Source organism: Anomaloglossus baeobatrachus, chromosome 1 (genome assembly GCF_048569485.1).
Source record: "Anomaloglossus baeobatrachus isolate aAnoBae1 chromosome 1, aAnoBae1.hap1, whole genome shotgun sequence".
NCBI lineage: Eukaryota > Metazoa > Chordata > Amphibia > Anura > Aromobatidae > Anomaloglossus > Anomaloglossus baeobatrachus.
This window is the reverse complement of record NC_134353.1, coordinates 577,536,210-577,824,567: the sequence shown is the minus strand read 5'-3', so window position 1 is coordinate 577,824,567 and position 288,358 is coordinate 577,536,210. Positions and strand designations below refer to the sequence as shown.

Below are 288,358 nucleotides of genomic sequence, written 5' to 3'. Positions count from 1 at the left end.
GCTAATGTGAAAATATATATAGAAAATGATACATAGAAACTCCCTAGAGCAAACAGAGGCACTAGTCACACTAATATAGTTCTGTTGAATATTTAGAAAATTAATACCAGTTCACTTAATATCCATTATTTAATATCTAAATACTAAAGGCTTTCCTATTTCATAGCCAGAAAAAGAAAATGTGTAAAATTGCTGATAGAGTAAAGCTACAAAGGATGGAAACCATAACGCGAGCTGCCTCAATCAGTGCCATTTGTCCCAAAGAAATATCCCTACACATTTCTTCAAATCATCATACACCGCTTAAAATTATCGGGGGCTTGTAGTATATCTGAATAGATGCTATTTCACTAGGTTATTAAAATGTGTCCAGTATGTACACACATCGGCAGGATTGCTGGCTGCATTCAGCGGCCAGACCACTTTTTTTTATAGCGCTCACTAGCCAATCCAGGATATGAGCTTGCTCATGTTGTCCAACTAGAACTTACCAGGCATGTATGAAGCTCGCAACCAATAATCACCTGCAGCACCGCCACACTGGTCTGATTGATCAATACAACTTTTGACACACCATTAATGAAGATATTGTATATAAAATGATGTAAGAAACCATTCACAAGAAGACACTTCCAAATCCAATCAGTGCTGCAATGCTTTGATACCTGTCCAATACACAATCATTATAATACTTTATCACTATACACTATACATATCTGAAACCAGCATGTAAATCACTAGAAGCTGTACAGAATGTGCACAGTACGAGATACGGTATCTAAATTTTGCATGTAATATGATTAATATAGGATTACCAGTACAGAATATGATCTACAAGTTCACAAGTAATATAATTGTAAGAAGGTCAACCAATCTTTACAATGATGTATGTCAGCAGAGAGGATCTCAACAGAGGAAACGTCTCACCATTAGTGTCATTGTTGTATCTCTTTGACAGGCTCTTATTATCGTCTGATAATCTACATATTAAATGTGTTTTTTCCTTTTGGCATGCACAGGGTTAATGTTAGTTTTCCCTGCCATCAGCAAACCTTTCTGCTGCTCAGGTGTTTTCGCTGATGGCCACTCCCAATCTGGATAAATACTCACTGCTCCCAACAGAGGGCACCAGTTATTCAGATTTCATTCTGGAGCTTGACCAGGAGGGTGACAGTAGTGATGGAGCTGCTGTCTGTTGCATTCTGCGTGAAAGTTACCCAGTTGTTTATAACTTTCTTCCCTCTTTATTTGCCTCCTGTGTACTATGTGTGTGATCCCTTGTGTGTTTCATAGTGGTTTGCTTTAGTGGGATTGCACCCCCTTTTTGTCTGTCTGTTTGTGGGGCTGTGACTTCTGTCCCAGTCCATCCCATGGGTGGTGGGTGGGGAGAGAGTTACACCAGGGCCTGGACAGGAGACAGGGACACACTGGAGGCCCAGACCTCTCTACCATGTAGTGTACCTCTGGGTTGAGGGTCAGCTCAAGATGTACCTAGTCTGAGGACCAGCTCAGGAGTTCCTATCCAGTCACATCATAGTCACCAGCGTGACAATTAGGTATTCACTCATCTAAATATATATATGCTCTCAAAGTTAGAAAGGGTAATTATGGAATGAATATGTGGGCGTAAAAGGACAATAATCCCACCTGGTATATAAGACAATCGTGAAGAAGTGAGTGACAGAAATGATATGCAAAAATGAATAGTAATATGTAGGACATAGCAAAATGTAATCTACATTATTGGACTCACAGACTGTAAGTGCAGATATATCTAACTGCAAAGACTAATCCTCCCTAAACCAAGCAAATGAAAGGATTCATTTAAGCCCATTAGTTTTAGGGAGTACAAGCGCAAGCGATGATTTCAACTGCACTCCTTTTGTAAAAGTAGTTTATCGCAATTGCTACCTGTAACCCAGTAAAGGCGCCACTTCGACTACCTTGAATTGGATTCTATCTGGATTTCTTTTATATACTTCCAACATATGCGTAGATCACGCAGTAACTTCCTTTCTCCAGATATTACCAATGTGGTCCAAAATCCATTAACACAATTCACTCTTTTTCTTTTGTCAATATAGAGACTGTCACATGTTGCAAAATATATTACCTCCTTAATTTTACATTTGTCAAACTCCCTATTATGGAATGTGTCATCAGTGGATGAACAAATCAATGAATTCCTCTTCTTGATACATTTACATGCTTTGTATCTCCCACATTTGTACTTGGCAGTGATATTTTTTTTCACTCGACCAAGTGCCTACCAGCTTCCTTCTTGAGTTCCACAAAATGGCTATGGGCAAGAGCCTTAAGATTCTTGCCCCTTCTATAAGTAACCATTGGTTTCTAAGGGGAGCATACCTTTCACATCCCTATCCACTGTTGAGATGCCCCAAAGATCTTACATGTTTTTTAATTCTTTGTTTTGATGATCAAAGACTCCTATCAGACGAGCTGGGTCTGGGTGAATTAATTTCTTCGAGGCCAGAAGGAAATGATTGCTATTACTTTCGGACACCTTCTCCTTGATCTTGTGAAATACCTTCAGAATCAATGGTAGTAGTGGAAAGGTATAGACCAGCATGTGTGTTTAGTGGAGAGAGACCGTCCTGAGCCCACAGATGGTCTAAGCCTTTGAGAGAGCAAAAATGAAGAGCCTTCTCGTTCTGATACACAGACATAGTGTTCAATCGGGAGACTCTATCCTGTTTGTTATTTGAAGATTTATTTTGTCACTGAGACTCCACTCTCCTGAAAGAATCTTGTTGAAGCTCAGCCAATCTACTTTGACATTATAGACTCTCCGACTATGGACTGCTTAAATTTGTATCTGACCAGATTAGGAACCGCCAACAATTTGGAGTTAACAAAAACACTTCTGGTCCCACCTTGCTTGTTGATGTAATAAAATGAGGCCAGATTGTTGGAGCAGTCTATTACCGCCTGCTGATATAGAGAGAGCTGAAAATGATGGAGGGCCAGCCTTATTGCTCTCAGTTCTCAGAGTTTAAATGATAAATGATAGACCAGGATGGGGGAAATATTTACCAGAAAGGGGCCCATTATGGGAGACATATAAACCAGAATGGAGGGGCATATATACCAGGATGGGCCTAGGAAGGGGGACATATATAACAGGATGGGAAGCATATGTACCAGTTTGGGGGACATATTTAGCAGAATGGGCTCAAGATGAGAGACATATAGACCAGAATGGAGGACATATTTATCAGAATGGGGCCTAGAATGGGGGACACATATACCAGGACATAAATACCAGAATGGGGGACATATTTACTATAAACGAGGTCAGGGTGAGGACATATATTCCAAGATGGGGGATATATTTACTAAGAAGAGGCTCATGATGGGACATTTAGACTAGGATGGGGAAAATATTTACCAGGAAGGGGCCCCTAATGCAGGACATTGGTACAGGATGGGGGACATTACTACATAATGAAGGAGGAGGGGGGGATACTCATTTTATTGTAGGTTTACAGGGGCCAATATTTGTGACCAAATTGCTGGAGAGGAAGGCCTGGGTCCAAATTTTGTACCCACTTTCAAGTAGACATCCCAACGTATAATTAACACAGCCTTAGACGAGCAGAAATGTTAAAGATAAAATATCCATATGCAATACCCATCCTATGTAGACCTGATTTTTCAACATTTCCATACCATTTACTCTGTCCTAAAGTTTCTTATGTATATGAGAAATTGGAAGTGTGTTTTTTTATCTTTAGTGAAGCTTTACTTTGAAGCATATTTTACACATGAGCATTCATTTTAGCAGTTATTCAATCAAAATTGTCTTCTGTGAAAGAAACATCAGTTTTGATGCTGTTTAGCAGTTTGGATTCACACTGGAATTGGAGCGATGAAATCAAATTAGTGAAAATAAATTTGTGCTATCACATATGCTGATAACAAGCGCCGAGGGAGGTCTAAGACACAGTACACAGGAGGCATCAAAGAGTAACACTTCCTGCTTTGAAAATATTTCTAGAACTGTTCAAAATAATTGATTTCATGGGTTTTCTAGGATTAAATGGAGCAGAGAAGAACTAAAAATGTGTTTATCTGTTGTTCATTATATAGCCTGTACACACGGCACTAGCACTGTTCATTGTATTAAAGACAGGCATAGAAATACCATCAGACTTCAGTCACTTGACAGCAAGAATAGTGCAGCATTTAGTAACACTATTCTTACTATCAAAATGTCATAAACTAACACAAGAAGAAAAAAGGTAATGAGCCCAAAAATTATTAATTAATGTATATCAAAACTTTTTTGATTAAAAATAAATTACAATAAAATGGATAAAGCCATAAAATAGGCAACCTGACCAGCAGGAGAGGGCATATAGCACATAAATCCCAAGATTTAAGGGCAAGATAATCAATATATACTTCATAGGTGGGTAGGGAAATAGTAACATTGAACAAAGATGAATAAGGTAAATATTGTAAACCCATAAGAACACGCCCTCTCATGCTGGGGTGATGCACATGCCGACGCACGTTTTGGCAGAAAGCATTCATCTGGGGGTGGCTACAATACTTACTGTACACTTCTTTGTGCAATGTTACTATTTTCCTACTTACCAATGTTTTATATATTGATTATCTTGCCCTTAAATCTTTAGATTTATGTACTATATGTCCTCTCCTGCTCGTCAGGCTGACATTTTTTATTGCTTTATCCATTTCACTGTAATTTATTTTATTTTAATCAATAGAATTTTAATATACAGTACATTAATTCATACTTTTTGGGCTCATGACCTTTCTTTTTATTCTTATGTTAGCTTATGTCTTTGGTTTAGCCCTAAACTTTATCCTATATTAGACCCCTGTATATAGAATGAGCAAAAATATAAAAGCAACACTTTTATTTTTGCTCCCAATTTTCATGAGCTGAACTCAAAGATCTAAGATATTTTATATGTATACAAAAGGCCTTTTCCTCTCAAAATTGTTCACAAATTTGTCTAAGGGGTACTTCTCACATAGCGAGATCGCTGCTGAGTCACGGTTTTTGTGACCTCATTAGCGATCCCCACCTGTTTGTCTTACCTCCCTCATGTTATCTTATTGCAGTGGCGAAACTTAAGTATTGCTGGCCCTCACTAGTCACGGTGAGTTCAGGGCCAACCAGGGCCTAGGCCCATGATTGCCGCATGGGGGAAAGGACCGCATGTTAGGGAGTGCAGGGATCAGCCTCAGGTGAGTGTCAGGAGGTGACCCCGCTTCCCTCTCCCTAATGCAAAGACCTACTGTTGTATTGTGTAGAAAAAAACAAAAAAGCCAGCTCAACTCAAAAATGGCCTGTATTATAAGGTGTTCACTGCACTAAAAATTCCAAACTGTACTATTACAAATTTTATATTTTTGGCAAAAAAATTCAATTTCTTGAGCTACCCGCCACATCACGGCAAATGTCTTTGGTGCAGTCCTACTCTAAAATATTTTATTTAAAATGTGCCATACAGCCTCACATATGAAAAAGCAGAACTGTTTATAGCAGCACTTATCTGGTGCTTTTCAATCCTGTACCCATGACTGAATCATGGCTGTGGGCGGGACAGGCCCAAGCAAATGCTGCATGAAGTAAATAGCTTCTGGACAGGGCTTGATGGCTGAATGTGAACAGCCACCAATTGCCAAAATCAAGACAGGTGGAAAAACAAACCAAATTGAGGTGCACGGCAAGGTGGGGGTCGGCTACCAACCAATTCAATGAAGAAAAAATAAAAAATATACTGTACTACTGAATATTGAAATTATAAAACCAAGAAGAAAAAGTCATGGAGTTATGGAAATCACAGAATATTTTCATATCATTAACATGTCTACTGATCTGTGATTTTGCATCCATTTTTTATACTGGATCAATTCTAAATGGATGACAACTAGTTATGTGAACAGAGCCTAAGGCACTTCAATTACCACTCAAATGAATGGGTCCTGCACTTGAACATTTTATATCAATTTTTATTATTTAAATAAGGAAATAACTACTGGACATGTTACCTTTTGGCAACATTTTTCTATTAATCGTTAAATAAATTTTGTAGATCTGATACACACAGAATTTTTTAAACTGTTACACCTTAACCTCTTCACGACATATGACGCACATGTACGTTATATGTTGTGTCACTACCTTTAATGTGGGCTAGCATGCTGAGCCTGTATCTTTTCCGGCAGAGGATGGCTGATTTAAATCATACTATGGTGCTGCTAAATCACCGCATAATGGAAGTGAATGGGGTCACATTTGAACCCCAATTGCTGTAACCTCAGCATTCAAGTTATAATAAAATCTGAATGATTTGGATTGTTTGCAAATTCCATGTCGCAGTTACTTGCAGGGTGCAGCGCAACCTTATTCACTAAGGCCCGGTGCGCAAACTGTGTTTTTACCTGTGTTTTTTTCCTGTTTTTTCCTGCAGAAATTCCTTGAGAAAATGGTTGTAACCTTTCTGCAGTTATTCCCCAGCAAAACCTATGGAAAAAAAAATTAGGTGTGCGCACACTGCGTTTTTTTCTCAGGAACATTCTTTCTGCAGAATTTTTTGAGAAAAAGAATGTGCATGTCACTTCTTTTCTGCAGGTACCTGCGTTTTTTGCCATAGATAATGGTAAAAAAACGTAGGGACCAACCTGCGGAAAATACGCATCAAAAACGCATGCGTTTTTCGGTGCGTTTCTTGAACGTAAGTGCGCTAATCTTTCAGACTCTCAAGAAATTTCATGGGGAAAAAAAATCATTTTTCTAGGGCGCACAGGGCCTTATAGCTGTGATGTAAGTACCATCCTACCATCTAGCATTACATAAAATAGCATGAGACAAAATAATATATATGTTGACAGGGTATTTGCATAACAAGAAAACTTAGGTACCTGGGTGATATGTCCTATTCAATGAAACATGCATTGTATAATCTGTTATGTGAGGATGGTGTAACTGGACACTCGGGGATCAATTCATCAGTTTTCACAAGATTTTCGGAAAAAAAATTATTCAAATCTCTAGAAGTTTTTGTGCAACTCAAACAAATGTTGAAACTTTTGGCATTTTTACTGCTATCTTGGCCAGCCCCATCAACTTGTTAAAAAGATGTAAAAAGTTTAGCAGGGCGTGGCTAAGTGCGTCCAACAAATTCGGTCTATATTCCATTTCTCGTGGTGGTACATGGCAGCTAAAAGATGCACCAGAGTAAATAAACAGAGCTTAAGATATTGGCACATCTTACTGCAGCACATTCATCATGAAGACTGGCGTGCAAAATACCAGTCTTGATGAATTGGTTTGCAGTAAGAGACTATCTATGTCTGATATTTTAGTTTTATGAAAGATGAAACATGGCATTCCCCATGGCAGTTCACAATTCACTGGTAATTCACGTATCAAGGAAAGAATATAAGCCACAAAGTCATTGGGATCTGCTATCATTATTGTTCCGCTATTCCCTTGTCTCGGATAACCTGTCCATATAACAATGTTACTCACCAGTGTTTTCTTTACCGGTTTCTCGCAGCATTACATCGGTAGCAGAATATATTTTGCATTTGTTGGAGTGCAGTGCAAGCAAAGAACGTTCCACCTAGAGATATAATCTTAATTTTCTGCTGATTTATTCTTTTTTCTCCTTGGGAATATACAGTTTCTCTGACAACTAGACACCTGCTCTAATGTGAAACTCAATGCACCGTGGTGCCTTTTTTTCATAGGTGACAATACACATCACATTCAGAAACATTACAGTAATTATCGGTAAGGGGTGAAAACAAAGAACACCTGTCCGTATTTTAGACATGACTAACCAAAGAAAGCAAGGAAAGGATGCACATATGGGAAGGCAGATGGTATAGGAATTTGCCGCCAAAATTTTCTTTGTCCATCAAATAGCCTAAAAAAAGAATATCAGATTTTGATATTTATTACAGTGAATTGAGATAGTACAACCCCATATGAGACTATGGTAAAATAGACATTTGTCCATTATTCATTGCTTTGTAAATTCACTGAAAATACACAAAGTTAACAAGGAGAAACATCCATAGAAAGAATACTGTACGTCCAAAATCTATATTGCTAAATAAATACCCATGTTGACGCTGTGAGTAACCCGAATTCATTTTGAGCTTACGGTACCCATCTTGTCTTATAACTTATGATGTCATGGTAATCAGCTGTCACTGATGGGTAGGAAAGTTTCACATTTTTATATACACCCCTACTGTTCTTATTGGTGCATAGTTCAGAGGAACCTGGTTCTTTGTTTGAGATGCTATATAAACTGATCCTATGATCTAATAAAGCAGAAGTCTATGGTACACCACACTCTAGCTTGTGTGCTTTTATGATTTCCCGAGCGCTCGTAAAACAAATTTTATTAATTTGGAGTTCAAATGGCATAGAATGAGTGTATTTCTCTCAAACATAGCGTCATGAACAGGGACCCAGACATGCATTATACCATCCAGATCTCGAGTGAGAATGGACTCTCTAGAAAAAGTAATGCTAAACCTGCAGCATAAGGTAACAAGCTTATTCTTACAATCTTGCCTGACTTTTTCTGTGAGCTTGGTCTATTCTCAATTCTAAGTGAGTTATTTTGTATTAAATAGTCTGATCCAAGAACTAAGAATGTTTCCTTTGCCTTTCTGAACTGTGTGTGTGCCGCCCCTGCAGCAGTCGGACTGCTCGGATCCGGGGGTTTTGCTGTGGCTCGAGGGTCCCCGGACCCGGGGCTCAGCTGCCACTCTAATAAAAGGGGGGGAACTATTTACAAGGGACAGTCCGTGATGCCACCCGTGGTGTGCGGTAAGGGAGTACCGCCGCTGCCGATGGGAGTACTTAGGGCTGATGGAGCGGGTCTCCTAGATGGTGATCCTTCTATGGGTAGGGAAGGCCCCGGGGCTCCGGAGGGAGGTGAAATGGTATGGTGGAGGTGATTTGGGTAGATCAGGACCTGGGGAGGCAAGTGTACTCACTCAGGCGGTGCAGTTGTTAGTGCGGCCAATAAGCAGACTCTGACACAGAAGTAAACCAAGTCTCTGGGTGCCACTCTGGGGAGTCCGCCCGGGTGTCCATGGCCGCTGATATTGCTTAGTGGTCTGGAGCCTACCTCCATGCACAATTGTGTAGATGTTCCTGAGTGACCCTTCGGCCTGAAGCTGTCAGGGTCCCGCTCCCTATAGTGAAATAGTGGAGCTGTGCTCTCGATGGCTGACACTTGGGATTTCAGTGGGCTGTATAAGCTGGAAAGCCCTATCCCCCTCATTGTGTTGCTGCCTTCTGTTACGTCACTGCCGGAGTCTGCTCCAGCGACTTATGCTCCGATCGCCAGGCGACGCCGTGTTCCTGCTGTGGATGGTGCTGGTGATGGGAGAGAAGTCGATGCTAGCGGCACCAGTGGGCGCAGGCTTCGACCATCCACTGGGCTGGGTTAGCTTGGGATCTGCAGTACCGCTGGCTGACTGTGGGTGGCATGTGTCTTCCAGCTGAAGTTGCCAGCGTTCAGCTACAGCCAATGGGAAGACACCACACCCTTCTTATTTCCCCTCCTGTCACATGATTACTGCCAGATATAGTTCTGATTTTCCTGGCTCCTGTTACGTCCTATTCTGTTGGTGATTCCTGTGTTGACTTCTGCGTGGTTTTGACTACCCTTCTGCCTACTGTTTTTGTACCTTGCTGCCTGATCCGGATCTGACCTCTGCTACGTTTTCTGACTACGTCACTGCCTGCCGTTTCTGTCCCTGTTCCGCAATTCCTGGTTTGACCCTGCCTGACTAATACTCTCATCGGACTACAGCCTTCCACAGGTAGTGATCTCCAGGGTCCTGTGTAATTCCAAATCCCTCTATAGGGGTTAAAGGGTTTCAGGGTTCTGGGGGTCCTACTTGGTGAGTGGCTTCCCTCTAGCCTCCCCTTTACAGCCCATCTGAGTCTGTGGATCCAGGCAGGCGTTACACCTTCGATCTCTGAGCTCTTGGGGAAAGTTCATAAAGAGACTATCCTCCACAGATGAATTATCAGGTTGCGTGAAGCTACTCCATGATCTAGGGTCCTGTACCCCGCCATGCTCGGTACCGGTCCGGTTACTGGACTTTCTGGTGCCGACTATTCTCCAAAACTAAGTCTGGGCACCCTCTCCTAATACCCTGCGACTGGGTCTCCGACTACTCTGGCCCCAGACCACCATCTGCGATTCAACCAAGGTCACACAGGGAGCGCTAACTCCCTCCGCTCCTCATTCTCTGAGGGCTACTACTGTTCTGACTTCCTTCCTCCCACCAGTCTGCCTAACCCCTAGGTGGGTGGCCCTGTTCCAGCTAGACCACCCATTGGTATGCCTGACAGGGTGTGGTGTGAGGTGTGGTTAGGATTTGAGTGCTGATGGAAGCAATACCAGTGTGTAGGAAACAAGAACCATGGAGGGTGAGTTCTGCACCATGAGAAAGGAAAGTGCAGTTCCCTGTGACACCCTGATAGAGTCAGGGGCGTTACATGTGCATGTGATGTGATCAGTGTGTATGTGTGGATTTAGCATTGTACAAGTCATTGGTCTGTGGGGTTTGCTTGTAACATTAGTGGATTGTATTAATGTTGATGATTATTGGCAGCAATGCTCTATAGTACTTAGGAAGCCCATTCAGTTCCAAATTCGAGATGTGAAATTTGAAGGCATACATCTGATACAATGGTCAGACAAGGAAAAAGACATAGAAAGAGACCCTAGCAAAAGGTTTATTAATAGATACTGTAGTATGGAAGTATGTTGTGTATGTGAAAAATGGTTTTCTTTGGGAAATCATCAAAGCATTTTATGGTGATTAACTTGGAAAATACATTTTTTTATTCTGTGCCTCTCCTCCCAGATTGCCAGTATCTATTTGTTTCTGTTCTTTTTTCCTTTTATGGACATAAATAATTTACAGTATACACAGATGGTGTTATCACAAGGTGTCCAAATTTCACCAAAAATGTATCTTGTTACAAAGACCTCAATTTTGAAAACAAAATATATATATATATATATATATATATGGATTTCTCCATTTCCAGAAGTTGTGTTGCTTTAGTTTATAGTATGTAGATCATTTATTGCTTGCTGTCCTTTTCACTAGAGATGTGCGAACCCAAGGTTTAGTGTTCGATATTTGTACCAAACACAGATTTTACAAAAGAAATAGGGTTCAATTGCTTTAACCCTTTCACGACCGGCCGATTTTTCGCTTTCCGTTTTTTTTTTTCGCCATTCTTTTTCTGAGAGACGTAACTTTTTTATTTTTCAGTCAATATGGTCATGTGAGGGCTCATTTTTTGCGGAACGAGCTGTACTTTTAAATGAAACCATCAGTTTTACCATATTGTGTACTAGAAAATGGCAAAAAAATTCCAAATGCTGAAAAATTGCAAAAAAAGTGCGATAGCACTATGGTTTTTGAGATATTTTATTCACTGTGTTCACTATATGGTAAAACTGATGTGTGGGTGTGATGCCTCAGGTCAGTGCGAGTTCGTAGACACCAAACATGTATAGGTTTACTTTTATATAAGGGGTTAAAAAAAATCGGAAGTTTGTCCGAAAAAAGTGGCGCACGTTTTACGCCATATTCCGTGACCCGTAGCGTTCTCATTTTTCGGGATCTTAGGCTCAATGACGGCTTATTTTTTGCGTCTCGAGCTGACGTTTTTAACGGTACCATTTTTGCGCAGATGCTACGTTTTGATCGCCTCTTATTGCATTTTGCGCAAAAGTTGTGGCGACAAAAAAACGTTGTTTTGGCGTTTGGAATTTTTTTGCCGCTACGCCGTTTACTGATCAGATTAATTGATTTTATATTTTGATAGATCGGGCGTTTCTGAACGCGGCGATACCAAATGTGTGTATATTTTTTATTTTTTTAACCCTTTAATTTTCAATGGGGCGAATGGGGGGTGATTTGAACTTTTAGGTTTTTTTGTTTTTTATTAATTTTTTAAAACTTATTTTTTTACTTTTTTTTTTTATTTTACTAGTCCCCCTAGGGGGCTATTGCGATCAGCATTCCGATCGCTCTGCAGTATCTGCTGATCACAGCTGGAAGGCTGTAAACAGCAGATACGCTGTCTTTCTCTTTTGCTGTGCCCCGGGCACAGCGAAAGTGAAACCAATTCATGTGTAGTACAGGAGTCATCACATGACCCTGTGCTACCATGACAACTATCGGGAGTCACGTGATCGCGTCACGTGACTTCCGGTTTCGGCGGTAAGTAAAACTTTACCGCGATTGCGCTTATAATGGCGCTGTCATGTATTGACAGCGCCATTATAAGGGGTTAATCGGCACGAGCAGATAACGATTCTGCTCGTGCCTAGCAGGCACACATCTCAGCTGTGAAAATCAGCTGAGATGTGTGCCGATCGCGGCATGCTGCCGCCGGAGGACCGCGGGCAGTAAGATTATGTCATTTAGGACGTAATTTTACGGCCCGCGGTCGTTAAGGGGTTAAGTATGCAGACCACTCATGCGAGCATCGCTATGCTCGGGTATGCTCGTTCCTGAGCCCAGTGTATGCCGCTTGCAGTGTTTGACCGGGCCACACTGGGGGTGACAACAACATGATCTAATGTAGTGTACACCAAGCAAAATAATGGAAAAACCCCACCCACACTTCCCCAAAAGTGTTCTGTTTATGGCTTGCTGCATGTGGGTGGAGACCTGAACTGCCCAATTAATGACTTCCAATGGGGTTCAGTTCAAGTCCGGGTCCCAAACTGAACTTAGGATATGTTCGCACGTTGCGTTTTTTCCGCGTTTCTGCAGCGTTTTTAGCAGCAGCGTTTTTGTGCTAAAACGCATGCGTTTTTGATTGCCAGCAAAGTCTATGGGAAAAGCAGAAATCCTGTCTGCACTTTGCTTTTTTTTCTGCAGCGTTTAATTTGCATATTTGTGGTCAAAAACCATGCTGAAAAAGAAGCAGCATGTCAGTTGTTTTTGCCATTTCTGCAGCGTTTCCTTAACATTGGAGTCAATGAGAAATGGCAAAACGCAACCAAAATCAACTTTCCTGCGTTTTTCATGCTTTTTACCTGCTTTTCCATTGCGTTTTTGGCTTCAAAAACGCATGCTTTTCTGGCATAAAATGAAAGGGTTATAATGTTCCTTTACACACAAACAAAAACCGAAAATTTAAATGATAAAAAATATTAAACTTTACCTATTTTTCTGTTAAAATGTGCATAACCGCTATTATTTCATTAAAATTGATAATGTTCCATATATTTTTATTAAAAGTTAATTTTATCCTTTTTTTCTCTTTTTTCATTCTTTTTGACTATTCCAACTTTATTTCTCAATGTCTTGATCTACAAAACGCATCTGCAGAAACGCAGGTGAAAACGCAGGTAAAAAGCGCTGAAAACGCACTAAAAACGCGGTAAATACGCATGCGTTTTTAGCGCTAAAAAATGGCCAAAAGCCATTTGGTCAAAAACCAAGGGAAGGAAAACGTGCAGAATAAACTGCAGGTACTCCGACGCAACGTGCGCACATAGCCTTAATCTAAAGTCTGGCTGAACTTGCCAAATTGAACTTCTACAAGTTCGCTCAGCTCTACTTTTCCCATCTTACGACATGATTTATCTATTTTCCTTTTGCATTTCCCAGCAGAGGAAAGGATGATTCCAAAACAGCAGCCTAAATTGGTCCAAAAACATAGTTTACAACAGAGACCTGTGGCTTATTATTCATCTAGACTGGACCCTGTCGCCAGGAGTGCATCTCTTGTTTCAGAGCCACTTCTGTGGTTCAACCTAGAGGTGAAAAGGTCACAGAAATACTTCCTGATTGCAAAGTTGCAATTAACATTATATTTATGGTGTTCCTAGTTAGGTACCATCTAGACACAATGTGCCTTTCTTATGCCATATACACCATGTGCAGAATTATTAGGCAAGTTGTATTATAGAGGATTTTTTTTATTATTGATTAACAACTATGTTCTCAATCAACCCAAAAGACTCATAAATATCAAAACTTAATAGTTTTGGAAGTTGCAGTGGTTTTTTTTTTAGATTTGGCTATCTTAGGAGGATATCTGTTTGTGCGGGCAACTATTACTGTGCAGAATTATTAGGCAACTTAATAAAAAACAAATATATTCCCATCTCACTTGTTTATTTTCACCAGGTAAACCAATATAACTGCACAAAATTTAGAAATAAACATTTCTAACATGCAAAAACAAAACCCCAAAAAATTAGTGACCAATATAGCCACCTTTCTTTATGATGACACTCAGCAGCCTACCATCCATAGATTCTGTCAGTTGCTTGATCTATTTACGATCAACATTGTGTGCAGCAGCCATCACAGCCTCCCAGACACTGTTCCGAGAGGTGTACTGTTTTCCCTCCCTGTAGATATCACATTTTATGAGGGACCACAGGTTCTCTATGGGATTCAGATCAGGTGAACAAGGGGGCCATGTCATTATTTTTTCATCTTTTAGACCTTTACTGGCCAGCCACGCTGTGGAGTAGTTGGATGCATGTGATGGAGCATTGTCCTGCATGAAAATCAAGTTTTTCTTGAACGATACCAACTTCTTTTTGTACCACTGCTTGAAGAAGTTGTCGTCCAGAAACTGGCAGTAGATCTGGGAGTTGAGCTTCACTCCATCCTCAACCCGAAAAGGTCCCAGAAGTTCATCTTGGATGATACCAGCCCATACCAGTACCCCACCTCCACCTTGCTGGCATCTGAGTCGGAGTGGAGCTCTCTACTTTTTACTGATCCAGCCTCTGGCCCATCTATCTGGCCCATCAAGAGTCACTCTCATTTCATCAGTCCATAAAACCTTTGAAAAATCAATCTTGAGATATTTATTGGCCCAGTCTTGATGTTTTATCTTATGTTTCTTGTTCAAAGGTAGTTGTTTTTCAGCCTTCCTTACCTTGGCCATGTCCCTGAGTATGGCACATCTTGTACTTTTTGATACTCCAGTAACGTTGCAGCTCTGAAATATGGCCAAACTGGTGGCAAATGGCATCTTGGCAGCTTCACGCTTGATTTTCCTCAATTCATGGGCAGTTATTTTGTGCCTTTTTTGCTCAACACGCGTCTTGCGACCCTGTTGGCTACTTGCCATGAAACGTTTGACTGTTCAGTGATCACGCTTCAAAAGTTTGGCAATTTCAAGACTGTTGCATCCCTCAGCAAGACATCTCACAAATTTGGACTTTTGGAATCTCTCTTCTGACCCATTTTGCCAAAGGAAAAGAAGTTGCCTAATAATTAAGCACACCTTATATAGGGTGTTGATGTCATTACACCACACCCCTCCTCATTACAGAGATGCACATCACCTGATTTACTTAATTGGTAGCTGGCTCTCAAGCCTATACAGCTTGGAGTAGGACAACGTATATAAAAAGTATCATGTGATCAAAATACTTATTTGCCTAATAATTCTACACACAGTGTATGTGGAACTCAAGTGTTACACAGTTTTGAATCCAGCTATACTTTGGATACTGAATTCAACAAGGGGGAAAGATGTAACCTATTATATTCTCCAAAAGTGGATGGAGCAGCAAATATACACACTAAAAAGACCCTGAAATTAGCCCTTACTCCACAACAGGCATATTTCCTGGATCAGTAAGAAACATGTCTGCTAAATGAGGAAGTGAAAAACAGGAAAATCTTGCCCTATATGTGTTGCCCGGGGCTAGGGGGTACTCAGATCTGGGCCAAGGTATCACGGTGGCATGACCTGGTCTGTGATCCCAGGCACCACAACAAAAGGGGCATTATATACAGGTGAGATTTGGTAGTCTATGTCCCATGACGCCACCCGTGGTGTGCGGTGAGGTAATGGAGCACCGCCACTGCCGGTCACAGGATCCCGGGGATGGTAATGGGCAGCAAGGTGGTGATTTTTCCTCCACGGGTAGGGTTTTGATGTCCCGGGACCCCGGTGTGATGGATTGGGGAGTAAACGGGTGCAGTCCACGGCTTGGACCGGGTGGTGCAGGAGTACTCACAGTATAAGGCAATAACTTACACGAGTTCAAGAATTAACCAAGTTGCTGGTAACTGGTGCCCACGGCTGCTGTGATGACGGGTCCCACACCCGTGTGTGTAATTTGGGTGTTTTTCTCCTGCCTGGTGTCTGTGTCTGCTCCGTACACAGGAAGTGGCTGGCCTATTCCTGAGGCCCTCACTGCCACTTCTCCTAGCCCCACACAGGGGTTGCTTCCAGAACTCTCTCCTCCTGCAGACTTTGTATTTGTCTTGAGGGGAGATTTACTGGTAGTCAGGATAGCAAGTGGGTTTTTGAGCAGTGTTTGGAAACGTGGAGGACGCTCCATGTGGTACGGTTTTTGGTTGTTGCCTGTCATATGTTTTGCGGTTCTGGTGGAGATTTAAATAGAGTTGTGGCTCGAGGCCTAGAGTGAATGACTCGGCAAGAGGCCTAGAGATAAAGCGCGGTTTTAATTGGTCAGGTTAGGCACGTGTTTTTCACGGGCTCTCAAATTTGTTAATATGGTTTTGTACAAGGCCTAGATAAGAGGCTGGTATGTAATGACTAGAGATATAGCGCGGTTTTAATTGGTCAGGTTAGGCACGTGTTTTTCACGGGTTCTCAAATTGATAAAGCGCAGGTTTTAATTGGTCAGGTTAAGCACGTGTTTTTCACGGGCTCTCAAATTTGTTAATATGGTTTTGTACAAGGCCTAGATAAGAGGCTAGTTACAAGTCCTCCAAAAGGAGCTTGTTCACGGGAGCCTGTGTTAGAGAGGCTAGTTACAAGTCTTCCAAGAGAAGCTTGTTGACGAGAGCCTGTGTTAGAGAGGCTAGTTACAAGTCTTCCAAGAGAAGCTTGTTGACGAGAGCCTGTGTTAGAGAGGCTAGTTACAAGTCTTCCAAGAGAAGCTTGTTGACGGGAGCCTGTGTTAGAGAGGCTAGTTACAAGTCCTCCAAGAGAGGCTTATTAAAAAAGAGCCTGGGTTAAAAAGGCTTGGTAGAAGACATCCAAATGGGGCTTATTACAGGAGCCTGGGTGTTATAGCGACTGGGTACAAGGGTAGATTGAGGCAAGTAGAGACCAGGTAGAGGAAGTGTTTTGTAGAGTTCAGAACAAGGACTGGTTTGGAAGTGTATGCTGCAAACCCTAGGTTCTTTATTGTTTTAGTTATTTGTCATCCCCCCGTCTATTTGTTGTCTGTTGTTTTTATCTTGGTCTGCATAGAGAAAGATTGTTTGGTGTTGTTTATCTTGAGAGAAAGATGGAGAAATTGATGAAGCTGTGTCTAGTTGTGCCGTAAAAAGCCAGATGAGAGTGGACTTTGTTGGGATGTGGGGACTCTAGGCCGGAATCCTGTGATAAACCATGTGCTATTTTTGGTGGCAGCCATTTTAGGTCAGATTTTAAAATGGTGGATGAAGCACATGGTGGCTGAGGCATGCATGGTTTAAACAAAGAAAAGAAAGTGAGTCGGGATGTGTGAAGAAGATCATGTGCTCTGTAAATGTTTGAACAATGGATTGGATGGAGTAGTACATACTTAGACAGAAAAAATTAGTGTTTTTAACTGTAGTTGGATCAGGACTGTAGATATCTGAATATGTGTGTATATGATATATATAAATGTATGTGTGTGTGTGTGTGTGTGTGTGTGTGTGTGTGTGTGTGTGTGTGTGTATAAAACACAGACTATAGGGGGAAATAGTTGAGCAAAAGAACCTTCCCACATGGTCCTATTCTAGCAAGGAGACCATGTGCTGTGCAGCCATCTTTAGTAGGAATTAGATGAAATGAGTATTTGCAGTGTGAGACTTAGGGATTAATAGTTAAAGTCCATTACAATATTGAAAATGATAGATTAGGAAAGCATTAAGATAGAAATTCTTAAATAACGTACCTTTGCGGCAGATGTCATGATAAATAATACATATTCCAATTATGAATGTGGCGAATAATCCTGAGAGTTGAATGTTTTAAAAAAAAAATAAAAAAAAATAGATAAATATATCCATGGGAAAAGACGTTGCAATGTTGAGTTGTCTTGCAGAAAGGAAAAAAAAAAAAAATAAATAAATAAATAAACCAATAAAAGATATATATATATATATATATATATATATATATATATATATATATATATATATATATATATATGTATATATATATATATATATATATCCAAGACAGCAGAGAGATTTGGCTTCTTAATGTGTCCAACGGAAGGAGAAGGCCTGTTTGCCTTAGTGGGAGGAGGAAAATACAGGTTTTTCACACTAGAGTTTCAAGTTACAAAGGGGGTTTCTTGTGAAAAGAGCAGCCTAAAACATGTTTCTTTAAAAAAAAACAAAAAAAAAAACGGCTTCCTGCATTTAATTCATTGCAAATTATATTGGAAAAAGATCATTGACAATGGTTTTTTATTTTACTAATTTTATCCTAAAGGAATAAAACTTAATTGTGTAAATGTTTAGAATTATTGGTAGATAAAAGAGCATAGGAAGCTGTTTAATCAGATGGATTTCTATGGTAAATCAGCATTTTATAAAAAAGTAATAGTATTCATGGACAGAATTATCACAGAGATGCTGAAAATTTGCTGATGATGTCCTCAATTTTGCAAATATGAACGCCTCTATATCCAGAGGTTGTGTTACGTTATTATTATTATTGTTGTTGTTAATAATAATGATAATAATAATTTTTATTAATAATAATTTATTCATAATTACAATAATTTGGTTTAAAAGTATGTGGATGATTTATGGCATTCTGTGTTTTATATATAATGTATTGAATCATCTGTTTTCTTTTTATAGAAAGATTATAATGCAGATTTCTGTGATTCAAGCGAAGGTTGAAAAGCCATTGAAATAGTTTTCCATTATAAAGGTTACACATAACACGATATTTATAGTGTTCCCGATTTGGTACAATCGACACAATGTGACTTTCATGCCTAAATGTAGAGCTCTGGGGTCACACACTTTTTGAATCTAATTATGTTTTGGATAATAGATTCAAACAGGGGGGGAAAGATGATGTGGAAAGTCACACCTATTATTTAAGGTTTTAATTTGTTCATCAAATTGAGTTTTTCTATTAAGTTTTCTTTATATTTTTAACTGTAAGGAGGATACAGCAGACATACATATATCTCATGATTGCTCTGATGTAACAAGAATCGTCAGGTTTTCAGGGTACAAAATTTCACACCATTTATGATGCCATGGCTGCTATAAATGTCTGGTTTGAGGCACAACCGAAATCCTTCCTTTTGCTAGGCTTACAGAACTGTGAATACCGATGTAAGACGTGTGTTGCCATTAGTGGAGAGTATGTGGAATAAATGTAAAGTTTCATAATCCTATCTCGTTTCTTTCTAGGTAAAGCCAGAGACATATCAGCAGCCCATCGTATACTGACTACTTTACATTGTATCAAAGTGTCATATCTTCAGTGTTTTCCCATGAAAAGATATAATAAAATATTTAAAAAAAATGTGAGGGGTGTACTCACTTTTGTGATATACTGTAAGACTTAGGACAGTGGTTTTGGAATTTTCACAGTGCACGCACTGTGCGCGGTGAGGATTTTCCAGTGCTGGTTCTGGGAGTGGGCGATCAAGTAAATGCAAGTATGTGATTTGCATACATGTTGACTGGACATGCACGCCCTCACTCAATAAAAGTGAATTTAGCAAAGTCAAGTATGTTTAGTCAGAATGTGCCTGGAAATCAACATACCTGCTGTAACGACGACCCGCTCCAAATGCCGACACTGGAGAATGCTGACAGTGCACACTGTAAGGATTTAAAAGTCTTAACTCACATAGATTTTACCCTCAAGCATGGGCAACCCTTTAATGATCAGTAGTATTATTAATACTGTATATATTCGGTTATGGTATGGTGTTGTCTGTTATATTATAATTATTTAATCTTATATAGCAGTATTATTAGAAATATACAGTAGATCTTGTAGTAAATCTTGATTTCTTCCATGCAGGGTAATATTAGTAATAGATATCCCCATCTGGGGCTTGAAGACAACGACAGCATGGGCATTTGTGCTTTCAAATGCCAGGGCTGAATCCAGTCCAAGTCCATCCCTGGTTGGAGTAATTCCATAGGCAGTCGATGAGTAGTCCAAAAATGATAATCCAAAATAGTAGAAAGGATCATTGGCTACAAACAATGATCAGGTTCTATAAGCACAATAGTGAGAATGCCTCGGCCGGTGGCACCTCAGTTCACAGCTCGCGCTACCCCAGTGACGTCACTGATAGTACAGAAACTTGTAAGGATCAAGAGAAGCCTTTTAAAAAGGAGTGCTTCCCTTTGTCTTTGTTCATTATACACGAATGTATAGTTATTGTTTGCAAGCCCGTTAGTGATATTTTGATTGTGTATAGTGTAATATGTGGAACAAATATTTGTAACATTTGTCTCACAAATGAGTATTTCCAGTGAATTGACCATCTGTCTTTACTCTTTGTTGTGCTTTATGAGTTGAACTGAATGCTGTAAGTTTTAGGCTGAATGGGATAATATCCTGAAAATCCCTTCTTAAGTATTCAGATCTTCTTTGTCAGCAAGACTTAAAACTGTCAGTGACACATACAGCAGATAATGCTTTGCTTGTTCCGTACAATGACCATGGGATCTGCCTTCATACAACTCATACACTGTGTAACGGAAAGGCAACCAAAGCTACTATCCCTTCTGCATAAATGACGAACCTTTTCCTACAAGGGACATATGCTTCCAGACAAGAAATGCTTCACTATAGGCAAAGGACAAGGGCACCACCATTATCATTCTTCAGAGATGGATCTGGTAGGACTCGTGTAGATGAGGACAGGTTTAAATTTGCTAGAGAATCCTCCAGCAATCAATTGAACTCTGAAAGTAATTACATTTACTACATCGAAGATGAAGATGATGATTTAGAGGAGCTAAAATGGGCAGAAAAAGAAGAGAAACGATTGGATGGATGGAGAAAGCAATTCATTTCAACACATGACTGTGTATCCTCTGAAGATGAAGACACCCGTTTGCTTTCACCCTCTTTTTTCAGAAAATCTCGAAACAATTTGCTGCACATCAATGTTGGGGGTACAACTTATTATATATCCTACATAGTAGCGGCTAGTTATCCCAAAACTCGCATAGGTCGCTTGGCTACGTATACTGACCGACAGCGTAAACTAGACCTATGCGATGATTACAATCCTATTGAAGATGTCTATTTCTTTGATCGTGATCCAGCAATATTCCACCATATCTATAACTTCTATCGCACTGGAGTGTTATGGGTAAGGAATGAGTTGTGTCCCCGCAGCTTCCTGGAAGAAATTAATTATTGGGGTGTAAGAGTAAAGAACACCCCTCGCTGCTGTCGCATATCCTTTGAAGAAAGGCAAGATGAGCTGAATGAACAGCTAAAGGTGCAAAGAGAGCTCAGAGCTGAAATGGAAACAGAGGAGAATGAAGAGCTTTTTAGAGGGATGCTTTATGGCCCCTTGAGACGGCATATTTGGAATTTGATGGAGAAACCATTCTCTTCAGTTACCGCCAAGGCCATGGCAGTGGCATCTAGCTTCTTTGTTCTTATTTCTGTTGTTGCAATGACTCTTAATACAGTTGAAGATATGCAATACAAAAATCCTATTGGGATTGCAAATGGTAGACCTTACTTGGAGCATGTGGAAACCTTGTGTATCGCATTCTTTACATTAGAGTATGTGCTTCGTATTATCTCAACACCAGATATACAGCGCTTTGTGCGTAGTGTTCTTAATGCTGTAGACCTGATAGCAATTCTGCCATTGTATCTGCAACTGCTCCTCGAGACATTTTCAGATGAAGACCAAAATGGGAAAAAATCTAGTCATGAACATGAGATCGAAGCTGTTGGACGAGTAGGAAAAGTTGGACAAGTCCTTAGGATTATGAGACTGATGCGCATATTCCGCATCCTAAAGTTGGCACGTCATTCAACAGGGCTTAGAGCTTTCGGATTTACACTTCGTCAATGCTACCAACAAGTCGGATGTCTACTGCTTTTCATTGCCATGGGGATTTTCTCATTTTCTGCCATGGTTTATACTGTTGAACATGATGTCTCGGGTACTAACTTCACCAGTATTCCTCATGCATGGTGGTGGGCAGCAGTAAGTGTTGTATTTCACATTACATTTTAGATATTTAGAGATTACTACTTTTTCAATGATTCAGACAAGTTTATAATATATTTGACATAGTTTTTTAAATGCTTTTATAAACAATATAGTTTTTATAGACATTGACTCTAAATATGGGTGGTGACTAATGTTCAAACCAGTGCTTTGTATTAAACTATTACTCCTCCATTAGCATATGGTTTTATCATCCATTTACCCACTAGATAAATTATTTAAACACTTTCTAAAATATGTATATAAATCTCAGATCAGAAGTTTTTTTAAACCCTATATTGTGAAATCTGGTGACACATTCTCTTTAAGATTAACGACAGTCATATATGTGTGGCACCCAAACAACATCATTAAATGAAGCAGACTCAGGAGCTGAGACCGCTGCATACAGCACATCTGCCTGCTATATTGCATAGCTAGCACTGGAGAGTAAAGGGTGCTTTACACGCTGCGACATCGCTAGCAATCTTGTTAGCGATGTAACATGCCAGATCGCAGATAAGATTTGACGAGATCGCACACAGGTCATTTTTTTAGCACCACATGTGCAATCTCGGCAAATCGTATGTGCGATCTGGCGTGTTACATCGCTAACGAGATCGCTAGCGATGTTGCAGCGTGTAAAGCACGCTTATGGCTATGTGCCCACGGAACAATGTACAGTCATGGCCAAAAGTTTTGAGAATGACACCAAAATTATATTTTCACATGATCTGTTGCCCTCTGGTTTTTAATTGTGTTTGTCTGATGTTTACATCACATACAGAAATATAATTGCAATCATATTATGGGTACCAAAAGGTTATATTGACAGTTAGAATGAGTTAATGCAGCAAGTCAATATTTGCAGTGTTGACCCTTCTTCTTCAGGGCCTCTGCAATTCTCCCTGGCATGCTCTCAATCAACTTCTGGATCAAATCCTGACTGATAGCTGTCCATTCTTGCATAAGCAATGCTTGCATTTTGCCAGAATTTGTTGTTTTTTGTTTGTCCACCCGTCTCTTGAAGATTGCCCACAAGTTCTCAATGGGATTAAGATCTGGGGAGTTTCCAGGCCATGGACCCAAAATCTCTATGTTTTGTTCCATGAGCCATTTAGTGATCACCTTTGCTTTATGGCAAGGTGCTCCATCATGCTGGAAAAGATATTGTTGGGCGCCAAACTGCTCTTGGACAGTTGGGAGAAGTTGCTCTTGGAGGACATTCTGGTACCATTCTTTATTCATGGCTGTGTTTTTAGGCAAGACTGTGAGCCGATTCCCTTGGCTGAGAAGCAACCCCACACATGAATCATTTCAGGATTCTTAACAGTTGGCATGAGACAAGACTGGTGGTAGCGCTCACCTCTTCTTCTCCTAATAAGCTGTTTTCCAGATGTCCCAAACAATCGAAAAGGGGATTCATCTGAGAAAATGACTTTACCCCAGTCCTCAGCAGTCCACTCCCTGTACCTTTTGCAGAATATCAGTCGGTCTCTGATGTTTTTTCTGGAGAAAAGTGGCTTCTTTGCTGCCCTCCTTGAAACCAGGCCTTGCTCAAACAGTCTCCGCCTCACAGTGCGTGCAGAAGCACTCACACCAGCCTGCTGCCATTGCTGAGCTAGCTCGGCACTGCTGGTAGTCCGATCCCGCAGCTGAAACAATTTTAAGATACGGTCCTGGTGTTTGCTGGTCCTTCTTGGCCGCCCTGGAGCCTTTTTGGCAACAATGGAAGCTCTCTCCTTGAAGTTCTTGATGATGCGATAGATTGTTGACTGAGGTGCAATCTTTGTAGCTGCGATACTCTTCCCTGTTAGGCCATTTTTGTGCAGAGCAATGATGGCTGCACGTGTTTCTTTAGAGATAACCATGGTTAACTGAAGAGAAACAATGATACCAAGCACCAGCCTCCTTTTAAAGTGTCCAGTGGTGTCATTCTTACTTAATCATGACTAATTGATCGCCAACCCTGTCCTCATCAACACCCACACCTGTGTTAATGGAACAATCACTAAAACAATGTTAGCTGCTCCTTTTAAGGCAGGAATGCAATGATGTTGAAATGTGCTTTGGGGGTTAAAGTTCATTTTCTTAGCCAATATTGACTTTGCAAGTAATTGCTGTTAAGCTGATCACTCTTTATGACATTCTGGAGTATATGCAAATTGCCATTAGAAAAACTTAAGCAGTAGACTTTGTAAAAATTAATATTTGTAGCATTCTCAAAACTTGACTGGCCATGACTGTACCCGTGGATTTTGCTGCAGAAAACCTGCGGATTTATCTGGATTTTATAGATAAATCCACAGTTTCTAGCAAGTACAGACACTCCCCATGTTATCCTATGGGACATGGGGAGTGCTGTATCAATGGTGCGAATGTGCGACTGCGGAATATGTTGTGGATGTACTGCAGTCTCACGTAACTGCATGTCAATTATTCATGCAGAAATACCTGCGGAATTCCCGCTCCTGCACTATGGAGATACAGGGCGGAAATTCTGCAGGTATTCTGCACGAAATAGGCACTGTTTCCGCAGGGTTACCGCAACAATTCCGCAGATATACTGCAGCAAAGGATAGCTGCGGTTTCTGGGCAGCAGCTGGGGGAAACCTGCAGACAAACCTGCGGAAATATCCGCGGGTACGTTGCGGGTACATAGACTCACTGGTGCAATCAGAGCTGCTACAATTGCATCATTTTAACCTCTTAAGTGCGACCATCAAGCATGAGAGTGACATTTAAGAAGAATCTTACATGACAGCTGTCAGTCCAAAGCTTATCAGCACCAGAGCCTCCATGTCTGCCATGCTATTATTCCTATGAAGTCCAGAAGCTTTACAATACACTGAAATACTAATATATATATATATATATATATATATATATATATATATTTCACACACACACACACACACACACACACACACACATACATACATATGTTTAAAGCAGTCCTTCATTTCATAAACATAAACAGCAAAATATATGGAGTTTAAAAAATTACCATATTTGATATTGCTGTATTCCTAATTGTCCAAATTACTAAAAAAAAATTTATTCCGTAAGTGGAACACCAAAATGAAGAAGAAAAAAGCCATAAGAAGTGATCAAAAGATGATATATACCCTAATATGGTAACAGTAAAAACTTTAGCATAGAGAACGAAAGAAACAAGCTTTTACATAGCTCCATTGACAGAAAAATAAAAAAAATTACGGATCTCAGAAATGGTGAGACGCTGTGATTGTAGTGATCTGGAGAATCATGTTGTCGTGTCATTTTTACCACCCAGTGAACATCGCAAAGACTTAACCCTGAAATAGAGGGATTACATTTTTTATTCTCTATTTTACTACACTTGTATTTTTTCTTATTTTTTTTTTCATTGTATTATATAGTAAAAAGTACACATCTAAAAAGGCACTGGAAAAATAAAAAAATATGGCTCATAGAAAAAGGGGAGGAAAAAAGAAAAGGGCAAAAATGAGAAATTGGCCAGTCCTTAAAGCAAATTTGTGATTAGGGTTTCGCTACCCATCTGAAAGCAGAATGATGTTAGATCAGAGACCCTGATTCCAGCAATGTATCATTTACTGGGCTTGCTAGAGTTTTTATCGTTGTTTTATCTGCTGCTCATCCAGCAGTTCTCTGATTGTTGTGCTCTGTAAAACCCCACCCCCAACACTGATTTCTTTCTGAGTGCTTTCTGAGAACTGCCAATCAGTGTTTTTATCTTTTGCTGATAAAACATTGATTGAATCAAAACTACAGAAAGTTGCCCAGTAAATGGCACATCAATAGAATCAAGTTCTGTGACCCTACATCATGTTGCTTTCAGATTTGGTGGCAAACACCTGGTGACAGATTCCTTTTAAAATAATCTGTGCCTCAGAAAGCACTATTTAACTGTAAATATAGGGTTAATCTGCTGGTAAATAGCGTTATAAAACCACCAGCTTTCACTCATGGGGAAGTGCACGGTCACCTACGGTAAAAGTTTACTATACTGTGAGTAGCACACCCTGACATTTTGATTGGCAGCTCATCTGGGCAGAGTGAGCTGACAAAGTGCTGAGGATGTCACTCATAATGTAGTGAGCAATGGTTTGGGCGGTGCCTATAGCTGCTCCGTTCATGACCCCATGGCAGCTCCTGTCAGGAAATAAGTTCATTTTCACCGGGTAGCCGTACTTTCAGTTAGGCAGTCGGATCGCATTGTAACAATTTTACCTCAGGTTAACCCTTTATCTGCAGGTTAAAGGGATTTTCTGAGGTGACAGGTACCCTTTAAGCAGTTGAACTGTGATTCTGGGCAAAAGTGAATATAGAAATGCATTTAGATGATATTTGTTATGAAAGGATGCTGTGATTGGACACGTTTTGGGGTAGGAGAATACCAGTTTTGTATTGTGACTTAAAAGTAGCATAGGTCGCTGCAATAACACTAGTAATCCACGCAACAATGGCCGGGCAGACAAGCCACTAAGTCATTAGCTGTATGATAGGACCTGATGTTATTACGGTTCTGCTGTTTTCTTGTCTCAGATAACTTGTCCAGTGTTTTGGAACAGCACAGAATACCTTGTTGTAACAATCTGGAAAAAAACTAAAAGCCAATGTTCTATTGATTGTCTTATAACAACACCAGTAGTAGTGGCCATTGTGGGATTGCAAGCGATCGTACCCGCCCCCGTCGGTTGTGCAACACGGGCATATCACTGTCCGTGTCGCACATCCTCGCTTACCCCCATGACACGCACTTACCTGCCCTGCAACGGCGCTCTCGCCGGCTACCCGCCTCCTTCCTTAGGGGGCGGGTCGTGCGGCGTCACAGCGACGTCATACGGCAGGTGGCCAATAGAAGCGGAGGGGCGGAGATGAGCGGGACGTAAACATCCCGCCCACCTCCTTCCTTCCGCATAGCCGGTGGAGGCAGGTAAGGAGATGTTCGGCACTCCTGCGGTGTCACACATAGTGATGTGTGCTGCCACAGGAACAAGGAACAACATCGCTAACATCCTAAAAACGATTTTTTGTTTCAGGACGACCTCTCCACGGCAAACAATTTTGCCCTCTTTTGCGATCGTTCAAGATTGCTCTTAAGTGTTACACGCTGCGATCTCGTTAATGACACCGGATGTGCGTCACAAACAACATGACCCCGCTGATAATTCATTAACGATATCGTAGCGTGTAAAGCCCGCTTTAGGCCAGGGTATAGCATCCGATGATTCTCTCATATGAGAGTATCAGATATGATATGTTGATGATGACACTCGGCCCAAACTCTGCTGCGACCGTGATATGCGTGTCATCTACTGTGCTCCGATTCTCTCGCATGTCAGAATCTGATCCCTGGTGATGAGAAGGAGATAGTAATCTCTCCATCTTCTCCACTGCCTTTCTCTGCGTATGTCAGACTGCACTCGGATGACATCAGTGCTGTCTGATGTTTCACGCGCACCCATAGACTTGAATGGGTGGGCATGATCTGATTTGCAGAGGCACTCTTAGCATGCTGCGATTGTTTTTTGATGCCGAATCGGCATAAGATGAAAAACACAAATCGGCATTGCCCCATACTATAACATTGGTCCGACTGCTATCCGCTGAAACATCATATATCACTTGGCCATGTTATACGCTCATGTGAGGGGGCCCTGCATGTGACGGGAAAACAATGCCATAAAATGGTAACGCTTCATGGTAACACAAGACCCACATTCCCAACTTACCAAACTAAAATAAATAAAAACACAGGACAAAGTGATTGAAGAAATAGGCCGTGTTGTTTATTAAGAGTTACTAAAATAAATAAATAAATTAATTAATAATTTATTATTAATCATAAAAATCATTTAAATAACCAAAAACCAAATTTACAACTTTTAGCACCAAAATTCACCCAGCAAGGCAATAAAGGCCCATTCAGGGAGGTGCTTCTTCGGTCTTCTTCGGTCTTCTACGGTCTTCTTCCTGAGGTGACTGAACAGCTGATGGCTCAGTCTCAGGGTTTAAATATCTTTCTCTTTCCACTTTTTCAAAAACACCAATCATAGCTCAAGAAAAAGCCTGCCCAAAATACCAGCTCAGACCAGCAAAACCAGCTTGTGATAACCACAGCGTGACAGGTGACCTTTCACCCCCAGTTATCCAATAACAATGTAGCTACTAATAAAAGCGAGAAATATGGAGGTTAAAACATATTAAATGAACAATGACCATACATGAAATAAATAAATGACACATAAAGCACATAACAACAAAGGGGGGAGAGGGGAGGGGTCAGTGCAACCATGTGTCCCCCATCCCATGCGGTACTGGGGTGCCCTGTCATTCTGTGCGACCATGTGTCCCCCATCCCATGCGGTACTGGGGGGCCCTGTCATTCTGTGCGACCATGTGTCCCCCATCCCATGCGGTACTGGGGGGCCCTGTCATTCTGTGCAACCATGTGTCCCCCATCCCATGCGGTACTGGGGGGCCCTGTCATTCTGAGTAGCCTAGCACAAGGACTCTCAGTTCTGCAGCCCACAGCCTTCAGCCTAAATGGCCTTCAGCCTAAATTTTTCACCTATCTGAAACAGTGTTCTGAGCAGACTGAGCGATGGATTTTACAAACAGCTGTGATTGGCTGCTTTAATCACATGCCATAATGAGGATCCATTCAAAATAGATCCTAGAGAGCAAGTGATTGGCTCTAAACCGGATTCCCTGGGATTCTGATTCAGGATTTAGTATTGTATAAAAGCCTCTACCCACTAGAGAATCCTATGACATTCTTCTGGATTATCTTTTTCTGGGTTCACTCTGTAAGAACCCTACTGTTTCTTAACAGACATTTTCTATTAAAAGGAAAGTGATCATAGCGCACAGAGACCCTAGATGGTTACTGAAACTACAGTATTATATTTTTTTAAATATACTGTAATTCATTGATGGATACCTAAGCTGCAATGCCCTGCACATGAGGTAAGAGACATGGCTATATCAGCAGAATTATACTACATTACTAAGTGGAGATATTTGCTAATATTATTATTATACCTACTAAATATTGGGATAAGATCTTAGAGATGGGAATACCCCTTTAACTTTTGAACTGAGCAAGAGAGCCAGCCCCTTATAGTCATGTGATCAGAGTAATAGGTGGCATCTGTAGTTTTTACAGTCAAGCTGTTTGCAGCTGGACACAGATTGTTTAACAATGTCTCTTAGTTTAGTCTAACCACTTCACCTTTTCACCACCTGAAAATTGAAGAGCTCAATAATAATTAACTTGTTCTTTGCATGGTTTCAAGACCACTCTGGATATCCTGGAGATTGACAAGCTTATTTCCTGACTTTATAATAGAGATGAGCAATTTGACTGGAGCAGCATCCAGTCTTGCTCTCCACAGCAGCTGGTCTTCACTTCTGCGCCATGATGTCACAAGGCCCAGTGAGCACCAAGGATGTTGAGCGTCAATGTGAATGCTGCATCGGCCTATCTTACCTAATTTGTAATTCACAGGTAGTAAAGGAACAATAATAGACAATTATATATGAAGAACCACTACAATATTATCACAATGACTATGAGATAGCAGGAAACTGGGTCTCCTACACTGACTCTCAAGCTGGGGGCCCTAAGTTATCCCTAACCTCAAGGATACACCTAATAGTAAACAGGCCTGAGTCTCCTTCCTGACCCTGCTCCTGATCAGTCCTCATCTGATGCCCCCTCCCCCTCCCACAGGGAGGGATGGGACATGAGTGAGATGAAACCCACAAAAATAGACCGGGGAAGCCAAAACTCGGTCACACATCATGCGCACAAAGGTATAAGACAATAAGGGATTAGGAGAAAAACAAGAGCAGAAAGGAAGCAACAAGACAACAAGGTAAACTCCACAACCACTCCAGGCAAAAAGCAACACTTTCACCAGAAAGTCTGAGACACCAAAGCTCACAGACCAACGCAGAAGAACCTATAGCTAGCATGAGTAGAAGCTGTCATCCAGCATACATAGGAGGGGAGCTGATGTGATTGGCTTCCTTACCACATGTGATTAAAGGAGCCTCACAAGCAGACTAGCAGAGATTAACTCTTGCTAGCCTGCCTATTAATCAGCACACAGCAGGTCGATACTGGAATCTGCCTGTGTTGATTTCAGACACACCATAAGGGCTCTTTTCCACTTGCGTACCGCTTGCGATGCAGGAGCATCGGAAGCGATATGCTAATGACCCTCTGCTGCGGTGTCAGCCGAGGGTCATGCGACTGTGATGCAATCTTGCGATCGCATCACAGGAGCGGAGAAGACGGAGGGAGAACTTTCTCCCTATCTCCTCCATTGTCTGTCTCTGCGTGCATCGCACTGTAGTGGCATAACATGCAAGTGCAGTGCGATTTTACACACACGTGAGCCGAGACTCGGTGCAAATTGCAGCATGCTGCGATTGCACCGAGAGCCCGATTCGTGTGGAGAAAAAATGGGACAGAGGAAACTGTCTAATTGTTTAACACTTGTGTGTGTGCAATCTGATTTTTTATCGGATCGCACTCGCACCAGGAAATCACAGGTGGAAAAGCGCCCTAAGGCAGAGTGTCAGAATCTGCAATGTAAATAGAGACAGACGCCACCATGACAGTTGGCGACGATTGTGCAAAACTCTGTGTGACAAATAACACAAAAACAAAAGGAGCCCAGTAGGGTCAGTCCTTTAGACCACAACATTCTTCAATTCAAAAACAATATGATGGCCATCCTACAATCTCTGGGATAATACATAACATGGATCCATGATATATAAAGGGTACTTTACATGCTGGAATCTCGCTAGCGAGCGTACCCGCCCCCGTCGGTTGTGTGTCACGGGCACATCGCTGCCCGTGGCGCACAACATCGCTAGGAACAGTCACACATACTTACCTGCCTTGCGACGTCGCTGTGACCGGCGAACCGCCTCCTTTCTAAGGGGGCGGTTCATTCGGCGTCATAGCGACATCACTAACCGGCCGCCCAATAGAAGCGGAGGGGCGGAGATGAGCGGGCCGAACATCCCGCCCACCTCCTTCCTTCCTCATTGCTGGCTGCCGCAGGTACGGTGATGTTCCTCGTTCCTGCGGTGTCACACATAGTGATGTGTGGTGCCGCAGGAACGACGAACAACCTCGCTACTGACCAGACAACGATTTTTGGTAAATGAACGACCTCTCACAGACCAACGACTTTTGCCTCTTTTGCGATCGTTTAAGGTCGCTGATAGGTGATACATGCTGCGATGTCGCTAACGACGCCGGATGTGCGTCACAAACACCATCACCCCGACGATATATCGTTAGCTATGTCACAGCGTGTAAAGCACCCTTAAGTCTCTAATCACCCACAAGTTGTAAAGGGAGAAAAAAAAATGTGAAAAATTCTGCTGTCCTCTTTGGCAGTTCTAGGTCTGCTTCAGTGCAAACCCACTCAGCAGCTATAAAACACTTAAGGGGGCTTTACACGCAACGAAATCGCTAACGAGATGTCATTGGGGTCACGGAATTCATGACACACTTCTGGCCTCGTTAGCGATGTTGTTGCGTGTGACATGTACGAGCAAGTGTTAACGATCAAAAATACTCATTTAATCGTTGATGGTTGACATGTCGTTCATTTTCAAAAAATCATTGCTGGTGGAGGACACAGGTTGTTCGGCGTTCCTGAGGCAGCACACATCGCTACGTGTGACATCCCGGGAATGACGAACAACACCGTTCCTGCATCCTCCGGCAATGAGGTGGGCGTGACTTTCATGCAGCTGCTCTCCGCTTCTATTGGACGCCTGCCGTGTGACTTTGCTGTGACGCCACATGAAACCGGCCCCTTAGAAAAGAGGCGGTTCGCCGGTCACAGCAACGTGGCTAGGAAGGTAAGTATGTGTGACTGGTACTAGCGATCTTGTACGCCCCGGGCAGCGATTTGCCCGTGATGCACAAACGACGGGGGCGGGTGCTTTCACGAGCGACATCGCTAGCGATGTCGCTGCGTGTAAAGCAGCTTTTAGTCTACACCTCCACAGCACATCTCCAATATTACACTTCTACTGACACGTAATATAGTGTAGATCCACCAGACTTCAAGCAATCAAGATTTGTATTATCTTTATTTATTACTTTATTACAACCAAAGCTCAATTAGAATCAGTATTCGTCATGTAATATTTATTTAATCTTACATGTCATGTGTAGACCACTTCATAGCACACTGATCCCTCTGCTGCCTTTGGTGTCTGTATCTTCTACCTGTTTTAAATTCAGGAAGTCTTCCAGAACGTGGTGCAGGTAAAATTGCAATCAGCGTTTTCCACTCGATGCTGTAGTGAAAAATCAAATAGTGACCTTCATTTATAGATTGGTCACATAGTCGGAAATTACCATACTCTGCTTACAAATCACTACTTTAAAAAGTAATTGAAATTTCCAACATTAGTACACCCATAATTTTTTTTACAATAAGGTGATTCTAACAGAACATTCAAAATCCTATCTGTTTCTTCTTTCACTACTTTTTAAATGTGTTTTTATGCCTTTAATAAAAATATACCCAAATACCATGATACATAAAACTAAACTATAAAGTGTATTTACTGAATGCCTATCACTCTAGGAGGAAGGACTTAATCTCAAAAATCAAATATGTTCATTTTTTTTAATTTTATGTATTTACATAGGCTAAAAAAAGACATCAAGTTGAACCTTTACCCACAAGTTATATATTTTCTATTGCTGTATTATTCATAACCCTTTTTTCCATTTGTTGTGAGAAAAGCATTCATCCCCTTTGCAAACACAGATATTACCCTCTCATAGTAGGACATTCCACACTCTGACTACTCTAACTGTAAAGAACTCTTTCTTATTTAGCTGCCAGATTTGTCTTTCCTCCACATGTGATGAATATCCTCTAGTCCATAGTATTGTCTTTGGAAGTAATAATATATGTACCAGTCATTTCTATTGACTACACATGTATTTATATAAATGAGATCTCCTATGAGGCATCTTCTTTCTAGGCTAAACAAGCCCTATTTTTACAACCTCATATCATATGAGAAACCTTGCATCCCATGTAATAATCTAGTTGCCTGCTTATGAACTGATGCGAACATTTTATACATCCTAAAATCTTGTTTGCTTTAGCAGCTGCTGCCTGAAATTGATTACTGCTACTTAGCTTATTTGTAACCAAGTCCTTCTTTTGTTGTGCAATCCCAAGTATATTTCCATTTATTATATATGCAGCAACTTGGCTTTGGCCTAGGTGTATTATTTTACATTTATCGACATTGAACCTCTTCTGGCATGTGTTTGCCCATGCAGGACCTCTTATCTAAATCCTATTGTAAAATTATGCTATCAAGATCAGCTTTTATTATTCTACATAGTTTGGTGTCATCAATTTTTTATTAGTCCAGTTAGGGGACTTAAGCCTGTGATTTCTTGTTCGCCTGTATGATACACAGCATTACTATAGTATTGCACTGTATTGTCAAATTACTGATCTCCTTTGAAGCACAGTCACATAATAACATAGCAGACACAGAGTGCCCTCAAGTGCCAGGGCAAGGCATCGGCATCCCATGGTCACATCATGATATGTGAGTTTGTGTTGTCTACAACTTTCCAGCTGAACTGTAAGGCTGTTCTGTGACAATTACGGAAAAAACTATGCTATTCTTTTGCGGCAAAAAATGCAATGTGGCTGTAACGTGTTAAAAGAGTCAAATATCACAAAGAACAGTTATTAACTATTTGTTTCCATTTACAGGTCAGCATCTCTACAGTAGGATATGGAGACACCTATCCAGAAACTCACCTTGGCCGGCTCTTTGCTTTCTTTTGCATTGCTTTTGGGATCATTTTAAATGGGATGCCCATTTCTATTCTGTATAATAAGTTTTCCGATTACTACAGTAAACTAAAATCATATGAATATACCACCATTCGAAAGAAAAGAGGGAAAGTTCATTTTACAGGTCGAGCCATGACGAAGATGTCGGAATGTTGTACTGGAGTGCCAACGCAGTATCTCCCAGGACATCACTAACAATGTCCTGTTCTGTAAAACAATATCAATGCATATTATAAATTACATCCAAATGGAAACAATTGTACTCACCTGGACATGAACATAAACTAACACAAGTTAATAAAAGTCCTCATATTGGGAATATTTTTTGCTGAATCTTCTTATACTTGATATTCTTTATTTAGTATTTGTTGACTAGGTTTCAAAGTAAATACCATAAACATTACATATTGTCCTATACAGTTAAAAAAAATATATAAAAAATAAACTAAAAAAGACATACAACAGAATTTATAGGGGGTCTATGAATCAATTCAGTATATCCGTTCACATGCATTTGCATAATGTACTCGAAAACACGCGTTAAATAGCTTTGGTCTGTTTTATAGAGATGAGAGAATAAATCCATAGGTGGCTACATCAGTATTCCACAGCCCTGGACCACGGATGACAATCCTGTAAACCGCCTCCTACCTGCCTGAATCACTTCAGATTGCACAAGTTTCGAGCAAACATTTTCACAAATGCCAAATTTTTTGTATCTTAACCCTAGAACTTGCAACCATAAAAATCTACCATAGAAATCAAGTAACCTAGCAGGCCTGCGAGGCCCCAGGTATGCGTTCTAGGGTTAAAGGGATTGTCCACTACTTGGACAACCCTATCTCATTCCCCTTGTTCACCCCCATAAAAATAAATAAGGCTATACGCACCTCCGGTGCGGCCACGGTTACAGCTTTGTCTAAAGTCGTGTTCCAGGGGCCCAAGTGACATTATTATGACACGCGGGTCCTGCAACCAATCAGCACCCAGCGTCTGGCTACCCACCTTCAGACATTTGAGCAGGATATGAGTGCTGCGCTGACTTCCTGCTCAAATGTCCAAAGGCAGGGAGAAGGAAGCTGATAGGTCGCTGGGCCTGCATGTCATAACAATGTCATGTGGGCCCCGGGAATGCAGCTTTAGACATCGCTGGAATTTCAGTCGCATTGGTTACTATAGGCTTATTTATTTTTTTATGGAGTCGAACAAGGGGAATGAGTAGGTGTTTCCAAATAGCAGACAGCCCCTTTAAAGCTTGAATTTATGTAGACTAATATAAACTGCATTGTAGATATCTGTCATATAATTCCATTTTTATCCGAAGCTCTGATGTGTAACTCCAGCTATTGTTAAATGATTCCTATGGAACGCTTGTTTAAGTTCTCAAGCATATTTTCCTAAACCCTATTTGAAATCTATATAATCCGTGCATTTCAATATGGCCTTCCAAGTCACCACATAAAAATAAGGTATTCTGAAATTGGGTTTTATGCAGCGTTCACATAAAATATTACATGGTGATGCTGAATATGAACATATAGTATACATAAATCATGCGTCAGGACAGTGTTTAATGAATACATGAACTCCAATATCGCTATACACCTAGTAAATGTAATGTAGCATATTTTACTGACTATTAGATGCACTTTTTAGCAAGATAAAATCTTGCTAAAATTTATGTGCATCTTATAGTCTGCAGTCAGTAAAGTCAGCAGTGCCAAACATCTCTGGCTGCTTCCTTAAAGGTTCGAGCTAGAATGAAAAGTCTGCAGTCACTTTGTTTGACTGCAGACTTAAGAAACGTCCCAGTGCACTGTGTGCTGGTAGGTTTCATTGGTGTCCGCGCCAGGAACGGTGGTTATGCATGCGATATGGTTACTCCCTGCCAGAACCAGACAATACATTTGTATTGAGAGACTTGGCTCTTCGTCCTTTTTGTAGCGGATCCCACATTTTAGGGCTTAATTTTGAAGGACTGACTCAATTTTTTTCTATGAAGCCCAGAATATTCATGTAACGTTTTTGGCTTTTCCAAGGTATGCCCTAGGAAGTCACTGTTCACCTCTGGTGTTCTCCGAAAAACAGATCTTCAGGGTAGTTTTGCAGTCCTTTTTAACTCAGAGAAGCAAGTGTTTACCTCCCTCTGTTGAAGACTTCATACCTCTGGCATGATTGTTCATATAAGGCCTCATTGAGACATTAGTGTTTTTTACATACGCAAAAAATGGTATTTGAGTCATCAGTGTTTCATTAGTATTTTTCACAGATAGATACAATATGGACTTCTGAATGAAGCCTAAATGTTACGGGGACTTTACACGCAACGACATCGCTAACGAGATGTCGTTAGGGTCACGGAATTCGTGACACACATCCGGCCTCGTTAATGACGTTGTTACATGTGAAACGTACGAATGACCGCTAACGATCAAAATTACTCACCTAATCATTGACACGTCGTTCTAATCCCAAATATTGTTGTTGTTGAAGGACGCAGGTTGTTCGTCGTTCCTGAGGCAGCACACATCGCTACATGTGACACCCCAGGAACGAGGAACAACACCTTACCTGCGTCCTCCGGCAACAAGGTGGGCATCACTTTCTTTCGGCTGCTCTCCGCCCTCCGCTTCAATTGGACGGCTGCCGTGTGACGTCGCTGTGATGCTGCACGAACCGCCCCCTTAGAAAGGAGGCGGTTCCGCGGCCACAGCGACATCGCTAGGCAGGTAAGTACGTGTGATGAGTCCTAGCGATGTTATGCGCCACGGGCAGTGATTTGCCCGTGACACACAACCGACAGGGGCGGGTGCTAAAGCAGCCTTTAGTCCATAAGATTGCCCAGTATAAATATGCCCAGCCCAGTCTTTGACATCTTATAAGACAATATACATATGCCAGCAGCATGTTCCCCCTTGTAAATAGGCATGCCACAGTCGCTTGTACTAGAAAGTAAATGGGGAAGGAGGATGAATGTTGAAAGGCTCACAATTATGCCAAACGTTAATGTCTGTTCCAAGAAATGTATCTGCCAGTGAAAAAGAATCCTCATAGAGTCGCTGGCCCTGTAAGGACACTTGTGGCTAAAATATGGAGACAGGTGAGGTACGTGTTATATAAGTGACATGGGAGCCTCCACAAACCCAAATTCAGCCCTAGATTTCATAACTGGAACAAGAACGACTGCCGGTCAGCAAACATGCACCCAGTTGGTTAGTGTAAACCCGACCTGAGGGTGGGCATTCAATATACTCTAATGTGATATAATATAACCTACAATAGAAGGAATAAACCCACTGAATAAACCAAAAACAGTTTAAGGCTATGTCACATTCAGCATTGTTACTGCGTTATTTTTGTGCAGTAAAAATACTGCATTGAAAACATATGCTTTACGCTTGTTTGTTACGAGTTACATATGTGCTTTGTCTAGATTACAAGTTTAATAGTTAAATGTATTCACCAAAAACGTTGTGAAAATGCTGCTAAAACATTTGATGCATATTTTTTTGGCAACATACAGTTGAAACCAGAAGTTTACACACACTATCTAAAAAGACACATCTGCATGTTTTTCTCACTATCTGACAAGAAATCAGAATAAACCTTTCCCAGTGTAGGTCAATTGGGATTACCAAAATTATTTATATTTGCCAAATGCCAGGATAATGAGAAAGATACTTTATAGGCATTTTTATTACTTTCTGCAAAGTCTAAAGTTTACATACATTTCATTAGTATTTGGTACCATTGCCCATAAACCGTATGAATTGGGTCAAACGTTTTGGACATCCTTCCACAAGCTTCTCACAATAGTTGGTAGAAATTTGGGCCCATTTCTCCTGACAGATCTGGTGTAACTAAGCCATGTTTGTATGTCGCCTTTTCAGCTTTTCCCATAAATTTTCAATAAGATTGAGATCAGGGCTTTGTGATGGCCACTCCAAAACATTGACTTGGTTATCCTTAAGCCACTTTGTAACCAGTTTGGCAGTATGCTTTGGGTCATTGTCCATTTGGAAGACCTATTTTCACCCAAACTTTAGGTTCCGGGCTGATATCTTGAGATGTTGCTTCAGTATTGCCTCATAATCTTCTTTCCTCATCATGCCATCTATTTTGTGAAGTGCATCAGTCCCACCTGCAGAAAAACAACCCCAACACATGATGCTTCCACCTCCATATTATACAGTTGGGATGGTTTTCTTTGTCTTCAAATCTCCTGCCTTTTTCCTCCAAATGTAATGATGGTCATTATGGTCAAACAGTTCAATTTTAGTTTTGTCAGACCATAGGACATGTCTCCAAAAATTAAGGTATTTGTTACTGTGTGAATTTGAAAACATTTATCTGGCTTTTTTTACATTTCTTTTGGAGTAATTGTTTCTTTTTGGCAGAGTGGCATTTTCAGCCCATTTGATATAGTACTTGTTTTACTGTGGATAATGACACAATTTTACCAGCTTCCACCAGCATCTTCACAAGATGTTTTGCTTTTGTTCTTGGGTTGATATGCACAAGCTCATTCATCTCTGGTACACAGAACCTGCCTCCTTCCTGAGCGGTATGATGGCTGGACATTTCCATCATGCTTGTACTTTCGTTTAATTGTTTGTACAGATGAACAAGCCACCTTCAAGTGTCTAGAAATTGCACCCAAGGTGGAACCAGACTTGTGCAATTACACTCTGTGACAGTCTCAGCTCAGTAGCCACTTCCATGTGAGAACATCCTGCTTGAAGCCTCGCAATGGTGAGATCTGGTATTCAATTGTTAGGTGTTGTCTTGGTTTCATGATGTAAAAATGTGAACAGCATGATGAGGAGGATTAATTAAATACCAATTCTAACTGAATTCTGAAATTTGTTGTCCGATTCATGAAACATCTGTTGTGAATTGTGCAATTCAACTCCTTGTCAGAGAACAGCAAGTTGTGGAAAAGGTAATGAAACACTGAACAGTTGGACATGTGAATTCAAAAGATTAGAGAAGATCACATTAAGTTCTCCTGAAAAGGTTAGAGGGCATTTTAGGATCATCTTGAAATTACACCCAAAAGCCAAATATCCCTAACCTTTTGTGAGTAGTGTGTGTATATACAGTGTATATATATATATATATATATATATATATATATATGTATATATATATATACACACACTGTATATTCTTTCATTTTGTGGCTATCGTAATGATACGTATGTATTAATCGTGGAACTATGTGAAATCACTCCACATCCTCTAACTCCTTACAAGTTTCACTATATCCCCTATAGGGTTAATGCATCTTGCTTCTTAATCTTATTGGCAGGAGTTGGCTCTATCAGTGTTGCTGTGGGGTTTTAACAGCTCTATTTCTAATTTCTTACTGGAAGGAGTTGGCTCTGGCATTATTCCCTATTCCAATTAGGCTATTATATCATTGGGCCTACTTCTATTAACTCCACTATAAGGCTCAAATACCGCACAATATATATATATATATGTATATACCCCGTATTTTTCGCTTTATAAGACGCACTTTTGTTCCCCCAAATTTTAGGGGAAAGTAGGGGGTGCGTCTTATAATCCGAATATACGGGAGGGGGGGTGTATATATATACAGAGTCCAGTGGAGATGCGGGCAGCTCTGCAGCGGTGCTGGGGGCTGGTGGGGGCAGGTGAAGCTGCGGGCGGCAGCGTTAGATCTCCTGCTCCCGCTCATATAATATGCACAGCCGCTGTCCATCAGCAGCGTGGTGCTGAAACTGCATCGCGCTGATGGGCTGGGGCAGCGGGGCATATTATATCTGCCTGTGCTTACCTTTGATCGCACATGCCCCCTCCCCCTGTGTTAGATATGGCCCCCATGCTGCTGCCCATAGTAAAATACTAAACTCTTTACTCACCTCCTCCTGCGTGTCTGCCCGGTCTCCCTCCTGCCGCTGTGATCATGCACGCAGAGATATCTCTCTGCTGTCCCGATCACATGACTGGCACTAAAACCAGGAAGTAGGAAGTGCAGGAGACAGGAGGAGCTCAACCCCGAGGAGGGAGACACGAGACAGGACAGTGCTGCAGAAGGTAAGGAAAGAGTTTATTTTACTAAAAGCAGCAACATGGGGTGATATCTAGTGGGCCTGTGTGCCTGCCACAGTGGGCCTGTGTGCCAGCCACAGTGGGCCTGTGTGCCAGCCACAGTAGGCCTGTGTGCCTGCCACAGTGGGCCTGTGTCCCTGCCACAGTGAGCCTGTGTGCCAGCCACAGTGGGCCTGTGTGCCAGCCACAAGGGGCAGTGTGCAGCAATAGGGGGCCTGTGTGCCAGCCACAGTGGGCCTGTGTGCCAGCCACAGTGGGCCTTTGTGCCAGCAATAGGGGAAATGTGGCATCACTGGGGGACGTGTTCAATATAACGTGGCCATATCCAGATTAAGGGGGCTAATTTTAGGATGAGGGGGCTATGAGGGACATATACCCTATAGTATTTGTTAGATGGACACTGGCAATATAAGACGGACCCCATTTATTAAAAAAATCTCTATTCCTTCACCAAATTTGGGGGTGCGTCTTATAATCAGGTGCGTCTTATAAAGCGAAAAATACGGTGTGTGTGTATATATATATATATATATATATATATATACATACACATACATACAGTACAGACCAAAAGTTTGGACACAGCTTCTCATTCAAAGAGTTTTTTTATTTTCATGACTGAAAATTGTAGATTCACATTGAAGGCATCAAATCTATGAAATAACACATGTGGAATGAAATACTTAACAAAAAAGTGTGAAACAACTGAAAATATGTCTTATATTCTAGGTTCTTCAAAGTAGCCACCTTTTGCTTTGATTACCGCTTTGCTCACTCTTGGCATTCTCTTGATGATCTTCAAGAGGTAGTCACCGGAAATGTGACTCCTTCCAACAGTCTTGAAGGAGTTCCCAGAGATGCTTAGCATTTGTGGGCCCTTTTGCCTTCACTCTGCGGTCCAGCTCCCCCCAAGCCATCTCGATTGGATTCAGGTCTGGTGACTGTGGAGGCCAGGTCATCTGGCGTAGCACCCCATCACTCTCCTTCTTAGTCAAATAGCCCTTACACAGCCTGGCGGTGTGTTTTGGATCATTGTCCTGTTGAAAAATAAATGATGGTCGCACTAAACGCAAACCAAATGAAATAGCATGCTGCTGCAAGATGCTGTGGTAGCCATGCTGGTTCAGTATGTCTTCAATTTTGAATAAATCCCCAACAGTGTCACCAGCAAAGCACCCCCACACCATCACACTTCCTCCTCCATGCTTCACGGTGGGAACCAGGCATGTAGAGTCCATCCGTTCACCTTTTCTGCGTCGCACAAAGACACGGTGGTTGGATCCAAAGATCTCAAATTTGGATTCATCAGACCAAACCACAGATTTCCACAGTTCTAATGTCCATTCCTTGTTTTCTTTAGCCCAAGCAAGTCTCTTCTGCTTGTTGCCTGTTCTTAGCAGTGGTTTCCTAGCAGCTATTCTACCATGAAGGCCTGCTGCACAAAGTCTCCTGTTATGATTCAGGGACCGATGAGGATCAAAAAATGCGGAAACCCAAAAGGTAACAGAGTGGCTGGAACCTTAACGGACTGCAGACCTAATCCTGACATGCAACTAGAAGTAGCCGTAGGACGAGCCTACGATGACCTAGTCATCTCGACACAGCCGGGGAACTAAATATTCTTACAGAGAGAAATATTAGAACAGCTAATCTGCCTCAGAGCAATCCCCAAAGAATAGATAACCCCCTACAAGTAAAGACTACGGTGATATGGGAAAACAATACAAAGCTAGAAAAAACAGATTCAACAAAGGTGAGGCCCCAACTATCTTTATAGGAAAGAATAGGAAGGAGTAAGGGTACTGTCACACTTTAGCGACTCAGCAGCGATCCCACCAGCGATCTGACCTTGTCAGTATCGCTACTGCATCACTACATGGTCCCTGGTGAGCTGTCAAACGACGCTGTGCTTGCACGGAGCCGGCGTCTGGAAGCTGCGGACACTGGTAACTAAGGTAAACATCGGGTATGGTTACCCGATGTTTACATTAGTTACCAGCGCACACCGCTTAGCTTAGTGTGTGCAGGGAGCAGGAGCCGGCACTGGCAGCGTGAGAGCTGCGGTGGCTGGTAACGACGGTAAATATTGGGTAACCACCTTGGTTACCCGATGTTTACCTTGGTTACAGCTTACCGCAGGCTGTCAGACGCCGGCTCCTGCTCCCTGCACATTCAGGATTGTTGCTCTCTTGCTGTCACACACAGCGATGTGTGCTTATCAGCGGGAGAGCAACAATAAAAAAACGAACCAGGGCTGTGTGTAACGAGCAGCGATCTCACAGCAGGGGCCAGATCGCTGCTCAGTGTCACACACAGCGAGATCGCTAATGAGGTCACTGCTGCGTCACAAAAACCGTGACTCAGCAGCGATCTCAGTAGCGATCTCACTGTGTGTGAAGCACCCCTAACTGTCTGCAGCTGTAAAAACCCAAAAAAACAACACGCCTGATATGCAAAAAACCCTGAGGTCCCACGACCTCTCCCCCACTATATCAGCACATTGTTACTGGAATCCAAAAGCACTGATATAGATGAGGGACTGAATTAATACCAAGCATGATAAAACACATTACAGAATCATGGAGCTAAGTATACAGACACTGCCAGCAGGAAATGATCCAATTCCACCAAGAACTCCACACAGACAAAATAGGAATCAAGCATTAGTATCAAAGCAGAAAAAAACCAAGAAAGTGGAAACAATAAGCAGGGGTACAAAGACCACTTATCTGAGAGGAGTTCTGGTAGTTAACAGGGCTGGTTACAGAATGTCCTTAACACACAGGATCTCCATTGAGCACCGGCAAGTAACTGGAGAAAACTGCTCAGTTATATAGTCCAATCAGAAATACCTGATTGCCAGTCCTCCACAGGTGTGTGGCTTTCATTCCACACATCAACTGCACCACCAGCACTGACCACAAGAGGGATCCCCAAACTGGAAAATATATTCACAACAGTTTCCTCTTAACAGTTGTTCTAGAGATGTGTCTGCTGCTAGAACTCTTTGTGGCATTGATCTGGACTCTAATCTGCTGTTAACCTGCATTTTCTGAGGCTGGTAACTCGGATAAACTTATCCTCCGCAGCAGAGGTGACTCTTGGTCTTCCTTTCCTGGGGCAGTCCTCATGTGAGCCAGTTTCTTTGTAGCATTTGATGGTTTTTGCCACTGCACTTGGGGACACTTTCAAAGTTTTCCCAATTTTTCAAACTGACTGACCTTCATTTCTTAAAGTAATGATGGCCACTAGTTTTTCTTCACTTAGATTTTGTATTATAGCAAGAAAAAAGCAGCTAACAGTCTATTCAGTAGGACTTCAGGTGTGTATCCACCAGACTTCTGCACAACACAACTGATGGTCCCAACCCCATTTATAAGGCAAGAAATCCCACTTATTAAACCTGACAGGGCACACCTGTGAAGTGAAAACCATTTCCAGTGACTACCTCTTGAAGCTCATCAAGAGAATGCCAAGAGGGTGCAAAGCAGTAATCAAAGCAAAAGGTGGCTACTTTGAAGAACCTAGAATATAAGACATATTTTCAGTTTCATAGTTTTTATGCCTTCAATGTGAATCTATAATTTTCAGTCTTTGAATGAGAAGACTAAGGAGGAGTGGACCAAACTTTTGGTCTGTACTGTATACACACACACACACACACACACACACACATACACATAGAAATATATATATATATATATATATATATATATATATATATATATATATATATCATTCATTAATTTTAGCCTTGAATTGCATTCAGGCTGCATTGTAAATAACCTTCCATGTGATATAATACGGTCCTGTAGATATTACCATTTGGTCACTTGGTGTACCTGTTTATCTACTGTATATTTAATCATATGTTACTATCATCATATGTTCATCTTTGTACTCCTTCACTTTCATTTTTGGTTATCTGTTTTTATACATCTGAGTCTGTCATTTTGTGTATTTACTAATGTAAATATATATTTTTTTATACCTTCTCTTTGTGTTATCCATGTTGTATATCACATTCCTTACCTTATTCCATACCTTATTCCATGGAGAATACAGGGGGAATGTTAAACCTGAGACACTGCGCAGGTTATCCAGAGTTATTTCTGTCTCCATCTCTGCCCATGCCATGCAGCTGCCTGTGATTTAAAGACATAGTGTAGGAGGACAGCTGTGTCATTGGCATATGTATGTTGCTTTATTCTCAGCTTTATGAATGCAATAACTAGCCTGTGTGTTTTGTGGATCAGGATCTTGTGTGATCATTTTTTTCTGAAGGGATTTATTTAAACATAAAAAGAATAATACAATGGAAATCTTATTGTGTGTGGAGTGATGATATACAAGTGCATCTCAATAAATTAGAATATCATCAAAAAGTTTAAATATTTCAGTTATTCAATAGAAAAAGTGAAACACATATGTTATATAGAGTCATTACACACAGAGTAATCTATTTCAAGTGTTTATTTCTGTTAATGTTGATGATTATGGCTTAAAGCCAGTGAAAACCCAAAAGGCATTATCTCAGAAAATTAGAATACTGAAAAATTTATTTTCAACTCAGAAATGTTGGCCTACTGAAAAGTCTGTACAGTAAATGCCCTCAATACTTTATTGGGGCTCTTTTTGCATGAATTGCTGCATCAATGTGGAGTGGCATGGAGGCGATCAGCCTGTGGCACTGCTGAGGTGTTATGGAAGCCAAGGTTGCTTTGTTAGCCAGCCTTCAGCTTGTCTGCATTGTTTGGTCTGGTGTCTCTCATCTTCCTCTTGACAATACCCCAGAGATTCTCTATGGGGTTTAGGTCAGGTGAGTTTGCTGGCCAATCAAGCATAGTGCTACTGTGGTTATTAACCCAGGTATTGGTACTTTTGGCAGTGTGGACAGGTGCCAAGTCTTGCTGGAAAATAAAATTCCCATCTCCAAAAACGGCTGCACTGACTTTGGTCTTGATAAAAAAAGTGGACCTACACCAGCAGATGACATGGCTTCCCAAACCATCACTGATTGTGGAAACTTCACACTAGACCTCAAGCAGCTTGGATTGTGTGCCTCTCCACTCTTCTTCCAGACTCTGGGACCTTAATTTCCAAATGAAAAGTAAAATTTACTTTCATCTGAAAACAACACCTTGCACCACTGAGCAACAGTCCAGTTCTTTTTCTCTTTGGTCTAGGTAAGACGATTCTGGCTTTGTCTATTGGTCATGAGTGGCTTGACACAAGGAATGCGACAGTTGTAACCCATGTCCTGGATATGTCTGTGTGTGGTGGCTCTTGAAGCACTGACTCCAGTAGCAGTCCATGCCTTGCAAATCTCCCTCAAATTTTTGAATAGCCTTTTCTTAACAATCCTTTCAAGGCTGCGGTTATCCTGGTTGCTTGTGCACCTTTTTCTACCACACTTTTCCTTCCACTCATCTTTCCATTAATATGCTTGGATACAGCACTCTGAACAGTCAGCTTCTTTAGCATTGACCTTTTGTGGCTTACCCTTCTGGAGTGTGTCAATGACTGCCTTCTGAACATCTATCAAGTCAGCAGTCTTCCCCATGATTGTGTAGCCTACTGAACCAGACTAAGAGACCATTTTAAATGCTTAGGAAGCCTTTGCAAGTGTTTTGTGGTAATTATTCCAATTTCCTGAGATTATGACTTTTCAGTTTTCGTTGGCTATAAGCCATAATTATCAACATTAACAGAAATAAACATTTAAAATAGATCACACTATTAGTAATGACTCTATATAAAATGTGTTTCACTTTTTGTAATGAATAACTGAAATAAATTAACTTTTGATGATATTCTAATTTATTGAGATGCACTTGTATACTGTATGTCCAAAAAATACTAATAGGCTATATTCACACTGAGATTTATTTTTGGAGCAGAAACTCTCCAACATTCAAATCAAGACTCATGGTTATTAAAGTCGCTAACGTTTTTGGAGAGTTCCTGCTCCAGAAACTTCTGAAAAATCTATCTATGCATTGTGGCAGCTCCAGGCTGTTCATTGATGTGGCACATTGCCCTTAAGCACACTATTCACCTAAAAACCTAATTCATGGTGAATTTGTAAGCTCTTACATTATTGAAGAAAGGCTGGAAATTTTTCTAAGCTACACTGGAATCGACCTCATTTTTTTTCTTGACGACAAGTGATATATGGCGAGAGTACACAATCTGTATATTTCTAAGCAGATGGCAAGCCTGCCTAGGGCTCTTTGTGATCTTGCATGCTCTTGAGGTTCTCCATTTACAGGCAATGAACCTAATAGTGGAACTAAAGTCATTTTTTCAATGTTTTCAGTTTAATACTTCTTTCTGGATCCCTGCTTTTGTCATGATGATTAAGGCTTCCTGTGTCACACATCACTGTCACTTACGAACCTCTGGCAGGAGAGGCAGTCGTAATGGGAGGTCTTAATTGTGTTTTATTTTCTATGGTATTACATATAAATGCACTAAACTTTAATTATAAAGTGTATCCTTCTTACCATAAGTCCGTATGTCATCATTCCCTGCCTGCAAGGTTACTCTGAAATGTTCAAAAACTCTCCAATCTCCTAAGCAGAAAACAAGAAGGAGGGTGAGAATCAGAAAAAGAGCAGAAATAATGGCAACATTTGTAAACAAGTTTAGTTACACTACATCTGATAAACATTGTATAACGCCCATGCCAGAGTCCCTGTTCAGTCCTGCTTGTCTACCCCGGAGGGGACATCGCTTCTCTCACCTGCTTCGCCGTCCTGCGATGGCTGCCCCGTCCTCGGTTCATGCTGCTGTCTCCCGGTGCCTGCACACACCACACAGGCCTCCTGGGAATACCCGTAGGGTGCGCTCGCAGCTGCCAAGGTACCACAGATCCCCTGGGGTTGCCCTCTGCTGGCCAGTATGTGTACCTATTGCTACCTCTGGTGGCTTTAGTGAACACTTGAAAACCAGTCCAGTTCGCTCCTCCAGGCAAGTGAACAGGTCATTGCGCCTGGCTGTCATTCCAGAAGCCCATCATACCCCTACCTGCAGCTTCCATGGCATCCTCTGAGCCCATGGAAGTAGATGAAATGCACCTGGCAAGTCTCCACTGTGAATGTCGACGCACTGCTAAGGAGTGTTTCTACTACAGGAAGTTCCACTCACCTGATCCGTTTCTGTCCCAAGGAGCTGGGAAACTGCCTTGCCTAGGGTCAGTAGGAGAGGCTACCCTAGGTGAGAGCAAGTTCTCTTCACTTCTATATTTCACTGTGTCCCTTACCAGTGGCGATTCCCGGTTCTCCAAAACAGTCTTACTGGACTCTGGAACTGACAAGAATTTCATACAGAAAGCAGTTTATTCTGGAGTTGGATGCTTCATTGTCTGGTGGCAGTGCAGTCCTCATCCAAAAGTCGGCTACGGATAAGACTGTAAATTGAGGATTCTATTCCAGTGCCTCCTCTCTGGCTGAATGGAACTACTTGATTGGTGACCAATCAAATTGGCCTTGGAAGAGTCATGATACCTTATGGAGGCAGCGGTGCATCCAGTCATCATTTTCATTGACCACAAGAACCTGCTCAGAGGTTAAACCTGCACCAAGCCCGGTGGTCGCTGTTCTTTGCCCACTTTGACTGCGTTCTGCATTTCTTCCTAGCTAAGAAGAAAGTCAAGGCCGATGCGCTGTTGCGGACATTTCCGTTGGTCGATCAGTAGGAGAAACCTCAGCACATTATTGAGCCTTCTAGGGTGGTGACAGTGGCTCCTGTAGATGTGTCCCAGGTTCCTCCCAGTAAGACATTCGTTGCTGAAGCAGCCAGGAAGAGAGTTCTTTAGTGGGGTCATTCCTCAAGGCTGGCTGGCCACACTGGACAGAAGTTCTTGCAGGTGAATTCTCAACATTATTGGTTGCCTACACTGTGACAAGTCGTCCTGGAGTTTGCTTCAGCCTGTCCCTTATTTACCTGCAAGAAGACCCCGAAGAAGCTTCCTGCAGGGCCATTTGCCCCTTGGCAGCATGTTAAGATGGACTTTATCACTAACCTGCCAAAGTCCTCCGATTGCTATCCGGTTCCATCTGCTCCCTCATGGCATATTGGGATCTACTTTATCACTGACCTGCAGAAGTCCTCCGGTTGCACTGCCATCAGGTGGGGTAGACAGATTTTCAAAAATCGCCTATTATACGCCGCTGACCGGATTCCACTCAACCAACACATCTTCCGACTGCACGGTCTACCATTCCACATAGTGTGTTACAGAAGTGTCCAGTATATGTCTCAATTCTGAAGGGACACCTGCAAGCTGTCAACTTGGACTACTCGTTGACCTACCATTTACAGTCCAACAGCCAAGTGGAACGTGTAAATCAGATCCTGACAAACTTCCTGCGGCACTTCACCAATGAGCATCAAAGGGACTGGGTCAAATTCCTTCCTTGGGTGGAATTCACATCCAATAATCATTTGAATGAATCCTCCACCAAGTCTCCTTTTCACATAGTGTATGGACAACAACCCAGAATCCCGTTCCCAGTGGCACTTATCTCCAACAGTCCTGATGCCAATTCTTTAGACCCTCCTTTGTTCCAGCCCAGGAAAAAAGGTATGTCTGTCTTCCAGATATAGCCATCTTAAGGCGGCTTCCTACAAGCTGTGTCCCCAGTTTATGAGTCTCTTTGAGGTGCTCCAGTGGATTAACAAGGTGTTCTACAAGTTGAAGCTCCTGGCATCCCAAACTCATTCCATGTGTCACTCCTCAAAACTGTCATCATGAGCCATTACTACAGGGATCCAGGTACCTCCCCTCCTCTGTGATGAAGACAACTGAGGTAAAAAACCATCCTTGCTGTTCAAAAGGTTGGAGGTAAAACATACTACTGGGTGGACTGCAAGGAGTTTGGCCCTGAGGAGAGATCATGGGAGCCTATGGAGAATAATAATGCCCCTCTTCTCCTTAAGAGATTCCTGGAAAAGGAGGGGCATAAGGGGGGGAACTGTAATGCCCATACCGGCGTCCCCACACTTCCTACCTAACTCCCCCAGCAAGGACGTTAGTTCTCTCACCTTCCCTGCTGTCCTGCAGTGGCTGACCCATCCTCGGTTCTTGCTGCTGTTTTCCGGGACCCGTAGGGTGTGCACACGGCCACACCCCTTTTCTTAAAGAGCCAGTGCGCCTTGATCCAGAAGTGCCTCTCAGGTCAGCTGAGAGGTTTCAGGTATTTAAGACACCTTTTCCTTAGGAAGGTGCTGAGCAATGGGTTTTTAATGTTGCTAGTTCTCAGGTACAATTGTGCTGCTGCTGTCATTGTGCTGAATTCTGCTGATTCCTATCTGTGTTTCAGTGCATTACCAGTCTGCTGCAACGATCCATGCCAGCCACCACAATATCCGCTGCTGGAAGTATCCAAGCAGGCTGCCTACCATGAAAACCGCAGCCGTAAGTTTCCACTTCGCCGCTGCTACCACATGTATCCATCCATCCATCCTGGCCAAAGATAAAAGATAAAGCAAACAACTGGGGACTGGTACTCTCAGGCTGGGGAGGACCATAGTCATTAGGCCCTCCCCAGCCTAAAAATAGCAGACATCAGCTGCCCCAGAATTGGCGCATTTATTAAATGCGCCAATCCTGGCACTTACCCGCCTCATTCTGACTGCCCTGATGCGGTGGCAATCAGGGTAATATAAGGCGTTAATGAAAGCTGTTATTTCTCAAAAAAATTACAGCTGTCTTCAAGTCTGAGGTTAGTGATGGGGAGGGGTCTATGAGATCATTACTAATCATGTAAGTAAAAAGAAAAACACAAAACAAAGAAAAATCCTTTTTTTTAAAAAAAAAAAAAAAAAAAAAAAACACAACAAAAAACATACCTGAAGTCTCGCTCAACTAGAAACTCAATGGATTTGGCTATTGGATACCCTGGGACGAAAAAGGCTTAATGAAGTGCTGAGTTTTACCCCTTTTTATGATAAGCTTGGAGAGCTTTCTGCTTATTTTTTAATCTGTTTTTTAATATATTGTAACAGCAAACCAATTTGTCAATTATTTAAAGAGCATCATAAAATTTCATTCTTTATTCATTCAAAATATTAAAAAAGAAAAAACAATGGTTTTTCCTTTCCAATTTAATAAACAACTCACTAAGCCAACAAAGTAAACAATCTATTTAATTGGGTCCACTTCAGTGTTGACCGCCCAACATATCACCTATGAACTAGAGATGGTCACTCTGATGGCCACTAAATGTCATACAAAAAAACACAAGAAAAAAACACAATAGACAGAACAAAAAACAGTGGTTTTGCTAAAACGAAATGGACAGTGGTCCTATCAGAAAAACTTAGCAAAAGCTTGTTTTGCTAAGTTTTTCTAATAGGACCACTGTCCTATCTCGTATTCAATCTCATATTCACTGCTTTCCCCGCCCACCGGTGCCTATGATTGGTTGCAGTCAGACACGCCCCCACGCTGAGTGACAGCTGTCTCACTGCAACCAATCACAGCTGCTGGTGGGCGGGTCTATATCGTGCAGTACAATAAATAATTAAAAAAAAAAATGGCGTGCGGTCCCCCCAATTTTGATACCAGCCAAGATAAAGCCACACGGCTGAAGGCTGGTATTCTCAGGATGGGGAGCCCCACGTTATGGGGAGCCCCCCAGCCTAAAAATATCAGCCAGAAGCCGCCCGGAATTGCCGCATCCATTAGATGCGACAGTCCCGGGACTCCACCCAGCTCATCCCGAATTGCCCTGGTGTGATGGCAATCGAAGTAATAAAGAGTTAATGGCAGCAGCCCATAGCTGCCACTAAGTCCTAGGTTAATCATGGCAGGCGTCTATGAGACACATTCCATGATTACCCTGTAAGTGAAAGTAAATAAACACATACATCCGAAAAAATCCTTTATTTGGAATAAAAAACAAAAAAACCACCCTCTTTCACCACTTTATTAAAATCAATTACCCCTCCAGGTCTGGCGTAATCCACGAGGTCCCGCGACATGAAGCTGACAGGGAGGGCCATAGAACACCGCTGCTCTCTGTCAGCTCCAGGCAGCAACTGAAGTGAATCGCGCTGTCAGCGGGGACGTCACTGAGGTAATACCTGTGTGTGTGCGGTGATGATGTGGGCTGTAGTGTCGGGATGTGTGCGGTGAAGATGAGGGCTGTAGTGTCGGGATATGTGCGGTGATGATGAGGGCGGTAGTGTCGGGATGTGTGCGATGATGATGAGGGCTGTAGTGTCGGGGTGTGTGCGGTGATGATGTGGGCAGTAATGTCGGGATGTGTGTGGTGATGATGTGGGCGGTAATGTCGGGATGTGTGCGGTGATGATTAGGGCGGTAGTGTCGGGATGTGTGCGGTGATGATGATGAGGGCGGTAATATCGGGATGTGTGCGGTGATGATGTGTGCGGTAGTGTCGGAATGTGTGCATTGAAGATGAGGCCTGTAGTGTCGGAATATGTGCGGTGATGATGAGGGCTGTAGGGTCGGGATGTGTGCGGTGAAGATGAGGGCTGTAGTGTTGAGATGTGTGCGGTGAAGATGAGGGCTGTAGTATTGAGATGTGTGCGGTGATGATGAGGGCTGTAGTGTAGGGATGTGTGCGGTGATGATGAGGGCTCTCTCTCGGCTAAGGCTAGTTTCACACTTAAACACAAGAGAGAGGCGATCATCGGTTCAACTTTTTTTTATTGACATTCATAAGATAATTTAGAACATGAGAAAAGGTTAGCGATTTGGTTCATATATTATAGTTCCTTTTCTGCGCTGTATATGATGTATATGTACAGTTAGGTCCAGAAATATTTGGACAGTGACACAAGTTTTGTTATTTTAGCTGTTTACAAAAACATGTTCAGAAATACAATTATATATATATGGGCTGAAAGTGCACACTCCCAGCTGCAATATGAGAGTTTTCACATCCAAATCGTAGAAAGGGTTTAGGAATCATAGCTCTGTAATGCATAGCCTCCTCTTTTTCAAGGGACCAAAAGTAATTGGACAAGGGACTCTAAGGGCTGCAATTAACTCTAAAGGCGTCTCCCTCGTTAACCTGTAATCAATGAAGTAGTTAAAAGGTCTGGGGTTGATTACAGGTGTGTGGTTTTGCATTTGGAAGCTGTTGCTGTGACCAGACAACATGCGGTCTAAGGAGCTCTCAATTGAGGTGAAGCAGAACATCCTGAGGCTGAAAAAAAGAAAAAATCCACCAGAGAGATAGCAGACATGCTTGGAGTAGCAAAATCAACAGTTGGGTACATTCTGAGAAAAAAGGAATTGACTGGTGAGCTTGGGAACTCAAAAAGACCTGGGCGTCCACGGATGACAACAGTGGTGGATGATTGCCGCATACTTTCTTTCGTGAAGAAGAACCCGTTCACAACATCAACTGAAGTCCAGAACACTCTCAGTGAAGTAGGTGTATCTGTCTCTAAGTCAACAGTAAAGAGAAGACTCCATGAAAGTAAATACAAAGGGTTCACATCTAGATGCAAACCATTCATCAATTCCAAAAATAGACAGGCCAGAGTTAAATTTGCTGAAAAACACCTCATGAAGCCAGCTCAGTTCTGGAAAAGTATTCTATGGACAGATGAGACAAAGATCAACCTGTACCAGAATGATGGGAAAAAAAAGTTTGGAGAAGAAAGGGAACGGCACATGATCCAAGGCACACCACATCCTCTGTAAAACATGGTGGAGGCAACGTGATGGCATGGGCATGCATGGCTTTCAATGGCACTGGGTCACTTGTGTTTATTGATGACATAACAGCAGACAAGAGTAGCCGGATGAATTCTGAAGTGTACCGGGATATACTTTCAGCCCAGATTCAGCCAAATGCCGCAAAGTTGATCGGACGGCGCTTCATAGTACAGATGGACAATGACCCCAAGCATACAGCCAAAGCTACCCAGGAGTTCATGAGTGCAAAAAAGTGGAACATTCTGCAATGGTCAAGTCAATCACCAGATCTTAACCCAATTGAGCATGCATTTCACTTGCTCAAATCCAGACTTAAGACGGAAAGACCCACAAACAAGCAAGACCTGAAGGCTGCGGCTGTAAAGGCCTGGCAAAGCATTAAGAAGGAGGAAACCCAGCGTTTGGTGATGTCCATGGGTTCCAGATTTAAGGCAGTGATTGCCTCCAAAGGATTCGCAACAAAATATTGAAAATAAAAATATTTTGTTTGGGTTTGGTTTATTTGTCCAATTACTTTTGACCTCCTAAAATGTGGAGTGTTTGTAAAGAAATGTGTACAATTCCTACAATTTCTATCAGATATTTTTGTTCAAACCTTCAAATTAAACGTTACAATCTGCACTTGAATTCTGTTGTAGAGGTTTCATTTCAAATCAAAAGTGGTGGCATGCAGAGCCCAACTCGCGAAAATTGTGTCACTGTCCAAATATTTCTGGACCTAACTGTATATACATATGTATTGCTATATATAAATTCCTACGATATGCAGATGTTTATGCCATTATTTATCCTTAGTTTCACACTTGCATTGTTTTCCTTCAGTTGCAATCCGCCGTTTTGGAAAACAGCGGAATCCGTTAACGGATTCCGCTGCTTCCCATAGACTTGTCTGGACGACGGATTACGAGTTATGGACCTGCGTTGCTTCTGCTGGCCCACGCTGCGTTGCTTCCGCCGGGCAGAAGGAACGCAGCATGTAACGTTTTTTGAGCAGCGTAATCCTTAGGATTTCGCTGTGCATGATCTCTCTGGCTCCGTGTACACGTAACCAGGGTACACATCGGGTTACTAAGCAAAGCGCTTTGCCTAGTTACCCGATATTTACCCTGGCTATGTGTGTAAGGAGCCAGCGCTAAGCGTTGTACGCTGGTAACCAAGGTAAATATTGGGTAACCAAGCAAAGTGCTTTGCTTAGTTACCCGATATTTACCCTGGCTACGTGTGCAGGGAGCCCGACACTTCCCCACTCGGCTCCGCCCCCTCCCGCACTCCTTATGTACACACACACACACACCTGTCCACAGCGATGCAGTCCCCCCGGCACTGACGTCCTCAACGCCATGGCACCGCTCGGCTCCACCCACCCCGCACTCTGCCCCCCGCACACATTCTCGGCAGCCGAATGATCAGCTGATCACCCAGTGACCGGCTGCTGAGAGCGATCAGCTGATCACCCGGTGATCGGCTGCTGGGAGCGATCAGCTAATCACCCGGCAGCCGGGTGATCAGCTAATCGTTCACAATAGTCCGCCGCTGATAAAAATGTAATGGAAAAAAAAAAAGCAGATTGCGTTATTTTGTACGATCTGTTGCATCCGTTGTGACACTATATGCCACACATCCGTTGCATCCATCACACAACACAATGCAACGGATGCCGTTCAACGCAAGTGTGAAACTAGCCTAAAGAAAACTTAACGCAACGCGTTATTTCACTGGAATCCGTGGCCTTTATTATCACACTTCATTTCATATTCTTCCAATTTTAATGGCACTCACATGATATAGTTGGGTAATATTCTTGGCTAAGGTACCACTATCGATGAGCTGGATAATCCACTCTCTTCTTGGGAAATCTTCTTCATGGCTGCTCCTCAATTTGAACTATTGACCTCTTGCTTGGGAATCAACCTAATAGATCTGATATCTGCTCACTGGCTACCATCAGGCAGTCTACTTTTCCACACCTGATGATCTAAAGTAGTGAAATGCGTCGGGAGCCTAAGGCTATGTGCGCACTGAGCATTTTTTTGACGCTGCATTTTTGTGCGTTTTTGGCCACAAAAAACGCACAAAAATGCACCCGCCGCAAAAAGGCATCGGTAAAAACGCATTCGCTTTTGCCACCTTTCGGTGCGTATTTGACTGCGTTTTGCTGCATTTTTCCAATGCATTGCTTGAGTGGAAAAATGCAGTAAAACGCAGAAAAGAACTGACATGACCATTTTTTTTTCAGCTCAAAAACGCAGCTAAAAAAAAAGTTGTGTGCGGATAGCAAAAACGAAAACTCATAGGCTTTGTTGGAGAAGCAAAGTCATGCAGTTTTGAGCCCAAAACCGCACCTGATTAACGCACAAAAATGCCACGAAAAACGCACTGTGCGTACATAGCCTTATATAAGTCATAAAGAGGGGCTAATCGCAATGAGAAAAGTTGTGGACTGCCCTTATAAGGGAGGGAGTCATTTTGGTTATTGAAGGGTCAGTTTTTTTATCCGTATTCAGACAGTGACCCGATTCCCTCCTGATCCTGACTGGTTACCAAAGGGCTATTTACCATTGGTTGGATGAAGTGATGTGGTGAGATCCCTCCATGTCTGTCCTGTGTCTTATTCATTCAATTGTCTGATCTGGGACATTTTTGACTGCTAAATGTTTGTTTGTGTCAATTAATATTTTTGACTATACAATTGACTGTACAGGTATTAGCCATTTATTTCCTCATCCACAATTGTGTGGGTGACTGTTTATTGGACTTAGGATACTACACATCCTAGTCTTTTTTGGATCACACTGTTTTGCTTCCTGTGATGTGAGTGATCTTTGGTTTGATCTGTAATTTCACGTATTATATTTTGTACATTTTAAATAGATTAATTAAAAAGTATATTTTAATATCAAAGTGGTGCTTTATATAAAATTTAATTCTGTGAGATCTTAGTCTATTCTATAGGACAACGTTCTGGTGTGTCCTGTGCTATACAAAATCAAATGTTTACATACACTAAAGGCTACTTTACACACTGCGATATCGGTCCCGATATCGCTAGTGTGGGTACCCGCCCCCATCTGTTGCGCGACACGGGCAAATCGCTGCCCGTGCCGAACAACATCGCCCAGACCCATCACACATACTTACCTGCCCGGCGACGTCGCTGTGACCGGCGAACCGCCTCCTTTCTAAGGGGGCGGTCCGTGCGACGTCACAGCGACGTCACTGAGCGGCCGCCCAATAGCAGCAGAGGGGTGGAGCTGAGCGGGACGTAACATCCTGCCCACCTCCTTTCTTCCGCATAGCGGCCGGGAGGCAGGTAAGGAGACCTTCCTCGTTCCTGCGGCGTCACACATAGCGATGTGTGCTGCCGCATGAGCGACGAACTACATCGTTACTGCTACAGTAACGATAATCGAGAATGGACCCCCATGTCACCGATGAGCGATTTTGCAACGATGCAAAATCGCTCATCGGTGTCACACGCAACGGCATCGCTAATGCGGCCGGATGTGCGTCACCAATTCCGTGGCCCCAACGAGTTTGCATTAGCGATGTCGTAGCGTGTTAAGCCCCCTTAAGAGTACTATGCCTTTAAACAATATGGGACAGCCCGTATGAAGATGTCATGTCTTTGGAATCTTTATCGGCAACATCTGAGTTAATTAGATGTATTTTAATGTACAATTGAAACACTGCTTCTGTGTGTAGTCAAAAAAAGTCAGCCAAAATCTCAGGAAGAGAATTATGGACTCACACAAGCCTGGTTTATCCTTGCGTGCAATATCTAAATATCTGAAGGTGCCTTATTCATCTGTACAAACAAATATATGCAAGTACAAACAAGATGAGAATGTCCAGCCATAATATCGCTCAGGAAGGAGATGGGTTCTGTGTACCAGAGATGAACGTGCTTTGGTCAGACATGTGCATATCAACTGAAGAACAAAAGATCTTGTGAAGATGCTGGCGGAAGCTGGTAAGCTTGTATCATTATCCACAGTGAAACAAGCACTGTTTCAAAATGGGCTAAAAGGGCACTCTACCAAGAAGAAGCCATTACTCCAAAAGAAACATGAAAATCCAGATTGTTTGTAAATGCACATTAGAACAAAGACCTTCCATTTTGGGGATGTCCTGTGGACTAATGAAACTAAAATTGAACTGTTTGGCCATAATGACCATCGTTAGGTTTGGAGGAAAAATAGAGAAGCTTTGAAGCCTAAGAACTCCATCCCAACTGTGAAACACAGGGGTGGCAGCATCATGTTGTGGTGTTGTTTTGCTGCAGGCAGGAGAGACTGGTGAAATTCACAAAATAGATTGCATCATGAGGAAAGAAGATTATGTGGCAACACTGAAGCAAAATATCAAGACATCAGCCAGGAACTTAAAGCTTGGGTGGAAATGGGTCTTCCAAATGGACAATGACCAGAAGCATACCGCCAAACTGCCAAAATGGCTTGAGGATAACAAAGTCAATGTTTGGGAGTGGCCATCACAAAGCTTTGATCTCAGTCCTATTGAACATTTCTGAACAAAGCTGAAAAGTCAGGTGGAAGCAAGGAGACCTACAAACATGGCTCAGTTACACCAGCTCTGTCAGGAGGAATGGGCCCAAATTCCTACCAACTATTGTGAGATACTTGCGTAAGGATTAACAAAATGTTTGACCCAAGTCATACAGTTTAAGGGCAATTGTACCAAATACTAATGAAATGGATGGAAACTTTTGACTTTGCAGAAAGTAATAAAAATACCTTAAAACATTCTCGCTTTCATTATTCTGGCATTTGGCAAATATAAATAATTTTGGTACTAATTGACCTAAAACGGGAAAGGCTTATTCTGATTTCATGTCAGATAGTGAGAAAAACATGCATATGTGTCTTTTTAGAAGGTGTATGTAAACTTTTGGTCTCAACTGTATATAGGGTTCTTTTTTGCTGGAAGAATACCTCTCCTCTTCAAAACCTCTGGAATAAGTGTTCATTTAGACACACTATTAGTACATCAACTGGAAAACAACAATATAGTACTGCATAGACAATAAAGACGATCTCCCAGGACCCCATTTCTAATAACTGTGATATCTTTACCTAAAAACATGATTATTTTGGAAGAAAACAATCTATACCTACGCAAGTGGTCTATTCTTTCAAGGTTTTTCAACATCCTTACACAGCAAGTGGTGTCAAAAACTCTTTTTTTCCTTGTGGGATCACAAGATTGCTTTTGTCCTAGCAGAATTCCCCTTGGATATGCTGGAAGGGTTGTAAAGTAAATTACAATCACAGGAAATATGTTACTGTCTACGGAATATAATAACAGCTGGGGGTCTAAACATCAAGACACTAATGTTTATCAGGTCACTTTTAGATACAAGCCTGTTGCACAAGAACCTTTCACAACAAGTATACATTCACAGCAGGAACCAATTTAGTGCTTATAGTATATCATGTAGCTTTGTCTTCAACTTTCCTGAACTTAAGTTTTCGTAGCAGAAGAAAATGTGTTTTTGATTCAGATTTGGAGGTTTTAAGATTGCATATAAAGTAATTGTGTCATCCGGTGGCGGGCCACCACTATATCCAGAATGGGGGCCCACCGAGGGCTCAGGGACATCGGGGATCCCTCTCTGTCCCACCACGCCCGTCAAAGCCTGGTTGGGAGGGCCCCCTTCGCCTCTGGGCACCGGTTCAGTTGCACTGGCTATATGTCCGTCACTGGTGCATTCCCAGGATACCATTTTGTCCAGTCAATAATGTGAAAATTAGTCATACTATAACTGTGGTGTCCAACCTGCAGCCCTTGATGCCATTTTTTTGGGTAACACCCAACCATTAAGTCACAGACATGTTTGTGTCTGGTAGCTGACATATTTTCCATGTCAGGGAGACGTTGTACGCAGCACTAGAGCACTGGTTACACGGTCAAAGTCTAATCTAATTATAGTTTGTTTAGTCCCAATTACATGGCAAGGTATGTGACCGAATATGAACGTTCTTTAGCAAAGTTTCATTACTATCGGCAGAACATTCTTGTTTACACAAGGTGATGTGCTGCAAACAATGATTTTAAAAGAGGCGATCAAACTACAAATAAGAGTTTACTTGTTTGGTTTGCAGACATGTTTACAAGGACCAACTGCTGAAACTGGAAATTCATACTAATTTTTATCCAATCATTGTCATTTGTGAAAGGTTCTTAGGCCATGTGCAGACATCTTTTTAAGGCAGATTTCACCTGAAAAAGTGCCCTGTAAAGCTAACAATGCACAGCAATATCAAACGCTACTGCTGTGCACATGTCTAACAATGCAACGCAATATCAAATGCCATTGCTATGCACATGTCTAACAATCCACAACAATATCAAACGCTACTGCTGTGCACATGTCTAACAATGCACTGCAATATTGAACGCCATTGCTGTCCACGTCTAACAATGCACAACTACAGTATATCAAATGCTACTGCTGTGCACATGTCTAACAATGCACTGCAATATCAAACACCATTGCTGTCCACGTCTAACAATGCACAGCAATATTGAACACCATTGCTGTCAAACAATGCACTGCAATATCAAACGCCATTGCTGTCCACGTCTAACAATGCACAGCAATATTGAACACCATTGCTGTCAAACAATGCACTGCAATATCAAACGCCATTGCTGTCCACGTCTAACAATGCACTGCAATATCAAACGCCATTGCTGTGTACTTGTGATAGCTTTTAACCACTTCAGGGTTCAGAAACCCTCAAGCAGTTGAAAGAAGTGACATGCTCATTCTTCATGCACCTTCCGCTAGGGAAGCCTCCTGCTCTCTATACTTCATATATAGAGTAAATGAATATCTTAGATGAGATGATGCTGGTCTATTTATTGTGAAAATTCCATGCCAAAAAAACTAAACCTTTTAAGCGTTTAAAGGGAACATGTCAGCAGGAATTCACCGAACAAATTAATTACAACTGCATGTAGCTCTTGCAAAGTTAAATCCAGTAATACCTTTAGGCTAAGCTTTTGATGTTGCAGAATTTTTGCACCTATTTATGTAAATTAGGTTACTTGCATTTTTTTTTACATGCATTATCGCATTTCTTTGTCTGTTGTTGGTGTGTAATGTTTCATAAAGCTGCTTTGTTTTTGATACTTGAACTTCCTAGTATTTAACTATGACCGTGCATTATTGATATACTTAGGTGCGGATTACATTAGTTTTTGATGAGTTTCCACCACGGAAACGGCTAAGAACGCATGTATGTTTTTTACATGGATTTTTTCAACATCTAATGCAGGGGTCTTAAACTCAGCTGGGTATATGGGCCGCATATATAAAAAAAAAAAAATGATTGGGGCCGCATTATTTGCAAGACAAAGTGAACATTTTTAATGATTCCATGTTTTTTTTCTGTACACCTTTGGATCACTTTTACAAACATTTTTTTCTTGTATATTATAACAAACGTGCACTTTTTTTGTTGTTTAAATATAAAAAAGCATTTTTAATGGCAAAAAAAATTCATGCTTTATCATCAATTGTTTTTTTACATTTTATCACCTTCTTGTAATATTGTTTTACAATTAGCAGCATCATATAGTAATCTTAGCTAACATCTTGTAGTAATTTGCCCATGTCCCTATCCGTGTGCCCTGTAGTAAGGTGCTCATCCTTGTGGTATTGTGCCCAGTAGTATTCTGCCCGTCCTTGTAGTATGTGCCCAGTAGTATAGTGCCCTGTAGTATTGTACCCATCCTTGTGCCCTGTAGTATTGTGCCCAGTAATATTGTGCCATGTAGTATTGTGCCCAGTAATATTGTTTCCATCATTGTGCCTTGTAGTATTGTGCTCATCCTTGTAGTATTGCGCCCATCAGTGTAGTATTGTGGCCATCCCTGTAGTATTGTGCTCTGTAATATTCAGCCCATCCTTTTAGTATTGTGCTCTGTAGTATTGTGGCCATTCCTGTAGTATTGTGCTCTGTAATATTTAGCCCGTCCTTGTAGTATTGTGGCCATCCTTGTAGTATTGTGCTCTGTAGTATTGTAACCATCCCTGTAGTATTCTGCCCATCCTTTAGTAATACGCAAAAAAAAAAAAATTCTCCTCACCTTTCCTCCGTTCCCTGCGTGCCCACTATCAGAATTTGCAGAGTTTTGGATGCAGGATGCTTCAGCTGCGTCCAAAACCCTGCTATGCACAGTACAAGCAGAGTGGATGGGATTTCTAAAAACCCCATGCCCACTGTGCTTGTACGGCCTGCAGTGAAAACGGACCTGCGATGCGGCTTCCAGAGGCTGCAGCATGTGAATTTATGCTGCGGAGTCGGAAGCGTCCTCCCTAGGCAGAACACAGCGAGGAGACCACAGCGCTCTAAACCCTAATCGCGGGCACAGGCAGCTGTGGTCTCCTGCGGAGGAGACTCACGGTCCCGCAGATCAGGACCCGCCGCGTCCAGGACACAGCGGGTCCTGATTTTGAGCACGTACCTTACCTGCTTGTTGCAGCCCGTGACGATCGCGGCTCTATGCTGTGGGTCGGCGCCGGCAGGAACTTTACTGCATTTAAATCCATTTGCGTTGCCGCGCACAGGAGCGGTCTCTGCACCAATGGCTGCTGCCTGACAATCAGATGCAAGGAAGTGACGTCATATCCTTGCATCTGATTTGCAGACAGCAGCAACAACTGGAAAAGAGCTGACAGCTCCTCTGCGCGGCACCGCAAATGGATTCAAATGCAGTAAAGTCCTGGTGGCGCCGACCCTCAGCATAGACCCACAATTGTCACGGGGTCTGCGGGCCGCAACAAGCAGCCTCAGGGGCTGCATGCGGCCCGCGGGCCACGTGTTTGAGACCTCGGATCAAATGCAAGTCTATGGGAAAATCTAAACATTAAACTCAGCGAACCTGCAACAGAAGTTGACATGTCGCATATGTGAAACGTGCACCACAGGTCAGTTTACTCTGAGCAAAAAAGAAGCACATTGGGCATAAGATTTCTATGAAACCCATCCACTTTGCTCACTTTGTTAGAACTGTAAGATCCTGCATTTTATCATCAGCACAAAGCTTTACATGGTCAAAAATCAGCATCATCATTTGAATTAATATAACAATGAGTCTGAAGTGCCATTCATAGACTTTAAGCCTTTGTCACTCCAGCACTATTCCCTGCCCAGCATCGGTTCCTCTTCCATGAATGACAACCTCTATGCTGTGTGACTTCAGGCAAAGCATAAATCTGGAGTGACTGAGGCTTCAGATCTGCAAATAAATCTGCAGCCTGGTTTGCAAATCAATACAAATACTGATTTCGAACTAAGATAGAAATAAATTGGCCATGTAAAAGTATTGCTGGGCTTTGCTTTGAAATAGCTATATGCATATACAAATGCTTTAGGGGTGTGAAATCATGCTGACAGAGTCACTTTTAAGAGCTTGTCCACCACCTTGATTGACTCAGTTACTAGTTTTGCTATAACTGCTTAAAAGGAACCTGTCACCAGATTTGGTGACTATAAGCTGCGGCCACCACCAGTGGGCTCTTATATACAGCATTCTAGAATACTGTACATAAGTGCCCAGGCTGCTCTGTGTAATGTAAAAAACACTTCTTATTCTCACCTAGGGGGCAGTCCGGTCTGATGGGTGTCGCTGCTCTCTAGTTCGGCGCCTGCCCTCTGCTGTGATGGCCGTCCTCCTTATTCGCAGGCCTGTGTGCATGACGCACCCTACGCCATCCAGAGAGGCCTCCATTGCAATCCTGCGCAGGCGCACTTTAATCTTCCCTATTGAGGGCAGGTCAAATTATTGTACTACACATGTGCGGGTGGTCTTTCACCTTGCCTCGTGCCTGCACATTACAGTACTTTGATCTGCCCTCAGCGAGCAGCTCAAAGTGCGCCTGCGCAGGACCACAATGCCGGCCTGGGTGGATGACTTAGGATGTGTCATGCACACGGGCTAGAAAAGGAAAATGGCCATCACGGTAGAGAGGAGGCGCCGGATCAGAAAGCAGCAACACACACCGAACCGGACTACCCCTTAGGTGAGTATAATAAACTAGAAGGTGGCCTGATTCTAACGTATCGGGTATTCTAGAATTTATTGTGTTAATGTATGATTTTTGTTATATATATAGATGTGGTTGTGTGTAGTTGCCAAGTGTTTGTGTAGGGCACTGTAAATGTTCTGGGTGTTGGGGGAGAGGAGTATAATAGGAGTAGTCCTGGGGGGGAGGTGTCTAATAGGTGGAGTAGTCCTGGGGGGAGGTGCATAGGTGCCCAATGTGTGCGGGGGGCGTGGCTGAGCAGGCAAAGTGTGCGGGGGCGTGGCCGAGTGGGCAGTGTGCGGGGGCGTGGCTGAGCGGGCATAATGTGCGGGGGGCGTAGCCGGGCCGAACAGCCAATGTGTGAAGGGGGCGTGGCCGGGCCGAGCAGCCAATGCATGCGGGGGGCGAAGCCGGGCCGAGCCGAGTGGCCAATGCGACGGTTGTCACTGTAATAACGTCATTTTGGAGCAAGACAGAATAAGGCAATTATATATATAGATGTGGGTTTTTTTTACATTACACAGAGAGGCCTGGGCTCTTAAATACAGAATTCTAGAATACTGTATATAAGGGCTCCCTGGTGGTGGCCACAGCTTATAGTCACCAAATCTGGTAACCGGTTACATTTAAGAATAATGCTCGTAAAGGTCCCTATAAACCTTTTCTGCAAAGTTCCATGTTGTTATACACCTTTTTGTGTTGCTTCCTGTGCCCGGTCACCAGCTCGGTTGTCCAAGTTATCACTTCCTCTTCAGAATCATCTCCTCCATCCTTACTATATTTTCCATAATTGCTGGGCTACAAGACAGCAGTGAGCAGCACACTGCCTGTAACTCTGCCTACACTCCTCTCCACACACGCCCCGCACAATCTCCTGCACAGCACACTGCAAGGAATAGAAGTAATGCACATAGCAACAGAACAGCAGCCATGGCCATAAAGATTATATTATTTCCCCTCTGACATGAATGATGTGACGGAAAAAAATCTGAATGTAAAGAATCTCTGCACTATTAGTATAATGAAGTCAACTGCTTAAAAGGCAAAGAAACACATCAAAGACAACTGCTTAAAAGCAGCAACTTGATTAAATTGCTACTAATAGCTGAAAAAGAAAAAAAAAAAAGATAGCAGCTGTATCACAGATTAACCCCTTTATGACTAATGATGTACTATGTACATCATTAGTCATCTTTGATGTGGGCTCACATGCCAAGACCGCATCTTTCCCTGCAGATGAAGGCTGAATCATTCAGCCTTCATCTACCTCTATCAACCAAGCGTAAGCGTGGAGTGGCGCTCTGCCCACGGCGGTTACCCTGTTAAATGTCACTGTCAGTCTCTGACGAGCTGGAGCGATGCGTATGTGCAGGTACGCGTCCCTGATAGCTAGGGAGGCAAGGAATTCTCCTTCGACCATAAAGGTAATAATGGACCCTAGGACGTCCATTCTGAATCTCCTTACGTGCACATGTTTGCTCAGGTGTTAGAGGTCCAGGATGGGACGAACTGACCCATCCTTTTTTGGGGACCACGAGAGGTTAGAATAGAAGGCCTTGAACCTCTCGCCGTCTGGAACAGGTACCATCACCCCCGCCGTTTAGAGGGAGTGGATTGCTGAGGAGAAGGCCTCGGGGGGTTTGAGAGAAAAGACTGACCAGGGGATCGGGTCCAGAATTCAATGTGGTAACCGGAAGACACAAGGTATCACACCCATTTGTGGTCTGAGGCAGCGGCCCAGATGGAGGACGACGAGACTCCTCGGTCTTTGTCTAGACTGCCAGGACTCGGTGGACTTGGGGAGGGCTGAGAAGGTCGGGCCCTGCGTGTCTAGTAAAAAACATCCTGGGCTAGAGTTGGGGGAGGGAGGTACTCTTTTCCTCCCGTGGCGTCAGACAAAAAAAAAAAGAGCCTGTCTAGACGATTGGCAAACCATCGGTCTGGAAAAAGAGTACTGTGAGAAGCTTCTTAGAGACAGAGTCCGCTCTCCATTATCGGAAACAGGGGGCCTTACAGATGGCTATGGTATTTGAGGCGGCAATAACTGCGCAGGTAGCAGCGTCGAGGGAGGCCTGCATGAGGTGCTCTGCCGCCGCAGCAATATGAACTGTTACATCTGTGAGGGTCTGAGGGAAACTGTTAGTCCCGATGCCTGTGCGACCCACACAGAAGGGGAGAGGGACCCGCGGCCTCGAGGCAGAGCGATCGAGCTGCTCCACTTGTCTGTCTGTCGAGTCCTTGAAGGAGGATTCATCAAGTAAAAGACAGGAGTGGTCCTTCAGGCAGGCGGAAGCCGGGTGAGGGTCCACCGAGGCCGGATCAGCCCAGCCCTTAGAGACAGCTAAGCCAAAGGGGTACCGGGACTCCATGAGTTTACGGATACCGAAGCGGCATCAAAAAACTTTTTTTTCTTTTGAAGTTTCTTCACCCTTTTAGAGGAGACCGCAGGGTCAGTAGCAGAGGATGGGAGATCTTCCACATGCAGAGTTTTGGTTGATTGCTGCAATAAGAGAGTCCATTGCAGCTTGATCGCTCGGTGAGGTTGAAACCAAGGAATCATACCGGTACAAACATCATTCCCCTTCATCCGGCTCCTCAGAGACCGCGGAACATTTGGGAGAACCCCATCTGTGTACCCCAGAGGGAGAACCATGGGGGTCATGCTCTTTTTCTGATCTGCAACCGGTGAAGCAGAGGGCTGATTCTTATCAGAAGGACCCTCTATAGAGGTGTCATCAGGCTGCGTTCTGTCCAGGGGCCCCGAGGGGTGTGAGGACGATGTTGCATAGCCAGCACCAGGTTCTGGGAACTGTGCCCATTCCGGGGGGACTGGGAGCCGTAGGCTCTGGGCTGGCAGCGGTTGCTGCGGGGGTGTGGGGGGGGGGGGGGTAAGCTACAGGGGCAACAAACTCACAGAAGGAAGAGGTGCTATCATCCCCTAGTAGCTCAGCGTCTTATAGTTGTTGCTGTAGTTGTGCAGAGCATAAAACATGTGACTGCAGCCCCTGGCTGATGAGCCACAAACTCTGATTGTAATGAGGGAGCAATGCTCTGCAGAGCTAATATGCAAGTGAGGCTATAACTCACACAGAACCCTGATGATTCCCCCCCCCCCCCTTATCCTGCGTCCCAGTTCTGGGAAGGAGGAAGCCAGCTCTGAGAGACGCCCACAGGCTCTGATCACAAGAGGGAGCAATGCTCTGCAGATCCTGTGTGAGGAGGGTTACGCGCGCTTTCTTATCGAGTGTCGGAGGGGACGGGCCTTAGCTCTGACAAGACGGCATGAGAAAATAGAATAAACAAAAAAATGGTGGGAAGGGACTCTCCTTTCCCCCTCCAGCCCTGCACAATAATGGTGGACAGAAAAAACTCTATAAGTGTATCGCAGCTGCGGGTGCACTGAGCCCAGGGAGCTCTCCTCTCCCCCTCGCCACAGGTAGAATGCTATGCAGGAGTCTGCAATCACAGCTCATGTGCATCCAGTCAGTGTGACCTTTGCTCCAATTCAGCGTGGAGAGTCTGACGCCTGCTGGCAGAACTTGTATCAACTCAGAGCCTGCCAGAGGGACTGAGGAAGTTTTCATCTGCTCTGGAAAAATCGGAAGGATCTCACCTCAGCTCCTGTGGAGAAGGCAGTCTGCTGCCTGCTGTGTCTGGTCACGCTGGTGCGGAGCGTTTATCAACTCAGAGCCTGCAAGAGGGGCTGAGGAAGTGTTCCATCTGCTCTGGGCTCTGGAAAAATCGGAAGGATCTCACCTCAGCTCCTGTGGAGAATGCAGTCTGCTGCCTGGTCACACTTGGTGCAGAACGTGTATCAACTCAGAGCCTGCAAGAGGGGCTGAGGAAGTTTTCATCTGCTCTGGAAAATCAGTGCCATGAGACCTGTCGTCCAGTGAGTAACAGCCCAGGATCCAGCGTCGCAGGAGGGGGTACGGGGAGGCAATATCCGCGTTCCCGCCTGTTGATGGTTTTGGGAAATCGGTCCCCGAAGGAAACCGTCGCCCTCTAAAAACAAAAAATTCTTGCTGCAGTAGTCTGCAGAGATGTGCCTCCTATAGACACTAAGCTAAAACTGAAGTAGCCTGGCTGGGGCCAGGGGGTGTATACTGCAGGGGAGGAGCTAACATGTTTGCATCTACTTAGTGTCCTCCTATGGATAAGCAGCATAACACCCATGGTCCTGTGTCCCCCAATGAGGTGTCAGAGAAAAAATATTTATGTAGTTTGTATTGTGGGGTTCTATTCTCAGTGATCTCATTTATATATATATAAATTTATGCGTGGTCAATGCAAAGAACTGGCACATGACTTATGTATTCCAAAAGACAATACTAAGGACCAGAGGGGAACTCACTGCAAGTGGAAGAAAAGCGATTCCGGCAGCTAAATACGAAAGAGTTCTTTACAGTTAGGGTAGTCAGATTGTAGAATGCCCTACCACAAGAGGTAGTAATGGCAAATATTAACAACTTTTAAAAACGGGCCGGATGATTTCCTCAGTACACAAAACATTGTCAGTCATAAATGATTTAGTGACAAAATGTGTAATTGGTGGAGGAAGGTTGAACTAGATGGACCTAGGTCTTTTATCAACCTATGTATGTAAGGTCCAGTGACAGATGCACTCTAAACTGAGAGGTGTCCTTGTAATTCCTGTGTACAGAACATCTTCTAAAAAAAGAACTAAAATAAAGGGTATCAAGCAGAAACTAACATATGTAATCGACCATATCTGGCAAGAATCCATATATTCTAGCTAATCACGTCTCTTGCACACTCCTCAGATTAATCACTGGCATGGAGCTACATCTGGAAATTAAGTGACTGATGAGAGGGTCTGGTACTAATTAATCTTACGCCATATATAGCAGATTAAAAATATGAACTTTGGTTTCTATAACAGATATTTCTTATTCTACTATTATACTCTAAGTGTATGGCTTATACTTACTGTAGATACTCCTCATATAAATACTCCTAATCACATAGGGCCATATTTTTCTACTTCCATCCAGATTAAGTGTGGAATAATATTTAATTTTGAGTGGAAAATGCAATGGGACCAAATTGTAATAAGTCAAGGGAACCACTAAATACAAACTACACTTCTTCTGGACTTCTGTATTTTTGTTAAGTTTAGAGTAATTGGCAGGATAGAATAAAAATGATAATTTAAAAAGAATGCATTTCTGATTTTTTTTTTGTTATTATAATTTATGCTCCTCTAATACTATAGTACACTTAAAAAGGGCTATATTGCCCCTCTTTCTTAGGCACCCTTCACAAGTTTGTTTTAAAAAACAAAACAAAACGCATGTGTGGCACGTTCCGTTTTGATCATCTGTGTGGAAATCCATGTGACACATACCGGAAAAAAAGCATGACACTGAAATTAACGTTTTCTATGTGTAAGGATAGATGGTAGACACACAGATAGATAATAGAACAATTTTGCAGCTATTAATAATCAAATAAATAAAAGAAAAAAAAAATGATGTGGGGTCCTCTCCATTTTTAATAACCAGGAAAGGTAAAGTAGACAGCTGGCGGCTGATAAACTTTGAAGGTCCATGGTTATTGGGACCTTCCAAGCCTAAAAATGCCAGCCCACAGCTGCCGCAGAAGTGGACCATCACATTAGATGTGCCAATTCTGGTGCTTCTCCCCAGCTCTTCCTGATTGGCCTGGTGTGGTGGCAATGGGGGTAATGGTTTATGGGGTTGATGTCAACTGTACAGTTTCAGCTTGCATCAATCCCTGGTGTTAGTAATGGAGAGGTGTCTATCAGACACCCCCTTACTAAAAGCAGTAATCTGATCTGTCTCTAACAGCTCCATAGTTAATTAGTTAAAACCCCCTGTCCATCTCTGACAGTGGGATTTAACACACGCCATAAGAACAGCCACGTTCCCTGCACTCACAGGCCGCAGATGGGTTGTGATGAGAGCCGTGAGTCAGCAGATGACGCTGGTCACAACATACTTTTTGTGACATCAGCTATGTGCTGGCGTTTATAGGAATGTAGCATGTGTATTGCACAGAATTGTGCTGGTGCCCTGCTCTGTACAGCACAAGTGGTCGAAAGATTGTAGCTTCAAGCCTCTAAAGGAACTACCGTGTTTTTCCAAAAAATAAGACACTGTCATATATTTTTTTGCCCCCGAAAAAAGCACTAGGGCTTATTTTTGGAGGAGGTCTTATTCTTGGAGAAACACGGTTGGGGGTAAGTTTACCCCCCAAAAAAGCAGACCCCCCATTTCCCAGGAGACTTATACTCACCAGACCAGGACGTCTGCGTGGTTCCTCCTGTGATCTCCGGTCGGTGCTGCACGCCATCCTACCCTGTTGCTAGCTGACACACACAGCAGATCACACACACAGCAGATCACTCACTCTCACATACACACACACACACAGCAAATCGCAGATATACACAGCAGATCACACACAGCAGATCGCAGGCACACACAGCCGATCACAGATACACACAGCAGATCGCAGACACACACACACACAGCAGATCGCAGATATACACAGCAGATCACACAGCAGATCGCAGGCACACAGCCATCACAGATACACACATCCGATTGCAGGCACACACAGCCGATCACAGATACACACATCCGATCGCAGATACACACAGCCGATCGCAGTCACACAGCCGAACGCAGTCACACACAGCCGATCACAGACACACGCAGATCACACACACACACATCACATCCAGCACTTACGGCAGCAGGGAATGAGAGCACGTCACGTGTCCGGCCGCAGGTCCTGTTCTTTGCGCTCCACTGCACTGCCTCACAGGATTCTCCCGGCGAGAAGAGATCGGTGTTGCTGGATGAGGTGAGTGTGTATGCGATCCGATGTGTGTACGATCCGATGTTTGCGTGTGCTCCGATGTTTGTGTGTGCGATCTGATTATGTGTGCGATCTGACTGTGTGTGCGATCCGATGTTTGTGTGTGAGATCTGATTGTGTGTGTGTGTGTGTGTGTGTGCTGATGTGTGCGGGTGTGTGATCACTGCAGGTCCTGCCGCTCAGTGTCAGGTGAGTGTAATTGCCGGGTGCCGCCATCTATAATGAACTGTCCTGTAGTATCTGTAACTTTTCTTTAGCTGCACGGACACTACATTATTGATCCGCGACTAGGGCTTATTTTCGGGGAGGGCTTATATTTAAGCCTTTCTCAGAAAATGCTGAAATCCCTGCTAGGGCTTATTTTTGGGGGAGGTCTTATTTTTGGAAAAACACGGTAGTAAAAACAAAGTGGAAGATAAAACTTTTTGGAAATATGAAGAAAAAAAAAAAAGTTCAAATCACCCCCCTTTTGCCCCATTGAAGCCATAAAATTTTTTTACACATTTGGTATCGCCAAGTGCAGAAATGACCGATCAAAATATTAAATTAATCTTATCATGAGGTTTTTTTGGCCACTGCAACATTGCAATAAAAGGCAATCAAAACTTTTCACCTACCAAAAATTGTATTTATAAAAAACATCAGCTCAGGGTACAAAAAATAAGACATCACAGAGCCCCAGAATGTTATAGGTCTCAGAAAATGGTGGCAAAGGTGCCATAAACTTTGCCAAATTTGATTTTTTTTCACCAATTATATAAAAAAACAAAAAAAAACAAAAAGTAGACATATTTGATATTTATGTACTCGTACTGACCTTGGAAATCATACTGCCAGGTCAGTTTCACCATGTAGTGAACATGGGAAATAAAAAAAAATAAAAAATACAAAAACAAAAAAAAACAATACTGAATCAGCACTTTTTCCCCCCCTGTTTTGTAGCACACTATATGGTAAAATTAATGGTTTCTTTAAAAAGTACAACTCGTTCCACAAAAAGGCTATATTGAAGGGAAAATAAAAAAGCGATGGCTCTTGGAAGAAGGGGAAGAACAAAGTAAAATGGAAAACTGCCAAATGGTGAATATTTTTTTTTTTACTTTGTTCATGTATGGGACTTTACCTTTCATTACTCTGATTCCTGCTACAATGTATTGCAATGCAACAGCATTTCAATGCATTATACCTGTCAGTGCTGCATGGTTAGAAGTCTCTTGCTCTTGGAATGATGTAATAGGTTTACTGTAGCTGGCTAACCCGTAGGTAGTCACGGTGACCTTGGATTGCCATGGCAATGATCAGGCGGGAGAGGGAGCTCCCTCCCTCTGCCAGCTTCCTAAATGTTACGATCGATATTGATTGCAGCATTCACATGGTTTACCAGCCCAGGGTGGTGCAGGCAAAAAGATGCTTTTTCATCATACCGCAGAAAAAAAAAAAATGTTGTCCCGCAAAAAGTAAAAGGTGCATACAGCTCTGTTAGCGGACAAATAAAAAAAGATAGTTTTCAGGATAATGTGACGCAAAAACAATTTTTTTTATAAAATGGTTTTCGTGTTAAAGAGGCAAAACATAAAAAACAAAAAAATGTATCACTGTAACCATACCGATCTGAAGAATAAAGAAGTCTCATCAATTTTACTACATAGTGAAGGGCATAAAAACAAAAAAAATTCCTGAATGGCTTGTATTTGTTAATTCTGCCTCCCAAAAATTGGAATAGAAAAAAAATGTTAAGTGCCCAAAAATGGTACAAAAACATTCTTCAACTTGTCCTGCAAAAAAAAAAAAAACCCCTAACATGACCCTGTTGGAAGCAATGTAGAAAAATTATAGCTCTTAGAATATGGAGATGCAAAAAGTTTATTTGTAAAAGCAAAAAAAAAAAAAAAAGTTTGTTTTAGTGTGATAGTAGCAAAACCTAAAAAACGATATAAATCTTCATCAGTATAGTCGCACCCAGCTGAAGAATAAAGCCATTTAACCACTTATACCGCACCGTAACAGGCGCAAAACATAAGTAAAACCAATTCTTGCCCTGCTGTTGATTTGTTCATTCTGCTTCCCAAAGATCATAGTAAGGCAAGTCTCACATTTACCCAGAGCTCTATGCTGAGCGCTTACACCAGGGTTTACACGTAAATCTGTGAAATACGTGTTTCAGACAGAACCACCGACGGAAGATTCCCTATAATGAGGCAGATGGAGACAATGTGGACTCTTTCTCTGTCCTATAATCCGATGACGTCCATATTTTTAAGCGTGCATAAAAACATGGTAGACCAGTTTTGTGCTCTTTTGAAAAGAAAGACATGGCTAAATAGTTGCCAGACAGTCCAGATTCTACTGCCTCATAGTGAATATATACCTTGGGGTTTTCATCTGAATCACATCTTTCGGAGATTTAGAGGGAAACATCGATGTTCTCAGCGTAGAGCACAGGATAAATGTGATACAAATATTTAAATGTAAAATATTTCCAATAAAAGCTTCAGATCAATCCACCAAAAAAACAACCCAAACATCTCCACTCAGGGGTATCATCTGTTAACTGAATTATAGGGGGTTTCCAGAATACTGGTAAGGCCTCGGTTTCACTAGCGTTTGGCATGAGATGCGAGAGCATCGGATGCGATATGCTAATGACCCTCAGCCAAGGCTCTGCTGCGAGTGTGAGCAGAGTATCATATGACGGTGATCAATACCTGCGGAAAAGAGGGAGAACTTTCTCTCTCCTTTCCACTGCCTGTGTGTCTACATCGCAGTACACTCAGCTGGCATGCGTTTCAAACAATGTTTCATAGACTTGTATGGGTATGTGTGAGCAGAGACTCGGTGCTACTCGTAGAATGCTGCAATTGTTTTCTTATGCCAATATGGCATGAGAAAAGAATCGCAGATGGAAAGTGCCTCATAGTTTTACACTGGTGCAAGTAGAATCCGATGCTTTAACGGATCGTACTCGTCCGTGTAAAATGCAAGTAGAACAGAGGCCTAACACAAAGGCTTCGGAAAATTGAAATATAATCACTGAGCCTGTAGATTAGTTAATTGAGAAGTGTAATTGTAAAATGGGGTGACTTGTGGGGGAGTTCCCACTGTGTGGGCACATCAGGGAATTTCTAAATGCGACATGGTATCCGATATCTATTCCAGCCAATTTTGTGCCTCAAAAGTCTAATGATGCTCCTTGCCTTCCGTGAACCCAAAGTAGTTTTCCACCACATATTGGGTATTTGTTTACTCAGGAGAAATTGCACAACAAATTGTATGGTGCATTTTCTCTTGTTACCCTTGTGAAAATGAAAAATTTGTGGCTAAAACATTTTTGGTGGGAAAAATTTTAATTTTAATTTTTTTCACTCTACGATGCTCTCTTTTCTATGAAGCACCTAAAATAATTAATAAACTTCTTGAATGTGGTTTTGAGAAGCTTGAAGGGTGCAGTTTATAAAATGGTGTCACTTTTGGGTTTTTTGTGTCACATAGGCCACTCAAAGTCACTTCAAATGTGATGTGGTCCTTAAAAAAAGTTTGTATATTTTGTTTCTAAAATGAGGAATTGCTGATAAACTTTTAACCCTTCTAACTTTCTAAGAAAATAAATTATGTTTCAAAAATGGTCCTGATGTAAAGCCGACATGTGGGAAATGTTATTTAGTAATTTTGTGTGATGAAATTTTATGCCCTTAAACCAGATAATTATAAGACTCAAAAAATTGCAAAATGTTCACCTTTTTTTGTCAAATATTCGATAATTTCATAAACAGAAATGATATCGCCCAAAATTTATCACTAGCATGAAGTACAATATGTCACGAAAAAACACCCAGAAACACTGGGATCTGTTCAAGTGGTCCAGAGTTATAACCTGGTAAGAATTGAAAAAAAATGGCCAAGCATGAAAACTTTAGCAATCTTTGATCAATATGTCTATGTGTAGACGAATAAGAAATCCTTTAGAAGTTTCTTCAGTTGCGACATAAGAGGAAACATTTCTTGAAACGTCACAGTAGCATGTGATCCAGCGACCCAAACTGGCAGTCCTCTCACATTATACATTCTTGTTAATTCCCTGGATAAGCCCTTTAATTAGTTTACCACACTGAAAGAATACATTTAGTAGTTTGAAAAAAATCAATTAAATAAATGACACAGAAAAAGTTTGTAAAGTAGTTAGATTTATAAATATAAAACATTCTGACAAGTCCTTCCCAAACATACAGATAATACACAGGTCCATCATTTATCCAAACTTTTGAAACTAGGGAGAATTTAAGTTTTCGATTAAAGCTCCGATTGCTTTCGTGTTTTTCGAGTCTTTTGGTTTGGTCACGAGGCCCTTGAGTCCATTTTTCACTTGGGTAGTGATTTCTTCGTGTGGACTGTGTAAAAGGCTATAAATAAAAATAAATTTATCAGAAAAATCTGAGCAAGGTAAAGAAAAAATTACATTAAAAAGTAAATTAAGCAACATGCATGTATTTATTCCATATATTTTTCTTCAAAAAAAAGCTATATTGTTTTACCTATTCCAATATGTGGAAGTGGAATGTCCCTTTTAATTCACAAACCAAACAGCAGCAAGGCAAACCACTGTGCAATGATGAAAAACATTAAAATATTTAAACCTTGTAATCCCGACCAAATAATGACTTTGAACCATAATGCTCACCCGTACACCGTTCTTTTGAATTACTGTAACCAGCTAAACAATACGCCAAGGCCAACGGGAGCGGAGTTAATGACTACTACCTAACAATGCGTAAAAAAGTAAGAGGGCTAGGTGATTGCAATGAGCGAGTCACTGAACAAAGAGTATAATGCCCATGCTGAGCTGTGGTTCATTACTAGTCAACTTTCTGGGTTTCCTAACTGCGCTGTGTGAGCCAGATCCATTTCTCCTAAGGGTCAATCGTCTTGCAAAACTCAGCCAGCCATTTCTAATGAGGATTAGAGAGAGGTGAATAGTGCAGGGTCTAAAAGGAGATGGAATTAGCGCGGTTTGTGACCTTCTCCATAACACATGAATAGATGGAAATGGGGAGCGATTAGAGTCACAAAGTATAAGTAATAACTAGCAAACGTTGGGAAACACTAAGCAAGTATATTCACAAAGCTAAAACTTGCTTTTATTTTTCTCAGCTCTTCTATTCATTAAAACACATATTCCTCCATTTTCAGCTATGAGTGTTGATGTTCTTTCTACAAAATTTCAACCTTGCAATAGTTCTTACAAAATACGACTGTCTAAAAGGTACGTTTTCCCTGATCATAAGGAAGGCCTTGCTCACACATCATTATTTCTGGCTGATATTCAATCAGTACCTGTAAGCTAAAAGCAGGAGGGGGGATGCACCGCACAGAATAAGTGCAAATCTTTTAGTTATGATTTTTCCATTTCTGATTTAAGCTTACAATTACTGCTATGTGAATAAGGACATTAGGACTAAACAGAAGATCAATACGGAGATCACCAAACTGGAGGAAATAAGCAGTATGAATACGGTATTTAGCTTTAAGATGCCAATACCAGATTACGAAAAATTCAGCAATACAAAATGAACACTGACCACAGTGGATGACACTATAGAGTTCAGCTCAATATCAATAGAAAATGTAATGTCCCAGACTACCAGCGCCAGTGCAGCCCAATATGAATAGAAAATGTAATGTCCCAGACTACCAGCGCCAGTGCAGCCCAATATGAATAGAAAATGTAATGTCCCAGACTACCAGCGCCAGTGCAGCCCAATATGAATAGAAAATGTAATGCCCCAGACTACCAGCGCCAGTGCAGCCCAATATAAATAGAAAATGTAATGTCCCAGACTACCAGCGCCAGTGCAGCCCAATATAAATAGAAAATGTAATGTCCCAGACTACCAGCGCCAGTGCAGCCCAATATGAATAGAAAATGTAATGTCCCAGACTACCAGCGCCAGTGCAGCCCAAAATAAATAAAAAATGTAATGTCCCAGACTACCAGCGCCAGTGCAGCCCAATATGAATAGAAAATGTAATGTCCCAGACTACCAGCGCCAGTGCAGCCCAATATGAATAGAAAATGTAATGTCCCAGACTACCAGCGCCAGTGCAGCCCAATAGTAAGAGAAAATGTAATGTCCCAGACTACCAGCGCAGCCCAATATGAATAGAAATTAAAATGTCCCAGACTACCAGCGCCAGTGCAGCCCAATATGAATAGAAAATGTAATGTCCCAGATTACCAGCGCCAGTGCAGCCCAATATCAACAGAAAATGTGATGTACCAGACTACCAGCGCAGCCCAATATGAATAGAAAATGTAATGTCCCAGACTACCAGCGCAGCCCAATATCAACAGAAAATGTGATGTACCAGACTACCAGCGCCAGTGCAGCCCAATATCAATAGAAAATGTGATGTACCAGACTACCAGTGCCAGTGCAGCCCAAAAGCAATAGAAAATGTAATGTCCCAGACTACCAGTGCAGCCCAATATCAATAGAATATGTAATGTTTTAGACTACCAGCACCAGTGCAGCCCAATAGCAATAGAAAATGTAAGGTACCAGACTACCAGCGCCAGTGCAGCCCAATATGAATAGAAAATGTAAGATACCAGACTACCAGCGCCAGTGCAGCCCAATATGAATACAAAATGTAAAATACCAGACTACCAGCGCCAGAGCAGCCCAATAGCAATAGAAAATGTAAGGTATCACTTTAACAGGTTCAATGCAGACCAATATCAATAGAAAATGTAAGGTGCAAGATGGGCTCAGATATTCCATTGAGCTCATCTTCAAACTCTGAGGACAGCAGTACTTTGGTAATACTACTCCTTTGTGCAGTAATCCCCACCAATGTTGAAAACAAAGACGCTCTCTATTTAATATATGTTGTCTTAGAGTTAAGTAACTACTTAAAAGGCAATAAAGGACAGATGAATATGTTACAGGTAAAAATAAATGTTACTTAATAACTCTCTAGATGGCACTCTTACCAGCAAAGGACAATGGCCCCTCTGTTCACTTTTGCCCAGGTGCTGAGATTCTTGATGCTGACGTGTTCTACCAATGTTCTAGCAAAGGAGGCTGATAAGAATAAAAAATAGTTTCTTTGAGTTAAACGTGGATATATCCAAGTCCAAGAATATTGACAAGTATAAGTAAAAGGACATTGTGTTTGGCCGTGCTGCTCGAGGAAAACAGTAGTTCCACGCTGTGCTTTTGCTTGTAGTATTTATTTTACACTTTTTAAGTTCATACCGAACCCTTCTAAAAAATGAACTACATGCACAAATATAACAAAGTCCAAAAATAATCACGGCACTTGCCTATAAACGTTTGAAGCTTTTATTGCATGAAAATTACATTAATTCCATTAACTTAAAAGGTAAACAGGCTTGCAAGGCTCCTCCTTAAAAAACTTGTCCATGCCATCCATTTCACATCCCACTTGATGCTTGTACAGGTGCTTTTCTATTCATCAGACATGGATACTGAGCACCAGCTATTGAACTGGGCCCATTAAACCGGATATGCATGTTGGGGGATGTATTGCTGGCCCTAATCTACATATACACACATGGACAAAACTGATTTTACTGTTCTGTTGAAGAAAAACCCATAATAGTTGCTGAAGTAACTTGAAACTGAGAAAAGTAATTTTCAAATTAAATTTACTGATTATAAACAAATGAAAATTAGACATTGCTTTTGAATTGTGGCTCAACATAAAAATTAAAAAAACCCAAAACCAAGCAATCCCTCAAACTAGTAAAAATGCCCTTGGCAAGAGTGATGGTACCCTTAATGGCTCGGTTCCACTTGTGTTTTGCAAGGACAAGTGCAATCCGATAAAACATTGGATTGCTTAAACTCTAGTGCAAAAACTATGGGGCAGTGTCCACCTGCGATTGATTTCTCATGCTAAATCGGCATGAGAAAAGAATCGCGGCATGGTGCCATCCATATTATCTAACACTTCAATTTGTCATGAATTTTCCTTTTGCAGCTATAGTTCCAAGAAGCTTGAACTCCTGATTAATAAGTGTAACTGTAGTAACAGAAACAGAAAGCTGTTGTCTTACAGACTTTTGTCTATACATTTCTTATAATCTCCTGAGACAACTCTCCCCTTTGCTTTCTTTGATCTATGTTCATTGTGGTAAATAGATGATACCAAACAGCACAGTGACTACTTTGCACACTTTAAATAGACAGACTAAAGCTGGGGTCACACTAAACGACAGCGACAACGACGTCGCTGTTACGTCACCATTTTCTGTGACGTAGCAGCGACCTTGTAAGTCGCTGTTATGATCGCTGCTTAGCTGTCAAACACAGCAGCCGAAGCAGCGATCATAACGACAGTGCTGCAACATGTGCAGAGAGCAGGGAGCCGTGCACACTGAGCGCTGGCTCCTTGCTCTCCTAGCTACAGTACACATCGGGTTAATTAACCCGATGTGTACTGCAGCTACATGTCACAGTGCAGAGAGCAGGGAGCCGCGCACACTGCTTAGCGCTGGCTCCTTGCTCTCCTAGCTACAGTACATATCGGGTTAATTACACAATGTGTACTGCAGCTACATGTGCACAGAGCAGGAGCCGGCACTGGCAGCGGCGGAGGTTGGTAACTAAGGTAAATATCGGGTAACCACCTTGGTTACCCGATGTTTACCTTGGTTACAGCTTACCGCAGCTGCCAGATGCCGGCTCCTGCTCCATGCTCGCTTCATTTCGTCGCTCTCTCGCTGTCACACACAGCGATCTGTGCGTCACAGCGGGAGAGCGACGACCAAAAAATGAAGCTGGACATTCAGCAACGAGCGGCGACCTCACAGCAGGGGCCAGCTCGTTGCTGGATGTCACACACAGCGACAACGACGGGACGTCGCTGCAACGTCACAGAAAATGGTGACGTAGCAGCGACGTCGTTGTCGCTGTGTGTGACACCACCTTTACTGATTACAAGTTTGTAGACATTGGCGACAATTACACGGCACAACTCCGTTTAACATGCTCCTAAGGACAAACGTTTTGGCCATTTTCAATAGTTTGCTTTTTATTTTTTTGTGGAACCACAAATCAAAAGCAGTGACTGATTTCCATTCATTGACATTTAGTAAATTTAAACTGAAAATTACTGGTGTCAGATTATTTTTTTCTTATGTGTTTCTTATTATAGATCACTTTCTAGCAATTATATTTGGAAGAGAAAAACATGTTAATGAAGACAAACATTTGTAACTGTGGTAAATGTACCCCAGGGGTTATTCACACATTACTCATTGTGTGCTTTTAATGCGGTAGGTGCAGCATAAAGTGTGATCACAGTCTTTGGGGTATTTTAATGTCATTGAGTAGGGAGTACACTAAGAACTCTGCTTCAAGGAAAAATAACTTGGCAAAATTTGAAGAGCACAAAACATTAATTTTAAAGTATGTATGTTCACATTCACAAATCTAGATTTCATAAAACTAAGGATGTTTAGCTGGGTCCTTTTCACTCAGACCACAGCATGGTATGATCTCATAACATTTATGAAGGATGCAAGTCACTTTCCCGGCCTCAGATTCTGACAAATGTCTACAGCAGCCCCTTTTATTGATTTTGCAGCTAATCTAACAAACTATCCAGTATTCTATATGACTGAAAATATATTTCCAAATTGCTAAAGCAATCAATGTAGCTAGCAATGGTCAGAAACTGAAGTCCAAAGTATTTATATATAATAATTGAAAAAAAAAGTAATTATATAAATGTAAGATTATATCACTATATGCTCTCACATGAAACACTCCTCAAGAATCTTCATACAATCAAAATTTTTCTTGCATTTACCAGGAGAAAATGCTCTAATGCGGGCTTTACACGAGATGATATATCGTGCGATATGTCGTCGGGGGTCACGGTTTTCGTGACGCACATCTGGCATAGCGCACGTCGTCGTCTCGTGTGACACCTCCGAGCGACGCAGTATCGCTCACAAATTGTGAGTCGTGTACTCGTCGTTAACTTTCATAATATCGTTTATTTTCATGGGTGCAGGTTGTTCATCGTTTCCGTGGCATTACACGTTGCTCCGTGTGACACCACGGGAACGATGAACACAGCGTACCTGCGTCCCACGGCACCCGCTGGCTTAATGGAAGGAAGGAGGTGGGCGGGATGTTTACATCCCGCTCATCTACGCCCCTCCGCTTCTATTGGCCGGCTGCCGTGTGACGTCGATGTGACGCCGAACGTCCCTCCCAGTTCAGGAAGTGGATGCCCACAGCGAGGTCGTCCGGAAGGTAAATGCATGTGACGGGGGTTAAACGAGTTTGTGCGCCACGGGCAGCGATTTGCCCGTGACGCAAAAACGACGGGGGCGGGTACGATCGCTCGTGCTATCGCACGATAGATCGACTCATGTAAAGCAGGCTTTAGACAAATCTTCTACAGTTCTCCAGTCGCCGTCTTCCTCCGATAATACACATTTGTTTGATGGAATCAGCTTTTACACCATTCCCCTTCCTTTCCAGATTTTTCGGGGAATTCCGAGCAAGCCTTTCATCGTTAAACTTAAAATCCTCTATCCGGACGTCAGTTATGACCTAGACAAAGCCATGGGGTGAAACCATGAGTTGGGCTTTTATAAGGCTATTATTAATGTGTTAAAGAACGTATAGATTTTAATTTTGAGAGTACATTTAATGAATCTTGCTGGAATTCAAATCTTGTAATGGTGTTGCACTACTAATGCATGTAGCTCTTAGAACAACTGAGGTTTACACAAAAATTCCCAGAAAATATTGAAAAACTGGAGTGGTGCAAAAGTGGATTCCATCAAATAAGTGTATAAAACCAGAGAAGGCAGTAACTCATACTGAAAAAGATTTGTAGGCATAATTTTTCCTCCTGCCACCATATTTAAAGGGAACCTGTCACCAGATTTGGGGCCTATAAGTTGTGGCCACCACCAGTGGGCTCTTAAAGCATTCTAACATGTTGTATATAAGAGCCCAGGCCGCTGTGTAGAACGTAAAAAATAACTTTATAATATTCACCTAAACGGTCGCTGGAGTGGAGTTGGGTCATATGGGCATCTCCATTGCCAGCGCCTCCTCTTTAGGCCATTTTTGTCGTCCTTCTTCTGAAGCCGGGGTGCATGACGCGTCCTACATCATCCACACTCGCCGGCATTGAGGTCCTGCGCAGGGCAGATCAAAGTATTGTAGTGCGCCTGCGTGGAACCAGCGAGTGTGTATGACGTAGGACGCATCATGCACACAGGCTACAGAAGGCAGCCGAAGATGGCCGAAAGAGGAGGCACCGCCCATATGACCTAACTCCACCGCAGCGACCGTTTAGGTATTATAAAGTGATTTTTACGTTCTACATAGCAGCCTGGGTTCTTATATACAGCATGTTAAAATGCTGTATATGAGAGCCCACTGGTGGTGGCCGCAGCTTATAGGCCCCGAATCTGCTGACAGTTTCCCTTTAAACCACTGTCAGTCCTTGCAATAGCACTGGTAGCAGTTACTATACCCCATCCATATACTTACCTTGGGTTCAGGTAAATCACTTCTCTTACTTTGCTCTTGTTTGTTTACTCTACTTATCCACTTTGTACCTTACCATTCCAATTTTTTCCTTTCCCCTCCACTTTATATAGATCCTATTGTAAGTGGACCCTTATGTTCATCTTATCACCTCTGATTTTCTCACCCTTTTCCCATATAACATTAACACCTCCTGGGGACATTCACCTAGTTTAGCTAATGCATCTAGGATTTTTTTAGGCTTACATTTTTATATATATTTTCCTATTGATTTGATCTGTGATCCTTGTTTCTACTTTACTCCACTATTATATTGTATGTTATTACCTTGAGCATAATCTATACTGGTCTTCATTTATACCTACTGGCAGACAAGATAATATATATTTTTATCCCTAGATTTACACTACACAGTTATATTTTGCCTTATTACTTTATGTGTATGTTTTGTATGTTATATCCATGTTATATGTTGTACAACACAACCATTATGTTTTCCTGTTCTCATTTTTTTGTAAGCAAGTCTACGATAAAGACCCGGGACAGATCGAAACGTCTTTGTCGCTTTCCTATCCTGACACTTAAAAAAGTTGTATGGCAACAAAGTCCCAATTTTTTTTAAGCTAATCTATGCTGTATTGTCATCTGCGTCGCACTGTACCTGGTCGGCAGCAGGGCGGCAACATGAGGTTGGCTGTGATGCCAGTCACCAAGATCCTGTCCCTATCGACGTGACATCACAGGAAGCAGCAAAATCACGGCAAGAGTGGGCTCAGAGAGGTCATGTGACGAGGGAGAGGGGATGACAAGCAGGGTGGGTAAGTAGTTGGTATCTATCAACCTGCCCCTATGTAGCCCAATGGTATAATAAAGAAGAATAGGCAAAATAAGCCGGATAACCCCTTTAATTTTACGTCACACTCCATGAGTGTTCTTGCATAATAAAAATCTTGCAACATTCACCATTGAATGCGGTGGATTCCTTTTTCCAAGATTTGTAAAAAGCATTTTCTCCAGGTGAGAAAGAAAAATCCTGATTGTTTGACATTGGTTCATGAGACTTTCAAGTGGCAATGTATAACACTGAGCTGCCTTATGTATTTAGAATTAGCATCTGCAGTAACTATGTCAAGCCTGATATACTCTTGTAAAGACCAATGACTATGCATAGAAATGTGGAAACTAACAACATAATACTGCCATAAATCAGTGGAAATATGCAGATTTGTTTTACACTTGCACATTTTCACTGTTTTACTGGTCTCTGAAAACTTAAAAACAGAAAAGTAAATTGTGTGTGGTTAAACAGAAGGGCATGGGCCTTAAATGAAACCAAGAGATTTATTGCCATTCACAGCAGAAACTGGTGGAAATAACATTACAACTCTATGCCTGAAGAGCAGAAATAACTTTTTGTATGTGGTGCAAAAATTGGCAAAGAATAAAAAATATTAAAAAGGAGTGTGACCATTTATAAATATGGGCAAAATTTACCAAGACTGACGTTTGCCATGCCATCTTTAATGGAACCTGTCAGGTGCAATAAGCACCCAGAACCACGAGCAGTTCTGGGTGTATATTGCTAATCCCTGCCTAACCGACCTAGTATACACTAGCATAGGGGACTAGTCCCAAGGGCGTTATATTCCCCGACTAGTCCGTCCTCTTAGCATGTTAGCATGCCCTCAGGGGTGTACCAACATGCTATACAATGCAGCGTTCCCAGCGGTGACAAAAATACCTGTGTCCACTGTCTCTGCCCTTCTGAATGCCGGGCACTTACGGTCATGCGTAGTATGAAACCCGAGTGTACATGTCGCAGCTTCAGATAGGTCTACTACGCATGAACCGAAGTGCCCAGCATTCAGAACAGCGATCACAGGTACGAGCGGCACCACTGGTGATGCTGCATTGAAAAGCATGTTAGTACACCCCTGTGGGCTGCTAACAGGATGGGCTAGTCGGGGGATATAACGCCCTTGGGACTAGTCCTCACGCTCATTAGCATAAGATAAAAGATCTTTAGAAATACTTTTTCTAAAGATCTCTTTAGCTATGCTAGTGTATACAGGGACGGTTAGGCAGAGATTAGCTCGTGGTTCTGGGGGCATATTGGACCTGACAGGTTCCCTTTATACAACAGTACATTGGAGTGAAATACACAACAGTATTGTCAACATTTTAACTAACCTAATTTTCTTGATTAGAATAAAGCATCAGAAACAGGAGAAATGGCAACATTAGTCATACTAAAAACAGGGCAATAATCTTTCACACCTAGTAACAGTCTCTAAGAAACCCAAACAATAAGGAGCGTGCCACCGTATAACAAACATTGGCATGAGTAAAGACAGCATTATTGGATAATTCTGTACCTCACAGTAGCTTAAATCAACAGTAATCCGGGGATTTAAGGGTTTTTCCAGGACCTCAACATTGATGACCTATTCTTAGGATAGGTCACTAATGTCGGATCAGTGAGGACACAAGACCCTGCAACCTGCCGATCATCTGTTCTTGGTGCTGCCACCAGCCGGAACTGCTTAGTTGCGGAGTTGCACAACAGCTCAGACAACGGTATAGTGACCACGGCTGGGTACTGCATATCTGCCCCTATTCGAATCAATGGAGGGCGGTTATGCAGTACCTGGCCATGGTCACTATTTCTTGGAAGGAGCTCTGCTGCTTTGCAACTGAGTAGTTCTGGTGGTGGCACTGGGAAAAGTCTAGGAAAACCCCATTAATAAATACTGTGAAACTTAGGTGTTATTTAACCCTCTACAAGAATAAAAAGATTGCAAAATAAATTAACACATGGTAGAAAAATGCCCCAGAAAAAGCCTCAAAATAATGCAGTAGAGACCAAAATCAATGTCTACATGGCATTTGAACCACCCAGTGTAAAAACATGCACCTTTTCTGCATATCTAGGGACTGAGTTATGTGACTGTTGGTAAAGGCCTTAAAGGGTTATTCCCATCTCCAAGATCCTAGCCCAATATGTAGTAGGTGTAATAATAGTAGCCAATACCTCCAACTAGAAATGTAGTACAGTTCTTCTGATTCACTATGTTACTTACCTCATGTTCAGGGCATTGCAGGGTCTTCGATATCCATGGTTACGACCATGCATATAGTAACAGTTAGATCATTGCTAGTGGTCATAAACATCGATACCCTAAGGTCCTGTAATGCCCTGAACATGAGGTAAGCAACATAGTGAATCAGAAGAACTATACTATTATTTCTAATTGGAGGTATCGGCTATTATTATTACTACTACATATTGGGAGGTTATCTTGGAGATGGGAATAGCCGTTTAAAACAAAGCACTAACATGCTCCCAAAGCACAGACCAATTCTCTAGCGGAAACTTTGTGGACATTTCACAATAAGGCTGAATTCATAAAAATCATATATAAAGCAGTATAGAAGGTGAAAAACAATATTCCATAAAATAGTGTATCCAAAAGTATGACCATACAAACACAAGACAGTAATAGTATGAATGGGTCGGATGTAAGCGTGAAGTAGTAAGGTAATACCAGTTTGACTTATAGAATCTGAGACATTCAGCATGTAGACGCTTACCTTCTTTACCGTGTTCTTTTAAGTCCTTATCTTGCTTTAGCAACCATTTCAGCACAAGGTGACCAGCAGGGTGCTCAGCAATGTGAAGCTTTAAAGAACCACAATGAAAAAGATTACTCTCAAACCCAAGGGGGAACACAGCGTCTACATCAAATGCTACATGCAACCAATCTTTCTTTGATGCACTAACAAATGTCACACAGTAAGGGATTTTATAAGGAGCCTCCAGTGTTGTTTTATACGTACGGCAGTATTTCAATTGATTTGCAATGAACTCCATGGGATAGTTTTAATATGCAGCATATAATAAACACTAAACAAGGATAAACTAAAAGTAGTTTAAAATATTGATTCTAACCTCTCCTTATTGGGGTTGTCAGTTAACTATATTCAATGTATGCGATTTATTATGCCTGACTTTTTTTCCCACTAGATTGTGCAAAATGTTCCTTTTCATCAGGTATCCTTTAAGAAACTGTTTCTTTATCTAGATATTACTGTTCATACAACATTTCTGACCACCATCTCCTAACAGAATGAAGCAAATGTGAAACTGTATAAGCTACGATGACGGCAATATATACATAGCAGATAATGCAGCAGCACATGGTATGTGGCAAGATACATACAAATATCCAATATAGAAACTGGAACCTGCAGTTCTGCCACACAGAATATACTTAGAACATTAAGGTACTCGGTGCAAAAATGTGACAATTTGTGTGCGCCCACCAGCCAAGACGAGACCTAGACATAAAACCCCAACATTTACTTTTTTCATATCAGACTTTATATTATACCAGACTAAAGTCTGCATATTTTAAAGGTCAACTAGAGTCTAGCATTAATTAGAAACCACCTTAAAATGATGGGATGAGAGTAGTGTTGAGCGGACCCGGATCTGCACGGTTCGAGGTTCCGATCAGAGTCCGACCAGTACCCGGGGTGCACGATCCGAATCGGTTCTCTCTCTCTCTCGTCCCGGATCCGACTCCCCATTCATTTACATAGCCGCGGATTTCGGATCGGATCCGGACTTCGGCGGCAAACCGATCCGGATCCGTCGGACCCGGATTATAGCCGATCCGCTCAACTCTAGATGAGAGCTCAGCCACAAGTATACTACCGCACTACTCCCATCAGTTTCAAGAGAACCTGTCAGCACCATTTTGTATGTTAACATAAAGGCATGGCCATAATGGCACTGCTATACTGATTATATAGATACCTTTACTGCTGAAATCCAGATAATGGTTATTTAATCAGCATTTGAAGTTTTGGTGTAACAAGCTTTAGGTACATAGAGGCAAAACTTTTGGTAGACTCTTCTACTCCGGCCCATCTGCCTGCCTCTGGTGTATTTATCTGCCCAGTTTCAAACTCCGCGACGGCGGCACCCTCACTGCCGGCATGGTTTGTAACCTCCTGAAAGTCTTCAATTAAATTGGGCTAGTGGCAGCCCAGGAGCAAATTGACCTCCAGACTGTCTCCAGCAGATGGTGCCTATGACCAACCAAGATCTCAGTTTGCGCATGTGCTGCAACTGGTGTCATTTTATCGAAAAGTTCAATCTTTATAAGTGCCGTCCACATTAAGGAAGACGCCAGTGAAAACTTTGAAGCAGGAGACAGATTCAGACCCCAGTGGCAGGTAGAGGGGTATGGGCAGCAGTTTAAGACCCTACCCAGAATTCCACTGCTATACACCTAAAGCTTATTACACCAAAACATCAAATGCTGATCAAGAATAACCACTATGAGGATTTCTTCAGTAGTGGTATCCAGTTAATCAGTATAACAATGCAAATGTAACCATGCCTTTACATTAAAGGGATTATATAGGCAAGGATGGTTGACCTCGGGGAGATCAACATCCAACACCGCGGAGACACCATCACGTGTTTCTCAATGCAGTGATACTAGAATAAGGCCCCCTGGGAAAATATGCAAAACAAGCTCCGCAGCATTCTTGTTTTGCATATTTTCGCAGGGGCCTTGTTCTAGTGTCACTGCGTTGAGAAACACGTGATGGTGTCTCCGCGGTGTTGGATATCGATCTTCCCGAGGTCAACCATCCTTACCTATTGTATGTAGTCTTCTACTAGGCATTGCTGGAGACTGCCCTTCCCGTGGTTGTTCCTTCCCGGTGAAAGACCTGGCTAGTTTCCTGCCAGCGTTGACAAACATGTGATGGTGTCTCTGCGGCATTCTTGTTTTACTTTAACCCCTTCAGCCCCCGGGCACGTTCCGTTTTTGCGTTTTTGTTTTTTGCTCCCCTTCTTCCGAGAGCCGTAACTTTTTTATTTTTCCGTCAATCTTGCCATATGAGGGCTTGTTTTTTGCGGGACGAGTTGTACTTTTAAATGAAACCATAAGTTTTACCATATAGTGTACTGGAAAACGGCAAAAAATTTCCAAGTGCGGAAAAATTGCAAAAAAAAGTGTGATCGTACAATAGTTTTTGGGATATTTTATTCACTGTGTTCACTATATGGTAAAACTGAGGTATCTATGTGATGCCTCAGGTCAGTGCGAGTTTGTAGACACCAAACATGTATAGGTTTACTTGTATCTAAGGGGTTAAAAAAATCCACAAGCTTGTCCAAAAAGAGTGGCGCACGTTTTGCACCATTTTCCAAAACCCGTAGCGTTCTCATTTTTCGGGATCTGAGGCTCAGTGATGGCTTTTTTTTTTTTTTGCGTCTCGACCTGACGTTTTTAACGGTACCATTTTTGCGCAGATGCTACGTTTTGATCGCCTGCTATTGCATTTTGCGCAAAATTTGCAGCGACGAAAAAACGTAATTTTGGCGTTTGGAATTTTTTTGCCGCTACGCCGTTTACTGATCAGATTCATTGATTTTATATTTTGATCGGGCATTTCTGAACGCGGCAATACCAAATGTGTATTTTTTATTTTTTTAACCCTTTAATTTTCAATGGGGTGAAAGGGGGGGTTGTTTGAACTTTTATGTTTTTTATGTTTTTTTATTTTTTAAAACTTTTTGTTTTACTTTTTTTTTTAATTTTACTAGTCCCCCTAGGGGGCTATAGCGATCAGTAATCCGATCGCTCTGCACTATCTGCAGATCTCAGCTACAGAGCTGAGAACTGCAGATTTGCTGCTTTACTTTCAATGCCGGCTGTATTCCGGCATTGAGAGGAAGTGAGTCATGTTAGCTACAGGCGTCATCATATGACCCTGTGCTACCATGGCAACCACCGAAAGTCACGTGATCATGTCATGTGACTTCCGGTGGGGGCGGGGTAAGTGACTGTCATGGCGGTATATACATATCGCTGCCAGATTTTGGCTGCGAAATGTAAGGGGTTAATGGCCGCGGGTGGAAGAGATCCCACCCGCGGCTAGCAGGCACACATGTCAGCTGTTGATAACAGCTGATATGTGCGCGGATCGCGGCCGCCTGCCGGCGGCAGGGGGTGGGGCTTACCGGCACACGATCCGTGACGTACCCAGTACGTCATGGGTCGTTAAGGGGTTAAAAGGAGTCTGACAGCAGTTTTTTTGCTATGAAGCTGAGAAGTCTGACATGGTCCAATGCTATCACTGCCACCTCACACTCAATGTACAATCCTATAGAGAGCCTAGTGTGGGCAGGACAGCTCCCTGGGCTCAGCTACATTACAAGCGAAAACTTCAGATTGTGTCAGAACGACTGCACTGTTAGATTCAGAATCTCCTTGCCTACATGTTGCTGTCCGATGAGGTAGCAAAAACCTGCTAACAGATTCCTTTTAACATGCAAAATGGTGCTACCTGGTTCTCTTTAACCCCATCACGACTGGCCGATTTTTCGCTTTCAGGTTTTTTTTTCGCCATTCTTCTTCTGTGAGCCGTAACCTTTTTATTTTTCAGTCAATATGGTCACGTGAGGGCTCATTTTTTGCGGAACGAGCTGTACTTGTAAATGAAACCATAACTTTTACCATATAGTGTACTGGAAAACTGTAAAAAAATTCCAAATGCGGAAAAATTGCTGAAAAAATTCGGAGAGCACTATTGTTTATGAGATATTTTATTCGATGTGTTCACTATATGGCAAAATTGATGTGTGGGTGTGATGCCTCAGGTCAGTGCGAGTTCGTAGACACCAAACATGTATAAGTTTACTTTTATATAAGGGGTTAAAAAAAAAAAATCAGAAGTTTGTCCGAAAAAGTGGCGCACATTTACGCCATATTCCGTGACCCGAAGCGTTCTTATTTTTCGGGATCTATAGCTCAGTGACTGCTTATTTTTTGCGTCTCAGGCTGCCGTTTTTAACTGTACCATTGTACCATTTTTGCGCAGATGCTACGCTTTGCACTATGCGCAAAATTTGTGGCGACAAAAAAAAACCAAAATGTAATTTTGGCATTTGGAATTTTTTTTGCCGCTACGCCATTTACCAATCAGATTAATGGATTTTATATTTTGATAGATTGGGTGTTTCTGAACGCGGCGATACCAAATGTGTGTATATTTTTAATTTTTTTAACCCTATAATTTTCAATGGGGCAAAAGGAGGGTGATTTGAACTTTGTTTTTTTTTATTTTACTAGTCCCCCTAGAGGGCTATAGGGATCAACAATCTGATCGCTCTGCCATATCTACTGATCACAGGTACACAGCTGTAAACAGCAGATATGCTAATTTTCTGCCTCACTCAGCTCCAGGCCGAGTGAAACTGAAAGTAATTCATATGAGCTACAGGAGTCATCACATGACCCTGTGCTACCATGTCAACAACCGGAAGTCAAGTGATAATGTTACGTGACTTCCGGTATCGGCTGCTAAGTAAATGTTTACCGCCGATGCTGTTATGACGCTCTCACATATTGACAGCGCCATTTAAGGGGTTAAATGGCACGAGCAGATAACGATTCTGCTCGTGCCTAGCAGGCACATATCTCAGCTGTGAAAATCAGCTGAGATGTGTGCCGATCGCGGCATGCTGCCGGCGGCAGACCGCGGGCAGTAACACTATGACCGCTAGGACGTAATATTACTGTCCGAGGTCGTTAAGGGGTATACCCATCTCCAGGAAACTATCCCAATATGTAGTAGGTGTAATAATAATATTAGCAAATACCTCCATTAGAAATGTAGTATAATTCTTCTGATTCACTATGTCGCTTACCTCATGTTCAGGGTATTGCAGGACCTTAGGTATCCATGGTTATGATCACTAGCAACTAATTATCTGTGCCTATAAGCTTGGTTGTAAGCATGGATACCTAAGGTCCAGCAATGCCCTGAACATGAGCTAAGCGACAAAGTGAATCAGAAGAACTGTACTACATTTCTAATTGCAGGTATTTTCTAATATTATTATTAGAATATATATACCGTATTTTTCGCTTTATAAGACGCACTTTTGTTACTGTGAAAGTAGGGGGTGCGTCTTATCTGAATATACGGGAGGGGGTGTGTGTATATATATTATATATATACATACACAGAGTCCAGTGGAGGTGCGGGCAGCTCTGGAGTGGTGCTGGGGGCTGGTGGGGGCAGGTGAAGCTGCGAGCGGCAGAGTTAGATCTCCTGCTCATATAATATGCACAGCCGCTGTCCATTAGCAGCGTGGTGCTGAAACTGCATCGCGCTGATGGGCTGGGGCAGCGGGGCATATTATATCTGCCTGTGCTTACCTTTGATCGCACATGCACCCCTGTGTTAGATATAGCCCCCATGCTGCTGCCTATAGTAAAATAATAAACTCTTTACTCACCTCCTCCAGCGTGTCTGCCAGGTCTCCCTCCTGCTGCTGTGATGAGGCACGCAGAGATATCTCTCTGCTGTCCTAATCACCTGACCTGCACTAGAACCAGGAAGTAGGAAGTGCAGGAGACAGGAGGAGCTCAACCCCGAGGAGGGAGACACGAGACAGGACAGTGCTGCAGAAGGTAAGGAAAGCGTTTATTTTACTAAAAGCAGCAACATGGGGGCGATATCTAACAGAGGGTGATGTGTGCCAGCCACCGTGGGCCTGTGTGCCAGCCACCGTGGGCCTGTGTGCCAGCCACCGTGGGCCTGTGTGCCAGCCAGAGTGGGCCTGTGTGCCAGCCAGAGTGGGCCTGTGTGCCAGCCAGAGTGGGCCTGTGTGCCAGCCAGAGTGGGCCTGTGTGCCAGCCAGAGTGGGCCTGTGTGCCAGCCAGAGTGGGCCTGTGTGCCAGCCAGAGTGGGCCTGTGTGCCAGCCAGAGTGGGCCGTGTGCCAGCCAGAGTGGGCCTGTGTGCCAGCCAGAGTGGGCCGTGTGCCAGCCAGAGTGGGCCGTGTGCCAGCCATAGAGGATGTGTGCCAGCCATAGGGGAAATGTGGCATCATTGGGGGACGTGTTGAATATAAGGTGGCCATATCCAGATTAAGGGGGCTAATTTTAGGATGAGGGGGCTATGAGGGACATATACCCTATATTTTTTGTTAGACGGACACTGGCATTATAAGACGGACCCCATTTATTAAAAAATTCTCTATTCCCTCACCAAATTTGGGGGTGCATCTTATAATCAGGTGCATCTTCTAAAGCGAAAAATACGGTATGTATATATACTACTACATATTGGGAAAGGATCTTTGAGATGGGAATAACCCTTTAAGTCTGTTATTAATAAATGCTGGATTCTAGCTGCCCTTTAGATTAGAAGCATGTCTGATAGAGAAGGTTAGAATCCCATCAAAGCTAAGTCACCTTGTTGTGGCTGGTGTGCATACACAAATTGTTCATTTTAGAAGCATAGTCTATGTGCCAGAAATGGAGAATACATTTTATATATACCATGTTTGCATAACTGTTGACACACAGTGTGCACGTTTTGGAATGTAGATATTACGGTTATCTATATATATAATTGCCTTATTCTGTCTGTCTGTCTGTCTGTCTGTCATGCTTCAAAATTGTGTCCTTCCGGTGACATTGTGTCCTTACGGTGACACAAAGCTGATTGGCCGCTGGGCTCGCCATGGCCCCGCCCCCCCACACACCGATTGGCCGCTCGATCAGGCTGCGCCCCCACACGGATTGGCCAGCCGCTCGCCCAGGCTCCGCCCCCCCCACAGATTGGCCTCTCGCCCCGGCACCCTGCAGGCATAGGCAACTTGGCCACGCCCCGCCCCGCCCCCCTCACGCAATGGACGTTAGCTCTGCCCCCCCCGCGCATTCCCCGAACTGACACGGCCACGGCTCCCAGGTGAGTACTGTACAACCCCCCCCCCCCAACGGGAGCCCACATCAGCGTACGCCGCCAACCCAGCCGACACTTACCCTCGCATTGCTGGCCTTGCCGCCGTATGCTGGTGTGGGCTCCCGTGCGAGTGGGGGACGTGATGCGCTGGTAACCATCCTAGCATAGTTACCAGCACATCAAGGTCCTGCAGCGCCGGAAGATCCACACGCACACACATAACAGCACACACACATACACATACACACACATCAGATCACACTCACTCTCACAAACACCTCACACACACATCGCATCCACACACTCACAGCATCCGCCGATATCGCTTGCTTCTCGGCCTCGATACTGTGCTGTTGTGACCTTCCAGGACCTGCCGGAGGATCACATGGCCAGAAGCATGTGGTATCTCCGGATGTTGTGAGTATGAGCGCGTATGTGCAATATAGTCAATGTGTGTGTGTGTGAGTGTATGCGATCGGGTGTGTGTCGGTGTGTGTGAGTGTATGCGATCGGATCTGTGAGTGTCGGCAGAGGAGCATGGCATGCTGGAGGAAGCTGGGAGGAGAGAGGCTGATCCTGGGGAAGGCTGGGATGGGGAGGCTGATGCTGGGGACAGAGAGGCTGATGCTGGGGACAGAGAGGCTGATGCTGGGGACAGAGAGGCTGATGCTGGGGACAGAGAGGCTGATGCTGGGGACAGAGAGGCTGATGCTGGTGACAGAGAGGCTGATGCTGGGATGAGAGAGGCTGATACTGGGGAAGGCTGGGATGGAGAGGCTGATGCTGGGGACAGAGAGGCTGATGCTGGGGACAGAGAGGCTGATGCTGGGGACAGAGAGGCTGATGCTGGGGACAGAGAGGCTGATGCTGGGGACAGAGAGGCTGATGCTGGGGACAGAGAGGCTGATGCTGGGGACAGAGAGGCTGATGCTGGGGACAGAGAGGCTGATGCTGGGGACAGAGAGGCTGATGCTGGGGACAGAGAGGCTGATGCTGGGATGAGAGAGGCTGATCCTGGGGAAGGCTGGGATGGAGAGGCTGATGCTGGGGACAGAGAGGCTGATGCTGGGGACAGAGAGGCTGATGCTGGGCACAGAGAGGCTGATGCTGGGGACAGAGAGGCTGATGCTGGGATGAGAGAGGCTGATCCTGGGGAAGGCTGGGATGGAGAGGCTGATGCTGGGGACAGAGAGGCTGATGCTGGGGACAGAGAGGCTGATGCTGGGGACAGAGAGGCTGATGCTGGGGACAGAGAGGCTGATGCTGGGGACAGAGAGGCTGATGCTGGGGACAGAGAGGCTGATGCTGGGGACAGAGAGGCTGATGCTGGGGACAGAGAGGCTGATGCTGGGGACAGAGAGGCTGATGCTGGGGACAGAGAGGCTGATGCTGGGGACAGAGAGGCTGATGCTGGGGACAGAGAGGCTGATGCTGGGGACAGAGAGGCTGATGCTGGGGACAGAGAGGCTGATGCTGGGGACAGAGAGGCTGATGCTGGGGACAGAGAGGCTGATGCTGGGGACAGAGAGGCTGATGCTGGGGACAGAGAGGCTGATGCTGGGGACAGAGAGGCTGATGCTGGGGACAGAGAGGCTGATGCTGGGGACAGAGAGGCTGATGCTGAGGACAGAGAGGCTGATGCTGGGGACAGAGAGGCTGATGCTGGGGACAGAGAGGCTGATGCTGGGGACAGAGAGGCTGATGCTGGGGACAGAGAGGCTGATGCTGGGGACAGAGAGGCTGATGCTGGGGACAGAGAGGCTGATGCTGGGGACAGAGAGGCTGATGCTTGGGACAGAGAGGCTGATGCTGGGGACAGGGAGGCTGATGCTGGGGACAGGGAGGCTGATGCTGCGGGGAGAGAGGCTGATGCTGGGAGGAGAGAGGCTGATGCTGCGGGTAGAGAGGCTGATGCTGGCGCAGCATGGCGGATGGAGCACGTTTGGGAGTGCGCAGCATGGCGGATGGAGCATGTTTGGAAGTGCGCAGCATGGCGGATGGAGCACGTTTGGGAGTGCGCAGCATGGCGGATGGAGCACGTTTGGGAGTGCACAGCATGGCGGATGGAGCACATTTGGGAGTGCGCAGCATGGCGGATGGAGCACGTTTGGGAGTGCGCAGCATGGCGGATGGAGCACGATGGGGGGTGCGCAGCATAGGGGATGGAGCACGTTTGAGTGTGCGCAGCATGGCGGATGGAGCACGTTTGGAAGTGCGCAGCATGGGGGATGCAGCACGATGGGGAGTGCGGAGTATGGCGGATGTAGCACGTTTGGGAGTGCGCAGCATGGCGGATGGACCACGTTTGGGAGTGCGCAGCATGGCGGATGCAGCACGTTTGGGAGTGCGCAGCATGGGAGATGGAGCACGATGGGGGGTGCACAGCATAGGGGATGGAGCACGATGGGGAGTGCGCTGCATGGGGGATGGAGCATGATAGGGAGTGCGGAGTATGGCGGATGGAGCACGTTTGGGAGTGCGCAGCATGGCGGATGGAGCACGTTTGAGAGTGCGCAGTATGGCGGATGGAGCACGTTTGGGAGTGCGCAGCATGGGGGATGGAGCACGATGGGGAGTGCGCTGCATGGCGGATGGAGCACGATGGGGAGTGCGCAGCATGGGGGATGGAGCACGATGGGGAGTGCGCTGCATGGCGGATGGAGCACGATGGGGAGTGCGGAGTATGGCGGATGGAGCACGTTTGGGAGTGCGCAGCATGGCGGATGGAGCACGTTTCGGAGTGCGCAGCATGGCGGATGGAGCACGTTTGGGAGTGCGCAGCATGGCGGATGGAGCACGTTTGGGAGTGCGCAGCATGGCGGATGGAGCACGATGGGGAGTGCGCAGCATGGCGGATGGAGCACGATGGGGAGTGCGCAGCATGGCGGATGGAGCACGATGGGGAGTGCGCTGCATGGCGGATGGAGCACGTTTACGAGTGCGCAGGATGGGAGATGGAGCACGATGGGGGGGTGCGCAGCATAGGGGATGGAGCACGATGGGGAGTGCGCTGCATGGGGGATGGAGCACGATCGGAAGTGCACACCCCCCCCCAACACACACACGCGCGCGCACTGCACAACACACCACACATACACACTGGGAACCACAAACAACTGCCCTACACAGACACCCACACACAGACAACGCTGCACACACAAATATACGCACATACCGCACAACACACACATTGCACAAAACATACCTCCCCCCAAAACACACCACACACACACAAACCGCGCAACACACACACGCAACGCTACAGACACACAGCGCTCCACAAACAACGCAACACACAAACAACACCGCTCTCACCCCCCGCCACACCCAGACAACACCCAGAACATGTACAGCGCCCTACACAAACACTTGGTAACTACACACAACAACATCTATATATATATACATATATATATATATATATATATATATATATATATATATATATAACAAAAATCATACATGAACTACACAATACGTAAATTCTAGAATACCCGATGCGTAGAATCGGGCCACCTTCTAGTATATTTATAAGCGCACTCCCTGTTCTTTGGAACCTCTTTAAGAACATCCACCTCATGTCCAGTTTCAGCGGTTACAGCGTGCTCAAGTCTTAACTTCGAGATCCGCTTGTACATGGACTGCACACAGATTCCTAGTATTGTGACCGTCATGCAAAAAGAAGCAGTGCACTAGAAGCGGTTTCTTACCAGTAACACATGACACATTAGGTGGACGTTTTGGAAGATTCCAAAGAACACACCAAGTGATGGCCTAGCCAGTATGTAACATCAATATCTAGACATCTATACATTTTTTTTTAAAAAAAAACAAAAAACGTATGTTTTCAATATGATGTACCAAGCTAATAATTTAACCAGTTCAGGACTGGGCCATTTAGCAGATATTCAAATAATCTTAAGCATTTTTTTTAGGAATGAATGGGGCTCATTTTTAAGCCATGTTCATAAATATTTTTTGCAGATATCAGGTTATATTGGGAGGGGGGATAAAAGAAATGGTGTCATTCATTTATTTTTTATGACTATAAAAGTATATTTTTAATATGTGTTCCCCTTTCTGTAACAATCATATACCCTTTTTTTTCTTTGTAGGGGTAGGACTAGAAACAGAAATTTGAATTGGTAGTGTCTCTCCTAATTTAATTACTTATTTTTATACTTTCACATATTATGCCCCTGATCTAGTCATAAGATTTTTTGGGGGGATGGGATATTTCAACATTGAAATACTATGTTGTTTTTTTTTTTACAATTGTCCTTGTAACAGGTATATTAGCCCCAGTTACAGAGGAAATGCAGCTCCCTGGCGGCATAGCAGAGCTGGATGGGTCTTCTATTAGCCACTGCTCCCTCCCTAGACCACTGGGTCAGGATGAAGAAGTGTCACCAGTGCTTCCTCTTACAGTATACACAGGTCTTGTTCAGTGATGGGGATACAGCAATCAGGAAGGCAGACACAGTAACAAACCATCCCTGCCTTCTCTATGGAGAGCTTGGCTGTGTCTGATAATCACGTGCAGCTGTGCTACTATACAATAACATTTTAGGACATCACTGCAAAGCAGAACACGGACCTCCAGGTCGTTTTAAGTCTATTGGCGGCTTGCAAGTCCTTAACTAGAAGAAAAAATACTAACAAGAAACACGACAGCTTGAAGGCAATAAAAGAAAAACATAAAAATACCTCTCCATCTTTGCCACCTGGAACAAAATCTTCCGCCGCTATACTGGCAATTGCAGACATGACAGTCTGAGAGTCGTCCCCCGCATATAACAACGTATTAGTCACCATGGTACACATTGCATTCTGTAACACCAAATCTCGTATGTTCTCCTCAAGATATTTTAACAATGGTCCTGAGACAGCTTCCAGCAGCTCACGGTGTCGCACTGCAGGATCCTTTTTGCTGTAAGGAGAGGACAAAATTAACAAAGCCAAATTGGAAGTGTTTAAAAAGGACAAAAGTCACGTCAATTTCTTTTTTCAAATTACAGTCAAGCAGGCATTCAATTATAACCAGCTGCCCATTGTGCACAATTTCAGCTACATCTGAATCCAAAAGGGATTATGCTTTTAGTGTCACTTTGCCAGGTTGGCCAGCGCTTTGTAATCCATAACATTTAGTTATAAGTAAGAGCATATATCCTCGCTTAGTTACAAAAGTATTGGGATACCCCTCTGATAAATAAAGTTATCATTCAGTCCCATTGCCATAGTTCTAAAAGTAAGCCCCACACAGGTTGAGAGTTTACTAACATTTGTGAAAGTTGTTCTATAGAGAGCAGCTACATCAAATGTGGTACTGGAATAGGAGGATGCTGTTACAAGACAGTTCAAGAAATTTCTTACTTCCAAAATATTAAATCTAAAAGTGAGTGGAATTACTGAAAAGTAGAAGTGGCAGAAAATGTAAAGTTACACAGTGGAGTCGCCAAATGATGAAGCACGTAGTGCATATACCATAAGTTGCCAAAGCTCTGCTGACTCAATGAATGCACAGGCCAATCCTCTTCTGATATTACAATCAACACAAAAACGGTTTCCCAGGAGCCTAATGATATGGAACGCCAAGGCTGAGCAACTGCATGGAAGCCTCACAATGGAGAGACTAATCATGCTCCTCTATCTGGCAGTCTGAAGGAGGAGTATGGGATTGGTGATTGCCATCAGAACGTTACCTGCCTGACCGCACTATGCCAACTGTAAAGCTTGGAGGAGGCGTAATGTTATGGAGTTGTCTCCACAGACACCTTAGTCCAATGCAGCAAAATTTTAATTCTTCAGTATGGAAAGCCATTTTGGACAATTGTAAGCATCAGACATTGTGAGAGCAACGGGAGGAAGACATTTTTGTGTTCCACCAAGACTGAGCCCCAGTTACAAAGCAAGGTCCATAAAGTTGTAGTTAGGAGAGTTTGATGAAGAACATGCTGGCCCAAACAGTTCTGATCTCAACCCCATCAAATATCTCTAAGGCCTAAGCCACACGGCGAGAAAATCGGTGCGAGTGGAGTGCGATAAAACATCGCATTCCACTCGGACCAATTCTAGCCTGTGTGTCAGCACACATGAGCGATTATTTTCTCAGCCCTAATCGGACCGAGAAAACAATCGCAGCATGCTGCGATTGTAATCCGAGACTCTTTGGCTGGGGCCACACGGGGACTACTGCGATCCCCTTGCATGAGACTCGGCTCGTGCTGGCAGTACAGCAGAGCCGAGTCTCATGCTTGTGTCCTTGCAACTGAGGTCCGTTCGTGCGAGCAGACCTCAGCTGCGGGGGGCGGGCCGGCACTCAGGAGGGGAGGGAGGGATTTCTCTCCCTCTCGCCTGTGTAGCCGGCTATAGACATTCTCGCATTGCACTGGCAGTACACCGGTGTACCGCGAGTGCAGTGCGATTTTTCTCTCGCCCCATTCACTTGAATGGGTGCGAGAGAAAGAGTCTCGGATTACAATCGCAGCATGCTGCGATTGTTTTCTCGGTCCGATTAGGGCTGAGAAAATAATCGCTCATGTGTGCTGTCACACAGGCTAGAATTGGTCCGAGGGGAATGCGATGTTTTATCGCACTCCACTCGCACCGATTTTCTCGCCGTGTGGCTTAGGCCTTTCTCTCGCGCCCATTCAAGTGAATGGGGCGAGAGAAAAATCGCACTGCACTCGCGGTACATCGGTGTACCGTGCGTGCAGAGCGAGAATGTCTATAGCCGGCTACACAGGCGAGAGGGAGAGAAATCCCTCCCTCCCCTCCTGAGTGCCGGCCCGCCCCCTGCAGCTGAGGTCTGCTCGCACGAACGGACCTCAGTTGCAAGGACACAAGCATGAGACTCGGCTCTGCTGTACTGCCAGCACGAGCCGAGTCTCATGCAAGGGGATCGCAGTAGTCCCCGTGTGGCCCCAGCCTAACACATCAGCTAGAAGAGAGATCGTGAGCCAGGCCTCATCATCTAACATCAGTGTCTGACCTCACAAAAGTTCTTTGGGATTAATCTGAAAAATTCTCACTTAAAATCTTGCAAAAAGCTTTATTCACCCTTAAACTGGTCTTTGTCACAGTAGATATCTACCTACCTATCTATCTATCTATCTATATAGGGGTTCTCCATGTCTGGGGCCACTTTTAATTTTTTTTTCTGTGAATGCATTTACCTGGAGCTAAAACACTTTTGCAATTCGGTTTCATTACAAATTTTACACCTTTTGGCTTTTTCACTGCACACTCACGCTTTAATGTGGTGTATGAATGAATGAGCTTTTAGAACAAAAAAAAAAATAATGATGAGAGTTACAACACTCCCTTTGCACTTTCATAATGAGCTGACTGACAGATTCTCCAGTAAACCATTTTACAGCCAGCAATACACAGTGCAATACAGAGGCTATAAATGGCAAGGGGATTTTTTTTCAATGAAATCCAAATTACAAAAATGATAGATTTGTGATTGGTAGTGTCTGGGAGAAATGAAAGCGAATGACTCCAAAGAGACTTCTGAAGATACAACTCAATGAAATGCAAGCAAAGATTTTACATAGTGCGCACCTAAAATAACAAATGTGAATATATTTGAAATGGAGGGACACTGCAAAAAAAACAAAAAAAAAAAAACAACAACAAAAAACAAAAAAGAGGAGCAGAATCAGGAGAACATATGGATTTTTCAAGATGTATAACTTAAATTTTGGGAACAAAATGACAAGTCTCATTTAAGGAAAAAAAAAATAAATGTTCCTAAACATGAACAACCCCTTTAGTCTTCACATCGATATAGGGAGTGTTAAGTGGTATGGTTACTGGCAGCTGCCAAGCTCTGTCTAAACAAAGCTTACTGTATGCTATTATATGAATGTACTAAATAATAAAACAGTATGCAGTTTCCTCCTTTATCATTTTTCTGTCTCTGTAAAGTGTTGGGAATCACAGGAAAAAACAAAAACACCCCCAAAAAACAAAAAAAGAATTAAAAACAAAAAATAAAAATAGCAGTGGCCACTATAAGACTATATCAAGATTTTAGCCAACATAGAAAGCCAAACCTAAAAGAACAGTGCTAAAAGGTACACAAGAAATGAGTATTACAGCCTCCATTCGATACCCATTATAAGGAAACAGCTGAGTTAAGAGTCAGGCTCGGTAGGTGCCACACTATTTGAAAAAAATGGCAGCATGCTTGCCTGCCATCTAAAGAGGGACTCCAATAAAAGTTTTTAACTTCTTAATATACTGTAGTCATGATAGCACTATAAACTTACAAATGGTCATTTTGCCCTTCTACCCAGTTAATTTCTCTCTTTTCTCTGCACTATGTAGAAACAGGAAGTCACTTTTCCCTGAATGAGTTCTCTCCCTAAAGAACTCCTGCCCTATTTGCTCTGCTCCTCCTTCCTGCCATTGACTTTTGCAGTGATGACAATCATGGGAAAGCATACTTCTTGATTTTACATAGAGCTTAAAAGGATTCCATTAGCCTCAGTTTAATCATGTGAAGTCATACCAAATAGAAAAGAGAAGAATTAACTGGGTAGAAAGGCAAAATAAGCAATTGTAAGTACACAGTGCTATATAATATTAATGACTGCAATATAATATGGGGACAAAAATTTTGATGGGAGTACTGCTTTAATTCAAACCTGCCCTTGCCCATGCTATGTAAAGAGAGGTTTGAATAGACCTGGGCAATAGATTGGTGGATGGGAAGTGAAGGTGGCTACAGTGTTCAGAAATCTTCCAATCTAAAAGTTTTAGGCTGTGAATCTTTTAATTTTAAAGGTGTGAATTGGATTCTACTATACAGAACCTCGCAGCAGACTGATTTGCAACACACATAATTACAACCATTCAAGAGGTTGTTCAAAATTAGTAACACATTGGTATTTTATTAAAAAAAAAACAAAAAACAAAAAAACAGTGACAAAACTGTCCATGGGTTGTATCTGGTACTGTGGTCTAAATTTACGGAAATTTATAAAGGGCTGAGCTTTCTTGCCACACTGGTGAGGTAGAATTTTTTTTTTAATCAAACAGCCATGTTCTTCTAAACTTGGACATCATTTTAGGATTATTGTAGTCACATATGTCCATGTAAAAGTAGACTTCCATTTACTCTACCTTTTTAATGGAAGGTACACTTCAAAAAAAAGTGTAAATCTCTGGATTAACTATTGCATGATTCTACCAGCTGCACCACAGAAGAGATGACGTCTACCAGCAGGAGACTGATGGGCTGCAAATTTCTCCAGGATATCGTTAACATTAATCACCATATGGGCCTTCCACAAGGATACAGAAATTAAATATTCATTTCTAGACAGATACAGTATTCATCTGCTCCATCTATTACATAAAATACTGTGCTATGTGAACTAGGCCAGCCTAGAAGACACAGCGTGTGTGCAAGTACACGCATCTATTTTATAAGCTGAAACATCAAAAGCTGCATGAGATTTCGCTTGAGGAGAAGGAGAGATTGATCTTCTGCCGTGTTATCTAGCCATCACTCAAGAGCAGTGGTGATCACTTGAGCGACAAGTCTCTGCAAAACAATCACAAAATGTACAACAAGGATGCACAACTGCATTGTATCTGAAGGCGACAAGGAGGATTGTACCACTTGAAAATGCCATAACCATATGGAAAATCTAGTAAGAAGGAGAAAAAAAAAGGAAACAGATGTTGACACACATTTGTGTTAAAATTTGACACGTTTTGATGCTAAAGGGAATGTGTCAGCAGGTTTTTGCTATGTTATCTGAGAGCAGCAGGCTGGAAGAGAACCTTATTCTATTGTTTGTCACTTACCAGGCTGCTTGGTGTAGATATGATAAAATCACTTATCTCTGCAGAGGTTCACCAATTCTCTGAATGTTAAGCTCTGTATAACCCCACCCACAACACCGATTGGCAGAAAGCTGCTGATCAGTGGTGGGGACAGGGTTACACAGAGCAGGAGTACTACATGGCACAAGACAACTACACTGTGTGCAGAATTATTAGGCAAATTAGTATTTTGGTCACATGATAATTTTTATACATGTTGTCCTACTCCAAGCTGTATAGGCTTAAGAGCCAGCTACCAATTAAGTAAATCAGGTGATGTGCATCTCTGTAATGAGGAGGGGTGTGGTGTAATGACATCAACACCCTATATAAGGTGTGCATAATTATTAGGAAACTTCGTTTCCGTTGGCAAAATGGGTCAGAAGAGAGATTTGACGGGCTCTGAAAAGTCCAAAATTGTGAGATGTCTTGCAGAGGGATGTAATAGTCTTAAAATTGCCAACCTTTTGAAGCTCGATCACCAAACAATCAAGCGTTTCATAGCAAATAGCCAACAGGGTCGCAAGAAGCGTGTTGGGCAAAAAAGGCGCAAAATAACTGCCCATAAATTGAGGAAAATCAAGCGTGAAGCTGCCAAGATGCCATTTGCCAACAGTTTGGCCATATTTCAGAGCTGCAACGTTACTGGAGTATCAAAAAGCACAAGGTGTGCCATACTCAGGGACATGGCCAAGGTAAGGAAGGCTGAAAAACGACCACCTTTGAACAAGAAACATAGGATAAAATGTCAAGACTGGGCCAAGAAATATCTTAAAGACTGAATTTTCAAAGGTTTTATGGACTGATGAAATGAGAGTGACTCTTGTTGGGCCAGAGGCTGGATCAGTAAAGGGCAGAAAGCTCCACTCCGACTCAGACGCCAGCAAGGTGGAGGTGGGGTACTGGTATGGGCTGGTATCATCAAAAATGAACTTGTGAGACCTTTTCGGGTTGAGGATGGAGTGAAGCTCAACTCCCAGACCTACTGACAGTTTCTGGAAGACAACTTCTTCAAGCAGTGGTACAGGAAGAAATCTGTATCATTCAAGAAAAACATGATTTTCATGCAGGACAATGCTCCATCACATGCATCCAACTACTCCACAGCATGGCTGGCCAGTAAAGGTCTAAGATGAAAAAATGACATGGCCCCCTTGTTCACCTGATCTGAACCCCATAGAGAACCTGTGGTCCCTCATAAAATGTGAGATCTACAGGGAGGGAAAACAGTACACCTCTCGGAACAGTGTCTGGGAGGCTGTGGGGGCTGCTGCACGCAATGTTGATCGTAAACAGATAAAGCAACTGACAGAATCTATGGATGGTAGACTGTTGAGTGTCATCATAAAGAAAGGTGGCTATATTGGTCACACATTTTTTGGGGTTTTGTTTTTGCATGTCAGAAATGTTTATTTCTAAATTTTGAGCACTTATATTGGTTTACCTGGTGAAAATAAACAAGTGAGATGGGAATATAGTTGCCTAATAATTCTGCACAGTAATAGTTACCTGCAAAAACAGATATCCTCCTAAGATGGCCAAATCAAAAAATCTAAAAAAAACCCCACTCCACCTTCCAAAAATATTAAGTGAGTCTTTTGGGTTGATTGAGAACATACCGTATTTTTCGGACTATAAGACGCACCCCCCAATACCCCCCCGGGGGATGAGGGTGCTGCGGTGGAGCAGGTCATCGGCGGCATGAGCAGGCTGTAGCAGCCTGCCGTGACCACGTGGACCTGCTCATTTAATATGCACGCCCATCCTCCCGCCCATCATCTCTCAGCGATCAAGCCGCCGCTGACAGTTGGGCGGGGTGATGGGCGGGGTGTGTGCGCATATTAAACAGCCTGCCCGCATGATCACCCCTGGAAACTACAGCCTGGAGTGATCATGTGCGGCTGTATTCACTGCCCCACACGCATCATCATCAGCGCGGGGTGCAGTGAATAAGTATAACTCACCGTCCACGATCCCTGCAGCACCGCGATGTCCTCCTGTCTGTGCCGGCGGCAGCTGTGAGGAGACTAGCGGTGCGCACAACGATGACGTCATCTCTGTGCGCACGTGTCCACACGCAGCCACCGCCGGCACAGACAGAAGGAGATTGCAATGCTGCAGGGATCTTGGCCGGCTCCACACTCCAGCGCATCTGCTGACACAGACGGAAGAGGAGCGATGCTGCAGGGAGTGCGGTAAGGAGAGTATGAACGTTTATTTTTTTTTATATGCCACAGGATTCGGCCATATAGTAGGATGGAAGTATATAGCAGCATAGGGGTGTATAGCAGGATGGGGGTATATGAGCAGGATGGGGGTATATGAGCAGGATGGGGGTATATGCCAGTATATAGCAGGATGCGGCCATATCCCAGGATGACGGTATATAGCAGGATGGGGGCTATACCAGGATGAGGGACATATACTGTATATACAAGGCAGGAGGATCATTACCAGGGTGGGGTACGTTAGTAGAAGATTTGGGGACATTACCCCCATAACAGTGTCAGCAGCAGATCCTCGCCCCATAAGTGTGTCATGACCACATTTTTTGCTTAAAATATTATTTTCCTCCTCTAAAACCAGAGTGCGTCTTATGGTCCGGTGCGTTTTATAGTCCGAAAAATATGGTAGTTGTTAATCAATAATAAAAAAAATCCTCTAAAATACAAACTTGCCTAATAATTCTGCACACGTGTAGTCCTCTAGTGATAATCTGCTGATGAAAAAATGATTGCAGCCTAGTAAGTGATATCACTAGAACCAGGGGATTTGCACCTACATCATGGTGCTCTCAGAATAAATAGCAAAGTACTGCTGACAGATTCCCTTTAAATTCTTCTCCTGATCCTTGCTGAAAAAATAAACAGTGCCCTCCAGCAAACCTACTGACTTACTATGATTTATGCCAAAAATTGGTGTAAAATAGAGCACAAATCTATCCTTTTTGTGGCAGTCACAAGGATAGGCTGGATGCACTAGAAATGTGAGGCTCTAAATTTGGTGCTTCTTTTACTACCCTAATGGACTGGAAATGACCACGAGTAAATGAAAAGCCAATCCTACAAAAAAAAGTTCTCCATTGAGTCACATTTACAGTGTAATCTCTGAGCAGTGCTGAATTGGGGAGAAAACCTTCCTGTAAAAGGTCACAGAGCATGCACCCAGGATCCTCCCCTAGACTTAAAGGGGTGGTTCACCTCCTTTCATTACTGGCCACATCTATATTATGTTGAGAAACAAGGTTTCTCTCAAATACCTTGTGTTGCCATAGTGCCTGTGAGTGGCGCTATTGTGGACCCCCGGGGTTAGTGACCTCTGATGTCATGTCAACTTCCTGTTCACCCGACATCACCACGGCCGGCCACAGTTTTACGGAGTGACTGGGCTGTGGGCGGCGTTTCACTGCTCGTCACAGCCCGGAGAGAGCACATGAAATGCTGGGCTATGATAAGCGGTGAAACGCCGCCCACAGCCCAGTCACTCAGGGAGACTGCGGCCCGCCTTAATTGACGTGACATCACCGGACATCAGAGGTCACGGAGCCCGGGGGTCACGCGAAGGAGGCGAGCGGACTGCAATAGCGCCACTCACAGGCACTATGGCAACACAAGGTATTTGAGAGAAACCTTGTTTCTCAACATAATATCAATGTGGCCAGTAATGAGAAGACGGAACCATCTCTAATAAATCATGCCCAGATTTTTTGTGGCCCATGTGGTGGCTGCAGTAAACTGCTATATGCAGAGAAGGATTGCAACTCATGTATGATGGCAGCCCACATTACGATGTCCAGAACACAGAAAAAAAAGAAATAAAAAAAGAACAGCTCAAACTAGGTTTAGACTTTTAACCACAAAAAATAAAAAAAAATTAGATAAGGTCATCAACATTTACTAAGACATGGTCACCCCTCTTGATATGCCTCACATATTGATCAGTAACAGATCATTTTGACTGGATTCCCCAACCCTTTGGTCAATGTGTGGCTCTAAGTAGCTCAAAACAGAGGAGACATGCAATACATGTACAAAAATAAATAAGTAATGAAAATATAATTCTCCCCAGCAGAATCCCACCCCAGCTAGTCATGTAGAAGGGAATAATAATTACCTGTGTGCATTGCCGTCTCCTAGCTTGAGCACTTCAATAATCTCTGGCAGAAAGTGTGCAGAATTGCGTCCACTCAGCAGATACAGCAGAACCTTCCTCCCGTATTTGTCTTGCATTAGATTGGGTAATACACTGATCAATTCCTAAGAAAAAAAAAGCAAAAAAACATTTTTTTTCTATATGGTGGCCTATGCTGAACACACACATATCTTTACCAGACAAGAGCCTTTACTCTGTAACTAAAGCCTGTGCAGCAAATCAATAATTCCAATTTATTACTTCAACGCGATGATTAAATATAAATCTGGCAGGCAATGATGCTCCTGAATTTTTCATGGATCAATGTCTCTCCTGTGGTGAAGTGAAGCAGATGCTTCATTGTAATAAACACACAGCAGCAAAAATTAAAAAGTAAACAGCACATTGGGAACAGTAAGCAATTTACTCAAGGGTTATTACTTGGCGGTTTGAGATATTAAATGTGACTACTTTAGATTCATTTCCCATGTCCGCATTATTTCTTAGACTTGGTTCGGCTAAGCAGGCTCGTCTGACTTTAAAGGGGCAGTCCAGTGACAAAAATAAAAGGCATTGTAAGTAGGGTCAGCCATTCCAAAACTACATCTATTAGGGTATGTGCCCACGTTGCGTTCTGGCGTGACAAAAAAAAAACAAAAAAACCCCAGCGTTTTGTCACTGCATGTGCGTTTCAAAAAGCATCCAAAGCCCTCCGTTTTGGATGTATTTTTGACAGTGCGGTCCCACTCAGCTCTGCTACATCCCCATAGAGCATAATTGGCCGCGAGACAGAGCCGCGCGATCAGAATGAACTTGGATGAACTTCACCCGACTACATTGTCATCGCGCGGCTCTGTCTGTGTGCCGCAGCCTGATTTGCGATCACAGGTGAAGAACTCACCGGTGACTGCAAATCCCCTGAGCGACTGAAGTGAGCTGCGCAATCAGCAGTGCAGTCAATCAGGTTGCCCGTGGCCACATCTGGAGTCCTCCACCCGAGAGCTATGGCCGCGGGTAACCTGAGTGACGTCATCACTGATCACGTGGCTCACTTCAGTTGCTCTGTGGAGCTCACAGCAAGTGGCTGTGTTCTACGGCCGCTCCTGTCAGCTTCATGTAGCAGAGCTGGATGCGTTGCAGGACCTCGTGTGGATTACGCCGGACCTGGAGGGGTATTTGAGGATTTTAATAAAGTGGTGAAAGAGGGTGTTTTTTTGTCTTTTATTTCAAATAAAGGATTTTTCGGTGTTTATGTTGATTTAGTTTCACTACAGATTAATCATGGGGGGTGTCTCATAGACGCCTGCCATGATTAACCTAGGACTTAGTGGCAGCTATGGGCTGCCATTAACTCCTTATTACCCTGATTGCCACCGCACCAGGGCAATTCGGGATGAGCCGGGTAGAGTCCCAGGACTGTCGCATCTAATGGATGCGGCAATTCCGGGAGGCTGCTGGCTGATATTTTTTGGCTGTGGGGCTTCCCTGCCTGAGAAAACCAGCCTTCAGCCGTGTGGCTTTACCTTGGCTGGTATCAAAATTGGGGGGACCGCACATCGTTTTTTTTTTTTAAATTTATTTATTTTACTGCATGATTTAGACCCGCCCACCGGCGGCTGTGATTGGTTGCAGTGAGACAGCTGTCACTCAGCGTGGGGGCTCGTCTGACTGCAACCAATCATAGGCACCGTTGGGCGGGGGAAGCAGTGAATAAGAGATGGAATAATGAGCGGCCGGCATTTTCAAAAGAGGAAAAGCTGCCGGAGCTTTGTGACAGCCGTGCAGCGCCGCGCCGGTGATCGGTGAGTATGAAAGAGAGGGAGAGACCGACCGACAGAGAGAGACTGAAAGACCTGCATTTTGTTTGTCAAAAAAGCATGCAGAACGCAACAAAAATGCAGCGCAAGTGCATTTTGACACACCTCATTCATTTCAATGGGTGTAAAATGCAACCAAAATGCACAAAAGTGACATGTTGCTTTTTAGAACGCATCGATTTTGTAAATTTGGCATCCAAAATGCTGCATTTCAAAACGAGCATGGAATTTGCTTAATTGTCATAGACTTTGCTGGGGACGCACAATGCATGCCTTTACGCTGCAGTTTAAAACGCTGCGTAAACGCATGAAAAACTGCAATGTGCGAACACAGCCTTATTAGCCTGCAGGTCTAATAAAGGTGTCAACGAGTCTACATCTCAATCATCTTGTACAGCATTGCAGAGAAATGTGTTTTCATACATATGCAAATGAAGCATTCAGGGCTCTGGAATTGACAGCACTTGGGCTCCGTTTTTTGCCGTGGATTTTCCACGTTTTTTGCTATAGAAAAGGTGCAGTTTTTGTTCATAACCTTTCTGCAGTCCTTCCCCAGCAAAATCTATGAGAAATTCAAAATGCTGTGAGCACACTTTTTCCCAACATTTTTTTGCTGCAGAATTTCTGCAGCAAAAAGTAGCATGTACTTTTCCGCAGGTATCTGTGGTTTTGCCATTAAATAATGGTTAAAAATCGCAGGGACCAACCCAAGGAAAAAACGCACCAAAACCGCGGTAAAACCGCATGCGGATTTTCAGTGCATTTTTTGCCACAAGTGTGGAATTCTGCCAGAGGGTGCGTATTTTACTTAAACACATTTTCCCAGTGCGCACAGACCCTTACGGAGCTTCAGCGTCCTCAGATTATTTCCTCACCCAGCACAAGCTTCAATTGCACAAGGACTGCCATCACACAGATCATGAACTAGCAATCAAGGTAAAGAGGCTGGTGCTGGGTGTAGAAACAAACTCTGGAGGCAGAAGCTACTTAAAGGGAACCTGTCAGGTCCAATATGTACCCAGAACCACGAGCAGTTCTGGGTGCATATTGCTAATCCTTGCCTAACCGTCCCTGTATACACTAGCATAGAGAAAGAGATCTTTAGAAAAAGTATTTCTAAAGATCTTTTACCGTATGCTAATGAGCTCAGGGACTAGTCCCCCTGGGCATCAGTTCCCTTGGCTAGTTGGCTCCATTAGCATGTTAGTACGCCCCTGTGGGCGTGCTAACATGCTAATGAATGTGCTGTGTCAGAGGATGATCTCACTCACCTCTCCGCCGCCATCGCCGCCTGACACTGGATTTCGGCTCAGTGCGTATGACTCCATAGTTTGGGCTATGCGCACTACTTCAGTTTGAAGCCAGGACGCACCTGGCTTCATAGTGCGCATGACAAACTCCGGGGTCATGCGCACTGAGCCCAAATCCAGTGTCGGAAAGCGATGGCAACAGAGAGGCGAGTGAGAGGAACCTGTGACGCTGCGTATTCATTAGCATGTTAGTACGCCAACAGGGGCGTACTAACATGCTAATGGAGCTGACTAGCCAGGGGAACTAACGCCCAGGATTCTCCTCCATCAGCAGCCATGTTTGGGATAGGAGAATAGTCTTCTCCGTGGTCCCCACTATAGCTTCTTATAAGCCAGATCAGATACCCATACTTTTCACTGATGAGGGGCAATCACCCCGAAACACCGTGTCTGCAAATTGGGGTTCTGATCTGGCATAAATCCTTAGCCATATGAAAAGCCTTGTTAAAAAGCCACTTTTGACTTTTAGGATTGCTACTTCCAATAGGTGGCACTAGAGTTTAGGCAACATCACACTAAGCAACATCGCTAGCAACATCGCTGCTAAGGCACGACTTTTGTGACGTAGCAGCGATGTTGCTAGTGATGTTGCTGTGTGTGACATCCAGCAACAACCTGGCCCCTGCTGTGAGGTCGCTGGTTGTTGCTGAATGTCCTGGAACATTTTTTAGTTGTTGCTCTCCCGCTGTGAAGCACAGATCGCTGTGTGTGACAGCGAGAGAGCAACAACTAAATGTGCAGTGAGCAGGAGCCGGCTTCTGCGGACGCTGGTAACCAATGTAAATATCGGGTAACCAAGAAGCCCTTTCCTTGGTTACCCGATATTTACCTTCGTTACCAGCGTCCGCCGCTCTCACGCTGTCAGTGCCGGCTGTTGGGATCGCTGGTAAGTTGTTTAGTGTGACTGGGCCTTTTGTCTCCTTACTCCTGGAGAGACAATTGGGATAGGATTGTCATGTAATCTGGTAAGAAACTTGTACTACACAAGGGGTAAGGTGCTTTACAAAGGAAAGGTTTTCTACCCAATCAGTGAGCCTTGGGAGAAGATTAACCTGTTGCCACTTGGACACTTTTGGTAGATACGATCCCTTGTATACTGGGAATATAACACAAGATCCACCAATGTGGATTGTTTAGTTACCACTTATTTGCCCTTACATATCCTAGCCAGTGAATGGCTATAATAATGGATAATCGGTGTAATACATTACACACACTGCAGTTAGTTGTCTCAGCTGCACTTTACACAAATTGATGTTTTTGAACATAACAGAAAAGCTTTTGTTGATGTATTCAGTGCTCCAGCCGTGTGAAGCAATATGCCGTCACTGCCTGCATTTAACATTAATTCTGTAGAGCCGCACAGCATAACTGATCAGAGGGCACAGCCTCTAAATATGCTTTCAACTTCTGCTCTAATTAGTTTTAGAAATTAGCAATGAAAAGGAAATTACAAACTGCTACTAGATAGCAGACAACTCCGAAGGAGAGGGAGCACCATTACATAAAAAGGAGTTCAAATGGATTCTATCAATTAGGTTTGTTTTACCCAGGAGCATTATACACTGTGTTCCAAAGTATTATGCAAAAAATATTTTTTCATATTTTCCTAAATTAACTTTATGAATTGCAGTCATTGTTATTTTCCAGTCATCTACTATTCGAGTATAATTGAAATGTTTTTGATCAAACTGCCTATGAAAACAGTATATTTTTAAAAATAATAAACACTCAAAATGCATGTTCCAATTTATGCACAGCAGAGTTTAACCTTTTTATTTTTAAAAACAAAATGGTCAAATGTGAAATTATAAGCATTACAGCTTATTACAAAATTAAATCAAACAGTTTTCAAGTCAAAACTTAATTTCTAGGTGATGTTACATTTGCACATAGGACCCCTTGTTTGAAAGAGGATTCTGAACTCTCTCGTCCATTGAATTTGTCAGTGTTTGGATGGTTTGTGCTTCAATTGTTTTGCATGTGGACAGAATACCCTCCCAGAGCTGTTGCTTAGATGTGAACTGCCTCCCACCATCATAGACACTCCTTCTGATGATGCTCCAGAGGTTCTCAATGGGGTTGAGGTCAGGGGAAGATGGTGGCCACACCCTAAGTTTGTCCTCTTTTATGCCCATAGCAGCCAGAGATGCAGATGTGTTATTTGCAGCATGAGACGGTGCATTATCATGCATGAAAATGATCTTGCTGCGGAATGCACAGTTCTTCCTCCTGAACCATGGCAGGAAGTGCTGTTTTAGAAACTCCACATAGATTATGGAGTTCATCTTTATGAATCCTAAAGGGGCCGACAATCTCTCTCCCCATGATTCCAGCCCAAAACATTACTCCACCACCTCCTTGTTGGCGCCTTAGCCGTGTTTTCATGGAGTGACCATCAACCAGCCACCTGCCACTCCATCCATCTGGACCATCGAGCGTTGCACGGCACTCATCGGTGAACAAAACTGTTTGGAAGTCAGTCTTCATGTATCGTTTGGCCCACTGGAGCAGTTTCTGCTTGTGTGCAGTGGATAGAGGTGGTCGACAGGATGGCTTACGCACAGCTGCAAACCTCTGAAGGACCCTGCATCTTGTTGTTCGGGGGACGTTTGAGGCACCAGCAGCTTCAAAAACTTTTCTGCTGCTATGACAAGGCATTTTAGCAGCTGCTCTTTTAACCTGACGCAATTGCCTGTTTGAAAGAGTCCTCAATTTTTCCTTATCAGCACGCACACGTGTGCGGTGAATCAGCTACATACTTCTTGATTGTGCGATGATCACGATGAAGTGTCTTGGCAATGTTGATTGTAGTCATGCCTTGACCTAAATACTCCACAATTTGTTGCTTCTCAGCAGCCGACGCATCCTTTTTCTTTCCCATTTTGGAAAAAATGTAGGCTGCTTAATAATGTGGAACAGCCTTCTTAAGTAGTCTTGCCTTTATTTGGACACACCTTCCAAACTAATGTGCACAGGTATCTGCAATTGCTTTCAGTGATATAAAGAGCCCTGACACACATCTCCATCAATGAGTTTAAATGGCAAACAGAAAATTCTAACCTTATCACTCCTAAACTCTTTTTGCATAATAATTTGTAACACAGTGTAGGTCTAATATTTTATTGCATTCATGCTTTTTTCGAGTTTAGTTTTTGGCATTTTTCATTTGTGCCTTATTTGTCTTATATTTTGTGCTTTTTTAAAGTTTATTTTATTTGTTTATGATTTTTGCCATTGTGGTCAGGGTTTTCAGTTGCTTTTGGTTGAGTCATCAAATTGCAACTTTTTTAAAAATGTTCTGTAACTATCCTTCAGTGCCCCCTAAGCAGCGTAAAGTCACTGCATGTGCTCTTCAGAGCGCAGCTGAAAAGCTCTGTTCTGAAACTTTGGTGACTGCAGAATTCGTGCGCTCTGGATTCTGCCTCTCCCTATAGACAGAATGCAAATGCACGAAAGAAGTGACATGTTTCTTTTTAGAACGCAGCGATTTGGCAGCATGCAAATCGCTGCGTTCTAAAACGCAACGTGCGCATGGATTAAGCACATTCATAGATTGTGCAGGGGACGCAGGACGCATGCAGTTACGCTGCAGTGCAATACGCAGCGTAACTGCATGCAAATACGCAACGTGGGCAGAGTGCGACCTGCAGGCAACAACTGGCTGTCTGGTTGGTCCAGTCTGACCTGCGGATGGAAACTGCTTAAAGGGAACCAATCATCAGGATTTTCGTGTATAAGCTGCAGCCAGTGCAGTACTGGCACTATCATGCACAGTGTGTACATACCATCAGGGGGCAGCTCGGGTGTTTAGGCAGTGAAATTCATCTTTATAAAGTTTGAAATTTCGTGCACTTTTTGATTGACGTGTGCACCTCTGCAGATAATGTCCGGGCGTGTTATGCAGGAGTTCCCCGCCCCCCCGCCAGCCTGTTCCTCCCTCTCTCCTCATGTCCGGGCGGGTTATGCACGTGTTCCCTGCCCCTACGCGCTGCCTGTTCCTCCCTCCCTCCGGCTGTATGTAAATATCTAATCTTCAGAAACATGGCGCCGGAGTGGGCCTCTGCGCATAGCGCTTATCTCCGGCGCCATGTTTCTGAAGCCCGCATTACAGCTTGGTGTCTGCAGACTGCAGAACAGCTGATCGGAGGACGCGATATCACTACCGTGACCGGGTCTCGCAGCACTGCCGTCACGGGGTCATGTGAGTCCATTGTGAACTTACCTCACCTGACCCCCGATGTCGCTGGCAGGCTGCTGTCCTGGCCCGGTGTCCTGAGGCGGCACGTCATCATAGCTACAGCTGATCGCGTCCTCCGATCAGCTGTTCTGCAGTCTGCAGACACCAAGCTGTAATGCGGGCTTCAGAAACATGGCGCCGGAGATAAGCGCTATGCGCAGAGGCCCACTCCGGCGCCATGTTTCTGAAGATTAGCATTTTACATACAGCCAGAGGGAGGGAGGGAGGAACAGGCGGCGCGGGGGGGGCGGGGAACACGTGCATAACCAGCCCGGAGAGAGGGAGGAAAAGGCTGGTGGGGGGGCGGGGAACACGTGCATAACCAGCCCGGAGAGAGGGAGGAACAGGCTGGTGGGGGGGGCGGGGAACACGTACATAACCAGCCCGGAGAGAGGGAGGAACAGGCTGGTGGGAGGGGCGGGGAACTCCTGCATAACCCGCCCGGACATTAACAGAGAGGTGCGCACGTCAATCAAAAAGTGCACGAAATTTCAAACTTTATAAAGTTGTATTTCACTGCCTAAACACCCGAGCTGCCCCCTGATGGTGTGTACACAACGTGCATGATAGTGCCAGTACTGCACTGGCTGCAGCTTATACACGAAAATCCTGATGATTGGTTCCCTTTAAGGGCTGAAAAAGATGGACCATGGGTCACACCGCGCCCTCTGCTCGAGGTCAACGCTATCCACATCCTCAGGATGCAGAAAGCAGTGAATACATTGGCGGAAAACAGGGCCAATGGCTCCTTCTTCCACCAGTGTGTGAGACAGCAGATGTGATTACATCCCATCATTGTGTGTGGTAGTGAGATTTAATGCACCATAGGAGCAGAGTGTCAGGGGAACGGAAGCGGGGCACATATTTGGTGTTGTTTTTTTTTCCATATGTGTGCTTGCATTTATATAGGAGGCTATGTGGGGGCTCATATGTAATTAGATGGCTACGTGGGAATCATACTGTATTTAGAGAGGCTATGTGGGAGAGCATTATATTTAGAGAGTTTATGAGGGGGCTCATACTTTATATAAGAAGCTAGGTGTGAGTTCACACTAACGAGGAAGCTATGTAGGGGCTCACGTATATAGCAGGCAACATGGGGGCTGAAGCTGTAAATAGGAGGCGATGTAGGGGCTCATGCTGTATATAGGTTACGTGGGGATCAAACTGTATATAGGAGGTTATGTGTGGATCAAACTGTATATAGGGGGTTCTGTTGGGGCTCATACTGTATATATAGGGGCTGTATTTCAGCAATAAATTAAGTCTCCTGCTGAATCAGGAAAAGCATTGCATTAAAACTTTTTCCCTTAGTAAAATACCACTTTTTTTATTTTAGAGTGAAGAAGCTGATTCATTTAATCTATACAATATTTCCTCTGTATAAATCCGCTTTTGTCCTCCCATCTCCTCCTTGGGATAGTTTTCCTAGGCTACTTAATGCCAGATTTAACAAGTGTTTTTGTAAAACACCACAGTACATTCCAGCTATGGCATATTCCATGACCGCTTCTCTGGCTTGGAAGCTAAATACTCGTCTAATCTTTACCTTATCCTAAGTTTCCATTACGGAAATCTTCACCTGGTAACAGTCCGTAAGAGGATAAAGGGACTTTACTTTAGTGACAGCTATGTGTCCGAGACACTGTTAGGCTTAGCTGTCTAAGCAAGAAGCAGTGTAGAAAGCGAACAGGCCACACACAAGTATTCGTGTATGGTCTAGGCTGCCAGGGTGAACTACTATTAAAAAGTAAAAGCACCTGGCCTTCTGCGATTAGTGTGGATAGCTGGATCATGAAGTGAAAACACACCATATGATCATTGGAGCCAACTACTCCCATAGGACATGTTATCACCAGAGAGAACAAAGTTCTGGGACAAAGTCATGGTAACTGGGGATACTGAACATAAATGGGGAAAGTTTAAGGATATACTGCTAGAGTCCTGTAAAAAACTTATACCCTCTGGTAATAAAACATCCCGGAATAAAAAGAAACCACTATGGATAAATAAGACTGTACAAAGTATAATAAAACAAAAACAAAAGGGCATTTAAAATCTTGAAGGCTGAGAATACAGAAATAGCATTTCAGGAGTATAAAGATATCAATAGGCAATGCAAAAAAGAAATCAAACAAGCAAAACTAGCTACTGAAACAAAAATCGCCAATGACATTAAAATAAATCCCAAAATCTTTTATAAATACATTAATGCCAAAAGGAAAACAAAGGATAGTATTGGCCCCTTAAAATATAATAACAAGTTAGTTATAGAGGACAAACAAAAGACTGAGATATTAAATAGGCATTTCTCTTCTGTGTTCACCAAGGAACTGACTGTACCAGGCATCATTCAACAAGTGAAAAATCAAAGTTTACCACCCGATATAATTAATTTAACACAAGAAGAAGTACGCCTACGTCTGAGTAAATTAAAGATTGACAAATCCCCAGGGCCAGATGGCATTCATCCACGAATATTGAGGGAATTGAGCTCCGTATTTGACAGACCGCTGTATCTTATCTTTTTAGACTCGCTTGTAACAGGGTTGGTGCCTCAGGATTGGAGGATTGCTGATGTGGTACCGATATTAAGAAAGGTAAGAGGGTAGATCCAGGCAACTACCGTCCAGTAAGCCTGACATCAGTAGTATGCAAAGTTTTTGAGGGCATTTTAAGGGATGACATGCAAAAATATGTTGCAGAAAATAATATAATAACTGACAGACAGCATGGATTCATGAAAGATAAATCGTGCCTAACCAACCTGTTGGGGTTCTATGAGGGGGTAAGTGTAAACCTGGATATTGGTAATGCAGCTGATGTGATTTATTTGGACTTTGCAAAGGCATTTGATACTGTACCACATAATAGCCTTATACTAAAGCTCCAGAAGCAAGGACTAGGGGAAACTATATGCAACTGGGTAAGGAATTGGCTAAAAGATAGGAAACAAAGAGTAGTCATAAATGGAACATTCTCTAAATGGGCCATAGTCAGCAGTGGGGTGCCGCAGGGATCTGTGCTAGGACCAATTCTTTTTAATCTCTTTATTAATGACCTTGTGGATGGGATTGATAGTAAAGTGTCAGTCTTTGCTGATGACACCAAACTATGTAGGATATTAAAAACTGACCTTGATAGTATAATATTACAAAAAGATCTGGATAAGATGTCAGAATGGGCAGATACTTGGCAAATGAGATTTAATGTTGATAAATGTAAAGTAATGCACCTAGGACGGAGTAATCCTATAACTGCGTATACATTAAATGGAAGTAAACTCGGGACTATAGAACAGGAGAAGGACTTGGGTATTCTCATTATAAATAAGCTGAGCAGCAGCACTCAATGTCAAGCAGCAGCTGCAAAAGCAAACAAGATGCTAGGGTGTATAAAAAGAGATTAGATCCCGTGATCCCAACGTATTGTTACCCCTCTATAAATCACTTGTAAGGCCACATCTGGAATATGGGATTCAGTTTTGGGCTCCACATTTTAAAAAGGACATTCAGAAGTTAGAGTCAGTTCAAAGGCAGGCAACTAGACTACTACAAGGAATGGAGGCCTCCCATATGACGACAGGTTGAAAAAGTTAGATATGTTTAGCTTAGAAAAAAGACGTCTCAGAGGAGATCTCATTTATATGTATAAATACATGTGTGGTCAATATAAAGGACTGGCACATGACTTATTTCTTCCGAAGACAATACTAAGGACCAGGGGGCACTCACTGCGAGTGGAAGAAAAGCGATTCCGACAGCTAAATAGGAAAGGGTTCTTTACAGTTAGAGCAGTCAGACTGTGGAATGCCCTACCACAAGAGGTAGTAATGGCAGATACTATAACAGCTTTCAAAAAAGGGCTGGATGATTTCCTCAGTACACACAACATTGTTGGTTATAAATGACTTGGTGACCAGGTGTAGAACTGGTGGAGGAAGGTTGAACTAGATGGACCTAGGTCTTTTTTCAACCTTAGTAACTATGTAACATAGAATGAAGCTTTCCAAATTGTGAGGGACCAAAAAAGCTGTTCGTGTGGAATGGAGGAGCGCTTCTAATTCTGCAATATTAATAACTTGCTAAAAAAATAATTTCCGATTTAAATCAGCAGGTTCGGGCAGAGAACTCGATTGCAGTGATGTATCATTTACTAAGACGATTGGTGTAATGTCAAGAAAATCGGTGTTTGGAAATACCGGACTGGTACAGACAGGAACACTGGTAAATGTATTCAAGGCAGGTACAAGTTCAGGGGACCTGACAACTAGCAGACACCAAGCTCCGGTACCTCCATAAAGGGGGATGCCTTAAGTACCTAGTGGCTCTCCGCCAGCCCGGATTATGGGCGCTTGAGCAGGCTCCAGGAGCAGGAAGCAGCAGCGAGGACCATAGACACCATAATGCGGCCGCAGTGGTGAGTTTGCCGTCATCCTTGCTGCACTAGCGCTGGCAGTGGCGTTACATAAGACCACGTGCTGCTCTGTATTGGCAAATACAGCGGGTGCAAAACGTATTGAACAGGTCACCAATTTTCTAAGTAAATATATTTCTAAAGGGGCTACTGACATGAAATTCTCACCAGATGTCGGTAACAACCCAACCAATTCACACAGGCAAAAATTCAGTAACTTTGCTATAAGCTGTTCACCACTGTGTGGGTCTATTAATTTTATTGTGACTGTAATCATGGACTACGCTATATATCCTGGTCTCAAATCAAATCAAACGAGGAAACCCATTGGAAGTATGATACTGTAAATTTATATAGGCCAGAACCAGCTTGCGTATCCTTGGGAGACGGATTGGATGCTAATTGAGGTTTGGATTAATTTTCCCCTCACTCGTACCAAGATCACCAAGTGAATAAATTTGATATTTGCGGTTTACAATGGTAAGACTGTTCCCATTATCCAATACTTACCTTGCCTTTCTGAATTCTTGAACTAAAGGGTCTAAAGCCTGCTTTACATGTTACGATTCTGCTTACGATATCGTATGCGATCGTAACCGCCCCATCGTATGTGTGGCACGTTCAATTTGTTGAATGTGCAGCACAAACGATTAACCCCCGTCACACGTACTTACCCATCCATATGACCTCGATGTGGGCGGCGAACATCCACTTCCTGGAGTGGCAGGGACGTTCGGCGTCACAACGACGTCACGCGGCAGCCGGCTAATAGAAGCGGAGGGGCGGAGCTGAGCGGGACGTAAACATCCTGCCCACCTTCTTCCTTCCGCATTGCTGGCCGAGAGCTGCGGGACGCAGGTAAGATCTGTTCATCGTTCCCGGGGTGTCACACACTGCGATGTGTGCTACCCCGGGTACGATGAACAATCTGATGTTCAATTCATGAGAAATGAATGACGTGCGTGCGATGAACGTTTTAACGTTCAATCGCACGTACCTGTCACACACTACAATGTACCTTACGATGCCGGATGTACGTCACTTACGACGTGACCCCGCCGACACATCGTAAGATATATTGTAGCGTGTAAAGCGGCCTTTACTCTTATTTATCCTGCCTATGTACACATATGCACAATGTTTATGATCTAACATAGGCTACTGTTTTGTGTATTTGTGTCCTTTTAATATTACAGATAGCCCTTTTTAGGATCTTTTAAGATGGATTTAAGGCGAGGTTTACATCTACTTTATTGCTATAACTTTGTAAACATATTGCACTACAGTCTGTATTATATATGGGAACTGTAGTCACAAGACTGCAGGCTTCAGAGCTAACATTTCTCAGTATCTTGGTGGCATAATGTTTATGGAGATGCATTCTGGAGATCATACTTATAATACGATAAGTACTGCACTGTTTACACTATCTGTCCAACAATTTTAAAGGTCCTTCTGGTCAGGCAATGTTCCAATACTCTGATGACTGGTTTATCCATCAGGACAATATGCCATGCCACACAGATAGGTCAATCAATGTGTGGATAAAGGACCACCACATCAAAACCCTGTCATGGGCAGCCCAATCTCCAGACCTGAACCCCATTGAAAACCTCTGGAATGTAATCAAGAGGAAGATGGATAGTCACAAGCCATCAAACAAAGAAGAACTGCTGACATTTTTGTACCATGAGTGGTATAAAGTCACCCAAAAGCAGCGTGAGACTGGTGGAAAGCATGCCAAGACACATAAAAACTGATTAAAATTCATGGTTAGTCCACAAAATATTGATTTCTGAACTCCTCCTGAGTTAAAACATTAGTATTGTTGTTTCTAAATAATTATGAACTTGTTTTCTTTGCATTATTTGAGGTCTGAAAGCAATGCATTTTTTTTGTTATTTTGACCATTTCTCATTTTCCGAAAATACACAATTTATTGCTTGGAAATTTGGAGACATGTTAGTAGTTTATAGAATAAAACAACAATTTACATTTTACTCAAAAATATACATATAGAGAGAAAAATCAGAAAAACATGCAAATAACTTTGTAAAAAAGACAAATATTTTTGAAGAAATACTTCTATTGTCTAACAAGAAAAATATTTCTAAACATTCAGAGCAGAGACCTCTTCACCACACCTGAGGAAATACCGTATTTTTCTCTTTATAAGACGCACTTTTTTTACCCCAAAATTGTGGGGAAAATAGGGGTGCATCTTACAAAGTGAATGTAACTTACCGGGCAGTGATGCAGCGGTGGAGTGAGTCACAGGAGGCTGGTGCTGGTGCTGCCGCTGGAGCGGAGGCGGCCGCCATGGATCCCGCGGCAATCAGCTGCGGTGGCGGCCGCCATGGATCCCCCGGCAATCTGCTGCGGTGGTGGTGGCCGCCATGGATCCCCCGGCAATCACTGCGGTGGAGGCTGCCATGGATCCCGCGGCAATCGGCTGCAGCCGCCATGGATCCCGCGGCAATCGGCTGCGGTGGCGGTCACCATAGCCGAAATCTTTATCTGCGCTGCCTCCAACGCGACTTCCGGAAAATGCCGGAGGTGACGCAGGCGCAGATGGAGATCTCAGAGAAGCGAGATCTCCATCTGCGCATGCGCTGCCTTCCGTAGCCATTTTCCTGAAGTCCATCGCGTCGGAGGCTACGCAGGCGCAGATACAGATCGCGGCTCTCGAAGATCGCGATCTGCGCATGCGCGGGCTCCATTTTAGATCTCCGCAGCAGACGGAGACTATCATAAGAAAGAGGAGAGAGAGAAGAACGATTCTCCTCCTCCTCGCTAGGGCTGGATGCTGATTGGTGGAGACAACTTCTGCAGAGCTGCCTCCACCAATCAGTGATCTGAGCCTGACAAAGTGTTGTCAGTTGAACGAAGGGTCCTAATAGGTGAGCAAAAAACACTGAAGGGGAACACAACCCCCATCATCAGCCTTCAGAATATACTGTATCAATCGGTGTATTCTGAAGGATGATGGGGGCTGTAGTCCTTTATTGTAAACACTCCAGGGAGGGACTAATGTAGTGGCCAAAGTGTAAATGTAACTACAACCCCCCTCATCTTTCAGAATACAGCCATGTATGGTATACAGTACATGGGTGTATTCCTAAGGATGAGGGGGGTGGTAATCCCAGATCCCCATAAAAGTGCATCATGCAGGTCCCCCATAGCCGTGTCATCCACGGATCCCACATAACAGTGCATCATCCACAGGTCCCCATAATAGTGCGTCATCCACAGGTCCCCCATAATAGTGCGTCATCCACATGTCCCTCATAATAGTGCGTGATCCACATGTCCCCCATAATAGTGCGTCATCCACAGGTCCCCCATAGCAGTGCGTCATCCACAGGTCCCCCATAGCAGTGCGTCATTCCCAGGTCCCCCATAATAGTGAGTCATCCACATGTCCCCCATAATAGTGCGCCATCCACAGGTCCCCCATAGCAGTGCATTATCCACAGATCCCCCACAGCAGTGTCATCCACAGGTTCCCCATAGCAGTGCGTCATCCACATGTCCCCCATAATAGTGAGTCATCCACATGTCCCCCATAATAGTGCGCCATCCACAGGTCCCCCATAATAGTGCGCCATCCACAGGTCCCCCATAGCAGTGCGTTATCCACAGATCCCCCACAGCAGTGCGTCATCCACATGTCCCCCATAATAGTGAGTCATCCACATGTCCCCCATAATAGTGAGTCATCCACATGTCCCCCATAATAGTGCGCCATCCACAGGTCCCCCATAGCAGTGTGTTATCCACAGATCCCCCACAGCAGTGTCATCCACAGGTCCCTCATAATAGTGCGCCATCCACAGGTCCCCCATAGCAGTGCATTATCCACAGATCCCCCACAGCAGTGTCATCCACAGGTTCCCCATAGCAGTGCGTCATCCACATGACTAAAGCTTTCCTTCCTATGTTGTTCACAAACATGGTTCATGTTACAAACAATGCTGCTATTGACTCCTGTTGAGTCTAAATTGTTAAAATGATGTTATTTTAATTTTATTAAAATGTTCTAGCACACTATTTGGCTCAATTTTTTTTTTTAATTTTCCTCCTCCAAAACCTAGGTGCGTCTTATAATCAGGTGCGTCTTATAAAGCGAAAAATACGGTAGTCTCTGTGCTCTGAAAGCTTGCAAATATACTTTTTTTGTTTAGCTAATAAAGGTATCGGTCGAAAACACTGACATAAAAGTATTAGGATATGTGCCCACGTAGCAGATGTGTGTGCAGATTTGTTTTCTGCACATAAAACTGCATGTTTCAGCAGGAAAAATGCAGCAGAAAAAATGCAGTTTTTTGTATCACTTTTTTTCTGCTTTTTTTTTTCCTGAGTTTTTAGTCATAGCAATCACGGGGCTTGCTGCGCTGTATCCTCGTCGGGTCTCCGACTTATGTTACAGCTGAGACCCGGCTCCCACTGCCTGGAGCGGTGCCCGTGCTGCTCCCAGGAGTTTAACCCCTTAAATGCTGCAATCAATGCGATCGCAGCATTCAGGAGGCAGGGAGAGGAATCGCTTACTTCTCCCTGGTGATTGGGCGATCACAGGGACCCGATCGCTGGCATGGCATCCCTGTGTCGTCACCATGGTGACCCTGGGTTACTGCGCTACGGAGAGCCTCTCACACAATGCCGGAGACAAGGTGTGTGAGGTGAAGATATATAATCCAGTGCAGTGATCAAGCATTGCAGTGAATCAGATCAGACACAGGAAAAAACACAAAAAAAAAATCTGCAACATGTGCACAGCAATTCAGGATTCTCATACTTTGCTGGGATGCATATTTCCTTGCAGTATTAATTAAAATCTACAAGAAAAAAAATGCAGCGTGAGCACACAGCCTTTATAAATATCTTTCTGGCTAACAGCAGAATTCCTTACTGTGAAGAAAAAGAAGTAAAGACGCGAGTTCAAAGCAACCTGTTTAGTGATGCAGGCTATTTCTGACAGGTTAAACAAGAGGCTGAAGGACGAGCACAATTTTACTACAGGGCATTACGGATTTAGGATTATGGTATTGTCTTATGTCAGACACCAACCATTGTGCCCTTATCTTGTATCCCATCTCAGCAAGAGATGTGGATGCTAGAAGAGTAAAGGCCCCTTTACACACTGCAACATCGCTGTAACGTCACCGGTTTTGTGACGTAATAGCGACCTCCCCAGCGACATTGCAGTGTGTGACACGCATCAGAGACCTGGCCCCCGCTGTGAAGTTGCTGATCGCTACAAATCTCTCTTTGTTTCCCACTGTGCAGCATGATCGCTAGAAAATCTCAGTGTGTAAAGGGGCCTTTACAGCGACTTCATTAGCGACTTCCCTTTCAAAAAGCTGCTTTACAACATCCCCAATGACTAGCTAGGTCGTTCTGCAGGTCCGGATCGCTGTTGCGTCGTTGGCCAGGTCTGCCTGTTTGACAGCTCACCAGCGACTCAACAGAGACTTTGTAGTGATCCCGGACAGGTTGGGATCGCTGGTGAGATCGCTAGAAAGTCTCAGTGTGTAAAGGGGCCTTAAGAGCCATGCCATTATATATTTCCCCACCCCTCTGAGGTGTCTCCTTATCCAAGAAAGTTATGGATGGACTTTGCAATGTTTGGAGAGTACATACATTCTCTTTACTGAAGTATCACTGCTGTAATTGGAATTTTATAATAATTCTATATTAGTTATAAAGAGTGAAAACTACAATTCACCAAACTGATTTGTGCTCAGAGCAGTTATTTAATGTATGGTGAAAGCCGGCTAGCTTTATCTGGCGCAACAGACCATCCCAAGCAATTGATATGCAATGTGCTCGATTATTACCCTGCTACACAACTGCCAGGATTTGCAGTATAAAAGAAGCAGAAAAAGCGTTTTAGTGGCCACAATGAGGCATAGAATCTCCCAGGACGGGGGCTTTGTAGTGAAGCTGCTGTCAAGTTAGAAAAACGCCATCGACGTGACAAAGTGCAAGTAACGCATGGAGTGCACATCTATATTGTTTCAGGCCCCGGGCTCAGAGAAAGAATGCAGAATGCTCACATTACAATGGTTTTCATATTCATAAGGATACCATATAGTGAAATGGATTTTAAGATTTCACAACAAAAAATTAGTACAACAGTAAAATATATTACACACTCATATATATAATAAATACACCGGGTGAAATAAGCATTGAACACGTCACCAATTTTCTAAGTAAATAGATTTCCAAAGGTGCTATTGATGTGAAGTTCTCACCAGATGTCAGTCACAACTCATCCAATCCACATAGGCAAAGAAATCAAACCATAGATGTCCATAAATTATGTTACAAGTAAAATATATCTTTGTACCGTTAAAGATGCGGTACATTCTGGTATCCTCCATTTTGATACAAGTAAAATATATCTTTGTACCGTACCGTATCATAAATTATGTGTAATAATGAGAAATTACAAGAAAAAACTATTGAACACTGTTACTGAAATTTATTTAATACTTTGTACAAACGTCTTTGTTGGTGACTGATGACCGCTCAAGAAGCCTCCTCTGTGGAGAAACTAGTTGCATGCATTGCTCAGATGCGATTTTGTTCCATTCTTCCACACAAGCACTCTTAAAATTTTGAAGGTCCCTGGGGCTCCTATAAGCTGTTTAGGGGCTTATTTTTTGCAAGGCAAGTTGTACTTTTGAATGAAATCATTAATGTTGCCATACAGTGTACTGGAAAAAATGAAAAACAAATTCCAAGTGGGGTGAAATTGCAATTCCACAATAGTTTTTTTTGGGGGGGGGTTTAAGGGTGAGTTCACCTGTCCTGTAATCATCCGTTAGAATGGATCCTGCAGAGATCCATTGGCAAAATTATTTCTGCTGGATCAGTTTTTTTTTTTTTAAATATGGGAGTCTATGGAGGACGGATCCATTAACGGACTATTTAACTTCCATTTGTAACGCATCTTGTAAGAAAAACGGATACGTTACGAATGCAAGAAAAACGGATGGCTAAATAGAAATCCGTTAATTGACTCGTCCTCCATAGACTCCCATGTTAAAATAACGGATCCAGCAGAAATCAGTTATTTAACAACGGACAAAAAAGTTGTGTTTGCATTTTTCGAGATCTGGCGCTGTGGCTTATTTTTTTTGTCCCTCAGCTGACATTTTTACTGCTACTATTTTTGAGTAGATTTGATGTTTTGATCCACTATTATTGCAAGGATGCAGTGGCCAAAAACAGTAATTCTGACTTTTCTTTATGCTACCACCTATCGATTAGATTAATTCTATACTTTCAAATCGGACATTTCTGGACATGGCGGTACCAAATGTGTTTTTTCTGTAAAAGGAATCTGTCATCAGGTTTTTGCCACCTGAGAGCAGCATAATATAAAGACCGAGATCCTGATTCCAGCGTTGTTTTACTTACTGGACTGTTCAGTGTAGTTTTGATAAAATCCCTGTTTAATCAGCAGTAGATTATCATTAGAAGACTACTTGCTAGGCAGTCCAGCATATTCATAAGCTTTGTATATGCCCGACCACACCACTGGTTACATTGTACACAGAAAACTGCCAAATCAATGGTGTGAACGGGGTTACAGAGCTCTATATTCACATAACTGCAGCAGAGAAAACATTGATTTTAAGAAAATGACAGCAAACAGCTCAGTAAGTGACACATCGCTGGAATCAGGGTCTATGTCTATACATTAAGCTGGTCTCAGATGGAGAGCAAAAACCTGGTGACAGATTCCCTTTAATGGTTTTATTTTCAATGGGGCAAAAGGGCGATGATTTGTACTTGTGTTTTTTGTTTTTACTTGTCACCTTTACTGGACTTGAGTCTGATCATCTGACTGCTTGTGCTATACAGAGCAGTTCATCAGCACGGCTCTGTACAGCAGAAATTCTGATTTTCTATGAACACCAAGATACAGCCGACGTCCACAGGAAGTTTGTTGTGATATGACAGCCAGGGGTCAACTGATGACCCCTATGTCTGACAATCCATTGGCGCCCCGTGATCACGTCACAGGGCCACCAATCAGAGCGGGGAATGACACGCTCCCTGTCTGTGCATATTAAATCGTGCTGTCACAGATCTCCGATCCCCATGTCGCTCTAAGGGTATGTGCCCACGATCAGGACTCACTGCAGGAGAAAGCAGCTGCTTGTATCCACAATCAGGGTTCAGTGCGCTGCGGTCTCTCGCTTGTGTTCTCCCATGGAGGACGCATGAGACTGCAGCAAACAATTGACATGCCGTGGTCTGGAAAGACGCACTGCAGGTCAGTGTTTGCAGCGGAAAAAAAAGCATAGTGGGCACGGGATTTCTAGAAATCCCATCCACTATGCTTGTACTGTACATCGCAGCGTTTCAGATGCAGCGAAAACACTGATCGTGGGCACGCACTCTTAGAAGCACATGTTGGCTGATCAGATCAGCCAACATTTGCAGGGAAAGATGTGGGCTCGGGGGTGCAAACTTTAAACACGCTTAAACATGCTTATTGTTCAGCAATGGCGTCTTGTTTGGTGAATGGGCATAAAGGTCTGGAAGTGCATTACCTTTCGTTTTCTTTGAAACTGTTGTGCCAGGTCTTTGTGCAGCTCTGCACAGGAGGATATTGGCTCTTGGACAACTTTTTATAGGATTGCTTTCAAATTACTGGTAAATTGCAGTTGGTTTCATGTCTGCATTGCTTTTTTTGCACCTCTGTCTTCATGTGTTCACTATTTCCCTGTGTCATTATTACACCACGTTAATTTGTGGACATCTATAATGTGATATTTGTGCCTGTGTGAATAAGCATTGGTGGAGCTCCTGACGAAGAAGTGGGGACTCACCTTGAAATGTGTTGAATAAAACCACCTAATTTTCAGTACCTTTGGATCCATGTCATTTGTACAGCAGTGATCTACACACACAGTATATCACAAAAGTGAGTACACGCCTCTCATTTTTGTAAATATTTTATTATATCTTTTCATGGGACAACACTGTAGATATGACACTTTGATACAATGTAATGTAGTCAGTGTACAGCTTATATAACAGGGTAAATTTGGTGTGCCCTCTAATAACAACACAGCCATTAATGTCTAAATCGCTGCCAACAAAACTGAATACACTCCTAAATGAAAATGACAAATTGTGCCCAATTAGCCACTTTCCCTTCCCAGGGTCATGTGATTCATTAGTGTTACAAGGTCTCAGTTGTGAATAGAGTGCAGGTGTGTTAAATGTGGTGTTATCTCTCTCACACTCCCTCATACTGGTCACTGGAAGTTCAACATGGCACCTCATTCTCTGAGGATCTGAACAAAAAAATAATTGTTGCTGTACATAAGGATGGCCTTGCTATAAGAAGATTGCCAACACCCTGACACTGAGCTGCAGCATGGTGGCCAAGACCATACAGTGGTGTAACAAGACAGGTTCACTCGGAACAGGCCTTGCCATGGTCAACCAAAGAAGTTGAGTGCACATGCTCAGCGTCATATCCAGAGTTTGCCTTTTCAAAATAGACACACGAACGCTGTCAACATTGCTGCAAAGGTTAAAGAAGTTGGAGGTCTACCTGTTAGTGCTCAGTCCATGTGGTGCAACACTACATCAAACTGGTCTGTATGGCTGTTGTTCCAGAAGGAAGCCTCTTCTAAAGATGCTGCACAAGAAAGCCCACAGTTTGCAGAAGAAAAGCAGACTAAGGATATGGGTTACTGGAACCAATGTTCTGTTGCCTGACCAAACCAAGATAAATTTTTTTGGTTCTTCAGATAGTGTCAAGCGTGTGTGGTAGAAACCAGGTGAGGAACATAAAGACTAGTGTGTCTTGTCCTATAGTCAAGAATTGTGCTGGGAATTTCATGTGTTGCGGCTGCATGAGATTTGGCTGTGGGCAGTGGGCAGCTACATTTCACTGAGCCAAGAATGACAACATGTCCTGTGACATACTACAGTAAAGCCTGATTCACTCTTTTCATGAACTTGACCGCAGGGCAGTAACCCAACATGACAATGACCCCAAACACACCTCCAAGACAACCACTGCCTTGCTACAGAAACTGAGGGTAAAAGGTGCTGGACTGGCCAAGCATGTCTCCAGATCGAAACCCTATTGAGCATCTGTGGGGCATCCTCAAACAGAAACAGTAGAAGCACAAGGTCTCTAACTTCCACCAGCTTCGTAATGTCATCATGGAGGAGTGGAAGAGTATTCCAGTGGCTCCTGTGAATCTCTAGTGAACTCCATGCTCAGAAGATAAGGCAGTTCTTGAAAATAATGGTAGCCACACAAAACATGGATACTTGGGCGACAATTTTCGCTTTTCACTTTTGTTGCCAGCTGTCAGAAGTTTACAGATTAATGACTGTTTACTGAGTTAGAGGGCACACCAAATTTACACTGTTATACAAGCTGTGTACTGACTACTTTACATTCACAAAACAGAGTGAACTCTCAATTCTAGCTCACCAGTTAAATGGAAGTCCGGTCAGATGGTGCACGGAAAAAAATCTTGGCCATGACACTAGGAAAAACGAAAAAGTCCAGCACAACATTCAAAATATAAAACTTGTTCTTCTTAATACAATACAACTTAATACATGTTAAAAAAGGTTAAAAACCTGGAAGAGGGACGCGTTTCGGAATATGCTTCCTTATTCACAGTCTGTGAATAAGGAAGCATATTCCGAAACGCGTCCCTCTTCCAGATTTTTAACCTTTTTAACATGTATTAATAAAGAAGAACAAGTTTTAAATTTTGGATGTCGTGCTGGACGTTTTAGTTTTTCCTAGTGTCATGACTACTTTACACTGTATCAAAGTGTCATATCTTCAGTGCTGTCCAAGGAAAAGATCTAATAATATATTTATATGAAGGGATGCCCCATCTGCCCTTCTTTTTGCCATTGAACCCTCGGCTTGTCTTTATCTGCATGCACACAATAGAGTCCGGATGCTTTGTATTGAATCCCTACTCTACATTGTGTGCACACTCAGGCATGAACTAGTGCACAGCTCAGGAGAGATGCGTGCATTTTAAGATCATATTCCCCAACCAACCAGATTAAAGGAATGTTAAATACTGTGTAATGTCTATTCTTATAGCCAAAATCCTCATGCACTACCATTTGGTAGTAAGCGGAGAGGTCATGACACTAATGATATCAGTCAAGTTACTTACAGAGATGATGATCTGTTTTACAAGCTTTGTATCATCAACGCAATCGAACATGGCCAACAAAACCAAATGAGAAAATTCCCCCTGAAGAAAAAGAGAAAAACAGGTTATAGAAAAAGAACAAACCCAGAAATGAATAAATTCTAGCAAACTGCAGTCAAGTAAACAGGGTTTATATATCTGTAATGCTCTATAATTTTATTCCACCATTGGCCAAATCCATTGACATTTCCATTTCTAAGAAGCAAAGAAACCTTAAAAGGACCCATAGCATCAGATCATTAGCTCCCACAGTCAATCTGGAGACATACAGTGCCTACAAGTAGTATTCAACCCCCTGCAGATTTAGCAGGTTTACACATTCGGAATTAACTTGGCATTGTGACATTTGGACTGTAGATCAGCCTGAAAGTGTGAAATGCACTGCAGCAAAAAAGAATGTTATTTCTTTTTTTATTTTTTTTTTTTTAAATTGTGAAAAGTTTATTCAGAGTGTCATTTATTATTCAACCCCTCAATCCACAAGAATTCTGTTTGGTTCCCCTAAAGTATTAAGAAGTATTTCAGGCACAAAGAACAATGAGCTTCACATGTTTGGATTAATTATCTCTTTTTCCAGCCTTTTCTGACTAATTAAGACCCTCCCCAAACTTGTGAACAGCACTCATACTTGGTCAACATGGGAAAGACAAAGGAGCATTCCAAGGCCATCAGAGACAAGATCGTGGAGGGTCACAAGGCTGGCAAGGGGTACAAAACCCTTTCCAAGGAGTTGGGCCTACCTGTCTCCACTGTTGGGAGCATCATCCGGAAGTGGAAGGCTTATGGAACTACTGTTAGCCTTCCACGGCCTGGACACCCTTTGAAAGTTTCCACCCGTGCCGAGGCCAGGCTTGTCCGAAGAGTCAAGGCTAACCCAAGGACAACAAGGAAGGAGCTCCGGGAAGATCTCATGGCAGTGGGGACATTGGTTTCAGCCAATACCATAAGTAACGTACTCCACCGCAATGGTCTCCGTTCCAGACGAGCCCGTAAGGTACCTTGACTTTCAAAGCATCATGTCAAGGCTCGTCTACAGTTTGCTCATGATCACTTGGAGGACTCGGAGACAGACTGGTTCAAGGTTCTCTGGTCTGATGAGACCAAGATCGAGATCTTTGGTGCCAACCACACACGTGACGTTTGGAGACTGGATGGCACTGCATACGACCCCAAGAATACCATCCCTACAGTAAAGCATGGTGGTGGCAGCATCATGCTGTGGGGCTGTTTCTCAGCCAAGGGGCCTGGCCATCTGGTCCGCATCCATGGGAAGATGGATAGCACGGCCTACCTGGAGATTTTGGCCAAGAACCTCCGCTCCTCCATCAAGGATCTTAAGATGGGTCGTCATTTCATCTTCCAACAAGACAACTACCCAAAGCACACAGCCTAGAAAACCAAGGCCTGGGTCAAAAGGGAAAAAATCAAGGTGTTGCAGTGGCCTAGTCAGTCTCCTGACTTTAACCCAATTGAAAACTTGTGGAAGGAGCTCAAGATTAAAGTCCACATGAGACACCCAAAGAACCTAGATAACTTGGAGAAGATCTGCATGGAGGAGTGGGCCAAGATAACTCCAGAGACCTGTGCCGGCCTGATCAGGTCTTATAAAAGATGATTATTAGCTGTAATTGCAAACAAGGGTTATTCCACAAAATATTAAACCTAGGGGTTGAATAATAATTGACCCACACTTTTATGTTGAAAATTTATTAAAATTTAACTGAGCAACATAACTTGTTGGTTTGTAAGATTTATGCATCTGTTAATAAATCCTGCTCTTGTTTGAAGTTTGCAGGCTCTAACTTATTTGGATCTTATCAAACCTGCTAAATCTGCAGGGGGTTGAATACTACTTGTAGGCACTGTATCCTGAGTCTTTCCACAATTTCTATATCTATTACTGATACACATGATAAACATGCTGTTTCAATTAACATTTCCCAGACTGGCTACTATAACAAATACCAACATTAAGTATATCATCCTATAATCTACTGCTTTACTTTATGGCCTATCATATGTGGACCATGACCATACGTGGTGGATAATAGCAGCATGATTTTCTGGGTGGTACGGAATTATCACCTTCCAACTTGTGGGGCCACAGGTCACCGGACTAGCTTGTTTCAGACACGAGGGGACCTGGGCAAAATATAAACTACTTTTTCAAGCTTGAAACCAACAAAAACTAGGCTCAAGCATGTTTTTTCCCATTTTGGATTCGTGCTGGGACAATGCTTCAGTGGCTGCAGTCTATTTTTGGTCTTATTGATTTTTACATTTAAAGTATTTTATGAGCAAAGTGGTTTTTAGACAGTCGGTAAACAGCTAAAACGTACGTCTGCTGAAACAGAAGGCTTCTTTAGATGGTTTATTGCCCCCAGAGCACAGAAGGATTCTCTTTGTTTACTGTGAGCTTGCCCTGCATATTAAAGGGGATTTTTCAGCTCGCAAAGAAATGGCTTGTCGCAAGGAAATGTCATTACGGCCCTCTGGCACCCCAGAATAAAGGGGATGCAGCTCAGGTGAGGCGTGGTGTCCACACTGCACTATCCCTAGACAGCTGACCTACACAAGTAATTAGGGCCAGATGCAGTTACCTGCACAGCCAGGTGGCCCGGAATACTACCGTGCAGGAAAGAATTAGCAAAGGATCCTTTTCACTCTCAGGATTGGTAAGGGTCTTAATGGCATCCTCAAGTGAAAGGCCATCACTTCATGTGGCTAATAAAGGGTTGCCATCAGATTTTTCAAAACACACTGCATAGAGGATGGTGTACTTACTTTGAAAATCCATGTCAGAACGGATGTATAATTCTGATAATTGAAGAAGTCTAGAGAGTATATTCAATCTCAGTCCACCACAGCTGTAGCCTGTACTGTAAAGTGTGATATCTCAGCAGCAGCAGGGAGGAGGGACACTACATAGATGTCAATCAACCACATGGGTAAATATAGGGCCCAATTTAGCAAAGTTTTCATGCCAGAATTCTGGCGTAATGGATCTGGACCGACTGACTCCAACACACCCCTCATCAACACCAGCTTGCTCATGGCAGACTATGACTCAGGGCATTCTCTGTCTACACATATGTCTCACTGTGCAATGTACTGTATATGTAAAGAAACTCTAGCTTAACACTTACTGTGGCAATTTTTTCAACAAATGATTTCATAGTTTTTGCAAAAACTTTTCTGTCCTGTAGGAATAAAACAAACCTCATGTTATTAATAAGTAGCGACAAATACAGGCCTCATTCAGACATCCGTTTTGCACGTGTTTTATCAGTGCTTTTCATGGACAGGACACAATATTATATGGTGTTGTTCACACGTACATGGTTTTTTGATGGGGGGGAGGGAGGTTGGCGGGGTCACGAAGACAAAGAATACATTGAAATTGGATCCAACACACTGATGCTTAAAGTAGTACACCCCAAAAGATTTGTCAAAAAAAGCATTATAGTTTCCTTTCAGAATACACATTTTCTATGGGATACCATACTACAAAATACTCCCACAAATGAGGCCATTAGTTGCAAACAATATTTTTCATCTCCCACAAAGAAGAAAGGAATTTTCCTAACATTCATTCATGAGCATATTGGAAAAAATGAGTACACCCCAATGAAAATCTATGGAGCAAAGTTAAAGTTAGACTACAAGAATTCAACTACAGGTAAGTCTAATTATTCGTTAAACAATGGTCCAGCAGACCGATAACTATAAAAAGGGCATTACTTAAAAGAGAACCCATTCCTTTTCATTCTGTCAGCAATGGCACCACATGGAAGAGAAATGTCACAAGACATGAAAAAGAAAATAATTTCTTTACCCAACAAAGGTGAAGGCTATAAAAATAACAGCAAATGTGTAGCAAAAGTGATACAAAAATTTACCAAAGGTGGAACTCCAGCCACCTCGTAGGAGATATCCAGACCAATCACAGAAGTTAATACCTAAGCGGGAGTGTTTTCTGATAAAAAAAAAAATGGTTGAAGAAAACATTTAAGTTCACTGCCGTTAGATGAAGTAGAAATCTAAGGCTATGTTCACACTAGAAAAATGATTTTTCTTAAGAAATTTCTTGAGAGTGAAGGATTAGCGCACCTGCGTTAAAAAAACGCACAAATTATGCAGTTGCGTTTTGGTGTGTTTTTGGTGCTTTTTTTCAGTTGGTCCCTGCGTTTTTTTAATGCCTTTACAGCAATAAAGCACGTTGAAAATGAAAGAAAAAAATAGATAGATAATACAGAGATAGATAGATAGAGGGATAGATAGATGGATTGATAGATAATAGATAGATAGATAATAGAGGGATAGATAGATAATAGATATTTAGGGGTATAGATAGATAATAGATAAATAGATAGATGGATAGATAGATATATTTAGGGGAATAGATAGATAATATAGAAAGATAGATAATACATAGATAGATATAGATAATAGATAGATATTTAGGGGTATAGATAGATAATATAGAAAGATAGATAATAGATAGATATAGATAATAGATAGATATTTAGGGGTATAGATAGATAGATAATAGAGGGATAGATATTCCAGCTTTATTTATGATGTTTCCCCCCACACATACTGCACTTCTCGCGGCCGGTAATGTGTTCACATCAGCGGCCGTGAGAAATGTCCTGGAGTCACCTCTGCACCTCGCTCAGGAGCCGCATTCAGCAGTCGCTCCCTGACCCGTGGAGAACGGTCACACGCGGCTGGAGCAGAGCTGGAAGTGCCGCGGGACATCGCTGTGGATTACGTCGGAGGTGTGTGTTTCGGGGGTGTTTAATACAGTGGAGAAAGAGGGGCTTTTTGTCTTTTATTCAAAATAAGATTAGTGACGGCGTGTCATAGACACTGCCATTACTAATCTTGGACTTAGCGGCACCTATTGGTTGCCGTTAACTCCATATTACCCTGATTGCCACCGCATCACGGCAACAGGAAGAGTCGGTAACACGCCGGGACTGCCGCATAATGGATGCGACAGTCCCGGGGCAGCTGCGGGCTGATATTCTGGGCTGCGGGAGAGGGGGGGGGGCATTAACCCTGGCCCTCGCCCTCCCAAGCCTGAGAACACCAGACCGCCGCTGTGTGTTTACCTCGGCTGGACGGTAAAAATACAGCGGAGCACACGCTTTTTTTTTCTCTTCTTTTTCCTCTTCCTGTCCTAGTGACATCACTTCCCTGAAAAACGCAGGGCAGGGACGTACACTATGTCCCGAAAACGCGGAATAGCGCAGGAATAGCGCAGGAATAGCGCAGGAATAGCGCAGGAATAGCGCAGGAATAGCGCAGGAATAGCACAGGAATAGCACAGGAATAGCACAGGAATAGCACAGGAATAGCACAGGAATAGCACAGGAATAGCACAGGAATAGCACAGGAATAGCACAGGAATAGCACAGGAATAGCACAGGAATAGCACAGGAATAGCACAGGAATAGCACAGGAATAGCACAGGAATAAGGCCTTGTGCGCACTGGGAAATGGAATTTTCTTGTGAAAATTCCGAATGCTCTCAAAGATTACCGCACCCGCGGTAAAAAACCGCGGGAAACCGCACCCGAAAACCGCATGCGGTTTGCCGCGGTTTGACCGCGGTATTATTCGCGGTATTGCCGCGGTTTTGCCGCGTGCGGGTTGGGATGTGCTTTATTGCATTCAATGCAATAAAGCACATTGAAGAAAAAAAAAAAAAAAAAAGTCATTTAATTCTGAGATAGTAGATAGACAGAAGAATAGACAGAAGAATAGACAGAAGAATAGACAGACAGAGGGATAGACAGAGGGATAGACAGAGGGATAGACAGAGGGATAGACAGAGGGATAGACAGAGGGATAGACAGAGGGATAGACAGAGGGATAGACAGAGGGATAGACAGAGGGATAGACAGAGGGATAGACAGAGGGATAGACAGAGGGATAGACAGAGGGATAGACAGAGGGATAGACAGAGGGATAGACAGAGGGATAGACAGAGGGATAGACAGAGGGATAGACAGAGGGATAGACAGAGGGATAGACAGAGGGATAGACAGAGGGATAGACAGAGGGATAGACAGAGGGATAGACAGAGGGATAGACAGAGGGATAGACAGAGGGATAGATAGAGGGATAGATAGAGGGATAGATAGAGGGATAGATAGAGGGATAGATAGAGGGATAGATAGAGGGATAGATAGAGGGATAGATAGAGGGATAGATAGAGGGATAGATAGAGGGATAGATAGAGGACAGATCGCTGCATTTCCCACGGTCGGCAGTGAGTTCACATTACCGGCCGTGGGAAATGACCGGTAATTACCTCTGCTGTCTGCTGCTTTCATTCAGCGCTGTGTCTGTGACAGTCGCGGCTGGATGGAAGCAACGCAGGACCTGTGGATTACGCCGGAGCTTTGGTGCGGGAGGGGTTAATAAAATGGTGAACGAGGCTTGTTTGTTTTATTTAAAATAAAGGATTTTTCGGTGTCTGTGTTTTATTCACTTTACTTACGGGTTGATCATGTCAGCTGTCACATAGACGCTGCCATGATCAAGCCTGGAGTTAATGGCGGTGGTCCCCCACCATCATTAACCCCTTGTATTACCTTGCTGCCACTGCTACACGGCGGCAGGAAGAGCCGGGACACGCCGGTGCTGCCGCATAATGCATGCGGCAGTGCCGGGGCAGCTGCGGCTGATATTCTCGGCTGCGGGAGGGGGAGTGAGGCAGGGGACATTATCCCTGCCCCTCTCCCTCCCCAGCCTGAGAATACCGGGCCGCCGCTGTGTGCTTACCTCGGCTGGACGGTAAATATGCAGCGGAGCCCACGTTCTTTGTTTTCTATATTTCCGTTTTCTTTCTATGTGTGTTCTATGTGTCTGTGTCTATGTGTTCTATGTCTGTGATGTGTGTGTGTTTACTCTGCACGGCTTCCTCTTCCTGTAATGACATCACTTCCCTGCAAAACCGCAGACAAGCGATGCACATTACCGGAGGTAAACCGCGAAATACCGCAGGGAATAACGCAGGAAAACGCAGTGAACCGCACAAAATTTGCTGCCTGCGTTATTCCCTGCGGGATTTCATGATTAACATTGGAGTCAATGGAGTGAAATCCAGCAGCGATGTGCGGAAAAGAAGTGACATGCACTTGTTTTTGCTGCGGGATTCCCGCAGCAAAACATGCAGCTGTCAAATTCCGCCCAGTGCGCACAGGATTTTTTTTCTCCATAGGATTTGCTGGTGATTCACTGCAGAGATGTTATGAACATTTTCTGCAGCGAAACATGCAGCAAATCCGTGGAAAATCCGCGGCAAAATCCGGTAAGTGCGCACATAGCCTAAGGCTCTGTGCGCACTGGGAAATGGAATTTTCTTGGGAAAATTCCGCATGCCCTCAAAGATTACCGCACCCGCGGTAAAAAAACGCGGGAAACCGCACCCGAAAACCGCATGCGGTTTGCCGCGGTTTTGCCGCATGCGGGTTGGGATGTGCTTTATTGCATTCAATGCAATAAAGCACATTGAAAAAAAAAAATACATTTAATTCTGATAGTGGATAGACAGAAGAATAGATAGAGGGATAGATAGACAGACAGACAGACAGATAGATAGAGGGATAGATAGATAGATAGATGACAGATCGCTGCATTTCCCACGGTCGGCAGTGAGTTCACATTACCGGCCGTGGGAAATGACCGGTAATTACCTCTGCTGTCTGCTGCATTCAGCCTGTGTCTGTGACAGTCGCGGCTGGATGTCAGCAGTGCAGGACGCCGGAGCCGGAGCTGTGGACTACGCCGGAGCTTTGTTTGGGAGGGGTTAATAAAATGGTGAACGAGGCTTGTTGGTTTTATTTAAAATAAAGGATTTTTCTGTGTTTTATTCACTTTACTTACGGGTTGATCATGTCAGCTGTCACATAGACGCTGCCATGATCAAGCCTGGAGTTAATGGCGGTGGTCCCCCATCACCATTAACCCCTTGTATTACCTTGCCACCACTGCTACACGGTGGCAAGAAGAGCCGAGGACACGCCGGTATTGTCGCATAATGCATGCGACAGTGCCGGGGCAGCTGCGGCTGATATTCTCGGCTGCCGGAGGGGGAGTGAGGCGGGGGGACATTATCCCTGCCCCTCTCCCTCCCCAGCCTGAGAATACCGGGCCGCCGCTGTGTGCTTACCTCGGCTGGAAGGTAAATATACAGCGGAGCACACGTTCTTTTTTTCCTATATTTCCGTTTTCTTTCTATGTGTGTTCTATGTGTCTGTGTCTATGTGTTCTATGTCTGTGATGTCTGTGTGTCTGTGATCTGTGTGTGTGTTTACTCTCTGCACGGCTTCCTCTTCCTGTAATGACATCACTTCCCTGCAAAACCGCAGACAAGCGATGCACATTACCGGAGGTAAACCGCGAAATACCGCAGGGAATAACGCAGCAAAACGCAGTGAACCGCACAGAATTTGCTGCCTGCGTTATTCCCTGCGGGATTTCATGATTAACATTGAGTCAATGGAGTGAAATCCCGCAGCGACGTGCGGAAAAGAAGTGACATGCACTTGTTTTTGCTGCGGGATTCCCGCAGCAAAACATGCAGCTGTCAAATTCCGCCCAGTGCGCACAGGATTTTTTTTCTCCATAGGATTTGCTGGTGATTCACTGCAGAGATGTTATGAACATTTTCTGCAGCGAAACATGCAGCAAATCCGCGGAAAATCCGCGGCAAAATCCGGTAAGTGCGCACATAGCCTAACACAGGAATAACACAGGAATAACACAGGAATAACACAGGAATAACACAGGAATAACACAGGAATAACACAGGAATAACACAGGAATAACACAGGAATAACACAGGAATAACACAGGAATAACACAGGAATAACACAGGAATAACACAGGAATAACACAGGAATAACACAGGAATAACACAGGAATAACACAGGAATAACACAGGAATAACACAGGAATAACGCACATCACTTGCTACCTGTGTTATTCCTGCGCTATTTCATGATTACATTACAGTCAATGGAGTGAAATAACGCAGTTAGCTGCAGAAAAGAAGTGACATGCTCATTTTTTTTCTTAAGAAAATCTACTGAAAGAATTTTCTTAAGAAAAAAAACGCAGTGTGCGCACAGCTAATTTTTTTGCCATAGGTTTTGCTGGGGAATGTCTGCAGAAAAGTTACAAGAATTTCTCAAGAAATTTCTGCAGCAAAAACGCACCAAAAACGCGAGTAAAAAACGCAGTGTGTGAACATAGCCTAAACATGGCATACACTGCAGAGGAGGCAGAGTCCCTATGCAGGGCTGCATGAGCTGCTGGTCTTGGGGAACTACATTTCATAAATTCACAATGTACTGCTCTATATTGAAAGAGAAGATGCTACCATGACTTCGGGCCGTTGGTAGAAGTGCACTTTTACAAAAGGACGGTGATATCAAACACACATCTGTGGCAATTCTGAAGAAGAACAGGGTGAAAGTGATTCAGGGGGCAAGTGTCTCCTAGTCTGAACCCAATCACACACCTATGGGGAATTCTGAAGAAACAGGTTGAGCCTCATTCTCCATCCAGGCTCTAAAAGAGCTCATTTTTGAAGAATGGAAAAGAAGGGAATTTTGTTACTTACCGTAAATTCCTTTTCTTCTAGCTCTTATTGGGAGACCCAGACGATTGGGGTATAGCTACTGCCCTCTGGAGGCCACACAAAGCACTACATTAAAAGTGCAAGGCCCCTCCCCCTCTGGCTATACCCCCCCGTGGTATCACGGGTTCTCCAGTTTTAGTGCCAAAGCAAGAAGGAGGAAGCCAATAACTGGTTTAAACAAATTAACTCCGAATAACATCGGAGAACTGAAAAACCGTTCAACATGAACAACATGTGTACCCGCAAACAACAAAAAAACATCCCGAAGGACAACAGGGCGGGTGCTGGGTCTCCCAATAAGAGCTAGAAGAAAAGGAATTTACGGTAAGTAACAAAATTCCCTTCTTCTTCAGCGCTCTATTGGGAGACCCAGACGATTGGGACGTCCAAAAGCTGTCCCTGGGTGGGTAAATAAATACCTCATGTTAGAGCTGCAAAACAGCCCTCCCCTACGGGGGTGTCACTGCCGCCTGCAGGACTCTTCTACCTAAGCTGGCATCCGCCGAAGCATAGGTATGCACCTGATAATGCTTGGTGAAAGTGTGCAGACTGGACCAGGTAGCTGCCTGGCACACCTGTTGAGCCGAAGCCTGGTGACGTAATGCCCAGGACGCACCCACGGCTCTGGTGGAGTGGGCTTTTAGCCCCGAAGGAACCGGAAGCCCCGCAGAACGGTAGGCCTCTAGAATTGGTTCTTTGATCCATCGAGCCAGGGTGGCTTTAGAAGCCTGCAACCCCTTGCGCGGACCAGCGACAAGGACGAAAAGTGCATCGGCACGGCGTATGGGCGCCGTGCGGGAAATGTAGATTCTGAGTGCTCTCACCAGATCTAGCAAACGTAAGGCCTTTTCATACCGGTGAACCGGATGAGGGCAAAAAGAAGGCAAGGAAATATCCTGATTAAGATGAAAAGAGGATACGACCTTAGGGAGAAACTCCGGAATGGGGCGCAGCACAACCTTGTCCTGGTGGAACACCAGGAAGGGAGCCTTAGATGACAGAGCTGCCAGCTCAGACACTCGCCGAAGCGATGTGATTGCAACAAGAAACGCCACTTTCTGCGACAGCCGAGAAAAGGAAACTTCCTTCAGAGGCTCGAAGGGCGGCTTCTGGAGAGCAACTAGTACCCTGTTCAGATCCCATGGATCTAACGGTCGCTTGTACGGGGGCACAATATGACAGACCCCCTGCAAGAACGTGCGCACCTTAGGAAGACGTGCTAGACGCTTCTGAAAAAACACGGATAGTGCCGAAACTTGCCCTTTAAGGGAACTGAGCGACAAGCCCTTTTCTAACCCCGATTGCAGGAAGGAAGGAAACTTGGGCAATGCAAATGGCCAGGGAGACACTCCCTGAGCAGAGCACCAGGACAAGAAAATCTTCCACGTTCTGTGGTAGATCTTAGCCGAATTCGACTTTCTAGCTTGTCTCATTGTGGCAATGACTCCCTGAGATAATCCAGCAGATGCTAGGATCCAGGACTCAATGGCCACACAGTCAGGTTCAGGGCCGCAGAATTCTGATGGAAAAACGGCCCTTGGGACAGTAAGTCTGGTCGGTCTGGCAGTGACCACGGTCGACCGATCGTGAGATGCCACAGATCCGGATACCACGACCTCCTCGGCCAGTCTGGAGCGACGAGTATGACGCGGCTGCACTCGGATCTGATCTTGCGTAGCACTCTGGGCAAGAGCGCCAGAGGCGGAAACACGTATGGGAGCTGAAACTGCGACCAATCTTGAACCAAGGCGTCTGCCGCCAGAGCTCTTTGATCGCGCGACCTCGCCATGAATGCCGGGACCTTGTTGTTGTGCCGGGATGCCATTAGGTCGACGTCCGGCACTCCCCAGCGGCGACAGATTTCCTGAAACACGTCCGGGTGAAGGGACCATTCCCCTGCGTCCATGCCCTGGCGACTGAGGAAGTCTGCTTCCCAGTTTTCTACGCCTGGGATGTGAACCGCGGATATGGTGGATGCTCTGTCCTCCACCCACATTAGAATGCGCCGGACTTCTTGGAAGGCTTGCCGACTGCGCGTCCCTCCTTGGTGGTTGATGTATGCCACCGCTGTGGAGTTGTCCGATTGGATTCGGATCTGCTTTCCTTCCAGCCACTGTTGGAAGGCCAGTAGAGCAAGATACACTGCTCTGATCTCCAGAACATTGATCTGAAGGGTGGACTCCTGCGGAGTCCACGTCCCCTGAGCCCTGTGGTGGAGAAATACTGCTCCCCACCCTGACAGACTCGCATCTGTCGTGACTACTGCCCAGGATGGGGGCAGGAAGGATCTTCCCTGAGACAATGATGTGGGAAGGAGCCACCATTGTAGAGAGTCTTTGGCCGTCTGGGAAAGCGAGACTTTCCTGTCCAGGGACGTTGACTTCCCGTCCCATTGGCGGAGAATGTCCCATTGAAGTGGGCGCAGATGAAACTGCGCAAAGGGAACTGCTTCCATGGCTGCCACCATCTTCCCTAGGAAATGCATGAGGCGCCGCAAGGGATGCAACTGGCCCTGCAGGAGAGATTGCACCCCTGTCTGTAGTGACCGCTGCTTGTCCAGCGGAAGCTTCACTATCGCTGCTAGAGTATGAAACTCCATGCCAAGATACGTTAGTGACTGAGTCGGTGATAGGATCGACTTTGGAAAGTTGATGATCCATCCGAAAGACTGTAGAGTCTCCAGCGTAGCATTCAGACTGAGTTGGCATGCCTCCTGAGAGGGAGCTTTGACCAATAAGTCGTCTAGGTAAGGAATCACCGAGTGACCCTGAGAGTGCAAGACTGCTACCACCGCCGCCATGACCTTGGTGAAGACCCGTGGGGCTGTCGCCAGACCAAATGGAAGAGCTACGAACTGAAAATGGTCGTCTCCTATCACAAAACGTAGAAAACGTTGATGTTCTGTAGCAATTAGCACGTGGAGATAAGCATCCTTGATGTCTATTGAGGCAAGGAAGTCTCCTCTGGACATTGAGGCAATGACAGAGCGGAGGGTTTCCATCCGGAACCTCCTGGCGTGCACATGTTTGTTGAGCCGTTTTAGGTCCAGAACAGGACGGAACGAGCCGTCCTTTTTTGGAACCACAAAGAGATTGGAGTAAAACCCTTGCCCTTGTTCCTGAGGAGGGACTGGGATAACCACTCCTTCCGCTTTTAGGGAATCCACCGCCTGCAGCAGAGCATCTGCTCGGTCTGGCCGTGGGGAGGTTCTGAAGAACCGAGCTGGAGGACGAGAATTGAACTCGATTCTGTACCCGCGAGACAAAATGTCCGTCACCCACCGGTCTTTGACCTGTGACATCCAAATGCCGGAAAAGCGGGAGAGCCTGCCCCCGACCGGCGATGCGGAGGGGGGGGGCTGGAAGTCATGAGGTAGCCGCTTTGGAAGCGGTACCTCCATTTGCTTTCTTGGGGCGTGTGTGAGTCCGCCACGAATCTGAGTTTCTTTGCGTCCTCTGAGTCCCTTTGGACGAGGTAAATGGTGTCTTGCCCGAACCTCGAAAGGACTGAAACCTCTGCTGCCACTTTTTCTGCTGAGGTTTGGGTGTTCTGGGTTGTGGTAAAGAGGAGTCTTTACCCTTGGACTGTTTAATGATGTCAGCCAATGGCTCGCCAAACAGTCTCTCTCTAGACAAAGGCAAACTGGTTAAACATTTTTTGGAACCAGCATCTGCTTTCCAGTCCTTTAACCACAAGGCTCTGCGCAAAACAACCGAATTGGCGGACGCCATTGAGGTGCGACTGGTAGATTCTAGGACCGCATTGATAGCGTAAGACGCAAACGCCGACATCTGCGTGGTAAGGTGCGCCACTTGCGGCACTGCTGGATGCATGATAGCATCCACTTTTGCTAAGCCAGCTGAAATAGCCTGGAGTGCCCATACGGCTGCGAATGCCGGAGCAAACGACGCGCCTATAGCTTCATAGACAGATTTTAACCAAAGGTCCATCTGTCTGTCATTGGCATCTTTAAGTGAAGCGCCATCCTCCACTGCAACTATGGATCTAGCTGCAAGTTTGGAAATCGGGGGGTCTACCTTTGGACACTGTGTCCAGCGCTTGACCACCTCAGGGGGGAAAGGGAAACGCGTATCTTTAGATCGTTTAGAGAAACGCCTTTCTGGGTGAGCGTCGTGCTTCTGGATTGATTCTCTGAAGTCAGAGTGATCTAACAAAGCACTCAGATTACGCTTGGGATAAAGGAAACGAAACTTTTCCTGCTCCGCAGCCGCCTCTTCTGCTGAAGGGGCTGGGGGAGAAATATCCAACAGCCTATTGATGGCTGAGATAAGGTCGTCTACCATGGCATCCCCATCCGGGGTATCCAGGTTGAGAGGGGTTCCAGGAGTGGATTCCTGATCACTCTCATCAGACACATCACAGGGAGACTGATTGCGCTGAGACCCTGAGCAGTGTGAAGACGTCGAGGGTCTTTCCCAGCGAGCTCGCTTAGGGTGGCTGGGACCATCATCTGAGTCATAATCCTCGGCCTGTGAAGCCGGGGACCCCCCTGTGGGCTGGATACATTCCAAGTAAGGGGGACCTGAGGACAGAGGCCTCACCGTGCCCAGAGACTGAGCCCCATGCATAGATTGCAAGGTCTCAAGGATTTTTGCCATAGATACAGACATATTATCTGCAAAAACTGCAAAGTCCGTCCCTGTCACCGGGGCAGAACTTACAAGCGTCTCAGCCTGGGTCGCCACCTCTCCTGACTCCAGCCGGCGAAGCAGCACCGGGTCGGAGCATTGCACACAATGGGGGTCATCAGAGCCTGCTGGTAGATTAGCCCCACATGCAGCACACGCAGTATACACAGCCCTTTTTGCCTTGGCCGCCTTGCGTTTTGAGGATGACATGTTGCTGCTTCCACAGAGCGATCTGGGATATGCAGCCAGAAGCGCACCTCACAGTGCAAGAAATACAATATCTATATAACTGTACAGTACACCGATACACAGTGAGGCACTAGAGGGACCAGCACAGAAAAATCGCTTACCGCCCGCTTAAAAAGCGGGTGTGTGGTCGCCAGATAGCCCCTAGTCCAGGTCTCCCAGAGCCTTGCGTCCTTCCTCCAGCCAGGCATGCATGTAATGGCTGCCGGCGTCTCGAGAGAGGAAGGGGGGCGGGCCCTGGGCGTTCCTGGCCAAGAGCGGGAAGCCTGCTTCCCTCTGTGCATAGTGTGAGGGCTGGAGCATGTAAATCAGGCTCCAGCCCTCGTCGCTGCTTGCGAACAGCGTCTCTCCCCTACCCTGAATGACAGGGTGGGGGCGGGAACGAAACGGAGCTGCCGGCGTCCTAGGCCCAAAAAGCCGGGGACTAAAGTTATAACCGCCGCCGCCGTAAAAGCGCGGACGGCGGATCCCCGGCGCACCACAAGTCACAGCAGCGCCGCCCGGTCCAGAGGGGGTCGGCGCTGCGTTCCCAAACACAAACAATCCCCCAGTAATCTGTAGGGACACCAACTCCACGTTGCGGTCCCCGGCGCACTATAACACCCAGCCAGCCCGGAGTGTGTCTGTGCCTGCCGGGGACACAGAGTACCTGTAAGATGCAGGGCCCTGTCCCTGATCGTACTCCTGCTCCGAATCCATCAGGTTCTAATGGGTCTGTGGATGGAGCCCGGCATCAGAGCTGAGAGGCCGGCAGGATCCCACTTCCACAGAGCCCTACAAGGGGATGTGGAAGGAAAACAGCATGTCAGGCTCCAGCCCTGTACCAGCAATAGGTACCTCAACCTTACAACACCATCCAGGGGTGAGAAGGGAGCATGCTGGGGACACTATATGTGTCCTCTTTTCTTCCATCCGAAACAGTCAGCAGCTACTGCTGACTAAAATCTGTGGAGCTATGCATGGAATGTCTGACCTCCTTCGCACACAAAGCTAAAACTGGAGAACCCGTGATACCACGGGGGGGTATAGCCAGAGGGGGAGGGGCCTTGCACTTTTAATGTAGTGCTTTGTGTGGCCTCCAGAGGGCAGTAGCTATACCCCAATCGTCTGGGTCTCCCAATAGAGCGCTGAAGAAAGATAGATGTTGCCAACTTGTTCATACCATGCATAGAAATCTGGTCTTTCCTTGAAAATCACGGCGGTCATACACAATACTAGATTTAGTAGTTTTTTTTAAATGTGCGGTGTATTCATTTTTGCTTTAACTAATTTAAAGTAAAAACAAATATTCTGCAATGAAAGTTCTATTACCCTTATGAAGATCGCAAAAAGGCAATGGTACTTATCAGTCAAGGTCAAAGAAACAAATACACAGACAGGATGCAGCAGTGTCCATTAAGGCTAAGTTCACACATCCTGTGTTTTGCATCAGTCACAATCCGTCGCCTTGGGGAATTACGGTACCCTGCAAAATATTTTGCAGGAATCCTGTATTTCCCCATAGACTTATATTAGCGACGGATTGCGACTGATGACCCTGCGTTGCATCCGCTGCGTCGCGGTCCGTCGTTTTTGACTGACCGCCGAACGGGGAGCAACGCAGAATGTAACGTTTTTCGGGCCGTTGAAAACAACGCACCGCGCAGGAATCTGTCGCGATCCGCCAAGCTTGTAATGCATGTCTATGGTGCAGGATTCCGTTGTAATCCGTCTTACAACGGAATCCAGCGCAGGATTCCGTCATGCTCTACTGAGCATGCCCAGCATGCTTGGCACGCCCACTGGGCTGTCCCAAACACAGACGGATCATGACTGATCCGTCAAAAAACGAACGCACAGCGGATGTAACGGACGCAACTGATCCGTTTTTTCACAGGATTCCTGTGAAAGGAATCCTGTGAAAAACACATCAGTTGCATCAGTTGACATCTAAAAAACAACGGATCCGTTGCTGACGGACCTGACGGATTGAAAACACAGGATGTGTGAACTTAGCCTAAGAGGTGCAAAATACTGCCAAAAGAACCATTCTCAACCTACCAGTTCATGGAGGGGTGATTGTCCAGTATTAGAATTGCACACAGGGAAGCTTGCAATAGGGCACTCACACGAGTGACCTTGGCTGGTAAATGCCATTGCCCTTTTGCTATGGTTATAATTGTATTACCGTATTTTCTGTTTTATAAGACGCACCAGATTATAAGACGCACTCAAAACTTAGAGAAAAAGGTAATGAAAAAAAGCATGGGGTCTGTCTTCTAATCATCCGGTGGTGTCTTACCAATATGGAGCCCCCCATATTGCAGTGCAGTGGTGGTAGAGCAGGGTCAGAGTAGGCAGTGGTGGAGTAAGGCGGTGTGGCAGGTGCCCCAGATGATTGCTGCGGCAGGTGCCCCAGATGATTGCTGCGGCAGGTGCCCCAGATGATTGCTGCGGCAGGTGCCCCAGATGATTGCTGCGGCAGGTGCCCCAGATGATTGCTGCGGCAGGTGCCCCAGATGATTGCTGCGGCAGGTGCCCCAGATGATTGCTGCGGCAGGTGCCCCAGATGATTGCTGCGGCAGGTGCCCCAGATGATTGCTGCGGCAGGTGCCCCAGATGATTGCTGCGGCAGTTGCCCCAGATGATTGCTGCGGCAGGTGCCCCAGATGCTTGCTGCGGCAGGTACCCCAGATGCTTGCTGCGGCAGGAGCCCCAGATGATTGCTGCGGCAGGTGCCCCAGATGATTGCTGCGGCAGGCGCCCCAGATGATTGCAGCGGCAGGCGCCCCAGATGATTGCAGCGGCAGGCGCCCCAGATGATTGCAGCGGCAGGTGCCCCAGATGATTGCAGCGGCAGGTGCCCCAGATGATTGCTGCGGCAGGTGCCCCAGATGATTGCTGCGACAGGTGCCCCAGATGCTTGCTGCGGCAGGTGCCCCAGATGCTTGCTGCGGCAGGTGCCCCAGATGATTGCTGCGGCAGGAGCCCCAGATGATTGCTGCGGCAGGTGCCCCAGATGATTGCTGCGGCAGGTGCCCCAGATGATTGCAGCGGCAGGTGCCCCAGATGATTGCTGCGGCAGGTGCCCCAGATGATTGCTGCGGCAGGTGCCCCAGATGATTGCTGCGGCAGGTGCCCCAGATTGCTGCGGCAGGTGCCCCAGATTGCTGCGGCAGGTGCCCCAGATGATTGCTGCGGGTGCTGAGGCAGGAACATCCAAAAATGGTCGGCAGTGCGGGCTTCAATGAAATGGCATCTGTAGTCGGTGCATGCGCAGATTGAGCTATAGGGCTCAATGACGAGCCAAGATCTTTTCTGTGCACCCACCACCTCCAGGCGCCATTTTCCTTAAGACCATTGCTGGGAGATCAATGGACCAGAGGCGGCACGTGTACAGATGAGCTCTTGAGCATGGAGCACGCACCGACTCCAAGTGCCATTATTTGAAGCCTACACCACCACCATTTACAGGATTGCTCCTGCCTCACCGCCCCCCATGAGCACTAGCACCGCCCACAGCACTGCCCCTGCGACCATTCCCCACTCCCCCCGGTAAGCTGCATTTGGCTTATAGGACGCACCCCCTCATTTTCCTTCCACATTTTTGGGTGGAAAAGTGCATCTTATAATCCAAAAAATATGGTATCTTGGAATTCTATTTAAAAAAAACAACAAAAATCCTTATTTCTTCGGCTATGTTTTTTATTTTACTGGAGTGTAGCGACTCTTGACATTGGGTTACAAGCTTGCATATGACGTATTTATTTTTTTTTCACATTGATATATTTTTTTACAGGGTGCAGCCAGGCTCATTAACGTTGACTTTGTAAATTATCAGCCTGTATCTGTGTTCCAATTAAAGAGTACCAGGCAGCCTGCCTAATTGAGTAGCAGGGGCGTGTAATAGCCTGTTGGCTAGGTACTGTGCTTCACATGTGTGTGACCTGCACCCTATTGCAAGCGTTATCTTTGTGCAATTCTAAGGCTATGTGCACACGTGTGCACTCTGCACCGCAGCGTACAAGGTCCGCTTCAGAGCGCAACTGAAAAAAGAGAATTTTGTTACTTACCGTAAATTCTTTTTCTTATAGTTCCGTCATGGGAGACCCAGACCATGGGTGTATAGCTAATGCCCCCGGAGGACACACAAAGTTACTACACTCAAAACGTGTAGCTCCTCCCTCCTAGCATATACACCCCCTGCTAGCCAGTCCTAGCCAGTTTAGTGCAAAAGCTGAAGGAGGACATCCACCCACAAGAAGAGACAGAGTAAAATCCGGAAGAACCGGAACCTCTGTCTACAACAATAACAGCCGGTGAAGACACACGGAACAAGAAACCTGCCAACAGGCAATAGGGAGGGTGCTGGGTCTCCCATGACGGAACTATAAGAAAAAGAATTTACGGTAAGTAACAAAAATCTCTTTTTCTTTATCGTTCCTATGGGAGACCCAGACCATGGGACGTTCAAAAGCAGTCCATGGGTGGGAATAAACAGACAACTGAGAAGCAGGCAAACCTAACTTCACAAATGGGCGACAGACGCCGGACAAATGCGTCTGCCCAAGCCCGCGTCTGCCAAAGCATGAGCATGCCTTGGGTAGTGCTTCGAAAAAGTATGCAGACTAATTCGAGCTGCAGTCTGACAGACCTACTGAGCCGTAACCTGGTGCCTGAAAGCCCAAAAAGGCGCAGACAGGTCTGATCAAATGTGCTCTGATCCCCGGCGGGGAAGGCACTTGAGTACACTTGTAGGTCTCGGAAATGGCCGACCTAAGCCAACGAACCAGGGTCGGCTTAGATGCCGAGAGACCGCTACGCTGACTAGCAGTCAGTACCAGAGATAGGTGCACCGCCTAATAACGGCGGTGCGAGACACATAGATCCGGAGCGCCCGCACCAGATCCAGGATATGCAACGCTTCCTCAAGCGACGAACAGGAGCCGGACAAAAGGAAGGCAGGAAAATTGCCCCGGATAAGGTGGAAGCAGTAACCGCCTTAGGGAAAAAAGTCCGGAGTCGGATGAAGACCACCTTGTCTTGATGCAAAAGACCAAAAAAGGGGGTGACTCCGAGAGAGTGCAGCCAGAACTCTCTGGCGGGAAATTATAGCCACTAGAAAGACTACTTTCTGTGAAAGATGAAACAAAGAAACCTCCCCAAGAGGCGCAAAGGGGGGTTTCCGGGAACCGGGAGGACCGGATTAAGGTCCCAGGGCTCCATAGGCCGCCGGAAAGGCGGAATGATGTGAGATGCGCACTTAAAGGAGCGCACCGGAGCCAGCCGGACGATACGCCGCTGGCACATACTGACAGAGCCGAGACCTGTCCCTTAATGAGGGATAGTCCTAGCTGTAGACCGGACTGTGGAAGGGACAGGAGGGTCGGCAAGGCCAAAAAGGTCAAAGGACACTTTGGAGCTCGAGTCATAGCGGAGATGACTTCAGGAAGGATATCAGAAGTCGCCAAGATCCAGGACTCAAGAGCTACGCCGTCAATCTGAGAATCCAGAATTCTGACGGAAAAACCGGACCTTTTGAGAAAAGGTCTGAACGGTCCGGAAGATGCCATGGCAACCCAACGGACAGAAGGAGCAGGTCAGAGTACCAAGCCTGCCTGGGTCAGTCTGGAGTATGAGAATGACCCGACGGCCCCCTTTACTGATCTTGCGCAGGACTCTGGACAAGAGGTAGAGGGTGAAATACGTAAAGAGACGAAGCTGGGATCAAACATGAACCAGTGTGTCTACCGCAAAACCTGAGGATTGTGGACCACGGTTGGACAGCTGAAATAGTCTGCCTCGCAGTTTTCACATCTAGGATGTGGGCTGCGGATACGGTGGACTAGGAGTCCCTTGTCCACTGAAGAATGTTGAGCCGCCAAGATTGCCAGGCGGCTGAGTGTCCCGCCCCGGAAGCTGATGTAGGAAAACGCTGTCACGTTGTCCGACTGGACTCGAATGTGCCTAGCCGCCAACAGATGGTGAAGGCTTAGAGAGCTAGAAATACAGCTCTGATTTCCAGCACATTGATCCAGAGGGCTGATTCGGACAGAGTCCAAGCGCCCTGCGCTCCATGGTAGAGATATACTGCTCCCAAGGCGGATAGGCTTCCATTGACGCCACCGTCTGACCAGCACCTGTATAAGGTGTCTGATAGAACGACGTCGACCGCCAGCGGAGGGACTACTGATCGACTAAGAGCAGCTTCACAAGTGCCGACAGAGTCTCGAATTGCGTCCCTGAGAACCTCTGGTTCGAAGTCAGAGTGGACTTGGACAGAAAGACAAGCCACCCGAATAGGTTAGAGTGGCGAGAGTGAGCGAAGCACTCTACTAAGAGTCAGCACTGGATGAAGCCCCGACAAGAAGGCCGTCCAGGGCAAAAGATCACTGCCAATCCCTAGGGGTGCAGGACCCTAATCACAGCTGCCCCAATGAGAATACTCGAGGGGCCGTGGCTAACCCCAAGGGAAGAGCCACGAATTGGACCACTCCGATTGTCAAAACGTAGTCAACGCTGGTGTGAAACTGCGATTGACTCCTGCAGATAGGCATCTCTGATGCCGATGGCTGCTAGGGAATCTCCTTGGGTTCTTGATTGATCCGGTGAAAAACACACGGAACAAAACCGAGACTCCATGTGAAAACGCCACACCTGACTATGCTTGAAAAGCTAAAGATCCAGGTCGGAAGGCACCGCCCTCTTCGGGGACTATGAATAGATTTAAGCAAAAATCTCAGAACCGTTCCCAGTCGGGAACCGGTACAATTACTCCATTGGCCTGCAAGAAACGCCACGGCCTGTGAGAAGGCGGCGGCCTTGGAGCCGGGAGGAGTTGACAGAAAAAATCTGTTTGGCGGGTGGACAGAATTCCATCCCGTAGCCATGGGGGATATAATCCCGCCCCCACTGAACGGAGACGTGTTAGAACCCTACGTCGCCAAGTGGAGAGAGCCTGCCACCGACCAAGGAGGTTGTTGGCGTGGCTAGATAGCTCGGAGGAAGCTGACTCAGTGGCAGCATCTCCTGCGGTCTTCTGAAGACGCAGCTTCGAGCCATTTGGTTCTATGAACCTAGGCCGAGCTAGAGGACGATCAGATGGAGGAACGGAAACCACCGAAACCTCAACTGATTCCTGCCCTGGACAGGTTCCCTGGTTTAGGTTTGTGGCAAGGAAGAACACTCCCCGCCAAGAGCTTCCTTAATTTCATCCAGTTGGTTCCGAGGAAACTGGTCCCTCCGAAGCCACAGGAGCCTGCGGATAGCGAGGAAAGTAGCCAAGACCACCGCCGTGCGGTGTCCAGCATGGCAGAGGATGAAAAGACTGAAGTCTGGAAGTTCAGGCAACCGTTTTGGGCATAGAGTCCCTGTGAGGGAATGCATCTCCTCCAGAGAAGCAGAGAAGGTACAAAAAACCGCACTGCTGTAAAGCTGAGGAGAACGAAGCTCCTGCCACCCCCATACCGACTTGGCCAAAAGGACAACCGGGCGGACCGCAAAACCTTAAGTGAGGAGCCATCAGCCACTGACATAACGGTCCGGGCTGAGCCACCTGAGGTGAATGAGCCCACTTCTTGACCACCATTGGTGGACAGGGGAAACACAGTCCTCAGAATCACGCTTCATGGGAAGCGACTGTCAGAGCGGAACCTGGGATGGTCACAGGGGCCTGAAAACTGGAGTGGTTAAGGAACACACGTTGTGTTCACCTAGATAAGGTAACTCCGGCGGATTGAGGTCCCGTACAAAATTAATGTACCGTGGGATCCTTATAGAGGTGCCGTCAGCCACTGATACAACTATCCGGGCTGAAAGTCTAGACACCGGAGTGGCCACCCTTGGCGAATGAGTACACTCCTTGACCCCTCTGATGGGAGGGGGAGACAGGCAGCAGAACCCCACTGTGGGGTCTGCAGGACAGGCTGTGGGCTTGGACGCAGCGGGCTGAAAACTGGAGTGGTTAAGGAACACACTCCTCGTCCTGTTAAAGGTATACTGATGCCTTTCTGCCAGCGGGGAATACTCCCCTGATACAGGCGGATGGAGGTCCAGTACAAGTATAATGGACGCAATCCAATCATTCGCATCTGCGTCACCTACGGACGGATCAATGTACATAAAGTAGCGTCCGAGCCCCTGGTAGAGACATCCTCCTCGTCCAGTGAGTCAGCTCGTAATCGGAGCTGCGGGACGGGGAGGACAGGGGACCCTGCGTCTCCCTGTCAGGAGGACGGGGTCTGAGCCCAGAAGGAGAGTCCCTTGTGAGCTTTGCTGAGCGAGCTGAAGCAGAAAACGCCCTGAGAAGGGGGCTGCATGCTCAGCAGATGCCGGGACAGCCGACCCCTGGAAATAGGATTCCCCCAGGGGTCAGCCACCGAAACCGGAGCAGCTGGAGGGACCATTAATGAGCCTCCAAGCTGAGGGGCCACAGTGGTTATGAGCTCGGTACAGCCGTACGAGACTACCTGCAGTGGATAATAAAAACAGCCTGCAGCCTCGCTCTGTGAGACATGCTGCAGAGGTGGGGGCTCTGTCTAGAATACCCAAGACAGGGGTTCAGCCTGGGGAGACTCCAGGCTGAGGCACCACCACATAACAACCATTACAGTGTGGGTCTGTGCCGGTTCAGGCAATATGAGCTTACATGCAGAACATGTAGTGTACAGCCTTGGAGCTTTGCTCCTAGTGTGAGACATGCTGCTGAGGAGGAGGTTCTATAATAAAGAATTAACTCCTTCAGAATGCCCTGAGAGTGTATAAAAGTGCACAACCAGAGGTTGTGACTTATCAGGCCGCTATTAGGAGTGCCCTCCGGATTCCAAGCCTGGATCCCCAGCCAGATATTCACTCCCTCTGCACTGCAGAGCAGCCAGCGCCGACCAGTGTACTAAGAACGCTGAGAAAATGGCGCCAGAGTGAGGGGGGGGGGCGGGGGTTAACCCAGGAGCGGGAATCGGAGGGCTAAGGAGATGTACAGGGGAGGGAATCATCTCCTCAAAAAGGAGTGTCCTCCCCTGTGCAGAGCGGCCGGCGCTGCAGTGTCCCCCTGCATGACTGACATGCAGGGGAACGAAACGAAACTAGGCCGCGGCTAAAGCCGGGGCCTAGAGTTATGCATGCGGCCGACAATCAGGCATCATCGGCGCGGTTCTCAGTAAAAACCGTGGAACCGGCCGGAAACACAGTAAAAAGCAGCATTATCAAAGTAAATCACTGTCCCCCCCAATAAAAGTGCCCCACATTGCAGAAGGACCCTCTGAATAACGTCTCTATACTTAGCTTTGAGACGCAGGGCCCAGTCCCTGGGTGGGGTGGGGGTTCAGTGCTCCGTCCAGCAGGGTCCTGCAAAAGGGCTGCGGATGGAGGCCGGTCTCCTGCAAGGCAGTGAGAACCGTGTTGGCTCTAACTTCAAGCCAGAGCCCCTAAGGGATGGTGAAGGAGCGCGGCATGAAGGGCTCCTGCCCTGAAGTCAACCTTAACAGCACCGCCGCCAGGGGGGTGAGAAGGGACATGCCGGGAGTCCAGTGGACCCGCTTTTCTTCCAAAACTTTAGAAAAAATGAAAAATCAAAAAAGGATGCATGTGTGTGTGTGATCCTCCTGACACAAAGAATGAAACTGGCTAGGACTGGCTAGCAGGGGGTGTATATGCTAGGAGGGAGGAGCTACACGTTTTGAGTGTAGTAACTTTGTGTGTCCTCCGGGGGCAGTAGCTATACACCCATGGTCTGGGTCTCCCATAGGAACGATAAAGAAAGCTCCGTTCTGAAGCGCCTGGTGCCTGCAGAATTCGTGCGCTCTGGATGCTTACTCTCCCTATAGACAGCATGCAAAGCGCACGAAAGAAGTGACATGTCACTTCTTAGAACGCACGCTTCGGGCAGCAGCCGAAGTGCTGCGCTCTAATACGCCACGTGCGCACGTCTCCTGCATAATCTTCATAGACTGTGCAGGGGACGCAGGACGCATGCAGTTACGCAGCGGTGCAGATCGCAGCGTAACTGCATGAAAATACGCTATGTGGGTACATAGCCTAATACAGGGAAATCACACCCTCCATGATAGGTTGAGAGTGGTTATATTGTCAGTATTTTGCACCTGTTATCTCCTTAACCCTTTCAGCCCCAGGCAATTTTCCAAATTTTTTTTTTTTGCTCCCCTTCTTCAGAGACCTGTAACTTTTTTTTATTTTTCCGTCAATCTTGCCATATGAATGCTTATTTTTTGTGGGACGAGTTGTACTTTTAAATGAAACCATGAGTTTTACCGTATAGTGTACTGGAAAATGGCAAAAAAAAATTTCAAGTGCTGCAGAAATGCTGCTCTCCTCGCACACACGGTGTTCTGCCGGTTGTAAAAGGAAGCGACTCATGATAGCTACAGGATTCATCACATGATCCTGTGCTACCATGGCAACCATCGGCTCCACGTGATCACGTCATGTGACTTCCGATGGTGCCCAGTGAGTACGCGATTACCACGGCGGGCTGTCACAGGTTAATGGGCCTGGGTGAATCGCGAATCCACGTGTGCGTGAGAGGCACACGTCATCTGTTCAAATCAGCTGACATGTGTACCTGCGGTAGCCGGCGACGATTACCCTGACACTATCCATGACGTATCCAGTATGTAATGTGTCATGAAGAGGTTAAGGGTGACTGCTGCATCCTGTCTGTGCATTTGTTTCTATGACTATGGCTGATAATAATACAGAAGCCTCATTAGGAGTCTTGCACAGGGCCTTACAACTGGATCTCTGTATAGCAATCCTTTACCGCCCTTCCTGGCCACCACACGCGTTCCAAAAATGTGTAAATGAACTAAAGAAGGAATAAAGTGAATTTAATACAATCCTATCCCTTTTATAAGCCAGGCGCAGCAATTCACATGTGGAGGGTCTTACCAAGAATAGTAGCTGTCAATGTTCTTTCATGACATTAGGTTTAACAACATGAATCAGTGTATTCACTTCAATCAGATGACATAATAGGTATTGTCAGGGATTTCCTGAAGCAATGTCTGAGGCCTACGTGACCTGGAATGGTGACATGCATCAAACCAAAGGGGAAGAATGGTTACAATCCATCTCCTGCTTGCAAGTGAATCCTCCGGAATAAGATTGGAATAAATCACATGAACTGCCTTGAGAATCCCAAGGGCACCCTTGCAGCAAACCAACAAATTAATCACTTGGCTGACTGGGTATTTTTCAGAGACAGACTTTCTTATACAAAGAAAATGTTACCAAAACAAGCGGTAATTCTCAATTCCAACATTTATAAGCAGCCGGGCATTAACGTCAAAACAAAACAGAAAAAGGCTGGAAATGTGAAAATGGTTAAATGCTATACAGACATCCTATCACCGGCAGCACCAAGAACAAGGCCAGGTCTTATCAGGAAATGCTCATATTTACAGACCAGGCTTATGCGATGTGCCCACGCTGCGGAAAATGCGCAGATTTTGCCGCGGATTTCTCGCGGAAAAGCCGCGGATTTCCTGAAAATCTGCAGCTCAGGCACTTCCCAGACATTTCTATGGCATTTTGGAAATGCTGTGCCCACGCTGCGGATTTTTCCGCAGCGGATTTCGTGCGGATTTTGATCCGGAAAAATCTGCAACATGTCAATTATTGTTGCGGATTTTCATCCGGATTTTGGCTTTTAGGCTGTGTCCACGGGAGAATGTAGCTGCGGATTTTTCTGCATCAAAATCCGCAGCTTTCCCGCAAAATCCGCACCTTTTTAATGGTGCGGATTTGCCGCGGATTTTGGTGCAGATTTTTTTTTTCCCAATTTTAAAGCCAAAATCCGGATGAAAATCCGCAACAATAATTGACATGTTGCAGATTTTTCCGGATCAAAATCCGCACGAAATCCGCTGCGGAAAAATCCGCAGCGTGGGCACAGCATTTCCAAAATGCCATAGAAATGGCTGGGAAGTGCCTGAGCTGCAGATTTTCGGGAAATCCGTGGCTTTTCCGCGAGAAATCCGCAGAAAAATCCGCGCATAGCCTAAAATTGGGGAAAAAAAAAAATCCGCACCAAAATCCGCGGCAATTCCGCGGTAAATCCGCACCTTTCTAAAGGTGCGGATTTTGCGGGAAAGCTGCGGATTTTGATGCAGAAAAATCCGCAGCTACATTCTCCCGTGGACACATAGCCTAAGAAAACTACCCTTGACCAGAAGAGACATTTCAGAGACTGGCTATTAGAGTGAAAGGTCGCCATTTATGCATAGTTTTACAGTCCAATTGAACTTAAAAAGCAACTAAACTCATTTCTTTTTATATAATTTTTTTTTTTTTATTGTGCCCACTCTGGAAAGTTATGAACCATTGTGAATCACTTTATTAGATGTTTTTATTTCTATAAATAAAAAAAATTATATGAAAGTCACTTGCAAACCCCTTGTTGCCAAGGTCTATTTGCCAGCCTTTAGCGGCATTGATTTTAGGATGTACCTATTTGGAGTACAAGTGCTGGCAGTGAAAGGGTCAGCTCAGCACATATGTCTCACTAACTTTGGGGATAAGTTGTTGCAGAAGATTAATCTGATAAGCACAACTGTTAAGACCCCTTTACACACTGCAACATCGTTAACGACATCGCTGTAACGTCACCGGTTTTGTGTCGTAATAGCGACCTCCCCAGCGACATTGCAGTGTGTGAAATGCATCAGCGACCTGGCCCCCGCTGTGAGGTTGCTGATTGCTACAAATCTTTCAAGACCACTTTTTGGTCCTTTGTTTCCCGCTGTGCAGCATGCATCGTTGTGTTTGACACCGTTACAACGACTTTGTTAGCGACTTCCCTTTCAAATAGCTGCTTTGACACGTCCCCAATGACTAGCTAGGTCGTTCTGCAGGTCCGGGATCGCTAGAAAGTCTCTAAACGCTGCTGCATCGTTGGCTAGGTATGCCTGTTTGACAGCTCACCAGCGAACAGAGACTTTGTAGCGATCCCGGCCAGGTTGGGATCGCTGGTGGGATCGCTAGAAAGTCTCAATGTGTAAAGGGGGCTTTAGGATTCAGTGACCAAGGAGGATCAGAAAAAGGACAAAAACTAGGAAACCCAGAATGTACCAGAGTGGTTGGAATCTCAGTGAACTGCAGACCTAACACTAACACAACTAGAAGTAGCCGTGGGACGTGCTCACAATGACCTGGTCACCTTGACACAGCCGGAGAACTAATTATTCCTACAGAAAGAAATACAGGAAAGGCTAATCTGCCTCGGAGTAGTCCCCAAAGATATAGATAGCCCCCCACATATAAAGATTACGGTGATTTAGGCACACAATACACAAATAGAAAACAGATTCAGCAAAGATGAGGCCCAAAAATCTAAATAGGAAAGGACAGAAAAGAGCACTGTCTGCAGCCGTGCAATACCCTAGAAAATACCAAAACGCCTGATATGGAAAAAAGCTGAGACCACACGGCCTCTTCCCCACTATATCAGTACTCTGGTGTTACTGGGATCCAAACAAAACAGTAATATAGTGGAGGGACTGAAATTAGTACAAAGCATGACAAAACAAAATACATAGCAGAATATGGAGCAAGGTACACAGACATTCCCAGCAGGGAATGATCCAACTCCACCCAGAACTCCACACAGGCAAAAAAGGAATAATCCTTAGTACCTAAACAGAAAACAAACAGAAGGTGGAAACCACCAGCAGAGGTACAAGGTCCAAACTTATCTGAAAGTAGTTCTGGTAGACACAGAAGGAAGGGCTGGCTTCAGAATGTCCATAGCACCCAGGAGACAACATTGGACACCGGCCAGGAACAAGAGAACACCACTCCGTTATATAGGCCCAGTCAGAAGAACATGATTGCCAATCATCCCCAGCTGTCTGGTTTCTATTCAGCAAGCAAACTTCACTACCAGCACTGACCAGAAGAGGGAGCCCCAAACTGGAACCTAGTCCAAATGTATTCACAGAACAAAACTCAGAGGATGGGACAGGAGCTGACTGTTTCACTGCCATTATCTGTACTCCATGAGTACATTCTGATATTAATGCAGCTAATGGAAGGCAAACAGCAAAAGGAAAAAAGTTTAGACGACACAAATACGCAAAAAATCATAACTAAGCATGATAGACAAAAAAATATATAGTTACTCTAAAAGTAAATGTATATGTAGTAAGCTTCTCCTCCAAGTGGTCACTAGTTTTCCCAGACATTGACTGAAAAAATTGTTTGAGCTCACCTTTACAATCCACCACTCTTCCAATGCTCCTGCTCCAGTGGTCTCCACCACTTGTGTATCCCATGACACGTCATACATCATTTAGGTGACCGATGCAGCCAATTACTCGCCTCAGCAGTCACGTTGTACATACCAAGCATGGTTAGTAAACTATGTACGTCATGTCATCGGTGCAAGACTGGTGAGGTTCATTGGAAACGTTACATCCATTTAGAAACAATGTTGTGGGGATTCACAAAAAAGAACATGACGTAACATGCAACATGGAGTACCAAAAGATACACTAAAATGTTGGCAAAAATTTCTGGCAAGAAGCCAACCTGTACGTCGTAAGTATAAAGATTGGTCATTCAGCATGAACAACTATAACACAACTGGCACATTAAGGCTATCTAAAATAATTAGATGTAAATGAAAAATATGCTCTTTTATGCCAAAAAAAGTGTGAAATGTATACAGTCTGTTTTATAATTAACCCTAGAACGCGCAACCATAGACATCTACAATAGCAAACAAGTAACCTAGCAGCCTGCGAGGCCCCAGGTACGCGTTCTAGGGTTAAATACAAGCCCATCTCTGCTTTTAGGTCTTTGAGTAAAAAAGTAAAGTGTCTGCCTATCAGCCTGACCGCTACAATGGAGGCTTTTGTCAGGCAACGTATTCACAGCTGTTCAATGCAATACGGTGTAGCAAAATTGTGTCATACGAGTAAAATGTGAACGGAGAGAACAGACAATTATGAGCGCCAGTTCTCTACTTTTCAGGGAAGTTGGGCATGCCGTGTCTGCCCAATGATTTCCTTTGACAAGCAGTAATACTGCAGGGATCCCACTGACACTAGGCAGCTCAACAATAGGGGGTGCTATAAAATACAATAATGAGTTTATCATAGCACAGAAACATTTTTTTTAATGTGTGATCACATGATAAAATGCACATGTTGGTGTCTTAAAGGGAATCTGTCACCAGGTTTTTGCCACCTAATCTGAAAGCGACATAACGTAGGGGCAGAGATCCTGATTCCAATGATGTGTCACCTACTGGGCTGCTTAAGGTACCGTCACACATAACGAGATCGCTAGCGAGATCGCAGCCGAGTAACGGTTTCTGTGACGCAGTAGCGATCCCATTAGCGATCTCGTTATGTGTGACACCTACCAGCGATCAGGCCCCTGCTGTGATATCCGTAGTCATTGCAGAATGGTCCAGGCCATTTTCTTCAAATGTGATGTCCTGCTGGGCAGGACACATCGCTGTGTTTGACGCTGTGTTTGACACTGTGTGACAGGGTCACAGTGACTGCTGAGATCGTTATACAGGTCGCTACTGCGACCTGTATCGTTCCTGCATCGTTGGTAAGATCTGACTGTGTGACATCTCACCTGCGACCTCCCAGCGACTTACCTGCGATCCCTATCAGGTCGCATCGTTTTCGGGATCGCTGGTAAGTCGTTGTGTGTGACTGGGCCTTTAGTGTAGTTTTGATAAATTCACTGATTAATCAGCAGATTATCACTGCAGGCCTACTTGGTGTGCTGCAGGTATATGAGCTCTGTATAACTGCTAGATCTGCAGCAGAGAAAACATAGCTTTTATCAATATGATAAACAGCTCACTAAATGACACATCATTGGTGTGTCTTTACATTATGCTGCTCTCGGATGAGGGAGCAAAAACCTGGTGACAGATTCCCTTTAAATGAATTTGTGGAATGGAGCTTTCAAACATATAGGGTACCTCTTGTTGTCCATTTTCTGTTCGCTTTAGTGAAGTTGGCACAAAACCGACGGTTTGAAGTTAGCAACTTCACTTTAGCAAACAGTGGGGGGCTGCCATTCTGATATCTATTTTCGATCAGATATTTCCTGAAACTGGTAGCAGCGTTTTAGAATAAAAACATCTACCTTTAAATAGCCATTTTGTAAAATTAGTTTGACACATAGGATTTTAGTTAGAAAACTAACAAACCTTAGGAGTTCCATGCCATAAGCAGTGCATTCCCACTCGGGCACCATCATGCGTATGGATCATATAGATTACGGCTTCTCTGATTGCCTCAATCATTTCCTAATTAAAAAAAAAAGAAAAAAAGAGGGTACTGTAAATGGACATCCAAAGCCAAAAAAAAAAATGGATTTTTGTGTACTCACCGTAAAATAGTTTTCTCTTAGCCATCATTGGGGGACACAGGACCATGGGTGTTATGCTGCCTATCCATAGGAGGACACTAAGTAGATGCAAAAGCATAGCTCCTCCTCTGCAGTATACATTCCCTGGCCGGGCCAGGCAGTCTCAGTTTTAGTACACAAGCAGGAGGAGAAAAAAAGCAGTAAAAAACTTCTCAACAGAGGAACATGAGAAAAGAAGAGTCAAAACCAAATAAGGTACTGAGAGAACCAAGGCCCCGCAGGGCAACAGGGTGGGTGCTGTGTCCCCCAATGATAGCTAAGAGAAAACGATTTTACGGTGAGTACACAAAAATCCGTTTTTCTCTGACGCCTCATTGGGGGACACAGGACCATGGGACGTCCTAAAGCAGTCCATGGGTGGGAAACATAAAAGAAGACAACACAACCCAAGGACTAGGAACCAGTCCCAGACAGCCTGGAGCGCCTAGTACACAATTTTACTCACACAAGTATTAGGCTAAAAGGTTATATATTTTATTGAAAAAAGTTTTTTTGACATACAAGGAAAAAACATTTACATTAAAAACAAGGAGCGCCTACTGAGAGAGGTGCTCTACTGCCGTTTGCAGAATTTTCCTACCCAGATTTGCCTCAGTTGAAACCTGGGTATGGACTCTGTAATGCTTTGAAAAAGTATGTAGGCTAGACCAGGTCGCACCCTTACACACCTGTTCCACTGAAGCCTGATGCCGAATGGCCCACGAAGCGCCAACTGCTCGTAAGGAATGAGCCCGCAGCCCACTAGGAATGGGCTTGAGTTGCAGGCGGTAGACTTCCTGGATCGCAGAGCGAATCCAGCGAGCCAGAGTTGCCTTTGAAGCTGCCTGTTCCTTCTTAGGCCCCTCAGGAATGACGAACAAAGAGTCAGTTTTCCTAAAGGGGGCTGTCCTGGATATGTAATATCTGAGAGCTCTGACGAGGTCTAACGAATGCAGAGACCTTTTTCCACCCTATGAACTGGGTGTGGACAAAATGAAGGCAGAACAATGTCCTCGTTCAAATGAAACGGGGTAAGAACCTTTGGAAGGAAATCCGGAAGGGGCGCAGAACCACCTTCTCCTGGTGAAAGATCAGGAAAGGCTCGCGGCAAGAGAGTGCTGCTAGCTCTGAAACCCATCTGATGGATGTAATTGCCACCAGGAATGTTACCTTCCAGGACAGAAGAGCAAGGGAGGATTCCTTGAGGGGTTCAAAGGGAGACCTCTGGAGACCGTCCAGAACGAGGTTGAGGTCCCATGGGTCCAACGGCCGTTTGTACGGGGGAACTAGATGGGAAACGCCCTGGAGGAAGGTCTTGACTTGCAGTTTTTGAGCCAGGCAGCATTGCTAGAAGATTGAGAGCGCCGAGACCTGCCCTTTAAAGGGAACTGAGAGACAACCCCGCTTGCAAGCCAGACTGTAGAAAGTCGAGAATTCTGGGGATGGCCAGAGGCATAGGCTGGACGTTAGTTTCCCTGCACCATGAAAGGAAGATTTTCCACGTACGGTGGTAAATGCGGGATGAAACAGGCTTTCGGGCGCTGATCATGGTGGAAATAACCGCGGGGGAGAATCCCGCTCTTGTTAATACCCAGGTCTCAATGGCCATGCCTATGGGGAGATAAGGTATGCACACCAGTGACTATGGAAGGGGAATACATGGAATAGCAGAAACTGCTGTGTGAATACTGACATGAAAAATTCAATAGCTATTTGTTAGAATGAAATGTGAAAAATGGAACCTGCATTACTGCCATGAATATATGAATAAAGAGAAATTTAGCTACTGAATTGATCAATGCAGAAGAGCCCCAACACTACGCCAAAGTATTTCTCTACGTTGGGGTCCCTAGCTTGTGTGTGTCCTCTCATGCAGTTAAAAAACTTACCGTGTATGGGACGCTGAGACCCAGGCTATATATGCGTATAATGTGGATTGGCAATAGGTGTGTATGGGGAGGGTTCACAAACGAAAAACTACTAACATTAAGGAATAACGTTTGGAACTCCATTCTATGTCTGAACTGGGTGCAAAAAACCTAAAAAACATCACTATGGGGAGATAAGGTATGCACACCAGTGACTATGGAAGGGGAATACATGGAATAGCAGAAACTGCTGTGTGAATACTGACATGAAAAATTCAATAGCTATTTGTTAGAATGAAATGTGAAAAATGGAACCTGCATTACTGCCATGAATATATGAATAAAGAGAAATTTAGCTACTGAATTGATCAATGCAGAAGAGCCCCAACACTACGCCAAAGTATTTCTCTACGTTGGGGTCCCTAGCTTGTGTGTGTCCTCTCATGCAGTTAAAAAACTTACCGTGTATGGGACGCTGAGACCCAGGCTATATATGCGTATAATGTGGATTGGCAATAGGTGTGTATGGGGAGGGTTCACAAACGAAAAACTACTAACATTAAGGAATAACGTTTGGAACTCCATTCTATGTCTGAACTGGGTGCAAAAAACCTAAAAAACATCACTATGGGGAGATAAGGTATGCACACCAGTGACTATGGAAGGGGAATACATGGAATAGCAGAAACTGCTGTGTGAATACTGACATGAAAAATTCAATAGCTATTTGTTAGAATGAAATGTGAAAAATGGAACCTGCATTACTGCCATGAATATATGAATAAAGAGAAATTTAGCTACTGAATTGATCAATGCAGAAGAGCCCCAACACTACGCCAAAGTATTTCTCTACGTTGGGGTCCCTAGCTTGTGTGTGTCCTCTCATGCAGTTAAAAAACTTACCGTGTATGGGACGCTGAGACCCAGGCTATATATGCGTATAATGTGGATTGGCAATAGGTGTGTATGGGGAGGGTTCACAAACGAAAAACTACTAACATTAAGGAATAACGTTTGGAACTCCATTCTATGTCTGAACTGGGTGCAAAAAACCTAAAAAACATCACTATGGGGAGATAAGGTATGCACACCAGTGACTATGGAAGGGGAATACATGGAATAGCAGAAACTGCTGTGTGAATACTGACATGAAAAATTCAATAGCTATTTGTTAGAATGAAATGTGAAAAATGGAACCTGCATTACTGCCATGAATATATGAATAAAGAGAAATTTAGCTACTGAATTGATCAATGCAGAAGAGCCCCAACACTACGCCAAAGTATTTCTCTACGTTGGGGTCCCTAGCTTGTGTGTGTCCTCTCATGCAGTTAAAAAACTTACCGTGTATGGGACGCTGAGACCCAGGCTATATATGCGTATAATGTGGATTGGCAATAGGTGTGTATGGGGAGGGTTCACAAACGAAAAACTACTAACATTAAGGAATAACGTTTGGAACTCCATTCTATGTCTGAACTGGGTGCAAAAAACCTAAAAAACATCACTATGGGGAGATAAGGTATGCACACCAGTGACTATGGAAGGGGAATACATGGAATAGCAGAAACTGCTGTGTGAATACTGACATGAAAAATTCAATAGCTATTTGTTAGAATGAAATGTGAAAAATGGAACCTGCATTACTGCCATGAATATATGAATAAAGAGAAATTTAGCTACTGAATTGATCAATGCAGAAGAGCCCCAACACTAGTAGTGTTGGGACTCTTCTGCATTGATCAATTCAGTAGCTAAATTTCTCTTTATTCATATATTCATGGCAGTAATGCAGGTTCCATTTTTCACATTTCATTCTAACAAATAGCTATTGAATTTTTCATGTCAGTATTCACACAGCAGTTTCTGCTATTCCATGTATTCCCCTTCCATAGTCACTGGTGTGCATACCTTATCTCCCCATAGTGATGTTTTTTAGGTTTTTTGCACCCAGTTCAGACATAGAATGGAGTTCCAAACGTTATTCCTTAATGTTAGTAGTTTTTCGTTTGTGAACCCTCCCCATACACACCTATTGCCAATCCACATTATACGCATATATAGCCTGGGTCTCAGCGTCCCATACACGGTAAGTTTTTTAACTGCATGAGAGGACACACACAAGCTAGGGACCCCAACGTAGAGAAATACTTTGGCGTAGTGTTGGGGCTCTTCTGCATTGATCAATTCAGTAGCTAAATTTCTCTTTATTCATATATTCATGGCAGTAATGCAGGTTCCATTTTTCACATTTCATTCTAACAAATAGCTATTGAATTTTTCATGTCAGTATTCACACAGCAGTTTCTGCTATTCCATGTATTCCCCTTCCATAGTCACTGGTGTGCATACCTTATCTCCCCATAGTGATGTTTTTTAGGTTTTTTGCACCCAGTTCAGACATAGAATGGAGTTCCAAACGTTATTCCTTAATGTTAGTAGTTTTTCGTTTGTGAACCCTCCCCATACACACCTATTGCCAATCCACATTATACGCATATATAGCCTGGGTCTCAGCGTCCCATACACGGTAAGTTTTTTAACTGCATGAGAGGACACACACAAGCTAGGGACCCCAACGTAGAGAAATACTTTGGCGTAGTGTTGGGGCTCTTCTGCATTGATCAATTCAGTAGCTAAATTTCTCTTTATTCATATATTCATGGCAGTAATGCAGGTTCCATTTTTCACATTTCATTCTAACAAATAGCTATTGAATTTTTCATGTCAGTATTCACACAGCAGTTTCTGCTATTCCATGTATTCCCCTTCCATAGTCACTGGTGTGCATACCTTATCTCCCCATAGTGATGTTTTTTAGGTTTTTTGCACCCAGTTCAGACATAGAATGGAGTTCCAAACGTTATTCCTTAATGTTAGTAGTTTTTCGTTTGTGAACCCTCCCCATACACACCTATTGCCAATCCACATTATACGCATATATAGCCTGGGTCTCAGCGTCCCATACACGGTAAGTTTTTTAACTGCATGAGAGGACACACACAAGCTAGGGACCCCAACGTAGAGAAATACTTTGGCGTAGTGTTGGGGCTCTTCTGCATTGATCAATTCAGTAGCTAAATTTCTCTTTATTCATATATTCATGGCAGTAATGCAGGTTCCATTTTTCACATTTCATTCTAACAAATAGCTATTGAATTTTTCATGTCAGTATTCACACAGCAGTTTCTGCTATTCCATGTATTCCCCTTCCATAGTCACTGGTGTGCATACCTTATCTCCCCATAGTGATGTTTTTTAGGTTTTTTGCACCCAGTTCAGACATAGAATGGAGTTCCAAACGTTATTCCTTAATGTTAGTAGTTTTTCGTTTGTGAACCCTCCCCATACACACCTATTGCCAATCCACATTATACGCATATATAGCCTGGGTCTCAGCGTCCCATACACGGTAAGTTTTTTAACTGCATGAGAGGACACACACAAGCTAGGGACCCCAACGTAGAGAAATACTTTGGCGTAGTGTTGGGGCTCTTCTGCATTGATCAATTCAGTAGCTAAATTTCTCTTTATTCATATATTCATGGCAGTAATGCAGGTTCCATTTTTCACATTTCATTCTAACAAATAGCTATTGAATTTTTCATGTCAGTATTCACACAGCAGTTTCTGCTATTCCATGTATTCCCCTTCCATAGTCACTGGTGTGCATACCTTATCTCCCCATAGTGATGTTTTTTAGGTTTTTTGCACCCAGTTCAGACATAGAATGGAGTTCCAAACGTTATTCCTTAATGTCAATGGCCATGCCGTCAGCTTCAGGGCTCTGGAGTGCTGATGGGAAATGGGCCCTTGGGTCAGCAAGTCTGGGTTGTTTGGAAGGCGCCACGGTGCGTCTGTGAGCATTTGTACTAATTCGGCGTACCAGGTGCGCCTGGGCCAGTCCGGTGCTATCAGTATCACCGGGACTCCCTCTACCTTGATCTTCCTGATCACCCGCGGCAGCAGGGGTAGAGGTGGAAATATGTAAGGCAGCAGAAGTGGTGCCAGGAGCAGACTAGAGCATCCGCGCCGATGGACTGCGGGTCGTGTGACCTGGCTATGAACGCGCGTACCTTTGCATTCAACCTTGAGGCCATTAGGTCCACGTCTGGTGTGCCCCAGCGAGTGCAGATGTGTAGAAACACATCTGGGTGGAGAGACCATTCTCCGGCGGCCAGGCCTTGGTGACTTAGAAAGTCTGCTACCCAGTTCTCTACCCCCGGTATGTGTACCGCTGATATCACTGATCCCGTCGATTCGGCCCAGCTGAGGATCTTGTGGGCCTCGAGATAAGCCGCTTTGCTGCGGGTGCCCCCCTGCCGATTGATATAGGCTACAGCTGTCGCATTGTCCGATTGGACTCGAATCTGACGACCCGCTAGCAGAGGGCAGAACGCTCTGAGCGTGAGGAAGATCGCGCAGAGTTCCAGGGTGTTTATGGGTAGGGAAGACTCCTGGGGCGTCCAACGTCCTTGAGCAGTGTGGTGCCGGTACACTGTTCCCCAGCCTAGGAGGCTGGCGTCCGTGGTCAGGACCAGCCAGTTCACTGGGAAAAAGGATCTCCCCTTCGATAGGGATGAGGACCGAAGCCACCAGCGGAGTGTGTACCTGACTGAAGGCGTCAGGTGATGATGTCTGTCCAGGGAGAAGGGGCTCTTGTCCCAGGCCGCTAGAAGGGCTAGCTGCAGTGGGCGAAGGTGCAGTTGAGCAAAGGGTTCTGCTTCCATAGCCACCACCATCCTGCCGAGCACTTTCATGCAGAATCGAATGGAGCGAGACGGAGGACGTAGAAGGCAGCGTACCGCTCGTTGAAGAGCGATCGCCTTGTCCTGAGGGAGAAGGATCAAGCCCCGACGGGTGTCAAGGGACATGCCCAGGAAGGTGATGGATCGTGATGGGACCGGGGATGATTTGTCCAGATTCACTAGCCACCCTAAGCGGGATAGGGTGTCCACAGTGATCTGTACGCTGGTTGAGCAGTCGCGGAAGGAGGGGGCCTTGATGAGGAGGTCGTCCAAGTAAGGGAGAACGACCACTCCCCTGTCGTGGAGGACGCTCATGGCGTGACTTTGGTGAAGACCCTTGGTGCGGTGGCAAGGCCGAAGGGTAGAGCTACGAATTGAAAGTGGGAGTCCTGAATTGCAAAGCGGAGGAACTTTTGGTGATCTGGAGCGATGGGTATGTGCAGGTACGCGTCCTTGATGTCTATGGATGCGAGGAATTCCCCTTCGACCATGGATGCAATAATGGACCTTAGGGACTCCATTCTGAATCTCCGTATGTGCACATGCTTGTTTAGGTGTTTGAGGTCCAGGATGGGTCGAACTGACCCATCCTTTTTGTGGACCACAAAGAGGTTGGAATAAAAAACCCCGAACTTCTCGTCGTCTGGGACAGGTATTATCACTCCTGCTGTTTGGAGCGAGTAGATTGCTGAGAAAAAGGCCTTGCGTCGTTTTCGAGTCTTTGGGGGGTTTGAGAGAAGGAACCGACTCGGGGGTCTGGTCCGAAATTCTATGTGGTAACTGGAAGACACAAGCTCTCGCACCCATTTGTCGTCTGAGGCGGCAGCCCAGATGTGTTGAAAGAGCCGCAGTCGACCTCCTACAATGAGTGTGTCTTCCGGGGCGCCGAAGGAGTCATGAGGAGGGAAAACGTCGTGGCCGAGTCTCCCTAGTCCTGGACTGTGTCGGTCTAGGCTGCCATGACGAAGTAGGTTTCGGGGAGAGCTGAGAAGGTCGGTCACTGCGTAGTCTGCGGCTGGTGGCATGGACAGCCAGGGGTGTCGACCAACCAAATGAGTTCCGAAAGGAGCGGAACGAGGACTGTGGATGTCTGGTGAAGGACGTCCTTGACTTCAGCTGGGGGAGGGAGGTACTCTTTCCTCCTGTGGCGTCAGAAATGAGCTTGTCCAGACGTTCGCCAAACAGTCTGGAAAAAAGGGGAGGCCCGTGAGAGACTTCTTGGAGGCAGAGTCCGCTCGCCATTGTCGGAGCCAGAGAGCTCTACGGATGGCTATGGTATTTGAGGCGGCAAACGCTGCGCAGGTAGCAGCGTCCATGGAGGCCTGCATGAGGTACTCCGCCGCAGCGGCAATTTGAGCGGTTACCTCTGTGAAGGTATGAGTGAACTGGGATTCCTCAAGCGAAGTGTTAAGGGATTCTGCCCAGACCGAGATCGCCTTTGCGACCCACACAGAGGCAAAGGAGGGCGAGAGGGAGGAACCCGCAGCCTCAAAAGCAGAGCGGGCGAGGTGCTCCACCTGTCTGTCGGGTCCTTGATGGAGGAACCATCGGGTAAAGACAGGAGCGTCTTTGTGGTAAGGCGGGAGACCGGGGGGTCAGTTTTCGGTTACCGAAGCGCATGTCAGGCTTCTCCCTTTGCTTTGTGAGTATATCCTGAAACTCAGGGTGATCAGCGAAAACCTTTTGGGGTTTCCTTGCCCTCTTAAAGGAGACCGCATGGTCAGTGGTAGTGGATGGGGGATCCTCCACATGCAGAGTTTGGTTGATTGCTGCTATAAGGGAGTCTATTACAGTCTGATCATCTGGGGAGGCTGAAACAGAGGAATCCTCCTGGTACAAACAGCATTCTCCCTCCTCCAGCTCTTCAGAAGCCGTGGAGCGTGTGGGAGAACCTGCCCTGTGTGCTCCCGAGGGAGAGCCCGCTGCAGACACCCGGCCATGTGCTCTTTTCCTGATCCCTGCAACCGGTGAAGCATGTGCCCGGATTACCTCAGAAGGATCCTCCATAGGGGTATCCTCAGGCTGCGTTCCGTCCAGGGACCCAGAAGGTTGTGGAGGACTACATTGCATAGCCAGCACCAGGTTCTGTGACAGTTTTTCCATGGATTGGAAAAAACTGTGCCCATTCCGGTTGGCTGGGAGCCCTAGGCTCTGGGCTGACGGTTACGGCGATGGTGGCAGGGGGGTCTTGGAGGGTTATAGGGGCACAGGACTCACAGAGAGAAGAGGTGTGTTTACGTGGTAGCTCAACGTGGCAGGCAGTGCAGGCTGAATAATAGACTATGTGGGCCTTAGCCCTCTTAGTGCCTTTTGAATTCTGCATGTTCCTGATAGGAGTATGCTAGGTAAGGGGAGCAATGCTCAGCAGAGCTACACTGAGCAGCACCTTACCAGAATCAGCCGATGGCTGGAGATCTTCCCACGCTTTCTGGGGGGGGGGGGGGAAGCTTATCGCGGCCACGGGGGGCGGGGCTTAGCGCTAAAAGAGCTCAAATTAGTCGTCAGTGTGCCCCCCCCCCCCCCGCTGTGGGTAGTAAAAAACGGCAGGAAAGGAGCTTCTGATAGTTTTCTTCCCTCTCCCTCTAGTCAGCACACAGCCTGTCACTTGTGGTTATCAGCCGACTTTTCTGCTAGATCAAATAAACAGAGCAGATAATAAACAGTGTGAGTCCCTGAGCTCTGTGATTCTCTAGCCACCCCCTCCCCCCTGTCACCGGGAAATTATCTGTGCAGGAGTTTGCAAACAGGAGGGACTTCCCCCCTCCTCCAGCCAGCAAGCTAGAGAAAAGTTAACACTGTGTTCAGGATTCCTGGGGCTCTCTTCCTTGCAATAGCCAGGGACTTTCTCATAATAAATACTGTATATTCAGCCCTGGGAGCCTTTCCTGCACAGCCTTTTCTCCCTATGTCTGGGAAAACAGTCAGGGGGGATCTCACCGTAAACACTGCTTCAATCCAGGCAGTGACAATAGCAGAGTCAGCTTGCTGTATCCGGTCACAACTGTGCCATATTCAACTCACAGCCTGCAAAGAGGGGCTGAGGAATTGTGCCTCTGCCCTGGGCTTTGGAAAATCGGTGTCTATGGAACCCGTCGTCCAGCCCAGGATTCAGCGTCGCGGGAGGGGGTACGTATAGGCAACACTTCACGTTCCCACCCGTTGATGGTAGTGGGAGATCGGTCCCAAAAGGAAACCGTCACCCTCAAAAAATAAACCTTGAAAGGAAGTGCCTCCTATAGACACTAAGCTAAAACTGAGACTGCCTGGCCCGGCCAGGGGGTGTATACTGCAGAGGAGGAGCTATGCTTTTGCATCTACTTAGTGTCCTCCTATGGATAGGCAGCATAACACTCATGGTCCTGTGTCCCCCAATGAGGCGTCAGAGAAAGTCAAATGCACTGTTCTGCCATATTTGTGGTTCCTAACCACTATTCAAATGGCAAAAAAGACTCCAGGATCTGATACATTTCTAAGAAGGGTAGAAAAGATAAGCTCAAACCCACCATACTGGCTGGACATGGATTTCCAAAGAAGAGGAACATCAACTTTGAATCTTTATGTAACTGTGGCTGCAAGTGCACAGAACAAGGGGGACCATTCTCAGCAAGTGCTCACAAAGGGGTGACCATTCTCAGCAAGTGCAGCGATCTTCTGTATTATTAACTGCAAAGCACCCGCTGTTCACCATTACTATGTCTTCGTTATCAGCAGCTATGAACAGGTAGAAATTGAGCCAATAGGGGTGGCTTTTCAAGAGGTACAATACATAGGATAGACGCTGTAGCCTGGAAGGGCCCACTCACTGCGTGCTCAGCCTCTACACTCCGCCTCACTTATAGAAAGACTCAAAGTTGATTTTCTCAGGAATGGAAAATCCATTTGTAGCTAGGAAGTTACCGTATTTTTCGCTTAATAAGATGTACTTTTGTTCCGCCAAATTTTGGGGGAAAGTAGGAGGTGCGTCTTATAATCCGAATATACGGATTATATACTGCAGGGCGCAGGGGAGGTGGGGGCAGCTCTGGAGCGGTGCTTGAGGCTGAGGCAGGTTGGAAGAGGCTGGTGAAGGCTGCAGCGGGAGATCTGCTCCCGCTCATATAATATGCACTGCCGCTGTCCATCACCGTGGTGCTCAGACCGCACCACGGTGATGGGCTGGGGGAGCGGCACATTAAGTTAGATATGGCCCACATGCTGCTGCCCATAGTAGAATATAAAACTCTTTACTTACCTCCTCCAGCATGTCTCCCCTATCTCCCTGCTGCTGCTGTGATCAGGCAAGCAGAGATGATGTCACTCTGCTGTGCCGATCACATGACCGGCACCGAGAACCAGGAAGTGCAGGAGCTCAGCAGCATGGAGGGAGAACAGCGCTGGAGGAGGTAAGTAAAGAGTTTTTTATTTTACTATGGGCAGCAGCATGGGGGCCATATCAAACACAGGGGGATGTGTGCAATCCATAGGGGGCCATGGGCAGCACAGGGGGACATGTGCCATCCATAGGGGGCCATGGGCAGCACAGGGGGCGTCTTATAATCAGGTGAGTCTCATAAAGCGAAAAATACGGTATACACTCGATCTTACCCTCTAAAGTCATTTAATTAGTTTGCAACAGTTTTAAAGGAAACCGGACATCTCCAAAAATGCCAGATGTAATCTTGAGGTAAATAGAGCAAGAAATCTGCCTGCATCACTGAAGCAGCAGCTATAGGGAGAAAGTGAAATTATAGTGTCCATCTAGCCACTCGCTTTCAGTCTTAAAGGCATGCAGGAGTGGTTACAGTGAGTGGTTACTCACTGTGCTGCAAGTACAGCCACTAACCACTCACCAGTACCCTGACAGCCTGCTCCACACACACACACACACACACACACACACACACACACACACACTGCAAAGCAGGCCGTCAGTCAAGGTACAGTGCTGAGTGATCACAGCATAGTGAGAAGTGACTAAACACACTTCTACGGCTAAAAGAGCAGCTCCAGGGAGGATTTAGGCTATGTGCGCACGTTGCGTAATTACACGCAGTTAACTGCATGCGTCCTGCGTCCCCTGCATAATCTATGAAGATTATACAGGAGACGTGTGCACGTGGCGTATTAGAGAGCAGCGCTTCGGCTGCTGCCCGGAGCGCGCGTTCTAAGAAGTGACATGTCACTTCTTCCGTGTGCTTTGCCTGCAGCCCCTGCTCTGTCTATGGCAGGAGCTGCAGTCAGAGCGCATGGAATCGGCTTTTTTTTTTTCTACGGACATTTTCTGCAGCGATTGGAAGCGCACGTGTGCTCTTCAGATCGCTGCAGAAATTTCTGCAGTGACTGTACGCAACGTGCGCACATAGCCTTAAGTTCACTTTCTCCCTCTAGCCGCTGCTCCAGTAATAAAGAAAGGCAGAATATTTGCTCTATTTACCTGTAGATTACATATGCAAGTAAATGATGTTTTTTTTGACATGTAAGGTTCCCTTTAACAATTTATATATGAAAAAGAACACACAAAAAAAACCCCACATACCCCTCACTGATTTTATGGCTTACAATTATATACATACCGATCTTACTTTAGAACTTGCATGGGTAAAGAAGTCCAGAAAAACTTTATGTACCAATGAATGCTTGATTACCGCTTCCCTGGGATACAGAAAATTATTATATTAAGCACCCTTTCTCTATTCAGAGATTCCACTGTCAGCATCAAACACCAGTTAATAAAATACAGTGGCACTGTAATTTAACATTAAATAGACTCCACACCGTCAGGCATTGCTAGTGTGCATCGCTATTCATGCTCCAGCACTACAATCAAACAAGGGCTGCTCTGAAGAGCCTCATGGAGCGTTATTTAGTGGGGTTATTAAAGCAGTATACATGAGAAGTGATCTGAAGTCAGATCTGTGCCCCAAGTTCAACGACCAACTCTGAAAGACAAACTTAAAAAAATTCTTGCTTAAGGAGAATAATAAAAAAATCAAAAATAATTAAAAGGGTTGACCCACAAACTATTGGAAATCTCTTGTGTAGTGGGCCCCATTTGCCGATAACACATAGTATGTTGAGGACAAGATCTGCTAGAATAACAAATAGTATTTCATTATGAATGTAAGGGTTTGTGCACCCAAAGGCCCAGGTTAGAGCTTTGTACCTTTTCGGGGTTTTCATGCTGGTTTTTCTCAGCTCCACTAGCTCGAGCTCGCCTAATTCTTGACGAACTGTAGAGTTTTGTACGCCAGAAATCTCAATCTAAGGCTATGTGCCCACGGGAGCTCGCACCTGCAGATATATCCGCATGTACGTCCGCAGGTTTCCCGCAGAAGCTCCCAGGAATCCGCAGCCATTGCTGCGGGATTCCAGCGAAATATCTACGGTAAACCTGCGGACATTCGTGCGACTTACCTCCGGACGTCCTGGCCTCTATCTCCATAGTGGAGAGCCAGGAATTCCGCAGGTATTTCCGAAGGAATAATTGACATGCAGTTATGTGTGGCTGCGGGACATCCACAGCATATTCTGCAGCCGCACATACCGCAGAATGCACACAGACACTCCCCATGTCCCATAGGATAACATGGGGAGTGTCTGTACTTGCTAAAACCTGCGGATTTATCTAGAAAATCCAGATAAAGCCGCAGGTTTTCAGTGGCAAAATCCGCAGAAGCAAGCTCCCGTGGGCACATGTACTAACGGTATTTGTACACGGTGCGTTTTTCGCTGCATTTGTGTGTGCTTTTTTGGTCTTAAAACTGCATGACTTTGCTTCCTCAGCAAAGTCTGAGTTTTCATTTTTGCTGTCCGCACAGTGCTTTTTTTTAGCTGCGTTTTTGAGCTAACAAAAAAAAAAAACAACAAAACATGTCAATTCTTTTCTGCGTTTTTCCACCCATGCAATGCATTTGAAAAATGCAGCAAAACGCAGCCAAAAACGCACCGAAATGTGGGAAAAAACGCATATGTTTTTTACCAGTGCATTTTTGCCGTTAGCCTTACGCACTATGTGCGCTCTGCATCGCAAACAAAAGGTCCGCTTCAGAGCGCAGCTGAAAAGCTCCGAAGCGCCTGGTGCCTGCAGAATTCGTGCATTCTGCATGCTGCCTCTCCCTATAAACAGCATGCAAAACGCACGAAAGAAGTGACATGTCACTTCTTAGAACGCACGCATCGGGCAGCAGCCAAATCGCTGCGTTCTAATACGCCACGTGCGCACGTCTCCTGCATAATCTTCATAGATTGTGCTGGGGACGCAGGACGCATGCAGTTACGCTGCGGTGCAGAACGCAGCGTAACTGCATGCAATACGCACACGTGCGCACATAGCCTTATTGTGCGTTTTTTGTGGCCAAAAACCCACAGTGGCAAAAAAAACACAGCATGCGCACATAGCCTAAGACTTGATTGGAATAAGATTACTAGCGTAGCGCAGAGGCATAAACCACTCATCAGATGCTGCAAATTCATGGAGGGGAGCGTACCTAATTCATGAGTCAGGAGCATCTAACTCCAGCACGTGCCCTCATCGGTGAAATAATTATTATATATATATACACTGTATATATATATATAATAATATTTATTTCCACCAATGATGATGTGGGCACGTGCAAAAAAAAAAAAAATGCTGCAAAAAATGCTGGTCCTAAAGAACCAGGGCCAATGTCTTTAAAATATCAGTGGGCCTGCATCGTTTTTATAGGCAAAGACCAACAAGGAAATGTTGTTATTCACAATCCAACTTTTTGCTGATTGGATTAATTGGATTATAAATAGCAATTAGCCTGAATACGGTAGCCACCCAAAGAATGAGCAGATCACTTCATCTAGCCACTTCATGGCTTTCAAAGACGAAACATGTAGGCAGCAAGTGGTTCCGACATTACATTCTTGCTAACATTTTCTTAGTGCTTTTCAAGGCGAAACCAACTGAAAAAGACATAAGTGCATATATTGTAATGCAGCAGCAAAACAATCAGACAACATATCAATACTGCTTGACTCTTAGGCCACGTTCCCACATAGCGGAAACTGGTTTCCCCGCTTTGTTTCTGTGCATTTTTCTGCTGCATTTAGCAGTTACCGCAAAGTGGATGTGAGTCCCTGACAGCTTATGCCCTCTGTGTGCTTAAAAACGCTGTGGAACTGCATGTCTATTTGGAGTGTTTTTCCCCCCCACAGATCTCAATGGAGAGCTTGAAAAAAATGCTTGTAAAATACACAATTGAAACATTTGTGATTTTTAATTATAATTTATATATATATATATATATATATATATATATATATATATATATATATATATATATATATATATATATATATATATATATACACACATGTATATATATATAGTCACGTTAGGCATTTGGCCTTTCAAACAAACCACGCTGACTTGTCAGGAAAGGTTCAGAAAGTGTTTAAGCCCTTCACGACCGGCCGATTTTGGGTTTTCCGGTTTTTGGGGTTTTGTTCGCCATTCTTCTTTTGAGAGACGTAATTTTTTTTATTTTTCAGTCAATATGGTCATGTGAGGGATTGTTTTCTTTTTCGGAACGAGCTGTGCTTTTAAATAAAACCGTAAGTCTTACCATATGGTGTACTGGAAAACAGCAAAAAATTTCCAAATGCGGAAAAACTGCAAAACAAAGTGAGCTAGCACTATTGTTTTTGAGATATTTTATTCACAGTGTTCACTATATGGTAAAACTGATGTGTGGGTGTGATGCCTCAGGTCAGTGCGAGTTCGTAGACACAACACATGAATAGGTTTACTTTTATCTAAAAGGTTAAAAAAAAAAATCAGACATTTGTTCGAAAAAAGTGGCGCACGATTTACACCATTTTCCATGAACCATAGCGTTCTCATTTTTCGGGATCTATGGCTCAGTGACGGCTTAGGCTATGTGCGCTCTGCACCGCACCTAAAAGGTGCGCTTCAGAGCGCAGCTGAAAAGCTCTGTTCTGAAGCGCATGGTGCCGGCAGAGAACGTGTGCTCTGCATGCTGCCTCTCCCTATAGACAGCATGCAAACCGCATGGAAGAAGTGACATGTCACTTCTTAGAACGCAGCCGAAGCGCTGCGTTCTAATATGCCACGTGCGCACGGCTCCTGCACAATCTCCATAGACTGTGCAGGGGACGCAGGACGCATGCAGTTATGCTGCCTGCGGTGCAGAACGCAGCGTAACTGCATGCAATACGCACACGTGCGCACATAGCCTTATTTTTTGCGTCTCAGGCTGACATTTTTAACAGTACCATTTTTGAGCAGATGCTACATTTTGATTGCCTGTTAATGAATTTAGCGCAAAATTTGTGGCAACCAAAAAATGCAATTTTGGCGTTTGGAATTTTTTTTACCGCTACACCGTTTAATGATCAGATTAATTGATTTTATATTTTGATAGATCGGGCGTTTCTGAACGTGGTGATACCAAATGTGTATATTTTTTATTTTTTTAACGCTTTAATTTTCAATGGGGTGAAAGGGGGGTGATTTGAACTTTTAGGTTTACTTTTTTTTAAAAAAATTTTTATTTTGCTACGTCCCCTAAGGGACTATATGGATAAGCAGTCTGATCGCTCTACCAATCACAGCTACACCTGTGAACAGCAGATATGCTCATTACCTGTCTCACCCAGCTCTCGGCTGTGTGAGGCAGGAAGTGAGTAATGTGAGCTACAAGTCATCACATGACCCTGTGCTACCATGACAACCACTGGAAGTCAAGTGATCACGTCACGTGACTTCCGGTATCGGCCGGTGAGTAAATGTTTACCGCCAATGAGATTATAATGGGGCTGTCACTTATTGACAGCACCATTTAATGGGTTAAAGGGCCCGGGCGGAAAACAATTCCGCTCGTGCCTGGCAGGCACACATCTCAGCTGTAAAAATCAGCCAATATATGTGCTGATCGCTGCAAACTGCTTGAAGCAGATCGTGGGCAGTAACACTATGACCACTAGGACGGAAGATTACTGCCTGTGGTCGTTAAGGGGTTAATACAAATAGTCAGCATAGTTCAAGTGGGGCTCATATTGTACCAGTATTCTGGTGTGTGTGTGTTTTTTAATAACTATTTTATCCAAAATTTCTGAACTATTAATTCCATCTGATATGGCAACCCTCCATTTTTGGTTTTGTTTGACCCCCTTCTTCCAAGTTCCATAGTTTTCATATTGTTTCCAATGACATCGCAGTTGAGAGACTTGTTTTTGTGAAGGACGAGTTGCAGTTTGGAATGACACCTTTTATTTTGCCATACAATGATCCGGAAGACAGGAAAATAAGTTCTAAAGGCGGTGAAACTGGTTAAACAGTGCAATTCCTCAATCTTACTTGGAAACATTACCCTCCAGTGTGTGTGTGTGTGTGTGTGTGTGTGTGTGTGTGTGTGTGTGTGTGTGTGTGTGTGTGTGTGTGTGTGTGTGTACATATGTGTGTATATAAAATTATATTATAATACACACACACACACACACACACACACACACACACATACATACATATATATATATATATACACATTATATATATATATACATATACATATACATATATATATATATATATATATATATATATATATATATACATATACATATATATATATACATATACATATATATATATACATATACATATATATATACATATACATATATATATACATATATATATATATATACATATACATATACATATATATATATATATATATACATATATATATATATATACACACACACACACACACACACAAACACACACACACACGTGTGACGCCATGGTCCCTGTAACACTTTTTTCAGTCGATTGAGCCATGTGAGGGCTTGCTTTTTTGCATAGTGAGCTGTCTTTTTTACTGATAGTATTTTGGAGCAAATAAGACTTATGGATCGCTTCTTACTGCATTTTTTCTGCAGTGTCCTGACAGCCCAAAAAATGTAATTCTGTCATTTCGATTATTCTTGTTAAGCTGTTTACCGATGGAGTCTATTAACAATGGGCTCTTGAGCCAGGAGTAAATGACTTGAAAGAGACGGGATACACCTCACAAAACCTGGGAAACACACGTTCGCCAGAAGGCTTGCCACACTCATCAGGAGGGCTTTAAACTAGAAGAAGAGGGGATGGGAGAAAAAACAGCAGACAAGAACATGCAGCAGAAGGACAAACTAATCAAGGATACTAGATGCCGTAAAGAGGACCCAAGACAGGGTACTAAGAAGGAAGCTGAGAAAAGGGGAGCAAAACTTCTTTCCTGCATGCTGACCAATGCAAGAAGCCTGACCAATAAGATGGAGGAACTGGAGCTGGTAATGTATGAGGAGAAATACGACATAGTAGGAATAACTGAGACATGGTTAGATGATAGTTATGACTGGGCGGCTAACCTGCAAGGATATGAATTGTTTAGGAGGGATCGTAAAAAAAGGAAAGGGGGTGGAGTCTGTCTATATATAAAGTCCAGTTTAAAGCCCAGACTAAGAGAAGATATTCAAGAGGGAAATGAAGAGGTGGAGTCTCTATGGGTGGAGATACAAGGAGGGAAAACTAATAAAATCCTCATAGGGGTTTGTTATAAGCCACCAAATATAACAGAAACCACTGAAAATGTATTATTGAAACAAATAGACAAAGCAGCAAATCACAATGAGGTGATTATTATGGGGACTTCAATTACCCCGATATAGACTGGGAAACTGAAACCTGCGTATCTCAGAAAGGAAACCGGTTTCTGTCAGTAACTAAGGATAATTATCTGTCCCAACTTGTGCCGGGCCCAACTAGAGGGGCAGCCCTTCTGGACTTAATTTTAAGCAACAGGCCAGATAGAATAACAGACGTACGAGTGGATGGGCACCTAGGGAATAGTGACCACAATATAATACAATTCCACTTGTCCTTTAGTAAGGTGCCTTGGAGGGGGGTTACAAAAACGCTGAATTTCAGGAAAGCAAAGTTTGATCAACTTAGAGAAGACCTTCGCCAAATTGATTGGGACAATGTCCTCAAAAATGGGAGCACAGAAAATAAGTGGGAAATTTTTAAATCGGTATTAAACACCCACTGCGAGCTAGCCATACCATACAGAAATAAAAGGGCTAGGAACAGGAGAAAACCAATGTGGCTAAATAAGGATGTAAAAGGGGCAATGAATAATAAGAAAAAGGCATTTAAAAAGCTAAAACAAGAAGGCAGCGAGGAAGCATTAAAAATATATAGAGAAAAAAATAAAATGTGTAAAAAACAAATATATTTAGCAAAAGTAGAAACTGAGAGACTCATTGCTAAGGAAAGCAAAACAAATCCCAAACTATTCTTTAATTATATAAACAGAAAAAAGATTAAAATTGATGGTGTTGGCCCTTTAAAGAATAATGAGGGTAAAATCATAGAAAGCGATGTGGGAAAAGCAAATGTTTTAAATACTTTTTTCTCAACTGTGTTCACACAGGAAAAGCATATGCCAGGGGAAATGCAGAGTGATCATGTAGATGCCCCATTAAGTATGACCTGCCTAACCCAGGAAGAAGTGCAGAACCGACTTAGTAACATTAAAATTGACAAATCACCAGGCCCTGATGGCATTCACCCTCGGGTATTAAGGGAGTTAAGTAATGTGATAGACAGGCCTCTATTCCTTTTATTTAAAGACTCTATAGAAACTGGGTCTGTTCCACTGGATTGGCGGCTAGCAAATGTGGTACCAATATTCAAAAAAGGGTGCAAAAGGGAACCTGGAAACTATAGGCCGGTAAGCTTAACATCTGTTGTGGGTAAAATGTTTGAAGGGTTTTTAAGGGATACTATTATGGAATGTCTCAATGTTAATAACTGTTTAACTCCATATCAACATGGATTTATGAAGGATCGCTCCTGTCAAACTAACCTGATCAGCTTCTATGAGGATGTAAGCTCTCACATGGACCGAGGAGAATCATTGGATGTCATTTATCTCGACTTCGGTAAAGCATTTGACACTGTCCCACATAAAAGACTGCTAAGTAAAATGAGAAAGCTTGGGCTCGGGGAAAATGTGTGTAGATGGGTAGGTAGCTGGCTTAGTGGTAGAAAACAAAGAGTGGTTATTAATGGTGCATACTCAGATTGGGCCAGGGTTACTAGTGGGGTGCCACAGGGGTCTGTATTGGGCCCCCTACTATTTAATATATTTATTAATGATCTGGTGGATGGTTTACAGAGTAAAATATCAGTATTTGCAGATGATACAAAACTATGTAAGGTAGTTAACACAAAGGAGGACAGTTTGCAACTACAGATGGACTTGAGTAAATTGGAGAATTGGGCTGAAAAATGGCAAATGAGGTTTAACACAGATAAGTGTAAGGTTATGCACATGGGAAGGAGAAACAGATGCTACGATTACTTACTAAATGGGAAACTGCTGGGGAAATCAGACATGGAAAAAGACTTAGGCATCTTAGTGAATAAGAATCTAAATTGGAGTGCCCAGTGTCAGGCAGCAGCCACCAAAGCAAATAGGGTGATGGGATGCATTAGAAGAGGTCTGGGGGCACGAGATGAAAACATCATTCTCCCTCTGTACAAATCACTAGTCAGACCACACTTGGAGTATTGTGTGCAATTTTGGGCGCCGGTGCTGAAGAAAGACATTACTGAACTTGAAAGGGTTCAGAGGCGGGCTACTAAAATAATAAATGGAATGGGTGCATTACAATACACGGAAAGGTTATCAAAATTAGGTCTATTTACTCTAGAAAAGAGAAGACTTAGGGGAGACCTAATAAATATGTACAAATATATCAGAGGGCCATATAGAGATCTCTCCCATGATCAGTTTGTACCAAGGACTATGACAAGAACAAGGGGGCATTCTTTTCGATTGGAGGAAAGAAAATTCCTACATCAGCATAGAAGAGGGTTCTTCACGGTAAGAGCAGTGAGGCTCTGGAACTCTCTTCCTGAGGAAGTGGTGATGGCCAACTCACTGAATGAATTTAAGAGAGGAATGGATGCATTTCTTGTTAGCAAAAGTATAGAAGGTTATAAATAGCATAATCTTACAGGTAGATAGAAGAGCGACCAAGATTATTAGAGGAATGGGTGGGCTGCAATACCAAGACAGGTTATTAAACTTGGGGTTAGTTAGTTAGGAAAAACAAAGGCTTAGGGGGATCTAATCACAATGTATAAATATATGAGGGGACAGTACAGAGACCTTTCCAAAGATCTCTTTACACCTAGGCCTGCGACTGGAACACGGGGGCATCCGCTACGTCTTGAGGAAAGAATGTTTAATCATAATCACAGATGAGGATTCTTTACTGTACGAGCAGTGAGACTATGGAGCTCTCTGCCGTATGATGTTGTACTCAGGGCTGTGGAGTCGGAGTCGGAGTCGTGGAGTCGGAGTCGGAGCTCATTTTGGTGGAGTCGGAGTCGGAGTCGGTATAAAATGCACCGACTCCGACTCCTAAAATATATAATAAATTGGGGACAGGAGTGCAATGCAGAATGTGCTGAATATTTTACTAAATAATAACATTTAGTATAATGCTTATATTTAAGTGAAAAATTTATTGTAGTATAATGTGAACATCAGACATTTAATTGTTTTTATGATACAATAATCAAGATATTTGGATAGAACATAAAATATTTATTGGATACAACTTTAGAACACAAAAAACTAATAAATTGTAAATATGTAATATTATATATATATACACAGTGTATATACACACACAAGATATATATGTAATCTACTGTATATTACATAGTGTATTACATATTTACAATTTATTACAGTTTTTTGTGTTCTAAAGTTGTATCCAATAAATATATTTTATGTTCTATCCAAATATCTTGATTATCGTATCATAAAAATTATTAAATGTCTAATGTTCACATACACATATTCATGTACTACAATAAATTTTTCACCTAACTATAAGCAATATATGTAGGAGTCGGAGTCGGAGCCGGAGTCGGAGTCGGAGCCGGAGTCGGAGTCGGTGCAAGAGAATTTGAGGAGTCGGAGTCGGAGGTTTGGCTTACCGACTCCACAGCCCTGGTTGTACTGAGGGATTCACAAGTAAAATTTAAGCAGAGCCTGATCGCATTAATTGAAAAATATAATATTACCAGTTATGTATATTGGATTTTATGACAGGGTGTTGATCCAGGGAACTAGTCTGATTGCCGTATGTGGAGTCAGGAAGGAATTTTTTTCCCCATTGGAGCTTATTTGACACATTGGGGTTCTTTTGCCTTCCTCTGGATCAACATGTTAGGCTACGGGTTGAACTAGATGGACTTAGAGTCTCCCTTCAACCTTAAAAACTATGAAACTATGAAACTATAAAGCACTAGTACTGCACGTTCTTCTGGAGAGGCACAAACTGGACTTTTTTTTTTTTTTTTTTTTTTTAAAAAGACTTGCCTCAAACAATTAAGTACCAAAACTACTCAAGTACAACGTTGTAAACCTCCTACTACACTACACAATGGGAAATGCACTTGATGCATTTTCTGCTCTAGGTCAGCCAGATCCTCCTCACGTGAATGTCCCACAAATCCCCCGGTCCCGGCCAGCTTGTCACAGTCATCTGGCACGTTATACTTGCACTTCATTTTAATCCTTCACGTGCTCCACAGTCTCACAAAATACTTTTTTAGTTAAAAAAGGTGTGGGAATTTTTCTACTTGCCAACATGACTAGCATCTTATTTGTAAATCTTGCGGCTTTGTTTCAGCTTGGCCTACACAAGTTACCGGGCTGCCTGAAGCAGGATTCAATTCTAGGAACAGAAAACTATGGCACACAGACGTAATTGTGCTGCAATAGGGATATCAGCATGAGATAGAGATCCATACGATTCTAGACGCCCATCCTGGACCTTGGTACAGTCCCGTGTCACATACCAACATCACTGGACACAGACCATGACAAAGGGTCTGGGATGGACAGAAAAGTTGGCCGGATGTCTATTTTGCCGATTTCCCAATAAAGGCACAATTACTTTGCACTGTTTGTGAGTGCTGTGGTTTTCTGTTCCCATCAAACTGGATTCTCCCATATTCCACCACTGAGCACCTACTTGGATAAGCTTTGAGTGCTAATAAGCAATCTTAGATTGAGAATTTACAGCAATATATTTTGCGCTTATACATGAAATGATCTGACATTTGATAAAAATTTATAAAAATTAGCCATTTTCAAAATGATTACTTTTTATACCCTTAAAACAGATAGTTAAGAGATTGGGGTTTTGCCTAAAATGAAGGGAATTTTGTTTACTTACCGTAAATCCCTTTTCTTCTAGCTCCTATTGGGAGACCCAGACAATTGGGTGTATAGCTTCTGCCTCCGGAGGCCACACAAAGTATTACACCTTAAAAAGTGTAACCCCTCCCCTCTGCCTATACACCCTCCCGTGGATCACGGGCTCCTCAGTTTTGGTGCAAAAGCAGGAAGGAGAAAACTTATAAATTGGTCTAGGGTAAATTCAATCCGAAGGATGTTCGGAGAACTGAAAACCATGAACCAAAAGAACAATTCAACATGAACAACATGTGTACACAAAAGAACAACCAGCCCGAAGGGAACAGGGGCGGGTGCTGGGTCTCCCAATAGGAGCTAGAAGAAAAGGAATTTACGGTAAGTAAACAAAATTCCCTCCTTCTTTGTCGCTCCATTGGGAGACCCAGACAATTGGGACGTCCAAGAGCAGTCCCTGGGTGGGTAAAAGAATACCTCAATAAAAAGAGCCGAAAAACGGCCCCCTCTTACAGGTGGGCAACCGCCGCCTGAAGGACTCGCCTACCTAGACTGGCGTCTGCCGAAGCATAGGTATGCACTTGATAGTGTTTCGTGAAAGTGTGCAGACTAGACCACGTAGCTGCCTGACACACCTGCTGAGCCGTAGCCTGGTGCCGCAATGCCCAGGACGCACCCACGGCTCTGGTAGAATGGGCTTTCAGCCCTGAAGGAAGCGGAAGCCCAGAAGAACGGTAGGCTTCGAGAATCGGTTCCTTGATCCACCGAGCCAAGGTTGACTTGGAAGCCTGCGAACCCTTACGCTGGCCAGCGACAAGGACAAAGAGCGCATCTGAACGACGCAGGGGCGCCGTGCGAGACACGTAGAGCCGGAGTGCTCTCACCAGATCCAACGAATGCAAATCCTTTTCACATTGGTGAATTGGATTAGGGCAAAATGAAGGCAAGGAGATATCCTGATTGAGATGAAAAGGAGATACCACCTTAGGGAGAAAATCCGGGACCGGACGCAGAACCACCTTATCCTGGTGAAACACCAGGAAGGGGGCTTTGCATGACAGCGCTGCAAGCTCAGACACTCTCCGGAGTGATGTAACTGCCACTAGAAAGGCCACCTTCTGCGAAAGACGTGATAAAGAGACATCCCGCAGCGGCTCGAAAGGTGGTTTCTGAAGAGTCGTTAGCACCCTGTTAAGATCCCAGGGTTCTAGCGGACGCTTGTAAGGTGGGACTATGTGGCAAACTCCCTGCAGGAACGTGCGGACCTGCGGAAGCCTGGCTTGGCGCTTTTGAAAAAATACGGAGAGCGCCGATACTTGGCCCTTGAGAGAGCCGAGTGACAAACCCTTGTCCATTCCGGATTGAAGGAATGAAAGAAAAGTGGGTAAGGCAAACGGCCATGGAGGAAAACCGTTATCAGAGCACCAGGATAAGAAGATTCAACAAGACCTGTAATAGATCTTGGCGGACGTTGGCTTCCTGGCCTGTCTCATGGTGGCAATAACATCCTGAGATAACCCTGAAGACGCTAGGATCCAGGACTCAATGGCCACACAGTCAGGTTGAGGGCCACAGAATTCAGATGGAAAAATGGTGAAAACCCGTAGGGCTGTCTCCAGGCCGAAAGGCAATGCCACGAACTGAAGGTGTTCGTCCCCGATGGCGAAACGCAAGAAGCGTTGATGTTCGGGTGCGATTGGCACGTGGAGATAAGCATCCTTGATGTCGATCGATGCTAGGAAGTCTCCTTGTGACATCGAGGCGATGACCGAGCGGAGGGATTCCATCCGAAACCGTCTGGTTCTCACATGTCTGTTGAGCAGCTTGAGGTCCAGAACGGGACGGAATGATCCGTCCTTTTTTGGCACCACGAACAAGTTGGAGTAAAAGCCGCGACCACGTTCCTGAAGGGGAACGGGGGTCACAACTCCTGTCTTCAGAGCGTCCACTGCCTGAAAAAGTGCGTCGGCCTGAGCGGGGGGCGGAGAGGTTCTGAAGAAACGAGCCGCAGGACGAGAGCTGAACTCTATCCTGTAACCGTGAGACAGAATGTCTCTCACCCATCGGTCTTGAACATGTGGCCACCAGGCGTCGCCAAAGCGGAAGAGCCTGCCACCGACCGAGGATGCGGCTAGGGGATGCCGAGAGTCATGAGGAGGCCGCCTTGGAGGCAGTGCCTCCTGCGGCCTTTTGAGGGCGTGACTTGGACAGCCACGCATAGGAGTTCCTCTGGCCTTTCTCCGGCCTGCTGGACGAAGAGGATTGGGGCTTGGCGGAGGGACGAAAGGACCGAAACCTCGATTGTATTTTTCGTTGCTGAGGTCTCTTAGGTTTGGACTGGGGTAAGGAGGAGTCCTTTCCCTTGGATTCCTTAATAATCTCATCCAATCGTTCGCCAAACAAGCGTTCGCCAGAAAACGGCAAACCGGTTAAGAACCTCTTGGAGGCAGAGTCTGCCTTCCATTCGCGCAGCCACATGGCCCTGCGGACTGCCACAGAGTTAGCGGATGCCACAGCTGTACGGCTAGCAGAGTCTAGGACTGCGTTCATGGCGTAGGAAGAAAAAGCTGACGCTTGAGAAGTCAAAGACGCAACTTGCGGAGCAGAATTACGTGTGACAGCATTAATCTCAGCCAGACAAGCTGAGATAGCTTGGAGTGCCCACACGGCTGCAAAGGCCGGGGCAAAAGACGCGCCCGTGGCCTCATAGATGGACTTCACCAGGAGCTCTATCTGCCTGTCAGTGGCATCCTTTAGCGATCAGCCATCTGCAACCGATACCACAGATCTAGCCGCCAATCTAGAGACTGGAGGATCCACCTTGGGACATTGAGCCCAACCCTTAACGACTTCAGAGGGGAAGGGGTAACGCGTGTCCGTGAGGCGCTTAGTAAAGCGCTTGTCCGGAACCGCTCTGGGCTTCTGGACAGCGTCTCTGAAGTTAGAGTGATCGAAAAACGCACTACGTGTACGTTTGGGGAATCGAAACTGGTGTTTCTCCTGCTGAGACGCCGACTCCTCTATAGGAGGAGGCGGGGGAGAGAGATCCAACACCTGGTTGATGGACGAGATAAGATCATTCACTAAGGCGTCCCCTTCAGGTGTATCAAGGTTAAGGGCGACGTCAGGGTCCGAGCCCTGAGCTGCGACTTCCGCCTCGTCCTCCAGAGAGTCCTCAAGCTGGGAACTCGAGCAGCGTGAAGAAGTCGGGGAAGATTCCCAGCGAGCCCGCTTAGCCGGTCTAGGACTGTGGTCCGGGCCGGAGTCCTCCACGTGGGACCTAGGGCCCAACCTGGGAGCGCGCTGCGGTGCGGACCGAGAGGGGCCTGGAGGCGACGATCCAACAGGGGCCGGGGCCTGTGTAAGGACCGGTCTGGACTGCAAAGCTTCTAGCAGCTTGGCAGACCATTTGTCCATAGACTGAGCCATGGATTGTGAAAGTGACTCAGAGAGTTTCTCAGCAAAAGAGGCGAACTCTGTCCCTGCCACCTGGACAGGGGGAGCAGGGGGGTCTACATGAGCCGAGGGGCCCACTAGTGACCGAGGCTCCGGCTGAGCAAGCGAAACAGGGGTCGAGCATTGCTCACAGTGAGGGTAGGTGGAACCCGCAGGTAACATAGCCCCACAAGAGGTACAGGCCGCAAAAAAACCCTGTGCCTTAGCAGCTTTGCTCCTTGTGGACGACATGCTGTTGTCTCCTAGGAGAATGATCACTGAGGGTATATGGGCAACAAAAGGGTATACAACCCGACCGAACAGAAATATATATATAAATATGTATCTATTCCGGCACCCTAGGGGGGACCAGCACCGGGTGACCGGTGTGGCTTACCGACCGCTAACAAGCGGCGTGTGTGTCTCCTCCAGATTGCCTGCCTTAGGTCCCCCGGGAGCTGCAGAGCTGTTCCTGAGAATCCTCCACCGGCAGAATGCCCAAAAAATGGCTGCCGGAGCTCTCAGGGGAGGAGTGGAGCCGTGGGCGGTGCCAGGAAAGTACGGGAATCTGGGGTCCCCACAGTGATCAGTGAGGGGGGAGGAAACATGCAGGATGCTCCAGCCCTCACATCCGACGTCAGGTCGGCAGTCCCGCCCTTACCCCTGACTGGCAGGCCCGGGGGCGGGATTTTTGCGACTAGGCCGCGATGAAGCCGGGGACTAAATTTGAGACCGCGCCCGACAAGCAGGCACGGTCGGCGCGGAAGTCCGCCGGCCTTCTCAATTCAGCAGCTGCCGCAGCATCCGGGAAGAAGGTGCGCTCCCTGCACAGTCCCCCATGGGGACACAGAGTACCTTAGAGTTGCAGGGCCCGGTCCCTGAGGTTGAAAAGACTCCGGTCCGGCAGATTCCCAAAGGGGCTGCGGAGGGAGCACGGTCCCAGTAAATGGATGACCGCTCAGGATCCCACTTCTCCCAGAGCCGCTAAGGGATGGTGAAGGAAACGGCATGAGGCTCCGGCCTTTGTACCCGCAATGGGTACCTCAACCTTAACAACACCGCCGACGTAGTGGGGTGAGAAGGGAACATGCCGGGGGCCCCGTGGGGGCCCTCTTTTCTTCCAACCGACATAACTAATATGAGAATGCATGAGTGGATGTGTGCCTCCTTCCACACAAAGCATAAAACTGAGGAGCCCGTGATCCACGGGAGGGTGTATAGGCAGAGGGGAGGGGTTACACTTTTTAAAGTGTAATACTTTGTGTGGCCTCCGGAGGCAGAAGCTATACACCCAATTGTCTGGGTCTCCCAATGGAGCGACAAAGAAAACCATCTTTACACCTCAACCACTTTTGTAATTAGCTTTATTATAAAATAAACCTATATTTCTCAGAATATAAGTAATCCCTAAATGTGTTTTTTTTCCCCCCACTCCATTTCCTGCAACAATGTCGTTTTAGAGGAGTCTCCATTTGGAGATCACAGGCGGCTGGGGCTGCACTCACTCCCTGTAGTGTCTATTGCCACTAAGAACAAGAGGTCATCAGGGGGTGGCACTGTAGTTGCTTACTAGTTTCTTGCATTTCCGTCCTCTGATGATGTCCTGGATCTATGGTGAGAGAAAATATGGAGAGGCGACTGCAATGCTGGCACTCTGCTATTTCCTCCACAGCATCTTGCAACTGTGAAACAAGATGTCATCGGGGCTGGAGAAAGAAGCCAGTGAGTGATACCAGTGCTGCCCCACAGCTTTTAGCACTACCCTCAAATGAATTATCGGGGGCAGTAATAAAAGCTGTGTGAAACCAGCAGCTCCCATATGATAAGGATTTGTTTGAGGGAAACGCTAGAAGCTGTGGAAGAGCGCTGGTGTCACTCACTGCTTCCATCTTTGGCCGGACAACATCTTGTTTCAGTTAGAAGATGCGGCAACTTAGACAGAAATAGAGTGCAGGTGCTGCATTCAGGTTTCCCATAGCTTCTATTACTATGGATCCAAGACATCTTCAGAGGACATTGATGCAAGAAACAAATAGGTAACCGCAGCACTGCCCCTTGATAACGTCCTGTTCCAGACGGGGAGATAGATGCTGCGGAGACGAAGTGCAGCCCCAGCCTCTTGTGACGTCTTGGTTGAGACTCAGCTCAAACAAAAAGTCAGAGGAAGTGAAGTTATAAACCAAAACACATTCATAGGTTAAGTATAATGATGAGCAAAGTTCTTTTTACTTGAGTCGACCAAGTCGTATGCTCTGACAGGCTCGACTCAAGTAACGCATAATAGAAGTCAATTTTGGGCAGTTTGGCTTTCCACCCACATATGGATCATTTCAGGACGAATGTGGGACATTTTTTGGGGGGTTGGAATGCTGGCTCCATCATTCACTGAAGGGAGCAGGCTCTTTGTGCCAGATCGTTCATGAATGACACATCCGAGCACCCACGATACTCGACTTAGTAGAGAGCGTACCCGAACACCCCGAGGGTCAATCAAATATCGAGAAGTGGCGAGCATGCATAGCTCATCATTAGTAAGCTACATAGGGACAACTGTAGGGCATTTAATAATATGCCTAATTGCAGACTTGGTTCGGGTGTAAAGATGGATAAAAAAAAATAAAAATAATAATTTAGGTACCGGATCAACTCTTTAAAAGGGGTTGTCTACTATTTGGACAATCCCTCCTCAATCTGTAGGTTTCCCCTTCTTAAAATAGTAACACTTCTACTCCCCTCTGGTAGCAGCATTGTTCTACTGGTGCTGGCACTGGCTCTCCCAGGATCGTGCTACAGTATAAATGTAATGAGATCCCGGGGCCAATCAGTGACCGCTGCACTCTCCGCCTTTGGACACATCACATACATCGGGAAGAACTGAGAACAGCAGCAGCACTCACTTCCTCCATATTTGTCTTAAGGCAGTGAGAGTGAAGCAGCCTCAAAAACACTGGCAAGAAGTTCACTAACCCTATAAGTGATTCGCAGGAATTAACGGAACTGGAATTAACGGAAGTGGAATTAAAAATTACATTTTCTTTTTTTAACATCAGAGTGCAATCCGATGTTTTGCATGCACCCGCAGACATGAATGGGTGTGCGTCATCCGATATCCGCCGCCAATTACAGCATGCTGTACTTTTTTCTTAAGCCAAATCGATTTTGTGTTTGTGAGGTGACCGAAAAAACTAAGCTTGGGAGTTTCGATTTTTTTTTTCTCATTACGCCATTCATTAATCAGGGTAATAAATTATAGAAAAAACGAAGGGAATTTTGTTTACTTACCGTAAATTCCTTTTCTTCTAGCTCCTATTGGGAGACCCAGACAATTGGGTGTATAGCTTCTGCCTCCGGAGGCCACACAAAGCATTACACTTTAAAAAGTGTAACCCCTCCCCTCTGCCTATACACCCTCCCGTGCATCACGGGCCCATCAGTTTTGGTCCCAAAGCAGGAAGGAGGAAACTTATAAATTGGTCTAAGGTAAACTCAATCCGAAGGATGTTCGGAGAACTAAACCATGAACCAAAGAACAATGCAACATGAACAACATGTGTACACAAAAAAACAACAGCCCGAAGGGAACAGGGGCGGGTGCTGGGTCTCCCAATAGGAGCTAGAAGAAAAGGAATTTACGGTAAGTAAACAAAATTCCCTTCTTCTTTGTCGCTCCATTGGGAGACCCAGACAATTGGGACGTCCAAAAGCAGTCCCTGGGTGGGTAAAAGAATACCCTGAATAAAAAGAGCCATAAAACGGCCCCTTCCTACAGGTGGGCAACCGCCGCCTGAAGGACTCGCCTACCTAGGCTGGCATCTGCCGAAGCATAGGTATGCACCTGATAGTGTTTCGTGAAAGTGTGCAGACTCGACCAGGTAGCCGCCTGACACACCTGCTGAGCCGTAGCCTGGTGCCGCAATGCCCAGGACGCACCCACGGCTCTGGTAGAATGGGCTTTCAGCCCTGAAGGAACTGGAAGCCCAGACGAACGGTAGGCTTCAAGAATCGGTTCCTTGATCCACCGAGCCAAGGTTGACTTGGAAGCCTGTGACCCTTTACGCTGGCCAGCGACAAGGACAAAGAGCGCATCAGAACGGCGCAGGGGCGCCGTACGAGAAATGTAGAGTCTGAGTGCTCTCACAAGATCTAACAAGTGCAAATCCTTTTCACATTGGTGAACTGGATTAGGACAAAATGAAGGTAAGGAGATATCCTGATTGAGATGAAAAGGGGATACCACCTTAGGGAGAAATTCCGGGACCGGACGCAGAACCACCTTATCCTGGTGAAACACCAGGAAGGGGGCTTTGCATGACAGCGCTGCTAGCTCAGACACTCTCCGAAGTGATGTGACTGCCACTAGGAAGACCACCTTCTGCGAAAGACGTGAAAGAGAAACGTCCCTCATCGACTCGAAGGGTGGTTTCTGAAGAGCCGTTAGCACCCTGTTAAGATCCCAGGGTTCTAGTGGACGCTTGTAAGGAGGGACTATGTGACAAACCCCCTGCAGGAACGTGCGTACCTGCGGAAGCCTGGCTAGACGCTTTTGAAAAAACACGGAAAGCGCCGATACTTGTCCCTTGAGAGAGCCGAGAGACAAACCCGTGTCCATTCCGGATTGAAGGAAGGACAAAAAAGTGGGCAAAGCAAACGGCCAGGGAGTAAAACCCTGATCAGAACACCAGGATAGGAAGATCCTCCACGTCCTGTGGTAGATCTTGGCGGACGTTGGTTTCCTGGCCTGTCTCATAGTGGCAATGACCGCTTGAGATAACCCTGAAGACGCTAGGATCCAGGACTCAATGGCCACACAGTCAGGTTGAGGGCCGCAGAATTCAGATGGAAAAATGGCCCTTGAGACAGCAAGTCTGGTCGGTCTGGCAGTGTCCACGGTTGACCCACCGTGAGATGCCACAGATCCGGGTACCACGACCTCCTCGGCCAGTCTGGGGCGATGAGGATGGCGCGGCGGCAGTCGGACCTGATCTTGCGTAACACTCTGGGCAGCAGTGCCAGAGGAGGAAATACATAAGGCAGTCGAAACTGCGACCAATCCTGAACTAATGCGTCTGCCGCCAGAGCCCTGTGATCTTGAGACCGTGCCATGAATGCCGGGACCTTGTTGTTGTGCCGGGACGCCATTAGGCTGACGTCCGGCGTTCCCCAGCGGCAACAAATCTCTTGAAACACGTCCGGGTGAAGAGACCATTCCCCTGCGTCCATGCCCTGGCGACTGAGAAAGTCTGCTTCCCAGTTTTCTACGCCCGGGATGTGAACTGCGGAGATGGTGGAGGCTGTGGCTTCCACCCACAGCAGAATCCGCCGAACTTCTTGGAAGGCCTGACGACTGCGTGTGCCGCCTTGGTGATTGATGTACGCCAACGCCTTTAGGGCTAGATACACTGCCCTTATCTCCAGAACATTGATCTGAAGGGAGGACTCTGGCTGAGTCCAGGTGCCCTGAGCCCTGTGGTGGAGAAAAAACGCTCCCCACCCTGACAGACTCACGTCCGTCGTGACCACAGCCCAGGATGGGGGCAGGAAGGATTTTCCTTTCGACAGAGAAGTGGGAAGAAGCCACCACTGAAGAGAGACTTTGGCTGCCCGAGAAAGGGAGACGTTCCTGTCGAGGGACGTCGACCTCCTGTCCCATTTGCGGAGAATGTCCCATTGGAGTGGACGCAGATGAAACTGCGCAAATGGAACTGCCTCCATTGCTGCCACCATCTTCCCTAGGAAGTGCATGAGGCGCCTCAAGGGGTGTGACTGGGCTTGAAGGAGAGATTGCACCCCTGTCTGTAGTGAACGCTGTTTGTCCAGCGGGAGCTTCACTATCGCTGAGAGAGTATGAAACTCCATCCCGAGGTAAGTTAGCGATTGGGTCGGAGTCAATTGTGACTTTGGGAAATTGATGATCCACCCGAACCTCTGGAGAGTGTCCAGAGCAGTATTCAGGCTGTGTTGGCATGCTACCCGGGAGGGTGCCCTGACTAGAAGATCGTCTAAGTAAGGGATCACCGAGTGTCCCTGAGAGTGTAGAACTGCCACCACTGTTGCCATGACCTTGGTGAAGACACTTGGGGCTGTCGCCAGGCCGAAAGGCAGTGCCACAAACTGAAGGTGTTCGTCCCCAATGGCGAAACGCAGGAAGCGTTGATGCTCTGGTGCGATCGGCACATGGAGATAGGCATCCCTGATATCGATTGATGCTAGGAAGTCTCCTTGGGACATCGAAGCGATGACAGAGCGGAGGGATTCCATGCGAAACCGCCTGGTTCTCACATGTCTGTTGAGCAATTTGAGGTCCAAAACGGGACGGAATGAACCGTCCTTTTTTGGCACCACGAACAGGTTGGAGTAAAAACCGCGACCACGTTCCTGAAGGGGAACGGGGATCACAACTCCTTCTGTCTTCAGAGTGTCCACCGCCTGAAAAAGTGCAATGGTTCGCTCGGGGGGCGGAGATGTTCTGAAAAAATGAATCGGAGGACGAGAGCTGAGCTCTATCCTGTAACCGTGAGACAGAATGTCTCTCACCCATCGGTCTTGGACATGTGGCCACCAGGCGTCGCAAAAGCGGGAGAGCCTGCCACTGACCGAGGATGCGGTTTGGGGAGGCCGAAAGTCATGAGGAGGCCGCCTTGGGGGCGGTTCCTCCGGCGGTCTTCTTAGGACGTGACTTAGACCGCCATGAATCAGAGTTCCTCTGGCCTTTCTGTGGCCTGTCGGACGTGGAGAATTGAGACCTGGCTGAGGGCCGAAAGGACCGAAACCTCGGTTGTATCTTCCGTTGCTGAGGTCTGTTTGGTTTGGACTGGGGTAAGGACGAGTCCTTTCCCTTGGATTGTTTAATGATTTCATCCAATTGCTCGCCAAACAGACGGTCGCCAGAAAATGGCAAACCGGTTAAGAACTTCTTGGAAGCAGAGTCTGCCTTCCATTCGCGTAGCCACATGGCCCTGCGGACTGCCACTGAATTGGCGGATGCTACCGCTGTACGGCTCGCAGAGTCCAGGACGGCGTTCATGGCGTAGGACGAAAAAGCCGACGCCTGAGAGGTTAAAGACACCACCTGCGGAGTAGAGGCACGTGTGACTGCATTAATCTCAGACAGACAAGCTGAGATAGCTTGGATTGCCCATACGGCTGCGAATGCCGGAGCAAAAGACGCGCCTATGGCTTCATAGATGGATTTCATCAGGAGCTCTATTTGCCTGTCAGTGGCATCCTTGAGCGATGAACCATCTGCCACTGCTACTATGGATCTAGCCGCCAGTCTAGAGACTGGAGGATCCACCTTGGGACACTGAGCCCAACCCTTAACTACGTCAATGGGGAAGGGGTAACGTGTGTCATTAAGGCGCTTAGTAAAGCGCTTGTCCGGAAAAGCTCGGTGTTTCTGGACTGTATCTCTGAAGTTGGAGTGATCGAAAAACGCACTCCGTGTACGTTTGGGAAAACGAAAATTGGAATTTCTCCTGCTGAGAACCTGACTCCTCAATCGGAGGAGCTGGAGGAGAAAGTTCTAGCACCTGGTTGATGGACGCTATCATTTACTATGGCGTCCCCTTCAGGTGTATCAAGATTGAGAGCAGCGTCAGGTTCAGAGCCCTGATCTGCCACATCCGCTTCATCCTCCAGAGAGTTCTCATGCTGAGACCCTGAGCAGTGTGATGAAGTCGAGGGAAGCTCCCAGCGAGCCCGCTTAGCCGGTCTGGGACTGCGGTCCGTGTCGGAGTCCTCACCGTGGGACCTAGGAGTCACCCCAGGAGCACTTTGCTGCTCCGACCGAGGGGGGCCTGGGGGCAATGATTCAACAGTGCCCGGGGCCTGTGTTACCGGTCTGTGCTGCAAAGCTTCAAGTATCTTAGCAGACCATCTATCCATAGACTGAGCCATGGATTGAGAAAGTGACTCAGAAAGTTTCTCAGCCAACACTGCAAACTCTGTCCCTGCCACCTGGACAGTGGTAGCCAGTGGTTCTACCTGGGCCAAGGGTCCCACCAGTGGCTGAGGCTCCGGCTGAGTGAGTGTCACAGGGGCCGAGCATTGCACACAATGAGGGTAGGTGGAACCTGCAGGTAACATAGCCGCACAAGAGGTACAGGTTGCAAAATAAGCCTGTGCCTTGGCACCCTTGCTTTTTGCGGAAGACATGCTGTTGTCTCCTCCTAGAGCAAACAGTGAGGGTATATAGCCAAAAGCAATTACTGTGGCCGAACAGAGTAAATGTATACACTATAAGGATATATATATACACTTCGGCACCCAGGGGAGCCAGCACCTAGTAACAGGTGCGGCTTACCGACCGCCCTCAGCGGTTGTGTGTCCACCAGATTCCCTGCCTGGGCCTCCCAGAGCTGTGGAGCTCGGTCCTGAAGTTCTCCACCTGCAGAAGTGCTGATAGCAATGGCTGCCGGCGTTCTGAGAGGAGGAGGGAGCCGTGGGCGTGTCTCAGAAAGTGCGGGAATCTGGTGCCCCGCAGTGCTCAGTGAGGGGGGAGGAGGATACCTAAGTATGCTCCAGCCCTCTCCGCTGACGTCTAGTCAAGCGTCCCGCCCTTACCCCTGACTGGCAGGCCCGGGGGCGGGAGTATGCGGCACTAGGCCGCAAAAGCCGGGGACTAAAGTTAGTAACGTGGCCGGGAAACAAGCGCGGTCGGCGCGGTAGTCCCGGTCACAAAAACACCCAGCAGCTGCTGCAGCGTCCGTTACACAGGCGCTCTATGCGCCGTCCCCAAGGGGACACAGAGTACCTCAGAGTAGCAGGGCCCTGTCCCTGATGATACCCGGCTCCTGTCCGTCAGATTCCTCCAGGGGCTGCGGAGGGAGCCCGGTCCCAGTGTATGGTGACCGGTTAGGATCCCACTTCACCCAGAGCCCCTAAGGGATGGGGAAGGATAACGGCATGTGGCTCCAGCCTTTGTACCCGCAATGGGTACCTCGACCTTAACAGCACCGCCGACCAGAGTGGGGTGAGAAGGGAGCATGCCGGGAGCCCTGTTAGGGCCCTCTTTTCTTCCATCCGACAAAGTCAGCAGCTGCTGCTGACTAAAATGTGGAGCTTGCGTGAATGTGTCTGCCTCCTTCAACACAAAGCAAAAAACTGATGGGCCCGTGATGCACGGGAGGGTGTATAGGCAGAGGGGAGGGGTTACACTTTTTAAAGTGTAATGCTTTGTGTGGCCTCCGGAGGCAGAAGCTATACACCCAATTGTCTGGGTCTCCCAATGGAGCGACAAAGAAAACTACATTTGCTTTAGCCAATATAGCAAACATAGTAACAGACACATTCCCAAAATATCATTGCTTAAACTTAGAGAAAAGGGGTGCTATAAAATGTTTTGTTACAAAAAAAAAAAAGAAAAAAAACACACCAGGGTTATGAGATACATATACTAAGGTGTATAGATACATGACGTCTCAAAAAAAGGATAAAAGTGGGTCCATTTTATAATCCGGTGGTGTCTTACTGGAGGTGGTGTCAGCGTTGGTGGAGTGGGGTCACAGTACAAAGTATAATAAAACAAAAACAAAGGGCATTTAAAATCTTAAAGGCTGAGAATACAGAAATAGCATTGCAGGAGTATAAAGATATCAATAGGAAATGTAAAAAAGAAATCAAACAAGCAAAATTAGCTACTGAAACAAAAATCGCCAATGACATTAAAATAAATCCCAAAATCTTTTATAAATGCATTAATGCCAAAAGGAAAACAAAGGATAGTATCGGCCCCTTAAAATATAATAACAAGTTAGTTATAGAGGACAAACAAAAGACTGAGATATTAAATAGGCATTTCTCATCTGTATTCACCAAGGAACTGACTGTACCAGGGATCATTCAACAAGTGAAAAATCAAAGTTCACCACCCGATATAATTAATTTAACACAAGATGAAGTACGCCTACGTCTGAGTAAATTAAACATTGACAAATCCCCAGGGCCAGATGGCATTCATCCACGAATATTGAGGGAATTGAGCTCCGTAATCGACAGACCGCTGTATCTCATCTTTTTAGACTCACTTGTAACAGGGTTGGTGCCTCAGGATTGGAGGATTGCTGATGTGGTACCGATATTTAAGAAAGGTAAGAGGGTAGATCCAGGCAACTACCGTCCAGTAAGCCTGACATCAGTAGTATGCAAAGTTTTTGAGGGCATTTTAAGGGATGACATGCAAAAATATATTGCAGAAAATAATATGATAACTGACAAACAGCATGGATTCATGAAAGATAAGTCGTGTCTAACCAACCTGTTGGGGTTCTATGAGGGGGTAAGTTCAAACCTGGATATTGGTAATGCAGCTGATGTGATTTATTTGGACTTTGCAAAGGCATTTGATACTGTACCACATAATAGCCTTATACTAAAGCTCCAGAAGCAAGGACTAGGGGACACAATATGCAACTGGGTAAGGAATTGGCTAAAAGATAGGAAACAAAGAGTAGTCATAAATGGTACATTCTCTAAATGGGCTATAGTCAGCAGTGGGGTGCCGCAGGGATCTGTGCTTGGACCGATTCTTTTTACTCTCTTTATTAATGACCTTGTGGATGGGATTGATAGTACAGTGTCAGTCTTTGCCGATGACACCAAACTATGTAGGATATTAAAAACTGACCTGGATAGTACAATATTACAAAAAGATCTGGATAAGATGTCAGAATGGGCAGATACTTGGCAAATGAGATTTAATGTTGATAAATGTAAAGTAATGCACCTAGGACGGAGTAATCCTATAGCTGCGTATACATTAAATGGAAGTAAACTCGGGACTACAGAACAGGAGAAGGACTTGGGTATTCTCATTACAAATAAGCTGAGCAGCAGCACTCAATGTCAAGCAGCAGCTGCTAAAGCAAACAACATTTTAGGGTGTATAAAAAGAGAGATTAGATCCCGTGATCCCAACGTATTGTTACCCCTCTATAAATCACTTGTAAGGCCACATCTGGAATACGGGATCCAGTTTTGGGCTCCACATTTTAAAAAGGACATTCAGAAGTTAGAGTCAGTTCAAAGGCGGGCAACTAGACTATTACAAGGAATGCAAGGCCTCCCATATGATGGCAGATTGAAAAAGTTAGATATGTTTAGCTTAGAAAAAAGACGTCTCAGAGGAGATCTCATTTATATGTATAAATACATGTGTGGTCAATATAAAGGACTGGCACATGACTTATTTCTTCCAAAGACAGTACTAAGGACCAGGGGGCACTCACTGCGAGTGGAAGAAAAGCGATTCCGACACCTAAATAGGAAAGGGTTCTTTACAGTTAGAGCGGTCAGACTGTGGAATACACTACCACAAGAGGTAGTAATGGCAGATACTATAACAGCTTTTAAAAAAGGGCTGGATGATTTCCTCAGTACACAAAACATTGTTGGTTATAAATGACTTAGTGACTAAATGTAGAACTGGTGGAGGAAGGTTGAACTAGATGGACCTAGGTCTTTTTTCAACCTAAGTAACTATGTAACTATGAGGCAGGGGCGGTGGGTGTCCCAGAAACTGTCGGATGTGCTGGGGCTCAGGCTGCAGTCAGCACAGATTGAGCTCTCGGCTCAATGGCAAGCCAAGGTCTCATCTGTGCAATGCCACCTCCGGGCACCATTTTCTTTAAGTCCGCTGCTGGGAGATCAATGGGCTGGAGACATCTTGTGTGCAGATGAGATCTTGAGCCAAGAGCTCCATCTACGCACGCGCCGACTACGGGCGCTATTATTTGATGTCCTTACCGCCTGCCCCTCAGCACCAGCTGCCACAGACCCCCACAAAGCCGCCCCAGCACCAGCCGCCGCAAACCCCGCATTCGCCGAAGCATCAGCCGCCACAAACCCAGCATAGTTGCCGCAGACCCCGCACAGCCGCCACAGTATTCCCCGGTCTCCTGCGACCCCTCCCCACCACCCTGATAAGCCACATTCAAATGAAAAGATGCAGCCCTCACTTTGTATGTCATAACAATGGTGTGGGTTTTTTTAGCTTGCCACTGGACTGCTCTGTTTTTTACATTTTCTCTTGTTTAAATAAAATATTAGTTTGTAAGACAGTTTGTAGCACCTTCTTTCTGTTGGCTTAAATAATTATATATTTTGATAGATCAGATTTTTACAAGTGCGGTGGTAACAATTGTGTATTTTTATTTTTAATGGGGAAATGGGGTGTGATTTGAGCTTAAATTTAATATATTTTTTTAAAACTCTCTTTTTTTAAATTGTCTTTGTTAGTCCAACAGAATTTTGCTATCTATAGAAAAAATAATGGTTTCCTATGAACACCAGGCATGGGCTGGCTTTCACAGAAGTACTGTCATGACAGGCACAGTGGTCTTCAGTAGACCCCCATCATGGTAACCCTATCGGTGCCCTGTGATCACATCATGGGCACATAGACTAACGCTATCATGTGCTGCCATGCTGTAATTGTCATTGTGACAGACTGACAGTGGCATTTAACAGGTAATCCGCCGGCAGTGGCCATTAAAGGCAGATGATGTGTGATTATCACAACTGTGGGCAAAGACGAGGGTTCAGATGGTTTCACGTTTACCTGTGAATCCTCCTTTACATCTTAAAATGAAATATTCAAGTTCATATAATCTTAAATCGCTTCAAAAACATTTTAAATTCTGTAAAAGTGCAAAATGAAGATTGGCCAAGGGCAACTTTACTAAGCATAATGGCAATATATGACTATCTGAAAAATGACTACTTACTTTTGCGCAAGAGGAACAAGAATTTGTTTCATTTCACCCAAAATCGATTCCTTCTTTTCAGGTTGCACCTCTAACACCTGTTCTAAGGATGGATGAATAGTGGACTAGAACAAAAAAAACCCAAAATGTATTTTTCATTTAGTTACTTTAAAACCACAAATCGTATAGTTTAGCTACAAACACCATGTGATTATCATGTAATCGCTCATTAAGCTAGCCCCATGTGCCTGCAGACAATTTTCTGATCTTAGGTTCCCTTTAAATTTCTGCAGCAAAACTGCCCAATGTAAATATAACCTAAGAATGTAGCACCTGCCGTCAGATCAGAGATTAGCATTATTGCCCTGCAATACAGGGAATCCGTATCCAAATCCACCAGGTCAAAATCTAAACAGTTTCCCTACTGAACTCCGAAAACCATTGTGATAGAATAGATAGGTGGTTACAGATACTGCATAAGTTGTGTCTTGTATTAAGCTTAAAAGGGATTGTTCAGTACTTTGACAACCCCTTATTTTTTTCCCATATTCACCCCCATAAAATGCTTATACACCGCTCTGGTGCCGGGATGGTTCCAGAACTCGCTCTCCTGGGGCTCACATGACATTGTTATGACATGAGAGCCTTATAACCAATCACCTCCAGTTTCTCCCTTTCCTACAGGATTGAGAGCTGAGGCTGAAGCTCATTTTCTCTTGATTACTTAAGCCTCCGAAGGCAGGGAGAGGGAAGCTGGAGGTGATTGATCATGGGGCTCGCGTGTCATAACAATGTCATGTGAGCCATGGGAATGCGAGTTCTGACACCAATGGAACCAGATTCTAGTATAAGCTTTTTTGTTTTTATGGGGGGGTGAACATGGGGAATGAGAAGGGGATAACCCCTTTGCTCAGTGAAACATTTCCAGGTGTTAAGTACAGAATATGGGAATATCCCTTTTATTAGCTCCCAGAAAATGAGATTCAACGAGAAAGTAAGGGTAGAATAAGTCAAAGAACAAGAAATGTGTAAAGCTCTGTGGAATAGGTTAGCGATATGAAGACTGTATTTAGGTGGTAACTTATAACAAGTAAAGTTTCCTTTAAAATAAATTAGAAAATTGGTTTTTTTTCTACCTTGTGTTTTATGAAATTATTTGCAATAGCGTATTCACTTTATCTGGACAAGGGTGCATTCAAGTGACTGTATAAATCGGACATCAATCAGACCGCAATGCTCGCACTGGCCAAATCCAATGCAATAGCTTCATATATTTCGATTGGAGGCAAGAGGGGAGACACACGTGTGGCCAGTCAGATCGATGCGGTCTGATCTCGGTCTGAATGCATTTTAAGCACCAAACATTTGATAATGTGCATTTCTGTCCTATTCAATATTTACCTTGTAAAAACGAAATGTGTTTCCATACAGCTCTTCACATAACATGTTCCTCTGTTCTAAAATGGCTTTGTGGTTGTATGCGTACTCCACAATATATGAAGCCTCAGAATGTCGCAGAAGTTTCCTCACTTGGCCTTTAAAACTTTTTATTATCTCTGCAACTTGGGATTTTGACCTGTTCATAAAAGAAATAAGACCCATTTATTACACACCGAATACCCACGTCAATAATTTAAAGCAGATAGTCTCACCAGATTTCACAATACCAACTGTATAAATTATGAAATAGATCTTAGACCTGATCGATATGATGGATTTCCTTCGAAAATCTTCTTCGCAATGGCTGTATAATTGTTTATAAAAGTTTACCTTAATCTGTGCCCACCTAACCTATATGACAGTTCTTCAGTGACCCTCCAAACCTCACACAGCTCTGTACAAGCTGCAGCTGTCAGCTACAGTGCATTTAAATTTAACGATTTTACAATGACTGCCAATTGGTAAATATTTGCAGGTCTGTGGTTGTTAAAAACCCTGTTTACACAGGCAGACAGTACATCAGTGAGTCTAGGCTGCCATTTTTCACAGGCAGCACAAATCCTGTGTACGCAGGACAATTCACTGCCAAGAACGATGATCTTTTAGATAAACCAAAAGATCATTTCACCTGGTTATCGAGTGCTTCATTCATTTGTTGGGTGATCAGCAGTCTGTCCAGGCTTCACAATTTTTGTGAAATAAGCTTTCTTTTAAGCACTTGTTTCACAGTAATCATGTAGTGTAAATGCATCTTTAGACCAGGAACCTACGACGATGATGTTACAGGTTTTCTGGAGCATTTATGCACCATTTAACAAACAGGATACTTGTGTCATTTCGTTATCCTTTTGAACGCTTTATATTTTACGCATTTTCCATTGCCTTTTTCTTGTATGTCAAGTTTTAACTCCTTAGTAACAGAGCCAATTTCCACCTTTCTGACCAGGCCAAATTGTTTACATCCGAGCAGTCTCACTTTAAGGGGTACTTTGCACGCTGCGACATCGCTAGCCGATGCTAGCGATGCCGAGCGCGATAGTCCCCGCCCCCGTCGCACATGCAATATCTTGTGATAGCTGCCGTAGCGAACATTATCGCTACGGCAGCTTCACAACTGCCCTGCGACGTCGCTCTGGTCGGCGACTCGCCTCCTTCCTAAGGGGGCGGGTCGTGCGGCGTCACTGCGACGTCACACGGCAGGCGGCCAATAGAAGCGGAGATGAGCGGGACGTAAACATCCCGCCCACCTCCTTTACTTCCACATAGCCGGTGGAGGCAGGTAAGGAGATGTTCGTCGCTTCTGCGGCTTCACACACAGCGATGTGTGCTGCCGCAGGAAGGAGGAACAACATCGTATCTCCTATTGGTGCGACATTATGAAAATGACCGATGCTACACAGATCACCGATTTACGACGCTTTTGCGATCGTTTATCGTCGCATCTAGGCTTTACACGACGCGACGTTGTTACCGGCGCCGGATGTGCGTCACTTTCGATTTGACCCTGACAATATCGCAGTAGCGATGTCGCAACGTGCAAAGTACCCCTAAGAGTTAGGCCCCTTTCACATTGCATTTTTCCCTACGTCCACAGGTCCCGTCGGGGCATCCGTCCGGACCACCCCTCCCCCACTCTGCAAAGCGTGCTCCGGACGCATGCGCCCGACAGGGCCATTCACTGTTATGGAGCGCACTGCGTTAGCGTGTGCTCTGTTTTGTGCCATTTTTTGCACATATACGTTTCTGCAGATGGACACCCGAACGTGTACTCCTCTAAGTTCGATATATATATATATCTCATCCTGGTATAGTCCCATCTTGCTATATACTGCCATCCTGCTATATACCCCATCCTGGCATATGGCCGCATCATGCTATATACCCAATCCTGGCATTCGGCCGCACCCTGTCCTGCTATATACCCCATCCTGGCCAATGGACCCATCTTGCTATATACGCCATCATGCTGCTATATATACGCTATCATGCTGCTCATATGCCATCATGCTGCTCATATGCCATCATGCTGCTCATATGCCATCATGCTGCTCATATGCCATCATGCTGCTCATATGCCATCATGCTGCTCATATGCCATCATGCTGCTCATATGCCATCATGCTGCTATATGCCATCAGCCTGCTATATGCCATCAGCCTGCTATATGCCATCAGCCTGCTCATATACCCCCATCCTGCTATATGCCATTATACTGCTCATATACCCCCATCCTGTTATATGTCCTGCATCCTGTGGCACACAAAAAAAATAAATAAAATAAACGTTTATATTCACCTTTCCTCGCTCCACGCAGAATCGCTCCTCCTCTCGTCTGTGCAGACAGCACTGTGTGGAGCCGGCCACGATCCCTGCAGCACCGCGATCTTCTCCAGTCTGTGCCGGCGCGGCTATGTGGACACGTGCACACAGCGATGACATCGCTGTGAGCACCGCTAGTCTCCACACACAGCCGCGCCGGCAAAGACTGGAGAAGATCGCGGTGCTGCAAGGCAACGGTGAGTACAATATACTGATCACTGCACCCCGCGCTGATGATGATGCACGGGGGGCAGTGAATACAGCCGCACATGATCACTCCAGGCTGTAGTTGCCAGGGGTGAGCATGCGGGCTGGCTGTTAATTATGCGTGCATCCCCCACCCATCATCCCGCCCACCTGGCAGCGTTGGCTTTAGCGCCGAGATGATGGGCGGGAGGATGGGCGTACATATGGAATGAGCGGGCCCACGTGGTCACGGCAGGCACTGCTGCAGCCTGCTCGTGCCCCCGATGACCCGCTCCACCGCAGCACCCTCATTCCCCGCGGCCCTACATTCAGACTATAAGACACACACCCCACTTTCCCCCAACATTTGGGGGGAAAAAAAGTGTGTCTTATAGTCCGAAAAATACGGTACTTTATGCTCGTGGTAAATGTAAAAAACAAATTCCATTTATTTCTGAAAATTTCAGAATTTTGTCAAAAATGTTGCACTTTTCTAACTTTCAGTGTTTATATCTGTAAACCAGTTAATCATACTGTTCAAAATAATCAAGAAGTAACATTTCTCAGATCTACTGTACATTGTATCATTTTTCAAACGCCATTTTATTTTGTTAAGATGTTAGAAGGGTTTAAAGTTTAGCAGTAATTTCTCATTTTTTTCAAGAAGTTTACAAAACCTATTTCTTTAGGGATCTATTCAGATTTAAATGGACTTTTTTGGGCAGTGTCCAATACATGTGCCCCTCAACTAAAACCATACCCCTCAAATACTTCAAAACTGCTGTCAGGAAAATTTCTATCCCTTCAGGTGCTACACAGAAAATAATGCAAAGCTGAATGAAAAATATAAATTGCAATTTTTACTCTAAAATGTTTCTTTAGCCCCAATATTTTCACTTTTAGAATGCATAACATGACATAATGGACCCCTCAATTTGTTACTCAGTTTCCTCTGAGTGAAAGGATACCCTACATGTGGTCAAAAACCTCTATTTGGACAAGTGGGGGGCTCAGAAGTGAAGAAGCACTGAAGTTTGGCGCACAAATTTGGCTGAAATTTATTGCGGGAACCAAGTCACATTTGCAGGGCCCCTGATGTGCCTAAAAGGCAGAAACATTTTAGAAACTACAGCCCTCAAGGATTTTGTCCACTGTAAAGTGAGCAGTTTGAACCCATAGGTGCTACACAGACTTTGATAACATTAGGTCGCCATATTGAAAATTTCCATTTATTTTCTCAAAAAGTTTTTGATTCCCAATTTATTTTTACTTTTCCAAGAGGTAAAAAGAAAAAATGGACCCCACAATTTGTTACCCACTTTTTTGTGAGTGTGGCGATATCCTAGATGTAGTCAAGAAGTTTGGTTTGAATAAAAAGTCAGAATTGAAACAGAAGGAGAAATATTTTAATTTTGTAAAGAAAATTTGGCTGGAATAGATTGTGGGCACCATGTCACATTTGCAGCTCCCCTGAGGTACCAAAACATAAGAAACCCGCACAAATGACCCCATTTTGGAGACTAGACCCATCAAGGAATTCATGAATGGGTGTGTTGAGCACTTTGAACATAGAGGTGCTTCACAGAACCTTTTAAAAGGTGGATGTGAAAAAGATTATTACGTTTTGTAATAATAATAATGTAATCTAGCCCCAAATTTGTAATTTTGACAATGGATAATAGGAGAAAACAGACCCAGTAGTTTGTTATGCAATTTCTCCAGAACACAATGATACCCCCATACATGGTCAAAAACTAATGTTTTGGCACAAGGCAGGGCTTGGAAAGCGAACAGCGCCATTTGATTTTTAGAATGCAAATTTGGACACCGAGATACATTTGCAGAGCCCCCGAAGTGACAAAAATGTAGAAACACCCACGTGACCTCATTTGGAAAACTAAACCCCATAATGAATTCATCTATTTGTGTGGCAAGCATTTGTAACCCACAAACTACAGAGAAATATATTAGATTGTCAACCCCGTAAATTTTTCCGTTTTCCCAAACATTTGACTTTAGCCTAAAAGTTTTAATTCACACAAAGAGTATCAGAAGAAATAACAGGAGAAAATGGACATGACATTATCCTATGCAATTTTTATTGAACTTGGGCAGTACTCCATGTGTGGTTGTACATTACTGTTTGAGCACACGGTGGGGATCAAATGGGAAGGAGTGAGACTTCATATTTAGAACACAGATTCTGTTTTATCTTGTGGCCTTAATTAGCTGAGCCCTTGAGATACCAGATCAGCAGAAACCCCAAAAGTGACTCCCACTCATATTGGAAACATCACTGTTGAAGGAATTCATCTAGGGGTGAAGTGAGTACTTGGAACCCAGAGGTTCGTCACAGAATTTTATAACATTGAGATGTGGGAATATCGCATTTTAGTAGTAATAATGTAATTTTTTATTATTAACTGCAAATTTGTTGGTGACACAAGGATTCAAAAGGTGAAAATGGACCCCAGAATTTATTATGCAATTTTTTCCAAACACTGTGATGCCCTATATGTCATCAGAAACTACTGTTTGGCTACACAGCAGGGCTGAGCAGGTAGGAGCGGTGTTTTGCTTTTAGAGCACAAATTGTGGGTGACATTTACGAAGCCCCTAAAGTGCCTTAACAGCAGTAAAACCCCCAAACTGACCCCATTGTACAAATTGCACTTCTCAATAATTTTATCTATGGCTGTAGGGACTACTTTGTAACATCCATACCGTGCCTCTTTTCTGGAGAATTGCAAATATGCCAGTTTAATGCCCATACATTGTGCCCAGCTTGTGCTTCTGGAGACACACAAGCTATAAAATGTTAAGTGCCACACACTGAGCCACTTACCGCAGTTTAGGCACAGTGGGCTCAGGCTACTTTCACACATCAGGTTTTTTCCATCAGGTACAATCCGGAAAAAAACTGGTAAACCGGATCCGGTACCGCATCCGGTTTATCCCCATAGACTTGCATTGTAACCGGATTGTACCTGATGGCTTTGCGTTGCATCCGTTTTTTTTCCGGATGCGGCAAAATTTATCAAAGCGGGCGCGATACGGCGTGTTTTACAATGAAAGCCTATGGACGCCGGATCCGGCGCAATGCGGTAAAAAAGAGAATTTTGTTTACTTACCGTAAATTCTTTTTCTTATAGTTCCGTATTGGGAGACCCAGACATTGGGTGTATAGCTTCTGCCTCCGGAGGACACACAAAGTACTACACTCAAAAGTGTAGCTCCTCCCTCTGAGCTTATACACCCTCTGGAGAACCAGATCTAGCCAGTTTAGTGCAAAAGCTGAAGGAGAATAGCCACCCACAAGTAAAAACAGAGCAAGAACCGGAACAACCGGAGCCTCTGTTTACGACAACAGCCGGTGATAACACGCGGAACAAGAAACTGCCAACAGGCAACAGGGAGGGTGCTGGGTCTCCCAATACGGAACTATAAGAAAAAGAATTTACGGTAAGTAAACAAAATTCTCTTTTCCTTTATCGTTCCTATGGGAGACCCAGACATTGGGACGTCTCAAAGCAGTCCATGGGTGGGAAAAACAGAAAAACTGAGAAGTAGGCGGAGCCTAACTTTCACAAGTGGGCGACAGCCGCCTGAAGGATGCGTCTGCCCAAGCTCGCATCTGCCGAAACATGAGCATGCACTTGGTAGTGCTTTGAAAAGGTATGCAGGCTAGTCCAAGTGGCAGCCTGACAGACTTGCTGAGCCGTAGCCTGGTGCCTGAAAGCCCAAGAGGCACCGACAGCTCTGGTTGAGTGTGCCTTGATCCCCGGCGGGAGAGGCACCTGAGAACACAGGTAGGCATCCGAAATGGTCGACCTAATCCAACGGGCTAAGGTCGGCTTAGAAGCATGGAGGCCCTTACGCCGACCTGTGGTTAGCACAAAAAGAGAGGTGCACCGCCTAAGAGCAGCGGTGCGAGACAAATAGATCCGGAGCGCCCGCACCAGATCCAGAGTATGCAACGCTTTTTCAAAACGATGAACAGGAGCCGGACAAAAGGAAGGCAGGGAAATGTCCTGGTTAAGGTGGAAAGGAGAAACCACCTTAGGGAGAAAGTCCGGAGTCGGACAGAGAACCACCTTGTCTTGATGAAAAACCAAAAAAGGTGACTCCGAAGAGAGCGCAGCCAAATCAGAGACTCTCCTGAGGGAAGTTATGGCCACTAGAAAGACCACTTTCTGTGAAAGACGAGACAAAGAAACCTCCCTAAGAGGCTCAAAGGGGGGTTTCTGCAAAGCCGTGAGGACCAGATTAAGGTCCCAGGGATCCAAAGGCCGCCGGTAAGGCGGAATGATGTGAGATGCGCTCTGCATGAAGGTGCGCACCTGAGCCAGCCGGGCGATACGCCGCTGGAACAACACTGACAGAGTCGAGACCTGTCCCTTGAGGGAATTGAGGGATAGTCCTAGCTGCAGACCGGACTGTAGAAAGGACAGGAGGGTCGGCAAGGAAAAAGGCCAAGGAGCATGGCCGGAAGAGCGACACCAGGACAGGAAAATTCTCCAGGTCCTGTGATAGATTTTGGCCGAGGAAGACTTCCGAGCCCAAGTCATAGTGGAGATGACTTCAGGAGGGATACCAGAAGTCGTCAAGATCCAAGACTCAAGAGCCACGCCGTCAATCTGAGAGCCGCAGAATTCTGGCGGAAAAACGGACCTTGTGAGAGAAGGTCTGGACGGTCCGGGAGATGCCACGGCACCTCTACGGACAGATGGAGCAGGTCTGGGTACCAAGCTCGCCTGGGCCAGTCTGGAGCAATGAGGATGACCCGACGGCCCTCCATTCTGATCTTGCGCAGGACTCTGGGCAAGAGAGCTAGAGGGGAAAACACGTAAGACAGACGAAACTGGGACCAATCTTGAACCAGCGCGTCCGCTGCAAAGGCCTGAGGATCGTGGGAGCGAGCCACGTAAACCGGAACCTTGTTGTTGTGCCGGGATGCCATTAGATCCACTTCCGGAGTGCCCCACTTGCGGCAGATTGACCGAAACACTGCCGGATGCAGAGCCCACTCGCCGCTGTCCACGGTTTGACGGCTGAGATAATCTGCCTCCCAGTTCTCCACGCCTGGGATGTGGACTGCGGATATGGTGGACATTGAGTCCTCCGTCCACTGAAGGATGCGTTGAACCTCCAACATTGCCAGGCAGCTGCGTGTCCCGCCCTGGTGATTGATGTAGGCAACCGCTGTCGCGTTGTCTGACTGGACTCGAATGTGCTTGCCCGCCAACAGGTGGTGAAAGGCTAAGAGAGCTAGAAGCACAACTCTGATTTCCAGCACATTGATCGAGAGGGCTGATTCGGACGGAGTCCAAGTGCCCTGCGCTCTGTGGTGGAGATATACTGCTCCCCAGCCGGACAGACTGGCATACGTGGTGAAGATCACCCAGGACGGGGCCAGGAAGGAGCGTCCCTGAGACAGAGAGAGGGGCCGAAGCCACCACTGAAGGGAGCCCCTGGTCTGTGGCGACAGAGCCACTAACCTGTGCAAGGAGGAAGTCCGCTTGTCCCAACAGCGGAGAATGTCCAGCTGCAGAGGACGCAGATGGAACTGGGCAAAGGGAACCGCTTCCATTGACGCCACCATCTGACCCAGCACCTGCATTAGGTGCCTGATGGAATGACGGCGGGGCCTCAGCAAGGAGCGCACCGCTAGATGGAGGGACTGCTGTTTGACTAAGGGCAGCTTCACAAGTGCCGGCAGAGTCTCGAATTGCATCCCTAGGTACGTGAGCTTCTGGGTCGGAGTCAGAGTGGACTTGGGCAGATTGACAAGCCACCCGAATTGGACTAGAGTGGCGAGAGTGAGCGAGACACTCCGCTGACAGTCTGCACTGGATGAAGCCTTGACTAGAAGGTCGTCCAGGTAAGGAATCACTGCCAACCCCTGGAGGTGCAGAACCGCAACCACTGCTGCCATGACCTTGGTGAATACTCGAGGGGCTGTGGCTAACCCGAAGGGGAGAGCCACGAATTGGAAATGTTCCTCTCCGATTGCAAAACGTAGCCAACGCTGGTGTGAAACTGCAATTGGCACATGCAGATAGGCATCTCTGATGTCGATGGATGCCAGGAAATCTCCTTGGGTCATTGAGGCAATGACTGATCGCAGAGACTCCATGCGAAAATGCCGCACCTGAACATGCTTGTTGAGAAGCTTGAGATCCAGGATGGGCCGGAAGGAACCGTCCTTTTTGGGGACTAGGAAGAGATTTGAGTAGAAACCTCTGAACCGTTCCCGGGCGGGAACCGGTACAATTACTCCGTTGGCCTGCAAGGATGCCACAGCCTGTGAGAAGGCGGCGGCCTTGGAGCAGGAGGGAGTTGACAGAAAAAATCTGTTTGGCGGGCTGGAAGAGAATTCTATCCTGTAGCCGTGGGAGATGATATCCCGCACCCACTGATCGGAGACGTGTTGAAACCACACGTCGCCAAAGTGGGAGAGCCTGCCACCGACCAAGGACGTTGCTGGCGCGGCCAGATAGTCAAGAGGAGGCTGCCTCAGTGGCAGCAGCTCCTGCGGTCTTCTGAGGACGCGGCTTCGTGCGCCAGTTGGGTTTTTGGTCCTTGGCTGAGTTAGTGGACGAGGCCGAGGGCTTAGAGGACGACCAGTTGGAGGAACGAAAAGAACGAAACCTCGACTGGTTCCTGCCCTGGACAGGTTTCCTGGTTTTAGTTTGTGGCATGGAAGTACTCTTCCCGCCAGTAGCTTCCTTAATAATTTCATCCAGTTGTTCACCGAACAGCCTGGACCCAGCAAATGGGAGCCCAGCAAGGTACTTCTTTGAAGAAGCGTCTGCCTTACACTCTCGAAGCCACAAGATCCTGCGGATAGCGAGGGAATTAGCCGAAGCCACCGCAGTGCGGTGAGAAGCCTCCAGCATGGCAGACATGGCATAGGATGAAAAGGCTGAAGCCTGGGAAGTTAAGGCAACCATTTCGGGCATAGAGTCCCTGGTGAGGGAATGCATCTCCTCTAGAGAAGCAGAGATGGCTTTGAGAGCCCACACTGCTGCAAAAGATGGGGAGAACGAGGCCCCTGCCGCCTCATATACAGATTTGGCCAGAAGGTCAACCTGGCGGTCAGTGGAATCCTTAAGTGAGGTGCCATCAACTGTCCGGGCTGAGAGTCTAGACACCGGAGGGTCTACCTTTGGTGAATGAGCCCACTCCTTGACCACCTCTGGTGGAAAGGGAAAACGGTCATCAGAACCACGCTTTGGGAAGCGTTTGTCAGGACAGGCCCTAGGCTTGGTCACAGTGGCCTGAAAACTGGAGTGGTTAAAGAACACACTCCTTGTTCTCTTAGGCAAGGTAAACTGGTGCTTTTCTGCCAGAGAGGGTTGCTCCTCTGATACTGGCGGATTGAGGTCCAGTACAGAATTAATGGACGCAATCAAATCACTAACATCTGCGTCACTTTCGGACAGATCAATGGGGCACATGGAGGTAGCGTCCGAGCCCCCAGTAAATGCATCCTCCTCGTCCTGCGAGTCAGCTCGTGAATCAGAGCCATGGGACGAGGAAGGAGAGGGAGCCCTGCGTCTCCTTTTAGGAGGACGGGGTCTGGGACCAGATGAAGAATCCTCTGTGAGCTCCGCTGAGAGAGCCCTAGCAGCAGAGGCGCCCTGTTGCAGTGCATATTGCGTACAGCCTTGCAGCCTTGCTCCTCGTGTGAGACATGCTGCTGAAGTGGGTTGCTCTGAGCCAGAATGACCCCCAGAGTATATAAGCAGGTCCACAACCGGAGGTTGTGGCTTACCAGACCGTTTGTGTGCCCCCCAGATCCCACAGTCCGGACCCCAGAGAGATGCTGCAGCCAGCGCCGATCGCTGTGAGAACGCTGATAAAATGGCGCCGGAGCGAGGAGAGGGGGCGGGGCCTACTCTGAGAGCGGGATCTGGAGGGCCAAGGAGATTTACAGGGGAGGGAACATTTCCTCAGAGAGGAGTGTCCCTCCCCTGTGCCGAACGGCCGCTGGGCGGAGCCGCACTGTCCCTCTGCATGATTGACATGCAGGGGCAGTGAAATCAAAACTAGGCCTCAGGCGAAGCCGGGGCCTAAATTTAACGATGCGGCCGGCGCGCAGGCACCATCGGCGCGGTTCTCAGGTGAAAACCAGAGAACCGGCCGGAAATGTCAGAATAGATACACAGCCCACTCTCCCCAACAATAAAGTACAAGGGACCCCCGGAAAATAACGTCTCAGATACTTAGCTTGTGAGACGCAGGGTTTCAAGTCCCTGGGGATGAGTGCTCCGTCCGGCAGGATCCTGAAGGGCTGCGGATGGAGACCGGTCTCCTGCAAGGCAGGGAGAACCGTGCTGGCTCCCACTTCAAGCCAGAGCCCGAGGGATGGTGAAGGAGCGCGGCATGTAAGGCTCCAGCCCTGAAATCAACCTTAACAACACCGCCGACACAGTGGGGTGAGAAGGGACATGCCGGGAGTCCAGGCTTGGACCCGCTTTTCTTCAAACTCTTTCAAAAAATCAGATGAGAATGCATGTGTGGATGTATGCCTCCTGAACACAAAGCATTGAACTGGCTATATTTGGTTATCCAGGGGGTGTATATGCTCAGAGGGAGGAGCTACACTTTTTAGTGTAGTACTTTGTGTGTCCTCCGGAGGCAGAAGCTATACACCCAATGTCTGGGTCTCCCATAGGAACGATAAAGAAAAATGGATGCGGCTACCGGATCCGTTTTTGTTAACTGCGCATGCACCAAATTAATTAAAAAAGCTGATCCTTCAAAAAAAAAGGACAAACCGGATGCAAAAACGGATGCAAACCGTATCCACCGGATCCGTTTTTGTACGCATCCGGCATAACGGATCCGTTAAATACCGGATCCGGTGGATACGGTTTTACATTTTTTTGCCGGATCCTTTGGATCAGGAAAAAAAAGGATTGTGCCTGAATGCAGAAAACTGATGTGTGAAAATAGCCTCAGAAGGAGATTTGCATTTGGGAGCGCAGACATCACTGGATTTTATTGGGGGGGTGGGGGGGGGCAGCGGCAGCATTTTTCCAGAGTCATTACTTTACTGGTAACGTGGGAACTCCGTATACGTCCATTGACAGATTATGGCAATAAAGGAAGGATGCATCTGCACTGCTTTGAATTGTTCGGTAAGGAGGTGTAGCACACACAAGTAAAGGAGCTGCAGTTTATTTTCTATTGGTTTCGAGGTAGTCCAACTTCTTCATCAGGAAAAACCCACATTATAAAACAATAAAGTACACCACATCTTATAAGGCAGTTGACAATTAATAAGAGAAAAGATGAACACATTACATGTCAAAGCTCAGTCTGGTGTGAAAATAATTGACAAACTGAAGATAAATATGTTGAAATAAAATGAAAAATTCAACAGAAAACAAATTTACAATAAAATGAAGGGAATTTTGTTTACTTACCGTAAATTCCTTTTCTTCTAGCTCCTATTGGGAGACCCAGACAATTGGGTGTATAGCTACTGCCTCCGGAGGCCACACAAAGTATTACACTTTAAAAAGTGTAACCCCTCCCCTCTGCCTATACACCCTCCCGTGCATCACGGGCCCATCAGTTTTGGTGCCAAAGCAGGAAGGAGGAACTTATAAATTGGTCTAAGGTAAATTCAATCCGAAGGATGTTCGGAGAACTGAAACCATGAACCAAAAGAACCCTTCAACATGAACAACATGTGTACACAAAAGAACAACAGCCCGAAGGGAACAGGGGCGGGTGCTGGGTCTCCCAATAGGAGCTAGAAGAAAAGGAATTTACGGTAAGTAAACAAGATTCCCTTCTTCTTTGTCGCTCCATTGGGAGACCCAGACAATTGGGATGTCCAAAAGCAGTCCCTGGGTGGGTAAAAGAATACCTCGATAAAAAGAGCCGAAAAAACGGCCCTCTCTTACAGGTGAGCAACCGCCTCCTGAAGGACTCGCCTACCTAGGCTGGCATTTGCCACAGCATAGGCATGAACCTGATAGTGTTTCGTGAAAGTGTGCAGACTCGATCAGGTAGTGCTGACACACCTGCTGAGCCGTAGCCTGGTGACGCAATGCCCAGGATGCCTCTGCGGCTCTGGTAGAATGGGCTTTCAGCTCTAAAGGAATCGGAAGCCCAGAAGAACGGTAGGCTTCAAGGGTCAGTTCCTTGATCCACCGAGCCAAGGTTGACTTGGAAGCCTGCGACCCCTTACGCTGGCCAGTGACCAGGACAAAGAGCGCATCAGAACGGCGCGGGGGCGCAGTGTGCGAAAAGAAGAGCCGGAGTGCTCTCCCGAGATCTAACAAGTGCAATCCTTTTCACAATTGTGAACTGGATGGGAGCCAAAAGAAGGTAAGGAGATATCCTGATTGAGAAGAAAAGGAGGATACCACCTTAAGTAGGAATTCCGGGACCGGACGCAGAACCACTTCATCCTGGCGAAACACCAGGAAGGGGGCTTGCATGACAGCGCTGCTAGCTCAGACACTCTCCGAAGTGATGTGCCTGCCACTAGGAAGACCACCTTCTGCGAAAGGCGTGATAGAGATAACTCTGAGAACGCTAAGAGCCAGGACTCAATGGCCACCCAGTCAGGTTGAAGACCGCAGAATTCAGATGGAAAATGGCCCTTGAGACAGCAAGTCTGGTCGGTCCGGGAGTGCCCACGGTCGACCCACCGTGAGGTGCCACAGATCCAGGTATCACGACCTCCTCGGCCAGTCTGGAGCGACGAGGATGGCGCGGCGGCAGTCTGACCCGATCTTGAGTAACACTCTGGGCAGCAGCGCCAGAGGAGGAAATACATAAGTCAGTCGAAATTGCGACCAGCCTTGAACTGATGCGTCCGCCGCCAGCGCTCTGTGCTGGTGGTTGATGTACGCGACCGCCGTGGCGTCGTCCGACTGTATCCGGATCTGCCTGCCGTCCAGCCACCGCTGGAACGACTTTAGGGCTAGCTACACTGCCCTTATCTCCAGAACATTGATCTGAAGGGAGAACTCTGTCAGAGTCCAGGTTCCCTGAGCCCTGTGGTGGAGGAAGACCGCTGTCCACCCTGACAAACTCTCGTCCGTCGTGACCATAGCCCAGGATGTGAGCAGGAAGGACTTTTCTTTCGACCAAGAAGTGGGAAGAAGCCACCACTGAGGAGAGGTTATTAGAAAAAGAGGAAAGGGGTATACCAAACACGGGATCACCACATTGTCAAACAATCAAGGAGTTAATTTTATTGTACACAAAAAAACCACATGTCCGCACCGGAAGTGTGGCACACACCAAAAGGTAATAAAAACACTTAAGCCTATGGCATTGAACCAATCACATTGGGAAACAATATATATAATATATAATGTATATAACAGATGATTATATGAATATAATATGCGTAACCTCTCCTTAATGCAACATACATATATTATAGACAGTATCTACACATTGCATTGCTACCAAAATGATCCTGAGTGGTGGATCAGTTGGATATACCACAGATAATAATACAATTTACAACACTACATGCAATTTGGGAAAGGCCTAGGCCTCCAAATATCCAGAAGGTGTAAATGAAGATGCTAAATGAACATCAAGCTGCAGTGTTAACTCTTAACATGACTGGCTACAAAATTCTTACTATATGGGGACAACATGACCAAAAACCAGTGTAGCCCAGGAAATCAGGGCAGTTCATCTACACCAAGCCTTCAGGGTCCCTTTGGTCTATACTCACTATCGGTGAGATGCCAGAAAAATACCAGGAAGCATGCAAATGGAGGTCGCATAAGGAGAGGGTTTCCCAAGGGATAACCCCACGCGTATCGCCACCTCTAAGGGTGGCTTCCTCAGGGGAAAAGGAGAAAGCTATGTGACTCTTCGGTATGTGCCCTATATATACAAGGAATTCATTAAGACTCACCAGTGCCGCAGCTGGAGAATCTCATATGTTTGCCGCGTTCTGATGGCGGCCGCCATCTTGCTTGGGTCATGTGACAGACAGATACAAGCCCCCAGCTCCTACTGCGCATGCGCTGGTCGTAAGAACAAGTAGCGCTTTATCAAACGTACCAATGTATGTCCCTAAGCATGTCGATTTACTGATATGCACTCTAGCGGCGCCTGAAAAATGCAATTCCATGATCGATTCAATATATACACAGTATATATATATATATACAGTAGATCTACTTTTCCTAGTGCTTGACAGGAACTATTTTTTGTTTGACAGGGTCTATTACCGCCAGACATCCGGGACCGCTATGGGGGCGTGCTGTGCACCACCCTATGCTAATATCTTCTTAGGGTGGTGGGAGGAGCTATATGTCTATACCCTGGAACAGTACAAAACCAATGTGGTCCGGTGGTTTAGATATATCGACGATATTTTGTTTTTCTGGTCGGGGACTCTTGATCAATGCAAATTATTTATTGCCACCCTGAATAACAACAGTCTGAATATCAAGCTGACTTTCAACATTTCCTCTGAGTCTGTTGAGTTTCTTGATCTTCGGATCACGAAAACACAAGGAACCATTTGCACGACTCTATACCGCAAGCCTACAGCAACCAACAGTCTGCTACATTATAGCAGTTTTCACCCAATGCATGTTAAAAACGGCATCCCTAAGGGACAGTTCATGAGGGTGAAAAGGAACTGTAGTGATAATATCGATTTTGAATCACATGCCCTTGATCTGACCAACAGGTTCCGCAAAAGGGGATACCCGAAGAGGGTGGTTTCTGGAGCACTACAAACCTGCAAGTCTATAGAACGACAGACTCTACTCCAACCGAAAATACGGACAAAACAGACAATTGTGAGTATCATCACACCATTTAATAACCAGTGGCAAGATCTCTATGGTTTGCTCCACAATAATTGGGATATTCTACGGAGTGACAAAAAGTTGATTCCCTTTTTGGGCGTAAAACCCATGCTAGTAGCGAGGAGGGCCCAGAACCTACGGGGAATCCTCCCAAGCAGTCATTTTACCAGACCGAAGCAGAGCCTGGGCACTGGCGTCAGACTGAAAGGAACTTTTCCCTGTGGAGCATGCACAGTGTGCCCTTTTATGGTGGCTGATGACCATTTCTCCTTACCAATTCCTCCTAGGCGAATCTCTTCTGGTGCCTATTACAACTGTCGGACCAGGAATGCCGTGTATGTCCTCATCTGCAGCTGCCCCAAACTGTATGTGGGTGAAACTACACAGGAGGTAAGGAGGGGGGTTCAACAGCACTTTTCGAGTATCAACACGGCTAGCACAGACCTAAAGAAGGGCAAAGTGCTTACCTCGGTAGCTGCCCACTTCCTTACCCATCATGGAGGGCGTTTCAACACGGTCAAGATAATGATTGTTGACTCTGTTAGACAGAACATTAGGGGTGGGGACTGTACCAAGGAACTCCTTCAGAAGGAATCCCGGTGGATTTACACCCTTAAGAGTCTGGCTCCACACGGCCTAAATGAAGAATTACTGTATACTGGTTTTTATAACATCATTTGAAACTGTGAGTTCTCACAAGCTATTTTTGTCATCTTGTTTGTCTCCTTTGCTCACTAGTTTCCTGTTTTTGGTTAGGAGGTGAAATTCGAGCAAGCAGAATGAGAAGAAGGACATCTAGGATGAAGGATGAGGGAAGAGGGGACACGATGAGAACATCGGACTTCTCATATTGGATCATCTTCTCACCATCTCTGTGGTGCCGACTTATCTTGACGGAGCATCTCAATTGTTCTAATGAGATCTCATGGACATCAACTTGTTTATGACGTCTTGGAAGGAGAGAAGTAAGAAGAGGGGGAAAAAGGAAAAAGAGAGGGAACAATGAAGAGGCATAGAATAGAAAGAAAAAGAAGAAGAAAGAAGTAAAAGGAAATGATTATGACAGCGGAGGATACCAAACCAAACCACACCAAATACCTTCTTTGGCTTGGTCTTCTATGTATATACTCATCTCCTGATGAGACCTATGGACCCTTGAAGGATAATTCTTTTCCTCCTTGTTAACCTTCACTTCTATATTGCATTCTTACCTTTGGTGTAATTACAGTGTTCCTAGCTGTACCCCATGAGGGGACAACATGGTGCACTGTCCACTTTATCTCTGAGTTTAGATGGATGAGTCTGCCGACTGTTTTCATGTTTTGAGAGTCCTGGGTGAGCTCGACCACTGTTCTCTGACCATGACCATTCTTTGGTTAACCTTTTGTAATACTAATTTGATGATTTTTGACTGATTTCCACCTTGTGTGGGGTCTCTGCAATTTTGTTCCCTATGCTCCTTGTTCCATCATAATCCGCCTGTTGTAACTGCACCTTGCCTTCAGGGTAGAATAGTGGGCCAAAGCCCTTCATGGAGAGATTTGCGTATGCACTGGTTGGGACCATATGTCACCCTTTCGGTTGTGACATGTGGTCTTACTTTTGTGTTTGGGCATGTCTCCTTAAGGGCAATACCATGTATCATCTAATGATGATGAGCCCCACATATGCACAGCATCTGCTGGAAACAGCGCATTCTGATAAACTTTGTTTGTATCATCTAAATAAATGTAATTGTGATTATATTCTGACTATGGGATTTCCATGCCATGTGGGGTCTCTATAGTTTGGTCCTCCTGCTCTTTGCTCCATCCTGATTCGCCTGTTGCAACTGCATTTTGCCCTCGGGGTGGAACGGTGGGCTAGAGCCCTGTTTATGGTTAGTTTTGCTTGTGCTTATGCATTGGTTGGGACCATATGTCACCCTTTTAGGTTTTGACATGTGGTCTTTTGTGTATGAGCATGTCTCCTCAGGGGCAATACCTTGTATCATCTAATGATGATGAGTCCCACATATGCACAGCACCTGCTGGAAACAGCGTATTTGGACGAGCTCTGTTTGCATTAACCAAATAAATGTAATTGTGATTATACTCTGACTATTGGACATCCATGCCACTGATCACATACCGGTCAAACGAACTTCATGTTTGTGTGCAGACTTGCCATTGCCCTGTTCTTTGTTCATCATGATCGGTTTGGCATAAACCTGGATCGGCTCTGTACTTGGGGTTGGATGTTGAACTGGGGAATTGTTGCTGCCCCCCATACGAATAAAAAGGTCAAAAAGCCTTGTGCTAGCATCTCTACTTTTCTCCTACCTTAGTGCAGAATGTATTATAAAGTGCGTTTTCGGCGATATCTACTGTGATTTCCTGCTTTCACATGAATGCGTGTATCTATTTGTATACATGGGGGAAGCCCATATACTATACGTCCATATTTAATACCTGTAACGCTGTACCTTGTATGGGGTTATAATCTGTCGGCACTTTGAACATTTGCGTATGCGCAGTACGAGATGAGGACGTTCCTCCCCTTTTTGATCATGTGATGTAAACTAGACAGCCGGCGCTGTATATAAGTGTATATATTGAATTGATCATGGAATTGCATTTTTCAGGCGCCGCTAGAGTGCATATCAGTAAATCGACATGCTTAGGGACATACATTGGTACGTTTGATAAAGCGCTACTTGTTCTTACGACCAGCGCATGCGCAGTAGGAGCTGGGGGCTTGTATCTGTCTGTCACATGACCCAAGCAAGATGGCGGCCGCCATCAGAACGCGGCAAACATATGAGATTCTCCAGCTGCGGCACTGGTGAGTCTTAATGAATTCCTTGTATATATAGGGCACATACCGAAGAGTCACATAGCTTTCTCCTTTTCCCCTGAGGAAGCCACCCTTAGAGGTGGCGATACGCGTGGGGTTATCCCTTGGGAAACCCTCTCCTTATGCGACCTCCATTTGCATGCTTCCTGGTATTTTTCTGGCATCTCACCGATAGTGAGTATAGACCAAAGGGACCCTGAAGGCTTGGTGTAGATGAACTGCCCTGATTTCCTGGGCTACACTGGTTTTTGGTCATGTTGTCCCCATATAGTAAGAATTTTGTAGCCAGTCATGTTAAGAGTTAACACTGCAGCTTGATGTTCATTTAGCATCTTCATTTACACCTTCTGGATATTTGGAGGCCTAGGCCTTTCCCAAATTGCATGTAGTGTTGTAAATTGTATTATTATCTGTGGTATATCCAACTGATCCACCACTCAGGATCATTTTGGTAGCAATGCAATGTGTAGATACTGTCTATAATATATGTATGTTGCATTAAGGAGAGGTTACGCATATTATATTCATATAATCATCTGTTATATACATTATATATTATATATATTGTTTCCCAATGTGATTGGTTCAATGCCATAGGCTTTTTAAGTGTTTTTATTACCTTTTGGTGTGTGCCACACTTCCGGTGCGGACATGTGGTTTTTTTGTGTACAATAAAATTAACTCCTTGATTGTTTGACAATGTGGTGATCCCGTGTTTGGTATACCCCTTTCCTCTTTTTCTAATTGATTCAGTTTTCGGTATACCTGGAGATCCCACGGGTAGTGCCCTTCCTCCCCTTGTGTTTATCCTCCACTGAGGAGAGGTTTCGTCTGCCAGTGAAAGAGAGACGTTCCTGTCTAGGGACGTCGACCTCCTGTCCCATTTGCGGAGAATGTGCCATTGGAGTAGACGCAGATGAAACTGCGCAAGGGGAACTGTCTCCATTGCTGCCACCATCTTCCCTAGGAAGCGCGTGAGGCGCCTCAAGGGGTGAGACTGGGCCCGAAGGAGAAAGTGCACCCCTGTCTGCAGCGAACGCTGTTTGTCCAGCGGAAGCTTCACTATCTCTGAGAGAGAATGAACTCCATCCCGAGGTAAGTCAGTGAATTGGGTCGGTGTCAATTTTTACTTTGGGAAATTGATGATCCACCCGACCCTCTGGAGAGTCTCCAAAAGAATGTTCAGGCTGTGTTGACATGCCACCCGGGAGGGTGCCTTGACTTAGGAGATCGTCTAAGTAAGGGATCACCGAGTGTCCCTGAGAGTGTAGGCTCATCGCCACTGATGCCATGACCTTGGTGAAGACCCGTGGGACTGTCGCCAGGCCGAAAGGCAGAGTCACGAGCTAAAAGTGTTCGACCCGGATGGCGAAAAACCGGTAGCGTTGATGCTCTGGTGTAATCGGCACATGGAGATAAGCATCCCTGAAGTCGATTGATGCTAGGAAGACTGCCTGGGACATCGGAGCGATGACTGAGCGGAGAGATTCCATCCGAAACCGTCTGGTTCTCACGTGTCTGTTGAGCAGAATGAGGCCCGGAAACGGACCGGAATGATCCGTCCTTTTTTGGTACCCCGAACAAGTTTGAGTAAAGACCGCGACCACGTTCTTGAAGCGGAACGGGGATCACAACTCCATTTGCAGAGACAAGTCGGAGGATGAGAGCTGAGCTCTATCCTGTAACCGTGAGACGGAATGTCTCTCACCCATCGGTTTTTCATCCAATTGCTCGCCAAACAAACGGTCGCCAGAAAATGGCAAACCGGTTAAGAACTTCTTGGAAGCAGAGTCTGCCTTCCAGTCGCGTAGCCACATGGCCCTGCGGACTGCCCCCGAATTGGCGGATGCTACCGCTGTACGGCTCGCAGAGTCCAGGACGGCGTTCATGGCGTAGGACGAAAAAGCCGACGCCTGAGAAGTCAAAGACACAACCTGCGGAGCAGAGGTACGTGCGACCGCATTAGTCTCAGACAGACAAGCTGATGATAGCTTGGAGTGCCCACTCGACTGCGAAGGCCGGAGCAAAAGACGCGCCTATGGCTTCATAGATAGAGCTCATGATGAAATCTATTTGCCTGTCAGTGGCATCCTTGAGCGATGAACCATCTGCCACTAATACTACGGATCTAGCCGCCAGTCTGGAGACTGGAGGATCCACCTTGGGACACTGAGCCCAACCCTTAACTACGTCAGGGGGGGAAAGGGTAACGTGTGTCATTAAGGCGCTTAGTAAAGCGCTTGTCCGGAAATGCTCTGTGCTTCTGGACAGCATCTCTGAAGTTAGAGTGATCGAAAAACGCACTCTGGGTACGTTTGGGAAACCTAAACTGGTGTTTCTCCTACTGTGAAGCCGACTCCTCTATAGGTGGAGTTGGGGGAGAAGGACTAGCACCTGGTTGATGGACGTTATAAGGTCATTTACTATGGCGTCCCCTTCAGGTGTATCCAGATTGAGAGCAACGTCAGGATCAGAGCCCTGAGCTGCGACTTCCGCTTCATCCTCCAGAGGGTCCTCATGCTGAGACCCCGAACCGCATGATGCAGCCGGGGAAGGTTCCCAGCAAGCCCGCTTAGCCTGTCTGAGGCTGCGGTCCATGTCGGAGTTCTCGCCGTGGGATCTGGGTGCCACCCCAGGAGCCCTTTGCTGTACCGACCGAGAGGGGCCTGGGGATGATGAACTCACAGTGCCCTGGCCCTGTGTTACCGATCTGGACTGCCAAGCTTCTAGTATCTTAGCAGACCATCTGTCCATAGACTGAGCCATGGAATGTGAAGCGACTCAGAGTTTCTCAGTCAAAATTGTAAACTCTGTCCCTTCCATCTGTGCAGTGGAAACCGGCAGTACCACCTGAGCCGAGGGTCCCACCAGTGCCGGAGGCTCCGGCTGAGTGAGTGCCACAGGGGCCTAGCATTGTCACAATGAGGGTAGGTGGGACCTGCAGGTAACATAGCCGCACAAGAGGTACAGGTTGCAAAATAAGCCTGTGCCTTGGCACCCTTGCTTTCTGCGGACGACATGCTGTTGTCTCCTCTTAGAGATATAGCCAAAAGCAAATAATGCTGCCGAATAGAGAAAATGTATACAATATACAGCAGATATAAATAAGTATGCAAATAAGAAAGCCGCGGAGACACCATCACGTGTTTCTCAACGCTGGCAGGAAACTAGCCAGGTCTTTCACCGGGAAGTTTCCTGCCAGCGTTGAGAAACACGTGATGGTGTCTCCGCGGCTTTCTTATTTGCATACTTCCCAGGGGGCAATGCTCTAGAATCACTGCGTTGAGAAACACGTGATGGTGTCTCCGCAGTGGATATGTTGATCTCCCTAAGGTCAACAATGCTTGCTTAAGTAGTCTTATACTAGGCATTGCCCCCACTAGCCAGATTCCTACTCCACACTGATGAGGGGCAAATACCCCGAAACGGCTGTCTGTGGATGGATACCATGTTTGGTATAGGTGGTCTCCTTGACTGGAGACTGCCCTTCCCGTGGTTGTTCCTTCCCGGTGAAAGACCTGGCTAGTTTCCTGCCAGCGTTGAGAAACACGTGATGGTGTCTCCGCGGCTTTCTTATTTGCATACTTCCCAGGGGGCAATGCTCTAGAATCACTGCGTTGAGAAACACGTGATGGTGTCTCCGCAGTGGATATGTTGATCTCCCTAAGGTCAACAATGCGTGATTATAACAATGGCTGCCAGCGTTCTGAGGGGAGGAGGGAGCCGTGGGAGTGCCTAATAAAGTGCGGGCATCTGGTGCCCCACAGTGCTCAGTGAGGGGGGAGGAGGATACCAAAGCATGCTCCAGCCCTCACTGCCGACCAGTCGGCCGTCCCGCTCTTACCCCTGACTGGCAGGCCCGGGGGCGGGAGTACATGTACTAGGCCGCAAAAGCCGGGGACTAAAGTTAAAAGCGCGGCCGGCCAACAGGCGCGGTCGGCGCGGTAGTCCCGGCTCACAAACCACAAAGCAGCCGCTGCGGCGTCTGAAACACAGGCGCTGCATGCACTGTCCCTAAGGGGACACAGAGTACCTCATGGATGCAGGGCCCTGTCCCTGATGATATCCAGCCTCCTGTCCGTCAGATTCCCCCAGGGGCTGCGGAGGGAGCCCGGTCCCAGTGACCGGTTAGGATCCCACTTCTCCCAGAACTGCGGAGCCCGTTCTGAAATCCCCCACCGGCAGAAATGATTATAACAATGGCTGCCAGCGTTCTGAGGGGAGGATGGAGCCGTGGGAGTGCCTAATAAAGTGCGGGCATCTGGTGCCCCACAGTGCTCAGTGAGGGGGGAGGAGGATACCAAAGCATGCTCCAGCCCTCACTGCCGACGTCCAGTCGGCCGTCCCGCTCTTACCCCTGACTGGCAGGCCCGGGGGCGGGAGTACAGTACTAGGCCGCAAAAGCCGGGGACTAAAGTTAAAAGCGCGGCCGGCCAGCAGGCGCGGTCGGCGCGGTAGTCCCGGCTCACAAACCACACTGCAGCCGCTGCGGCGTCTGTAACACAGGCGCTGCATGCACCGTCCCTAAGGGGACACAGAGTACCTCATGGATGCAGGGCCCTGTCCCTGATATCCAGCCTCCTGTCCGTCAGATTCCCCCAGGGGCTGCGGAGGGAGCCCGGTCCCAGTGACCGGCGACCGGTTAGGATCCCACTTCTCCCAGAACTGCAGAGCCCGTTCTGAAATCCCCCACCGGCAGAAGTGATTATAACAGTGGCTGCCAGCGTTCTGAGGGGAGGATGGAGCCGTGGGCGTGCCTAATAAAGTGCGGGAAACTGGTGCCCCACAGTGTTCAGTGAGGGGGGAGGAGGATACCAAAGTATGCTCCAGCCCTCACTGCCGACGTCCAGTCGGCCGTCCCGCCCTTACCCCTGACTGGCAGGCCCGGGGGCGGGAGTATATGGTACTAGGCCGCAAAAGCCGGGGACTAAAGTTAAAAGCGCGGCCGGCCAACAGGCGCGGTCGGCGCGGTCTCAGAAACCACACAGGAGCCGCTGCGGCGTCTGTAATACAGGCGCTGCATGTACCGTCCCTAAGGGGACACAGAGTACCTTATGGATGCAGGGCCCTGTCCCTGATGATATCCAGTCTCCTGTCCGTCAGATTCCCCCAGGGGCTGCGGATGGAGCCTGGTCCCAGTGCCTGGATGACCGGTTAGGATCCCTCTTCTCCCAGAGCCCCTAAGGGATGGGGAAGGAAAACGGTATGTGGGCTCCAGCCTCTGTACCCGCAATGGGTACCTCAACCTTAACAGCACCGCCGACTCAGTGGGGTGAGAAGGGAGCATGCCGGGGGCCCTGTGGGGGGCCCTCTTTTCTTCCATCCGATACAATCAGCAGCTGCTGCTGACTAAAATGTGGAGCTTGTGTGCATGTGTGCCTCCTTCAACACAAAGCATAAAACTGATGGGCCCGTGATGCACGGGAGGGTGTATAGGCAGAGGGGAGGGGTTACACTTTTTAAAGTGTAATACTTTGTGTGGCCTCCGGAGGCAGTAGCTATACACCCAATTGTCTGGGTCTCCCAATGGAGCGACAAAGAAATATCTATATCTATCTATATATATCTAGGTGTAGGTGTGTGTGTGTGTGTGTGTGTGTGTGTGTGTGTGTGTGTGTGTGTGTGTGTGTGTGTGTGGTGTGTATTAGCAGTCTATTTGGGAGGTGAGCCACTAAGGCCTATGTGTTTGTAAGAATGTGACTTAACAGCACACATATGCCTTTATGACTCCCCTGTTTTCCATTTATTTTTTTATTTTATTTCAACATACATATATATATATATATATATATATATATATATATATCATCAAACTGTCAATCATTATCAAACCCAACTTATTGTGAACTTGGACATGCCGTGTATTCTTCCTTGGTGCCATTTTAATTGTCCCCTCCCTTTATTTTTCGGGTAGATACTATCACAGATTTATGCATTTTTTATGTTTTACTACTATCACACAGTAAAATGATAATCTACTGCTGATTAAACAGTGATTTTATGAAAACTACACTAACCAGCACAGTAAGTGACACATCGCTGGAATCAGGATCTCTGCCACCCACATTATGCTGCTCTCCGATTACGTGTCAAAAACCTGGTGACAGATTCCCTTTAATGCACAGTTGCAAGAGTTATGGCAGAGATGGACACAATATAACTTACCCGTACATCAGGAACTTCCTCACAATATTTCGGGCATACTTAGATTTGCTTAAGTCCACTATGTGTTCTGTTGAAAACATGAGATTTAGGAAAATTAAAAATGAAATACTTTACTCTTTCATACATCAAAATGTCTGTACAAGTGCCCAAGAGGGTCAGTCCACAGAACATAAATGTGCAGCTGTAAGGAGGGATCCCACTGCGGAAAGTTAGGGATGGCTCATATAAAAGAAGGGAATTTTGTTTACTTACCGTAAATTCCTTTTCTTCTAGCTCCTATTGGGAGACCCAGACAATTGGGTGTATAGCTTCTGCCTCCAGAGGCCACACAAAGTATTACACTTTAAAAAGTGTAACCCCTCTCCTCTGCCTATACACCCTCCCGTGCATGACGGGCTCCTCAGTTTGGTGCAAAAGCAGGAAGGAGGAAACTTATAAATTGGTCTAAGGTAAATTCAATCCGAAGGATGTTCGGAGAACTGAACCATGAACCAAAAGAACAATTCAACATGAACAACATGTGTACACAAAAGAACAAACAGCCCGAAGGGAACAGGGGCGGGTGCTGGGTCTCCCAATAGGAGCTAGAAGAAAAGGAATTTACGGTAAGTAAACAAAATTCCCTTCTTCTTTGTCACTCCATTGGGAGACCCAGACAATTGGGACGTGCAAAAGCAGTCCCTGGGTGGGTAAAAGAAAACCTCGATAAAAAAAGAGCCGAAAACGGCCCCCTCTTACAGGTGGGCAACCGCCGCCTGAAGGACTCGCCTACCTAGGCTGGCATCTGCCGAAGCATAGGTATGCACCTGATAGTGTTTCGTGAAAGTGTGCAGACTAGACCAGGTAGCCGCCTGACACACCTGCTGAGCCGTAGCCTGGTGCCACAATGCCCAGGACGCACCCACGGCTCTGGTAGAATGGGCTTTCAGCCCTGAAGGAACCGGAAGCCCAAAAGAACGGTAGGCTTCAAGAATCGGTTCCTTGATCCACCGAGCCAAGGTTGACTTGGACGCCTGCGACCCTTTACGCTGGCCAGCGACAAGGACAAAGAGCGCATCTGAACGGCGCAGGGGCGCCGTGCGAGACACGTAGAGCCGGAGTGCTCTCAGTAGATCTAACAAGTGCAAATCCTTTTCACATTGGTGAACTGGATGAGGGCAAAATGAAGGTAAGGAAATATCCTGATTGAGATGAAACGGGGATACCACCTTAGGGAGGAATTCCGGGACCGGACGCAGAACCACCTAATCCTGGTGAAAAACCAGGAAGGGGGCTTTGCATGACAACGCTGCTAGCTCCGACACTCTACGGAGCGACGTAACCGCCACTAGAAAAGCCACCTTCTGCGAAAGACGTGATAGAGAGACATCCCGCAGCGGCTCGAAGGGTGGTTTCTGAAGAGCCCTTAGCACTCTGTTAAGATCCCAAGGTTCCAGCGGCCGCTTGTAAGGTGGGACTATGTGGCAAACTCCCTGCAGGAACGTGCGGACCTGCGGAAGTCTGGCTAGACGCTTTTGAAAAAAACACGGAAAGCGCCGAAACTTGTCCCTTGAGAGGGCCGAGAGACAAACCCTTGTCCATTCCGGATTGAAGGAAGGAAAGAAAGGTGGGTAAGGCAAACGGCCAGGGGGTAAAACCCTTATCAGAGCACCAGGATAAGAAGATCCTCCAAGCCCTGTGATAGATCTTGGCGGACGTTGGTTTCCTGGCCTGTCTCATAGTGGCAATGACATCTTGAGATAACCCTGAGGACGCTAGGATCCAGGACTCAATGGCCACACAGTCAGGTTGAGGGCCGCAGAATTCAGATGGAAAAATGGCCCTTGAGACAGCAAGTCTGGTCGGTCTGGGAGTGCCCACGGTTGACCGACCGTGAGGTGCCACAGATCCGGGTACCACGACCTCCTCGCCCAGTCTGGAGCGACGAGGATGGCGCGGCGGCAGTCGGACCTGATCTTGCGTAACACTCTGGGCAGCATTGCCAGAGGAGGAAACACATAAGGTAGTCGAAACTGCGACCAATCCTGAACTAATGCGTCTGCCGCCAGAGCTCTGTGATCTTGAGACCGTGCCATGAATGCCGGGACTTTGTTGTTGTGCCGAGACGCCATGAGATCGACGTCCGGCGTTCCCCAGCGGCAACAGATCTCTTGAAAAACGTCCGGGTGAAGAGACCATTCCCCTGCGTCCATGCTGTGGATGATATTAAGTCTCCTGTCCGGCAGATTCCCACAGGGGCTGCGGAGGGAGCCCGGTCCCAGTGCCTGGATGACCGGATAGGATCCCACTTCTCCCAGAGCCTCTAAGGGATGGGGAAGGAAAACGGCATGTGGCTCCAGCCTCTGTACCCGCAATGGGTACCTCAACCTTAACAGCACCGCCGACTTAGTGGGGTGAGAAGGGAGCATGCCGGGGGCCCTGGGGCCCTCTTTTCTTCCATCCGATATAATCAGCAGCTGCTGCTGACTAAAATGTGGAGCTTGCGTGAATGTGTGCCTCCTTCAACACAAAGCACAAAACTGAGGAGCCCGTGATGCACGGGAGGGTGTATAGGCAGAGGGGAGGGGTTACACTTTTTAAAGTGTAATACTTTGTGTGGCCTCCGGAGGCAGAAGCTATACACCCAATTGTCTGGGTCTCCCAATGGAGCGACAAAGAAATATGGAAAAGCGGAGAATGAAGGGAATTTTGTTTACTTACCGTAAATTCCTTTTCTTCTAGCTCTAATTGGGAGACCCAGACAATTGGGTTGTATAGGCTATGCCTCCGGAGGCCGCACAAAGTACTACACTTAAAAGTGTTAAGCCCCTCCCCTTCTGCCTATACACCCCCCGTGCTCCCACGGGCTCCTCAGTTTTGGTGCAAAAGCAAGAAGGAGGAAAAAGAATTATAAACTGGTTTAAAGTAACTTCAATCCGAAGGAATATCGGAGAACTGAAACCATTCAACATGAACAACATGTGTACACAAAAAAACAGGGGCGGGTGCTGGGTCTCCCAATTAGAGCTAGAAGAAAAGGAATTTACGGTAAGTAAACAAAATTCCCTTCTTCTTTGTCGCTCTATTGGGAGACCCAGACAATTGGGACGTCCAAAAGCAGTCCCTGGGTGGGTAAAATAATACCTCGTAAGAGAGCCGTAAAAACGGCCTCTTCCTACAGGTGGGCAACCGCCGCCTGAAGGACTCGTCTACCTAGGCTGGCATCCGCCGAAGCATAGGTATGCACTTGATAGTGCTTCGTGAAAGTGTGCAGACTCGACCAGGTAGCCGCCTGACACACCTGCTGAGCCGTAGCCTGGTGCCTCAAAGCCCAGGACGCGCCCACGGCTCTGGTAGAATGGGCCTTCAGCCCTGAGGGAACCGGAAGCCCAGCCGAACGGTAAGCTTCGATAATTGGCTCCTTGATCCACCGAGCCAGGGTTGATTTGGAAGCCTGTGACCCTTTACGCTGGCCAGCGACAAGGACAAAGAGTGCATCCGAGCGGCGCAGGGGCGCCGTACGAGAAATGTAGATTCTGAGTGCTCTCACCAGATCTAACAAGTGCAAATCCTTTTCTCATTGGTGAACTGGATGAGGACAAAAAGAAGGTAAGGAGATATCCTGATTGAGATGAAAGGGGGATACCACCTTAGGGAGAAATTCCGGAACCAGACGTAGAACCACCTTGTCCTGGTGAAACACCAGGAAAGGGGTTTTGCATGAAAGCGCTGCTAGCTCAGACACTCTCCGAAGTGAAGTGACTGCTACTAGAAAAACCACTTTCTGCGAAAGGCGTGAGAGAGGAATATCCCTCATTGGCTCGAATGGTGGTTTCTGAAGAACCATCAGCACCCTGTTCAGATCCCAGGGTTCTAACGGCCGCTTGTAAGGAGGGACGATGTGACAAACCCCCTGCAGGAACGTGCATACCTGTGGAAGTCTGGCTAGGGCTTCTGGAAAAACACAGAGCGCTGAGACTTGTCCCTTAAGAGAGCCGAGCGACAAACCCTTTTCCAGTCCAGATTGAAGGAAGGACAGAAAAGCGGGCAAGGTAAAAGGCCAGGGAGAAATACCCTGAGCAGAACACCACGACAGGAAAATTTTCCACGTCCTGTGGTAGATTTTTGCGGACGTTGGTTTCCTAGCTTGTCTCATAGTGGCAATGACGTCTTGAGATAACCCTGAAGACGCTAGGATCCAGGACTCAATGGCCACACAGTCAGGTTGAGGGCCGCAGAATTCAGATGGAAAAACGGCCCTTGAGATAGCAAGTCTGGTCGGTCTGGTAGTGCCCACGGTTGGCCGACCGTGAGATGCCACAGATCCGGGTACCACGACCGCCTCGGCCAGTCTGGAGCGACGAGGATGACGCGGCGGCATTCGGCCCTGATCTTGCGTAACACTCTGGGCAACAGTGCCAGCGGAGGAAACGCATAAGGGAGCTGAAACTGCGACCAATCCTGAACTAAGGCGTCTGCCGCCAGAGCTCTGGGATCTTGAGACCGTGCCATGAACATTGGTACCTTGTTGTTGTGCCGGGACGCCATGAGGTCGACGTCCGGCACCCCCCAGCGGCAACAGATCTCCTGGAACACGTCCGGGTGAAGGGACCATTCCCCTGCGTCCATGCCCTGGCGACTGAGATAATCTGCTTCCCAGTTTTCCACGCCTGGGATGTGAACTGCGGATATGGTGGAGGCCGTGGCTTCCACCCACATCAAAATCCGCCGGACTTCCTGGAAGGCTTGCCGGCTGCGTGTGCCGCCTTGGTGGTTGATGTATGCCACCGCTGTGGAGTTGTCCGACTGAATTCGGATCTGCTTGCCCTTCAACCACTGCTGGAACGCTTTCAGGGCAAGATACACTGCCCGTATTTCCAGAACATTGATCTGAAGCGAGGACTCTTGCTGGGTCCACGTACCCTGAGCCCTGTGGTGGAGAAAAACCGCTCCCCACCCTGACAGACTCGCGTCCGTCGTGACTACTTCCCAGGATGGGGGTAGGAAGGATTTCCCCTTCGATAATGAAGTGGGAAGAAGCCACCACCGAAGGGAAGCTTTGGTCGCCTGAGAGAGGGAGACGGTCCTGTCGAGGGACGTCGGCTTCCTGTCCCATTTGCGTAAGATGTCCCATTGAAGGGGACGCAGGTGAAACTGCGCGAAAGGGACTGCCTCCATTGGTGCCACCATCTTCCCCAGGAAGTGCATGAGGCGCCTCAAGGGGTGTGACTGGGCTTGAAGGAGAGATTGTACCCCTTTCTATAGTGACTGCTGTTTGATCAGCGGAAGCTTCACTATCGCTGAGAGGGTATGAAACTCCATGCCAAGATATGTCAGCGATTGGGCCGGTGTCAGATTTGACTTTGGAAAATTGATGATCCACCCGAAACCCTGGAGAGTCTCCAGGGTAGCGTCGAGGCTGCGTTGGCATGCCTCTTGAGAGGGTGCCTTGATCAGCAGATCGTCCAAATACGGAATCACCGAGTGACCCTGCGAGTGTAGGAGCGCTACTACAGTAGCCATCACCTTGGTAAAAACCCGTGGGGCTGTTGACAGGCCGAACGGCAGTGCCACAAATTGCAGGTGTTCGTTTCCTATGGCGAAGCGCAAGAAGCGCTGGTGCTCTGGAGCAATCGGTACGTGGAGATAAGCATCTTTGATATCGATCGATGCAAGGAAATCTCCTTGGGACATTGAGGTGATGACGGAGCGGAGGGATTCCATCCTGAACCGTCGGGTTTTTACGTGTTTGTTGAGCAGTTTCAGGTCCAGGACCGGGCGGAAAGACCCGTCCTTCTTTGGGACCACAAACAAGTTGGAGTAAAAACCGTGGCTCTGTTGCTGAAGAGGAACAGGGACCACCACTCCTTCCGCCTTCAGAGTGCCCAGCGCCTGTAGAAGAGCCTCGGCTCGCTCGGGAGGCGGGGATGACCTGAAGAATCGAGTCGGGGGACGAGAGGTGAACTCTATCTTGTAACCGTGAGACAGAATGTCTCTCACCCAGCGGTCTTTTATTTGTGGCAGCCAGGTGTCGCAAAAGCGGGAGAGCCTGCCACCGACCGAGGATGCTACTAGAGGAGGTCGAAAGTCATGAGGAAGCCGCTTTGTTAGCGGCGCCTCCGGTGGTCTTTTTAGGACGTTACTTAGACCGCCATGCATCAGAGTTCCTTTGTTCCTTCTGAGACCCTTTGGACGAGGAGAATTGGGACCTGCCCGCGCCCAGAAAGGACCGAAACCTCGACTGCCCTCTCCTCTGTTGGGGTATGTTCTGTTTGGGCTGGGGTAAGGATGTATCCTTTCCCTTGGATTGTTTGATGATTTCATCCAGACGCTCGCCAAACAGCCTGTCGCCAGAAATTGGCAAACTGGTTAAGCGCTTTTTTGGAAGCAGAATCTGCCTTCCATTCCCGTAGCCACAAGGCCCTGCGGAGTACCACCGAATTGGCGGCCGCAATCGCCGTACGGCTCGCAGAGTCCAGGACAGCATTAATAGCGTAAGACGCAATTGCCGAGGTCTGGGTGGTAATGGATGCCACTTGTGGCGCAGCTGCTTCAATTTGCGCCTGACCTGCTGAGATAGCTTGTAGCGCCCATACGGCTGCGAATGCTGGGGCAAAAGAAGCTCCGATAGCTTCATAGATGGATTTCAACCAGAGCTCCATCTGCCTGTCAGTGGCATCTTTGAGCGAGGCCCCATCTTCCACTGCAAGTATGGATCTAGCCGCCAGTCTGGAGATTGGAGGATCCACTTTGGGACACTGAGTCCAACCTTTAACCACGTCAGGGGGAAAAGGATAACGTGTATCCTTAAGGCGCTTAGAAAAACGCTTATCTGGACAAGCATGGTGATTCTGGACTGCCTCTCTGAAATCAGAGTGGCCTAGAAACATACTCGGTGTACGCTTGGGGAACCTGAAACGGAATTTCTCCTGCTGAGACACTGACTCCTCCGCCGGAGGAGCTGAGGGAGAGATATCCAGCATTTGATTGATGGACGCAATAAGATCGTTCACTATGGCGTCCCCGTCTGGAGTATTAAGATTGAGAGCGCCCTCAGGATCAGAATCCTGATCAGCTGTCTCCGCATCATCAACCAGAGATTCCCCCCGCTGAGACCCTGAACAATATGATGTCGAGGGAAATTCTAAGCGAGTCCGCTTATTCGGTCTGGGGCTGGGGTCTAAGTCATAACCCTCAGCCTGGGATGTATGAGATACCCCGGGAGGACATTGTTGGACCAACTGAGGGGGGTCAGGGGACAATGATTCAACAGAGTCCCTTTGCTGAGATACCGGCCTGGACTGCAAGGCTTCTAGTATCTTAGCCATAGTCTCAGAGAGTTTTGCAAACTCAGTCCCCGTCACCTGGACAGTGTCAACAGGTGGCTCCCCCTGGGACCCTCTTAGCAGAGGCTCTGGCTGAATAAGTGCCACAGGGGCCGAACAGTGTACACAATGAGGGTCAGTGGAACCTGCCGGTAGTGGGGTCATACATGCGGCGCAGGCAGCATAATAAGCCTGTGTTTTGGCACCCCTGCCTTTTGTGGGCGCCATGCTATTGTTTTCCCTGTGTAACACAATAGGGTATATAGCCAGAATGGACTGTGCTCATACAGTGTAGAGTATATACTATAAACAAATCATGTATCAATACACTACAGCACCATGGGGCTAGCACCAACAGGTGCTGCTTACCACCCGCTTTAAAACGGTTGTGAGGCCACCAGAGACCGTGTCTGGGTCTCCCAGGGTTAATCCCTCTCTGCAGCGTCGGAGGAGCTGACAGGAATGGCTGCGGCGTCCTGACGAGAGGAGGGAGCCGTGGGCGTGGCCGAGAAAGTGCGGGAACTGGTGCCCGCACTGTGCACAGTGAGGGGGGGTGGAGTATGCAAATCATACTCCAGCCCTCAGTGCTGCTCGTTCCGTGCAGCGTCCCGCCCTTCCCCCTGCCTGTCAGGGCTGAGGGCGGGAGAAAGGGAAAACTAGGCCGCAAGTAAGCCGGGGACTCGAGTATAAGCGTGTCCGCCGTAAAAGCGCGGTACACGCCGAAGTCCCCGGCGAACTACAAGTCCCAGCCGCGCCGCAGTTTCCCATGGCAGCGGCGGTTAGCGCGGTAGCCCCTACATATAAACACACTCAGCGACGCTGAGTGTGTAATGGCACATTTAACCCGGTCAGCGCCGCGGCCCGGTGCACTAGCACACACAGCAAAGCTGAGGTGTTGCCGTGCGCGGTCCCCACAGGGATACAGAGTACCTTCACGTAGCAGGGCCATGTCCCTGAACGGTACCCGGCTCCTATCCAGCAGTCCCCACAGGAGTTGTGGATGAAGCACGGTCTCAGTGCCTGGAGACCGATAAGATCCCACTTCGCCCAGAGCCCTGAGGGGGATGGGGAAGGAAAGCAGCATGTGGGCTCCAGCCTCCGTACCCGCAATGGATACCTCAACCTTAACAACACCGCCGACAAGAGTGGGGTGAGAAGGGAGCATGCTGGGGGCCCTATATGGGCCCACTTGTCTTCCATCCGACATGGTCAGCAGCTGCTGCTGACCAATCTGTGGAGCTGTGCTGTGCGTGTCTGACCTCCTTCGCACAAAGCAAAAAACTGAGGAGCCCGTGGGAGCACGGGGGGTGTATAGGCAGAAGGGGAGGGGCTTAACACTTTTAAGTGTAGTACTTTGTGCGGCCTCCGGAGGCATAGCCTATACAACCCAATTGTCTGGGTCTCCCAATAGAGCGACAAAGAAAGGTAATACGTTTGGGACTTAAGTGTCTGACACAGGGTGTATGAAGGATGGCATAAGTTCCTCATATAACTGTAGCAGTCTTAGAAGGGTTTTTTTGGATTTCGCAAAACGTTTGTCTCCCTACTGCAGTTTGGTTTAAACAACCTATACTTTACTGAACCTCCATCGTCACGTCTCCCCACTGCTCCCCGTGTGTTATAGTCTGCAGTGCTGACGTCACGTCTCACCACTGCTCCCCGTGTGTTATTGTCTGCAGTGCTGACGTCACGTCTCACCACTGCTCCCCGTGTGTTATTGTCTGCAGTGCTGACGTCACGTCTCACCACTGCTCCCCGTGTGTTATAGTCTGCAGTACTGACGTCACGTCTCACCACTGCTCCCCGAGTGTTATTGTCTGCAGTGCTGACGTCACGTCTCACCACTGCTCCCCGTGTGTTATTGTCTGCAGTGCTGACGTCACGTCTCACCACTGCTCCCCGAGTGTTATAGTCTGCAGTGCTGACGTCACGTCTCACCACTGCTCCCCGTGTGTTATTGTCTGCACTGCTGACGTCACGTCTCACCACTGCTCCCCGTGTGTTATAGTCTGCAGTGCTGACGTCACGTCTCACCACTGCTCCCCGTGTGTTATTGTCTGCAGTGCTGACGTCACGTCTCACCACTGCTCCCCGAGTGTTATAGTCTGCAGTGCTGACGTCACGTCTCCCCACTGCTCCCGTGTGTTATAGTCTGCAGTGCTGACGTCACGTCTCCCCACTGCTCCCCGTGTGTTATTGTCTGCAGTGCTGACGTCACGTCTCACCACTGCTCCCCGTGTGTTAGTCTGCAGTGCTGACGTCACGTCTCACCACTGCTCCCCGTGTGTTATTGTCTGCAGTGCTGACGTCACGTCTCACCACTGCTCCCCGTGTGTTGTTGTCTGCAGTGCTGACGTCACGTCTCCCCACTGCTCCCCGTGTGTTATAGTCTGCAGTGCTGACGTCACGTCTCACCACTGCTCCCCGTGTGTTATAGTCTGCAGTGCTGACGTCACGTCTCACCACTGCTCCCCGTGTGTTATAGTCTGCAGTGCTGACGTCACGTCTCGTCTCACCACTGCTCCCCGTGTGTTATTGTCTGCAGTGCTGACGTCACGTCTCACCACTGCTCCCCGTGTGTTATTGTCTGCACTGCTGACGTCACGTCTCACCACTGCTCCCCGTGTGTTATTGTCTGCAGTGCTGACGTCACGTCTCACCACTGCTCCCCGTGTGTTATAGTCTGCAGTGCTGACGTCACGTCTCCCCACTGCTCCCCGTGTGTTATAGTCTGCAGTGCTGACGTCACGTCTCACCACTGCTCCCCGTGTGTTATAGTCTGCAGTGCTGACGTCACGTCTCACCACTGCTCCCCGTGTGTTATAGTCTGCAGCCAATTAGTTCGTCAAGAGGCTCAAACCATCAACTTGGGTTGAGCTCACTGATTGATGTCACATTGACAGCTCTGTAGCCAATGTGGAAAACAATGCCATAGACCAGCAGTGGAGATCAGAGCCTGATGCGGCGACGGGGAGTTTTGTAAAATAGGCTGAAATCAGGGAACAAAGGTTATCCAAAATAGGAAAACCCCTTCAATGACCATATATGTTATGAAAGGCACTTCTTATTAATGGCTCCTTTACGCTGCACTCGTTTACACATGGCGTCTGCTCTGACTTGACAATGAAATAACACAAGGCATCAGACTGGATAGGTGACATGCAAATGTGAAACATACAATAAAACAAAACAATACCTTTAAGTTCTTCAAAAATTGCTTTCCTTTGTTTCTCACTGGCATGTTTTATATAACATTGGATCACCCTGGTGGTATCATGGGCAAAGGCAATCTGGGGGACACAATACAGGTAAAAGGGGTGGTCAGATACACAATGCCATTTTCTCCATCACACTCACTGCAATGCAAATCACTGTGTTCCCAAGAACGGCACATTCCTTATACTCCTAGATATGTGCGCGTCAGGATATAGGTGACAAGTAACATTTTATGGAAGAAAGGTTTCCAAAGAAAACAAAATGCCTTCTCTCTGGAGAAGAGTGAACTTCTAATTTATAGGAAACGAAAACTCTAGCTCAGAGGCGGTTTAGAGAAAGTGCTAACTACTGATGAGTGGGCACTCCCATGCTCGGGGGCTCGGTACCTGCAACCAGCAGGGCTCCACTCGAGTACTGGGTATAATGCAAGTCAATGGGAAACTACAGCATTTTTCTGGAAGAGCTTCTAGAAAAATGCTCGAGTTTCTTATTGACTTCCATTATACTTGAATACGAGTCAGGCCCGTCCGGGCGACTAATTTGCTTGTTTCGATTACCGAGCCCCCGAGCATGGTTGTGCTCACTCATCACTAACAATAACCTTATATAAAAGGCAGAGGGGGTTATAGTACAATCTCTAGCTCGTGCCCTTCAGGCTCATATGTATCTGTATTTAATGCTGGCCGCCTGCCATCTGCTGGTAAGAGGTGAATATAACAGGCCACAGGAGATGGCAGACAGCATTACCACCATCATAAATGACAATTACCTATCACTTACACATACAATAGAAAGCATTGCGCCACACTAAGCATTAGAGGGGGGAATGCCTACTAAAGATTTGACTTTATTATACAGCTTTTACCAAAGTAGCTGCCAATAGTGAACACCCATATCTGTTTCTGCAGCTGGGGCGGCACAAAGTGGTCCCAAAAGCCACATACTGAGCTGCTTGTGAGACGCTGATCAATAGCAAGGCGAGAGGGAATCTTACAAAAGGAACCTGTCATGTTGTACAGTCAGGGCCAGAAATATTTGGACAGTGACACAAGTTTTGTTATTTTAGCTGTTTACAAAAACATGTTCAGAAATACAATTATATATATATAATATGGGCTGAAAGTGCACACTCCCAGCTGCAATATGAGAGTTTTCACATCCAAATCGGAGAAAGGGTTTAGGAATCATAGCTCTGTAATGCATAGCCTCCTTTTTTTCAAGGGACCAAAAGTAATTGGACAAGGGACTCTAAGGGCTGCAATTAACTCTGAAGGCGTCTCCCTCGTTAACCTGTAATCAATGAAGTAGTTAAAAGGTCTGGGGTTGATTACAGGTGTGTGGTTTTGCATTTGGAAGCTGTTGCTGTGACCAGGCAACATGCGGTCTAAGGAACTCTCAATTGAGGTGAAGCAGAACATCCTGAGGCTGAAAAAAAAAGAAAAAATACATCAGAGAGATAGCAGACATGCTTGGAGTAGCAAAATCAACAGTCGGATACATTCTGAGAAAAAAGGAATTGACTGGTGAGCTTGGGAACTCAAAAAGGCCTGGGCGTCCACGGATGACAACAGTGGTGGATGATCGCCGCATACTTTCTTTGGTGAAGAAGAACCCATTCACAACATCAACTGAAGTCCAGAACACTCCAGTGAAGTAGGTGTATCTGTCTCTAAGTCAACAGTAAAGAGAAGACTCCATGAAAGTAAATACAAAGGGTTCACATCTAGATGCAAACCATTCATCAATTCCAAAAATAGACAGGCCAGAGTTAAATTTGCTGAAAAACACCTCATGAAGCCAGCTCAGTTCTGGAAAAGTATTCTATGGACAGATGAGACAAAGATCAACCTGTACCAGAATGATGGGAAGAAAAAGGTTTGGAGAAGAAAGGGAACGGCACATGATCCAAGGCACACCACATCCTCTGTAAAACATGGTGGAGGCAACGTGATGGCATGGGCATGCATGGCTTTCAATGGCACTGGGTCACTTGTGTTTATTGATGACATAACAGCAGACAAGAGTAGCCGGATGAATTCTGAAGTGTACCGGGATATACTTTCAGCCCAGATTCAGCCAAATGCCGCAAAGTTGATCGGACGGCGCTTCATAGTACAGATGGACAATGACCCCAAGGATACAACCAAAGCTACCCAGGAGTTCATGAGTGCAAAAAAGTGGAACATTCTGCAATGGCCAAGTCAATCACCAGATCTTAACCCAATTGAGCATGCATTTCACTTGCTCAAATCCAGACTTAAGACGGAAAGACCCACAAACAAGCAAGACCTGAAGGCTGCGGCTGTAAAGGCCTGGCAAAGCATTAAGGAGGAGGAAACCCAGCGTTTGGTGATGTCCATGGGTTCCAGACTTAAGGCAGTGATTGCCTCCAAAGGATTCGCAACAAAATATTGAAAATAAAAATATTTTGTTTGGGTTTGGTTTATTTGTCCAATTACTTTTGAACTCCTAAAATGTGGAGTGTTTGTAAAGAAATGTGTACAATTCCTACAATTTCTATCAGATATTTTTGTTCAAACCTTCAAATTAAACGTTACAATCTGCACTTGAATTCTGTTGTAGAGGTTTCATTTCAAATCCAATGTGGTGGCATGCAGAGCCCAACTCGCGAAAATTGTGTCACTGTCCAAATATTTCTGGACCTAACTGTACATGTGTGATGTGTGCACAGCATGCTATACAGAAGCTGAGAAGAATGATATAGAAGTTTATGGGAAACAATTTAGCATTTTATTGACTTCTTGGTGTTTGAATGCATTAGTCCAGTGGGCGGTGCTACACAGTGATTGACAGCTGTGTCGAAATGCACAATTAAACAGTGAAGACTGTCAATGAATAAATTGCAAGCTTTACTGAAACTTTTCCCACGAATTATATATATATATATATATATATATATATATATATATATATATATATATATATATATATATATATATATATATATATATATATATATATATATATATATATATATATTTGTCCACAACTTAACAGCCAGCCTGAAAATCAGATATCATGTTCAACAAGACAGGTAGACTTTTAATTTTATATGAAAATCCTGGTGATTGGTTCCCTTTAAAGGCAACCTGTCAACACTTTTTCGGCGTATAAGCTATGGCCACCACCACCGGGCTCTTTTATACAGCATTCTAAGATGCTGTATATAAGAGCCCAGGCCGCTGTGAGAACATAAACACTTTATAATACTCACCTAACGGTCGTGCGGTTCGCCATATGGGCGTCTTCATCCTCCGGTGCCAGCACCGCCTATTTCGGCCATCTTCGTCCTCTTTCTGAAGCCTGTGTGCATGACACATCAACGTCATACACACTCGCCGGTCCTGCGCAAGCGCACTATAATACTTTGATCTGCCCTACTCAGGACAGATCAAAGTGTGCCTGCTCAGGACCTGAATGCCGGTGAGTGTGGATGACGTCGGACGCGTCATGCACCATGGCTAGAGAAGAAGTAGAACAAAGATGGCCAAAAGAGGCGGCGTCGGCACCGGAGACACCCATACGGCCCACCGCGCGACCGTTAGGTAAGTATTATAAAGTGTTTTTTATGTTAGAATGCTGTATAAAAGAGCCCGGTGGTGGTGGCCGCAGCTTATAGGCCAAAAAAGTAAGAAAATCACCTAACTCCACAGCATTCATTTCAGATGAATCTGTCTGCCATGAAGACTTATACTAATTAGAAGCATGTACTGATGGTTATGGATTACCATAGTATTTGAGCTACAGCACTTGAGGACTCACATCTTTAGTTAAATGGAAATGTTAGATAATGGATGTACATGCATTTGAGGTCCAATATTAGTTACAGGATGTTCTGGGTATAAGTAAATGGCAGCATATAATGTGTACACATTGGGCTCCTTCATATTCACCACAATACCCATCTCTCAGGAGACACTAAAGGCACATGTACCTGTACTGTATATTGATCTGTTATGTCATCTAATTAAGCTGACTTATGTTCCTTACAGTCAAAGTGCTCTCATTGATCCTTTCCTAAGTAAAAGCAATTAAATCCTGAGCAGGGAGCGTGTAATCATATTATGTGGTCTGACCCAGGAAGGAGGAGGGTCTGATCAGCTTCACTTACACTCTTCACGTTCCCTTCAAGCAGCTTCTCCAGTTCAGCCATCAATCGGGATCTCTTTGCTGCATCACAGTCTTTTCTAGACACACAAATAAAAAAAATAACGGAAATTAAATAATATAGAACTAAAAAAAAAAAAAAATGCACTAAGTGAGAGAATATGTCTCAAAAAAAACCTCAACGTTATGATGCCGCACAGAGGAACCAATACAGCCAGGTACTACAGAGTCAGCCGTGACCAGGAATCCAAAGGGATTCACCCATGAAAATCGGGACTTGTCAATTAATACGGATTCTTATTTCTTATCTTTGGATTCTGGTAACACGTGAATAATTTTACAATGACTTATAAAATGTGGAAAGTTTACCTACTTGTAGAGAAGATACCGTATTTTTCGGACCATAAGACGCACTTTCCCCCCCCAAATGTTGGGGGAAAGTGGGGGGTGTGTCTTATGGTCTGAATATAGGGCTGCAGGGAATGAGGGTGCTGCGGTGGACAGGGTGGATTGATTTAAAATCACGCCGATTTAAATCACGATTTAAATCACGATTTAAATCAAAAGATTTTTTTCTATTTAAATCGGATCGATTTAAATCATGATTTTAATCATGATTTAAATCAAAAGGTTTTTTTTTAATATAAATCACGATTAAAATGAGAAGTGAGAGCAGTGTGCATGTGCGCCCATAGTTACACGGACGAAACTAGGGGCAACGATCTAACGCCAGGGTGAGGGGGGGACCCCAAAGTAAGTAAAAATCTTTTTTGTTTTACTATATGGCAATAGGTAGGTGTTTAAAAGCAGCATGTCTTAATTGTATAAACTATTAATAGCCTCCACATTTTGTTCATACTGCCCCTTTAATTCCACACTTCTAGCTTGGTTTCAGTTTTGGTTTAGTTTCTTTTTCCCTGCATTCAGTTGACATGCCCAAACTTGTTGGATAGTCAGCAGTACTTGGCTCAGGCTGTAGTAACATCAGCAGTGCTTGGCTCAGGCTGTAGTAACAATCAAACTTCATAAGTGATCTGTGTGAGCCATGGCAGCAGGTCGTAAGAGAGACCCTATTTGGGTTCATTTTGTTGAGATGCCAGCAGCATATCTTGGAAAGAAAGGTGCAAGAGCAAAGTGCAAATACTGTCAAAAGGATATCCAAGGACTTGTTTGCCGTTTGAAATCACATTATGAAAACTGCAACCAGAAGGGAAATGAAGATGTTGATAGTGATACAACTAATGTCAATGAACCCCCACAGCTTCTTATGCACCAGGAGCCTAGTACTAGTGGTAAGTCTGGCAATTAATTTACAACCTATTTTTTTTAACAGACATTTTACTGGGATGGTTAAAGTCTATGAAAAGAAAAAATTCTAGCACTGGTAGTTCTGGAGTATAGAATTTAAATTTATGTTAAGGCAATATTTCACAGAAAATGAACGCTAAAGGACATGTGCACCTTTATTTTTTTAAGGTGCACATGTCCCCCCCCCCGCAGCGCTCTTACCTCCGATCCCCGCAGCGCTGAGATCCGTGGCTCCCGTCCTCCGGTTGCGGCCTACTCGCAGTGATCCAGCGGCGTGACGTCAGCGGGCCTCACGCTCCATTGAAATGAATGGAGGCGCGCTCGCGGACGGGCAGAACGAAGCCACGGATCCCCGCAGCGCTGACATCAGAGGTAAGAGAGCTGCGGGGGGAGGACATGTGCACACTGTGACTGGCTGCACCTTAAAAAATAAAGGTGCACATGTCCTTTAAGTAAAAATAAAGTGTGTATACGCTTATTTTTTTTTTATTGTAGGCTGCAATTCACTTTTGAAGTCTGCCAAATTGACCATTTTAAAAAAAAAACATTTTTAAAACTTTTGTGACATAATTTTTTTCAGTTGCTGAGGCTCTGATATTAGTTACCAGTATTACAGCAACCTCACCGGAAAACTTGAGTAGCATAACTTTTGAGACAGCCCTTATAGGACGAGGACCATTACATTGTTCAAAAAGTTTGTTTCAATATTTTCGTTATATTTCTTCAAATACGCAGTCGATTTATATTTTTAATTTCTGTGCTTTCAGGGTCAAATATGGCTTGTGCTGCACGTGACAATCAATATCTGAGTACAACTTCAACAAAGCAGCCCAAAAAAAAACTTTGCGTGCAACAAAGTGTAGAAAAATTCATCTTAAAGACTACGACGAGCCAGAAAGAACATTTTGATGAATTAATTGCTAAATTCATATTTGCAACCAATTCTTCTTTCCGACTAGTTGAGCACCCATTGTTTGTACAAATGATCGAAGGAATTAGACCAGGCTACAAACCACCAAGTAGATTTGATATCTCAGGAAAACATCTTCAGGCTGTATACGACATAGAAAGAGCGGCTTGTACAAAATATTTGAAAGACAAGGTTGTTAACATGAGCTTGGATGGTTGGAGCAACAGCCACAACGACCCCATAATTTGCACTTGTGTCACAACAGAAGATGGTGAAACTTACCTTACAGACACAATCGACACATCTGGAAATTCACATACTGCTGAATATTTACTTGAAATTGCTAAGAACTCAATTCACCAATGCCAAGAACAGTTTGGATGTAAAGTAAGGAGCTTAGTTACTGATAACGCAAGCAATGTGGCAAAAATGCGAGCGGAACTGGCACAGGATGACACAAATGTCATTACATATGGTTGTTCTGCCCATTTGTTGCATCTTTTGGCAAAAGACCTGCATATTTTGGGTGTCAAGGAACATGTAGAAATTGTTAAATATTTCCGCAATAATCATTTTGCACATGCAACCTACAAGGAAATGGGAGGACTGAAGTTGGTTCTACCACAATATGTTAGATGGAATACCTTGGCTGACTGCTTGGAACTGTTTATTAACAACTGTTCAAAATTACTGTCCATTTGCGAAACACATCGGGATAAAATTGATGCTAATATACGAAGCAAAGTATTAAATCTTGGTGTGAAGAGAAATGCCGAGGACCTTTTGGAAAGGTTAAAGCCAATATCGATTGCGTTGGATAAAATGCAGAAAGATACTGCAACCATAGCTGATGCCACAGAAGTTTGGAAAGATTTAGAAGGTTCTCTAGATCTCTTGAACCTCTCAAACAATGTAAAGGTTGCAATACAGCACCGGAAGGACCAAGCATTAAAAGAAGAACACTATTTAGCCAATATCTTGCATCCCATCTACAGAGGGAAAAAATTATCTGAGGCGGAAATCAACTCTGCAATGGAGTGGCTCGCCAATACTAACCATGACATTGTGGCAACTGTGCTGAAATTGAAGTGTGAATCTGCACCATTTCAAAAATACATGTTTGCAGATAACGTCGTTAATGAACTAAAACCACTGGACTGGTGGAAGTCGCAATCACTTGTTCTTCCAGCAAAGATAATAAATCTAGCTACTCAGCTACTGACTGCATCGGCTTCATCCGCAGGAGTAGAGAGATTGTTTTCTTCATTTGGTTTTGTGCACACAACAGTCCGAAACCGCTTAGGAACTGCTAAAGCAGGACAACTGGTTTTCCTATTAAAAGTCCTAAATAAACAGTAGGCTTAAAGGACTGATGTATTCACTGAAGATGTTTGCTTACTTCAAACGTTAGAGATAGGCTATTGTTAAAAATTACTTACTCTCTGTAGTTCAATTCTGAGTGTTTAATAGTGCAAATAAAAATTATTAGGTTTCATAATCAACTGTTTTAATATTTTTATTTGTGTAAAACAATTAGATTTGCAAAAAGACAAAGTTTTGCTTGTGTACAATGTGATTAAAAAATCTGATTTAAATCAAATGATTTAAATCAAAAAAATCTGATTTAAATCAAAAAAATCTGATTTTTTTGATTTTTTTTAAAAAATCAAGATTTTTATCCACCCTGGCGGTGGAGCGGGTCATCGGGGGCACGAGCAGGCTGTAGCAACGTCTGCCGTGACCACGTGGACCCGCTCATTTAATATGCACGACCATCCTCCCGCCCATCATCTCTCAGCGCTGAAGCCGGCGCTGACAGGTGGGCGGCGTGATGGGCGAGGGATAAACAGCCAGTCCGCATGATCACCCCTGGCAACTGCAGCCTAGAGTGATCATGTGCGGCTGTATTCACTGCCCCCCGAACATCATCATCAGTGCGGGGTGCAGTGAATCAGTACACATTACTCACCGTTCCCCTGCAGCACCGCAATCTCCTCCTGTCTGTGCCGGTCAGCTGACTTGCGTGGAGACTAGCGGCGTGCACAGCGATGACGTCATCGCTGTGCGCACGTGTCCACATGCAGCCGCCGGCAGACCACCGGAGGACATCGTGATGCTGCAGGGGGACGGCTGCACTCAGCGGTGCTGCCGCTGACATAGACGGTAAGAGGAGCGGTGCTGCAGGGAGTGAGGTGAGGAGAGTATGAACGTTTATTTTTTTTTATGTACCACAGGATGCGGCCATACACCAGGATGATGGGGGTATATGAGCAGGCTGGGGAGTAGGTGAGCAGGCTGGGGAGTATGTGAGCAGGCTGGGGAGTAGGTGAGCAGGCTGGGGAGTATGTGAGCAGGCTGGGGAGTATGTGAGCAGGCTGGGGAGTATGTGAGCAGGCTGGGGAGTATGTGAGCAGGCTGGGGAGTATGTGAGCAGGCTGGGGAGTATGTGAGCAGGCTGGGGAGTATGTGAGCAGGCTGGGGAGTATGTGAGCAGGCTGGGGAGTATGTGAGCAGGCTGGGGAGTATGTGAGCAGGCTGGGGAGTATGTGAGCAGGCTGGGGAGTATGTGAGCAGGCTGGGGAGTATGTGAGCAGGCTGGGGAGTATGTGAGCAGGCTGGGGAGTATGTGAGCAGGCTGGGGAGTATGTGAGCAGGCTGGGGAGTATGTGAGCAGGCTGGGGAGTATGTGAGCAGGCTGGGGAGTATGTGAGCAGGCTGGGGAGTATGTGAGCAGGCTGGGGAGTATGTGAGCAGGCTGGGGAGTATGTGAGCAGGCTGGGGAGTATGTGAGCAGGCTGGGGAGTATGTGAGCAGGCTGGGGAGTATGTGAGCAGGCTGGGGAGTATGTGAGCAGGCTGGGGAGTATGTGAGCAGGCTGGGGAGTATGTGAGCAGGCTGGGGAGTATGTGAGCAGGCTGGGGAGTATGTGAGCAGGCTGGAGAGTATATGAGCAGGCTGGGGAGTATATAAGCAGGCTGGGGAGTATATGAGCAGGCTGGCGAGTATGTGAGCAGGCTGGGGAGTATGTGAGCAGGACATTACCCCCATAACAGTGTCAGCAGCAGATCCTCGCCCCATAAGTGTGTCATGACCACATTTTTTGCTTAAAATTTTATTTTCCTATTTTCCTCCTCTAAAACCAGGGTGCGTCTTATGGTCAGGTGCGTCTTATAGTCCGAAAAATACGGTAAATGTACAGCATTTATTAAAAAAAATTTGCAACATGTCAATTCTTTCAGTTTTATTTTTCAGCCATAGAAAGCAGTGAAAAAGTAACAAAAAGCTAAAAAATGCAAAAGCAAACATCATTAACATATACATGTACTGTAGACAAATCATAAATGTAATTTGGCATATAAAAATGAGTTTAAAATGCCTAAAAATGGCTGTTTTTCTGCCAAGAAAGCAGACAAAAAAAACAAACAAAAAAACCCCTAACTGCTGCAAGTGAACACAGCCTACAGCTCCAATGGTTAGAAATGTTTTTGATCTTACCTCTAGAAAACACTCAGTGGATTACAGGGGCAGGCATAACCATTCTTACGTCCTTCGCAAAGTTAAAATCTGCCCAATTTCTAGAGTAAGGTAACCTTCACTGATGAGTTTAAATTTTCAGGTTTGCCTAACACATGGTCATCTAATGGTTAGACGGAGACTTGGAAAGGCGTTCAAGCCACAGTGTCTTGCACCCACTGTGAAATTTGGTGGAGGATCGGTGATGATCTGGGGATGCTTCAGCAAAGCTGGAATTGGGTAGATTAAACTTTGCGAAGGACGTATGACTCAAGCCGCATACAAGGTTATCCTGGATAAACAGTTGCTTCCTTCTGCTCAGGCAAATGTTCCCCAACTCTGAGGACTGTTTTTTCCAGCAGGACAATGCTCTATGCCACACAGCTAGGTCAATCAATGTGTGGTTGAAGGACCACCACATCAAAACCATGTCATGGCCAGCCCAATCTATAGATCTGAACCCCATTGAAAACCTCTGGAATGTGATAAAGAGGAAGATGGATAGTCACAAACTATCAAACAAAGAAGCACTGCTTACACTTTAGCACCAGGAGTGGCATAAGGTCACCCAAAAGCAGTGTGAAAGACTGGTGGAAAGCATGCCAAGACGCATGAAAGCTATGATTAAAAATCATGGTTATTTCACAAAATATTGATTTCTGAACTCTTCCCGAGTCAAGTCAGTAATTTATAGAATAAAAAAACAATTTACATTTCACTCAAAAATATATCTATAAAGGGAAAAATCAGAAAAGAAGGGAATTTTGTTTACTTACCGTAAATTCCTTTTCTTCTAGCTCCTATTGGGAGACCCAGACAATTGGGTGTATAGCTTCTGCCTCCGGAGGCCACACAAAGTATTACACTTTAATTAAGTGTAACCCCTCCCCTCTGCCTATACACCCTCCCGTGCATCACGGGCCCATCAGTTTTGGTGCCGAAGGAGGAAACTTATAAATTGGTCTAAGGTAAACTCAATCCGAAGGATGTTCGGAGAACTAAACCATGAACCAAAGAACAATTCAACATGAACAACATGTGTACACAAAAGAACAACAGCCCGAAGTGAACAGGGGCGGGTGCTGGGTCTCCCAATAGGAGCTAGAAGAAAAGGAATTTACGGTAAGTAAACAAAATTCCCTTCTTCTTTGTCGCTCCATTGGGAGACCCTGACAATTGGGACGTCCAAAAGCAGTCCCTGGGTGGGTAAAAGAATACCTCGATAAAAAGAGCCGTAAAACGGCCCCCTCTTACAGGTGGGCAACTGCCGCCTGAAGGACTCGCCTACCTAGGCTGGCATCTGCCAAAGCATAGGCATGCACCTGATAGTGTTTCGTGAAAGTGTGCAGACTCGACCAGGTAGCCGCCTGACACACCTGCTGAGCCGTAGCCTGGTGCCGCAATGCCCAGGACGCACCCACGGCTCTGGTAGAATGGGCTTTCAGCCCTGAAGGAACCGGAAGCCCAGAAGAACGGTAGGCCTCAAGAATCGGTTCCTTGATCCACCGAGCCAAGGTGGACTTGGAAGCCTGCGACCCCTTACGCTGGCCAGCGACAAGGACAAAGAGCGCATCAGAACGGCGCAGGGGCGCCGTACGAGAAATGTAGAGTCGGAGTGCTCTCACGAGATCTAACAAGTGCAAATCCTTTTCACATTGGTGAACTGGATTGGGACAAAAAGAAGGTAAGGAGATATCCTGATTGAGATGAAAAGAGGATACCACCTTCGGGAGAAACTCCGGGACCGGACGCAGAACCACCTTATCCTGGTGAAACACCAGGAAGGGGGCTTTGCATGACAGCGCTGCTCGCTCAGACACTCTCCGAAGTGATGTGACTGCCACTAGGAAGACCACCTTCTGCGAAAGGCGTGAAAGAGAAACATCCCTCATCGGCTCGAAAGGTGGTTTCTGAAGAGCCGTTAGCACCCTGTTAAGATCCCAGGGTTCTAGCGGACGCTTGTAAGGTGGTACTATGTGGCAAACCCCCTGCAGGAACGTTCGTACCTGCGGAAGCCTGGCTAGACGCTTTTGAAAAAACACGGAAAGCGCCGATACCTGTCCCTTGAGAGAGGCGAGAGACAAACCCTTGTCTAATCCGGATTGAAGGAAAGACAGAAAAGTGGGCAAGGCAAACGGCCAGGGAGTAAAACCCTGATCAGAGCACCAGGATAAGAAGATCCTCCACGTCCTGTGGTAGATCTTGGCGGACGTTGGTTTCCTGGCCTGTCTCATAGTGGCAATGACCTCTTGAGATAACCCTGAAGACGCTAGGATCCAGGACTCAATGGCCTCACAGTCAGGTTGAGGGCCGCAGAATTCAGATGGAAAAGAAGGGAATTTTGTTACTTACCGTAAATTCCTTTTCTTCTAGCTCCTATTGGGAGACCCAGACGATTGGGTGTATAGCTACTGCCTCCGGAGGCCACACAAAGCATTACACTAAAAAGTGTAAGGCCCCTCCCCTTCTGGCTATACACCCCCAGTGGGATCACTGGCTCACCAGTTTTAGTGCAAAAGCAAGAAGGAGGAAAGCCAATAACTTGGTTAAACAAATTCACTCCGAGTAACATCGGAGAACTGAAAAACCGTTCAACATGAACAACATGTGTACCCGAAAAAACCCAAAAATCCCGAAGGACAACAGGGCGGGTGCTGGGTCTCCCAATAGGAGCTAGAAGAAAAGGAATTTACGGTAAGTAACAAAATTCCCTTCTTCTTCGGCGCTCCATTGGGAGACCCAGACGATTGGGACGTCCAAAAGCTGTCCCTGGGTGGGTAAAGAAATACCTCATGTTAGAGCTGCGAAGACAGCCCTCCCCTACGGGGAGGCAACTGCCGCCTGCAGGACTCTTCTACCTAGGCTGGCGTCCGCCGAAGCATAGGTATGCACCTGATAATGTTTGGTGAAAGTGTGCAGACTCGACCAGGTAGCTGCCTGGCACACCTGTTGAGCCGTAGCCTGGTGTCGCAATGCCCAGGACGCACCCACGGCTCTGGTAGAATGGGCCTTCAGCCCTGATGGAACCGGAAGCCCAGCAGAACGGTAGGCTTCAAGAATTGGTTCTGTGATCCATCGAGCCAGGGTGGCTTTGGAAGCCTGCGACCCTTTGCGCTTACCAGCGACAAGGACAAAGAGTGCATCGGAGCGGCGCAGGGGCGCCGTGCGGGAAATGTAGATTCTGAGTGCTCTCACCAGATCTAACAAACGTAAATTCTTCTCATACCGATGAACTGCATGAGGACAAAAAGAAGGCAAAGAGATATCCTGATTAAGATGAAAAGAGGATACCACCTTCGGGAGAAACTCCTGAATGGGACGCAGCACTACCTTGTCCTGGTGGAAGACCAGGAAAGGAGCCTTGGATGACAGCGCTGCCAGCTCAGACACTCTCCGAAGAGATGTGATCGCTACCAGAAAAGCCACTTTCTGTGATAGTCTAGAAAGTGAAACCTCCCTCAGAGGCTCGAAGGGCGGCTTCTGGAGGGCAACTAGTACCCTGTTCAGATCCCATGGATCTAACGGCCGCTTGTACGGGGGTACAATATGACAAACCCCCTGCAGGAACGTGCGCACCTTAGGAAGCCGTGCTAGACGCTTTTGAAAAAAGACGGATAGCGCCGAGACTTGCCCTTTAAGGGAGCCGAGCGACAAACCTTTTTCTAACCCAGATTGCAGGAAAGAAAGAAAGGTAGGCAATGCAAAAGGCCAGGGAGACACTCCCTGAGCAGAGCACCAGGATAAGAATATCCTCCACGTTCTGTGGTAGATCTTAGCGGACGTGGGCTTCCTAGCCTGTCTCATGGTGGCAACGACCCCTTGGGATAATCCTGAAGACCCTAGGATCCAGGACTCAATGGCCACACAGTCAGGTTCAGGGCCGCAGAATTCCGATGGAAAAACGGCCCTTGGGACAGTAAGTCTGGTCGGTCTGGTAGTGCCGACGGTTGGCCGACCGTGAGATGCCACAGATCCGGATACCACGCCCTCCTTGGCCAGTCTGAGGCGACCGTGCCATGAAGGTTGGGACCTTGTTGTTGTGCCGGGACGCCATTAGGTCGACGTCCGGCCTTTCCCAGCGGCGACAGATTTCCTGAAACACGTCCGGGTGAAGGGACCATTCCCCTGCGTCCATGCCCTGGCGACTGAGGAAGTCTGCCTCCCAGTTTTCTACGCCGGGGATGTGAACTGCGGATATGGTGGAGGACGTGGCATCCACCCACATCAGAATCCGCCGGACTTCCTGGAAGGCTTGCCGACTGCGTGTCCCTCCTTGGTGATTGATGTATGCCACCGCTGTGGAGTTGTCCGACTGAATTCGGATCTGCTTTCTTTCCAGCCCCTGCTGGAAGGCTAGTAAGGCAAGATACACTGCTCTGATTACCAGAACATTGATCTGAAGGGTGGACTCCTGCTGAGTCCACGGACCCTGAGCCCTGTGGTGGAGAAAAACCGCTCCCCACCCTGACAGACTCGAGTCTGTCGTGACCACCGCCCAAGACGGTGGTAGGAAGGATCTTCCCTGTGATAATGAGGTGGGAAGAAGCCACCATTGCAGAGAGTCCTTGCCGTCTGTGAAAGGGAGACTTTCCTGTACAGGGATGTTGACTTCCCGTCTCATTGGCGGAGAATGTCCCATTGAAGTGGACGCAGATGAAACTGCGCAAACGGAACCGCCTCCATTGCCGCCACTATCTTCCCGAGGAAGTGCATGAGGCGTCTTAAGGAGTGCGACTGACCTTGAAGGAGAGTCTGCACCCCAGTCTGTAGTGACCGCTGCTTGTCCAGCGGAAGCTTCACTACCGCTGAGAGGGTATGAAACTCCATGCCAAGATACGTTAGTGATTGGGTCGTGACAGGTTTGACTTTGAGAAGTTGAGGATCCACCCGAACGTCTGGAGAGTCTCCAGCGCAACATTCAGGCTGAGTTGGCATGCCTCTTGAGAGGGTGCCTTGACAAGTAGATCGTCCAAGTAAGGGATCACAGAGTGTCCCTGTGAGTGCAAGACTGCTACCACTGCCGTCATGACCTTGGCGAACACCCGTGGGGCTGTCGCCAGCCCGAATGGCAGAGCTACGAACTGAAGATGGTCGTTTCCTATCACGACATGTAGAAAAACATTGGTGCTCTGTAGCAATCGGCACGTGGAGATAAGCATCTTTGATGTCTATTGATGCTAGGAAATTTCCTTGAGACATTGACAATGACGGAGCGGAGGGTATCATCCGGAACCTCCTGGCCTCCACGTGCTTGTTGAGCAGTTTTAGGTCCAGAACGGAACGGAAAGAGCCATCCTTGTTTGGCACCACAACCAGATTGGAGGAAAACCGTGTCTTGTTCCTGAAGAGGAACCGGGATTACCACTCCTTCTGCCTGCAGAAGAGCATCTGCTCGGTGGGGACGTTCTGAAGAATCGAGTCGGAGGACGAGAACAGAACTCTGTCCTGTGCACGTGGGCACACTGTCCCTCACCCACCGGTCTGTGACCTGTGGCAGCTAAATGTCGCCAAAGGCGAGCGAGTCTGCCATCAACCGCGGATGCGGAAAGATGAGAGAGCTGAGAGTCATGAGGAGACCGCCCTTGGTAGCGGTTCCTCCGGCTGCCTTCCTTGGGCGTGATTGAGCCCGGCCGGCAGCTGAGCCCCTCTGAGGCTTTTCAGCCCTTTTGGACGAGGACAATTGGGACCTGCCCGAGACTGGGAAGGACCGAAACCTCGACTGTCCTTCCAGGACAGCATTAATAGGGTAAGTCGCAATGCAGACATTGCGAGGTTACGGACGCCCCTGCGGCACAGATGTACCTGTGCTCAAGACCAGCTGCGCAAGAACAGCTGAAAAGCTTAGGGTGCCCATACGGCTGTGAATGCCGGAGCAACCGACACGCCGATAGCCTCATAGACAGATTTCAACCAGAGTCCATCTGTCTGTCAATGGCATCTGTAAGTGAAGTCCCATCTCCACTGCAACTATGGCTCTAGCCGCAAGCCTGGAGATTGGAGAATCCACCTTTGGACCCTGGGTCCAACGCCTGACCACGTCAGGGGGAAAGTGATAACGTGTATCCTTAATACGTTTGGAGAAAACGCTTATCTGGGAAGCGTGGTGTTCCTGGACTGCTTCTCTGAAGTCAGCGTGGCCAGAACAATACTCAATATACGTTTGAGCTACTGAAATGGGACTTCTCCTGCTGTGAAGCTGACTCCTCCGCTGGGGGAGCTGAGGGAGAAAAGATCCAACATTCCATTGATGGACGCTATAGGATCATTCCTTATGGCGTCACCATCCGGTGTATCCGGAGTGAGAGCGGTGTCAGGATCAAAGTCCTGATGAGCTACGTCTGCCTCATCATACAGAGAGCCTCCTGGGACCCCCCCGGAGCACCGATTTCATTCCAAGTGAGGGTGGCCAGGGAGCAATGATCCAGATTGCCCATGGCCTGTCCGGACTGCAAGTCTCTATCCCATTGCAACTCCGTCCCTGTCCTTGGACAGGGTTGAGAGGTGGTTCTTTTGGTCACGTCAAGTAGAGACCCCGGCTGACCAAGTGCTACAGGGGAGCATTGCACACAATGGGGAGCAGTGCCGTGGAACAGTATCACATGCATTAAAAACAGCATCGAAAGCCTGTGTTGCTTATATGCTGCTGCCGACTTATAGAGCCAAGAATGGCGACCGTACAGTGCAATGTATATCATACAAGCATAAAGTACAAATGCACACTGCAGCACATGCAATACAAGCAGCATAGAAAGCCTGCTTTTCTGCTGCTGTAGACTAGCCATCTAGGGGAATATAGCCCAGAATAGCGACCATACAGTGCAATGTATAGCATACAAGCATAAGTACAAATGAACACTGCAACACCTGCAATACAAGCAGCATAGAAAAAAACCTGTGCCTCAGCACCCTTGCTTTTCTGCTGCTGTAGTCTAGCCATTCTATGGCGAATATAGCCAAGACTAGCGACCGTACAGTGCAGTGTATAGCATACAAGCATAAATACACATGAACACTTCAGTACGTGCAATACAAGCAGCATAGAAAGCCTGTGCCTTAACACCCATGCTTTCCTGCTGCTGATGTGTCGCCATCTAAGAGGGCATATAGCCCAAAATAGCGACCTATGCAGTGTAAGCTTAAAATACAAATAGACAAACTGCGGTATTTAGTGTCAGCACCCCAGGTGCCGCTTACCGCCCGCCTATAAGCGGGTGTGTGGTCGCCCTAGTCCTGTGCCTGGTTGCCCAGAGTCCGTTCTCTCAGCTCGGGCTGCAGGAATGGCTGCCGGCGTCCTTCTCCAGCTCGTGTGAGTAGGGGCGGGCCGTGGGCGTGCCCCCAGTCAGAGCGGGAAACCGGCGTCCCACAGTGTCTAGTGAGAGGGCTGGAGCATGTAAATAAGGCTCCAGCCCTCGGCGCTGCTGATTGTACAGCGTCTCTCCCCTACCCTGATTGACAGGGTGGGGGCGGGAACGAAGCGGAGCTAGGCCGCAAAAGCCGGGGACTGGATTTATAAGCGCCGCCGCCGTAAAAGCGCGGTCGGCGCTAAGTCCCCGGCGCACTACAAGTCCCAGCCGCGCCGCCGCTCCCGGAGCGTCCGGCGCGGTAGTTCCCAATAAATAAAGTCACTCAGCTAGGCTGCAGTGACTGTAACCCTTTACTGTCCCCGGCGCACTAGCACACCCAGCAAGTCTGGAGTGTGCTGTGCCTGTGTGTACGGGGACACAGAGTACCTGAATGGTGCAGGGCCATGTCCCTGAACGGCACTCCCGCTCCACATCCAGCAGGTTCAATGGGTCTGTGGATGGAGCCCGGCCTCAGAGCTTTGGGGCCGGTAAGATCCCACTTCCTCAGAGCCCCTCAGGGGGATGGGGAAGGAAAACAGCATGTGGGCTCCAGCCGCCGTACCAGCAATAGGTACCTCAACCTTACAAACCACCAGCGGGGTGAGAAGGGAGCATGCTGGGGGCCCCATATGGGCCCTCTTTTCTTCCATCCGATATAGTCAGCAGCTACTGCTGACTAAACAGTGGAGCTATGCGTGGATGTCTGACCTCCTTCGCACAAAGCCGAAAACTGGTGAGCCAGTGATCCCACTGGGGGTGTATAGCCAGAAGGGGAGGGGCCTTACACTTTTTAGTGTAATGCTTTGTGTGGCCTCCGGAGGCAGTAGCTATACACCCAATCGTCTGGGTCTCCCAATGGAGCGACGAAGAAAGGATACTTTCCTGTTCAGGGATGTTGACTTCCCGTCCCATTGGCGGAGAATGTCCCAATAAAGAGGACGCAGATGAAACTGCGCAAACGGAACCGCCTCCATTGCCGCCACCATCTTCCCGAGGAAGTGCATGAGGCGTCTTAAGGAGTGCGACTGACCTTGACGGAGAGTCTGCACCCCAGTCTGTAGTGACCGCTGAACAGAACTCTGTCCTGTGCACGTGGGCACAATGTCCCTCACCCACCGGTCTGTGACCTGTGGCAGCCAAATGTCGCCAAAGGCGAGCGAGTCTGCTATCAACCGCGGATGCGGAGAGATGAGAGAGCTGAGAGTCATGAGGAGACCGCCGTGGTAGCGGTTCCTCCGGCTGCCTTCCTTGGGCGTGATTGAGCCCCCGGAAACTGAGCCCCTCTGAGGCTTTTCAGCTCTTTTGGACGAGGACAATTGGGACCTGCCCGAGCTTGGGAAGGACCGAAACCTCGACTGTCCTTCCAGGACAGCATTAATAGGGTAAGTCGCAATGCAGACATTGCGAGGTTACGGACGCCCCTGCGGCACAAATGTACATATGCTCAAGACCAGCTGTGCAAGAACAGCTGAAAAGCTTAGGGTGCCCATACGGCTGTAAATGCCGGAGCAACCGACACGCCGATAGCCTCATAGACAGATTTCAACCAGAGTCCATCTGTCTGGCATCTTTAAGTGAAGTCCCTCCACTGCAACTATAGCTCTAGCCGCAAGCCTGGAGATTGGAGAATCCACCTTTGGACCCTGGGTCCCGCGCTTGACCACGTCAGGGGGAAAAGGATAACGTGTATCCTTAATACGTTTGGAGAAAACGCTTATCTGGTAAGCGTGGTGTTCCTGGACTGCTTCTCTGAAGTCAGCGTGGCCAGAAAAATACTCAATATACGTTTGAGCTACTGAAATGGGACTTCTCCTGCTGTGAAGCTGACTCCTCCGCTGGGGGAGCTGAGGGAGAAAGATCCAACATTCCATTGATGGACGCTATAGGATCATTCCTTATGGCGTCACCATCCGGTGTATCCGGATTGAGAGCGTTGTCAGGATCAAAGTCCTGATGAGCTACGTCTGCCTCATCATACAGAGAGCCTCCTGGGACCCCCCCCGGAGCACCGATTTTATTCCCAATGAGGGTGGCCAGGGAGCAATGATCCAGATTGCCCATGGCCTGTCCGGACTGCAAGTCTCTATCCCATTGCAACTCCATCCCTGTCCTTGGACAGGGTAGACAGGTGGTTCCTTTGGCTACGTCTAGTAGAGACCCCGGCTGACCAAGTGCTCCAGGGGAGCATTGCACACAATGGGGTTCAGTGCCGTGGAACAGTATCACATGCAGTAAAAACAGCATCGAAAGCCTGTGTTGCTTATATGCTGCTGCCGACTAGCCATCTAGGACATAGAGCCAAGAATGGCGACCGTACAATGCAATGTATAACATACAAGCATAAAGTACAAATGAACACTGCAGCACATGCAATACAAGCAGCATAGAAAGCCTGTGCCTTGGCACCCCTGCTTTTCTGCTGCTGTAGACTAGCCATCTAGGGGAATATAGCCCAGAATATCGACCATACAGTGCAATGTATAGCATACAAGCATAAGTACAAATGAACACTGCAACCCCTGCAATACAAGCAGCATAGAAAAAACCTGTGCCTCAGCACCCCTGCTTTTCTGCTGCTGTAGCCTAGTCATTCTAGGCGAAAATAGCCCAGACTAGCGACCGTACAGTGCAGTGTATAGCATACAAGCATAAATACACATGAACACTTCAGTACATGCAATACAAGCAGCATAGAAAGCCTGTGCCTTAGCACCCCTGCTTTCCTGCTGCTGATGTGTCGCCATCTAAGAGGGCATATAGCCAAAAATAGCGACCTATGCAGTGTAAGCATAAAAATACAAATGGACAAATGCGGTATTTAGTGGGGTCAGCACTTCAGGTGCCGCTTACCGCCCGCCTATAAGCGGGTGTGTGGTCGCCCTAGTCCTGTGCCTGGTTGCCCAGAGTCCGATCTCTCAGCTCGGACTGCAGGAATGGCTGCCGGCGTCCTTCTCCAGCTCGTGTGAGTAGGGGCGGGCCGTGGGCGTGCCCCCAAGTCAGAGCGGGAAACCGGCGTCCCACAGTGTCCAGTGAGAGGGCTGGAGCATGTAAATAAGGCTCCAGCCCTCGGCGCTGCTGATTGTACAGCGTCTCTCCCCTACCCTGATTGACAGGATGGGGGCGGGAACGAAGCGGAGCTAGGCCGCAAAAGCCGGGGACTGGATTTATAAGCGCCGCCGCCGTAAAAGCGCGGTCGGCGCTAAGTCCCCGGCGCACTACAAGTCCCAGCCGCGCCGCCGCTCCCGGAGCGTCCGGCGCGGTAGTTCCCCATACATAAAGTCACTCAGCTAGGCTGCAGTGACTGTAACCCTTTACTGTCCCCGGCGCACTAGCACACCCAGCAAGTCTGGAGTGTGCTGTGCCTGTGTGTACGGGGACACAGAGTACCTGAATGGTGCAGGGCCATGTCCCTGAACGGTACCCAGCTCCGTATCCAGCAGGTTCAATGGGTCTGTGGATGGAGCCCGGCCTCAGGGCTTTGGGGCCGGTAAGATCCCACTTCCTCAGAGCCCCTCAGGGGGATGTGGAAGGAAAACAGCATGTGGGCTCCAGCCGCCGTACCAGCAATAGGTACCTCAACCTTATAAACCACAAGCGGGGTGAGAAGGGAGCATGCTGGGGGCCCTATATGGGCCCTCTTTTCTTCCATCCGACATAGTCAGCAGCTACTGCTGACTAAACAGTGGAGCTATGCGTGGATGTCTGACCTCCTTCGCACAAAGCAGAAAACTGGTGAGCCAGTGATCCCACTGGGGGTGTATAGCCAGAAGGGGAGGGGCCTTACACTTTTTAGTGTAATGCTTTGTGTGGCCTCCGGAGGCAGTAGCTATACACCCAATCGTCTGGGTCTCCCAATGGAGCGCCGAAGAAAAGGCCCTTGAGACAGCAACTCTGGTCGGTCTGGTAGTGCCCATGGTTGACCCACCGTGAGATGCCACAGATCCGGGTACCACGACCTCCTCGGCCAGTCTGGGGCGATGAGGATGGCGCGGCGGCAGTCGGACCTGATCTTGCGTAACACTCTGGGCAGCAGTGCCAGTGGGGGAAATACATAGGGCAGACGAAACTGCGACCAATCCTGCACTAATGCGTCTGCCGCCAGAGCTCTGTGATCTTGAGACCGTGCCATGAATGCCGGGACCTTGTTGTTGTGCCGGGACGCCATTAGGTCGACGTCTGGCGTTCCCCAGCAACAACAGATCTCTTGAAACACGTCCGGGTGAAGAGACCATTCCCCTGCGTCCATGCCCTGGCGACTGAGAAAGTCTGCTTCCCAGTTTTCTACGCCCGGGATGTGAACTGCGGAGATGGTGGACGCTGTGGCTTCCACCCACAGCAGAATCCGCCGAACTTCTAGGAAGGCTTGACGACTGCGTGTGCCGCCTTGGTGGTTGATGTACGCCACCGCCGTGGCGGTGTCCGACTGAATTCGGATCTGCCTGCCTTCCAGCCACAGCTGGAACGCCTTTAAGGCTAGATACACTGCCCTTATCTCCAGAACATTGATCTGAAGGGAGGACTCTGTCTGAGTCCAGGTTCCCTGAGCCCTGTGGTGGAGGAAGACCGCTCCCCACCCAGACAGACTCGGATTTCCCTTTCGACAGGGAAGTGGGAAGAAGCCACCACTGAAGAGAGGCTTTGGTTGCCCGAGAAAGAGAGACGTTCCTGTCGAGGGACGTCGACCTCCTGTCCCATTTGCGGAGAATGTCCCATTGGAGTGGACGCAGATGAAACTGCGCAAATGGAACTGCCTCCATTGCTGCCACCATCTTCCCTAGGAAGTGCATGAGCCGCCTCAAGGGGTGAGACTGGGCTCGAAGGAGAGATTGCACCCCTGTCTGTAGTGAACGCTGTTTGTCCAGCGGGAGCTTCACTATCGCTGAGAGAGTATGAAACTCCATCCCGAGGTAAGTGAGCGATTGGGTCGGTGTCAAATTTGACTTTGGGAAATTGATGATCCACCCGAACCTCTGGAGAGTCTCCAGAGCAGTGTTTAGGCTGTGTTGGCATGCCACCCGGGAGGGTGCTTTGACTAGATCGTCTAAGTAAGGGATCACCGAGTGTCCCTGAGAGTGTAGGACTGCCACCACTGCTGCCATGACCTTGTTGAAGACCCGTGGGGCTGTCGCCAGGCCGAAAGGCAGTGCCACGAACTGAAGGTGTTCGTCTCCGATGGCGAAACGCAGGAAGCGTTGATGCTCTGGTGCAATCGGCACATGGAGATAGGCATCCCTGATGTCGATTGATGCTAGGAAGTCTCCTTGGGACATCGAGGCGATGACGGAGCGGAGAGATTCCATCCGGAACCGTCTGGTTTTCACGTGTCTGTTGAGCAGTTTGAGGTCCAGAACGGGACGGAATGATGCGTCCTTTTTTGGCACCACAAACAAGTTGGAGTAAAAACCGCGACCACATTCTTGAAGGGGAACAGGGATCACCACTCCTTCTGCCTTCAGAGTGTTCACCGCCTGAAAAAGGGCATCGGCTCGCTCTGGGGGCGGAGATGTTCTGAAGAAACGAGTCGGAGGACGAGAGCTGAGCTCTATCCTGTAACCGTGAGACAGAATGTCTCTCACCCTTCGGTCTTGGACATGTGGCAACTAGGCGTCGCAAAAGCGGGAGAGCCTGCCACCGACCGAGGATGCGGTCTGGGGAGGCCGAAAGTCATGAGGAGGCCGCCTTGGGGGCGGTTCCTCCGGCGGTCTTTTTAGGACGTGACTTAGACCTCCATGAAGCAGAGTTCCTCTAGCCCTTCTGTGGCCTGTTGGACGTGGAGAATTGAGACGTGGCTGAGGGCCGAAAGGACCGAAACCTCGGTTGTATCCTCCGTTGCTGAGGTCTGTTTGGTTTGGACTGGGGTAATGACGAGTCCTTTCCCTTGGATTGTTTAATAATTTCATCCAATTGCTCGCCAAACAGACGGTCGCCAGAAAATGGCAAACCGGTTAAGAACTTCTTGGAAGCAGAGTCTGCCTTCCATTCGCGTAGCCACATGGCCCTGCGAACTGCCACTGAATTGGCAGATGCTACCGCTGTACGGCCCGCAGAGTCCAGGACGGCGTTCATGGCGTAGGACGAAAAAGCCGACGCCTGAGAGGTTAAAGACACAACCTGCGGAGTAGAGGCACGTGTGACTGCATTAATCTCAGACAGACAAGCTGAGATAGCTTGGAGTGCCCATACGGCTGCGAATGCCGGAGCAAAAGAAGCGCCTATGGCTTCATAGATGGATTTCATCAGGAGCTCTATTTGCCTGTCAGTGGCATCCTTGAGCGATGAACCATCTGCCACTGCTACTATGGATCTAGCCGCCAGTCTAGAGACCGGAGGATCCACCTTGGGACACTGAGCCCAACCCTTAACTACGTCAGTGGGGAAGGGGTAACGTGTGTCATTAAGGCGCTTAGTAAAGCGCTTGTCCGGAAATGCTCGGTGTTTCTGGACTGTATCTCTGAAGTTGGAGTGATCGAAAAACGCACTCCGTGTACGTTTGGGAAACCTAAATTGGAATTTCTCCTGCTGAGAAGCCGACTCCTCAATCGGTGGAGCTGGAGGAGAAAGTTCTAGCACCTGGTTGATGGACGCTATAAGGTCATTTACTATGGCGTCCCCTTCAGGTGTATCAAGATTGAGAGCAGCGTCAGGATCAGAGCCCTGATCTGCCACCTCCGCTTCATCCTCCAGAGAGTCCTCATGCTGAGACCCTGAGCAGTGTGAAGAAGTCGAGGGAAGCTCCCAGCGAGCCCGCTTAGCCGGTCTGGGACTGCGGTCCGTGTCGGAGTCCTCACCGTGGGACCTAGGAGTCACCCCAGGAGCACTTTGCTGCTCCGACCGAAGGGGGCCTGGGGGCAATGAATCAACAGTGCCCGGGGCCTGTGTTACAGGTCTGGACTGCAAAGCTTCTAGTATCTTAGCAGACCATCTATCCATAGACTGAGCCATGGATTGTGAAAGTGACTCAAAGTTTCTCCGCCAACACTGCAAACTCTGTCCCTGCCACCTGGACAGTGGTAGCCGATGGTTCTACCTGGGCCGGGGGTCCCACCCGTGGCTGAGGCTCCGGCTGAGTGAGTGTCACAGGGGCCGAGCATTGCACACAATGAGGGTAGGTGGAACCTGCAGGTAACATAGCCGCACAAGAGGTACAGGTTGCAAAATAAGCCTGTGCCTTGGCACCCTTGCTTTTTGCGGACGACATGCTGTTGTCTCCTCTTAGAGCAATCAGTGAGGGTATATAGCCAAAAGCAAATAATGCGGCCGAACAGAGCAAAAGTATACAGTATATGGATATATCTATATATACTCTTCGGCACCCGGGGGGGCCAGCACCAGGTAACCGGTGCGGCTTACCGACCGCCCTCAGCGGTTGTGTGTCCACCAGATTCCCTGCCTGGGCCTCCCAGAGCTGTGGAGCTCGGTCTGAAGTTCTCCACCGGCAGAAGTGCAGATAGCAATGGCTGCCAGCGTTCTCAGAGGAGGAGGGAGCCGTGGGCGTGCCTCAGAAAGTGCGGGAATCTGGTGCCCCACAGTGCTCAGTGAGGGGGGAGGAGGATACCTAGTATGCTCCAGCCCTCACCGCTGACGTCCAGTCTAGCGTCCCGCCCTTACCCCTGACTGGCAGGCCCGGGGGCGGGAGTATGCGGTACTAGGCCGCAGAAGCCGGGGACTAAAGTTAGTAACCCGGCCGACAAACAGGCGCGGTCGGCGCGGTAGTCCCGGCGGTGGAGCTGGAGGTGTCAAAACACACAGCAGCCGCTGCAGCTTCTGTTACACAGGCGCTCTATGCGCCGTCCCCAAGGGGACACAGAGTACCTCAGAGTAGCAGGGCCTTCACCGCTGACGTCCCCTGATGATACCCGATCTCCTGTCCGTCAGATTCCCCCAGGGGCTGCGGAGAGAGCCCGGTCCCAGTGCATGGTGACCGGTTAGGATCCCACTTCTCCCAGAGCCCCTAAGGGATGGGGAAGGATAACGGCATGTGGCTCCAGCCTTTGTACCCGCAATGGGTACCTCAACCTTAACAGCACCGCCGACCAGAGTGGGGTGAGAAGGGAGCATGCCGGGAGCCCTGTTAGGAGCCCTCTTTTCTTCCATCCGATAAAGTCAGCAGCTGCTGCTGACTAAAATGTGGAGCTTGCGTGCATGTGTGCCTCCTTCAACACAAAGCAAAAAACTGATGGGCCCGTGATGCACAGGAGGGTGTATAGGCAGAGGGGAGGGGTTACACTTAATTAAAGTGTAATACTTTGTGTGGCCTCCGGAGGCAGAAGCTATACACCCAATTGTCTGGGTCTCCCAATGGAGCGACAAAGAAAATGAATTTTGCAGTGGTCTCTTAATTTTTGCCAGAGCTGTACATCTGTTTGGCAAACTGCAGCTAAGGCCTCCTTCACACGTCCGTGTCTCCGGTACGTGTTAGGTCCGCTTCCTCACGTGCCGGAGACACGGGCACACGTAGACCCATTAAAATCGATGGGTCTGCACACACGTGCGTGTTTTGCCATTGACTGTGTGTCCGTGTGGAGCATACATGTGCCCGTGTGCTCCACACGTAGACATGTCAGTTTGTCTCCGGCATCACACGGACCGCACAGATGTGATAAATGTGACACGCATCGGAGAAAACACACGTGTCTGAAATAAAAAGAATTTCTATACTCATCTTCTCCAGCACTGCTGTCTCTGCCGCTTCTGTCACTTGCTTCCGACCCCCGCTTGTTATGCTCATCGCATGTGCACGACACAGAGGACCGGAAGCAGCAGCAGCGGGAAGTCAGCAGTACCAGAGACCGTAGATCAGCACCACAGACAGCAACGCCAGGGACAGGTGAGCAGAAAGTTCCTGTTCTCCGTGTGTTATCACGGATAGCACACAGAGAACACATGTGCCATAAACACGCCACACGGAGGGCAATACGCACATTTGACAGGTCTGTGAAAAACGTGCGTGATTTTCACGGACGTGTGAAAGAGTCCTTAGGCACAATGTGTGTCTCAGAAAGGCGGGTGGCCTTTGCATTTGGGAGAACAGATTTCTTTTGTTTGGAAGGTGGGGGGTGGCAGGGTGGATTATCACTTTTTGAGAACCTCTGTGTTACCAGTAGTAACTTGGAAACCCCCTATATTTCTGTTGACAGATGATGGCTCCAAGTGGAAACTTGTTTTTTTTGTGGATTGAGTTTAAGATTTTATTGGTACCGTTTTGGATCACATTTCTCATGTGCTCTACGCTGAGCAGTTACATCAGGTGTCCATCTAAATCTGCGATATACGTGATTCAGACAGAACCATAATGAGGCAGATGGAGACACTGTGCCTGCTTCACCAGTGTTGTTAAAGATGCATAAAACTGTGGTCGACTAATCTTTTATGCATGCCTAAAAAGTGCACACTGCCGGGAAGAGGTCGGCTGTAGGGTAAAGTGACTCCATCTGCCTCTTTATAGTGAATGATTCTGTCGGAGGTGTCACTTTAATCACAAATCAGTGTAGAGCACAGGATAAATGTGCCTTACGCTAAGTTCACATGTCCAGTAGTCATCCGTTAGAACGGATCCAGCAGCGATCTGTTGGCAAAAAAGTTGTGCAGACACAGCTTTGTCAGTTTTTAATTAATTGATTTTAGCAGGATCCGGTTTTTGTTTTGTTTTTTTTTTCTTTAACATCAGTCTACGGAAAACAGATCCGGGAGCAGATTGCTATTTGTCTTCCATGTGAAACTGATCCAGTGAGGAAAAAACGGATCAGTTACAAATGAAATAGCAAGGAGTTAACGGATCCATTCTCCAAAAATTCCCAGGTGAGAGAAAAATGGAACCAGCTAAAATCAATTATTTCAAAGCGTACAAAAAAGTTGCTGCTGCTGGATCCATTCTAATGGATGATTACTGTAAATGTGAACTTCGCTTTACTGGGATTTTTGGGAGGCAGAAGGAACAAATTAACAACAGTGCAAGAATTGGTGTTAGTTCATTTTTTTTATACCGTCCACCGTACAGTAAAAGTGATAAAACATTTCATTGCTCAGGTCACTACAATTACACAGATACCAGATTCATATAGGGCTTTTTATTTTTTTTTTTTTTACTTTTGCACACTAGGAGCATATATTTTTTTTTTTAGAAGAAAAAAAAAAAATTTTTGACAGCACCATATACTGAAAGTTAGAATATTTTATTTCCCCCAATGACAGTCTTTTGATTGCTTTATTTTTGTGGAACAAGACGACATGTTCAACAAGTTTCTTTTGTTCTATATTTTTTTTTTTTTTACAGACTTTTATTGCTTTTTTATTTTAATTTTTTATATGGTGGAAAGATAAAAAAAAAAAACCACAACACTGGCTTTGCTGTTTTTATCTTTTACCGATGCTCACTGTAGGTGTTATATAAGGTGACTGATTCATAGATTGGGTCATTCCAGAAACAAGGGTTAGTGTCCTTTCTTAAAAACGCTCTTTTATTGGTGAAACAATATTAAGTTTTTTTTCTTGTTTTCACTTTCTTTTATTAACTTAGTCAAGCTAGGGGACTTTTACTTGCCTGATTAGTGTCCTACTTTCGTAATGCATGGTATTAGATCTGCCAGTATTATAATGACAGAAGGCCTGCTAGATCCAGGTTATGGCATGGCCTGACGGACCCCCATATCTGGCAGACCGAGTGATCGTTATTTGACCTCTGAATGCCACGATAACCATCGGCACAACAGAATCACATTTCAAGGGAGGGTGACAGGTGACAGAGGGAGCCACCTTCCTTTTGAAGTCTCTAAATGCCACTTTTGCCATTGCCTGCAGCTTCTAGAGCGTGAAATAGTCATGGACTGAGCCAGCACTGGCCCTGGCTGTTAATAACGGCAAGCTCTAATAGGGACTGTACGATCACCATGATAAAGCAGTATTCTCTAAAAAAGACATACTAGTTTGTCTTATGTCAGGGAGGATTTAAAGCAATTGTCTCCTTTTACTCATTTCTACTTTGTGCACCCTAATAAAGATTTTCTAACAACCTCATTACTATATAACTGGCAGTAGCATTACCTTCTGATGTTCTCCCAAATGTGCTTGGACTTCGACATGACGTCATAATTAGTTTTGTCATTAACCTGTCGGGTCTGTTTTAACTCCTTTTTCTGCTTTTTGATGTCACCCCACTTTGGTTTTTTGGCTTCCGGGCCTGTGACAAGAGAAAGCAAGGTTATGAAATGTTCATTGTGTGCCAAACCACCACTCAATACTGATATGTCTGCTGACCATCCACTCATAGCAAGTGGACAGAAACTGACCACAGTGTAGACCAAGAATCTCCATTAATATTTCAATCACTAAGCCTGTGCTGAATTATCCCTCCAGGCTACTGGTACTTCTATTCTACACGCTGTTCTTTATATGGAGGATATGATTCTGCATACTGCTAAATAAACAATAGACCGCACGGTCCTTTACTGAGGACTGCTGGAAAAAGTATTATATATATATATATATATATATCAGGGCCTCCAAGTAGATGGAAGACCCAGCATTCATCAAACCCATGGCAGGATATATCTATTAAAAGCATATGGCCTTCATTAGGCACAAGTACATCGTGTCATGGGGGCCCATACACATTGGATGGTCTATGGATTTACACTTTTCATGTGTATAGGAGCCTTTAGGCAGAGTACACACGTTCTAGACTGGACTTTGTCAGCATGTCACATGCAGATTTTGCAAACAGTGAAGCTCACAAGGAATCTGCAGTTTTCCATCAATGTCCAGGATTTTTTGGGTAACATTGCCTGGCTGAGTTGACGGGCTTACATCTCATGTAAAGTAACTGATGCTAGTTTGGAATACAGTACCGTTTTGCTCCTCTTCTCCTTGTCGCTTTCTCTTCTTGGTGAAGCCATCAGCCGGTTTTCTGGTTTTTGATGCAAACTGTTTCACCCCAGCTTTGCCTCCTGCATGGTCAGGCTTCTTCTTTCCCTTTTCAAACTTCATGGGCTTGCGAGTCCCCTTTGGGCTCTGTTCTATGGTTTTTCCATGTTTTGGTGAGCCAAGCACTAATCAGAGAAAGTGAAAATGTATTTCACAAATGTGTAAACAACAGTGAAAATAATGTCATTGTGACGACATGGACTCTCATGGGTTAAAGTTTCTTAACATTCAGCCAGACTATTGTTCTTATGTGTGCAAAGTCATGTTTGCTTAGTGTGAGACTGTGACCGGGGTTATCTATGACGGCCGGTATGTCTCGCCCCGGCTGTGCTCCCTCCATGATAGAAAGTAAATCCACTCCAGGGTTAATGCTGTTTCCCTACAGGCTGAAGGAAGGGTTAAATGGAAACAGGAACGAGAGCAGGTGTGCCGGGTGTGAGGGAGTGAACAGAACTCCCTGAGTTTTCTGCTGGAGAGGCACATGTATATTGTTGTGGACTTTTGTTTTGGATTAAACCGTGTGCTGTGAACCTTGGTGCCTGGATCCCGTGTCTTCTGCTGCGCAGCCGACCATGCTACCTCACATTAGCTATTGCTCTCCAGACTTTTCCAGTAATCATTGTATTGTAGTTGTGTATTGCTAATGTGATTACCTTAGTAGCCATTGTCTAGTCGGTGACTTGCCGACTCCATGTAGATATACTGAGTCTTTCTATGCACATCATTTAAATGAACATTATCCATGCAGCTTGAAATTCACCCAATGGGAGAAGCAATCTTGTTCAACCAATCGATGAGGACGCAGTATCCTAAGGGAAGGTTATGGCTATAAAAAGGGACTTCTTTAAGCCACCAGGGTTGATGAAGGTTGATGGATCCAGTCTAAGCTCTTTGGAGCTGACTAGAGGATCAGGATATCTTATGGCTTCAATCTAGGGGCTCCGGTTGGAGACCATATCCACAGCTTAGGGATTTCGACTCCGGCTGCCAGGATTGTAACATCATACCAGGACTACCTAAGGAGGACACTCAGGTTGGGACAGTTCAGTCACCTGTTACAGACTTTGCAGACCTCACACAGCTTCCTAAATCTGGCGTTATTCTAGTCACGGTGGGTGCCCGCCAAAAGCGGGGTGCTGCTGGACTGGAGTGAGTAGCCCTGGAACCTGTGAGGCATGGACATTCTAAATCCCTGGTGAGCCAGCGGAAGGGTGAGACTCTGTTGCCTGTTACATTTGTGTGTTTTGCTGGTTATGTGTTATGTGCCGTTAATTGTTTGGGGATCCAATAAAGTCTGATTATTGTGGTTCCCTCACCCTGTGTTGTCTGAGTAGTGTTACGCCCACGGTTAAGGAGGCCGGCGTTCAGTTGGGATGAGCCCTGAGCCACGCTGTCTTTCTAAAGGCGGCGGGTTTTAGTGGACGAGAGCACCCACTGAGCCCCGTGTCTCCACAGTCATGAATGAGAATAGCAAGTGTGTAGGGCTGTTTTCTCTGTGGTACAGTTAGGTCCAGAAATATTTGGACAGTGACACAATTTTCGCGAGTTGGGCTCTGCATGCCACCACATTGGATTTGAAATGAAACCTCTACAACAGAATTCAAGTGCAGATTGTAATGTTTAATTTGAAGGTTTGAACAAAAATATCTGATAGAAATTGTAGGAATTGTACACATTTCTTTACAAACACTCCACATTTTAGGAGGTCAAAAGTAATTGGACAAATAAACCAAACCCAAACAAAATATTTTTATTTTCAATATTTTGTTGCGAATCCTTTGGAGGCAATCACTGCCTTAAGTCTGGAACCCATGGACATCACCAAACGCTGGGTTTCCTCCTTCTTAATGCTTTGCCAGGCCTTTACAGCCGCAGCCTTCAGGTCTTGCTTGTTTGTGGGTCTTTCCGTCTTAAGTCTGGATTTGAGCAAGTGAAATGCATGCTCAATTGGGTTAAGATCTGGTGATTGACTTGGCCATTGCAGAATGTTCCACTTTTTTGCACTCATGAACTCCTGGGTAGCTTTGGCTGTATGTTTGGGGTCATTGTCCATCTGTACTATGAAGCGCCGTCCGATCAACTTTGCGGCATTTGGCTGAATCTGGGCTGAAAGTATATCCCGGTACACTTCAGAATTCATCCGGCTACTCTTGTCTGCTGTTATGTCATCAATAAACACAAGTGACCCAGTGCCATTGAAAGCCATGCATGCCCATGCCATCACGTTGCCTCCACCATGTTTTACATAGGATGTGGTGTGCCTTGGATCATGTGCCATTCCCTTTCTTCTCCAAACTTTTTTCTTCCCATCATTTTGGTACAGGTTGATCCTTTGTCTCATCTGTCCATAGAATACTTTTCCAGAACTGAGCTGGCTTCATCAGGTGTTTTTCAGCAAATTTAACTCTGGCCTGTCTATTTTTGGAATTGATGAATGGTTTGCATCTTGATGTGAACCCTTTGTATTTACTTTCATGGAGTCTTCTCTTTACTGTTGACTTAGAGACAGATACACCTACTTCACTGAGAGTGTTCTGGACTTCAGTTGATGTTGTGAACGGATTCTTCTTCACCAAAGAAAGTATGCGGCGATCATCCACCACTGTTGTCATCCGTGGAAGCCCAGGTCTTTTTGAGTTCCCAAGCTCACCAGTCAATTCCTTTTTTCTCAGAATGTACCCGACTGTTGATTTTGCTACTCCAAGCATGTCTGCTATCTCTCTGATGGATTTTTTCTTTTTTTTCAGCCTCAGGATGTTCTGCTTCACCTCAATTGAGAGTTCCTTAGACCGCATGTTGTCTGGTCACAGCAACAGCTTCCAAATGCAAAACCACACACCTGTAATCAACCCCAGACCTTTTAACTACTTCATTAATTACAGGTTAACGAGGGAGACGCCTTCAGAGTTAATTGCAGCCCTTAGAGTCACTTGTCCAATTACTTTTGGTCCCTTGAAAAAGAGGAGGCTATGCATTACAGAGCTATGATTCCTAAACCCTTTATCCGATTTGGATGTGAAAACTCTCATATTGCATATATAATTCTATTTCTGAACATGTTTTTGTAAACAGCTAAAATAACAAAACTTGTGTCACTGTCCAAATATTTCTGGACCTAACTGTAAATCAATTCTCTGAATGCTGAGCTGTGTACTATCCCGCACCATTGATTGGCAGCCTTCTGCATATACTGTGCACAGGCCAAATGCTGCTACTCAGTGATGGGTCCGGGTTATACAAAGCAACTGACTAGGAGCAACTACCTAGTCCTCTCCTGCTGATAAAACACTCATTTTATTGAAACAGCACACTGCCTATTAAACCCTTAGCGACCCATGACGTACTCGGTATGTCATGGATCGTGTGATGTCAATCCTCGCCCCCTGCTGTGGGCAGGCCGCTGCGATCCGCGCACATATCAGCTGATTCCAACAGCTGAAATGTGTGCCTGCTAGTCGCGAGTAGAATCGCTTCCACCTGCGACTATTAACCCCTTACATCTCGATGCCAAAATCTGACAGCGAGATGCATATGCGCGTCACCATTAGGATAACTTACCCAGCCCCCATCGTAAGTCACGTGACGTGATCAGGTGACTTCCGGTGGTTGCCATGGTAGCACAGGGTCATTTGATGAAGCCTGTAGCTAACATGAGTCACTTTCTCTCAATGCCGGAATAGTGCGGGCATTGAGAGTAAAACAGCATATCTGCAGATCTCAGCTGTAGCTGTAATCTGATGATATGGAAGAGCGATAAGACTGCTGATACATATTTTATTAGAGCCCTAAGGGACAAAAAATAAAAAAAAAAGTTAAAAAAAAAAAAAAATAAATAAAAAACTTAAGTTCAAATCACGCCCCATTGAAAATTAAAGGGTTAAAAAAATAAAAAATACACACATTTGGTATCGCAGAGCTCAGAAATGCCCGATCAAAATATAATATCAATTAATCTGATCGGTAAACGGCATGGTGGCAAAAAATTTCCAATCACCAAAATTACGTTTTTTGGTAGCCGCAAATTTTGAGCAAAATCCAATAACAGGCGATCAAAACGTAGCATCTGTACAAAAATGGTACCATTACAAACATCAGCTCGAGACGCAAAAAATAAGCCATCATTGAGCCATAGATCCCAAAAAATGAGGATGCTACGGGTTTCGGAAAATGGGGCAAAACGTGCACCACTTCTTTTGGACAGACTTGTGAATTTTTTTTAACCCCTTAGATACAAGTAAAGCTATTCATGTTTGGTGTCTCCAAACTCGCACCGACCTGATGCATCACACCCACACACCAGTTTTACCATATAGTGAACGTGGTGAATAAAATATCCCAAAAACTATTGTGGTTTCATTTAAAACTACAACTCGTCCCGCAAAAGACAAGCCCTCATATGGCGAGATTGACAGAAAAATAAAAAAAAAGGTACGGCTCTCAGAAGAGAGAGGAGAAAAAATAAATAAATAAACCCGCCCGGGGGCTGACGGGGTTAAAGAGAACCTGTCAGGTCCCCTATGCCCTCCAGCACTCACGTGAATGATCCTTGCAGACTGATTGTACAGTCTGGTCAAATTTTCAGACCCGAACTCACATCTATGAACAGAATATTCCCATGGTGTGACAGACAGCTCAGGCATTACAATAAAATGAACCGTGAATGAGGCCTGCATGCGTTTAATAAGATTCACCATGAACAGAGTTTTACCTTTTTTCTTGAAGGTGCCACTCTTGGGAGATTTCTGCTGCGGCTTCAGTTTTGTTTTCGTCTGTTTTTTACCTTTCCCTTCCATAGTGAAAGCTGTAATCAAGACGACATATAAAATAAATGATCTAGTAGTATATATTCTTCAATGATGGACGTAATGACTCTAAGGCTTATTCACACAGGGCATCTTTTGTTATGTGCGTTTTGAGTGCATCTCATTTTCTGAAAACGCTCTCGCGGTAAAAACAAATGACGCGTTTTTACTGCCTTTTGCCCAATGCATTTTGTAAGTAAAATCTATTGACTGGAAGGGCTCAAAAACGCAGTAAAAACTCAAAGAGAATTGACATGCTGCATCTTAAAAATGTCTGAGCAAAACTCACACGTGTGGATTTTAAAATGGTACAAAATTCACTGAGGATTACACCCTGTGCAATACAAAGTGACATCCACAGCAAATCTGCAGGAAAAGCCACATGACAGTCATTTGTACAATGCTGAAAATGTGGCAGCAGATCTGCTACGCATGAGCATACCGGAGTACTATATCTGTGCTGCAGGAGAAAAGTGCTCAAGAAAAGGCTGGAAAGTGAAGGGTCACCATAAGGCTGCTGTCACACATCCGGTTTTAGCAGTGCGGCTCAATCCAGCTCAAAAACCTATGCAACGGATGCGGCGAAAAAAACGGATCCGTTGCATAAGTTTTTCCATGCGGCCCGTCCGTTTTTTGACGGATGAGTCTTGATACTGAGCATGCGCAGTGCAAAAAACCGCATCCGGCGTCCATAGGCTTGCATTGTAAATCGCGCCGCATCGCAGCGGTTTTTTCGCCACACAAAAAACCGTGCCAGGCAATGTTACATCTGGACACCGCATGGGCTAAATATGCCGCATCCGGCAAAAACCGGACGCAACGCAAGGCCATGCGGCACAATACGGCGCTAATGCAAGTCTATGCGGAAAAAACGCAACCGACGGCAAAAAAACGGTTGCGTTTTTTCTGCAAAGCGCCATATTGTGCCGCTCAGCAAAAACCGGATGTGTGAAAGCAGCCTAAAGGAGAGGTTGTCATCTCTGGATGCATTTAGGTAACTAAAACATATCAGACCACACTGCAATGACAGACTGTGGCTCTCCAGATCGGAACATGACAGGGATTAGATATATATATATATATATATATATATATATATATATATATATATATATATTAGTCATCACACTTGGGTTGGGAATCGCACAACCAATCAGAGCATTGCGGCTCGTTTATTTAGTCATAGTAGTGGGCGTCTTGATTTCTAGACCCACCATTCCTAGCAAATAGGTACAGCAGTTAAAGGGGTTGTCTAGATAGTTTAGAAATGTAGTCCCGCTCATAAAATAACCACACACCTTCATCTCCTGAACTATTCCTGTGTTATCGGCTCCAGGTCTCCTGTGACGTTGTTATTAGTGATGAGCGAGCACAACCATGCTCGGTACTCATGACGAGCAGTGGGATACAGAGGATAAGGGAAGTCAATGGGGAACTCCAACATTTTTTCAGAACTTCTCTGGAAAAATCCTCGAGTTCCCCATTGATTTCCATTACACGGAGTCAAGCTTGTCCAAGCGTCCGACTGCTCTTTATGATTTTCGAGCAAGGTAGTGCTCGCTCATCAGTAGTTATGCTACGTGAACCCGGCTGGCCACTATTAAACTACTACACACCCACTTTCTACAACATTCGTTCAAGGGGGTGAGAGAGCACCACAGCTCAATATCAGCCACTGACTCACTGCTTGTGAACCCCTCAATCCTGCAGATATCATTGGGACTGGTTTAGGGGCTTTTACTGCGACGCTGCATCTCTTGGCTTTCTCCTCTGCATTCCCAGTCATGTATGGCTGGGACCGAACCCAATGAATGGGACCAGCAACTCCAGGGATCAGGAGTGCCACAGTGCAGTGACCCTGGAAGGGGATGGGGAGAACCTGTGTTTAAAGGGAACCTGTCACCGGTTTTTAGGCCTATAAGCTGCGGCCACCACCACTGGGCTCTTATATACAGTATTCTAACATGCTGTATATAAGAGCCCAGGCCGCTGTGTAGAATGGAAAAATTCCTTTATAATACTTGCCTAAATGGTCGCAGCGGTGGATTTGGGTCAGTTAGGTGTCTCCGTTGCCGACGTCTCCTCTGTCGGCCATCTTTGTCCTTCTTCTTCTGAAGCCTGTGTGCATGATGCGTCTTACGTCATACACACGCGCTGGTCCTGGGCAGGTGCACAATAATACTTTGATCTGCCCTACTCAGGACCTGAATGCCAGAGAGTGTGGATGACGTAGGACGCGTCATGTACACAGGCTGCAGAAGTACGACAAAGATGGTCGAAAGACAAGGCGCCGGCACCGGAGAACAGAGACGCCCATATGACCCAACTCCACCGCGGCGACCGGTTTAAGTGATTTTTACATTCTACACAGCGGCCTGGGCTCTTATATACAGCATGTTAGAATGCTGTATATAAGAGCCCACTGGTGGTGGCCGCAGCTTATAGGCCCCAAAACTGGTGGCAGGTTCCCTGTAAAGGAGGCATCTTCTGAAGACATCCACTCTCCACATACCTACAAGGAAGCCATAAAGGGGATACACCCCATCCTGAATGTCGCCATAGTCTACACTGCCCTATGCAGGACATAACGAAAACCACAATGTGGGGTGACCTGGAGAGGCAAACCCCAGCCATATCCAGCATGGAGGTGTGTGCTCACTGCCCTCATGGGAACAGACCGATAGAAGCACTTCAATAGGACAGGTAATGGCACCAGCTAAAGTGCAATGCATTGCATACAGCACAGGGAATGCAGTGGCCTACAGAGCTAAGGACCACTGCGAGCCTGGCAGGCATCCCCCCCGGTAACGTCACTCACCGGTTACACACGCCGCTCCCCTTCTTATACAAACGCTTTCCGTACCAACTACTCACACGTGTAGCGGAGACTCAGAAAACCCCTACAGCGCATGCGCGAGGTCCACGACTTACGTCTGCGTAAAAGGTCGTCAAGCGAGACCATGCACTGTGTTAATATCGAAATAAAGCTTGTTGAGAATGGATGAACGCCGCGCAGCCATATTGGATGTGGGCTAGTTCCTTTGTACCGCCCCCATCACGTGACAAATTACGTCAAACCTGGAAGGAGCCCATACAGTCTAGCATCTACCATTCTAGCGTCTACCGTACATTGCACGGACGCGGATAGCAAGCGACGTTAGCTTCCCCTTACGTTATTTGTCTTGTTATTGACGCTTTTTCCATTGAACTTTACTTAATTTGCGTTGTGTAGAAACAATTATAATTTTTATTGATATTTTTTTGTAAACAGTACTACTAGATGTGGTGCCGTGAGCCGTGTAGTAACCATGGGCTGCCAGCAGGTGGCAGTGTATCATGTCTGCAAAAAAAAAACATTTTTGATGGTAAAAAAAATTCATGCCTTATTTTTTTTTTTATTTACATTGTATCCCTTTCTTGTAACTATAATAGTTTTACAATTGCACTATATAGTAATTTTAGCCAACATCTTTTAGTAATGTCCCCATCCTGTTGTAAGGTGCATCCTTTTCCTCTTTTAGTAATGTGCCCATCCTAGTGCCCATCCTGTAGTAATGTGCCCATCCTAGTCCCCATCCTGTAGTAATGTGCCCGTCCTTGTCTCCATCCTGTAGTAATGTGCCCATCCTTGTCTCCATCATGTAGTAATGTGCCCATCCTAGTCCCCATCCTATAGTAATGTCCCCATCCTGTTGTAATGTGCATCTTTATCCCCTTATAGTAATGTGCCCATCCTAGTGCCCATCCTGTAGTAATGTGCCCATCCTAGTCCCCATCCTGTAGTAATGTGCCCATCCTTGTCTCCATCCTGTAGTAATGTGCCCATCCTAGTCCCCATCCTATAGTAATGAGCCCATCTTTGTCCCCATCCTATAGTAATGTCCCTATCCTGTAGTAATGTGCCCATCCTTGTCCCCTAGTATTAAGGTCCCCATCCTGTAGTAATGAGCCCATCTTTGTCCTCATCCTATAGTAATGTCCCCATCCTGTAGTAATGTGCCCATCCTTGTCCCTTTGTAGTAATGTGCCCATCCTTGTCTTCATCCTATAGAAATGTCCCCATCCTGTAGTAATGTGCCCATCCTTGTCCCCATCCTGTAGTAATGTGCCCATCCTTGTCCCCATCCTGTAGTAACGTGCCCATCCTTGTCCCCATCCTGTAGTAATGTGCCAATCCTTGTCCCCATGCTACAGTAATGTCCCCAGCCTTGTCTCCATCTTATAGTAATGTGCCCATCCTTGTCCCCATCCTACAGTAATGTCCCCAGCCTTGTCTCCAACTTATAGTAATGTGCCCATCCTTGTCCCCATCCTGTAGTAATGTGCCCATCCTTTTCCCCATCCTATAGTAATGTCCTCAGCATCGTCCCCATCTTAAAATAATGTCCCCAGCCTTGTCCCCATCCTAAAGTAATGTCCCCATTCTATAGTAATGTCCTCAGCCTTGTCCTAAACCTATAGTAATGTTCTCATCCTATAGTAATGTCCCCAACCTTGTCTCCATCTTAAAATATTGTGCCCAGCCTTGTCCCCATCCTAAAGTAACTTGCCCATTCTGTTGTAATGTGTTCCATTCATTGTCCCCTTTTACTAATCTGCCCATGTATGTCCTCTTCTTGTAGTAATGTTCCCTTTCCTGGTCCCTTTTCTTTTAGTAATGTCCCATACTGGTCCCCTATAGTGCTGTACTTCACATACACAAAAACCCCCCACCATTATTTTCACCTGTCCCACGTTCCCCCGATTTTCTCTTTTCTGCTTCTTGCGGTCTACAGGCCCGTGCCCCCCTTGTCTATCACAGCTGGTGCAGGACCGCAGCCACTGTTAGCGCTTCATTTTAGATAAATGTTTTGTTGGCGCTGCGCAGGCAGAGTCAAGCTCTCTCTGCACAAGTTTTCCAATGCAGCCGTCCGCCAATCAGAGGCAAGCAGCTGAGGTCATACACTTCAGCTGCTTGCCTCTGATTGGCAGCAGCTTCTATTGAAGAAATAGTTGTGCACAGAGAGCTGGACTCTGCGCTCGCAACGTCGGCAAAACGTTCATCTGAAATAAAGCACTGACAGTGGCTTCAGCCCCTGCACCAGCCATGATAGACAAGGGGGGCACGGGCCTGTGTACCGCAAGAAGCAGCCTGAGGGGCTGCAGGAGGCTCATGGGCTGCGTGTTTGAGACCTCTGGTTTAAAAGTTTTCTTTGTTGCATTTTATCAGCTAGTCTTCAAGCTTTTACTCAGCTATGTAGGATGAGTGATAAATCTCAGTGCACCCTCTGAGGGTGAAGTTTTTATCAGGAGAATATAATACAAAAAAGAATCTGCTCCTTGGATGTTCTTAAAAGGACATAAATACAACTTCAGATCAATGTCAACACAGATTAAATAATACTGTTATTATTTACCAAAACTAGGCCAAAGGGCAATGTGTGAAGAATTAAAGGGAATTTGTCATCTCAAAAAAAACACTATTAACCTGCAGATATGTGGTTACTCTGCTGGTTAGTAATGTAATGAAACTGTGCAGCCACCGCACTGAGACCCCGGCTACCAGGAGGAAAGCAACTTTATTCTCCCTGCAGCCTCCGGCTTTCAGTGACAGGGAGGCGGCTTCAGTCACCGCTCAGTACATAGTGTCAGCTGTAACCACGAGCCCAGGAGTGACTGACTGCCAACTCTGGATTGATGCACTTTTCAGGACGAGGAATATTTTCTGGTTTTTTTCGTACGTGTGGTCAGAGCTGTAAAGGTGCAAGCACAGATGATTGTAGGGAACCAGCCTTTACCATGTTTTCTGAGCCAGCTGTCAGCTTGACAAACAGCATGGAGAACGGCTGATTCCCACGCCCAGGGGGCAGCAAAATGCACCCCAACTGACTGCACCAAGGGCAAATGCCCCACATGCCCTTCCTTAGTTATGCTTATGCTGTCCAAACACATAAGGCATTGAAGCTTCCATCTCAGATTGCTCCAACAATGCTGGACACAATTGTCACACTATTTTGTCTGTTAAAATGACAAAAAGGCCATGTTATAGTTGTAGTGTATGTCAAGAAATAAATGTCTCCTTCTCCTCACCTGTGATCTGATTTATAATCAGTATAATGACACTCGGATCATGCTCGCAGCAGACTATGAGCCGTGTCGTTTGCATATAGCATCCGATGCTCTCACATCAGATGCCATATACCAGTGTGACCCTAAAACCTGAACTATTTACAGTAGGAGGTCATATTGTTCATACCACAGTGGAGGACTAGTCATGGAGTCCAAAGAAGTCAGCAGACAAATCTGCATCACAATAATAATACAATATAATATTTATTCATTTACATAGCGCTGTTAATTCCACAGCGCTTTACATACATTGGCAACACTGTCCCCATTGGGGCTCACAATCTAAATTCCTTATCAGTATGTCTTTGGAGTGTGGGAGGAAACCCACACAAACACAGTGAGAACATACAAGCTCCTTACAGTTGTTGTCCTTGGTGGGAATTGAACCCAGGACCACCAGTGCTGCAAGACTGCAGTGCTAACCACTGAGCCACCGTGCCGCAATCAGCACAATAGTGGTATACATTTGCATTGTTGGGTCTCCTTTCAGTCACTTGCAGAATTGCTTTGGGAATTCTCTACTACAAGTCAGCCCTTTGTGAACAAAAAATATCGACATCAAATAATGCATAAAAAACAAGGTTTTTTTGTGCATTTTCCTGTGTGTTTTTATGCTTCGTTCAGTATGAGGCATTATTGTTCTGCTTCACTTGATTCAGTTGTTGCATTTAAATGGGGGGTTTTAAGCAGAACACTTCAAATATCGAAATGTTGTTTCTTTTTCCATATGGAAAAAACAGCATTATCTGCACTGTATGATCCCATTGAAATCTTCATTAAGTTTTTTTCTACATGGATTTTGGAGTGAATTCTGCTTCAAAATTGAAATAAATCAAAACTGCTTGAAATAAACTGTCTTTTGATATCAAAGAGAAAACACTCATGATGCATATAGTACTGTTTTTTATGTGTAGAATAAGAAGCCACAAACCTATTCTTGGGGTATTTTTGCAAAACAAAAGGCCTCCAAATTTGACCACTTACGCAACTAAAGCAGAAAAATCCCCCATACATGAAAAAATGTTTTAAAAACACACAAAAAAGTGCTGTTTTTTATGGGAACCCCTCAAGTTGAAAGTGGTATCTGATCTGCCTGCAGGATGTTATAGAATGTAAAGTAACTAGTGTCTAATGAGCCCTGGTGGAAGCTTTGGACTTGGGTTTCCCCCCACATATTGGTTAGATGTATGGGCCTTTGTAGCATTCTATATCCTATAAAGACATACTAGTTGCCCTCTCCCCCTTCATTATGTATCACTTCCTGGTAAATATGTATCCCATCCTGGTAAATATGTCCCCCATCCTGGTAAATATGTCCCCCATCCTGGTAAATATGTCCCCTATTCTGGTATACAGTGGGGGGAAAAAAGTATTTAGTCAGCCACCAATTGTGAAAGTTCTCCCACTTAAAAAGATGAGAGAGGCCTGTAATTGACATCATAGGTAGACCACAACTATGAGAGACAAAATGAGAAAACAAATCCAGAAAATCAGCTTCTCTGATTTGGCAAGATTTTTTTTACAAATTATGGTGACAAATAAGTATTTGGTCAATAGCAAAAGTTCATCTCAATATTTTGTTATATATCATTTGTTGGCAATGACAGAGGTCAAACGATTTCTGGAAGTCTTCCCAAGGTTGCCACACACTGTTGGTGGTATGTTGGCCCATTCCTCCATGCACATCTCCTCTACAGCAGTGATGTTTTGGGCCTCTCGCTGGGCAACACGGACTTTCAACTGCTTCCAAAGGTTTTCAATGGGGTTGAGATCTAGAGACTGGCTAGGTCACTTCAGGACCTTCATATGCGTCTTACGAAGCCACTCATTCATTGCTCTGGTGGTGTGCTTGGGATCATTATCATGATGAAAGACCCAGCCACGTTTCATCTTCAAATGTCCTTGCTGATGGAAGGAGGTTTGCACTCAAAATCTCACGATACATGGCCCCATTCATTCTTTCATGTACACAGCAGAGAAACAGCTCGAAAGCAAGATGTTGCCACCCCCATGCTTCACAGTATCCAAAATAGCAGTTGTGCTCAAGTAAAAAGAATGAGAAAAAACAAGAATGTAGATGGTAAATATTGGAATGTGAATACGCATTACTGCCAAGAAAACATGATTTTTTTAAAAAAAAAAAATATGAGTTACTTACCAAATAAAGGTTGCCAAATTTACTTGTGCCTAGATACCACGTCAAGGTGTAAGTCTCATCTGGGTCCTACTCTAATTTCTATGCCTCTCTTTTCCAAACTGACCTTTTATATAGACTAGAATAGAACCTGCAAAAGGAAAATTAAAAAACCTGAAATAACTGGGAGGAGTGCGCAGACAAAGGGCATGACTCTATAATACAAACTAGATTAGTTCAAATTAGTTCATGCTTCACAGTAGTTATGGTGTTCTTTGGATGCAACTCAGCATTCTGTCTCCTCCAAACTCGACAAGTTGTGTTTCTACCAAACAGTTCTACTTTGGTTTCATCAGACCATATGAAATTCTCCCAATACTCTTTTGGATAATCCAAATGCTCTCTAGCAAACTTCAGACGGACCCGGACATGTACTGGCTTAAGCACGGGAACACATCTGGCACTGCAGGATCTGAGTCCCTGGCGGTGTAGTGTGTTACTGATGGTAGCCTTTGTTACGGTGGTCCGAGATCTATGCAGGTCATTCACTAAGTCGCCCCGTGTGGTTTTGGGATTTTTGCTCACTGGTCTTGTGAACATATTGACCCCACGTGGTGAGATCTTGCTTGGAGCCTCAGATTGAGTGAGATTATCAGTGGTCTTGTATTTCTTCCATTTTCTTATTATTGCTCCCACAGTTAATTTCATCACACCAAGATGCTTGCCTATTGCAGATTCAGTCTTCCCAGCCTAGTGCAGGGCTACAATTTTATTTCTGGTGTACTTCGACAGCTCTGTAGTCTTCACCATAGTGGAGTTTGGAGTTTGACTGAGGTTGTGGACAGATTTTTTTTATACTGATAACAAGTTCAAACAGGTGCCATTACTACAGGTAATGAGTGGAGGACAGAGGAGTCTCTTAAAGAAAAAGTTACTGATCTGGGTGAGCCAGAAATCTTGCATATTTTTAGATGACTAAATATTTATTTTCCACCATAATTTGCAAAAAAAATCTTGCCATATCAGACAAGGTGATCTCCTGGATTTGTTTTCTCATTTTATCCCTCATAGTTGTGGTCTATGATGTCAATTACAGGCCTCTCTCATCTTTTTAAGTGGGAGAACTTGCATAATTGGTTGTTGACTAAATGCTGTTTCCCCATTGTAAATGTTCCCCATCCTAGGCCGAAATCTGGTAAATATGTTCCTATTCTTAAATGTATGTCTTCAATCCTAGTAAATATGTCCCCATATTGGTATATATGTTCCCCATCATGGAATACATGTTCCCCATACTGGTATATATGGTTCCCATCCAGGGATATATGTCCTCATCTTGGTCCGCATACTGGTATATATGCCCTCTTCCTGAACCCCATCCTGGCATATATGTCCCGATTCTGCTATACATGACCTCATCCTGTGTCCATCCTGATATATATGTCCTCATCCTGATTTGTATGCCCTTTTCCTAGGTCCATCCTGTTAAGCATGTCCCCCATACTGGTATATAGGATCCCCATCCTAATATTTATGTCCCCATCCTGGTGTATATGTCCCCCATCCTAGTATATACAGTATATCACAAAAGTGAGTATAACCCTCACATTGTTGCAAATGTTTTAAGCTATGTGCACACGTTGCTTTTTTAGTGCTTTTTTTCATGCGTATTTCGTTGCAGATTTTAATCAATACTGCAAGGAAAAAACTGCAGGCCAGCAATAAGTCTATGAGAATCCTGACTTGCTGTGCACATGTTGCTTTGCGCAGAGGAGCTGTTTGCGTTATATCATAGGCTGCTGCCCGCCAATCAGATGCAAGGAAGTGATGTCGCTGTAAGACGTCACCTCCTTGCATTTGATTGGCGGGCAGCAGCCATCTCCTCTGCGCAGCACCGCAAATGATTCAATTGTAGTAAAGTCCTGCCAGCGCCGGCCCCGGGCATAGAGCTGCAATCGTCATGGGCCGCAACAAGCATGTTCACAATCAGGACGCGCTGCTCACTGGACACAATACTACAAGGATGAGCACAACGGTACTGGGCACAATACTAAAAGGATGGGCACGAAGATACTGGGCACAATACTACAAGGATGAGCACAAAACTACTGGGCACAATACTACAAGGATGGGAACAATACTACAGGGCACAAGGATGGGCACAATCTACTGGGCACAAGGATGGGCACAATACTACAAGATTGCGTGCAATACTACTGGGCACGATATTACAGGGCACAAGGATGGGCACAATACTACTGGGCACAATACTGCAAGGATGAGCACAATACTACAGGGCACAAGGATGGGCACAATACTACTGGGCACAATACTACAGGGCACAAAGATGGGCACAATACTACTGGGCACAATACTACAAGGATGAGCACAATACTACTAAAAGGATGGGCACGAAGATACTGGGCACAATACTACAAGGATGAGCACAAAATTACTGGGCACAATACTAAAAGGATGGGCACAATACTACAGGGCACAAGGATGGGCACAATACTACTGGGCACAATATCACAATGATGAGCACAAGACTACAGGGCACAAAGATGGGTACAATACTACTGGGCACGAGGATGAGCACAATACTACTGGATACAATACCACAAGGATGGGCACAATACCTCAAGGATGGGCAGAAAACTACTGGGCACAATACTACAAGGATGTGCACAATACTACTGGGCACAATACTACAGGGCACAAGGATGGGCACAATACTACAAGGATGGGAACAATACCACTGGGCACGATATTACAGGGCACAAGGATGGGCACAATACTACAGGGCACAATACTACAGGGCACAAGGATCGGCACAATACTACTGGGCACAATATCACAAGGATGAGTACAATACTACAGGGCACAAGGATGGGCACAATGCTACTGGGCACAATACTACAGGGCACAAAGATGGGCACAATACTACTGGGCATAATACTACAAGGATGAGCACAATACTACAGGGCATAAGGATGGACACAATACTACTGGGCACAATACCACAAGGATGGTCAAAATACTACAGGGCACACGGATGGGCACAATACTACTGGGCACAATACCACAAGGATGAGCACAATACTACAGGGCACAAGGATGGGCACAATACTACTGGGCACAATATCACAAGGATGAGCACAAGACTACAGGGCACAAAGATGGGCAAAATACTACTGGGCACAAGGATAGGCACAGTACTACTGGGCACAATATCACAAGGATGAGCACAATACTACAGGGTACAAGGATGGGCACAATGCTACTGGGCACAATACTACAGGGCACAAAGGTGAGCACAATACTACTGGGTACAATACTACAAGGATGAGCACAATACTACAGGGCATAAGGATGGACACAATACTACAAGGATCAGCACAATTCTATAGGGCACAAGGATGGGCACAATACTACTGGGCACAATACCACAAGGATGGTCAAAATACTACAGGGCAAACGGATGTGCACAATACTACTGGGCACAATACCACAAGGATGAGCACAATAATACAGGGCACAAGGATGGGCACAATACTACTTTGCACAATACCACAAGGATGGGCACAATACTACAGGGCACATGGATGGGCACAGTACTACAGGGCACAAGGATGGACACAATACCACAAGGATGAGAACAATACTACTGGGCACAAGGGTGGGAACAATAGTACTGGGCACAATACCACAAGGATGAGTACAATACTACAGGGCACATGGATGGGGACATTACTACAAGATGTTGGCTGAGATTACTATATGATGCTGCTAATTGTAAAACAATATTACAAGAAGGTGATACAATGAAAATAAATTCAAAATAAAGCATGACTTTTTTCCCATTACAAATGCTTTTTTTATATTTAAACTTAACTAAACAAAAAAGTGCAGGTTTGTTATAATAAACAAGCAAAAAAAATAAAAAAAAAGTGATCCAATGGTGTATAGGAGAAAACGATGAAATCATTAAAAATGTCACATTGTCCTGCAAAGAATGCGGCCCCTCTCAATTTTTTTTTCTATATTTGGCCCATACACCCAGCTGAGTTTGAGACCCCTGCCTTAAAGCATCATACAAAGTGAGTATAACTGAATATATTAAATGTAAGGACACTGCCATCTAGTGGTTGTGTCAAAAGGCTCATTCAAGTGTCATCAAATACAAACCTTTCTTGCACTATTTGTCATCTCACAAGACAAGTGCTTGCTGTTACTAGGAACTATCTGCTACAGTTACAAGGTTGCTTGTATTTATTATATTAGTTGTTTACATTTAATCTATTCAATTAGGGCTCTTCTCCACTTGCGTTAAAAAAATCACTGCGATACTCGGCTACAAATGTGAGTCGAGTGTCCTGCGTGTGGTCTGCGTACGGTGTTTTTTTTTTCCTACAGAGCATCCGTATGACATGCAAGCGTCATGCGAGTGCTATGTGAGTGTTTATGCAAGCAGCGTAGGACTAGCTACAAGAGGAATTTCGAGTAATACCAGTTCTGGCCGTGGTTACCTGCACTGAACTCCGGAGGTGTCACCTGAGCTCCGGAGTTCAGCCCGGTCTGTTTGCAGCTGTCATGAACTGAACAGCAATCGCCGAGGAATCAATCACTCGGCGCTCGTGTGACGCCCTGGACTAGCCAGGTAGTCACAGGTAGACCCCCGCATTACACCTGTCCCCCAATAAGGTGTCATCAGCCAACCATTAAAACCTAGTCACCCCTCTCAGTGCTGGATGGACACACCAGGGGGCAGAGTCAGGCGGTTGGCCACGCCCACCAAGGAGTTCAGAGAGCCTGAGGCGGGAAAAGAGTAGTCAGTTCAGTCAGTCAGTCAGTAGTGAGTAGTGGAGTGAAGGAGTCTGCTGGGTGCCAGGGTCGGAGCCCTGGTACCTTGGCTAGGAGGCAAACGGTGGCCTTAGCCTGCAGGAGTCGGGAAAATGGCTCGGTGGAACCGTGCTGGACCGGGACAGGGTAGTGGCCTGCCGGTAACGATCCGGGGAACCAACTCAGAAATCGGAGCACAAAGGGGGGTACTCAGACCCTGAAATGAGGTCCAGAACCCACTGGACTGAGTTAATTAAGTGATTGTGGTCTGGACTATAGGTCCTTTCCCACCCAAGTCCCGACTGAAGACAACAGCCCAACGAGGGGGATAGAAAGCCATCGCACAGGCAGAGAGATCCCATGGGCCAGCGTCTGCGGCAAAAGGGCTCTCCCAACATTCACAAAGCTGGGGAGCGGGCTCCCGTCGCTGAAGCGCAGGCAGTCCACAGATACACAACACGGTGCAGGAAAAAGGCAAAGACCACCGAACCGGGTGGGGGGACCAGACGCAGCCGGCTGCGGGCACCGACCACCATCAACTTGGTTTACCAGAGACTTGTGTGTGTCAATAACTGTGAGTAAAACAGTGCTATCAGGCCGTGCACCGCCGTGCACCGCCCAGCTATCCCCAACGGGTCCTGGGGCCATCATCCCTACCCACGGAGGGGTTAACATCTTGCTACACTACCATCTCCCCCGGATGCCCAGTAATCGCAGCGGTGGTGTCCAACTTCACCACAATCCATGGGTGGCGTCACGAACTCAAACACGGCTCTGGCCGTGCACCTACCTTACCCCCCTCCAAAAGCGCCAGAACCCCTTTCAGAGCGAAGTGACCCCGGGTCCAGAGGCGCACGAGCCACCCACCAACGAGCCCGGACCCGAGCGGCTGTAGCCGAGTGCGGGGCGGTACACTCGCTGTTCAGTCCAGGCTGCACTCCGGAGCTCAGGTGATAGCTCCGGAGTTCAGTGCATGTAACTGCAGCCAGAACTGGTATTAATGGATATTACTCCGGTAGCCAGTCCGACGCTGTATGCAAGTGTCAAGGATCCGTGTAACATGAGTATGCCATCTGTATGACATGCGCATGCCACCCTTATTCAGATTTTTTTTCACTCCCTTGGGCTTGCATGGGGGTGCGAGAGCTGAGACTCGGTGCAAATCGCAGAATGCTGCGATTTCACCGAGAGCACGAGTCGTATCGTATAAAATTAAGCTAGTGGACAATGCCTCATAGCTTAACATTGATGCGAGTGCGATCCGATTTTTTTATCGGATCGCACTCGCACATGGAAATCGCAAGTGGAGAAGACCCCTTATACTCACTTTGTATGATGCTTTAAAGAATTATTAACATGCAAACCTTGTGATCTGATATATTTTGTGCTTATTTGTATATCTAAGGTGCCCGTCTAGCTTTCCATCTGAGGTCAATCACTGTTGTAACACATTGTGTTTTTAATGTTTTTTTTCAATAAAATGTTGTCCTTTTATTCTGTGCAAAAAACCCTCCAACTGGTTTTGTGTAAAAAATGCTTTAAGGGTAAGAACGCACTTTGCTTTTTACCTGCTTTTTCAACTGCAGCGTTTAATGCCAAAATGCATGTGTTCTGCTTTTTAAGCAAAGTCTATAGGAATTTGGTTTTCTAAACCCCACTATGCAGTTCAAACTGCAGCCTTTTTGTGGCAGAAATTTGGGCAAAAACTCTGCTTTGCAGTGCAAAACCCAAATGGCAAAAACAATTGACATGAGTTTTTGCCCAAATTTCTGCCACAAAAAGGCTGCAGTTTGAACTGCATAGTGCGGTTTAGAAAACCAAATTCCCATAGACTTTGCTTGAAAAGCAGAACACATGCATTTTGGCATTAAACGCTGCAGTTGAAAAGTCAGGTAAAAAGCAAAGTGCGTTCTTAGCCTTAGGGAGTATTCACTCTAATAAATGTAAAAACTGGAATTCTAATCTTGTTAGCTTCTATAATTCTATCTATATATAATAGTGTAGATTTGGTGTGTCCTATAAATAACTGAACAAACAGCAACAAAAGTGAGTACTCCTCTAAGTGAAAATGGCCAAATTATGCCCAAACTGTCAATATTTTGTGTGGCCACCATTATTTTCAAACACTGTGTTAACTTTCTTCTGAGGGTGAGAACCATGTAGACCAATTTGATTCAGTGTGTGGTATATGGTCTGAGCACTGACAGGCTGACTCCTCTTCTCTATAACTTCTACAGCAATGTTGACAGCATTTTGAAAAGACAACCTTTGGCTATGACACTGAGCACGTGCACTCAACTTCTTTTGACCATGGCTAGGCCTGTTCTGAGTGGAACTTGTCTTGTTAAAATATTGTATGGTCTTGGCCACCGTGCTCAGTTCAGTTTCAGGCTTTTGGCAGTTTTCTATAGCATAGGCCATTGTCACGCCGTGGACTAGGGAAAGATCCAGCTTGATGCCAAACACACAACTAAACAGGGGTAACACCACGAGAAATAAGCAGTACACCAAGGACACTTTAACAACGGTGAGCCCTAACGCTAGTGAGAGGGAAGATGGATACCTCCTCCACTTACATGTCGCTGTACCCTGCACTCCTAGCCAATCCCTATACAGGTTCTTCACCTGTCACAAAGCAGAAACCTGAAGCCCCAAAAGGCCCCTACAATAGTCCCTGGCTAGGGAGTGGGCAGGTGAAGGATGCTAGCCCCACTGCTGCACTGAAACAACACACTGGGAAAGGAAGACAAACAGGGGGAAAACTCTGCAGTCAGAACCAACACTGCAGCCACACTAGCAACTCAGCAAAGGGTTTCAGTAGCTCCTTCCTCTTCCAAGACCAGAATCCAAATGAATCAAGAATAACTGGCACCCTCTGCTGATAGCAGAGGGTATATAAAGGGACTGAGAGTGGTCCAAACCGGAAACACCTGACCAGGAGTCTCAGGCTGCTGTAAAGCAATCTGACATTAACCCTCTTAGGAAAAAAAACCCACATTTAAATAGCAGAGTCTCACCAGGTAAAGTGAGACTCAGACCCACAACCTGTCACTAATCTCTTATAGCAGAGAGACGACCGTAACAGCCATCTTTAAATAGAGCAACAAATATTTTTTTTCAGATCCTCAGTGAATTCTTTGCTTTGAGGTGCCATGTTGAATATCCAGTGACCAATATTAGAGCGTATGAGAGCGATGACACCAAAGTTAACACACCTGCTCCCCATTCCCACCTGAGACCTTGTAACACTAATAAGTCACACGACACTGGGAAGGGAAAATGATTAATCATGCAAAATTTACCCATTTTCACTTAGAGGTGTACTCACTTTTGTTGCCAGTGGTTTTGATTAACGGCTGTCTGTTGAGTTATTTAGAGGGCACACCAAATTTACACTGTAATACAAGCTTTAGGCTGACTACTTTGTAGCAAAGTGTCATATCTTCAGTGTTTTCCCATAAAAAGATATAGCAAAAAAGTTCCAAAGATGTGAGGGGTGTACTCACTTTTGCAATATATTGTATGTCCCCCATCATGGTATGTATGCCAATATCATGGGCCTCATCATTGTATATATGTCCTCATCCTAGGTCCATTCTGGTATATATGTCCCGTTTCTGGGCCCATCCTTGTATATATGTCCCCATCCTGGTATGTATGTTCCAATTCTTTACCCCATCCTGGTATATATGTCCCCATCCTGGTATTTATGTCTTCATCCAGGCCAGGGCCCTTTCCTGGTATATACAGTCCCCGTTCTGTCTCTAATGCATAAAACAAAAAATAATTCTATTCACCTTCTTCTGCTCCCACTCAATGCGGCATCCTCTGTAGCCAGCAACTGACATTGTGTGCCTGCCGTAGTGACACATGACATCATTGCTCCCCCAGTCACTTGCACGCCAATGTCAGCGGCCAGCCAGTGTTTGGCTGCCAACTTGCATTGCAGCGAAGGGACCCAACAGGTTTCTCTGCTCTGCAATACATTTCAGCTGGATGTGAGTCCTCATATGGGGGACAAATATACCAGGATGGGCCCAGAGTGAGGGCATATACCAGGATGAACTCAGGATGAGAATAGATATACCAGGATAGGAGAAATGATGAGGACATATATATCAGGATGGGGCCCAGGATGAAGGACATATAAAAAAGTATGGGGGACATGCATACCAGCATGGGCCTAGGATGAGAACATATATACCAGGATGGGGCCATATATACCAGGATGGGTACATATATACCAGGATGGGGACCTATATATGTTGGAAAAAACTCATGTGTAATGCCCACATTGCTTTTTTGGTGCTTTTTATGTGCTTTTTGACATCACTGGATTTCCCTGCAATAGAGACGAGCAATCCTGATATACAAAAATCGGAAAAAAAGTACGATTTTTGGCCAGATCGGGATCAGATATTCAATCATTTACTACAAAAGACCTTAACAAGGACTGGTAAATGATCGGAGGGCAAAAACCATCCTCTATCTGCCCATCACAGCCATGTCAAGTATTGGCATGGCTGTGATCAGCCACTGGAAAAAAAAAGGAAGCAAAAGGGTTAAAGCAGTACATACTTATAGCGTCCCCGCGGCTGCAGCCTTACTTCCGGGCCCGACAACTATCCCTAATGAATATTCATTGCTTTCCCCGCCCACTGGCGTATCTGATTGGCTGCAGACAGACCCCTGCCTCAAAACAGCGTCTGTTGATTGGTTGGAATCACAGGCGCTGTCTCAGGGTCTATATCATGGTATAAAATACATAAATAAATAAATAAAACAATTGGCATAGAATACTTCCCCCCTATTGATACCAGCACAGATAAAGCTGGCTAAAGGCTGCAGCCCCCAGCATTGTGCTTATCTTGGCTGTTTATCAAAATAAGAGGAACCGCATACAGCTTTTTTTTTTAAATAATTAACAAAAACAGTGTGTAGTCCACCCTAATTTTGATACCCAGCCATGATAAAGCCCAACAGCTGGGGGCTAATATTCTCAGCCTGGGAAGTCCTATGGTTATGAGGCCACCCACAGGCTAAGAATAGCAACCTGCAGCCACCCGGGACTGTCGCATCCATTAGATGTGATAAGCCCGGTGCTTTATCTGGCTCTTCCTGATTGCCCTGGTATGGTGGCATTCGGGGTAATACAAGAGGTTAATAACAGCCCACAGCTGTCACTAAGCTCTAGATAAGTAAAAGTAAACACCGGAAAAATCCTTTACTTGAAATAAAAGAAAAAGAATCACCTTCATTCACTGTGTTAACCCCGAAACACCCCTTAGGGTCCAACGTAATCCACACGAGTTCCCACAACAATTCCAGCACTGCTGCATCTGAAATTACAGAGCGCAATCATGGAACATGAACTGTAACTACAGGCAGAGAGTGAGACGTGATTAGCGGTGACGTCACTCAGGTTAGTGATTGTCACAGCTGGACATTCACGTGAGTGCAGGTAACCTGTATGATGTCACAAGGTGAATCCCATTCATGCCGGTGGTTCATGGGGGTTTACTGCAGATCCACCAGCATGAACGTCACTGCGGTTCCCTGCACCTAGGTCTCGCGGGCTTTACCGTGGCACTTTTCTGGAGGGATGTCTGGTCTGTGAGGCGATCCGTAGTTCAGTAAGCCTGGGTCACCATTGATGACCCAGGGTTACTATGGCAGCGATCGGGCCCCCATGATCACTTTCCAGGGACCAATTGCCAGGTAGAGGCAAGAGGTCCCTCTCCCTGCATTCTAACTGCTGCGATCACACTCAGGGGGTGAAATTACCGGGAGCATCGTGAACACCACTCCGGGCAGTGAGAGCTGACTTCCGGCTGTAACATCAGCTGGAGAACAGATGGCAAGCCAGTGATCATTTGTCAGAGTCAGTGATTAGTTGTCAGTGATCAGTTGTCAGAGTTAGTGCTCAGTTGTCAGTCAGTGATCAGTTGTTAGTGATCATTTGTGAGAATCAGTTGTCAAACAGGGTATTTCTGATGTTTAACACTGATATACAGTATGATCATGTCTTAAAATTGA

General features: G+C 45.7%; 2 protein-coding genes across 3 annotated transcripts; one reads left to right on the top strand and one right to left on the bottom strand.

The window, feature by feature from the left end:
* Positions 1-20,777: 20,777 nt before the first annotated feature.
* KCNV2 (potassium voltage-gated channel modifier subfamily V member 2) lies at positions 20,778-34,305 on the top strand. Its single transcript, XM_075339865.1, has 2 exons — positions 20,778-22,220; positions 34,022-34,305. Exons 1-2 carry the CDS (start codon positions 20,778-20,780, stop codon positions 34,298-34,300), a joined length of 1,722 nt encoding a protein of 573 aa, XP_075195980.1. The 3' UTR covers positions 34,301-34,305.
* A 39,665-nt stretch (positions 34,306-73,970) lies between these two features.
* PUM3 (pumilio RNA binding family member 3) lies at positions 73,971-272,159 on the bottom strand. Of its 2 annotated transcripts, none has more exons than XM_075339844.1 (18): positions 272,113-272,159; positions 269,145-269,237; positions 264,361-264,561; positions 263,558-263,693; positions 239,448-239,523; positions 235,296-235,389; positions 224,796-224,862; positions 200,440-200,614; positions 199,060-199,163; positions 172,196-172,274; positions 159,828-159,926; positions 132,250-132,303; positions 129,065-129,145; positions 106,072-106,214; positions 96,826-97,048; positions 84,933-85,020; positions 76,790-76,880; positions 73,971-74,198 (listed from the first exon to the last, which is right to left on the bottom strand). In XM_075339844.1, exons 1-18 carry the CDS (start codon positions 272,147-272,149, stop codon positions 74,066-74,068), a joined length of 1,974 nt encoding a protein of 657 aa, XP_075195959.1. In that variant the 5' UTR covers positions 272,150-272,159; the 3' UTR covers positions 73,971-74,065. The 2 variants fall into 2 exon arrangements, with proteins under 2 accessions (XP_075195959.1, XP_075195967.1); XM_075339852.1 differs by having other exon boundaries at positions 272,057-272,154.
* Positions 272,160-288,358: the final 16,199 nt, after the last annotated feature.

Coding starts and splice junctions, on each gene's coding strand:
- KCNV2 (XM_075339865.1), top strand. CDS start 20,778: ATGACGAACCTTTTCCTACAAGGGACATATGCTTCCAGACAAGAAATG. Junction 22,221..34,021: donor ATGCATGGTGGTGGGCAGCA/GTAAGTGTTGTA, acceptor TTCCATTTACAG/GTCAGCATCTCTACAGTAGG.
- PUM3 (XM_075339844.1), bottom strand. CDS start 272,149: ATGCGCTGTAGGGGTTTTCTGAGTCTCCGCTACACGT. Junction 239,524..263,557: donor ATTTGGGAGAACATCAGAAG/GTAATGCTACTG, acceptor TTGTGTGTCTAG/AAAAGACTGTGATGCAGCAA. Junction 85,021..96,825: donor CAGGTGGCAAAGATGGAGAG/GTATTTTTATGT, acceptor GGTTCTTTAAAG/CTTCACATTGCTGAGCACCC.